General features: G+C 43.4%; 7 protein-coding genes, 1 long non-coding RNA gene and 1 other non-coding gene across 14 annotated transcripts in view; 4 read left to right on the forward strand and 5 right to left on the reverse strand.

Moving 5' to 3' along the window:
* Window positions 1-6,462, forward strand: part of ywhaqa (tyrosine 3-monooxygenase/tryptophan 5-monooxygenase activation protein, theta polypeptide a) — a 21,716-nt gene extending 15,254 nt beyond the window's left edge. The window contains exons 3-6 of the mRNA XM_071413865.1: window positions 433-556; window positions 3,082-3,245; window positions 3,509-3,604; window positions 3,971-6,462. Coding sequence (XP_071269966.1) covers window positions 433-556; window positions 3,082-3,245; window positions 3,509-3,604; window positions 3,971-4,030 — 444 coding nt within the window. The 3' untranslated portion in view covers window positions 4,031-6,462. The remainder of the gene's footprint in view (window positions 1-432; window positions 557-3,081; window positions 3,246-3,508; window positions 3,605-3,970) is intronic.
* Window positions 6,463-15,156: 8,694 nt separating this feature from the next.
* Window positions 15,157-29,341, forward strand: adam17b (ADAM metallopeptidase domain 17b). Its single transcript, XM_071413861.1, has 18 exons — window positions 15,157-15,779; window positions 16,215-16,347; window positions 16,531-16,664; window positions 16,948-17,036; window positions 17,373-17,550; window positions 18,234-18,364; window positions 18,703-18,789; window positions 19,081-19,191; window positions 19,288-19,432; window positions 19,689-19,780; window positions 20,025-20,177; window positions 20,383-20,582; window positions 20,921-21,024; window positions 21,121-21,255; window positions 21,577-21,707; window positions 25,288-25,455; window positions 26,326-26,382; window positions 27,124-29,341. The coding sequence occupies exons 1-18, from the start codon at window positions 15,692-15,694 to the stop codon at window positions 27,544-27,546; spliced, it is 2,559 nt and encodes an 852-aa protein (XP_071269962.1). The 5' UTR covers window positions 15,157-15,691; the 3' UTR covers window positions 27,547-29,341.
* cpsf3 (cleavage and polyadenylation specific factor 3) lies at window positions 29,330-37,569 on the reverse strand. The gene is made up of 18 exons (XM_071413862.1): window positions 37,295-37,569; window positions 36,880-36,943; window positions 36,664-36,761; window positions 36,259-36,387; window positions 35,745-35,922; window positions 33,889-33,978; window positions 33,539-33,689; window positions 33,047-33,222; window positions 32,645-32,803; window positions 32,255-32,401; window positions 31,916-32,068; window positions 31,566-31,674; window positions 31,351-31,449; window positions 30,925-31,019; window positions 30,614-30,701; window positions 30,275-30,341; window positions 30,033-30,129; window positions 29,330-29,938 (listed from the first exon to the last, which is right to left on the reverse strand). The coding sequence occupies exons 1-18, from the start codon at window positions 37,363-37,365 to the stop codon at window positions 29,837-29,839; spliced, it is 2,073 nt and encodes a 690-aa protein (XP_071269963.1). The 5' UTR covers window positions 37,366-37,569; the 3' UTR covers window positions 29,330-29,836.
* Window positions 37,570-38,141: 572 nt separating this feature from the next.
* Window positions 38,142-90,472, reverse strand: asap2b (ArfGAP with SH3 domain, ankyrin repeat and PH domain 2b). The gene is made up of 28 exons (XM_071413863.1): window positions 90,085-90,472; window positions 69,428-69,500; window positions 68,004-68,149; window positions 65,622-65,696; window positions 65,232-65,281; window positions 64,258-64,387; window positions 63,362-63,447; window positions 63,146-63,221; window positions 62,557-62,643; window positions 60,624-60,724; window positions 60,171-60,240; window positions 55,158-55,245; window positions 54,926-54,974; window positions 53,027-53,196; window positions 52,236-52,369; window positions 51,775-51,869; window positions 51,255-51,444; window positions 45,083-45,168; window positions 44,687-44,802; window positions 42,546-42,613; window positions 42,165-42,278; window positions 41,591-41,876; window positions 41,138-41,239; window positions 40,688-40,958; window positions 40,363-40,424; window positions 39,468-39,550; window positions 39,189-39,308; window positions 38,142-39,038 (listed from the first exon to the last, which is right to left on the reverse strand). Exons 1-28 carry the CDS (start codon window positions 90,208-90,210, stop codon window positions 38,964-38,966), a joined length of 3,129 nt encoding a protein of 1,042 aa, XP_071269964.1. The 5' UTR covers window positions 90,211-90,472; the 3' UTR covers window positions 38,142-38,963.
* Window positions 55,879-55,933, reverse strand: LOC139583880 (U7 small nuclear RNA). Its single transcript, XR_011676639.1, has one exon. It is a non-coding gene; the product is annotated as a U7 small nuclear RNA (small nuclear RNA).
* A 283-nt stretch (window positions 90,473-90,755) lies between the features above and the next one.
* Window positions 90,756-95,286, reverse strand: e2f6 (E2F transcription factor 6). The gene is made up of 8 exons (XM_071413873.1): window positions 94,792-95,286; window positions 94,633-94,694; window positions 94,411-94,454; window positions 93,939-94,188; window positions 93,479-93,633; window positions 93,048-93,160; window positions 91,653-91,809; window positions 90,756-91,343 (listed from the first exon to the last, which is right to left on the reverse strand). Exons 1-8 carry the CDS (start codon window positions 95,137-95,139, stop codon window positions 91,306-91,308), a joined length of 1,167 nt encoding a protein of 388 aa, XP_071269974.1. The 5' UTR covers window positions 95,140-95,286; the 3' UTR covers window positions 90,756-91,305.
* Window positions 95,287-95,659: 373 nt separating this feature from the next.
* On the forward strand, window positions 95,660-159,352 carry mboat2b (membrane bound O-acyltransferase domain containing 2b). Its single transcript, XM_071413872.1, has 13 exons — window positions 95,660-95,983; window positions 135,043-135,188; window positions 140,818-140,895; window positions 146,447-146,542; window positions 146,759-146,814; window positions 147,908-147,962; window positions 148,289-148,475; window positions 148,800-148,992; window positions 150,104-150,207; window positions 150,324-150,388; window positions 152,384-152,516; window positions 153,975-154,126; window positions 157,723-159,352. The coding sequence occupies exons 1-13, from the start codon at window positions 95,897-95,899 to the stop codon at window positions 157,898-157,900; spliced, it is 1,530 nt and encodes a 509-aa protein (XP_071269973.1). The 5' UTR covers window positions 95,660-95,896; the 3' UTR covers window positions 157,901-159,352.
* Window positions 159,224-207,480, forward strand: kidins220b (kinase D-interacting substrate 220b). 6 transcript variants are annotated; one of them, XM_071413867.1, is made up of 31 exons: window positions 159,224-159,361; window positions 169,687-169,835; window positions 170,126-170,224; window positions 170,430-170,528; window positions 174,488-174,586; window positions 175,242-175,343; window positions 175,569-175,667; window positions 176,387-176,584; window positions 176,759-176,857; window positions 178,622-178,720; window positions 178,828-178,926; window positions 179,099-179,276; window positions 179,521-179,685; window positions 181,588-181,767; window positions 182,121-182,286; window positions 182,649-182,800; window positions 183,150-183,253; window positions 183,380-183,565; window positions 183,689-183,829; window positions 188,998-189,256; window positions 189,495-189,583; window positions 191,459-191,603; window positions 191,960-192,122; window positions 193,856-194,034; window positions 194,426-194,655; window positions 198,653-198,778; window positions 199,584-199,616; window positions 201,258-201,395; window positions 201,493-201,591; window positions 202,837-203,067; window positions 204,869-207,480. In XM_071413867.1, exons 2-31 carry the CDS (start codon window positions 169,704-169,706, stop codon window positions 206,060-206,062), a joined length of 5,283 nt encoding a protein of 1,760 aa, XP_071269968.1. In that variant the 5' UTR covers window positions 159,224-159,361; window positions 169,687-169,703; the 3' UTR covers window positions 206,063-207,480. The 6 variants fall into 6 exon arrangements, with proteins under 6 accessions (XP_071269968.1, XP_071269967.1, XP_071269969.1 ...); XM_071413866.1 differs by lacking the exon at window positions 159,224-159,361 and adding an exon at window positions 165,422-165,656; XM_071413868.1 differs by lacking the exon at window positions 159,224-159,361 and adding an exon at window positions 165,422-165,656 and having other exon boundaries at window positions 188,998-189,235.
* A 582-nt stretch (window positions 207,481-208,062) lies between these two features.
* Window positions 208,063-210,195, reverse strand: LOC139583115 (uncharacterized). The gene is made up of 3 exons (XR_011676485.1): window positions 209,733-210,195; window positions 209,194-209,255; window positions 208,063-208,507 (listed from the first exon to the last, which is right to left on the reverse strand). It is a non-coding gene; the product is annotated as an uncharacterized lncRNA (long non-coding RNA).
* Window positions 210,196-288,358: the final 78,163 nt, after the last annotated feature.

Raw genomic sequence — 288,358 nt, forward strand, 5'->3', positions numbered from 1 at the left:
GTCATCCTGCACCACTGGCCAAAGGAAGGAGCCCATCACATTTATTTTTTCCCTTTTTGTAAATTATATTTTCTGTTGCTGAAGAAGCTCTCCCCCTCTGGATGCCACAGTATATTCTTTCTCCTCTTCAAAGCAGGTCACATTAATGAAAAAGATACTATTTTTTTTTTGAACTTACAACTTCTAAGCATTTCTTCCAATTTATTTTCTCCCTCCAATTTTAATTATTGAACTGTGGCCTGTCTTGGAATCCTGTCTGTGTACAAAATGAGTTGGGACGTGTCCCAAATGGCACCCTATATAGTGCACACATTTTTACCAGGGCCCAAGTGTACTATGTAAGGAATGGGGTGCTATTTCAGACGCAGACATGCGTCTCAAATAGTTCTTCACATTAATATTAACTCTCCTCCTGTCGTTTTTTTCCCTCAGGGGCTGCTGAGCAAATATTTGATTGAAAATGCTCCCAATGCGGAGAGCAAAGTGTTCTATTTGAAGATGAAGGGAGACTACTACAGATACCTGGCTGAGGTGGCCTCCGCAGATGACAAGAAGGGTAAGTACTGGTCCTCTGGACTGATCAGTCGTCGTCTATGTACCAAATGGCACCCTATTCCCCATATTGGTTACTACTTTTGAACATGGACCATGTCCTAAATGGCACCCTATTCTCTAAGGGCCCTGGTCAAAAGTAGTGCATTATATAGGGAATAGGCTGACATTTGGGACTCAGATTCATTCTCTCAGGACGGGGGGGGGGGGGGGGGTTGATAGTTACATATCGCAATATTATTTCATATCGCAATATATTTGACTCCAAGTTTCAATTTGTGAAATTGTTTTATTTATTTATTTTTGGCTAGTGTAGGTAGTAGTGTTAGCTAGCGCTAGTTTGCAGTACCTGCACCAAAACTCTGGTATTTTTTTTTATTTAACTAGGCAAGCCAGTTAAGAACAAAGTCTTATTTACAATGAAGGCGTACCCCGGCCAAACCCTAACCCAGGCGACGCTGGGCCAATTGTGCGTCGCCCTATGGGACGCCCAATCATGGCCAGTTGTGATACAGCCTGGAATCGAACCAGGGTCTGACGCCTCTAGCACTGAGATGCAGTGCCTTAGACCGCTGCGCCACTTGGGAGCCCAACAGCCTATAGCTTGTTCTCCATCTTCTTTTTAAATAGTGAGCAACATGTTTTCAGCACTTATTTCCCTGACTGATCAAAACTCGTTTTCTCTTGTCCCTCTGTAGCGGACATGTAGTGAGCAATATGTTTGGAACATCAAATCGTAGTATCAATTCGCAATACATATAGAAACGTGAGAATCGCAATGCATGTCTTATTGACACCTAAGTATCGTGATAATATCTTATTGTGAGGTCCGTGTCAATTCCCAGCCCTAGCTCCCACTGGTCTCCCTGTCCCTCCTTTTATCTGGAGCCAGGAGTTTACAGTGGATAAAAGACTCAATCATAAACTGCATTGTAGTAGAAAGGATTACAGGGGCTTATGAGGTTATAGTCTGGCCATGAAATGATGGTTATGTTGTAGAGCAGACAGTGTACCAGGGAGGACAGCAGCTCTGCGTCCCAATTGGAACCCTATTCTCTATTTAGTGCACTAATTTTGACCAAAGCCCTGGACCCTGGTCAACCATGGTGTACTAGAAGGGAAATGAACCGGGTGCCATTTGGAATGCTCATCAGTTATCTTTTTGTTTGTTGATATTGTTTTGTTGTCAGATAAGGCATCTGGTTTTGTTTTCCTGTTTCCCCTCAAATCATTATAGAGCTCGAAGGTATTTAACAAGCGTTTACTCAAGCATGCATCACCCTCTGGAAGAAAAAAATATGTAAATACATTCTGTGTGTTTGAGCGCCATCCAGACCTCTAGCTTCAGGGGATTCAAGTTTGTTGATTTATTGCAGGCTGAGTTAGTTTGGGCTCTGAACGTGGAGATGGGTGTATGAATGTTCCCTTCCTGGGGGTCTCGTCCCTCCCTCCTGCCCCAATTGAAGATGGACGGGGTTGAAACGGGGAAGGGAGGATGTGTCTCTGTCTGGCACCAGCTACAAATGAACAGTTGAAATGTAGGCCTAGGTCTAATCAGTTAGTAGCATAACACTCGCTGGCTTATTTTGGCAGCCACTTCAGGCACTCTGCAATTAGGTCCACATGGATCATATCAGGGGATTATTTGGTACTTTGTTATTCTTTTTATACATATATTTTTCGATTTAAAATTTTTGCCGATCTCGTCTCATCGCTGCAACTCCCCAACGGGCTCGGGAGGGGCGAAGGTTGAATCATGCGTCCTCCGAAACATGACCTGGCTAACCGCTCTTAACACCCGCCAGCTTAACCCGGAAGCCAGCTGCACCAATGTGTCGGCGGAAACACTTTTCAACTGGCATCCGAGGTCAGCCCGCAGGCACCCGGCCCCCCACAAGGAGTCGCTAGAGCGCGACGAGCCAAGTAAAACCCCACTGGCCAAACCCGACCCTGACCCGGACGACTCGGGGCCAATTGTGCGCCGTCCTATGGGACTCCCAACCCCGGCTGGTTGTGGCACAGCTCGGGATATGAACCCGGGACCATAGTAACGCCTCTAGCACTACTGCATGCAATGCAGTGCCTTAGAGCCCCCCGGTACTTTGTTATTCTTAATGCCACGGCACTATTTGTAGCTTTGGTGCTCAACAAAGGATATTTATAAGTCCATTATCTCATATAGGCATAGCTCTCAGAAACACTTTCAGATAGGCTGACAATGGTCAGAACATTGGCCAGGCCAGAGCAGGGAAAGGAAAGTGACTCCATCTGGAGCAGTGATGGATGCCTGGAGACACATGACTTCCTGACCAAAGTCACATTTTTACAAAGGTTGTGAAATGAAACCGAGACAATCGTTTTTTTCCCAAATAGCGCCTTTATCCCTATGAAGTGTACTACTTTTGAGCCTATGGGCCTGAAATGTAGTGCGCTATATAAGGAATAAGGTGCCATTTGGGACATAGAGCTCCGACTCTAAAAAACATTCTCTATCTTTAATTATTCCTTCTTACCCCCCCTCTCCCGCAGAGACGATATCCAACTCTCAAGACTCGTACCAGGAGGCGTTTGACATCAGCAAGAAGGAGATGCAGCCCACCCACCCCATCCGCCTGGGCCTGGCCCTCAACTTCTCTGTCTTCTTCTACGAGATCCTCAACTCCCCAGAGAAGGCCTGCTCACTGGCCAAACAGGTCGGGATAATGACACAACACAGAAGCCCACACTGGCGGCGTCTCACTCTGCACCCTATTCCCTATACGGTGCTTTCTTTTGACCGGAACCCATATGGCTCTGGTCAAAAGAAGTGCACCATATAGGGAATAGGGTGCCATTATGTGGGTGCGCACTATACAGGGACAGAGCTGTATTATATGCCCTCTCTCTCTCTCCACCTTTCATCTCCTTGTTCATATGCATATATCAACCGTTTGATTATTTGTGCGTGTGCTCGTAGGCCTTTGATGATGCCATCGCTGAGCTCGACACGCTGAGCGAAGACTCGTACAAAGACAGCACCCTCATCATGCAGCTGCTTAGGGACAACCTCACAGTAAGTACCCTCCTGCCTCCCTCCACGGCGCCACGGGATTGGACACTCCTGCAGCACATCTGCCCACCCTCCACCGAGCGATTCACCCACACAGGCACTGACTGCAACCCCCTCTAGTGTGTGCGCGTCTTAGTTTAGTGTTTTAATCTCAAGCAGGAGGCAGTGCCATTTGTGAATGATTAGCTAGGATAATAGGGGTTTGAAATGATTTGACCTAAGTGGAGCACATGTATAATATACCATTTTAGCTTTACTTTTATCCAAAGTGACTTACAATACAGTGAGTGTGTCCATTTTTAGATAGTGACTTCTGAAATGCTTCTGGTCAGTGCATTGTTAATGTTTTTTTTGTCTTGTGTGTTTCAGCTATGGACGTCTGATAATGCAGCAGATGAGCCAGAGACTGGAGAGGAAGGAGAGAACTGAGATGCTCCCTGTCCTTCCTCGCCAAGAAAAAAGAGAAAGACCCCCAAAAAATATTTTACACTTCATTCCTCATTGTTCCACTTGAAATGATTCTAGTAATGAGCGCCTGTCGTTACCAAGGAGCTGTCAGTGTATGGCAAATTTTAAATCATTTTCGTTTTCACCACGACTTTTCGGTATGAATAAAAACTAAATTAATTTAAAGTAAATAATATTGCCATTCCTGAGTTTGTGTTTGTCCCGGCCTTCCTGACGTGCAGTTTCTGCTGTGGAAAAGTATTCGCTTCACTTTAACATTAACTGTCTGTTCAACATGACAATATAGGATGTATGTGTATGTACACTCCCATATATATTTGGACAGTGATGCAATTTTTTTAAATTTGTCTCTGTACTCTAGCATTTTGGATTTGAGATCAAAGGTTTTATGAGACAACAGTACAGACTTTCCTTTTTTTTGGCAATTCGTTTTGGTTGTTTCTGGTAATTTTGTGCCCAATAGAAATTAATGGTAAATAATGTGTTGTCGTTTTGTGTTCACTTTTATTGTAAATAAGAATAGAATATGTTTCTGAACACTTCTACGTTAATGTTGACGCTACCATGATTACGGATAATCATGAATGAATTGTTAATAATGATGAAAGTTAGAGGGTCAAAGATCATACCCCCAAAACATTCTAACCTTTCACCATTACCAATAACAGTGGAGGTTAGGATTTTCTTTTGGGTATGATATTTATGCATCTGTAACTTTCTCACTCATCATTATTCATGATTATCCGTAATCGTGGTATCATCCACATTATTGTAGACGTGTTCAGACACATTCTATTCTTACTTCCAATAAAAAGTGACTACAAAATTACGCAATACATTATTTACCATTTCTATTGGGCACAACATAATCTGAAGCAACCAAAACCAACTGCAATTGCATCCAACCAATTTGTAGTCCCAAACTTGGTGTTGTCCTTGCGTGCTGGGAATATGGGCTAAACTTTTGACTACATTTAATACACTAAGTGAATTTGTCTAAATACTTATGACACCTTACAATGGGGGGGACTAGATACATAATGTGCTTTCATTTCTAAACAGTGACAATACCCTCATAGACCGCCCGAGTGGCGCAGCGGTCTAAGGCACTGCATCTCAGTGCTAGAGGTGTCACTACAGACACTGGTTTGATTCCAGGCTGTATCACAACCAGCCGATTGGGAGTCCCATAGGGCGAAGCACAATTGGCCCAGTGTCATTAGGGTTTGGCCCGGGGTAGGCCGTCACTGTAAATAAGAATTTGTTCTTAACTGATTTGCCTAGTTAAATAAATGTTGAATAAAAAATGCAAATTAAAAGGTGACATTTTGTACTGTCGCCTAGTATGAAACATTTGATTTCCAATCCAAAACATTTGATTTCAAGTCCAAATTGCTGGAGTGAAGAGCCACATTAAATGTTTTGCTTCACTGTTCAAATAAATACATGTGTGTGTCCAGAAAGATCTATTTAGTACGTTATGAAAGACCATTTTGCAAACGGCGAGCATGGAGCAGCCTGGGCATATGGTGGGGAGGGAAAGACATGTCAACCTGACCCAAATTTTACAGCTATTCTGGCGTGCCTCCGCGGTTTGGTCTTCCAAAAAGGGTGCAAGGTAGCTGCATCTGCCAGCACCTGCTGGACCATGTAAGCCAACCTGTCATGTTGGTTCTGTCCCAAATGGCAACCTATTCCCTTTTATTATGCACTACTTTTGACCAGAGCCCTCGTCAAAAGTAGTGCACTATGAAGGAAATAGGGTGCTATTTGGGATGCAAATTGTATGGTAACTTGAACACTCCTGCCACCTGTATTGTATGAAGCTGCTGAGGTTGTCCAGCCAGTGGTTGCGTCCCTATTACCTATATTAGTGCACTACTTTTGACATGGCCCCTAGGGCTCTGGACAAACGTAGTGCACTATATACATGCTATTTGGGATGCAGACTGTCATCTTGTTACAAGGTCTCTCCCTTTTCGAAGGTCACAACACTCCTTCCTAGTTATTATATTATTCAACATTGAGGTGACCATTTGTTACTTTTTTAGCATGTCTGACAGTAAAAAGGTGGCACTTTTATGAAGACAAAAAATACTAATAAATAGTGAAATGACAAAATAAGTAATGCATGCCCATTTTTCAATGTACACTGGAATGGGAATCAATATTGCATACACAAAATCCCATTTGTTTTTGCTTCGTACTTTTCATTGCAGGTTTGTGCACATGTTAGAGGGTGTTTGGTTTGTCCAGTGATTGTCTTTAGAGATTCGGACCACTTTAGTGTTTTTGCTAACCATTGATTGTAGTCCCCAAACCCTTGTGAAAATGTGTAATTGCCTATGGAACATCTATGTAACATTAATAAAAATGACATTTTATAAACCATACATTTGTGAGAAGACATGGTTGAATTTATTAACCTTTATTAACACCAGGGCAACTCATTGAGACCAGGGTCTCATTTCCAATGGTGCTCTGAGAACAACCGTTCATGCACTGTGAGCAGGCCCGCTTGGTCTAAACCAATTTCCGATAGCATCCGTAGCAGGAGTGCATGATCAACTGTATCGAATGCTTTCGACAGATCAATATGAAGGGCAGCGCTGTTTCCTGTCTAGTGCGTAAACAATATTCAACCAAAATATAAACGCAACATGTAAAGTGTTGGTCCCATGTTTCATGAGCTGAAATAAAAGATCCCTTACATTTTCCATATGCACAAAAAGGTTTTGTATTGTGCACACATTTGTTTACATTGCTGTTAGTGAGCATTTCTCCTTTGCCAAGATAACCCATCCACCTGAAAGGTGTGGCATACCAAGAAGCTGATTAAACAGCATTATCATTACACAGGTGCACCTAAAAGGCCACTCTAAAATATGCAGTTTTGTCACACAACACACCAAGACGTGTAGACCTTACAGTGAAACGTTTACTTACAAGCCCTTAACCAACAAGTTTTAAGAAAGTCAAAAAATATGTCTCAAGTTTTAAGGGAGCGTGCAATAGGCATACTGACTGCAGGAATGTCCACCAGAGCTGTTGCTGAGAATTGAATGTTCATTTCTCTTCCATAAGCCGTTTTAGAGAATTTGGCAGTACGTCCAACCGGCCTCACAACTGCAGACCACATGTTATCCCGCCAGCCCAGGACCTCCACATCCGGCTTCTTCACCTGCTGGGGATTGCCTGAGACGATCCACCCAGACAGCTGACGAAACAGAGGAGTATTTCTGTCTGTAATAAAGCCCTTTTGTGGGGAAAAGCTCATTCTGATTGGCTGGGCCTAGCTCCCCAGCCAAGGTGGGCCTGGGAGGGCGGACCCTGCCCAGTCATGTGAAATTCATAGATTAGGGCCTAATTCATTTATTTCAATTGACTGATTTCCTTATATGAACTGTAACTCAGTAAAATCGTTGAAATTGTTGCGTTTATATTATTGCTCAGTATATGTCATTTATAACTAGAGAAGCAGCCGAGATGGTGCTGTGTCCTTGATCACATGACCTGGGCATCTCAAACCAATGTTGTATTGTTCACAGGATAGGAGCACACATTGCACACCGTTTGGTTTCCACATAAAGCAAAGCACTTACACGATTTTATATACATATTTGAAACTTTAAAATATCAGCAGCTCTTCAACCACTGGAAACCGAAACTTCCTTACATCCGCACCAAAACCTGGGAAAACATCACATCCACTCTCCACTGACTCCACTGTTCACCTACACATCTCTCCATGTCCTGGCTTTCTTACCTCTCTGACATGCTGCACACCTAAATCCCCTGTCATGTACTCTTAGAAGAAAAGGTGCTATCTAGAACCAATAAGGGTTCTTCGGCTGTCCCCGTAGGAGAACCCTTTAAAGAACCCTTTTTGGTTCCAGGTAGAAGCCTTTTGGGTTCCATGTTGAACCCTTTCCACAGAGGGTTCTACATGGAGCCCAAAATAGTTCTACCTGGAATCAAAAAGGGTTCTCCTATGGGGACAGCCGAAGAACCCTTTAGGAACCCTTTTTTCCAAGAGTGTACTCATCTGACTCCGTTTTCCTTATCACCTGCAACAGCAGACTCCTGGCCAGTGTTGATCTTGTCTTCAGTGCCTTCAGCTCAACTGCACCTCTGAAACTCCTGGAACATCCATCACCCTGTTTGCACATTTAAAACCAGACTCACAAAGCATCTCTTCAGACAACACTTATGTTACCCTCCACTCTTCCCCCAGTCTCCCATTTCTTAAAAAAAAAAGACATATTACTCCAGTGCTAGCTTCTGGCTTCCTGTTAAGGCCAGTGCTTATTTCAAGGTTTTACTGTTAACCTATAAAGCAATGCATTGACTTTCTCCTTTCTCTTATCGCTCTGATTTGGTCCTGCCATGCGTATACGTACACTACACGTACACTACGGTCACAAGACTCAGGCCTCCTTATTGTCTCTATAATTCTGAAGGAAACTGCTGGAGGCTTTCTCCTATAGAGGGCCACTTTTAGGAACGGGTCTGCCAATCCATATGAGAGAAGCAGACTCGGTCTCAACCTTTAAGTCTTTACCGAAGACTCATCTCTTCAGTAGGTCCTATGATTGAGTGTAGTCTGGCTCAGGGGTGGCGAAGGTGAATGCCAAGTCACTGGTGAGAGGAACCAACCTTGCTGTCTCTGACTGGCCGGCTCCCCACGGTGTCCTGGAATTCTCTGCCTCTATTACGAATTCACCGGCTTGTTCGGGCTCTTCCATGCTGTCCCTATGAGGGCGCATCATGTCATGCCAGGCCTTTGTTTACTATAGTCAACTCCCTTGGGTGGGTTGAGTCACTGACGTAATTTTCCTGTCCGGTTTTACGCCCCCCTAAGGCTAGTGTGGTGGGGGAGATCTTCCTGGGCTATACTCGGCCTTGTCTCATGGTAGTAATTTTGGACGAGGCCACAGTGTCGCCCAACCACCCCTGTCTCAGTCCCCGGTATCTATGCTGCAGTAGCCTATGTGCCGGAGGGCAAGGGTCAGTCTGTCCTATCTTGTGTACTTCGTGATCTTAGGCATGCTCCTGCTGATCCTCCTCTTTCTCTCTGTTTCTACTTATGTCTCCCCTCCCAGAGGACCTGAGCCCTAGGACCATGCCTCAGGACTACCTGGCCTGACGACTCCTGGCTGCCCCTGCCCCTAGTCCACCTGGTCGTGATGCTGATCCAGTTCTGCTGTTCTGCTTGCAGCTATGGAACCCTGACCCGCTACCTCCAGGGCCTGCTGTTTCAACCCTCTCTCTATTTCTCTCTCTCTCAGACTTGCTGTCTCATCCTCTGAATGCTCAGATTTGAAAGTAAATTGACATCTACTCCTGAGATATTGAACTGTTGCACGGTCTATAACCTCTGTGGCTACTATTCGACCCTGCTGGTCATCTATGAATGTTTGAACGTATTGAATGATGATCTGGCCTTAATGGCCATGAACTCTTAAAATGTCCACCCGGCACAGTTAGAAGAGCATTGGCCACCCCTCGGAGCCTAGCTACGCTTTAGGTTTCTACCTAGATTCCTTTCCAAGGAGTTTTTCCTAGCTACTGTGCTTCTTCATCTGCATTGCTTGCTCTTTGGGGTTTTAGGCTGGCTTTCTGTATAAACACTTTGTGACAACTGCTGATGTAAAAAGGGCTTTATAAAATGTATTTGATTGAGTAATTGTTGAATGTATTTATTTTCATACTGTGAGCTTGTTTACACCTCATTGACCTGTGACCTCGTTGCAACCACCTCCCTTCTCACACACACACACACACACACACACACACACACACACACACACACACACACACACACACACACACACACACACACACACACACACACACACACACACACACACACACACACACACACACACACACACACACACACACACACACACACACACACAACCCTCCGGGGTTGGGTGTTATTACCAGTATTTATTTTCAACCAAAAAATATCAACCTGTTTTTAATTATAATTTGATGTGTTATGTCTTGTGGGTTTCATAACCAAGTGTTTATAATAATTCAATAATGATGTGACGGGAGGCAGGAATAAGTTCAACTTGTCATCTCAACATTACCCATGATGCTCTGTGCAACTAATTGTCCTTGGGTAGTTTTAGACTGTAGTTTTAAAATGTTCTACTCAGCACCTGTTTTCCTAAGAGTGTACAACCATAACCCACTCTCATTTGCAATTCAGTTTCTGTGATGTGTTTAGTGTGTTGTTGGAATTCTGTAGTTTGTTAAATGTGTTTTGTTCAATTTAAATCATTATTTAAATGCAATTTCTCGTGGTATATTTCTCTTTCAAGTCCTTCTGTAGTTTGAATATGAAAAGGTTTGGGTTTCATATTTTCTATTAGTAATTCTGTATAGACTCCAGAAGTTGGCTAATGTTGTGTTGATAAATGTGTCCCATCATTTCACCGGCGGGAACAGATCTATTTTCTGTCTTTCTATTGATCCAAAGAAATCGTATTTGGTGCCAATGAACATACTGATTCATCAAAACAGTTATCGAAGAATGACAGAAATAGGCGCTAGTGCTGGCAAGCTACAGATAAGTTAGGACAGAGGGGAAGAATGACTGAGTCAGGTTTCCAGTTTAACATTGATCATCAGCGTAGTGTCTGGAAACATGGAATAAACTAAGAGATAAAGATGCACAACAAATTGGGTAAATAACATGTGATAGACATGTAATAAGCAATGCAAGCAATTATATTAAATCGTTATACACCATTCACAAAAGACACAAAAAAATACATTAGGTTGAAGCATTGCAAATCACTGTGTGAAGAATGCAAAGGAGGTCCTCTTTGACCAGAAAGAGGGCTGATTTCGTAGCCTCGGTTGACCCTCAATTGAGGACAGGTAGAGAGGTTTAGCAGTTTCAATTACTTGGGGATTATTACAAACAGAAGCCTTAACTTCACTGAAAACACAGTACATTACATGACTTACCTACTATGAAGACTGAGGCGCCTCGTAGTAGAGCTACTACGGTCCAACTCATCCCAAACCATCTCAATTGGGTTGAGGTCGGGTGATTGTGGAGGCCAGGTCATCTGATGCAGCACTCCATCACTCTCCTTCTTGGTCAAATAGCCCTTACACAGCCTGGAGGTGTGTTGGGTCATTGTCCTGTTGAAAAACGAATGATAGTCCCACTAAGCGTAAACCAGATGGGATGGCGTATTGCTGCAGAATGCTGTGGTGACATGTTGGTTAAGTGTGCCTTGAATTCGAAATAAATCACAGACAGTGTCACCAGCAAAGCACCCCCGCATCATCACACCTCCTCCTCCATGCTTCGCGGTGGGAACCACACATGCGGAGATCATCCGTCCACCTACTCTGCATCTCACAAAGACACGGCGGTTGGAACAAAAAATCTGGACTCATCAGACCAAAGGACAGATTTCCACCGGTCTAATATCCATTGCTCGTGTTTCTTGGCCCAAGCAAGTCTCTTCTTATTATTGGTGTCCTTTAGTAGTGGTTTCTTTGCAGCAATTCGACCATGAAGGCCTGAGTCAAGCAATCTCCTCTGAACAGTTGATGTCGAGATGTGTCTGTTACTTGAACTCTGTGAAGCATTTATTTGGACTGCAATCTGAGGTGCAGTTAACTCAAATGAACTTATCCTCTGCAGCAGAGGTAACTCTGGGTCTTCCTGTGGCGGTCCACATGAGAGCCAGTTTCATTATAGCACTTGATGGTTTTTGCGACTGCGTTTGAAGAAACTTTCTAAGTTTTATGAAATGTTCCGGATTGACTAACCTTCAAGTCTTAAAATAATGATGGAATGTTGTTTCTCTTTGCTAATTTTAGCTGTTCTTGCCATAATATGGACTTTGTCTTTCACCAAATAGGGCTATGTTCTGTATACCACCCCTACCTTGTCACAACACAACTGACTGGCTCAAATGCATTAAGAATGTAATACATTCCACAAATGAACTCTTAACAAGGCACACCTGTTAATTGAAATGTATTCCAGGTGACTACCTCATGAAGCCGGTTGAGAGAATGCCAAGAGTGTGCAAAGCTGTCATTAAGGCAAAGGGTGGCTACTTTGAAGAATATCAAATATATAATATATTTTGATATGTTTAACACTTGGCTACTACATGATTCCACATGTGTTATTTCATAGTTTTGATGTCTTCACTATTATTCTACAATGTAGAAAATAATAGAAATAAAGACAAACCCTGGAATGAGTAGGTGTGTCCAAACTTTTGACTGGTACTGTATATATATATATAACTTTTGAACAGTAGTGCATGTATATATATATATATACATGCTAGTGCATGTATATATATATATACATGCACTACTGTTCAAAAGTTTGGGGTCACTTAGAAAATACCTTGTTGTTTAAAGAAAAACATTTTTTTTTTGTCCATTAAAATAACATCAAATTGATCAGAAATACAGTGTAGACATTGTTAATGTTGTAAATGACTATTGTAGCTGGAAACGGCAGATTTTTTATCGAATATCTACATAGGCGTACAGAGGCCCATTATCAGCAACCATCACTCCTGTGTTCCAATGGCACGTTGTGTTAGCTAATCCAAGTTTATCATTTTAAAAGCCGAATGGATCATTAGAAAATCGTTTTGCAATTATGTTGCACAGCTGAAAAATGTTGTTCTTATTAAAGAAGCAATACAACTGGCCTTCTTTAGACTAGTTGAGTATCTGGAGCATCAGCATTTTTGTGTTCAATTCCAGGCTCAAAATGTCCAGAAACAAAGAACTTTCTTCTGAAACTCATCAGTCTATTCTTGTTCTGAGAAATGAAGGCTATTCCATGCGAGAAATTGATAAGAAACTGAAGACTCCCTTCACCAGTGCAAACTGTGCAAACTGGCTGTGCAAACTGGCTCTAACCAGAATAGAAAGAGGAGTGGGAGGCCCAGGTGTACAATTGAGCAAGAGGACATTACAGTGTCTAGTGTGAGAAACAGACACCTCACAAGTCCTCAACTGGCAGCTTCATTAAATAGTACCCGCAAAACACCAGTCTCAACGTCAACAGTGAAGAGGCAACTCCGGTATGCTGGCCTTCTTGGATTAGCAAATTTAGATTGGCTAACTCAACGTGCCATTGGAACACAGGAGTGATGGTTGCTGATAATGGGCCTCTGTACGCCTATGTAGATATTCGATAAAAAATCAGCTGTTTCCAGCTACAATAGTCATTTACAACATTAACAATGTCTACACTGTAATTCTGATCAATTTGATGTTATTTTAATCGACATTTTTTTTTGCTTTCTTTCAAAAACAAGGAAATTTCCAAGTGACCCCAAACTTTTGAATGGTAGTGTATTTATAACTGGGAATGATTTTATGAGAAAACCAAAGGCATGTGCATCATATCTCTCTTTGTAAGGAATTATCAACAGTTGAAATGAGGTTGGTATGTTATTGGTAGAAGTATTGAAATGTGTGAATAGTGATCATGCACTTGGTTGACGGTCCCTAACTAGTTACATTGACACTGTTACAGGCTGCCTCCACTGTTTCCGTGTGATTATGAAAATAATAAAACCTGTGCAATGTTGTACACTTTTTTCTCTTCATAAATAACCTGAGGTATATAGCTCAAATTGTTCGCTATGTCTGTCTGGCGAATATCGAATCTCAGACCAACTACTGTAGGCTACCACTGTCGTCCAGCAGTCTCATAAAGCCCAGACATAATATTAATAGACTTCTCAAGACAGACTGAGACTGGAGAATGAAAATAGCAGGCTTTTAAGCCCATCTCACATCACTTCAAGAATAGAGCTCACCACTTTAATGTACAGGTAACTGCCAAAATAAAGGAAACACATAGCGTCTTAATAGGGTGTTGGGGCACCACGATCCGCCAGAACAGCGTCAATGCGCATAGATGACTGGAACTCTATTGGAGGGCTGCAACTTGTCTTGTTGTAGTACACAGAAGGTTAAGAAGCATCCACTTACCATCAACAATCTCTTTTTTTTCCTTCTAGGATACACTCAAAATGCCTGTTCTAGTGATTCCATTTATATGTGCAAAACCAACCAAGTGAAAATGGATGTAATACAACTCTAGAATCTCCCTTAAGTGTTCAGTTGGGTTGAGATCAGGGATGTATTCATTATGCCAATCCTGTTGCAAAACGTTTCGCATTCTGTTGCACCAGAAAACGTTTACTTCAAACTGAAAACGTTTAACGAAAATTTTAGTTTCTATTGAAAGAGAGTTTCTAAAGGTCCCTTCCCTGTTCTGTTTGCTTCTTAAATGGTTTCCGTTGCAAGATGTAATGAGTACACTCCTCGTGACACACACACACACACACACACACACACACACACACACACACACACACACACACACACACACACACACACACACACACACACACACACACACACACACACACACACACACACACACACACACACACACACACACACACACACTTGCTTGCTTCAGACCCCTCTTTCAAAGTCACTGAAATGTCTTGTTCTAGCCATAGTAGCCAAATCAATGGGCAACTGGGCATTTTTATAAATGACCCTAAGCATGATGGGACGTTAATTGCTTAACTAATTAATTCAGGAACCACACCTGTGTGGAAGCACCTGCTTTCAATATAATTTGTATCCTTCATTTACCTTCAGTTAATTTGTATCCTTCATTTAATAAAGTGTTTTCCTTATTTTGGCAGTTACCTGTACATCATATAGTAGGCCTACTTAATTTGATTCAATGCTTATTACATAATGTATATTTGTGCACGAATATAATATGTAAGGTAACTGTAATAGGCGTGTTACTGTATACGATAAGTTATTTCATGGTTGTTTCAGCGTTGTCAGTGAACGGCCCCCCCCCAAAAAATCTTATTTGAAAGTAAAAATTACAATAATTTCACGTTGACAGAATAGGTCTATACACACACTACTACCCAGGCCTAGGCATATGGTTGGGATTTTAAACGCAAATGTTAGACGTTAAAATGGGATGTCCAAGCATTAAAAATAGATCAGCCCAGATGTCGCTTGGTTCGCAATCCCTCTGCTGCTTCTAAAGCTTTATTATCCTTATATAAGAGCTGCAGTGACTGAAGCAAAAATGTTCTGCAAGATCCTCCGAACACAGATCTACAGAAGAACAATTTCAATTTTTTGGGGGTAAAATTAGTCTACAACCGGGGATAGATTGCGGTGAAAATAGTGTGTAGGCTACGCGTCATGTTAATGTAAAGTGAACAACTGTAAATGTGATTTTTTTTCTGTCACAACACTTCCGGGTATGCGGGAGCTGGTTTTCAAGAACAAATATTTTTGCCGAAACTAGAAGTCCGACTTTTAACAATCGGTTATAGTTGCAGAACAACTGAATGTTTTGCTCCATGGTCACCGTACCAATTTTGTTACATTGCTGCTATCAAATTTGTTAAATTGTTGCCTGCCTTGGGTATTCGGAAACAACTCAAGTAGTGGGCTTTTGGAGAGATGATCCTGATACAACAAATACTGTGGAAACAGTTTTTTTGACCAGTGTATGGATTTTTTCTTTTTTTACACGTTCCACCCATAAATACCGATATGCAGATAGTCTTTTTATTTATAGTTTCTCTATTTTTAACGAATGGTGCAACAAAGCCGCCTGCGGAGGTTGTAGATCCTGAATATGGTGAGTGGAGAGAGCCTAGGCTAACTTGATTTTCAGTTAAACAGATGTCATGAGTTTATGCTACTCGAGATGGGGAATGGTCACAAACCAGACATCCCACACACATAACAGTTGCCAAAGAATACATCATAATAGTATTTTCCATATGGAAATAACATCGTAAGGAAAAAGTATTTCAGACTTTGCATGTGGGACTATATTCAACCACGTGTAGACGCCAATATAGCAATTATGGCAGCAATAATAGTATAACTCCTGGGTTAACCCCCATGGCACTTATGTGTGTTATGAGAGAACTGTTCTGATAGAATCGAATAAAACGGAATAGTTTTAGGTTGAATAGGTTGGTATATGAACGTTCTTGTGTTGTTGGTATTTAGTCAGGAAAATGTGTCCTGTACTTATCTGTTCTGTTATCCTCTGCCTTTATTTCAGACTTCCTCAGTTCCATGCTTTCAGACTTTGAGGTGCTGCCCCTCGCCAGTCTCCAGACTCACTCGGTCCAGCGACGGGACCTCCAGACACAGACCCACGTGGAACGACATCTCAGCTTCACTGCCTTACAGAGGTAGGAACTCCACGGCTGTGTCCCTATGGGCCCTGGTCAAAAGTAGTGCACTATATAGGGACTAGGGCTTAATTGGGATGCAAATCAAATGCCAATGCCTCAGTTGCACTAGTCACTGATCTTTTTTTAATGATCTTTGTGTTTTACTTTCACCCTGTGTCTTACTCTGTTTGTGTGTGCTAGGCATTTCAAGCTGTATCTGAGGACCAACACGGAGCTGTTCACAGAGGACTTCAGTGCCGTGTTCGTGGATGAGGATGGACATGAGGACAGTTACGAGGTCAACAGACAGAACTTCTTCACCGGCCATGTCATAGGTAAGACGGACACCACATGGGTTGGGCTCAGCAGCCACCAGATCGAGGTCCATCAAGGGGCTTTAAAGTGCTAAATTGATTATAAAAGTTTGCCTACCAGTATCATCCGGACTCATCAATCTTGGACCACTTTTGATGTCCGAAAACATTTGGCTAACATCTGATTTTGGAGTAAACTATCACTTTAACGTCTCTTAATGCCTTAGGAATTTGGCTTTGTCCCCTGTTTATATTTTGTGGCGTTTCTCAACATAGTTGTTTACTGAGTGTTGTCCATGTGAAGGGGAGGAGAACTCTAGAGTGCAGGCGCATATTGATGACAATGACTTCTCGGCACACATCCTCACTGACGGAGCAGAGTACAACATTGAGGTATGGTATCACACTATTTCAACAGCAGATTGTGATATTACAACAATATGACAATCTACTCTGAAATGTCTCTGTGTGTGTGAGGAACATTCTGTGTATAATCCACCTGAGTTTATAATCATATTAAATTATCCTTTCTGGGTAGAGCCGTGGTAACACTCCTGGCATATTTCACATATATAAATCTCCCCACGGGAGACCAGGGCTCAATCCCTGTGCCCACCCTTCCCAATGTTTCTCTCACCTGCCTGAATCCTCTTCTGATTCCCATACTGTCTAAATAAAGTGTCAAAATACCCCAAATCTTATTTTTTTTGACTTCCTGTCCTTCCTCAGCCCCTGTGGAGGTTTACGTCGGCGCCCCCCGATGGCCGTTTGCTGGTATACCGTCCTGAGCACATAAGGAACATCAGCCGACTGGCCTCGCCCAAGGTCTGTGGCTACGTGAAGGCTGACTCCAATGACCTGCTGCCTGAGAGTATGAGATCAGCTATACTGGAGGATGAGGAGGAAGGTAAGTGGGAGAGAGGGAAGTAGGGTGAAGACGGAGAGGGTCAGTAGGGGAGCACGAGTGAGAGGGTGAGTAGGGGAGCACGAGTGAGAGGGTGAGTAGGGGAGAACGAGTGAGTGTGGGGGGAGTAGGATGGAACTCATAGTTGACTGCGAGAGAAGAATGTGGGGTGGAGCTTCCCCAAATAATGATCACAGTAAAATCCTGTCCCTCATAAGTCCAAACCACGTGTAGTGACCACTCCATCTAATGCAACCCAACAGTCAAACTAAACATATTCACATATCAGGCTATCCAAAAGCCCTGGTCACATTGTCAGTGTCTGTTAAATTAATAACCATATCCTCATTGCGTTATTCCGCTATTCACGCTAGCTTAAATGACTTGCCGAGTTAAATAAAATAAAAACGTATATTTGAAGTGAGCTGTAATGGCAGACCCATGACGATGACGACATAGCTGCGTTCCCTGCCGTTATGGTGTGAGAACCAAATCACTCTTTACGAGAAGCACTCGGTGATCTCAGTCGCTGTTGTTAATTGTATGGCATGAGATCTTGAATCTGCCCAGTGCTCTATTTAGGGTTGTGTAGTGTAGAAAATACAAGTGGTGTGTAGTTCAGCTTGACAACGTCTCTATGGCACTGACTGGCAATGAAACATGATCTCCTCCCCACTCATCCACAGAGCCCCTGGTCAGAGAGAAGAGACAGGCCCATGACCACAGGAAGAACACCTGTCCTTTACTCTTGGTGGCTGACCATCGCTTCTTCCAAGAGATGGGCCGCGGCGAGGAGAGCACTACCCTCAACTACCTGGTGGGGGGCGCTGTTCAGTAAGGTGTCATGTGTGTCCCAAATGGCACTCGTGTCAAAAGTAGTGCACTACTCCCTATGTAGTGCCCCTTCTTTTGACCAGGACCTATAGGTAAAGGGGGATACCTCGTCAGTTGTACAACTGAATGCATTCAACTGAAGTGTGTCTTCCGCATTTAACCCATTTAGCTCTGGTCAAAAGTAGTGCACTATAAAGGAAATAGGATGCCATTTGGATGCCATTTGGGATGCAGCCTATGTTGTGTAGGGTGGTCTTTCGCTTGATGGTTGTCTGTGAAAAACACCACATACCTTTCTCCCTGTTTTGATTGGTCGGTCAGATCGAGCTGATTGACCGCGTGGATGACATCTACAGGTCGACGTCGTGGGATGACGAGTATAAAGGATACGGGGTTCAGATCCAACAGGTGAGTTAGCTGAGACAGGCTGAGAATCACCCCATGATATGTTCCACTACCACCTCTCAGATCTCCCACCCCCCGCCCTTTTCCCCTGTTTTATTTCTTAAGGAGAATGGAGCCTCGTCCTCCTTCTGTATTTTCTGTTTATTTAGACAGTTTCTATGTAGGATTCCATCTCATGGCGCTCCGTTGCCATGCTCCCGGAACAGATGATCACTGCTCTTTTTTTTACCATGAGGTGGGATTGATGATAGATTCTTCCTTCCCATCATTCTCAATCTCTAATCCTCAATGTAGATCATCATTGAGAAGCTCCCCACCCGCGTACCTCCAGGGGAGGCCCACTTCAACATGAGGGGAAGTCCCGTCGAGGGCAAGGATGTCTGGGACGTGAAGAAGCTTTTGGAGGTGAGCAGCATGTTTAATCATCTGAGTAATGACATCATAGTAGTCGTATACTGTATGATAATAGGCCATAGTATTCCCTCTTTGTTCTCATCGCAGCAATTCAGTGTGGACATAGCAGACAACGCGTCCAAGGTGTGTCTGGCTCACCTGTTCACCTACCAGGACTTTGACGAGGGGACCCTGGGCCTGGCCTACGTGGCCCCCTCCAGACAGGGCATCCCTGGGGGCCTCTGCTCAGAGAGTAAGACTGCGTCCCAAGTAGCATCCTGTTCCCTATGTAGTGTACTACTATTGAGCAAGTCCCTTGTCCTAAATGGCACCCTATTCTCCCAGGCCCATAAGGCGCTGGTCCAAAGTAGTGCACTATATAGGGAATAAGGTTCCATTTTGGGACAGATAATAAGCCTCCCGTCAACAACAGTCAACACATTAACCTTGACCACAATTCTGACATTGGTAAACTGATATTGGAAAATGTTTGCCTTCTCTGTCATCAGAGTGCCCTCCGTCTTCGCTTGAGACGAGAGCTATTTATCTCAACACAGGGCTCACCAGCACTAAGAACTATGGGAAAACTATTCTGACCAAGGTGGGTTTATGAGACTCTTTGGGCTGGTGTCCCAGACACAGAAATGAACTTAGACCTGGACAAAAAAACGATTCTCCATTGGGCATGCTTTTTAGTCCAGCACTAGGCTTAATCTGCAACTTTAAAAAAAGAGGCTTAGAATTTGGAACATCCAAATGTACACAAAGGCAATATTTATTATTCTGTCTGGAATAGGCGCCATCATATTTCACTAATACGACCTTTTCTTATGGTTTGCCCTCAGGAGGCAGACCTGGTGACGACTCACGAGCTGGGCCATAACTTTGGGGCAGAGCACGACCCTGATAACATCCCCTACTGTGCTCCCAGGGAAGACCAGGGGGGCAAATACGTCATGTACCCCATCGCTGTGAGCGGAGACCACGTCAACAACAAGGTTCAAATACCCTCCTTTTCCCCCACTCGACAAACCAAACATCAATCTCAAGCAAACCTTAAGTCTTCATTACACCAAGAATGATTATGGATGTGTCCGAAAACGGCACCCTAGGCCATAGGGCTCTGGTCAGAAGTAGTGCGCAATGGAGGAAATAGGGTGCCAGTTTCGGGACACGGCTCATGCCCTTGTTTTGTATCCCCAGCTTTTCTCCAACTGCAGTAAGATCTCCATTGTGAAGCGTCTGAGGAACAAGGCTCCAGTGTGCTTCAGGGAGAGGAACAGTAACGTGTGTGGGAACAGCAGGGTGGAACAGGGTGAGGAGTGTGACCCGGGACTGCTGCACATCAACGACGACCGCTGCTGTACCTCCGACTGCAAGCTCCGCCCCACAGCCAAGTGCAGGTAAGCCCTCTCTGGAACCACCAACCCCCGGATACCTGCACACCACACCCACTTAGGTTCTAGAAATGTTATAAAGAATGAATCTTCTCTCTGTGATATCACCCTGTATTACCATGACCGATCTCTCTCTCTCTCTGTCTCTCTGTCTGTCTCTGTCTCTGTCTCTCTCTCTCTCTGTCTCTCTCACTCTGTCTGTCTGTCTCTCTCAGGGTGATATCACAGAGAAGATTCATTCTTTATAACATTCATACAACATTCTTACAACATATCATAAACGACCACCAAATGTTGTCAGAACCCTACCTCTGTTCCTAGAACCTCTCTCTCTCTCGGTGTAGTGACAGGAACAGTGCATGCTGTAAGCAGTGCCAGTATGAGAGGGAGGGCAAGGTGTGCCAGGAGCCCATCAGTGCCACCTGTAAGGGCAGGTCCTACTGCACAGGTAGGTTGATATCACCTGATACCCCCCAGAAAGGGAGCCCCTCCACATTTCTATGTCCTTTTAGGAACAATGACAATGTCATATTTTTGTTCCCAGGCAACAGTAGTGAGTGTCCGTCTCCTGAGAACGCCCCTGACGAGACCGTGTGTTTGGACAACGGAGAGTGTCTGGACGGTGTGTGTATCCCTTTCTGTGAGGCCGTCAAGAACCTGCAGTCCTGCGCCTGCAATGGTACGCTCCCCTCACCATCACCACCCCTCCTTTAAAGGCTGTAGTGGACTAATCCAACCTCAAGACATAGTATAATATCATATGCCATTAAGCAGTTGTTTCTGCATTGAATTTTGTATGGGTTGCCTCAGCGGGAATTGTACCCACGATCCTGACATTACAAGCGCCATGCTCTACCAACTGGGCCACATAGAACCTGTATACGCTAAGTGTTCTGCTTTATTAAAGATGCCTTTTACTTATAATATGAATACATAAAAATGACAGTAAAATTCCCCTTTAAAAGATACTACAGTGTGTTGTTCTTCCTACCCTCTCTAGAAACCAACTCGTCATGTAAAGTGTGCTGTCGAAGCACCGTTGGAGTGTGCGCCCCATTCCAGGATGACGGAGGGGACTACATCTACCTCCGCAAGGGAAAACCCTGCACCGTGGGCTTCTGTGACGGAGCAGTAAGTGACACCTGACCTCTGACCCTTACCCTCTAGTGCAGTGGTACCCCTTCAGACATTCAACCTCTAGCTGCTGACCCCCTCTAGCACCAGGGTCAGCGCACTCTCAAATGTTGTTTTTTGCCATCATTGTAAGCCTGCCACATGCACACTATACGATACATTTATTAAACATAAGAATGAGTGTGAGTTTTTGTCACAACCCGGCTCATGGGAAGTGACAAAGAGCTCTTATAGGACCAGGGCACAAATAATAATATAATAATAATCAATAATATTGCTCTTTATTAAACCATCTTACATATAAAACCTTATTTGTTCATAGAAAATTGTGAATACCTCACCACAGGTTAATGAGAAGGGTGTGTTTGAAAGGATGCACATAACTCTGCAATATTGGGTTGTATTGGAGAGAGTCTCAGTCTTAAATCATTTTCCACACACAGTCTGTGCCTGTATTTAGTTTTCATGCTAGTGAGGGCCGAGAAGCCACTCTCGCATAGGTACGTGGTTGCAAAGGGCATCAGTGTCTTAACAGCGCGATTTGGCAAGAAACTCTGAGAGCAGCCCAATCCAGAAATCTGGCAGTGGCTTCTGATTAAATTAAATTTTCACAGAACCGCTTGTTGCAATTTTGATGAGGCTCTCTTGTTCAGCTATCGGTAAGTGGACTGGAGGTAGGACATGAAAGGGATAACAAATCCAGTTGTTTGTGTCGTCCATTTCAGGAAAGTATCTGCGTAATTGCCCACCCAGCTCACTCAGGTGTTTCGCTATATCACATTTGACATTGTCCGTAAGCTTGAGTTCATTTGCACACAAAAAATCATACAATGACGGAACGACCTGTGTGTTGTCCTTGTTCATGCAGACAGAAAAGAGCTCCAACTTCTTAATCATAGCCTCAATTTTGTCCCGCACAATGAGTATAGTCGCGGAGAGTTCCTGTAATCCTAGATTCAGATCATTCAGGAGAGAAAAAACATCACCCAGATAGGCCAGTCGTGTGAGAAACTCGTCATCATGGAAGCTGTCAGACAAGTGAAAATTATGGTCAGTAAAGAAACCTTTAAGCTCGTCTCTCAATTAAAAAAAAAAACTTGTCAATACTTTGCCCCTTGATAACCAGCTCACTTCTGTATGTTGTAAAAGCGTTACATGGTCGCTGCCCATGTCATTGCATAGTGCAGAAAATACACGAGAGTTCAGGGGCCTTGCTTTAATAACAAAGTTAACCATTTTCACTGTAGTGTCCAAAATGTCTTTCAAGCTGTCAGGCATTCCTTTGGCAGCAAGAGCTTCTCGGTGGATGCTGCAGTGTACCCAAGTGGGTCGGGAGCAACTGCTTGCATGCGCGTTATCACTCCACTATGTCTCCCTGTCATGGCTTTTGCGCCATCAGTACAGATACCAACACATCTTGACGACCAAAGTCCATTTGATGTCACAAAGCTGTCCAGTACTTTAAAAATATCCTCTCCTGTTGTCCTGGTTTCCAGTGGTTTGCAGAAGAGGGTGTCATCCTTAATTGACCCCCATAAACATAACAGACATATACCAGGAGCTGTGCCAGGCCCGCCACATCTGTTACCTCATCCAGCTGTAACGCATAGAATTCACTGGCTTGTATGCGAAGCAGTAATTGTTTTAGAACATCTCCTGCCATGTCACTGATGCGTCGGGAAACAGTGTTTGATGGAGGCATTGTCTGTATAGTTTTTGGGCCTTTTCCCCCAGCATTGCCCCAGCCATATCCGCGGCAGCAGGAAGAATTAAGTCCTCCACAATAGTATGGGGCTTGCCTGCCCTGCCACTCGGTAACTCACCATATAAGACGCTTCTAGCTCCTTCTTGTTAATGGTATCTGTTGCTTTTATACGTCTTACTACTCGAAAGTCGTATTAATTATCGGTCTTTTCAAATTGGCATGTTTTGTTTCTAGATGTCTGCAAGTTGTGAGATAGTACTTTTGCACATATAACACACTGTGGCTGAGGAAAGGCACTACTCCCAATATACACTACCGTTTAAAAGTTTGGGGTCACTTAGGCTGCCTAAATATGATCCCCAATCAGAGACAACGACAAACAGCTGCCTCTGATTGGGAACCATACCTGGCCAACATAGAAACATAATCCCCTAGAAGACCCACCCTAGTCACACCCCGACCCAACCAACATAGAGAATAAAAAGCTCTCTATGGTCAGGGCGTGACAATTTTAAAAGTCTAATTGATCATTAGAAAATCGTTTTGCAATTATGTTAGCACAGCTGAAAACTGTTGTTCTGGTTAAAGACGCAATACAACTGTCCTTCTTTAGACTAGTTGAGTATCTGGAGCATCAGCATTTGTGGGTTCGATTACAGGCTCAAAATGGCCAGAAACAAAGAACTTTCTTCTGAAACTCGTCAGTCTATTCTTGTTCTGAGAAATGAAGGCTATTCCATGTGAGAAATTGCCAAGAAACTGAAGATCTCGTACTGTGTATTACTCCCTTCACAGAACAGCGCAAACTGGCCGTTGGAACACAGGAGTGATTGTTGCTGATAATGGGCCTCTGTACACTTATGTAGATATTCCATAACAAATCTGCAGTTTCCAGCTACTAGAGTCATTTACAACATGAACAATGTCTACACTGCATTTCTGATCAATTTGAAGTTATTTTAATGGACAAAAAATGTGCTTTTCATTCAAAAACAAGGACATTTCTAAGTGGCCCCAAACTTTTGAATGGTAGTGTAAGGGAACCCCAAATTAATGTAGTTCTCATCATATTTGCGCCTCTTCGATGGTCTAACATCCCTGTCTGTTGTTCGGTGCTTTCCCGGGTAAGGGGGCAGTAGCTCTTCGGCTGCATCAGATTCACAACTGTCAGTGTGCATGCTAGCTGGGCTAACAACACATGTAGAATTACTGATGCTAGCATTGGATGTGCTCGTGGAAACAGAATAACTTGTGTTGTCGACAGGTGCAGGTGTAGTACTGCTGGTAGTAGCAGTACTACCAGTAGAGCTGGTATGTGTCTCTATGGACGCGGGCCTTACTAAATGGACTGTTTGAATTGTTTTTTAAATCTATTTGATATATTTTATCAAATGTGAATCACATTTTTATTTGGCGTACCCCCGACGGCATTGCGCGTACCTCAGTTTGGGAATACCTGCTCTACTGTATTATATATCAATATTATACCCCTTTTTACTTGGTTGGTTTTGCACATATAAATGGAATCACTAGAACAGGCATTTTGAGTGTATCCCAGAAGAAAATAAAAAATAAATATTGTTTTTCATCTTTATCAATTGAATTGTTTGCTTAATTTCTAATCCCCTTATTAATTATTATTATTATTTTTTAGATACTTTCCCCCCCACCCTACCATCCCTTCCCTAATTGGAGTAAATTAACGGACAACAATACTTCTATTGCTATTTCGGTCACATCTAGCAACAAGTCTTGCATGGCTGTACAGTTTTCTTTTCTGGATGGCTGTGGTCTGAGGGCCTTCTTTCTATTCTCTAGTAATTCTATTTCAATGGTTTTGTAACTAGCATGTGGTATTTTTGTCTTATTCAGGGTAAATGTATGAAGCAAGTTCAGGATGTCATTGAGAGGCTGTGGGATTTCATTGACAAGCTGGACATCAACACGTTTCGGAAGTTTTTGGCGGACAACATCGTGGGCTCTGTGGTGGTCTTCTCGTTGGTCTTCTGGGTCCCCCTCAGCATCCTGGTTCACTGTGTGGTAGGCGTTATGTTTGTTCCTTGATGAATGACAAACTGGGGCGTAGGTTTAGCTACTTGTGATTACAAGATTCTTGAGCTAGCAAAATACATTGGTGTGTAGCCAAGCAAGGCATTAGATCCACATCCCACGTTGTGTGTGTTGCATTGTGGGAACTGTAGTGTTTTTTTTCTTAACACATAATAATACATTAGATGCCCGTATTCAGACATTCTAAGTGTTGTCATCAATCACCTAATACTGTACATGTTGTTATTATATAGTACCTGTCACATTTTATTATATAGTACCCGTCACATGTTATTATCATTTTATTATATAGTACCCGTCACATGTTATTATATAGTACATGTAACATGTTACATAGTACCTGTCACATGTTATTATATAGTACCCGTCACGTGTTATTATCATTTTATTATATAGTACCTGTCACATGTTATTATATAGTACATGTAACATAGTACCTGTCACATGTTATTATATAGTACCCGTCACATGTTATTATCATTTTATTATATAGTACCTGTCACATGTTATTATATAGTACCCGTCACGTGTTATTATCATTTTATTATATAGTACCTGTCACATGTTATTATATAGTACATGTAACATAGTACCTGTCACATGTTATTATATAGTACCCGTCACATGTTATTATCATTTTATTATATAGTACCTGTCACATGTTATTATATAGTACATGTAACATGTTATATAGTACCTGTCACATGTTATTATATAGTACCCGTCACGTGTTATTATCATTTTATTATATAGTACCTGTCACATGTTATTATATAGTACATGTAACATAGTACCTGTCACATGTTATTATCACATCTAACATATTTTTCCCACTTACAGGATAAAAAACTGGATCAGCAGTATGAACAGACCACCAAGTCTCTGCTTTTTCCGAGTGTAAGTATTGTTTGAGTCATATATGTCTCTCACACACACACACACACACACACACACACACACACACACACACACACACACACACACACACACACACACACACACACACACACACACACACACACACACACACACACAGTACAAGTCAAAAGTTTTAGAACACCTACTCATTCAAGGGTTTTTCTTTATTTTTACTATTTTCTACATTGTAGAATAATAGTGAAGACATCAAAACTATGAAATAACACATATGGAATCATGTAGTAACCAAAAAAGTGTTAAACAAATATATTTTATATTTTTGATTCTTCAAATTAACCACCCTTTGCCTTGATGACAGCTTTGCACACTCTTGACATTCTCTCAACCAGCTTCACCTGGAATGCTTTTCCAACAGTCTTGAAGGAGTTGTTGGCTGCTTTTCCTTCACTCTGCATTCCAACTCATCCCAAACCGTCTCAATTAGGTTGAGGTCAGGTGATTGTGAAGGCCAGGTCATCTGATGCAGCACTTCATCACTCTCCTTCTTGGTCAATTAGCCCTTAACACTTTTAGCACTTTTTTTGATTACATGATTCCATATGTGTTATTTCATAGTTTTTTAAAATAGTAAAAATAAAGAAAAACCCTTTAATGAGTAGGTCTGTCCAAACTTTTGACCGGTACTGTATATACAAATGATACACTGTAGTCATCTTGGTTTTCTGACCCTTGGCTTTGACCCTGCTTGTGTGTCTCCAGAATGCAGAGTTTATGAGTAGTCTGGAGTCAGCCTCCGTGCGGATCTTCAAACCCCCTGCCATCTCAGCCCTGCGCTTCCAGGCCTCTGGCCCCCAGCAGACCAGCACTCCCCCCATCCAAGCCCCAACTCCAGCTCGAACCCCTGGGGCCCACGTCCCAACCTCCACTCCCAGCCCTAGCCAGAGTCCCCTGCCCCCCCTGGAGAGCCCACGGATGGCCACCATCCAGGAGGACCCCAGTATTGACTCCCACCTGGATGAAGAGGCTCTGGAGGGCGACTTTCCCATGGGGAGTTCGGCTCCACACTCCTTTGAGGATCTGACAGAGCGTGGGCCCCTGGCCCGACGCAGTGACAAGGCTCTGTCCTTCAGACTCCAGAGACAGGCCCACATCCGCATCAACAGCAAGGAGACAGAGTGCTGAGAAAGGGAGGGGAAGAGAGAGAGAGAGAGAGATAAAGAGGGCTCTTAACACAGAGGAGACTGAGAAAGAAAAAGGGAGAGAAAGAGACTAGAGGAGGAGAGGACAGAGCGTGGGAGAGGATGCTCACCCAATCACCACTGAATGGCAGACCACAGAGTAAAACAAGCTGGACTTGTCTGATACTATATGTGGGCTGAGTTATATAATGTATTATAAGAAGTTGGAGAGCAGCTTCAGTTGAAAATAGGATCCACTGGGCTAAAATGAAACCGATTGAGCATTGAAAAGCCAAATTCTTCAGAACTGAAATAAAAAATCAACATAGTCAATCTTTCACAGATGAAACGATCCAAGTCTAGAATTGTCTTGGTAAATTGTAGTGCCTGGCTAATTAGAAGGACCTGCGACGACCAGGTCATATTGATGATGTTCTGGTTTCAGATGATGTATTGTTTAAGATATCCTGGGCTGCTCACTTGCACAGCCTGGCATATGAACATGTTACACCATGCCTCCCATGTAAGTAGTTGAGTTGGTTGACAGTGACACTTTTGGCGCAGTTTGATATCAGGTTTTGAAAATAGGTAAGCAAATATATGCTTAACACCCGTATGCATACATCACCAGCAGTACTGTGGCTATGTCTGTAATATCATTGGCCTGGTGCTAGTTAATGTACTTTGTGGTACAGCAATATAACACTAGTTTACCGCTTTGCTCTTCGTAACCATGACAACATGTAACCTGGGGGAGGGGAAATGAATTTATCATGGAAAAGTCTACAAAACTGTTACTAAGTATTTCATTGGTTGGCTGTAACTAATAACAAAACCAGCCTAATGTTTACTTTTCAATTCTGTGAACCGTAGCCTGAACCAGTATTACTCATAGAGATAGATGGAGGACTCATTTTTGTATCTTAGCCATTGAGGCTATCTCCGTTTTGAGGGAGTCCATTTTCTTCCAGGGTCACCAGAAGCTTTCTTTCTCCAACAGGGTCACCAGAAGGGATCAGCCAATAAAGTTGGAAGTCCCGCCCAGTTTACTACATTAAATCCTGAATGTTATTAGGTAATTTGTCAAACCGGACCTGTATGGTGTCTTATGCATGGAGATAGATCTGACCATTACAGAGTTGTCTGATATGCAAGATTGACAAAACTCTAATTGTTACTCAACTCTTAATTGCTGAGCGTCCTTTTGATACCATTTGTATGCTTTCATACGACAATTGTGACAATCAGCAAGATGTCTATATTTCTAGCCTGACACGAGTCATTTATATAATATAATCGCTCAAATCTGGCTTCGGCCACTATCGTACAATATCTCATCCGATGTTTGAAAATGTATTGTCGCATTAGCTACCTTTTATTTGCCATATTGTCTGGTATTTTCTGTTTCATTGTGAACTCCTGCCAGACGTGATCTCACCGACCTGTTATGGGTTTAATCGAGTTTACATTGTAAATCCCATATTTAGGAATTTCTTTGTGTATTTTATGCTCTCACATACAGAATATTATTTATTATTTGATCTGGGTGAAAGAATGCCCCAACAAGTATTTTGTATCTGGATGTGTGATTTAACTTGTATCATGCCTCAGGTAGGTAGTCTTCAGGTGTTACAAAGGCTATATATTAAATGTCAGAGACACTCAGAACACTTACTGTGTTTTACGTTGGCAGTGAAATTTACCCATTTTAGTGAAATTGCTCACATGTCTGCACTTAAAATTTCAGAATATATCCACAGAAATAACTACTTAATAAACCTGCAATATTAGTTCAGAAATGTGGCCAGCGGTCCTTTATTACTTAATTTTTTAAAACAAATGTTATCAATGCAATGCATAATACAGATATACAAAGTCTACACGTTGAGAATTCAACGTAAGTCAATGGAGGTTGATTCCCGTGGAATCTACACTTTTCCACAGATTCCTCCTTTATGTGATAAGGCAGCTAGAATTACAGAGGAATGAAACGGAGGGGGCAATGTTGTCAAGACATTACATACTTTGAATCGTTACAATACAAGTACTGGACAACATGTAGAAACTATCCACTGTAATCATTGCCCGGCTAACATACACATATCAATTAATAATACACGGGAAAACTCTTCATATAGACCATATCAGTACTGCACTGCCAGTAAAGAAAAGTGGGCAAGTGCCTCTGGGTGATGCTGTTTGGGAACCGGGGTCTGTTGGGCCGTGCCTATTGCTTCTGGTACAGGCTGCCTTTCCAGAGAGAGAGAGAGAGGGGAGGAGGTGGATGGCTCTCCTCAGATGGCAGGGTTGAGAGCGTCATAGAGCCTCTGCACAGCCAGCTCCACCATCTCTCTCAGGGTCTCATCTTCAGCACTGCCCTCCTCATACTGCACCGTCTGCACAACAGACAGACAGGGGAGAACCAGGTCAGAGGAGAACAGACAGACACACACGCACACAGAGAGACAGACATATCTACTAAATCCTCACTCTGGTCTCTGGGCAGATGAAGGCAGTATTCCCGTCCACTGTTACCGTCAGGTTCTTATTGTCCTTGAAGTCCACACAGTCCTCCCCAAACATGTCACTGTTGAGGGAAAGATTTCAAATATCTCAGAGAAGCGCTTCTAGCCGTTCCATTTTGATACACATTCAACAACCTTCCCGTTGACTCATGACAGGCGCGTGTGTGTGTGAATATAGAAAAGGTGAATAGGGGGGGTGGAACTTACAGGAGCATAATCTCCAGCCTCTGCTGGAAAACATCCAGATCTATACCTTCTTTCTTGTGTTCCATAACTACAGGAGGAAGAAATGAACATCAGCAAGGGACAAGCACAAAGACATTAAACGTACTGTAATGATAGTCCACAACGCAGAGATAATGTGAGAACACGTTCACTGTAGAGCACCTCTTTTCTCCACAAAACTAACCCCGTGTCGTAGTATTTTACCAGTCGTGTACTCACTATACGACACGAGAACATACATTTTGAAAATGGACTTTAGCGTTCAGAGTTCTCCGTCAGTCCGCGATAGAGATAACGTCGGACCACCCTTTCTTCACTGACCTTTCTGCGCTTTAGGGTTGGACTGGACCTCCAGAACCACAGTGGTGACCGCATCAGCATACATGTCATTCAGAGGGTTGGCGATCCACTGCGCACACAGCACCAATACAAAACCAGTTAGCTAATGTTCACGCCCTTTCCTATAGCGTTGCAAAATTTGAGCAACTTTCCCCAAAACTCCCAGATTTCCTGCTTATTCCCTTCTGATTCTGGGACTCTTCCTACTGGGATTTCTGGAGAAATAAACTAGGAATTTTGGGAAAGTTACAGGAATTTTGCAACCCCTACTTTCATCATATCCAGTATCTCACCTCTAAAACCACCATGCCAGCCTCATGCACCAGTGTGACATTCTTGAAGATCCTGAGAGTGATTTTCTCTGCAGACTCCACCTCCTCCACATCCCCTAAAAGACAAGCGGGTTTGTATAGTCAGACAGTAACCGAGGAAAAACTCCAGACCCTGGTTATAAGTGACAGCTTTTTACAGTGGCTTTGAAAATGGCCCAATGTAACCACTACTGTAAAGTCACTCCCACAACAAACTCTAATAACACCAGCAACAAAAAAACTCAATTCGCTAGGTGTTCCCCGCTCGTCTGTTGGTTGCCATTTGTTGAAGGATATTTTGTCCGATTCCACATTTGTCCGATTCGGAACCAATCAGCAGTTGTTGGTGTTGATTGACCAATGTGCCTTCATTTCCAACAAGGTGAGCAGAGTTCTATAGCAACCCACCTGCCAGGTTGCGTAGATGGCTGGCCAACAGAGAGATGGGTCCAGTGAAGGGAATGGCCTGAGTCTGCTTCACTGTGCTCATGGCCAGGTCTGTATAGTCTGGAGACAGAGAGAGGAGAGGAGAGCTCATACACACGGTAGTACACACTCGTGTGGAGACACACGGACGGACGCACACACGTAGACACACAGTCAGAGAGTGAATCAGTACTGACTGGACAGATCTGAGGGGGTGAGGATGTGATAGCTGAAGTTGCGTTTGACCAGGATCCCAGACACCCTCTGACCCTGCTGACACTTCTTATCAGCCAGGGAGCCCATCACCTATGGCACAGAACAGCAACAGTCAGTATACACACACACACCACAACAAGTGTTTGGAAGACACAAACCGCCTCAGTTGTACACACTAAAAAATCTTCGATAATTCCGCTTGATGCCAATGGATAAATTGATGGGCCATAGAATATCATCAATAGTTACTGTCTGTAACTCAATTCAGTCTAATTCTCCCAATAAATGATATTACAGTAGGAGACGGCTAGAGAGTGGAGGATGGGCTCACCTTAGCCAGCTTCTCTCCTCTGAAGTTTAATGTGACGGCCTCAGTGTTCCGGGGGTTGTGCACCTCGATGTGGACCTCATCATTGTCCTCGTACTCCCTGATCAGAGCGGCTTTCAGACGGGCCATCTCATTCTGCTCCCCGTGCACCAGGATCTGCAGGTGAGACAAAGAAATACGTCACACGAGCAGGCTCAAGTCATTGATGTATAACAGGGGGAAAAAACAGAGGCCCAAGCACACTTCCTTGTGGAACTGTGTCCCGTTGGCATTTACCATTTGATTACGGCCTGTAAGATAACATCTGACTCATTTAATGGCCGACGGAGTGTGTCTATTTACCACATGAGGGGGTTTGAGAGCCCTGATGAACTCGCTGGTCTGCTGGTAGTCAGTGTGCGCTGAGAAAGAGATGTAGTCCACAGACATCTTCAGCTGCAGCTTCTGGCCTGACATGGTGGTGATCTCCTCTGGCTCTGACATAATGTGCTGAGGATAGAGTCACAGAGGAACAGTCAGCTCACACACAGAGTAATGAATCTTAGCATGGCTGGAAATGACTTGATTAAAAAACAATTGTGTTCATGTTTAACTGTCATTTGACGACGAGAAAAAATATTTGATCACAACAAAGCTTGGCTTGCATTAAGACCCCGCTGTAGGATTCCTTTGGCTGTGATGACTTAGAGTAACTAAGAAATGTCTTAAGAAGGGTTGAAGACCGAGCCCCACCTTGGCGAGGGTACCCTCCACAGAGTAGCCGGCGATGATGACGCCGTTCCTCTTATCGGTGCACCAGCTCTCAAACAGCTCTCTTGACAGACCGCTTTGCATCATACCTGGAGAGGCCATCACCACACTGGGCCCGATGTCATCAAAGTGGTCCATGCTCTGGTAGAGAGTGGTACAGCAGAGTTAGCATGGGCCGAGGGACACAGCAGGTGCCTATTCATTAGAGCACACCGTAGTAAAACTTGTTGAAAAGGAAATGAAAAGGAGCGTTTCTTATTGGACAAGTTCAGGTAGTCACTCCCTGTTTCAGCCTGTTTTCTACTTTTTGGTGCCCAATAAACGGTACAAAAATTGTATTGAAAAATGCCACTACCAAACATTCATCTGATGAACGTCACCCACCTTGAGGTTGCTGATGTGCTTGAAGACGAAGGGGTTGTTGACGTTAATGGCCTTGCGGATCTTGTCGTTCATAGCGTTGACGTAGGTCTGGTAGACGGCCATGCACTTCTTGGCCAGAGACGACGCGTAGTAGATGGGAATGTCATGGAGCTCTGGGTGGTTCTGCCAGTACTCGTCTGAAACACACGCAGAAGCACATAACCACACACACATTAGGGAAGGGTTGTGTTCATTAGAGCACGCAACAGAAAACGTTTTAAAACAAGTTTCTGATTGGATAAGGCCAAACACACACGCAGAGGCACACGCCCACACACACATTAGAGAAGGGCTGTGTTCATTAGAGCACGCAACAGAAAGCGTTTTAAAACAAGTTTCTGATTGGATTAGACCAAGTGACTGTTGGTTCCTAATGAACACTTCCATGAATGAGAGTCACTGGATACCTGCTCTAAAAGCAAGCTGAAGAGGGAATCGGTTGGAGTTTCTCACCCAGGATGAGCAGCAGTTCCTGGGCTCGGCCCAAGGCGAACACGGGGATGAGACAGCGGCCCTCTCTGTTGACGATGTCATGGATTGTGTTGCAGAACCGGGCCTCCCGCTCCTCCCTCTTCTCATGGATATGTGTTCCATACGTGGACTCCTGAGGACAGAGAGCAATACACATCAAATCCTCATGTTAAGGAAAACAAGATCACACGAGAACGCTGCTTTTTTTGTGGTTGTGATTAGGCTGGGTTGCCGTAAAGCACCATGTGACGACTGCTGATTTAAATGAATTTGATTGCCTGATTGATTGTAGTTGTGTTTAGTGTTGTATGTTACGATTAGCGGGGACTCACAGTAATGAGGATGTCAGGCTTGACGCTGGGGATCTCTGCTGCCATCAGATGCCTGTCTTCCTGTCGGGAAAAGTCACCTGTGTAGAGGATCTATGGACAGAGACACACCCAAAGGAACACGGATAACAGGAGACAGGTTAGATAAAACCTACAATTTTAAGAGACAGCAGCAAAGTAAATAGACAAAATGTATTTCCGTTTCAAAGAATTATTCACTCATGTAATTGTACGGGAACATTTGTCCAGCATATGGGCGCCACCTACTGGCCACAGTAAACAATACAATCTGTATACGGTGCATTCGGAAAGTATTCAGACCCCTTCACTTTTCCACATTTTGTTACGTTACAGCCTTATTCTAAAATGTATTAATTGTTTTCCTCATTAATCTACACACAATACCCCAGAATTGTTTGAAAATGTATTACAAATAAAAACATTCATACCTTATTTACATAAGTATTCAGATCCTTGGCTATTAGACTTGGAATTGAGCTAAGGTGCATCCTGTTCCCATTGATCCTCCTTGATATGTTTCTACAACTTGATTGGACATGATTTGGAAAGGCACACACCTGTCTATATTGATTATTATATTATTATTATTATATTGTTGACAGTGCATGTCAGAGCAAAAACCAAGCCACGAGGTTGAAGGAATTGTCTGTAGAGCTCCAAGACAGGATTGTGTTGAGCCACAGATCTGGGGAAGGGTAACAAAAAATATCTGCATCATTGAAGGTCCCCAAGAACACAGTGGCCTCCATCATTCTTAAATGGAAGAAGTTTGGAACCACCAAGACTCTTCCTAGAGCTGGCTGCCCGGCTAAACTGAGCAATCCGGGGAGAAGGGCCTTGGACAGGGAGGTGACCAAGAACCCAATGGTCACTCTGACAAAGCTCCAGAGTCCCTCTGTGGAAACCTTCCAGAAGGTCTGATGAAACCAAGATTGAACTCTTTGGCCTGAATGCCAAGTGTCACATCTGGAGGAAACCTGGCACGATCCCTACGGTGAAGCAAGGTGGTGGCAGCATCATAGGTGGGGATGTTTTTCAGCGGCAAGGACTGGGAGACTAGTCAGGATCAAGGGAAAGATGAACGGAGCAAAGTACAGAGAGATCCTTGATGAAAACATGCTCCAGAGCGCTCAGGACCTCAGACTGGGCCAACGGATCACATTCCAACAGGACAACGCAGGAGTGGCTTCGGTACAAGTCTCTGAATGGCCTTGAGTGGACAGCCAGAGCCCGGATTTGAACCCGATCGAACATCTCTGGAGACCTGAAAATAGCTGTGCAGCGACGCTCCCCATCCAACCTGACATAGGTTGAGAGGATATGCAGAGAATGGGAGAAACGCCCCAAATTAAGGTGTGCCAAGCTTGTAGCGACATACCCTCGAGGCTGTAATCGCTGCCAAAGGTGCCTCAACAAAGTACTGAGTAAAGGGTCTGAATACCCATATAAAATGTGATGTTTCCTTTTTTATTTCGCATATATTCACAAAAAAAAGTCTAAAAAACTGTTTTTGCTTTGTCATTATGGGGTATTTATTTAACCCATTTTAGAATAAGGTTGTAACGTAACAAAAGTCAAAGGGTCTGAATACTTTCCGAATGCACTGTGATGCTTTGGGGAGACGTTGATGAAAGTCTATAAAGGCGCCTCTACAAAAACAAGGTGCAGATGAGGAGATATTCAAATAAAATCAAAAACCGGGAGAGAACAGAATTTCTGGGAAATCATGTGCTATTTATGATAAGAACCGTTTCTTATGGTCCTTTCACAAAGAAGATGATGAATAAGCTGCAGTTGCTTGCCTGTCCCAGTAGTCAATGTAAATGTAATGCAGTCACCTTCACGCCAGCTATCTCGATCATGAACATGGCTGCCCCCAGGACGTGACCGGCATGGTAACACCAGAACTTGATGCCGGCCACCTCCTTCACCTCGTGGAAGTTGATGGTCTCGATCTTGTCCATGCTCTCCTCCAAGTCCGTCTCTGTGTACAGCATGTCGTCGGCTGAGATGTTACTGGGAGGGAAAACACAGAGACAGTCAGGGGCACAATGTGAACCCGAATCATCCATAATGGATGATGGCATCTCTACAATTGTTTTGCCCTGAAGACAGGGCTGTGTAGACTTATGACGTCTAACAGTTAGATGCCGAAGAAGTCGACGTAGGAATCTACAGCCATGTCTTCAGGGCAATACATTTTGCAGCTACTCTATCAAGAAAGAAACAGTAGAGTACGCTGCTATTTTCCAGAACCGAGTCAGACCATCGTCAATGGCCTATGTTCCTTATAGAAGCCAAAGGCTGAAGTTAAGTCAGGCTGTTATTGGAAGTTAATAAACTCTTGTCTACCTGACTTTGACATAATCAGACAGCAGCCAGCGGTAAATAGCTTTGGTGGCGTGGGTCATGAAGGTCCTTCCTTTGAAACTGGTCTTCTGGAGAAACCAAGGCAAGGCTCCACAGTGGTCCAAGTGGAAACTGAGATAGAGAGAGGAGATTATAGAGAACTGAATATGGTGCATTAGAAAACTGAACTCTGTCTTCAGTGTGTTAATTCATCTGACCTGGGGCAACATATAACGGGGTTGTGTTTATAAGGCACATAACGTAGGAAAGCTCACAGAAACAGAAAGGTATTTCTGAACTTGTCCATATAAGAAACGTTTGTCTTTGTTTTAGGTTTGCAAAAAGTTTTGCTACAGTTGAACTTGACCCTAATAAACACAACGCAGACGAGAGATTAGGAATACTCACTGGCTGATAAGAAGCAGGTCTATCTCAGCAGGATCGATCAAGTCAATATAGGGAAGAGCATCCATTCCTTCCAATCCTGGGTGGATTCCACAGTCCAGCTGCAAAGGAAAACGGTTGGTGTACCCAATTATCAGGTTACTTCTATTTTGGAATGTCTCATACAATCCATAATGCATGGTCAATTCAACAGGGACAGCACAGTGCACGTAATATTACCATGATTTTCCGTCCCTTGAACTCCAGAATGATGCATGACCTTCCCACCTCCTGCCCAGCTCCACTGTTAGGGAAAGAGACGTCAATCACTGTCTGATGATGACATTTGTGACACAGTGACGTTCTGGCAGATTCAGAAAAATCTTACGTGTTATGACAATATTTTGTCAGCAAAATGCATCTTCGTGACAGAACGTAATGCATAGGTACGGTAGCTACTTGATAATACCATCTAGCTAGCTATACTAATCCCTGTGGCATCTTTGGACAACAACTAATACTAGGTAACATTGAACAAATTCATAATTTCTCTAACTAGGTAGACAGGCGTCAGTCTTCATGTATTTGCTAGTTAGACGGGCTAAATTAGCTAGCTAGCCAACCAGCTCACGAAATGTTGAATGTATAAACCCACAGTGGTCTGATGAGGAGCTGATCACTTTCCTCTGCAGGCACCGATAAATCAGCTTTGCGTTTCGCTGCCATATTTTCTCTTACGATTTAATTCAAATATATATGCTTATTATGTATTAATTGTATTAATTCATTCTTCTGACACCTATAGAAACTAACCGCACGCTGACTACAACAACACTTCCGGTCCAGCGAGATAAATATGTCCGTACGAGGAATGGTCTTTGCTACAATGGGTTCCGGTGTTGTGAACATAGGGCGCCCATTCAGGAGCACATAACGTTATGGAACGTTCAGGTAGAAATATGTTATTTAGAACAAACATGCTTCTCCAACATATAAAACACGAAACATTGTAGGCTGTATTTATGACATTTCTATCTGCAACGTTGGAGAACGTTTGGCAACTGAACATGGTCCTGATTTTAGGGCAGAGTAGCCAGAGCACAGTATAATCATAATGATATTGCTATAATCTATCATCCCAAAAATGACTCTTTCACTTATGGACGTCATTTTAAAAAACTATTTTGTTTTCATTGTGCTACATACAGATTACTCCAGAATAACCACTTATGTGGGCTGGTCCATTTTTTTGCCAAGTGGGACTGTCTAACAAACTTTTTGGGGCTCAGAATTAGCACTATCTCGCTAATATTGGTGGCCTCAAAATGGGCCAGTGTGGGGGCCTCAAGGAAAAATATTGACTGGTGTGTTAGAAATGCCAGGGGCAATTTTTGATCCCAGTCCGCCCCAGCATCAGATAATGGTTCTGTCCATAATCATCAAATGGAGTGACCACTACAGATCTGTCTTAACCGAATGCAATGAAGACAAAACACACAATGAGCCATTTCACGTTTTAATGAATAACCATGGACATGTAAAGAACACGAGGGAAGAGGAAAATGTAGGATGTACATTCCTTTCAATTATCTCAAATGTTACAGCTACAATATACATACAGAGTTACCCTGCAACCCTTTTGCCAGCATCATATATTCACAAATGCTCTCTTGATAAATTACATTTCTTTCAATGTTAGATTCAAACATATCAGTTTCCCATCAGCAGAAGCTGTCATAGGATGATCATATATAGACTTTGAGTGGTTGTAGTACAATATGTTTTTTATTATACCAAGTTACACTTTCAATATGCATCTGAAATGATAACACAATAGCAATATTGAATTTAAAGACTCAAGTTTGACTGTACCCTCAAGGATGCACTGTACTGTGTGGACTTTAAATAAAACATAATCAAGCAGAATCTTGCTACAGTTATTTCCAGTTGTCCCAGCAAACCAAGTGGAAGTATACTTTCTCAAAACTTAGCATGCGGGTTGAACAGTTTCCCCCTTTTTTCCCAAAAATATTCCAGCATTGTAGATTAGAACATTCTGTTGGCAGGTCAGAGGTCACCTAGTCATCATCTTTGGCTGTTTGGATGCATGAGAATATCACCATGTGATGTGCACATCCCACACCTCTTTCACTCATAGACATTGTTTTTCTCCCAAACGATACCCTATTTCTTATATAGTGCACTACTTATAGGGCTCTGGTCAAAAGTAGTGCACTACGTAGGGAATAGGGTGCAATTTTGGACAAGAACAGATAAACACAGCCTAGTAGTGAGCGACAGCTTCGGTCACACCATCAGATGCATCAGTCAGTGATTAAGTGCACAAATGTCGCAGGGAAGACTCCTGTCCTAGTCGAATCCCCCTCAATATGTCCTACCTGCAACACACACAACAGGACACACAGTCAGTGGATCAGACATATAAGGACACAGTCAGTGGATGTGTGTGTGTGCGTATGTGTGTGCATGCATGTGTGTGTGCATGCGTGCCTATGCGTGTGGTTGTGTGTTGGAGCTGTTGTACTTACCCACCACTCCTGGTCCTCCTCTGCATCCACTACAATCACCTCTCCCTCGGTGAACGTTAGCTCATCTGGGTTATCAGCTGAACAGTTGTAGCGGGCTTTCACCCTCCTGGGCCTCAGTTTCTAAGGGCCAAATAATAATAAGTTAGACAAGAAGATGTTAGTTAATGGTTTTGCAAGTGTTCAATAATCCGTGTAAATATGATATTACTGCATTGCTATAATAGCCTGTGTGTTAGGTATTGATTGCATGCCACTGATTGGCTGAGTTGAGGATCTCACAGGGAGGTTAGCGCGGGGCTTGGGTGTTGGTGGAGGAGTTGGACCAGAGCTCTGAGGGGATCCAGTTACAGGTGTGTTCTTTACTGCTCACACACAAGCAAAAAGACACATTGGAACATGTAATCATCAATTCATGGACATGACACATAAAATAGCAAGTAGTCTGGTCCCAGATCTGTTTGTGATTTTACCAACTCCATTATTCTAACCAATTGGCATGACAGATCCATAAGGAATTGGCAAGAAAGAAGAAACTGACTGGCACCCAGATGAATAAAACAAAGCTCTTTGAACCAGAGCAGGCTAGTTATTAGATATTGTAGGCTGAGTGTACGAAACGTTAGGAACACCTTCCTAATATTGTGTTGCACCCCCTTTTACCCTCAGAACAGCCTCAATTCGTCGTGTCATGGCCACTACAAGGTGTCGAAGGCGTTCCACAGGGATGCTGGCCCATGTTGACTCCAATGGTTCCCACAGTTGTGTCAAATTGTCTGGATGTCGTTTGGGTGGCGGACTATTCTTGATACACACGGGAAACTGTTGAGCGTGAAAAACCCAGCAGTGTTGCAGTTGTTGACACAAACTGGTGCACCTGGCACCTACTACCATACCCCGTTCAAAGGCACCTAAATATTTTGTCTTGCCCATTCACCTTCTGAATGGCACACATACACAATCCACGTCTCAAGGCTTAAAACTCCTTCTTTAACCTGTCTCCTCCCCTTCTTCTACACTGATTGAAGTGGATTGAACAAGTGACATCAATAAGGTTTCATAGCTTTCACCTTGAGTCACCTGGTCAGTCATGGAAAGAGCAGGTATTCCTAATGTTTTGTACACTCAGTGTATACTAAAAATGTGTGAATGGTATTTGAGTGTGTGATGTGTTTACCGGATCTATTAGTGGGTCCAGCAAGCCTGCCGGGCGGTCCTATAGGCGTGGGTTTATCTGAACTGAAACCACACACACATTAAGTGTCTTAGTTAAGTGATAATACATATCGTTATAAACCTAACACAAGACGTAATACAATTAAATGAGAACATATGAACCTGAATTGGTCAGCGGACGTGTCAAGCGTCTCAGAGTAGGAGTGCTGATCTAGAGTCAGGTCCCCCCCCTATCCACGTAATCATATTCATTGTGATCTAAAAGACTAAACTGATCCTAAATCAGCACTCTTACTCTGAGATGCTTGATACATACAAGTTCTTACATAGTGGGTGACTTAGTTGATTTGGACCGTGCGGCTCTGCTTCTGGGATGGTGGGCGGGTACAGGAGGGGGCTGTGTGGGTCGGAAGGAGGGTGCAGGGGGCACTGCTGGCGGGAATGGTGGTAGTGGGATGATGGGGGACACTGGAGGCCCAGGTAATACTGAAGGTAGTGGTGGTAGAGGAGCAGTCTTATGGCTTCTAGACTCCATCCCACTGGTCCTTTTACTCACCCGGGGAGGCGGAGCAGCAGGTGGAAGAGCTGGGGGAAACACTGGATGGAGACAAGGGAGTGATATCAATCAGTCAAATGTCTTTTTTAACATCGGCAGTTGTAACAAAGTGCTTATACAGGACTTATATCTTGTTGGTGTGCCAGCAGCGCAGTATAATCACATGTGAGGGATAGGTCAGGAGCGAGTACTATCTGGTAATATAATGTAGTGCACTTACCATTCATGGAGCTGTTACGGTCCGGGATGTGAGGGTTCGGGGGGTCTGAGGAGGACCTATGTCTACCCACCACCTCCATATGAGCCTGCTTCCACCCTGGGCCTACAAGGTTACAGTCATAGGGTCAATCATTTATTTATACTACAGTTTGGCATCTGGTGTTTAGTTCATTATTCCAGCAACCATGTCAAGGACCTATAATCTATGACCGAGTGCAGGGCTGTTTAATTCTGGTCTTGGATGGCCGAAACAATCCCAATGTATGTTTCTAACCCGGAGCTGATTGCACTCACCTGGTGACGTAGGTCTGAATCAAGGCCCTGATTAGGAGAGTGAAAACCTGAAAAAGGGTTTTGGCCCAATAGGTCCGTATTTGAACAGCCCTGACTTAGAGCATGACATATGACCTATGCTCTATGGCCTATGGCCGAATCTCAATGCCAATGGACTGACCTTTGCTGGCGTTCCTAGGGGGCAGGGTTGGGATGTGTAACCCCGGTCCCCCTGGTACCCCTGACATGCCACGGGGAGGGGGGCTGAGGTCAAGGATGGCGCCATAGGTCTCATTGTTCAGCATCATGCTGGGGACATGGGTTCTCTGCTTGTCCCTGACCAGACTGGCTGCGTCGCGGGCCAGGGAGGCCATGTTGAGACCTCTAGGCATGGGACCCATGGGACCATTTCCTGGGACAAAACAGCTGACCGGACGCTCCTGCTCTGGTCGTCTTTGGGGGATGGGCTGGGTATGGGCGATAAAGAGTGTAAGTATGCTAGTGTAGTATAAGCTAGTATACTATTGATGTAATGTCTTCAAGCTAGCGATGAGCACAACTGAGGTTGAAGTACTGTAGTACTCACTCAAGTACTGACTCGTGCATTTTTGTTTTTTATCTGGGCAAAATAACTCAACTAATACAGTGGTACAGGCTTGCCTGGTATACCATAAAATCATGGTGAGAAGAATTTGTGAATTCTATGAGAGTTCTATATGAGTTTTGAGTTATGAGGTAGAGGCTATCCAACTCACCTTGTCCTCCATCTCGTCTTCGCTCTCGTCCAGGTCGTCGTCTTCGTTTTGGAGCCGCCACTCGTATTCCACATGCACGTGGACGTTAAACTTCCCCGTCATAGCCTGGGTCAGCTGGACACCACAAATACAGTCAACCTTTACTATTACCCAAGTTGATAAAACAGAACCCTGGACCATCCTCTAAGACAGTTGGATCATCAAATTCAAAGTAGGTGCCACACATCGGTGGTGGATGAGGTGGGTTTCCCCTTACTTTGTAAAGCGCTTTGGGAACCTACGTGGAAAAGCACTCTACAAATCCAATCAATTATTATTAGTATATTGTTACAGTGTTCAAATCCATGTGACCTTTTGATTCCATTCAAAGACTGCACTCACCAGCTCTTCACACTGCGAATGTCTGAGGCGCTTGGCGATGTCCATTGGTGTTTCTCCTGCCTCGTTGGCTGCACACAGGCAGACAAAAAACTATTTATGTGTTTCTTTTATATATATACACTGTATATATACAGTTCCAAAAAGGTGTTAAACAAATCAAATATATTTTATATTTGAGATTCTTCAAAGTAGCCACCCTTTGCCTTGATGACAGCTTTCCGCACTCTTAGCATTCTCTCAACCAGATTCATGAGATAGTAACCTGGAATGCATTTCAATTAACAGGTGTGCCTTGTTAAAAGTTAATTTGTGGAATTTCTTTCCGTCTAAATGCGTTTGAGCCATTCAGTTGTGTTGTGACAAGGTAGGGGTGGTATACAGAATATTTGGTTGTACACCAAGTCCATATTATGGCAAGAACAGCTCAAATAAGCAAAGAGAAACGACAGTCCATCATTACTTTAAGACATGAAGCTCAGTCAATCCGGGAAAGTGTCAAGAATTTGGAAAGTTTCTTCAAGTGCAGTCGCAAAAACCATCAAGTGCTATGATGAAACTAGCTCTCATGAGGACCACCACAGGAAAGGAAGCCTCAGAGTTACCTCTGCTGCAGAGGATAAATTCATTAGAGTTACCAGCCTCAGAGATTGCATCCCAAATAAATGCTTCACAGAGTTCAAGTAACAGACACATTTCAACATCAATTGTTCAGAGGAGACTGCGTGAATCAGGCCTTCATGGTCGAATTGCTGCAAAGAAACAACTACTAAAGGACACCAATAAGAAGACACTTGCTTGGGCCAATAAACACGAGCAATGGACATTAGACCGGTGGAAATCTGTCCTTTGGTCTGTTGAGTCCAAATGTGAGATTTTTGGTTCCAACCGCATTGTCTTTGTTAGACGCAGAGTAGGTGAACGGATGATCTCTGCATGTGTGGTTCCCACCATGAAGCATGGAGGAGGAGGTGTGATGGTGTGGGGGTGCTTTGCTGGTGACACTGTCAGTAATTTATTTAGAATTCAAGGCACACTTAACCAGCATGGCTACCACAGCATTCTGCAGCGATACACAATACAATCCAGTTTGCACTTAGTGGGACTATCATTTGTTTTCAACAGGACAATGACCCAACACACCTCCAGGCTGTGTAAGGGCTATTTGACCAAGAAGGAGAATGATGGAGTGCTGCATCAGATGACCTGATCTCCACAATCACCTGACCTCAACCCAATTGAGATGGTTTGGGATGAGTTGGACCACAGAGTGAAGAAAAAGCAGCCAACAAGTGCTCAGCATATGTCGGAACTCCTGTTGGACTGTTGGAAAAGCAGTCCAGGTGAAGCTGGTTGAGAGAATGCCAAGAGTGTGCAAAGCTGTCATCAAGGCAAAGGGTGGCTACTTTGAAGAATCTCAAATATATTTTGATTTGTTTAACACTTTTCTGGTTACTACATAATTCCATATGTGTTATTTCATAGTTTTGATGTCTTTACTATTATTCTACAATGTAGAAAATAGTAAAAATAAAGAAATACCCTTACATGAGTAGGTGTGTCCAAACTTTTGACTGGTACTGCATATTTTTTTTGTACTTTTACCCCTTTTTCTCCCCAATTTCGTGATATCCAATTGGTAGTTACAGTCTTGTCCCATCGCTGCAACTCCCCTACGGACTCGGGAGAGGCGAAGGTCAAGAGCCATGCGCCCCCGAAACACAACCCTGCCAAGCTGCACTACTTCTTGACACACTGCTCGCTTAACCCGGAAGCCAGCCACACCAATGTGTCGGAGGAAACACCGTCCAGCTTGCAAGTGAAGTCAGCTTGCACGAGCCCGGTCCGCCACAAGGAGTCGCTAGAGCAGGGACAAGGAAATCCCGGCCTGCCAAACCCTCCCCTAACCCGCACGAAGCTGGGCAAATTGTGCGCCGCCTCATGGGTCTCCCGGTCACGGCCAGCTGTGACACAGCCTGGGATCGAACCCAGGTCTGTAGTGACGCCTCAAGCACTGCGATGCTGTGCCTTAAAGACCGCTGCGGCACTCGGGAGGCCCAATTTAAGTGTTTCTATGGGACTTGAGTCTGGACTATATAGGGAATAGCGTGTCATTTGGGACATGATACTAGCTGGTCACTTACCAATACTGACCGATGCCCTGCCCCGCAGCAGCAGTTTCAGACACTCACTGTTGTCTGTCAGGCAGCAGTAGTGCAGTGCCGTGCTCCCTTTGGCTGTCTGCTTCTCCAGGTTGCCACTGACACAGAGCAGACACACCACTGGGGTTAGGACATTCACCACAAGGGGGCAACACTTCCCTTCATCGACATCAACGACTAAATAAATATGTCTAATCTGAGAGAACAACTTCTGCTCTTATCTACATGTTTTTTTTTTAACCGTTAAATTACTTTAGATGACTTCCCCCTCGTCACATTTGAGATGTTTGCTTCTGCTTTTATGTTGTTTGCGTCTGCTTTTATGAGACATAAACCCAGCATCTTTTCACCCAATCAGCTTAAGTAAGGCTTTAGTACCTGTTCTGGGTCAGGAAGTCCACAATATGGAGGGAGTTGCGGTCCACCATTCGTACTGCTAGATGTAGTGCCGTCTCACCCGGTTCCTGAGAGAATGGACAAATACACTACATGACCAAAAGTATGTGGACACCTGCTCGTCGAACATCTCATTCCAAAATTATGGGCATTAATATGGAGTTGATCCCCCCTTTGCTGCTATAATAGCCTCCACTCTTCTGGGAGGGCTTTCCACTAGATGTTGGCCACAAGAGCTTTAGTTAGGTCGGGCACTGATGTTGGGCAGTCGGCGTTCCAATTCATCCCAAATTTGTTCGATGGGTTTGAGATCAGGGCTCTGTGCAGTCCAGTCAAGTTCTTCCACACCGATCTTGACAAACTATTTCTGTATGGACCTCGCTTTGTGCCCGGGGGCATTGTCATGCTGAAACAGGAAAGGGCCTTCCCCAAACTGTTGCCACAAAGTTGGAAGCACATAATCGTCTAGAATGTCATTGTATGCTAGAGTTAAGATTTCCCTTCACTGGAACTAGGGGGGCCTAGCCCGAACCATGATAAACAGCCCCAGACCATTATTCCTCCTCTACCAAACTTTACAGTTGGCACTATGCATTCGGGCAGGTGGCGTTCTCCTGGCATCGGTCAAACCCAGATTTGTCCATCGGACTGCCAGATGGTGAAGCGTGATTCAGGTATTAAAATATGACATATCAGCAGAGCTTTTTTTAGTCCACGTTAGAAGTCTGTCATGTGGGGGCATGGTGCAGCAGTAGTGGTAGAGACTGCCATGCACATATTTCCCACAGTACCATGGGTACGAAGCCCCCCACCCTATACTTTTGTACTGTTTTCCCTCTAAAACAGGTATTCCCAAACCCCAGGGGTACGCGCAATGCCATCGGGGGTACTCCAAATAAAAATGTGATTCACATAATTGTATTTATTTATTTTTTATTAAATAAAAAAAGAAATCAACAGATCTGCACATTTTCAAACAGTACATTTATATTTTCCAACGGGGCTATGCATTTGGGTCAGGTTTTTCTCTCCCCTGAGTAGCCTCGTTTCACTGCCAATTCTTTTTTTAACCATCTAGTGTTCAGCGAAATGTCAAATACAGGTAGCCTAGTCAAATAATTAACATCCAATCACATTAACCGTTACTCTCTCGCGGGAAACCTTCACTCTTGCGCAGACATTTAGAAAAATGACAATTTGAAAAATAAGCCACGGGAGTTTTTTGAGCGAGAATAGACGACTTTTGAGCATTAAGACGTATAAAAGCAACAGATACCATTAATAAGAAGGGTCTTTTATGGTGAGCTAGGACAGGCAAGCCCCATACTATTGTGGAGGACTTAATTCTTCCAGCTGCCGCGGATATGGCTGGGACAATGCTGGGGGAAAAGGCCCAAAAAACTATACAGACAAAACCTTCATCAAATAACACTGTTTAACGACGCATCAGTGACATGGCAGGAGATGTTCTGAAACAATTACTGCTTCGCATACAAGCCAGTGAATTCCATGCGTTACAGCTGGATGAGTCAACAGACGTGGCTGGTATATGTCTGTTACGTTTATGGGGGGTCAATTAAGGAAGACATCCTCTTCTGCAAACCACTGGAAACCAGAACAACAGGAGAGGATATTTTTTAAAGTACTGGACAGCTTTGTGACATCAAAGGGACTTTGGTGGTCAAGATGTGTTGGTATCTGTACTGATGGCACAAAAGCCATGACAGGGAGACATAGTGGAGTGGTAATGCGCGTGCAAGCAGTTACGTGTGCAAGCAGTTGCTCCTGACGCCACTTGGGTACACTGCAGCATCCACCAAGAGGCTCTTGCTGCCAAGGGAATGCCTGACAGCTTGAAAGACGTTTTGGACACTACAGTGATAATGGTTAAACTTTGTTAAAGCAAGGCCCCTGAACTCTCGTGTATTTTCTCCATTATGCAATGATATAGGCAGCAACCTTGTAACGGTTTTAGAACATACAGAAGTGCCTGGCTATCAAGGGGCAAAGTATTGACAAGTTTTTTAAAATTGAGAGATGAGCTTAAAGGTTTCTTTACTGACCAGAATTTTCACTTGTCTGACAGCTTCCATGATGACGAGTTTCTCACACGACTGGCCTATCTGGGTGATGTTTTTTCTCGCCTGAATGATCTGAATCTAGTATTACAGGGACTCTCCGCAACTATATTCAATGTGCAGGACAGAATTGAGGCTATGATTAAGAAGTTGGAGCTCTTTTCTGTCTGGATTAACAAGAACAACAGACAGGTCTTTCCATCATTGTATGATTTTTTGTGTGCAAATTAACTCAAGCTTACAGACGATGTCAAATGTGATATAGCGAAGCACCTGAGTGAGCTGGGTGCACAATTACGCAGATACTTTCCCGAAATGGACAACACAAACAACTGGATTCGTTATCCCTTTCATGCCTTGCCTCCAGTCCACTTACCAATATCTGAACAAGAGAGCCTCATCAAAATTGCAACAAGTGGTTCTGTGAAAATTTAATTTAATCAGAAGCCACTTACAGATTTCTTGATACGGCTGCGCTCAGAGTTTCTTGCCTTAGCAAATCGCGCTGTTAAGACACTGATGCCCTTTGCAACCACGTACCTATGTGAGAGTGGATTCTCGGCCCTCAATAGCACGACAACTAAATATAGGCACAAACTGTGTGGAAAATGATTTAAGACTGGGACTCCCTCCAATACAACCCAACATTGCAGAGTTATGTGCATCCTTTCAAGCACACCTTTCTCCTTAATCTGTGGTGAGTTATTCACAATTTTTGATGAACAAATAAGGTTTTATATGTAAGATAGCTAAATAAAGAGCAATATTATTGATTATTATTGTAACGGCAGCCTTCCTCCTCTTCACGTGAAGAGAGGGTGTAACAGGGATCGGACCAACACGCACCGTAGCCAGTGCTCAACATGTTTAATAAAATGATAAACAGTGAACACGATACAAAATAACAAATGTGGCAAACCGATACAGCCCTATCTGGTGCAGAGAAAACACAAAGACAGGAAACAACCACCCACAAATCCCCAACACAAAACAAGCCACCTATATATGATTCTCAATCAGGGACAACGATTGACAGCTGCCTCTGATTGAGAACCATATTAGGCCGAACACAGAAACAGACAAACTAGACACACAACATAGAATGCCCACCCAGCTCACGTCCTGACCAACACTAAAACAAGCAAAACACATAAGAACTATGGTCAGGACGTGACAGTACCCCCCTCCTGAGGTGCGGACTCCGAACGCACCCCTAAAACTCAAGGGGAGGGTCTGGGTGGCCATCTGTCCGTGGTGGCGGCTTCGGCGCAGGACGAGGCCACCACTCCACCATTGTCCCCCTCCTTAGCGTCCTTTGAGTGGCGACCCTCACCCCCGACCTTGGCCTAGGAATCCTCACCAAGGTCCCCACTAAATTGAGGAGACAGCTCAGGACAGAGAGGTAGCTCAGGACAGAGAGGTAGCTCAGGACAGAGAGGTAGCTCAGGACAGAGAGGTAGCTCAGGACAGAGGGGCAGCTCCGGACTGAAGGGCAGCTCCGGACAGAGAGGCAGCTCCGGACAGAGAGGCAGCTCTGGACTGAAGGGCAGCTCCGGACTGAGGGGCAGCTCCGGGCTGAAGGGCAGCTCATGACTGAAGGGCAGCTCATGACTGGAGGGCAGCTCATGACTGGAGGGCAGCTCATGACTGGAGGGCAGCTCATGACTGGAGGGCAGCTCATGACTGGCAGGCGGCTCCTGACTGGCAGGCGGCTCTGGCGGCTCCTGACTGGCGGGCGGCTCTGGCGGCTCCTGACTGGCGGGCAGCTCTGGCGGGTCCTGACTGGCGGGCGGCTCTGGCGGCTCCTGACTGGCGGGCGGCTCTGGCGGCTCCTGACTGACGGGCGGCTCTGGCGGCTCCTGACTGACGGACGGCTCTGACGGCTCGGGACAGACGGGCGGCTCTGACGGCTCGGGACAGACGGGCGGCTCTGACGGCTCGGGACAGACGGGCGGCTCTGACGGCGCTGGGCAGACGGCGCTGGGCAGGCGGGCAGCTCAGACGGCGCTGGGCAGGCGGGCAGCTTAGACGGCGCTGGGCAGGCGGGCAGCTCAGACGGCGGTGGGCAGGCGGGCAGCTCAGACGGCGCTGGGCAGGCGGGCAGCTCAGGCGGCGCTGGGCAGGCGGGCAGTGCAGGCGGCGTTGGGCAGACGGCCGACTCTGACCTGCTGAGGCGCACAGTAGGCCTGGTGCGTGGTGCCGGAACTGGTGGTACCGGACTGGAGACACGCACCTCAAGGCTAGTGCGGGGAGCAGGAACAGGGCACACTGGACTCTCGAAGCGCACTATAGGCCTGGTGCGTGGTGCCGGCACTGGTGGTACCGGACTGGAGACACGCACCTCAGGGCGAGTGCGGGGAGAAGGAACAGTGCGTACAGGGCTCTGGAGACGCACAGGAGGCTTGGTGCGTGGTGCCGGAACTGGAGGTACTGGGCTGGAGACACGCACCACAGGGAGAGTGCGTGGAGGAGGAACAGGGCTCTGGAGACGCACTGGAAGCCTGGTGCGTGGTGTTGGCACTGGTGGTACTGGGGCGGGAAGGTGGCGCCGGATATACCGGACCGTGCAGGCGTACTGGCTCCCTTGAGCACCGAGCCTGCCCAACCTTACCTGGTTGAATGCTCCCCGTAGCCCGATCAGTGCGGGGAGGTGGAATAACCCGCACTGGGCTGTGTTGGCGAACCGGGGACACCATGCGTAAGGCTGGTGCCATGTATGCCGGCCCGAGGAGACGCACTGGAGACCAGACGCGTTGAGCCGGCTTCATGGCACCTGGCTCAATGCTCACTCTAGCCCGGCCGATACGTGGAGCTGGAATGTACCGCACCGGGCTAAGCACACGTACAGGAGACACCGTGCGCTCTTCCGCATAACACGGTGTCTGCCCGTACTCCCGCTCTCCACGGTAAGCATGGGAAGTGGGCGCAGGTTTCCTACCTGACTTCGCCACACTACCCTTTAGCCCCCCCCCCCCCCAAGAAATTTTTGGGATTTCTTCTCGGGCTTCCAGCCACGCTTCCGTGCTGCCTCCTCATACCACTGCTCCTGGGCTTTAGCTGCCTCCATCTCTTCACGAGAGCGGCGATATTCTCCAATGTGAGCCCAGTGTCCTTTTCCCTTCAGAATTTCCTCCCATGTCCAGGAGTCCTGTGTAGTGGGCCGCTGCTGCTGCTGCTGCCCGTAGCCACGCTGCTTGGTCCGAGTTTGGTGGGTGGTTCTGTAACGGCAGCCTTCCTCCTCTTCACGTGAAGAGAGGGTGTAACAGGGATCGGACCAACACGCAGCGTAGCCAGTGCTCAACATGTTTAATAAAATGATAAACAGTGAACACTTAACACGATACAAAATAACAAATGTGGCAAACCGATACAGCCCTATCTGGTGCAGAGAAAACACAAAGACAGGAAACAACCACCCACAAATCCCCAACACAAAACAAGCCACCTATATATGATTCTCAATCAGGGACAACGATTGACAGCTGCCTCTGATTGAGAACCATATTAGGCCGAACACAGAAACAGACAAACTAGACACACAACATAGAATGCCCACCCAGCTCACGTCCTGACCAACACTAAAACAAGCAAAACACATAAGAACTATGGTCAGGACGTGACAATTATTATATTATTATTTGTGCCCTGGTCCTATAAGAGCTCTTTGTCACTTCCCACAAGCAGGGTTGTGACAAAAAACTCACACTCATTCTTATGTTTAATAAATGTATCGTATAGTGTGTGTGTGGCAGGCTTACGTGGCGCTGATACTGGTGCTAGAGGGAATACGCAGCTGGAGGTTGAATGTTTGAAGCGGTACGACGACTGTAAAAAGTTTAGGAACCACTGCTCTAAAAGATAGCCCAGTGGTTAGAGCGTTGGGCCAGTAACTGAAAGGTCGCTGGTTCGAATCTGCTGATGCGCCCTTGAGCAAGGCACTTCACCCTATTTGCTCGGGGAAATTGCTCTGGATCAGAGCGTCTGCTAAATTAATAAAATGTCAAATGTAAAATCTGTCACCTGCCTACCTTCTGGCTGTCTAAATAAAAAAAAGAAGATAATGTGATTAATCTTACATGCTCATTGGCCAGTGGTATGGTCTCCATCAGGTCCACTCCTTCAGCGTAAACCTGGATGAGGGAGAGGATGTTTCGGGTCTTCACTGCCTCACACAGGACGTGCAGCCTGGACTCCGCGTCCGCACACTTCCTCTGAACAAACTTCTTCTCTGTGTACTTGGCTGTGATGTAGTCCTTCCGCGTCTGCCTGAGGGAGACAAGAGCCCAGACAGACAGATAGGCAACTAGCAAGAGACAGGAAATCTGAGTTTAAGGCCAAGTTCCAAATGGAACCCTATCCCCTAGTACACGGATTTTGACCAGGGCCCCTGTCAAAAGTAGTGGACTATATATGGAATAAGTTGCCATTTGGGATGTACCCTAAGACATTCAGGACTATACATAGTATAACAAGAAGTTAAATGTATTGAACTTAATATGAAATAAATAATGAATGTATTCAGTCAGTGTTGTTCCTGTTATGGTGTTGAAGGAAGGAAAGGAGTGGGTGTGGTTTGCCCGACTGTCTGTCACTCACATGTCACTGGAGGGGTTGGGTTTGGTCACGACCTGTGCAGACAGGTCCGCTTCCATGATCTCATTGAAACCTGCATTGCCCACATTTTTTACCAGCTGGGGAAGACCAGGTAGAGCACACGTCAATATGGTATCTATTCAGACCCTATAAATCTAGCCTGGTTCCAGATCTGTTTGTGCAGTATAGCCAATTGCCATAGGAGTTGGCAAGACAGCACAAACAGATCTGGGACCAGGCTACTACTAATCATACTCAAATAGTACAACAGCTTATACGATCAGAGCTGGGTTCAAATACTATTTGAAATAATCAAAACTGCTTGGCTGAGCTTCCCTGGCATCTACCCATCTGGCACTCCAGGCAGGCTAAAGCAAACGCAATAAAATATTGATAAAAAAAAAAACCTATGCTTTGAACCTATGTTTGTATACAATGCAACCATAAAAGCCTGTGATATTTACCAGGAGCTCGGCGGTTCCCAGGACGTCCAGTGTGAGAGACTGTATTCTAGAATAGTGGACGCCCATCTCCCTGTGGATTCCAGAACACTCGATGCAGATGAGCACTCCCAGGTTAGTGGAGAGCCAGGTGGGCTCTGAAGACAGAGATATATGTTATCAGTGTAAGACTAGTGTGCTGTGGCCTGCGGTGGTCTGGCGGGTTGCTGCCACTGCCTTCGGATCTTAGCCCTTGACCTTCTGGCACACCATTTCTCCTCTTTACTTTCCTGTCTCTCTTCACTGTCTCTGAAAAAAATTACTTGAAAATCCTGAAAAAACGATATTAAAAAAGAGTTGTGTGCTTCCACTATAAGTCCTCACCTGAAATAGTTGTACTGTTAAATAAAGTTCCACTCCTAAGAGTGAGATGTGGTATATTGATGCACTATTTTCATTGTCCTATCAGTGTGAATTCAACACATGGGATATATAGGCACAGTTGGATTTCAATAACATCTAACCGAAACAGCCAACCCTCTTTCTTCTGTATTTGAGGAACTAGTCTGACTGGCCTAACAAAGACTCCTAAGAATGTGTGTGAGCGCATGCACATAGACAAAAGAACACGTCAATCGTCAAACAAAGCAAGGTTGCACATTCAGCATTGTAAATTACGAAAACCATGTCAGCCCCTCACACACTCACATACTGTATGTACAACACTGTGTTCATTTTCATATAATACCCCTCTGGGAGGAAGACCACAATATTTTCTTGCTGCCTTTTCCCAGAATGCTCTGTGTGTCACTCACTAGGCGCTCCACAGTCGCAGCAGACGTCGTTGCCGCTCATCCTCTTGACCTCACTGACGATGGCCTTGGTCAGCTCCTGCACTATGTTGTTCTCCCCTCCCTCGTCCTGGTCTCCTTTGAAGGCATTGTTCAGCGCCTCCTCCTTACTGTTCTGCAGGACTGAGATCCATCTGAAAACACAGGCAGGTCCAACCGAGACAACCAGTAAGCTTGGAGGCAAAGTGTGCGTGCCAAATGGCACCCTATTCCTTATGTAGTGCACTACTTTTGACCAGAGCCGAGTACACGTTATAGGGAATAGGGTGCCATTTGGAATGCCTACAACGTCAAAGAGGGTCTGAGAAGTGACCAATTACATGTACCCCCTGTATCATGTATACACATAATGAAGAGCAGGGTTCCCCAACTGTTTTCTGAGCAAAAAATACATACAAAGAAACAAATAGATGTTTTATTGTTGAACATAAAATACTGTAAAAACACCAGCAAATCAGCTCCAAGTTATTTTAATTTAGGAAATATTAGAGAGATACACTAAATACACAAAAGTATGTGGACACCCCTTCAAATTAGTGGATTCAGCTATTTCAGCTGACAGGTGTATAACATCGAGCACACAGCCATGCAGTGTTCCAACATCTAGTGGAAAGCCTTTCCAGAAGAGTGGAGGCTGTTATAGCAGCAAAGGGGGGACCAACTCTATATTAATGCCCATGATTTTGAGATGTTGAACAAGCACATGTCCACATACTTTTGGTCATGTAGTGTATATGTGATCATATACACATTTTAAATGATGATGATTTAGTCCAAAATTATATCTGTTTTGGCTTCTTGCGGTAAATTTGTAATCTACAAATTATTGGAAATTATATTCCGGCCTCCATCCAAAGAAATCGGCCCGCGGCTGAATATAGTTGATGATCCCTGATATAGGGTGACCAATCAAAAACATATATTTTAAACAATGTTAAATGTGTAGATACTCCTCTGAGAAAACCAATGGTCCAAACCTCACGTCTCTATCATAATCCGTTCAAAAGTTTGAGTTTTTTAGCTTTGTAGGAAGGCCAAAATTAGGGTGACTATGGAGGCCATTGGCCAGAGAAGAGGCCAGAGGCCAGAGGCCAGAGAAGAGGCCAGAGGCCAGAGAAGAGGCCAGAGGCCAGAGAAGAGGCCAGAGGCCAGAGAAGAAAATAGCATTGCGTCAGCTAGGCTGTATGCTGTTTGAGAATGAACAGGCTCACAGTTGAACTCATCTTTCTTCTCAAATTCGAGGGACATAAAACAATAGAGGTAAGATAGAAATCGAGTTTGAGACATGACATGTAGTATTTTCATATTTTAGTATACACTTTTCAAATGAATGCTATTCTTTTTTTTAAAGATTTCTCACAGAAACATGCGTATCTCTGTGAAATGTCAACAGAGCACTGAGCATACCGCAAGTTTTTTTTTCCCAAAGCCTTTTCCGTTTAATTCAGCTTGTGTCATGCTAATTATGCGACACACGGAAACAACTTTGTAGACTACCACCACAACACCTGAAATCCTCAAAGGTTGCAGTGAAAAAGCGCCACCGCTCTGTCGACAGAGCTCGGAGCTTATTACCGGATGTATTAGGCACAAAATCCGAATTTGGGATATAATGTTAATGATATGTTAGAGAAAGACCCCACTGAACGATTCAGACATGAAGAATCATATTTGTCTTGGTAAAATGTATTTTGATGAAATAAGGAAGTGAAATTTCATCACCAAAGTGTGTTTCTATCCACTCTGGGCAGAGTGGATGGACACCCTGCATAATGATGTATACACAACGTTCGCACACAAACGTACACAGTGCAAAATGCACAGACAGTTTACATTGGTTCAGGGAACCCCTATGGTACTTACATCTGACACTCAGTCTCTTCCTCAGCTTGAAAGTGATAGGTTCTGTCATCTGTTTGGGTAAACAAAGAAGGAGATCCGATTGAGTAAGAGGTAGTTGCAGTAAGAGAAGCTAGGCTACCGGGAAGGCATCTATAGTACTAGACGGAAGATGAAATGGCTGTCATTGGAAAAACTAGTCCAGGGTTGCAGAGGTTTGAGATGGAGATGAGCCTTAAAATGCTGATTAACTTACGGGAGAAGAGATCAAAGCTTTTCTTCTCATCTGGGTTGAGCTTCACTTGACAGGTTAGCAGGTTGAGTTTAGCTGGTGGTCTGTTCGCCTATGAAAGAGGAGCAGAGACGGATGAGAGAAGAGAGTGGACCAGAGAATAAGATAAACATTTGAATGCTGAAATGTATCATACAGTATGCATGGAACTGTCCCATAAACTAAGTCAGTTGTGTGACGTCGAACACTCAAATAACTTCAGAAAAATAACATTATCAAATGCAGCAGTAACCATTAAATGTATCATTGTTGAATTAAATGGTATGCTGCTTACAGCCACATCCCTATAAAGGCCCAATGAACAGCATTGTTTTTAGATGTCACACAATTATTGTCCAGTTCTTTAATGTGAGTACAGTAACAATGTGAAATGCACTGAAACAGAACAAATGTGACCCTTCCCAAATGAAAAAATTCTATAGTATACTATTGTATAAATACTACAGCATTTACGGTAGTGTTTTTGCGGACTTTACTGTAGTATTTACTGTAGTATACTGTAGTACTTACAGTTAACCATAGTATAAATACTGTAGTGAAAGAAAACTGTAAAATATACTATGGTAATTAATGTAGTGTTTTTGCGGATTGTAGTATGCTGTAGTTTTTACTGTAGTGTTTTTCCAGACTGTACTATACGGTAGTATTTACTACAGTGTTTTTGTTTTATCTTTGACATAGAAGTGGAGGCTTTCTCCTTCAGGAAACCTACTGGAGAAATACTAAAAGAGCAAATTTTCCATAACCTGTAGGTAGGTAGTTAGGACTGTGGTCTGAATGGATAGTTCAGAGCTCCTGCTCTTTCTATAACCTGTAGGGAACGCAATATATGGTCTATCGTCCAGTTCTGTGAAAAAGTATTGGGGATGCTTTGCCCGCCTCAGGACCCCTACAACTTGCCTTAATAGAAGGGGACCATGAATTCTGCTCTGTATCAGAGAATTTTACAGGAGAATGTCAGGCCATCCGTCTGGGAGCTGAAGCGCAGCTGTGTCATGAGGCAAGACAATGTTAAAAAAAAACTACTATCAAGTCTACATCAAAATGGCTAAAAAGCAACACATTTGAAGTTTTGGACTTAATCCCAATTGAGATGCGGTGGCAGGACTTGAAACAAGCAGTTAGTGCTTGAAAACCCACAAATGTGGCAGATTTAACAGCAGTGTCCTTTGGGATGTTCTTTGGGTGGTGGACCATTCTTGATACACACAGGAAACTGTTGAGCGTGAAAAACACAGCAGGTTTGAAGTTCTCCACACACTCAAACTGGTGCGCCATGGGGCCCACCCCGTTCAAAGGCACTTCAATCTTTTGTCTTGCCCATTCACCCTCTGAATGGCACACATACAATCCATGTGTCATTTGTCTCAAGGCTTAAAAATCCTTCTTTAACCTGTGTCCTCCCCTTAACAAGTGACATCAATAAGGGATCATAGCTTTCACCTGGATTCACCTGGTCAGTCTAGTAAACTGTAGTGTTTTATCCCTGAACAAATTCACCATGGAAGTCATGCTCAGGGGAAATTTCAGCATTCAAACAATAGCTCTGTACAGTGTCTGACAAGAGGCTGCTGTGATGGTGGGGGTTTCAGGACCTGACAGACGTTTTGTCAAATACTAAAATGACATCCGTCTTGACATTCTGTGATCATGAAAGTCTGTGAGCTGTGGATTGTCAAGCAAATAACTGCGGTTCTCGCGGTAATTGACCGTTAATGAACATAAACACATTTAGCATCTCCTGGCTTACAAGCCACTGATGCAGACCTTTGGAACATCTACATTTTAAAAAGTCTAACAAATCCATGTAATATAGCCTACACCATCACAATAAATCCATTATTTATTTTTTAGACAGGTCTAAAGAAACACGATATGAAGAAAATGTAGTCTTTTTCAGATGAACAGAATATTCCCAACATTTTCTGGGAAAGTTGTGGGATGAGATAGATGAATACAAATGAATACAACTTTTTTAAGCAATAAGGCTGACGCAACAGATCAGAATGTTTACTTTAAAATGTTGATCAACTATTAGGCTATTTCTTCAAATTATAAGCGCAGAAATCCACACACGGCAGTAGGCTAGAAGCCAAGTGTTCCATTAGCGGGAAAACACCATTTTCAAAAGTGACGCAAATGTGATTATGCATGTAATGCTTTTATTATAAAGGTGCATTTTTATGGTGAAAATGATCTTCCCCAAACTTGAAACTAATGCGCTGCGTATGTATCCCAGTTAGGGTCTACACCGGTTGTAAAGCGGATTCACGTTATTTGGCTACTTTAGTTGTGATACAAACCTTATCAAAACATATAGGCCTATGGGCCAGGCTACATGAGGTGTGCGACTATGATTTGAAAAAGTAGCAAAAAAAGGCATGTGCTGTTTCTTGCCTTACTGCACACGCTGGGCAACATTCACAAGTGATAATACATCATTTATAAGTGATAGGCTAATATTGTCACCCATCAGACTATTCTTGATTTAATCTCGTCTTTACATATACTAAATAATGTATGTGTGAAATTTGTTTTGATTTATAATGGACCATTATCATGCACCTGTCTCGGAACAGAAGCAGGGGAAAAAATACATGTAATCTATACATGACTGCCTTTCTTAATGTCCATAGTATTCTCTCGGGTATGCAATCTGGTGTCCGCTCAGGTTATGGATGTGTCACTGCAACCTTAAAGGTCCTCAATGATGTCACCATTGCCCTTGATTCTAAGCAATGTTGTGATGCTATTTTTATTTTATTACGGTAGACTATTCCATTCTTGTGGTGTCTCTGAGGGGTCTTTAGCCTGGTTTGCTAACTACCTCTCTCAAAGAGAGCAGTGTATAAAGTCAGAAAATCTGCTGTCTCATCCACTGCATGTCACCAAGGGAGTACCCCAAGGCTCAATCCTAGGCCCCACGCACTTCTCAATTTACATCAACAACATAGCTCAGGCAGTTGGAAGCTCATCTCATTCCATTTATATGCAGATGATACAGTCTTATACTCAGCTGGCCCCTCCCCGGATTTTGTGTTAAATGCTCTACAACAAAGCTTTCTTAGTGTCCAACAAGCTTTCTCTACCCTTAACCTTGTTCTGAACACCTCCAAAACAAAGGTCATGTGGTTTGGTAAGAAGAATGCCCCTCTTCCCACAGGTGTTATTACTACCTCTGAGGGTTTAGAGCTTGAGGTAGTCACCTCATAAAAGTAATTGGGAGTATGGCTAGACGGTGCACTGTCCTTCTCTCAGCACATATCAAATCTGCAAGCTAAAGTTAAATCTAGACTTGGTTTCCTCTATCGTAATCACTCCTCTTTCACCCCAGCTGCCAAACTAACCCTGATTCAGATGACCATCCTACCCATGCTAGATTACGGAGACATCATTTATAGATTGGCAGGTAAGGGTGCTCTCGAGCGGCTAGATGTTCTTTACCATTCGGACCATCAGATTTGCCACCAATGCTCCTTATAGGACACATTACTGCACTCTATACTCAACCCACTGGTTGACGCTTATTTATAAAACCCTCTTTGGCTTCACTCCCCCCTATCTGAGATATCTACTGCAGCCCTCATCCTCCACATACAACACCCATTCTACCAGTCACATTCTGTTCAAGGTCTCCAAAGAACACATATCCCTGGGTTGCTCCTCTTTTCAGTTTGCTGCAGCTAGCGACTGGAGCAAGCTGCAACAAACACTCAAACTGGACAGCTTTATCTCTCTTCATTCAAAGACTCAATCATGGACACTCTTACTGAAAGTTGTGGCTGCTTTGTGTGATGTATTGTTGTCTCTACCTTCTTGCCCTTTGTGCTGTTGTCTGTGCCCAATAATGTTTGTACCATGTTTTGTGCTGCTACCATGTTGTGTTGCTACCATGTTGTTGTTATGTTGTGTTGCTACCATGCTGTGCTGTCATGTGTTGCTGCCTTGCAATGTTGTTGTCTTAGGTCTGTCTTTATGTAGTGTTGTGTTGTCTCTCTTGTTGTGATGTGTGTTTGTCCTATATTTATATTGTATTTATTTTTTAATCCCAAGCCCCCGTCACCACAGGAGGCCTTTTGCCTTTTGGTAGGCCATCATTGTAAATAACAATTTGTTCTTAAATGACTTGCCTAGTTAAATAAAAGTACAAAAATTTTCTTTAAAAATCTATGCACTTAAAATAGCGAATGGAGGACGCTTTTCTCGTGGTTAATTTTCATGCCAGCCAGGTAGGCTATACTCCTGTTGTAAAGAGAAGCAATGTGCCTAATATTAGGAAAGTTGAGAAATAAATATAGTAGGCCTAGTCTATAGAAAGCTGATGGGATCCTCCTCTTTTTATTAGAGGCCATTCCGCTTTTTTCTCAAGCAATTGCATAGCCCATAGAAATGTTGCGCAACCGGGAGACCCATGAAGCGGCGCACAATTGGCCCAGCGTCGTTAGGGGAGGGTCTGGCCGGCTGGGATGTCCATGTCCCATCGCGCTCTAGCGACTCCTTGTGGCCTGGCTCCTGCACACTGACTTTGGTCGCCAGCTGTACACTGTTTCCTCCGACACATTGGTGCGGCTGGCTTCTGGGTTAAGCGTGCAGTGTGTCAAGAAGCAGTGCGGCTTGGCGGGGTCGTGTTTCGTAGGACACATGGCTCTCGACCTTCGCCTCACCCAAGTCCGTATGGAAGTTGCAGCGATGGGACAAGACTGTAACTACCAATTGGGGAGAAAAGGGGGTAAAAAAAAGTACACACACTTGCTCTTTCTTTTCATCTTCTTCTTGCTCTGTCTTAACATGTCATCTGGCTCTTCATCAACAACAACAAATGTAATTGTGCTTCGTCGCCCACATTGTCGTCCACAGACCTTATTGAATTACACCGGCTGACATGCAGTATGTACAAGCAGCATGCATAACGGCATGGTATGAAGGAAAGTGAGTGACCAATAGGAGAAGACAGGAACAGGAAAGGAAGTCTCTTACCGTTCCATGGGAGATGGTCAGGAACCCGTTCTTCACAGAACACCTCCTCTTCTGCCACACTTTCCTCAGGCTGAAGAAGAGAAGGGAGAGATAATATTCATTATGACACTACAACACTTCTCTATACATGTTCTCCTAGAGCAGGGTTTCCCAAACTTGGTCCTGGGGCCTCCCTGGGTGCACATTTTGGTTTATGCCCTGGCACTACACAGCTGATTCAAATAACCTAGATGACAAATCCACATCTTCAACCACACCATTTCCCGAGCAGCAAATGGAATCATGTATGCCTAGAGGACATCATATCACCCTATCGCTGATCACCCTACAAGTGCAAGGTGTCCACAGTGGGTTCCCCACCACCGCGAGTCAAACTACATTCCCCTGCCTTTGCCGGGGGAATAAACAGCTGTTCTTGCATCTGACCAGAGATCATATTGGTCATCCACTCACCCCTCGCTCCTCTTATAGAGAATTCCACAGTAATCCGTGCCATAGGCCTTATTCCCCTGGAGCTGATGAAGGCTGTATCCAGTCTGTTTGGCCTGGGAGTCCTAATACACAGGAACAAAGACACGTGCACGCACGCACGCACACACACACACACACACACACACACACACACACACACACACACACACACACACACACACACACACACACACACACACACACACACACACACACACACACACACACACACACACACACACACACACACACACACACACACACACACACGTACAGAACAAATATATAAGTCTCATCTCTCAATGCTCAGACATTCATCCAAATCCTGTTTCTTCAGCCTCCTCTTCTGAAGGCCTACACTACTCTACATTGCTAAAAATGAAGGTGCTTTGAAGCACATTCCTTTTTGACGGCCATATAGGAAGCAAGGCCACTGAACACCTTTTGGTTCGGTAAGAGAGCCAGCATTGCTTCAGTAAGCCTCAGCCTTGTTTCGCTGTATTCAAATAGAGTTTGTGACTCTGGGGTTTGTAAGCCATAGAGATTTGCATGGAGGGCTTGAACAGAGTAAATACAGTGCATTCTAAAGAGATTACAAAATGTCAGACTAGTGTGCTGCCAAGCCTGACATTTAACTGTCTGGAAGCTGTTTCTATTCCCTTCAAATCCTCTCTGTGGTTAAGAATATTGATTATGGCTGTGTCCCTCTCAAATGTCACCATACTCCCTACATAGTGCAGAGCCCTATGGACCCTGGTCAACAGTAGTGCACTATATAGGTATACCTTCAGCAAAATCGAGGTTCAAGGAGAAAAAAAAGGCTTGATTGGGGAAAGAGCAAAAGTTCACCAAGAAAGCACACATTCCCTCTCCTAGCCACTGGCGATAACCATCATCTGTCTATTGCATTATAACTGTAAGTCACGAGCCAAGTGACACGACACATAAGACCAGTCATCTATAATCCTGTAGTTGTCACGTTCTGACCATAGTTCTTGTGTGTTTTGCTTGTTTTAGTGTTGGTCAGGACGTGAGCTGGGTGGGCATTCTATGTTGTGTGCCTAGTTTGTCTGTTTCTATGTTTGGCCTAATATGGTTCTCAATCAGAGGCAGGTGTGTTGTGTTGTCTCTGATTGGGAATCATATATAGGTGGCTTGTTGTGTGTTGGGATTTTGTGGGTGGTTGTTTCCTGTCTCTGTGTTTTCTCTGCACCAGATAGGGCTGTTTCGGTTTGCCACATTTGTTAGTTTTGTAGTTTTGTAAGTGTTCACAGTTTCGTCTTGTTTATTAAAAAACATGTTGAACACGAGCTACGCTGCGTCTTGGTCCGATCCCTGCTACACCTCCTCTTCAGACGAAGAGGAGGAAGGCTGCCGTTACAATAGTAAACTACAGGTTTGTTAAGGTAGAACTAGTGTTTTGCTATGACAAGACAGGTAAGACAAAATACATTATAGTATATGTACAAGAACTGGTCTGGAGAAATTATTGATACAAGTAATTGGATTAGGTCCCTTCCTCTCTGCTACCAAGGTTATGTAACTGGTGGGCTCCCGAGTGGCGCAGTGGTCTAAGGCACTGCATCTCAGTGCCAGAGGTGTCACTACAGACCCTGGTTCGATTCCAGGCTGTATCACAACCGGACGTGATTGGGAGTCCCATAGGGCGGAGGACAATTGGCCCAGTGTTGCCCAGTTTAAGGTTTGGCCGGTGTAGGCCGTCATTGTAAATAACAATTTGTTCTTAACTGACTTGCCTAGTTAAATAAAAAAAACACCGGTCTCCTACTAATACCAAGAGGAAATTCCCTCTTGGACCAAAGGTGACACTGGATTTAAGTCGCAGGCAGGGCTACCTCACAAGAGTGTGATTCTAAATCACCGCCACTTCTTACTCCAGTGATTGAGAGCTCACCTCTTTCTGTTCAGACAGCAGGGAGGACTTGAGAACGTCTCTGAGCTGACTCAGCTGTTTCCTCTCTCCATCTTGGGTCTGTTTGATCTGAGAAACAGGACGTGGGAGAGTCAAAAGACACATTATTGACCGACAGGCAGTGAAACCAGGGCAACTACCAAAGAGAATATTATAAAATATGGGTGAGTCTCAAATGCCACCCTCTTCTCTATATAGTTTACTACTTTTGACAGAAGCTCTAAGGGCCTTGGTCAAAAGAAGTGCACTAAATAGGGAATAGAGTGCCATTTGTGAAGCAGTTCCGGAGATAGAGAGAAAACCCCTCTCAGACCAACTCAGACCCACTTCGGCACAATCAACCCAAACACTCAGTTCAAGGAAATGAAAATAAAACATTCCATCTCTTTTTTATAAAGCAGTGTTGGAACTGCCTCCTGGCCTGTGGGGACTCAAACTGACACTATATAAACTTTGAACAAGCATTGGGCTAACATTGTTAGGGAAAATGCTTATCAAGCATTTGGTGAGAAATGCAGTGTGCGCATTAAACCAGGAAAGGATAACGATAGAGGTCGACAGAGTGGCTCACTGTAATCAAGTCTCTCGCCAGTTTCTCTATGGAAGGTTTGAGGCTATTCACTGCGATTAGCCCATCCTGGAAGAAGCTGTGAGGAGAGAGGAAACAAACACAGAACAGGAATTTTAAGAGTCAAGACGGGTCAAGCATTTGCCCTCCTACAAAAGACAAAGCCAGCAATTAAACATTGATCATTGTGAAATCCCCAAATAAATGAAAATGACATACTTGCACTGGGCGTGGAAATATTTGATGAGGTTCTGGAGGAAGTCGACCCTCTTTTTCGTTTCGATTTCATTCACTTTTAGAAGATACTGGAGACAGAATAACACACAGTTAGTAATGGCCACAGAGAGGTAGGATGAGGTGGTGCATTGGCCTGATCCCAGATCGGTTTGTGCTCTATATGTAACTGAGTTAGATCGTACAGTAACCTCACTCCCCAGGTGTTGAAATGTCTCCACTCGTGCTACTGAATTGGTCACTTTTCACCCTTCACAACTGGCTAAGATGTTGTGGTTGTCCCACCTAGCTATCTTAAGATGCATGCACTAACTGTACGCTGCTCTGGATAAGAGCACCTGCTAAATGACTGAAAAAGGTCCATGTAAATAGAGGATCACTTGTCGGGCACTGTTAAGCAAGAACAGTCACGTCCATCACATTATAGCCAATGCCCATGATCATAATAGCCCATCCAATCTACCTACCTCATCCCCATATTGCTTTTTTAAATGTACTTTTCTGCTCTTTTGCACACCAGTATTTCTACTTGCACATTATCATATGCACATCTATCACTCCAGTGTTAATTTGGTCAATTTTAATTACTTCGCTACTATGGCCTAGTTATTGCCTTACCTCCTCACGCCATTTGCACACACTGTATATAGACTTGAATTTTTTTTTCTATTGTGTTATTGAGTGTACGCTTGTTTATTCCATGTGTAACTCTGTGTTGTTTGTGTCACACTGCTTTGCTTTATCTTGGCCAGGTCGCAGTTGTAAATGAGAACTTGTTCATAAACGGGCCTACCTGGTTAAATAAAGGTGAAATCAGTGAAAAGAATTGTGATGCCAGCGAAACAGAACTGGGACCTGGCCAGTGGTACACACCCTCTCACCTCGCACATCTGGAACTGGAAGAGGCGTCTCTCCTTCTCCATCTCCTCAGCGATCTCTCCGCCACTGAACTCTGTCCGTATCATCCCATGCTGCTTAGCATGCTCCTTCTTCTCCTTCTCTATCTTAGTGCTGCAGGGAACACAGAGGTCACAGTGATGCTGATGCTGGTGAAGCACAGCATGAATGGATGAAGAAGGAAAATCATTCACTAATTAACTCATAGCAAGCAGCTGCACGCGATAACAATATTTACTCTCCTCAGTTTATGTCAAGAGTTATTACACCGTTCTCATTCGTGAATTCGAACCACCATGGTCACTCACGTCAACCCAAAGGCTCTATGACTACGCCACAGGAGTTTGTTTGCACAAGGCATTAATCTTTAGTAAACTATTAACTCTTAAATTACCCGCCAACACCTCATACAGTGAACTAGAATGATTTCTACCTATGTTAAGTAACTTCTAATAATCTTTCGAAACATGTCTTTCATGCCTGTCATTTTGAAAATGAAAAGATTATGTAGGGACTAGGGACATGTACCGTATAACTGCAGTAAAGTAAACCCCTTGTCTGTCCATACCATAGTTCATTTGACACTAAAATAACCTCAGAGGGACAGAGTATTCACATACAAACAGGAAGCAAGTGTGGCTATTGTAGGCCGAGTCTCATTCTCTCTCCTAAGGGTCTGTCTGTCAGCTGTTTTAGAAATAGCAGCAGTTGACCTTTTACTAGCTTCCATTGTTTTCCCTTTATATTTGTTGTTAAACTGAACCCACATGCAACCTCATGGTGGTGGCAGCTCATGGCCCCCCTCTTTTCCTTGTGCTCGTAAGCTATAATCATTCATTTAGGTTCAACCCACACACATCAAGTGGTGGTGCTTTTGTTTGGAACTCAAACCGCTGCAGTGGTGGCGGTAAAACGTAGGGAGTTGTAAACTTGCGAAAATAAAGTGGCTCTAACTCACAGTTTCGTTTCGTAATCTTTCCAGGCTTTATCGAAAGGCTTTTTCAGATCCTGTTGAAAAGGAACATAACAGTATTATTACACGGGAGAGACACATGACATTAGTTTAAGTCATGAATATTAAACGGACTATAAACTGTGATTTACATTTAAAGGTTAAAGGTCAGTCACATGGACTTTGCTCATGAAGTCATTTACAAGGCATTCCTTAAATGGCTGGGGATAGGAATTAGTAGGACTATCCTGTGGCTATGTGTGTTCAAAATGACTAGCATGGGACAGGCCTACTCCCTACCTCTTGTTCTGACTGGTATTGTAAAACACATGTTCTGACTGGTTATGGTAAAACACTGTGATTGATCACATTTAATAACACATATAGTATACCTACCCCTTTGACCCCTTTCAGGTCTCCTTTCAGCAGACTGTCTAAGGGGAAGGTGATGATATTGTTCATGTTCTGCAGCTGCAAACACAGACAGGCGGACAGACAGACAGAGTTAGAGTGAAGTGTGGACAACCAGTGAAGAACAAACACCACTGTAAACACAACCTACAGTGGCTTGAGAAGTATTCACCTCCCTTTTGGCATTTTTCCTGTTTTGTTGCCTTACAACCTGGAATTAAAATATATTTTTTTGTGGGGGTTCGTATCATTTCATTTACACAACATGCCTAACACTTTGAAGATGCAAAATATTTTTTTGTGTGAAACAAACAAAACAATAAGACAAAAAAATGAAGAATTGAGCAGGCATAACTATTCAATACTTTGTAGAGCCACCTTTTGCAACAATTACAGCTGCAAGTCTCTTGGGGTATGTCTCTATAAGCTTGGCATATCTAGCCACTGGGATTTTTGCCCATTCTTCAAGGCAAAACTACTCCAGTTCCTTCAAGTTGGAATGGGTTCCGCTGGTGTACAGCAATCTTTAAGCCATACCACAGATTCTCAATTGGATTGAGGTCTGGGCTTTGACTATGCCATTCCAAGACCTTTAAATGTTTCCCCTTAAACCACTCGAGTGTTGCTTTAGCAGTATGCTTAGGGTCATTGTCCTGCTGTAAGGTGAACCTCCAACCCAATCTCAAATCTTTGGAAGCCTGAAACAGGTTTCCCTCAAGAATTTCCTTGCATTTAGCGCTGTACATAATTTCTTCAATTCTGACCAGTTTCCCAGTCCCTGCCGATGAAAAACATCCCCACAGCATGATGGGGATGGTATTCTCGGGGTGATGAGGTGTTGGGTTTGCGCCAGACATAGCATTTTCCTTGATGGCCAAAATGGTAAATATTTGTCTCATCTGACCAGAGTACCTTCCTCCATATGTTTTGGGAGTCTCTCACATGCCTTTTGGCGAACACCAAACGTGTTTACTTATTTTTATCTTTAAGCAATGGCTTTTTTCTGGCCACTCTTCCGTAAAGGCCAGCTCTGTGGAGTGTACGGCGTAAAGTGGTCCTATGGACAGATAATCCAATCTCCGCTGTGGAGCTTTGCAGCTCCTTCAGGGTTATCTTTGGTCTCTTTGTTGCCTCTCTGATTAATGCCCTCCTTGCCTGGTCTGCGAGTTTTGGTGGGCGGCCCTAACTTGGCAGGTTTGTTGTGGTGCCATATTCTTTCATTTTTTTATAATGGATTTAATGGTGCTCCGTGGAATGTTCAAAGTTTCTGATATTGTTTTATAACCCAACCCTGATCTGTACTTCTCCACAACTTTCTCCCTGACCTGTTTGGAGAGCTCCTTGGTCTTCATGGTGCCGCTTGCTTAGTGGTGTTGCAGACTCTGGGGCCTTTCAGGACAGGTGTATATATACTGACATCATGTGACAGATCATGTGACACTTAGATTGCACACAGGTGGACTTTATTTAACTAATTATGTGACTTCTGAAGGTAATTGGTTGCACCAGATCTTATTTAGGGGATTCATAACAAATGCACACACCACCTTTCAATTATTTTGGGTGGGATTTTTTTTTTCTTCTTCATTTCACTTCACCAATTTGGACTATTTTGTGTATGTCCATTACATGAAATCCAAATAAACATCCATTTAAATTACAGGTTGTAATGCAACAAAATAGGAAAAATGCCAAGGGGGATGAATACTTTTGCAAGGCACTGTATATTTCTGTTATTTATTTTCTCTTTTGTACTTTAACAATTTGCACATCATTACAACACTTTATATAGACATAATTTCACATTTGAAATGTCATTCTTTTGGAACTTTTGTAAGTGTAATGTTTACTGTTCATTTTTAACAGTTTTTTTCACTTTTGTTTATTATCTATTTCACTTGCTTTGGCAATGTTAACATATGTTTCCCATGCCAATAAAGCCCCTTAAATTGAATTGAATTGACAGAGAGGCTACTCTGTTCAAGAAAGCCTTTAACTCTTCACAAGTCACCCATCACAAGGTGTGAAGGAAACACTAACAATTTACACTATGAAATTAGCAACTGAGCACTCAACCTCTTCTTGCACGATGTCTTAAAAAGCAAGTTCTGCCCGTTACATAGTCTTAAATAGGTCTAGATATCTTCAAAAGTGTACACTCCACACGCATGGTTGCGACAGGTCAAATGAAAGGGCAGATAAAAATGATGAATAAGAGAAAAACAAGGGCCAAAATTGAGGTATTTGAGAGGTGTAGAGAGAAAGAAGGTAGAGACACTACACACTACACACTACACAGTATGTGACAGTGTATAGCTCTCTGTGTGTGTGTGTGTGTGTGTGTGTGTGTGTGTGGTGGGGTCTCACCAGGTTCTTGAAGAGGGCTGTGAGCTCTTTGGTAAAGACGGCAAACTTGAGGAAGGCTGAGCCCACCTCAGGGTCCTCTCTACAGACACAGTTGTCCCCAAACTTCTCCATAGACTGGATGTACTGCTCCTCGTTGTCAAAGTGGGCTGGGAAACACACACGGCGGTCACTTGCAGTCAGTAGTCAAGTCGAACCAGAGTTTAAGTAATGGGTCATCGCAACACACTTTACATCATTAAAAAACAATACAAGTGGCTCTACACAGACTCCCATATTCATATGATCTTCTATGCTATGCAATCCTGTGACTTTTTAGTGGACATTTCAAATCTCTGTGATACTGTCCATGTTTCTAAGTTGACCTGACCTATAAAATGGAAAAGCTTTATCTATGAATAATCACCAATAAGCTTGAGGAAGGTAATTGACCATAGGAGTTGACAAGACAGCACAAACAGATCCGGGACCAGGCTAATGAAGCCATTCTGACACGGCCTCTTCTTAACAATGAACAGCATGTAAGGGCGTGCGAAGTGTGTGTAACAAACTAAGAGCTTAGTTTACACAGCAGCTCCAAACCAAAGCAAGCGCTAAGGTATTTCCAGCATGTGCAGATCACACTCGATTAGAGCCATGATTACCAACTCCTGATCCGTTTCAAAAACACCCCAGAATTATGACTCAGGCCTGGGACTACACTGGAAGGTCTGTGGACTGGGTGAAGGGTGGAGAGGGCCAGTCATGGAGAGAAAAGGCCTGGGTCTAGGGACGCTTAATATACCGTATTATAGGAAGGACTGGAGTTACAAGAGCAACACCTCTGTTCCTTTGGCCTGCTGGGACAGGTGCGTGGAATGGGAGGAATGTGGAGAGGTGATATCCCTCTCATTCTCCGCCTCACTCGCTCTTTCAAGGTTACACTTCACCTTCTTCAAACACTTCGCCCTTCGAGGTTACACGTCACCTTCAATTTCCAGGTGGCGTGGGAAGGCCCCCCAAAATCAAGATCCAGATCCTCTGAGAGATCAACATGTTCAATGGTAGGTGAACCACTGCAATCGCTCCAATCTGTGTCAGTGTCAATACAGTAAAGTCTATTGTAGTTTAAGGAGCATTGAGAGGTCAATGAAAACAAGAGGGTGCTGCCCCAAACACTGAATAGTACAAGAGATTACTGTGTAATATCTTGAGATATACCAACACGCTGCACAACTAAAAAGTTCTGAGGTTAGCACGTAAACGAAAAGGTGTGAAACTTGAGTGGGTGTAGTGATATAGACGCTATAACAGTATACAGTATATGGAAAGTGTATACCAGGACTGACTCACTGTACTGTAATGTACAATACTATAGGCCTGGCCTAGTATACTGTAAAGCACAGTGGTGTACTGTACTATGCTGTGTTGCTTTGTGCTGTACTCACCCAGGCCAGAGTTGTTTATGGCCTTGACACACTTCTTGATCTTGGAAAGTACTCCTCGGTCTACGTCTAGAGCCTAGGGGAGAGAGAGCACAAAGGGGAAGATCAGTAAGGCAGGTATAGAGAAAGAGCTACTGTCACTACTCCATTTCCCTCTATACAGTATCCCTCTCTTCTCTCTCCCAGCCCACACACAAACACACACACACACAATTCATAGCCCAGCCCTTAGTCACTATATGGTTGAATTTCCTTGAGATTAGAGAAGTATGGTCATGCTGCCCTGAGCCCAGCCCTACTGTTTAGACAGTAACAACACAGACATGGCAACGTGCCAGCCAAGCCCACGCCTGCCTGCTCAACCATAGTACTAATGCTACAGTGACAGGCAGCCACTCTGTGTGTGTGTCCAAATGGCACCATATTCCCCATGTAGTGCACTACTTTTGATCAGGGCCCATTGGGCTCTGGTTAAACGTAGTGCACTATATAGGGAATATAGGGTGCCGTTTGGGACGCAGGTTCTGATATGAAGGTCAGAAACCTTAGAGAGGCTGTAGAAACAAATGAAATGCTTTGTGGGAAAACAGCACTTAGGAACTGTGGAGATCAGGTGGTACAGTACTATAATGGCCTATTGAACTATAATATAGAAACACATTAATTAGGAAGATGAGCTCATTCGAAAATAAAGGAGAGCCGCACACTCTAGGAGCTCAGATGCAAAAATGTTACATCCAACGTTTCGAAAGACAAGCTGTCTTCATCAGGGTATAATCACAAACACTGCGGGATGACTCGTTTATATAGTGTCAAAAGACACACAGGTGTCTGTAATCATGGCCAAGAGTGGCCTAATATCATTGGTTAATTCTCAAATATTAAAATGGCATACAAAGAACAGCATACAAAAAACAAATGGATAGCATACGATCATAGATTCATTTTAGACTACACAAGCTTACAAACAGTTGCAATGGCAAAGTCACAATAATCACAAGAATGGCTTCAGATCAAAGTCTACGTTGAGACCGAAGGGAGCAAGGGTCTTTAAGTTAAAGATCCAGGCAGCCTCTCGTTTTAACAATAAATTATCAAGGTCACCCCCTCTCCTAGGGAGGGTGACATGTTCGATGCCAATATAACGCAGAGACGAAATCGAGTGGCCTGCCTCCAAAAAGTGAGCCACAACTGGGTAAGTCAAGTTTTTGCACCTAAAGGTGCTACGATGCTCTGAGATACGTACTTTTAATTTGCGCTTTGTTTTACCCACATAATTTTTACCACAAGGACAAGTTATAAGATAAATAACTGCCTTAGTGGAGCACGTAATAACACCTTTGATTGGGATCGATTTCCCTGTTTGTGGGTGTTTGAAGGATCTGCATTTATAAGTGCCATTGCATTGAGCACAGCCAATACACTTGTAATTTCCATCCAGTAGGGGCGCAAATAGACGTTGTTCAGGAATATCTTGGGGTGGTAAATCAGAGTGTACCAATTGGTCTCTGAGATTTCTGCCCCGCGAGAATACGACCAAGGGAAGGTCCGAAAACACATTACCGAGACTATCATCGGATTTTAGAATGTGCCAATGTTTGTGAACGATTCCCTTAATTTGTTCAGAGCGCTTTGAATAGCGGGTAGTTAGAATGCAAGAATGCGTCTTTTTGCGAGACTGCCCTTGAAAAAGGTCATGTCTCGTTTTGTTTTGAATTTCCTCAATGGCAATATTAATCTGATCATTTTTGTACCCCCTCTCCTTGAACTTTCTTTGCGTCTCAGCCATATTTCTGTCGAAATCTGATTGTTTTTTGCAAATTCTTTTGAGTCGACAGAATTGGCTGTAGGGCAAACTATTTTTCAAGGGAAGTTGAGCTCATGAACTCATTCAACTGCTAGGGCTGTCCCCGACTAAACAAAATCTTGACCGACCAAGAGTCGTTCTGTACTTTCAACCATGTTGAAACGTATTTTCCATATATAGACAGACACAACTTAGTGTGTTTGAATAAAACCAACTCCATACAGTGGCTTGCGAAAGTATTCACCTCCCTTGGCATTTTTCCTATTTTGTTGCTTTACAACCGGGAATTGAAATAGATTTTTTGGTGGTTTGTATCATTTGATTTACACAACATGCCTACCACTTTGAAGATGCAAAATAAAAAAAATTGTGAAACAAACAAGAAATAAGACAAAAAAACTGAAAACTTGAGCGGGCATAACTATTCACCCCCCCAAAGTCAATACTTTGTAGAACCACCTTTTGCAGCAATTACAGCTGCAAGTCTCTTGGGGTATGTCTCTATAAACTTGGCACATCTAGCCACTGGGATTTTGACCCATTCTTCAAGGCAAAACGGCTCCAGCTCCTTCAAGTTGGATGGGTTCCGCTGGTGTACAGCAATCTTTAAGTCATACCACAGATTCTCAATTGGATTGAGGTCTGGGCTTTGACTAGGCCATTCCAAGACATTTAAATGTTTCCCCTTAAACCACTCGAGTGTTGCTTTAGCAGTATGCTTAGGGTCATTGTCCTGCTGTAAGGTGAACCTCCGTCCCAGTCTCAAATCTCTGGAAGACTGAAACAGGTTTCCCTCAAGAATTTCCCTGCATTTAGCGCCATCCATCATTCCTTCAATTCTAACCAGTTTCTCAGTCTCTGCGGATGAAGAATATCCCCACAGCATGATGCTGCCACCACCATGCTTCACTGTGGCGATGGTATTCTCGGTGTGATGAGAGGTGTTGGTTTTGCGCCAGACATAGCGTTTTCCTTGATGGCCAAAATGCTAAATTCTTGTCTCATTTGACCAGAGTACCTTCTTCCATATGTTTGGGGAGTCTCCCACATGCCTTTTTTTTGTTCTTTAAGCAATGGCTTTTTTCTGGCCACTCTTCCGTAAAGCCCAGCTCTGTGGAGTGTATGGCTTAAAGTGGTCCTATGGACAGATACTCCAATCTCCGCTGTGGAGCTTTGCAGCTCCTTCAGGGTTATCTTTGGTTTCTTTGCTGCCTCTCTGATTAATGCCCTCCTTGCCTGGTCCGTGAGTTTTGGTGGGCGGCCCTCTCTCGGCAAGTTTGTTGTGGTGCCATATTCTTTAAATTTTTTAATAATGGATTTAATGGTGCTCCGTGGGATGTTCAAAGATTCTTATATATTTTTTATAACCCAACCCTGATCTGTACTTCTCCACAACTTTGTCCCTGACCTGTTTGGTGCCGCTTGCTTGGTGGTGCCCCTTACTTAGTGGTGTTGCAGACTCTGGGGCATTTCAGAACAGGTGTATATATACTGAGATCATGTGACAGATCATGTGACACTTAGATTGCACACAGGTGGACTTTATTGAACTAATTATGTGACTTCTGAAGGTAATTGGTTGCACCAGATCTTATTTAGGGGCTTCATAGCAAAGGAGGTGAATACACATGCACGCACCACTTATCCGTTTTTTTAAAGTAAAAAAAAAAAAATCCAAATGAAATCCAAATAACTGAGTCAGGTTTGTAGGCCTTCTTGCTCGCGCACACTTTTTCAGTTCTGCCAACAAATGTTCTATTGGATTGAGGTCAGTGCTTTATGATGCCACACCAATACCTTGACTTTGTTGTCCTTAATCCATTTTGCCACAACTTTGGAAGTATGCTTGGGCTCATTGTCCATTTGGAAGACCCATTTGCGACCAAGCTTTAACTTCCTGACTGATGTCTTCAGATGTTGCTTCAATATATCCACATCATTTTCTCATGATGCCATCTATTTTGTGAAGTGCACCAGTTCCTCCTGCAGCAAAGCACCCCCACAACATGATGCTGCCACCGCCGTGCTTCACGGTTGGGATGGTGTTCTTGCAAGCCTCCACCTTTTTCCTCCAAACATAACAATGGTCACTTTGGCCAAATAGTTCTTTTTTTGTTTCATCAGACCAGAGGACACAAATTTGTGGAGTGGTTGAAAAACAAGTTTTAATGACTCCAACATACAGTGGGGAGAACAAGTATTTGATACACTGCTGATTTTGCAGGTTCTCCTACTTACAAAGCATGTAGAGGTCTGTAATTTTTATCATAGGTACACTTCAACTGTGAGAGACGGAATCTAAAACAAAAATCCATAAAATCACATTGAATGATTTTTAAGTAATTAATTTGCATTTTATTGCATGACATAAGTATTTGATCACCTACCAACCAGTAAGAATTCCGGCTCTCACAGACCTGTTAGTTTTTCTTTAAGAAGCCCTCCTGTTCTCCACTCATTACCTGTATTAACTGCACCTGTTTGAACTTGTTACCTGTATAAAAGACACCTGTCCACACACTCAATCAAACAGACTCCAACCTCTCCACAATGGCCAAGACCAGAGAGCTGTGTAAGGACATCAGGGATAAAATTGTAGACCTGCACAAGGCTGGGATGGGCTACAGGACAATAGGCAAGCAGCTTGGTGAGAAGGCAACAACTGTTGGCGCAATTATTAGAAAATGGAAGATGTTCAAGATGACGGTCAATCACCCTCGGTCTGGGGCTCCATGCAAGATCTCACCTCGTGGGGCATCAATGATCATGAGGAAGGTGAGGGATCAGCCCAGAACTACACGGCAGGACCTGGTCAATGACCTGAAGAGAGCTGGGACCACAGTCTCAAAGAAAACCATTAGTAACACACTACGCCGTCATAGATTAAAACCCTGCAGCGCACGCAAGGTCCCCCTGCTCAAGCCAGCGCATGTCCAGGCCCGTCTGAAGTTTGCCAATGACCATCTGGATGATCCAGAGGAGGAATGGGAGAAGGTCATGTGGTCTGATGAGACAAAAATAGAGCTTTTTGGTCTAAACTCCACTCGCCGTGTTTGGAGGAAGAAGAAGGATGAGTACAACCCCAAGAACACCATCCCAACCGTGAAGCATGGAGGTGGAAACATCATTCTTTGGGGATGCTTTTCTGCAAAGGGGACAGGACGACTGCACCGTATTGAGGGGAGGATGGATGGGGCCATGTATCGTGAGATATTGGCCAACAACCTCCTTCCCTCAGTAAGAGCATTGAAGATGGGTCGTGGCTGGGTCTTCCAGCATGACAATGACCCGAAACACACAGCCAGGGCAACTAAGGAGTGGCTCCGTAAGAAGCATCTAAAGGTCCTGGAGTGGCCTAGCCAGTCTCCAGACCTGAACCCAATAGAAAATCTTTGGAGGGAGCTGAAAGTCCGTATTGCACAGCGACAGCCCCGAAACCTGAAGGATCTGGAGAAGGTCTGTATGGAGGAGTGGGCCAAAATCCCTGCTGCAGTGTGTGCAAACCTGGTCAAGAACTACAGGAAACGTATGATCTCTGTTAATTGCAAACAAATGTTTCTGTACCAAATATTAAGTTCTGCTTTTCTGATGTATCAAATACTTATGTCATGCCATAAAATGCAAATTAATTACTTAAAAATCATACAATGTGATTTTCTGGATTTTTGTTTTAGATTCCGTCTCTCACAGTTGAAGTGTACCTATGATAAAAATTACAGACCTCTACATGCTTTGTAAGTAGGAAAACCTGCAAAATTGGCCGTGTATCAAATACTTGTTCTCCCCACTGTAAGTGTATGTAAACTTCTGACTTTAACTGTAGAAAGCCTTTATTACAGCAAACTATAAACAGTTGCATGCTTTCATGAATTGTGGCTTATTTATTGTTTAGGCTAATTATTCAAAGCTCCCTTTGTTAATTCATTTTAAAACTAAAATGCTTGATTACATTTCAAAGCATGAATGTATCGTATGCTGTATGGCGGCATGAACGAATGAATGATTGATTGATACAGTAGCATATATATTGAAATATAGGCCTAAGTAAATGATGGTATTAAGACTTAACAGGAGGCGCTCTTGGGCCTACAGCTTGATGGCGGTTATACAAGGCTACTATACAAAGCCTACTAATGATAAAGATATTACTTATTATTATAATGATGATCGTAATAATTGTAATAATACCAACAAGAAGGAGATCAAGAAAAAGGAGGGTATAGGAGCGAGAGCTGTGTGCATATTATGTGTGACAAACAGGTGCTGTTAGGTTACAATATTATTTTTCTGCTTGTTTGGAACAGTGTAAACAACACTAAATCAATTATAAGTAATACCAGTCTGTTCTAAAGATTTTTTAAAAGCCTTTATTACAGCATAGCAAAGATTAAAAACAGAAAAATTGGTGAAATTGCTTTATCCGACACATAGCCATTGCATGCGGCTTGGTGCTCACGGAATCAGTAGGCTATTAAGAACAAACACTCAAACAGGCAACAGAATCAAGATCTGTCTTATTTCTGTAGATATATATGGAGGATTTTTAAAGCCAAGCACATTAAACAGTTAGGCTATTGATTATAGACCTAATTAAGTTTGGGTTTGCTCTCTCCTCAATTTTCTTCGACAATTATACTAAGCACTATTCGCACGGGACTAGTATTACGAGAGAACGTTGGTTATGTAAATATTACCCCAGAATGTCTGTTATTCCAGATGACGATTCGGACAAGATTAGTTTTTTCCAAACTGCCCTCTGTAATTTTTTCATTTTTTCCAATAAATTTACAGTTATGACGGAAGCCTGGATGTTTTTTTCTAGGTGTGAAGATATTCCAGGAGATAACAGGGCTGATATCTGATAACTCGAGCTTGGTTTACCAAGTTTCTAAACCATACCAAACCATCTTTGGTATAGTGTTATCATAAAATTAGAATTGAGGAAGTCTGATCATAATCATTAGAATATTTTAGGGATCCGCAGTAGGCGTCCTAAATGCCCCCCAGCATTCAGATGTGAGCTAAACAGTGCACTTGTACTTGAGATGCGTTTTAAGGCTATGGATGCGAAAGTGAACAAATCATTTCGATCTATTAACAGCAAGGGTTACATTAAATAGGCACAATATTTTTTACTGATACATTTGCCAATATTCAATTCATATGCACAAAGCATATGAACAAAAGCATTCACTTACAGCATATAACACCATAGTACCCTCCAAACTCGTCATTAAGCTTGAGATCCTGGGTCTCAACCCCGCCCTGTGCAACTGGATCCTGGACATTCTGACGGGCCGCCCCCAGGTGGTGAGGGTAGGAAACAACATCTCCACCCCGCTGATCCTCAACACTAGGGCCCCACAGGGGTGCGTTCTCAGCCCTCTCCTGTACTCCCTGTTCACCCATGACTGCATGGCCATGCACGCCTCCAACTCAATCATCAAGTTTGCAGACAACACCACGGTGGTAGGCTTGATTACCAACAACGACGAGACGGCCTACAGGCAGGAGGTGAGGGCCCTCAGAGCGGGGTGTCAGAAAAATAACCTCTCACTGCCACGTTCGTCATAAAGATCGGACCAAGGTGCAGCGTGGTCTGCGTACATTCTTCTTTTATTAAAGAAAGAACACTGAACAAACTAACAAAACAACAAAACGAACGAAACGTGAAGCTATATCAAATAGTGCAGACAGGCAACTAAACATAGAATAAGAACCCACAAACACAAAAGGGAAAATGGCTACCTAAATATGATCCCCAATCAGAGACAACAATAAACAGCTGCCTCTGATTGGGAACCATATCAGGCCACCATAGACATACAAATACCTAGACCTACAAAACCCCTAGACATACAAAAACCCTAGGCAATACAAAAACTAGCATACCCACCCTCATCACACCCTGACCTAACCAAAATATAAAGAAAACAGAGATATCTAAGGTCAGAGCGTGACACTCACTCAACGTCAACAAAACAAAGGAGATGATCGTGGACTTCAGGAAACAGCAGAGGGAGCACCCCCCTATCCACATCGACGGGACAGTAGTGGAGAAGGTGGAAAGTTTTAAGTTCCTGGGCGTACACATCACGGACAAACTGAAATGGTCCCCCCACACAGACAGCGTGGTGAAGAAGGCGCCACAGCGCCTCTTCAACCTCAGGAGGCTGAAGAAATTTGGCTTGCCACCTAAAAACACTCACAAACTTTTACAGATGCACAATCGACAGTAGAGGTCGACCGATTAATCGGAATGGCCGATTAATTAGGGCCGATTTCCGATTGTTATGAAAACTTGAAATCGGCCCTAATTAATTATTTTTGGACACCGATTTGGACGATTTGTTGTTGTTGTTTTTTTTGTTTTTTTACACCTTTATTTAACTAGGCAAGTCAGTTAAGAACCCATTCTTATTTTCAATGACGGCCTAGGAACGGTTGGTTAACTGCCTTGTTCAGGGGCAGAACAACAGATTTTTACCTTGTCAGCTCGGGGATTCAATCTTGCAACCTTACGGTTAACTAGTCCAACGCTCTAACCACCTGCCTCTCATTGCACTCCACGAGGAGCCTGCCTGTTACGTGAATGCAGTAAGAAGCCAAGGTAAGTTGCTAGCTAGCATTAAACTTATTTTATAAAAAACAATCAGTCAATCAATCATAATCACTCGTTAACTACACATGGTTGATGATATTACTAGTTTATCTAGCGTGTCCTGCGTTGCATATAATCGATGCGGTGCGCATTCGCGAAAAAGGACTGTCGTTGCTCCAACGTGTACCTAACCATAAACATCAATGCCTTTCTTAAAATCAATACACAGAAGTATATATTTTTAAAACTGCATATTTAGCTAAAAGAAATCCAGGTTAGGAGGAAATATTAACCAGGTGAAATTGTGTCACTTCTCTTGCGTTCATTGCACGCAGAGTCAGGGTATATGCAACAGTTTGGGCCGCCTGGCTCGTTGCGAACTAATTTGCCAGAATTTTACGTAATTATGACATAACATTGAAGGTTGTGCAATGTAACAGGAATATTTAGACTTATGGATGCCACCCGTTAGATAAAATACAGAACGGTTCCGTATTTCACTGAAAGAATAAATGTTTTGTTTTCGAGATGATAGTTTCCGGATTCGACCATATTAATAACCTAAGGCTCGTATTTCTGTGTGTTATTATGTTATAATTAAGTCTATGATTTGATAGAGCAGTCTGACTGAGCGATGGTAGGCACCAGCAGGCTCGTAAGCATTCATTCAAACAGCAATTTTGTGCGTTTTGCCAGCAGCTCTTCGCAATGCTTTAAGCTGTTTATGACTTCAAGCCTATCAACTCCCGAGATGAGGCTGGTGTAACCGATGTGAAATGGCTAGCTAGTTAGCGGGGTGCGCGCTAATAGCATTTCAAACGTCACTCGCTCTGAGACTTGGAGTAGTTGTTCCCCTTGATTTGCATGGGTAACGCTGCTTCGAGGGTGGCTGTTGTCGATGTGTTCCTGGTTCGAGCCCAGGTAGGAGCGAGGAGAGGGACGGAAGCTATACTGTTACACTGGCAATACTAAAGTGCCTATAAGAAAATCCAATAGTCAAAGGTATATGAAATACAAATCGTATAGAGAGAAATAGTCCTATAATTCCTATAATAACTACAATCTAAAACTTCTTACCTGGGAATATTGAAGACTCATGTTAAAAGGAACCACCAGCTTTCATATGTTCTCATGTTCTGAGCAAGGAACTTAAACGTTAGCTTTCTTACATGGCACATATTGCACTTTTACTTTCTTCTCCAACACTTTGTTTTTGCATTATTTAAACCAAATTGAACATGTTTCATTATTTAGGCTAAATTGATTTTATTTATATATTATATTAAGTTAAAATAAGTGTTCATTCAGTATTGTTGTAATTGTCATTATTACAAATATATATATTTTTTAATCGTCCGATTAATCGGTATCAGCTTTTTTGGTCCTCCAATAATCGATATCGGTATCGGCGTTGAAATGTCATAATCGGTTGACCTCTAATCGAGAGCATCCTGTCAGGCTGTATCACTGCCTGGTACAGCAACCGCTCCGCCCACAACCGTAAGGCTCTCCAGAGGGTAGTGAGGTCTGCACAACGCATTACCGGGGGTAAGCTACCTGCCCTCCAGGACACCTACACCACCCGATGTCACAGGAAGGCCAAAATGATCATCAAGGACAACAACCACCCGAGACACTGCCTATTCACTCCGCTATCATCCAGAAGGCGAGGTCAGTACAGGTGTATCAAAGCTGGGACCGAGAGACTGAAAAACATCTTCTATCTCAAGGCCATCAGACTGTTAAACAGCCATCACTAACATTGAGTGGCTGCTGCCAACATACTGACTCAAATCTCTAGCCACTTTAATAATTAAAAATTGGATGTAATAAACTTTATATAATGTTTACATACCCTACATTACTCATCTCATATGTATATACTGTACTCTATACCATCTACTGCATCTTGCCTATGCCGTTCGGCCATCGCTCATCCATATATTTATATGTACATATTCTTATTCATGCCTTTACACTTGTGTGTATAAGGTAGTTGTTGTGAAATTGTGAGATTACTTGTTAGATATTACTGCACATCGGAACTAGAAGCACAAGCATTTCACTACACTCACATTAACATCTGCTAACCATGTGTATGTGACCAATAAAATGTTATTTGAAAGTTGATAAATGTTGGCCCTTCATATATAGGCTATGCGCAGTACTTTGTTCAATTTATCAAATCAGTTATTGTTTCCTTGCTCAAATCGTGAGCCACACCTGTCAAACTCAGACATTTCTCTCAAAACACAGGGATTACGATTCGCACGGGACTAGTACTTTCAGAGGACCTTGGAGTTCGCCAAACAGTAGGTTATTCTGGCTAGAATTTTTTAACTCTTGCAATGTACAAATTATTGCCATGGCAAATTCGGATGGGATTAAAATGACCGATGTAGTGTTTTGTGTTTGTGCATATAATTACATTACCCGACCTCCCCCAGCAAAACTAATCCCGTGCGAATAGGGCTTAAGGCAAGGGCTGTTTCCTCGTCTCTGCTGCTGTTGCCTCTGCCGCATGGTCAACTTTGCTATTATGCACATAGTAACATAAGGAAAGGTGCCAATTCTACGGCGCACTGAATATTATGTTTCAGAGCCACGGGCAGCGACCACATCCAGGGCGTGAGAAAGCGCATTTGTTATCAAATAATATTATATGTATTTGTGTTGCATTATTATTTTTACATAATATAACCATATACAATTTCAGTATCAAATGTCTTAGAGTGATGGACTGTGCCGTTCCCGTGGCCTCTGCAATGATCAGTCCACTGAGACAGGCACAAATCAGACAGGTGTCTTGTGCACCATGAAAACAAAAATGGTGACTGCTTGACTAAAGAAATCTCGGTCGACCAATAGCCTATTGACCAAACAATCAACCAGTCGACGAAATGGGGTCAGCCCTACAACTGACACATTTTGTCATTCCTGTGTGAATTTATATGTACAGTAATTACTAAGTTATATATTCTTGGGTGGATACACAAACAACATGAGAGGGCCTTTTATAATCCAGAACAAAGAAGGGGATATTCCCAGTTTCCAACAGTTCAGTTCTCACAGTAAGGATAGAATTCTCCCTTTCAATTAGCCATTTTCAAGGTTTAGTTCCTCCTCTCAATGCCATTTGCTCATAATTCTAAAGAGGCATATCATGATCCCCTGTCCTAGATGAATCACTAGACCAACTCTAAATTCTGATGACTGTGTATGCTGGGGACACTCAAATCTGCTCATGAAGCTAAACATGTAGCCTACAGTCATCATCACATGTAGCTTCGGGTGACTCTACCTCTGAGTCACAGCACATCACAGTAGCAGTGCAGGTGGGTGTCTGGAGGCCCCCAACTGACAGACCTGATGAGACTGCTGTGTCGAAAGCATCTCCTTGAATGAATGTCTTAGACCCTCTGTACACTGTCATGCAGACCCAAACCAAATTCCACTGGCTCTGATATTTTTTACTCCACATTGCCGGTTCTAGAAACTATGGTGGATGAGTAACCAGGTTAGCTCAGTACAGTTTGGTTTGCCTCAGTTGAACTCAGTAGTGTAAAAATCACTTTAAAATGGTCAACTTACAGTACCAGTCAAAAGTTTGGACACACCGACTCATTCAAGGGTTTTTCTTTATTTTTACTATTTTATACACTGTCGAAAAATAGTGAAGACATCAAAACTAGGAAATAACACATATGGAATCATCTAGTAACCTAAAAAGTGTTCAACAAATCAAAATATATTTTATTTTTTAGATTCTTCAAAGTAGCCACCCTTTGCCTTGATGACAGCTTTGCACACTCTTGGCATTCTCTCAACCAGCTTCACCTGGAATGTTTTTCCAACAGTCCTGAAGGAGTTCCCACATATGCTGAGCACGTGTTGGCTGCTGTTCCTTCACTCTGCGGTCCAACTCATGGCAAACAATCTCAATTGGGTTGAGGTCAGGTGATTGTGGAGGCCAGGTCATCTGATGCAGGACTTCATCACTCTCCTTCCTGGTCAAATAGCCCTTACACAGCCTGGGGGTGTGTTGGGTCATTGTCCTGTTGAAAAACAAATGATAGTCCCACAATGTGCAAACCAGATGGGATGGCGTATCGCTGCAGAATGCTGTGGTAGCCATGCTGGTTAAGTGTGCCTTGAATTCTAAATAAATCACTGACAGTGTCACCAGCAAAGCACCCCCACACATCACACCTCCTCCTCCTCCATGCTTCACGGTGGGAACCACACATGCGGAGATCATCCATTCACCTACTCTGTGCCTCACAAAGACAATGCGGTTGGAACCAAAAATCTCAAATTTGGACTCAACGGACCAAACGACAGATTTCTACCGGTCTAATGTCCATTGCTCGTGTTTATTGGCCCAAGCAAGTGTCTTCTTATTATTGGTGCCCTTTAGTAGTGGTTTCTTTGCAGCAATTCAACCATGAAGGTCTGATTCACACAGTGTCCTCTGAACAGTTGATGTTGAGATGTGTCTGTTACTTTAACTCGGTGAAGCATTTATTTGGGCTGCAATCTCTGAGGCTGGTAACTCTAATAAACGTATCCTCTGCAGCAGAGGTAACTCTGAGGCTTCCTTTCCTGTGGTGGTCCTCATGAGAGCCAGTTTCATCATAGCGCTTGATGGTCTTTGCGATTGCACTTGAAGAAACTTTCCAAGTTCTTGACACTTTCCGGATTGACTGACCTTCATGTCTTAAAGTAATGATGGACTGTCGTTTTTCTTTGCTTATTTGAGCTGTTCTTGCCATAATATGGACATGGTCTACTACCAAATAGGGCTATCTTCTGTATACCAACCGTACCTTGTCACAACACAACTGATTGGCTCAAACGCATTAATAAGGAAAGATATTCCACAAATTAACAAGGCACACCTGTTAATTGAAATGCATTCCAGGTGACTACCTCATGAAGCTGGTTTAGAGAATGCCAAGAGTGTGCAAAGCTGTCATCAAGGCAAAGGGTGGCTACTTTGAAGAATCTCAAATCTCAAATATATTTAGATTTGTTTAAAAATGTTTCGTTACTACATGATTCCATATATTTTATTTCATAGTTTTGATGTATTCACTATTATTGTACAATGTAGAAAATAGTAAAAATAAAGAAAAACTCTGGAATGAGTAGGCGTGTCCAAACTTTTGACTGGTACTGTACATGCAGGACTGCACACTTGAAAACAAATAGCCTTCTGGTTTTCCCACAGCCCCAGCAGCCCAATGGACTGGCTGGCAGACACTCACCCAGCCCAGGAAGGCATGGGAGCGAGCAAGCTGGGACAGGCTGGGCAGTCAGAAAGAGGGAGGATAAAAAGAAAGAGAAAGAAAGAAAGAGAGAGATAACATTCTAGGACAGTTGCAACAGCCCAACACCAGTACAGGCCCTAGGGACTCTCCCAGGATGCAGCAGTGATGTACAGTACAGGTAGCCACACAGCCAGGTCGAGCTAGAGCTTTGTTCTGAGCTAGACTAGATAGATGAAATAGTGATCCATCACACACCATAGCTCTGGTGCAGGGTGTTACGTGCAGATTACTGACACTGACACAGCCCAACTGATTGGCAAACATACTGCAAATTAAGAAATCATGTGACTAAACTAAATAAAAAGATACTACACTATGAAATAAAGATAAATTGTATAAAGAATGATAGTAAAAAGCTTTGGGGCACCAACTCGGCTCCTTCATTTATTGAATCAGATGGCTCATTCATCACAAAGCCCACTGATATTGCAAACTACTTTAATTCCTTTTTCATTGCCAAGATAAGCAAACTTAGGGATTACATGCCAGCAACAAACGCTGACACTACACATCCAAGTATATTGGACCAAATTTTGAAAGACAAGAATTGTGCTTTTGAATTCCGTAAAGTCAGTGTGGAAGAGGTGAAAAACGTATTGTTGTCTATCAACAATGACAAGCCACCGGGGTCTGACAATCTAGATGGAAAATTACTGAGGATAATAGCAGACAATATTGCCACTCCTATTTGCCACATCTTCAATTTAAGCCTACCAGAGAGCGTTTGCCCTCAGGCCTGGAGGGAAGTTAAAGTCATTCCGCTACCCAAGATAGTAAAGCCCCCTTTACTGGCTCAAATAGCTGACCAATCAGCCTGTTACCAACCCTTAGTAAACTTCTGGAAAAAATTGTGTTTGACCGGATACAATGCTATTTTACAGTAAACAAATTGAAAAGAGAATTTCAGCATGCTTATAGGGAAGGACACTCAACAAGCGCAGCACTTACACAAATGACATGATTGGTTGAGATGAATTTATGATAAAATGATTGTGGGGGCTGTCTTGTTAGACTAGATTAGTCTACTGCTGTAAAAACGTTTGTGTTATGGCTTTACACCACCTGCTATAATGTGGATAAAGAGTTACTTGTCTAACAGAACACAGAGGTTGTTCTTTAATGGAAGCCTATCAAATATAATCCAGTTAGATTCAGGAATTCCCCAGGGTAGCTGTTTAGGCCCCATGCTTTTTTCAATTTTTACTAACGACATGCCACTGACTGAGTAAAGCCAGAGTTTCTATGCATGCAGATGACTCAACACTATACACAACAGCTACTACAGCGACTGAAATGATTGCAACACTCAACAAAGGGCTGCAGTTAGTTTCAGAGCGGGTGGAAAGTAATAAGTTAGCCCTAAATATTTCCAAAACTAAAATCATTGTATTTGGAACAAAACACTCACTAAACCCTAAACCTCTACTAAATCTTGTAATTTTGCTATGACAAGACAGGTAAGACAAAATACATTACAGTATATGTACTAGAACTGGTCTGGAGAAATGATTGATATAAGTAATTGGATTAGGTCCCTTCATCTCTGCTACCAAGTTTATGTAACTGGTGGGCTCCCGAGTGGTGCAGCGGTCTAAGGCACTGCATCTCAGTGCTAGAGGCATCACTACAGACCCTGGTTCGATTCCAGGCTGTATCACAACCGGATGTGATTGGGAGTCACATAGGGCGGCGGACAATTGGCCCAGTGTAAGGTTTTGCCGGTCATTGTAAATAAGAATTTGTTCTTAACTGACTTGCCTAGTTAAATAAAGGTTAAATAAAAAATGTATATGTAGTTATTATTCTGCTATTTATTCTCTTACCAATAATATTTACATAGTATCTTCTGATTGCAATTATTATGTCAAATATTTTTATTTTATTTTACACGCCTTTTTCTCCCCAATTTCGATCTTGTCTCATCGCTGCAACTCCCCAACGGGAAGAAGGAAGAAACACCGTTCAACTGGCGACCGGGATCAGCCCGCAACCCGGCCCGCCACAAGGACTCCCATTCTTCTCTGCAGATCCTCTCAAACTCTGTCAGGTTGGATGGGGAGCGTTGCTGCACAGCTATTTTCAGGTCTCTCCAGAGATGTTCTATCGCGATAAAGTCCGGACTCTGGCTGGGCCACTCAAGGACATTCAGAGACTTGTCCTGAAGCCACTCCTGCGTTGTCTTGACTGTGTGTTTAGGGTAATTGTCCTGTTGGAAGGTGAACCTTCGCCCCAGTCTGAGGTCCTGAGCACTCTGGAGCAGGTTTTCATCAAGGATCTCTCTGTACTTTGCTTTGTTCATCTTTCTCTCGATCCTGACTAGTCTCCCAGTCCCTGCCACTGAAAAACATCCCCACAGCATGATGCTGCCACCACCATGCTTCACCTTAGGGATGGTGTCAGGTTTCCTCCAGACGTGACGCTTGGCATTCAGGTCAGAGTGCAATCTTGGTTTCATCAGACCAGAGAATCTTGTTTCTCATGGTCTGAGAATCATTTGTTGCCTTTAGGCAAACTCAAAGTGGGAGGTCATGTGCCTTTTACTGAGGAGTGGCTTCTGTCTGGCCACTCTACGATAAAGGCCTGATTGGTGGAGTGCCCATCTCCCCCGATTGTTCAGTTTGGCCAGGAGGCCAGCTCTAGGAAGAGTCTTGGTGTCACGCCCTGACCATAGAGAGCCTTTTAATTCTCTATTTTTGGTTAGGTCGGGGTGTGACTAGGGTGGGTGATCTAGTGTGTTTATTTCTATGTTGGGATCTTGTTTTTGTGTTGCTACCTGTGAGCACTCCTGAACGTCACGTTTCGATTATTCTTTATTGTTTTGTGCGTTTCATTAAATAAATATGTGGAACCCAGATAACGCTGCGCTTTGGTCCGAGTATGCTTCCAACGACGATCGTGACAGAAGATCCCACCACAACAGGACCAAGCAACGTGCCCGGGAGGAGAAGGTATCCTGGGCTTGGGAGGACTTGGTGGTTCAAAACTTCTTCCATTTAAGAATGATGGAGGCCAATGTGTTCTTTGGGACCTTCAATGTGCCTCAACACAATCTTGTCTCGGAACTCTACAGACATTTCCTTTGACCTCATGGCTTGGTTTTTGCTCTGAAATGCACTGTCAACTGTGGGGCCATATATAGACAGGGGTGTACCCTTCCAAATCATGTCCAATCAATTGAATTTACCACAAGTGGACTCCAATCAAGTTGAAGAAACATATCATGGAAACAGGATGCACCTGAGCTCAATTTCGAGTCTCATAGCAAATGGTCTGAATACTTATGTAAATAAGGTATTTCTGTTTTTGTTTTTTATAAATTAGCAACAATTCCTAAAAAACGGTTTTCATTTTGTCATTATGGGGTATTGTGTGTAGATTGATTAGGATTTATTTTTATTTAATCAATTTTAGAATAAGGCTGTATGTAACAAAATGTGGAAAAAGTCAAGGGGTCTGAATACTTTCCGAAGGCACCGTAGGTATATGGTATATCTAGCTGTCTGACAACACATTCTGATGGAATGGTAAAAACCCACAGTGCATTGAGTGAATGTTGGAAATAGATCTTAGTTCCTTTCTAAACATAGCAATGGGAATGCAAAGAGGACTCGGACCAAAAACATTGGTGAAGTGAACTGGCAAAAGTGTTGAGTCCTCATTCAAAGGTAAGGACAGTGTGAATACGAAGAGAACTGAGATATTTCGCTTTTTTTTAACCCCAGAGTTCACTTTAAAGAGGACTGAAATCGGTTATTTTAAAGAGGACTACAGTTGAAGTCGGAAGTTTACATACACTTAGGTTGTCATTAAAACTCGTTTTTCAACCACTTCACACATTTATTGTTAACAAACTATAGTTTTGGCAAGTCGGTTAGGACATCTACTTTGTGCATGACACAAGTAATTTTTCCAACAATTGATTACAGACAGATTATTTCACTTATAATTCACTGTATCACAATTCCAGTGGTTCAGAAGTTTACATACACTAAGTTGACTACACCTTTGATCAGCTTGAAAAATTCCAGAAAATTATGTTATGGCTTTAGAAGCTTCTGATAGGCTAATTGACATCATTTGAGTCAATTGGAGGTGTACCTGTGGATGTATTTCAAGGCTTACCTTTCAACTCAGTGCGTCTTTGCTTGACATCATGGGAAAATCAAAAGAAATCAGCCAAGACCTCAGACAAAAAAATTGTAGAACTCTACAAGTTCTGGTTCATCCTTGGGAGCAATTGCCTGAAGGTATCACGTTCATCTGTACAAACAATTGTACGCAAGTATAAACACCATGGGACCACGCAGCCGTCATACCACTCAGGAAGGAGACGCGTTCTGTCTCCTAGAGATGGTACGTACTTTGGTGCGAAAAGTGCAAATCAATTCCAGAACAACAGCAAAGGACCTAGTGAAGATGCTGGGAGGAAACAGGTACAAAATAATCTATATCCACAGTAAAACGAGTCCTATATCGACATAACCTGAATGGCCGCTCAGCAAGGAAGAAGCCATTGCTAGAAAACCGCCATAAAAAAGCCAGACTATGGTTTGCAACTGCACATGGGGACAAAGATCGTACTTTTTGGAGAAATGTCCTCTGGTCTGATCAAACAAAATGATGGCCATAATGACCATCATTATGTTTGGAGGAAAAAGGGGGAGGCTTGCAAGCCGAAGAACACCATCCCAACCGTGAAGCACGGGGGTGGCAGCATCATGTTGTGGGGGTGCTTTGCTGCAGGAGGGACTGGTGCACTTCACAAAATAGATGGCATCATGAGGGAGGACAATTATGTGGATATATTGAAGGAACATCTCAAGAAATCAGTTAGGAAGTTAAAGCTTGGTCGTAAATGGGTCTTCCAAATGGACCAAAACAACTTTCAAAGTTGTGGCAAAATGGCTTAAGAACAACAAAGTCAAGGTATTGGAGTGGCCATCACAAAGCCCTGACCTCAATCATATAGAGCATTTGTGGGCAGAACTGAAAAAGTGTGTGAGAGCAAGAAGGCCTACAAACCTGACTCAGTTACACTAGCTCTGTCAGGAGCCACTTATTGTGGGAAGCTTGTGGAAGGCTACCCAAAACGTTTGACCCAAGTTAAACAATTTAAAGGCAATACTACCAAATACTAATTGAGTGTATGTACACATCTGACCCAATGGGAATGTGATGGAAGAAATAAAAGCTGAAATAAATAATTATCTCTACTATTATGTCACATTCTTAAAATAAAGTGGTGATCCTAACTGACCTAAGACAGGGAATTTTTACTAGGATTAAATGTCAGGAATTGTGAAATACTTAGTTTAAATGTATTTGGCTAAGGTGTATGCAAACTTCTGACTTCAACTGTATATGTGAAAACACTCTGTGGCTCCCTGGAACAGAGCTACCCACCACACAACACAAAGAAGCAACAGCATGACACTCCAGTCCACAGCGATACTGTCATAAACAGGCAGGCAGTCACAGAAGGCTTCAAGCAGATGACAACAGGCAGCCACAGTGGGCTGCTACAGACAATGTCAGGCAGACAAGAGGAATTGGAAAGGGGAGTGCTGCCTGTCAGTCGACTTGATGCAATGATCGCCCTTACTGCTGCCTGCCTGCTGTGTGTTCTGGACGTTTGTGTCAATTTATCAACGTGAGTATATCGTGTGTGTGTGTGTGTGTGTGTGTATGCATTTGTGTGTCCAACTTGATAAACACAGTGGGTTCACTGTCAACTGTGAAATCTAATGAAAGGGGAAGCTAAAGACTGGCATTCTGTTTCAGACTTTGTTGTGAAACAGAGAAAGCCATTGCAATACAACACTTTGTTTTAACAAGATTACACTTAATGTAACACTTACAACAAGTTCTCTAGTCAGCTCGCATGTGGTCTATTCTGTATGCAACACTGTACACACATCAGCAGATCCTCTCATAGGGCTATGTGTGTGTGACTTCCTCCATTGTGCAAAAACAGTTTGCTCTAAAATGGATAGGGCCTACACTATAACAATCCAGTGATTCATACAGCCTCCCCAAAGGCCAGTAGTGTATCTGTGTCATTGACAGACCATGTTCTTATTACTAGCCCAAGTCTGGCTTGGGGCAACTGCACATCTCCAGAGAGCATTCAGGAGCAGATATGGATGCCAACAGATGCCAGGGATGCCATAGAAGTACCCATTGTGATCTACCGTGCATGACAATAGGCCCTAATGCAAACACAAAGTTTATGTCTCAAACGGCATACTATTCCCTTTATAGTGCACTACTTTAGACCAGAGCCATAGCAGTGCCATTTGGGACATATCAAGGAAAGCCAATTCCAATGGTATGGAAGTGTGAAGGACCCACTGTGTATTAAAGGTGTGGTACTACTATTCAAGTTTGTAAAGGGCTCAAGCCTCAGCGCGTGGAAGTGTCCACACACTGTTTTCAAAGTGAAACTGCCTCATAGGCAGTAAGTAGGCTAACAGATAAGATAGATTCCTCATAACGGGGTAAAGCATTTTTGCATGAGGTCATAGTAGCCTACAATAATTACATCTTTACAAAGGAATGTTCAACTACATTTCTGGTATATAGATTGCTAATTAGAATTGGGTCAGAATTAAATAGCCTATAAACTTGGGCGTTTTATGAGCACTTGTTGGTGGACACTTTTGGGGAATAAAAAAGCAGGATAAGAAAAAATGCTTTGATTTCGCAGAGGTCTTTTTCCGTTCCTCTTTTGGTTTCAGAAGTTGCATCCGTATCACTTGAAGGGAAACTAAACTCGACAAATAAATGTAGTAAAATTTGGTTACTTTGTGCGTAAAGGCTATCCGTGCGTAAAGGCGCACATTTGATTCTAGGAAAACCTTTAAAAATGTAAAGTCAATTACAGTATATTGCTACTTTTCACACCGCGGGGGCCTGCACCCACCTCTTCCAATGCTGCCACGGCGTTCCGACAATGCGACATCCGAGTGGTGAAGTTTGAGGTTGTGGGCGCTTTGTAGTCCTCATTAGTTTCGGCCACAAATTCCGTGACCGTGATCAACTCCGGCATCTTAGCTCAATTTAAATGTCTATGTCTATAAAATAAGTTATATCCCAATCCTTAATTAACAGTTTCAAAAAATGAAATACAAATAAAAACCTGGTGTGCCATAGGATTTGTTCGGCTACTCCAAGTTTGCCATTCCGCGCCGATCCACAGTAGTGCAATGTCTGTTTATTTGTGTCTTATCCTTGTGTCCAAGAAAAAAATATTATATTTCATTATTACAGTTTGTCTTAGCCCACGAAACAACCTGTACTGGGCGCATAGTCAATGGAGCGTCAAACTGAGTATAGAAAGGGGAGGGACAAACGGGTGAATTGGCATGTTTGAACGAATGGGAGCATAGATGGATTTCCCTTTGCTCAGTTGGCTTTCCAAGACTCACTAGCAATGACAAACTTTGTGGATAAGGTGGCTCAGGTCTACACCATAGGAATGATTTTTAAAAGTTTTTCATAAATAGTTAATTACATTTAAAAAAATCATGTACCTCATAAATAGAAATTTATCCAGGATGTTGCACATTGAGATAAGTAATAAAGGGATAGATATTTGTTTTTATATACAAGTGAGTTTATTCATAGGAGGATGCATTGGAAGTATTTTCTTAATTAGCAATAACAGATAATTAAAAAAACAGAAAGCCAAAACACTTTTAATAGGGCATTCAGAATAGTTAGATGAAACAAATATAAGCAAAGAACCTACACATGTTCCAATCCACCAGGGTACATGATGAAACTGCTTGGAAAATTAAACTTTATGTACATGAACATTTGTTACTTTCTAATGACTACAGCTGTCACATTGATACTGTCCACCATTTTGCACACATTTTAAGATGATTGAAAAGTACAGTAATACAGTTGTGTACTGCAACCACTTTACTAAACTCAAAACTACATGTACAAAAATAAAGCTTGTGATTTCATGACTTATGTGCACTTTTTACAATCAAGTCATACAAGGAATCGTTGGCATTTTACACAGAAAAATATATTTAAAAAATGACAAAAATGGCCTCTTCCCAAAGTGACAATGTCAGAATGTGGAGTCCAATGAGGAAAATGTGACAGTGCAACATACTACCATGACGACAGACTATCCACTCTGTACAGCATTCTGTGATGCAGAGGCCCCTACAGGAGGAGAGAAATTACCAGTTGATTTGTTAACCACAACAAAATATCTACTTTCATAACTTTCCTTTTGTGAGAAAACTGACCTCATTTGATACAGTATTCCCCAAGCCTATTTTACAGTAAACAGCGCTCTCTGCTGCTTGCAGTGGGGAACACACTCAATGTTCCAATCATGGCATAATCCCTTTCTTAAAGAGTAGGACATCTCAAGGTACTTTACATAGTTGTAATTAAATGTCTGGGACACCTAATATAGCTTAACAATCAATTCATTTGATTGATTGAAAAGCACACCTGTGCTGTTACCTGTGTGCAGAAGCATGGTCTTAATCCTGCTCTCCTCCAGTGATAGAAAGCCTGTTGTCTTTCCACTTCCCTGTGTGGCACGTTGAGGACCGTCCATCTCACAGGTCAGCACTTTGATTGGTCCCCTGCCTCCCTTCAGGTGGATTTGGATAACGTCCTAAAATAGAAACAATTCAAAGTGATTAGTTCAGCCAATCAACATCAGACTAATTGGTTTAGAATTGTACCGATTCTGCAACTGTTTAGATGGCATCAGTCTATCATGAGTGAATACGTATGCATGTACTGCAACAGAGTTGTGTTCACTGGGCACAAAAGGGTCCGAAACAGAGCGGTACTACGTGAACCTGTCCAATAAGAAACGTAAGTTTTTGCACAACGGTTTGCTAATGACCACGATCAAGGTCTGTAAAAGCTCACACAAACCGGTAGGATTGTCAAACGTTTCCCTGCCGACAGTACTTAGCCCCTCTTTACAGTGTTGGCAGTCAATCTCTTTTGTGTTCACACAGCAAAGACCTTGAAGTTGTCAGCCACTCAGCCCTGTTAAAATACTCAGAATCAGAAGGTGGCAGTAGCGTTGTTGCTTTATGGTCTAGTCAATGTTAGCTACAGCTGCGCTAATGTTGCAATTAGCCAGATGGCCACAGCTAGCAAGATGACAAAAAAAAGATGTTAATTCACTCTCCATAATCGCATAAATCTCATAGATACATTTTTAACTAGCTGTTAGCATGATTCGCTAGCTAAGCAAAGACGCCGCATTTACTCTCAGCAGTGAGCTACAGGCAGCTGCTTCATGGAAACAAATCCATTGTGATTGAATTGTAATGTTACTAGCTAGAGTGGCCAGATAGCTAGAGTGGTAAAGCATTTAGTGTTTGTGTTACATTGTGTTGAACTTATTACCACCCCATTCGTTTCATATTAAGTGCGTTTGACTGACTTGCCCAGTTAGCAAGCTAAATAATAAGTGCACATTAGCAAACAAAAAAATAATCCCTCTTCAATCACAACACTCTTTTGCTAGACTTGCTCTAATAAATGTATTATGTAGCTTTATTGTTTTAGTTCGAACAACTCTGATGAAAAGTGTGGATTAGACTGGAAAAAGTGCCCTTGTTCTTCCTTTTTCTTGTCACTGTCGGCTCCCCCACGTGGAGGTCCGTGCTCTCTAATTGGCTAAAAGTCGAGTTGTCGGCCACTGCCGAGCATTACAATTCTACAAGTAAAAACGGTAGTTTCGATGGTACCAGGTCGGTACACAGAAGGTATTTCTTTTGTTCTAGCAAGAGAAGGAACGGCCTCATACTGCGATAAGTACCTATCGGCAGTCTATCCTCACTCAGATTCTCAGTTGTTTCATGCTTAAAGCAGGGTTGTGGTTTACTGTACCTCCTTGGGTGTTGGCACCTCCAGCTTGGTCTCTTCCGGGGCCTTGATGGCAACGACCGTCTGTTCCTGGAACACCTTGATACCACTGATGTCACTGTGGGTCACGTAGGCTAATGTGCAGAGGGAGTTAAAGAGTATACAACAGCAGGATACATAACACCCTTGTACTTTAGTAGACACTGAGGTAACTGAACCAATGTTTGGGCACAGTATGGTTCATTCCTGATGATTGTGAACTGAAACGTAGATTCATTTACAGTTGCACTTGTACTTTCTCACATGGATTTCACAAATGGTGGAAACTTCCTCCAGCCAAAGCCTATGCTTTTCAACCCATGATGGCGAGTGTGCAAGTGCACACGTCTGGAAAAGGTTTGAGAATCGAAACCCATGTAAGAGGTGAAATGTACTGTATGCTTTTCTAAAAGGATATTCTATGTTGTCCACACTGTCGGTCATGTCAAAGAGCTGCTGGGCACAGGTCTTGATGAGCGCATCCAGACTCTCCTCCACCGTCTTCAGGTTCTGCAGCTCCCGCTGAAGCCTCTGCTTCGGCCCAACAAAACTGGTGACTGGACACAGACCTCTGGGGAGGGAGAGGAGGAAACCACAGATCAACCCCTTGCAACCATGCAAGTTGACCTGGGGGTTGCATATTCATCAGGGCACGCAACAGAAAACATTTGACAAAAGTTTTGCAACAGAACATGAAAATGAGTCTTTCTTATAGGACAAGTTCAGGTAGTCCCTTCCTATTTTAGTCTGTTTTATTCCATTCGGTGCCTAATGAATACAAACCCGCATGAACACATCCTGTCAAAACAGACACAAACACAGAAGGCGGGAGCACAGACTGGCAAAGAGCCTGTGTGTTGAAGATATATTACTCACATCCACTTGATCTTGTTGGCCGATTGTTTCTGGATGAGCTTGATCCCCTCCAGGCAGTTGGTGATGTCATATACCCTCCGTTTGCGTGTGTGGAGGTTCTGTGCTGCGAGGTTGAGGTCCATGATACCATGAGGGGCGCCACTCATCAGCCTTAGGAACTTCTTGGTCAACAGAGCCAGGGATAGATCCTGGCGGACAAATCCCTTACTGGTGTCCGGTAACACTGGCTTGGGTTCAGTGGAAGCACTGACTACAGTAGGAAAAAGGTACAACATTGCATCAAAGCCAAAAAAAAGAGAGACATTTGACATTATTTGCATCCCAAATGGCACCCTATTCCCTATATAGTTTATTAAAAAAGGCCCTGGTCAAAAGTAGTGCACTATATAGGAGATAGGGTGCCATTTGGGATAAAGTCTTTGTCAAAGGCACGGAAGCAACATTATTTTTCAGTAAAGACGATTACCCATACCTTGTCTTGTCTTTGTCTTGGTGCCTTCAACCAGTTCACGGAACCTAGAGTGAAGAGGATTTAAAAAAATGACAACCACTTAAATAGGCCTTGTTGTTTTCATACACCTAGAGAGATGTGTAGAAGTGCACAATGCATGTGTGCCAGTAGTTAAAACCACAAAAGGATGAATGCCTATTGCAATTTTTATCCTACATACAGGCTAGAGTGCTGCAACCTTACCTAGATGCAGATGGTTCTGTCTCGGCCTGACTCTCATCATATTCTTCTTCAACATCGTCATTCTGTAAATAAAATACACATAGAGAGGGGTTGCTCAAAGTTAAAACGACTACAATGAATGCAGTCAGAAAGCTGTCAAGATGATGAGCGCATCCTCACGTGCATAGCCGAAGCATCATCATCATCCACGAATTCCTCTTCGTCAGAAGAGTCCTCGCCCCACGGGCTGATCAGACTCAGTGGCCCGTCGAGGTACGGGGGCATGATAGGAATGGCATCCTCGCTTATTCCGCGTGGTGTTATGTGGTCTGTCAGAAAGTGGTCTTCACATATTCTGTGCTCCTCTGTTGAATCCTCCTTCTCCGTCTCTCGCAGTGCGGCAAGCCACACTTTCACCCGAGCCTGGTCATTAGGAAAATTGAAAAACCTCTTGAAAGGACGATTCGGAAACGCTCCTTTATTCGTGTCACTTCGATTAGGACACCCCTGGACCACGCATTTCACCATGGTAAAATGTATGTGGCTACCACCACCTACATTCGAACGTTTCGTAGCTAAATAAAATATAACGTTTGTTTATCTCAAATTCACGTTTCTTGGACAGGAAAATATATTTTAAGGCCGGACGTTGGCATCACGTGATGATGTTCAGCCAACGAAATTCTTAGAAACGCAGAGGAAGGCGGGATTCCTCGTATGATTCTACGAAGTACGTTGTAGTTTACGATATTGCTTTGCCTCCACCTTCAGGACTGGGGTGAATAACAGTGATACTGTGAGGGGACAGCAGCGCAGCATCTTATTTTGCGTTCAGTATGCGCGGAAGCAGAGCTTCATATTGAGCACCTGCGCTTAATATAATATTTTAGTATGCTATTTATAAAGAAAAAAAAGTTACATTTTAGACTACAAGAGAAATTAAATAACATGAATAAAAGTAGCATATTTCAACTGGAAACGGAGAATTAAAGACCCATTTAGCCTTTTTAGACTTCATTCAGTGGCACCAACGCCTATTTAGTCCAGCCTATATGGTGCTGACATTGTCACAAACGGGAATGAGCCTAATTCTTCCCCGCCCAAATGATGGTTGATTTGGGAAGTATTTCCGCCTAGAAGGTGCTGTAGAGCAACCTACAGCCAGTAGTGGCCAGCAGCAAACAGCAGCTACAGCGGTGGATGTAGGATCAGAGTCGGGGCGAATCGGGGATCCACTGTCAGAGGGGAAGGGGAGCAGAGGGACTCTCTCAACACTCACTGAATCATGGCTACTGAAACAGTGTCACCGGCATGCACTGGATCCAGTTTGCTGCAACCCATAAGCGAAATAATCAATCTCCCTCTCGACCAGGTAAATATGCAATTTCTTGTTATTTCTACAGATGCTTTTCAGTTGTATTTCTAGAATTCCGTCGCATGTCCAAAATCGCAGCAAAACCAACATTGTGCAGTTTATTATTTGATTCCCCAATATCAAACCACGAAGATTGGTATTTTTCGCTCAGAAGAAATTATGAATTTGGATTGCCGTGATTCAATCGCGGTTCCACGGGTTGTGTCAACACGTTGATGCCATATTGGCATAAACGCACATCTCGTAATGATTTAATTAAAGGCCCCTTTTAAATGTCACACAAAAATGTCACGTTTAGTCGACAATGAATTTTCGGCCAACCTTTCAATTAAGTCGCTTATTTGAACAAAATGTACCGTAGGTTTCTGTGTTCAGAATGTAGCAGACTGTCTACAAAAAATCCTATATTTGGATTCACAGCTGACATTGTCCTCTTACTGTTCAGGCTATAATGGCTGCGTTCACACAGGCATCCCAATTCTGATCTTTTTTCCACCAATTAGTCTTTTGACCAGTTGCATCAAATCTTTTCACTTAAGATATTTTTCAGAACTGATCTGATTGGCCAAAAGTCCAATTTATTGTGTGGGGGGGGGGGTGTGTCAGAATGTGGCTGCCTGTCTAAACTCAGTCAATGTAGCCAGTTTTATTTTATGCACAAAATAAATTACACATTTTCAGTAGCCTAATCAGTGCTGTAGAATAGGCTATGTGTATTGCTGCCAGTGCCAAATAAATCTGTATTTATCATACCTTCAGTTATTACCAAAATTAGGGAATATATTCATTGCAATGGTTTTCACATAGGTTTAGGCTATGCCCATTCTGATTACCTATATGTAAATTAAATAGTCTCCCTTGTCATTAGACTACATTGAACACTCAGGTAACAGAGTAAGTTATATTAACCTGAGCTGCAGTGCACTGGTCTATGGCCCGTGACATAAATGGGCAAAAGCGGTGAGGAAGGAGCGCCCTTTTCAAATCTAACCGTAATCCGTGCAGCTCGGTCATGTTGTCAACAAGGCAGCATGGTGCATCGTCTAGAAACGTACATCCCTTTTCTATAAAATAAATGGTTTTCAAACTAGTTTTCATTGGGAATGCAGACAAATCATTGTTATCAAAAGCAATGACTTTTGCATGTGAACACAGAATCCTACTCCACGTGCTTAATCTACCCTAGGCTACGTCACTTTTGTTTTGAGCCGACATCGCCGCAGGCTTTGAACGGGGCACCGGGCTCACACCGGGAGGCAGCCCGGTTCCAAAACGAATTCAATCACTTTTTACCCGGTACAAACTTCTCCCACCGGGGTAACCCTGTCCAGATAATCAAATCCCCTCATAGCCTACTCAGACCACAACAGCTTGTGAAGCCCGTCCCATGCAAGTTTTTAAATGTGCACCCACTCTTACGATCTACACAACATTTGCATCTGAAAAAAGATAAGTGGAAAAATCTCTCAGAATATGCCACACATCTCTTTCACATTCATAACCAACCAAGTTTGAGGCCATGCGGCTCATCCATATAGCCAATGTATGAATCCCCAGCTACAACCTTTTTATATAATTTTTATTTAACCTTTCTTTAACTAGGCAAGTCAGTTAAGAACAAATTCTTATTTACAATGACGGCCTACCCCGGCCAAACCCAGACGACACTGGGCCAATTGTGCGTCGCCCTATGGGACTCCCAATTATGGCCGGATGTGATACCTTCTGGATTTGAACCAGGGACTGTAGTGACGGCTCTTGCACTGAGATGCAGTGCCTTAGACCGCTGCGCCACTCGGGAGCACTAAACCTTGAGTTATGTGCTGTAATGATCTAGGTAAAGGATGGTCACATCACGATTGAGTCCCAAATGGCACCCTATTCCCTATGTAGTGCACTACTTTTGACCAGAGCCCTATAGGCCCTATATACGGAATAGGGTGCCATTTGGGACACACGACACATCTCTGGGATTGGAATCCTGCCTGTCATTGGCCAAGCATCAGCTGTTCCCTCTGATTGCCTCTTTGTCATAAATCTGTGAGAATGAAGAAATGTTCTCCCCACTCCTGGCCTGCTTGCCACTTTAAAACCTGTCTGTCACTTAAAGATCTAGGTGGTTATAGTATATTGCCTAGTACTGCCTGGCCTCTTTGTTTACAATCAACACACCTCGTTCCTTTTTTCACACCTTATGAGCCCTGGTCAAAAGTAATGCCTTATAAAGGGAATAGGATACCAGTTGGGCACAATCCAAGAGGGTGTACTGTTGTACTTCTGCTTTCTACAAGAGACACTAGTTGCCAGTAAATGCTCCTATAGTATTTATGAAGGAAACGTGAACACAACAGTGGGTCATCTGCACAACTGTCTGTTCCACTTAACTCCTCCATGTGGAGAGGTATGCGGTGTGCTTGTTTGGTGACTTCATGGAGGCTATTCTAATGAGTATTCACTGAGTATGTCCATTGATCTCTGTGGTACAGCTTTGGCTCTACATACTGATGGCCTACCTTACAAACTGTAGCTTCATACTCCCTCAGAGGTGTGGCATTTATATAGAATGATCTTTCTATAACGCTTATCATTGGCCTCTTTGTACCTAAAACCAATTGTGACAGCCTCTGTCTTCCAGAATACCATCAAGTTATAAATGTATCTCTGCTGATCAACATTATTTAATGGTCTCTTTTCCTTCTCTCTCTGATGGTAGATTTTTCAGTTGTCTCTTAATACTACTCTACTAAGTGATCTTGTTCTCTAGGCAGGCAGTAAAATGAGCCCTGGGTCTGCTACGGATCCTGTAACATTACTCACTCTTCCGTAGACACTGGGCTGTAGTTACAGCCTACAGATCTGTGGCTTACCACTGCCTACGGAATGCAAAGATGCCATCTACGGCCTATAGGCCCTAGACTGAGGTCTGTTGACTGTGTGTACTGGGTCATTTCACCATTCCTCAATGTTTAGAGAGCTCCCTCTGACTATTGGACTTTTGTCATCAGAAAGTGATTTTCCTGTACTGTATTAGCTGTAGATGTTTGCTGTTAGAAGATTATTTCATTGTCAATTTACTGCATTCTCCCCAGTAGCCAACACTGATACAGTACATACAACACATTACTATCAGGGTAGGTAGCGAGTGAGTTTGCCCACTGTTGTCTTGTAGTAGGCCTTGTAGATGGATAGGGATTATTACTCTTTTGGCCCCCCAGTTCAGGAAAATTGTCACGTGTGCCTTGCTTCATTGCTGTAGGGATAGGATTAACCTTTATTTAACTAGGCAAGTCAGTTAAGAACAAATTCTTATTTTACAATGACGGACCACCCCGGCCAAACCCTCCCCTAACCCGGACGATGCTGGGCCAATTGTGCACCGCCCTATCACCGCCAGTGATATCCCAGTTATTTGGCCTACAACAGAGATTGTAGAGACCCAAATTCTTTTTTTCTTCCTGTCACCTTGAAAATAACAAGTGTATCATATATCCATATTGTGACTAAAATTCTCTCACTCTCTCTGACTTCAAGATGATATTCACCTGAGAAATCCCACAGCAATGTAAGAGTAATTGAGTCAGTCATAGGGGCTGCGGTGCAATCCATCAGAGACGGTGGCAGACTAACATTTCTTATGTTTCCCTAGTTACGGTGTGGCGTTTTAATGACATGCTCAAGTGATGTTACTGTGGAAACAACTTGCTAGAAACCAAAAAAGGAGCGGCTCCAGGGATCTGCCTGTGGTCTAGAGCTGGTCTAAGCCAGCTTTACTTCAGACTCCTCCTATGAAAAGAGACAGCCTGTGTCCCAACTGGCACCCTATTCCCTTTATAGTGCACTACTTTTGACCAGAGCTCTATTGCCACTTAATAGCATGCCATTTGGAACACGACCACAGTTTGGTTTCTGCTTGGCCATACCCAGCAACACGGACATAGTAAGCTGATTTAGTGTTACCCTTTTCCCCCTGGACAAATCCCTATCTGAAGCTATAAGTTATAGGCTTCCTAGCTCTTACTGCAAACCCTGGCCCGGGGCAGTAGTAATAACACTTGGGCATTCCAGAAGAAACGGTCTGAGTCCCAAATGGCAGTCTATTCCCTATGTACTAGTGTACTACTTTTGACCAGGGCCCTACATAGGGAATAGGGTGCCGTTTAGGGATGCGGTCATGCTCTGCTCATGACTCTGATATGAGTCTCCGAGACTCCCAAATACTCAGCCAGAGTTCACTTTTTCATTGTGGTCTAAAAAGCTAAACTGACTCTAGATCAGCACTCTAAGATGCTTTATATGGTTCCAGAGCTGTGGGTTAATGGTTCTGCTGTTTCAATGGAAGTGTCTTCCCTATGGCCAAGTTCCATTTACACCCTTGACTGTGGTGGTATAGAAGCAAACTTGGTTACCGGTACTTTCACACATGCAGCGCAATTGACACATCCTGAGTGTGAGATGCGTCACAAGCACTGCTGTCGACCTACTGCAGTGAATATTTTAGCAAGCGGAGGAGCTCAAGCTTATTGCATTAGCTGTGTGTGTGTGTGTGTGTGTGTGCGCATGAGAGAATCTTTTGTGCCAAGCCATAAATGGTGGTGTTCCCCAAAAGGTTTTTGCCTGAGTTTGCTGTCCAACACCCTGGTAGCGCAGGGAGAAGGAATGTGCTCAGGGAGTAGAGGAAGGCTATCTGGCACAGTGACTGAAACCCAAATGGCAACCTATTCCCTGCATAGTGCACAACTTTGACCAGAGCCTTATTCCCTATGGGCCATTGGTCAAAAGTAGTGCACTAAATAAAGAAGAGAATGCAGTCCGTGTGTGACCTTTACATAACCACGGGAATGTAACCAACTCAAGTCGGAACATTGAGCTGACTGCTCATTTTAATAACTCCACTCAACCCCGATTCCCCTCTCATAAAACCGACAGGGATTCATATTGTGTTGTGTACCTATGAGTTTGGTGAGTGAATACCCCAGTTGGCTAATTTGTTCCTTATGTTGCCTTATGCTGGCTGAGGTTACGTGACCATGGGACTGGGTGTTCCTATCTCTTCAGGGATAGGAGCAGATTGGATCAAATGGCACCCTATTCCCTCTTTACTCTACTTTTGACCAGGGCCCAAATGAGTGCCTTTTTGATATTTTAAGTAGAAATGTTTAACCAATATTGAATTTTTAAAAGCCTGTTATATCCAATGAAGTGCCCTTTTTTAATATAGGAAACGTGGAGAATTCAATAAATCAGATTTGTTTTAAATATGAAAATGAAGACTTTTGACATTTCACTCCCAGCACCCTCTGTGACTTCCAGGAATATTTTAACCCACTTAACCTCCAACATTTCTTGAAGTTCACCATCATTGTGAAGTCCTAGTTATTTTGTTGCTTTGACAAAGTCATTTCTGAAGATTATTTATTTAATGTGAAAAAAACCCTGTCCCTCATTTTAAGGTCAACCCTGTTACGTGAACTCTCTAAAGCTTGTTTCAACAATTTCATTTTATGACACTCAATTGCCCCTCCCTGTTGCACACAGCAAGCTTCCATTTCCTCTGTCGCAAGGGAATTTATGGCTGATTTTAAGATGAAATCTTCAACCCTGTTACGGTCAACCCTTTTACTTTATTTGGCACTTACTATAGTAATTTTTGAGATGGGAAAACATGTTTTTTTTATTGCGTTGACAGGATGTTAAAATTAGGTGAAATCAAATGTTTTTTTCAACCAAGTTACACATATCAAAGACACCGAATTGGTGGAATGACAAAGTGCACTAGGGAATAGGGTGCAATTGGGGACGGAACCATGGATGTAGGCCTCTGGAAAAGGGTTGGGCGGTATCCGAATTTCCATATCTTCAAATTAAAATAGACCCCAAAACGTCAGTTAGCAAAATGCTAACAGGTGATAAGGAATTCCCACAGCGGATGCTAGGTAAATGCTAATTAGCGCATGCAAACATTAACTACAACACAGCTCATAAAGTTATGCAAGTATCTCAAAACGTAGCTTGCAGCATGCACAAAAAAATTGTAGACAGCAGGGAATGGATGTTAATCCAGGTGGGGATTGTCTCAACTGCTGTTTCCAAGAAGCTGGTGTACAAAACCGAAAGTAAAAGACACAAAAACGAAACTTAAGAATGGGAAGCATAGAAATAGTGCACATAGAACAGATCTACCGCTTCTTAGACTTGCTTTCAATGACCATGATGTATCTATAACTCACTTTTCTATGTGTATTTGGTCGGGTCTCCCAACAAGTTACATATTGCAGCTTTAAGTTGCGCTGCAGGAGTGACTCACCTCATGAATCTCCGAAGGGGTGTATATAGTGCCGTCTTTATTTTATTACTTACCTATTTTCCCTTTCTTATCAATTAAAATTAAGTCATACAAAAGTTTTACTGTGTGAAGTTTCAAATGCATTCTGCCATTACTAATTTAATAGGTATGAACTTTTTTTTCAAAACAAAAAAAACTTGATTAATAAAATATTTAACCAGTCGTCTTCCTCAAATGAACGGGATGATAAAGCAATCTTTGCGAGAGGGAGGGAATCTGATTTCATTGGTCCTCAATTTGCGGCTCTGACACATCATTCAGGAGAAATGGAGTAATCCCTGAGTTAGCCTGTCTGGGAGCAGGTTAGTTCTGAAGGATTCGTTGCCATAGAAATGTACCTGGCTAAAAGGAGAGCCACTTTCGTGGTACCGGTTATCCCGAGTTAAACTCAGAGTTGACCAAAGATACATCGCAAAGTCCTCAAACCACGTACATAGTATAGGGCTCTGCTTTGCTCGTTGTGGTTCTTTGTAAACAAACACACATGACAGGCTAAAACAGCTGTTTTGAGAAACTGGTACAGTACAAGTAGTACTGGTAAACATCATAATGGAAAAATGATCTAAAAGGCCAAATGGTGAACGTGATCTGCTTTATCTATTACCTAGTGCACAAGTTGACTGCAGGTATTTATTTAAAAAGTACTAATATTCAAATGTATAAAAAAAACGGTATTGGAAAATCATACTGACTGTATTTCGAAATATCCCAGGATATGATATATATGTATGCGTCCCAAATTGCACCTTATTCCCTATTTGGTGCACTACTTTTGGCCTGGGTAGTGCGCTGTGGGGATAGGGTGCAATTTTCGATGTTATCTATAAAGGACTGCTTATGGGACACTTTCTGAGGCCTCAGAGTGCTCTCTGGAGAGCGACTGGGAATCTCCCATTTACGCTGTAATTTTCATGTTCCTTTTTCTGATAAATTCAACTGAAAGTGAAACCATGACGGTGTAGAACAGCATGCTTCTGCATTGAGAATAATTCCTTTTATGTTGAGGAGCTAATTAATTTAACAAACCTCTTGGGGTTGAGAATCTCTGATGTAGCAAGTGGTTTAGAGACAGCCATTGACCCTATATTACTCAGCATTTTCACTGACCTAGAGGGAGGAAAATATTCTGAACAAAAATATAAACTCAACATGTAAAGTGCTGGTTTCATGAGGTGAAATAAAAGATCCCATTAATCTTTCATGTGCACAAAAACATATTTCTCTCAAATTTTGCTCACACATTTGTTTACATCCCTGTTAGTGAGCATTTCTCCTTTGCCAAGATAATCTATCCACTTGACAAGAAACTGATTAAATAAGAAGCTGATTAAACAGCATGATAATTACACAGGTGCACCTTGTGCTAGGGACAATAAAAGTCCACTAAAATGTGCAGTTTTGTCACACAACACAATGCCACAGATGTTTCAAGTTTTGAGGGAGTGTGCAATTGACATGCTGACTGCAGGAGTGTCCATCAGAGCTGTTGCCGAGAATTGAATGTTAATTTCTCTACCATACGAACGTTGTTTTAGAGAATTTGGCAGTACGTTCATCTGGCTTCACAACTGCAGACCACATGTAACCCTGCAAGCCCAGGGGATTCTCCACCTGTGGAATTGTCTGAGACCAGCCACCCAGACAGCTGATGAAACTGAGGAGTATATATTTGTCTGTAATAAAGTCCTTTTGTGACTCCCACCCATGGCATCGCCCCTGCCCAGTCATGTGAAATCCATAGATTAGGGCCTAATTAATTTATTTCAATTGATTGATTTCCTTATATGAACTGTAACTCTAAAATCTAAAATCATTAATTGTTGCGTTTTTTATATTATTGTTCAGTATATATATATATATCAATCTTACAGGCAGTCTGCCCACGTCCAGGCAATCTACCCCTGTGGCTAAGATTTTCTTTTTCATTTTTCCTGGCAGATGAACATTGGGTTGTGATTTTACTTGAAATGCATATGGTCCTTTTTTAAATTTTCTTTGTTGCTCGATCTTTGTAGAATTTTTGCCCCGAAAACATACAAAATTGTGTGTTTCTCCGACTATTAACTCTAGAAAAGCTGGGCATCGAGCAATCCATTTCTGAGCCAATGTATTCTAACAGTCTAATAAATACATTTAATATACAGTGCTTTCTGGTTATAATCTTTTTCGGCAAGACGGATCTTCCAAAGGTGGGGGAGTGGCAATCTTTACCCAGGATCGATCACCTTCAGTGCTCGGTTGTCTCCACCAAGTCTGTCCCCAAACAATGTGATTTGCTGGTTTTAAGCATTAAACTTTCAAATAGCTCTTTGTTGACTGTTTGCTGGGTGCTATCGTCCTCCATCAGCACCGGCCTGTACCCTACCTGCCCTAAACTCTCTCCTGGCCCCTTACACTAAGTCTGAATTTGTCCTGCTAGGTGACCTAAACTGGGACATGCTTAAACCACCTGACCAAATCTTAAAGCAATGGGATTCCATAAATCTTTCTCAGATTATTACCAATCTCACAAGGTTTGACTCCAAACACCCAGAAAAGGCTACTCTCCTCGATATTATCCTCACAAATAATCCTGATAGGTATCAGTCTGGTGTTTTCTGTAGTGACCTTAGTGATCACTGTTTTACAGCCTGTGTTCGTAATGGCTGCTCCGTGAAATGACCTGTCCTGATTTGTCATAGACGCTTGCTAAAAAACGTTAATGAGCAAGCCTTCCTTCATGAACTGGCCTCTGTAAAATGGTATAGAATCAGCTTGATTCCCACTGTCAAAGACGCTTGGACCTCTTTTTTGATATTTTCAGTGGTATTGTTAACGAACACGCTCCCATAAAGAAAATTAGAATTAAAACAGGTTCAGCCCCTAGTTCGACCGTTATCTTGAAGAGTTACTCCTCCTCAAGAATTGCATTTGGCGAAACGCTCGGCAAACGCATACTCGGGCTGACTGGCTATCGTTCAGGCAAATGAGAAATAAGTGCACTCAGGCTATCCGGAAGGCCAAAGTTAGTTACTTGAAGGAGCAGTTCTTTCTGTGGGGCTAACCCTAAGAAGTTCTGGAAAATGGTTAAAGACCTGGAGAATAAACCCTCCTCCTCACAGATGCCCATGTCCCTTAATGTTGATGATGTGGTTGTTACTGACAAGAAGCACATGGCTGAGCTCATTAATCACCACTTCATTAAGTCAGGATTCCTATTTGACTCAGCCATGCCTTCTTCCCCGTCCAACATTTCCTCATCTCAGTCACCGAGTCCGAGGCTCTAAAGGAGCTCCTGAAACCTGACCCCAAAAAAACATCTGGGTCAGATGGTTTAGACCCTTTCTTCTTTAAGGTTGCTGCCACTATCATCGCCAAGCCTGTCTTTGGCCTTTTTAACCTGTCTCTCCTTTCTGGGGCAGGTCCCATTGCTTGGAAGGCAGCCACGGTTCGTCATTTATTTAAAGGGGGAGATCAAGCTGATCCTAACTGTTATAGACCTATTTTTATTTTTGCCCTGTTTTTGCCCTGTTTAAGTGTTGGAAAAACTTGTCAATAATCAACTGACTGGCTTTCTTGATGTCCATAGTATTCTCTCTGGTATGCAATCTGGTTTCCGCTCAGGTTATGGATGTGTCACTGCAACCTTAAAGGTCCTCAATGATGTCACCATTTCCCTTGATTCTAAGCAATGTTGTGCTGCTATCTTTATTGACTTGGCCAAAGCTATTGATACGGTAGACTATTCCATTCCTTGTTGGCCGGCTAAGGAGTATTGGTGTCTGAGGGGTCTTTGGCCTGGTTTGCTAACTACCTCTCTCAAAGAGTGCAGTGTATAAAGTCAGAAAATCTGCTGTCTCAGCAACTGCCTGTCATCAAGGGTGTACCCCAAGGCTCAATTCTAGGCCCCACACCCTTCTCAATTTACTTCAACAACATAGCTCAGGCAGTAGGAAGCTCTCTCATCCGTTTATATGCAGATGATACAGTCTTATACTCAGCTGGACCCTCCCCATATTTTGTGTTAAATGCTCTACAACAAAGCTTTCTTAGTGTCCAACAAGCTTTCTCTACCCTTAACCTTGATCTGAACACCGCCAAAACAAAGGTCATGTGGTTTGGTAAGAATAATGCCCCTCTCCCCACAGGTGTGATTACTACCTCTGAGGGTTTAGAGCTTGAGGTAGTCACCTCATACAAGTACTTGGCAGTATGGCTAGACGGTACACTGTTCTTCTCTCAGCACATACCAAAGCTGCAGGCTAAAGTTAAATCTAGACTTGGTTTCCTCTATCGTAATCGCTCCTCTTTCACCCCAGCTGCCAAACTAACCCTGATTCAGATGACCATCCTACCCATGCTAGATTACGGAGACGTAATTTATAGATCGGCAGGTAAGGGTGCTCTCGAGCGGCTAGATGTTCTTTACCATTCAGCCATCAGATTTGCCACCAATGCTCCTTGTAGGACACATCACTGCACTCTATACTCTGTCATCTCAGTATACCTGTCGCAAGAACCACTGATTGATGCTTATTTATAAAACCCTCTTAGGCCTCACTCCCCCTATCTGATATATCTAATGCAGCCCTCATCCTCCACATACAACACCCGTTCTGCCAGTCACACTCTGTTAAAGGTCCCCAAAGCGCACACATCCCTGGGTCGCTCCTCTTTTCAGTTCACTGCAGCTAGCAACTGGACCGAGGTGCAACAAACAGTCAAACGGGACAGCTTTATCTCAATAATGTTTATCATGTTTTGTGCTGCTACCATGTCATGTTGTGTCGCTAACACGCTGTGTTGTCATGTGTTGATGTGTAGCTATGTTGTCTTAGGTCTCTCTTTATGTCGTGTTGTCTCTTGTCGTAATGTGTGTTTTGTCCTATTTTTATTTTTAATCCCAGCACTTGTCCCTGCGGGAGGCCTTTTGGTAGGCCGTCCATTGTAAATACTAATTTGTTCTTAACTGACTTGCCTAGTTAAATAAAATAAAAATAAAATTATAGAGACTTGTCCTGAAGCCACTCCTGCATTGTCTTGGCTGTGTGCTTAGGTTCGTTATCCTGTTGGAAGGTGAACCTTCGCCCCAGTCTGAGGTCATGGAGCAAATTTTCATCAGGGGTTTCTCTGTACTTTGCTCCGTTAATCTTTCCCTCGATCCGGACTAGTCTTTCAGTCCCTGCTGCTGAAAAACATCAAACATGATGCTGCCACCACCATACTTCACTGTAGGGATGGTGCCAGGTTTCCTCCAGACGTGACTCCTGGCATTCAGGCTAAAGAGTTCAATGTTGGTTTCATCAGACCAGAGACTCTTGGTCTCTCTCATGGTCTGAGAGTCCTTTAGGTGCCTTTTGGTAAACTCCAAGTGGTCTGTCATGTGCCTTTTACTGAGGAGTGGCTTTCCGTCTGGCCACTCTACCATAAAGGCCTGATAGTTGGACTGATGCAGAGATGGTTGTCCTTCTAGTAGGTTCTTCCATCTCCACAGAGGAACTCTAGAGCTCTGTCAGAGTGACTACCGGGTTCTTGGTCCCCTCCCTGACTGAGGACCTTCTCCCCCGATTGCTCAGTTTGGCTGGGCGGTCAGCTCTAGGAAGAGTCTTGGTGGTTCCAAACTTCTTCCATTTAAGAATGATGGTGGCCGCTGTGTTCTTGGTGACCTTCAATGCTGGAGAATTTTTTTGGTAACCTTCCCCAGATCTGTGCCTCGACACGATCCTGTCTCGGAGCTCTATGGACAATTCCTTTCGACCTCATGGCTTGGTTTTGCTCAGACATGCAGTGTCAACTGTGGGACCTTATATAGACAGATCTGTGCTTTTCCAAATCATGTCCAATCATTTGAATTTACCATGGGTTGACTCCAAGTTGTAATACCATCTCAAGGATGATCAGTGGAAACAGGATGCACCTGAGCTCAATTTTGAGTCTCATAGCAAAGAGTCTGAATACTTATGTAAATAAGGATTTCAGTTTATTTTGAATAAATATGCGAAAATGTCTGAACCTGTTTTTGCTTTGTCATTATGGTGGGTTGATTGATGATTAAAAAAATGTTTTCATCCATTTTTGAATCAGGCTGTAACGTAAGAAAATGTGGAAAAAGTCAAGGGTCTGAATACTTTCCAAATGCACTCTATGCTATTTCAAACATATTCCTTTGGTTTTGTTTATTAAGCTCTTAAGTAACATTAGAATTAGAAAAAAAGCATTTTCATTAGTTTGTTACTGATGGCTATATCTAATAACCAAAAAAACACAAAACACCACAATTCAAGTGTTATACACCATCAAATAAATTCCTTATTTTGTTAAGACAGGTCGTAAGAAACATAAAAAACAAATCAATTACATTTCAAAAGAACAGAATTGCATTTTTCTACGTGTTATGTTACTAGTCTGCCGCTTAGTAGCCAATGGCTATACTTCCGCAAGTCCTCACGTGTAGAATAATATCGGCTGTAATATTCTACAAAAAATATTGGCCGTTGTCAGATGGCAGCCAACTGTTTGGTGAAGGAACGGCGGGGCAAAAATGACATGTCCTCCTAAAACTGCCAATACACATCGACATTTGAATAACGACAGTGTTTTGAATATACTTGTATAGGAAAAGTCAAGGACAGTGGTACATGACTTTGAAAATTGCATTGTAGGCTAATTAAAATGTTAAAATCATATGACTCTTCATATGACGCTTCTAGTGTTAATCCACAGATAAAAACAAAAAAACGAAGTTTCCCCTTAAATCTATGATTAATCTCTCCTCATTCATATTTCAAATACCCACGTGGATTTGCCTGCTCTTGAAAACCAATGAGTAGCTGGGAGAGGTGGGACTTGCAGCACGCCAAGCGTCTCAAATAGAACCAAGGTCTATTTTAGTGCCTGGTTACGCAGACACCCGTTGAGGTGCGAGAGCAGTGTGGATGAAATGATTGAATAGCATGTACGGTGGTTAGGATTTATAACACTGCACAGGATCCTCTTTCAAAAAGGGGTTCAAAACCTGGCGCACTTGCTTATAATCAATCAGTATATGACTACGATAATGCTAAATTTGAATAATCAACATCATCTGAGGAGCACTAGTTTTTACAAATCAGTTCTTTAGTTTGATCATTTTCAGGATTTTTCCTTGCCTGTGCTCTGTGTGACATCATGTTCTGTGTGCTAGCAGGCCTATTTACATGGGCGTTTGGGCGTTTTTAAATCTGCTCACTGATTGTACTTGGCTGCCAGTGGGCCACTCTACTGTGCTGTTCCACCTACAAAGCACTTCCTTCCCTCTATGTGTCAGAGGCTAGGTCCCAAAATGACACTGTTGGGTGAAGGACACAGTCAGAGATGTCTTCCCGGAGGAGGGCGGAGCATACTGGAACATGATGGGAATTTCCCCAGTTCCTGTAGTTAGATCATTCCGGGACGGGATTATTCAACTTCTGTATCTGTGAAGCAATGTGTTGTGTGGGAAAGGGAGATGTTACTGATGATTCATCTAGAAAAGAGTGATATATGGATTCCTCATTTAATATGCTTCTCAGAATGGTGAGTTCTGCCCTTGAACAGGGTCAGCAGGACCAGGTTGCGTCCCAAATGGCACCCTGTTTACTATGTAGCGCACTACGTAGGGAATAGTGTGTAATTTGGGACACACTCAGGGTCAGCGTACTGAACCGCTGGGAAATGAAACCCCTGTTGCGTGAAGTCAAAGTCTTGCCCTAGTATAACCATCAGGATTGGTAAAGAGAATAACAAAGACAGACTGTAGCTCATGGCAGTAGGATTGATGACATTGGTACCCCGACTACCCTCTGCTGCCTCCTGGCACTGGGGCCACGGCCGTGTGGCCTGGGTAGTGGCTTTATGAGGAGGCCGCTGTCCCTCAGGAGTGACTCATTCTATGATTCATTCTCTGTGGTTGTGTCCCAAATGGTACTTTACTCCCTATAGGCTCTGGGCAAAACTATTGCAGTAAATAGGGAATTGTGCCAGTTGGGAAGCAACCTATGTCACTGCCACCTCATGACCTGGGTGGATCTCAGTCAGAGCCTTATCCACTCCCTGTTTCACACCCTTTGCGCCACTGGCCAAAAGTAGTGCACTATATAGGTAAAAGGGTGCCATTTGGGATGCAGAAGCAGACTTAGTGTAATAGGAATGATAGAGGGTTTGATGTGAAGTACGGTAGTTAAATAGATTAATTGGTATTATTCTTCATGTCCACTATGATTATGTCAGGTGTGCATTATTGCATCACGCATCTTTCTCGGCATGTAACTCATCTTTGCGAACGTGTAATCTGAAAAGAAAATGGACAATACATTATTCTTCCGCTGTAGATCATGGGAGGTCTACCTCATCTCTGGAAACGGCAGTAGTCGTTATGAGTTCTCTCCTGATCAAACCTCTATTACTCTACCTAAGTGTATGACTGTCTATCTATGGAGTAATGGTTTAGGATGGGGACTCTTGAGATAAATAATTGTGTGTCTAATGCATTGCACTGAGAGAGCACTTAGTGTTCATGGGAGATTTAATCATCTGAGAGCAACTTCTTGCTGCTCGGTAATACCCAATGGACAAAGCCATCGATCACATGACGCAAGTCATTCCTGTTTGAAGACTCAATAGCGCGTTGAAGCCAAAAGAAGTCGGTAAAGATATAACATGCGCAGTTTGAGCTACTGCCACTCCAGGAAGTGACGTTGCAGGCTAACTCAGTGCTGCATCCTCTCATTGACTAACTCAAGTTGATAATCAATTCAAGGACATACATCTGGTGTATTAGAAGCAATTATTGGTACCATAATTGTCTTTGAATTTATAAAAAAAATTACGTGAAGATTGACCACGAAGATTGCATTTTTTTAAATTCACTATAATGGGGATCCTGTTTTCTGCATAATAATGCCTGCACTACTGGTGTACCGCAGTAGGCCTTGGACTTCCGTGGCTTCAATGAGAGAGGGCAGTTGTTCTCCCCAGTTAATACCGATGGCGATGACATGCCAAGAGCAGATGTGTTGCACTCGGCCAATGGGGAATAATGGGTTAAGAGCACTGGCTTGGTGTGCATTTTCAAATGGTACCCTATTCGCTTATATATACACACACACACACACACAAACTACCGTTCAATAGTTTGGGGTCATTTAGAAATGTCCTTGTTTTTGAAAGAAAAGCATTTTTTTGTCCATTTAAAATAACATCAAATTGATCAGAAATACAGTGTAGACATTGTTAATGTTGTAAATTACTTACTATATATATGCACACTTCTTTTAACCAGGTAGTGCACTATGTAGGGAATATGGTGCCGTTTGGGACATAGACTAGCCTGTTATCCAAACTGTACCAAATCAGTACATTTACATTTGAGTAATTTAGGCCTAGCAGATCTACAATGCTTTTAGATTTATGGGAAGTAGTGAACAAGCTCACACTGCACAGGATATATTACTAGGAGTGGGATGCATTCTGTTATGTGGACTGATGTTTCTGTGACAGCAGCCTGTGGGGTGTAGGGCCAAGCTGGATCTGATAACAGTCTGTGGCCAGGGGCTGGGTCTCTGGAGTGAGACCTGGGGAAATGGTCAGTAGTGAAAACAGGAAAAGGGAAGAACTGTGGAATGTGCTATCAGCCACTGACGTAAAACAGTGACCTTTTTCTGTTGATCGCGGTGTGGCAGAGACTAGAGAGAAGGGATGTGCGTGTCACAGGTGGCTGGTGGCCCCTTAATTGGGGAGGACGGGCTCATAGTAATCTCTGGAATGGAATAAATTGAATGGTATCAAACGTGGTTTCCATGTGTTTGATGCCCTTCCATTCACTCCATTCCAGCCATTATTATGAGACGTCCTCCCCTCCGCTGTGTGTGTGTGTGTGCGTGTGCGTGTGTGTGTGTGTGTGTGTGTTTGGTGACAGCTGGGGTATTGTGTTCCTCTGGTTTTCTCCAGATGTACATCTTATTGATCTATTTGCGGTTGATAAAGTGTCTGAATTCCAACTGGCAAAGTGAATTTCCTATTTGCCCATGACACTATTTTGATGTCAGATAGGTTTTTGATGGGTGGAGATCGTGACTTTGCATATGTTCTAGGCTTGAACAAGAGTAGAGGCAGTGGTTCTCTCTTGTTTTGGATAGGCTGTCCTTACAGCTATAGTTGTTAAGAAGAAAAGCCATTGAGGATATGGCTTGTTGCATTGTGGCAATGAGACAGATGATGCGATGAGACAGTTGATTGTAAAAACATGGCCTCTGCTCGGCAGCGCATCAACATCTTTGCTATGGGAAGGCATGCGGGCTGTATCCTAGCAACAGGCTTCTTCAGGATCTATTCCATCATGGGCTCCAATGAGCCTTAACATTCACCGGAATGTGTTCTCTGCATCCTTGTAATTGGATGGATGTTGTGATTGAGAATAGAGGCTCATTCAATCCTGAAATAGAGGAAATGATTATCTTTGTTTTGTGTAAGGTCATCATTTTCTATCTGAATGACATAGATAGACAGCAAGGCAGGTCTCTTCTAGTGAAATTTGACTTTCCCCCTCAGTTTTTCTGTTGTAGATTGCGTCCCAAATGGTACCATATTCCCTATACAGTGCACTACTTTTGACCAGAGCCCTATGGGAGTAGCTGGACATTTGGGACGCAAACGTAATCCTGTGAGAGAAGGAGGGTGGTGGTGTAGTGATGAATGGGTCTCCCCATTCTGTCGTCTCTGGGCACTGCCTCATCCTGGCCTTATGCATTCGTTTTCCATACAATGTCTGACATCTTGTGTACTAGTCATCCTTTTGTTTTGGCTTCTTATTGCTTGTAAAGGCTTTAAAAAACCTCCTTATTTGGCGAAAATAGTATTTTACATCCTCCTGTGGTTGTGGTGTTGTGTTACCATTGTTAAAACATGATCGTGATGTCACCTCATCTGCACATATAATGTGCCATTTAAAGGCTGTCTAAAAAAAATATTTGACACAGGTTGGGTTACAACAGCCCATTGTAGTAGGAAACACATTTTCTGTAACCTATTTAAAATGTCTATCTACACAGTAACATTTCCTCCAACTCTCAACATTGTTCATTTTCTTCATTTGTTCTACAGTTCACCCAGAATGACCTTGTGATCTGGAAGGTACTTTAAAATTTATCAGAGATTACTGCATACCAGTTCCTGGCTACGTCCCAAATTGCACCCTATTCCCTATACAGTCCATTACTTCTAACCAGAGCCCTATGGGCCCTGGTAAAAAAGTAGGTGCACTATATAGGGAAAAGGCAGTTTATTTCCTGGTCCCTCAAGCAGAACATCTGATTTATTTGCACTCCGTCAATGTCCGTCTGCTGGCTGGCTGGCACATTCTCCCACACATTCAGTACATATCCTCCCCAGCTTTACCTCAACCCACTGCTGTATACAGTATGAACCCAGCCCAGAGTAGGAGTGCTGATTAACGGCCCTGCTAAACTGTAGCCATCGGGCATCCAGCATTGCCATCAACCATTGCGGGAATGCTTCCTTTGAAATCAATGAAAGATGCTGTACTGTCTGTGTTGCGCTTGCGTTGCGTCATCTCCAATGGAAGCGTCCAAGCTCAAGAGTCGCAGAGGTTCAATTGCTGATGGCGGACGCATGTGCTCATTCTGTCTTGTGAATTGAAATAATGGAAAATTATAGTTGATTTTGGATGCATAATGGCCCCCACTAGACACCACTGGTTATTTTACTAAGATTTATGAAGTCAAGAAGCTACTAGCTGTCTGTAGCTCTAGCTAGCTAGACTATAGCTGTGTTCGAATACTCATACTGCCCACACTAACCATACTATTTGTGGCGTGAATTGAGTATATCAACTCTGCAAAAAAAGAAACATCCTCACTGTCAACCTCACTGTCAACTGCGTTTTATTTTCAGTAAACTTAACATGTGTAAATATTTGTATGAACATAACAAGATTCAACAACTGAGACATAACCTGAACAAGTTCCACAGACATGTGACTAACAGAAATTGAATAATGTGTCCCTGAACAAAGGGGGGTCAAAATCAAAAGTAACAGTCAGTATCTGGTGTGGCCACCAGCTGCACTAAGTACTGCAGTGCATCTTCTCCTCATGGACTGCACCAGATTTGCCAGTTCTTGCTGTGAGATGTTACCCCACTCTTCCACCAAGGCATCTGCAAGTTCCCGGACATTTCTGAGGGGAATGGCCCTAGCCCTTCTGGGGGGAATGGACCTAGTGAAGAGCACTTTTTGCCAGTCCTGTCTGGTCCATAGACGGTGGGTTTGTGCCCATAGGCGATATTGTTGCCGGTGATGTCTGGTGAGAATCTGCCTTACAAGAGGCCTACAACCCCTCAGTCCAGCCTCTCTCAGCCTATTGCGGACAGTCTGAGCACTCATGGAGGCATTGTGCATTCCTGGTGTAACTCGGGCAGTTGTTGTTGCCATCCTGTACCTGTCCCGCAGGTGTGATGTTCGGATGTACCAATCCTGGGCAGGTGTTACACATGTTCTGCCACTGCGAGGACTGACCCTTGGCATCTTTCTTTTGGTGTTTTTCAGAGTCAGTAGAAAGGCCTCTTTAGTGTCCTAAGTTTTCATAACTGTAACCTTAATTACCTACCGTCTGTAAGCTGTTAGTGTCTTAACGACCGTTCCACAGGTGCATGTTCATTAATTGTTTATGGTTCATTGAACAAGCATGGTAAACAGTGTTTAAACCCTTTACAATGAAGATCTGTGAAGTTATTTGGATTTTTACTAATTATCTTTGAAAGACAGGGTCCTGAAAAATAAGTTTCTTTTTTTGCTTATTGGTCATAGTATGGATATAGTTAGTATGCCAAAAGTTCCCGGATTTCACCAAAATATGAAGTATACAAGCAGGGGACACTATTTCCGTACTTTAGGCCCCATAATGCAATTCTTTATGAAATGGGCATTGCTTCACATTTTTTCAGATTTGAAGAAAATGGCGGAAAATATGCAGCCGAAGTCCAACGTTAGCGGATACAAATTCATTGCTTCAATTAACTAATTATCTCAAATTTTAACAAAATGTTGAGCAATGTAATAAAGTCATAACTTTCCAAATAAATTATCTTACAGTTATGTTGGCTGACAATTTGTTAGCTACGGTGTCCTTACGAACCACATACTGGTACATACTGCTGTAATGATGTGCCATGTTAGCTAATTAACTATCTGATGTTAGTTGGATACTTATACATCAAACTTGCCAGTATATTAACTGTAGGCTAACTAACTACCCAACGTTTATTAACTTTATTATTCCCGTCATTCTTAGCTAAATGGTATAGTCGTTGTGCATTTTCGGGTGCTTTCGTAAATTCGCTCTGAATTTTTGAGCGGTCGAATATGGACGGTGTCAGTTAATGTCGGCAAAAAAGCGCAATTAAATTATTGCCAGCAACACAGTTAGTCACCAACACGCTGGATAACATGAAAACTGCCTAACCAGCTCTGCTAGGGCGAGTAAAATGGTCAGTGGTCACTCTCTCATTTGTGTCTGGAAGTAGCTAGCAAGCTAGCCAATGTTAGCTTGGGTGCTCGACTGTCGTTGTAAGGTCAGAAAGCTCAAATCAACCCTACTCCTCGGCCCGAGCGTCCTAGTGTGCGCTCCGAGAGGGAAACGCTCTGAATTTACAAACCGACAACGCTCTGAATTTACGAGCGCAATCTGGCACTCCAGATTGAATTTAAGAACACACCCGAAGTCGTAAAATGTCTAACTAGTCATTTGTTACGCTAACTAGCTAGCAAGAGGTTGCATAGCAACACCATCAACTTCCGGTAGAGCTAGAACGCTGAACTGAAAAGATACTGTTCCGTTTACAGTATGCTAAAATGAACTAATAGTATATACCCATTAAGTATACAGTATGTTAGTATGGGTATTTGAACACAGCTTATGTTTACATTCAGAATGTAAACAAAAGCAACTTGTGTAATTAGAAGATAATTTAGTACAACCACTTGCAACAGTTGCATGAGTACTTACAAGAAATAGTACAGTAGAGGAAAATAGAATAGACTCTTCCCTCTGCTCCTCTCCACTCTCAAACCACACGCTCTGTGTAGCAGGTAGAACTTCACATTGAGGGGATGATGATGGCAAACGCAAGTGTCAGGATCAGTTTTGCCTTTTTAGATCATAATGAGTCAGATTATTATAGACGGGGGAACTGATACTAGTTCTACTCTACTCTGAGACGCTTTATGAATACGGGCCCTGATGGAAATTATGTAAAAATGTACCACTAGCCACTTTAAACAATGCCACTTAATATAATGTTTACATACCCTACATTACTCATCTCAATATGTATATGTATATACTGTACTCTATATCATCAATTGCATCTTGCCATCTTTATGTAATACATGTATCACTAGCCACTTTAAACTATGCCACTTTATGTTTACATACCCTACATTACTCATCTCATATGTATATACTGTACTCTATACCATCTACTGCATCTTGCCATCTTTATGTAATACATGTATCACTAGCCACTTTAAACTATGCCACTTTATGTTTACATACCCTACATTACTCATCTCATATGTATATACTCTACTCTATACCATCTACTGCATCTTGCCTATGCCGTTCTGTACCATCACTCATTCATATATCTTTATGTACATATTCTTTATCCCTTTACACTTGTGTGTGTATAAGGTAGTAGTTGTGGAATTGTTAGGTTAGATTACTTGTTGGTTATTACTGCATTGTCGGAACTAGAAGCACAAGCATTTCGCTACACTCGCATTAACATCTGCTAACCATGTGTATGTGACAAATAAAAATTGGATTTGATGTGAACCGAGCCCATAGTTCAGAACACCTGGCACTGTAGAAGGTATCGTCTCTGGTTAAGGTTGGCATGACGTGCCCCTGCAGGCTGCAGAAGGAAGGAATACTGTAGCCTAGCCTAGACATCAAGGAGCATGAATTAAAGAAGATGATGACGCTTGAGTGTCTGGAAGGAGCGTACAGGAGTGGAGTAGAGATGAGGGCTCTGCCTGCACAGCAGTAGGGCCACCATGAGATATTAATGAGAGGTAGATAAATTCAGAGCAGGATTTTTTTTTAAATGGGTCTAACTCGTCCCTCATAACTTTCTTTCTGACTGTCACACTCTCTCCCCAGCATCTTAAAAAGGCATCAATCTTAAAGGGGTATAACGGCACATTTCTGAAATTTGCCATTATTCCCCCTTTTTAAAAAGTCCTAGACTTCGTCTCTTACATAGTCTAAAACTGCAGCTGTAAGTTTTAGGGTTAATCTACCTTTCGATAAACTGAAAGTGTTAGTGTTAGAAAAAGTTTGAGATCCTTATAATTTGGCCAGGCTATCGTCCTTGTTCTGTCCCATTTTAGAAATGTCATATCTACTCAAACACCATTTCTAGCTTTGTGCATCCTTCCATTTCAATACGTCTCGATACGTATCTAGATACATGGGCTACGATACTTTTTAGTTTGAAATGATTCGGTGCAATTCGGTTTGATTAGAGAACGAATCGATGCAATTCAGTTTGATACGATTTGATGCACTAACATTTGTTGCATAAACACATTCATTTAACAATCTAAAATAAAATCTGCTACTGATGGAGCTCATGAGCTGGGCCTCTGAGTTGGATCTGTGTGTGTAAATTATGTATGTCTGGCGTATGTGGGTCTTTCTATAAATAATGGGGCCAGTGAGTAACATTGGGATAAAAAAAAATTCTATGATTTTTATGCAGTTCCGCATGTGAACTTGGACTGGGGAATATATGCAAATTGGTCCATACAGTGCCTTCGGAAAGTATTCAGACCCCTTGACTTTTTCCACATTTTGTTACGTTACAGCCTTATTTTAAAATGGATTCAAAAATAAATAAATCCACATCAAGCTACACACAATACCTCATAATGACAAAGTAAAAACAGTTTATTTCAAAATGTTTGCAAATTTATGAAAAATAAACTGAAATATTACATTTGCATAAGTATTCAGAACCTTTACTCAGTACTTTAGTTGAAGCTCCCCAGGCAGCGATTACCGCCTCGAGTCTTCTTGGGCATGACACTACAGACTTGGCACACCACTATTTGGGGAGTTTCTCCCATTCTTCTCTGCAGATCCTGTCAAGCTCTGTCAGGTTGGATGGGGAGCGTCGCTGCACAATTATTTTCAGGTTTCTCTAGAGATGTTCAAGTCCGGGCTCTGGCTGGGCCACTCAAGGGCATTGAGACTTGTCCCGAAGCCACTCCTGCATTGTCATGGCTGTGTGCTTAGGGTCGTTGTCCTGTTGGAAGGTGAACCTTCTCCCTAGTCTGAGGTCCTGAGCTCTCTGGAGCAGGTTTTCATCAAGGATCTCTCTGTACTTCGCTCCGTTCATCTTTCCCTCGATCCTGACTAGTCTCCCAGTCCCTGCCCCTGAAAATCATCCCCACAGCATGATGCTGTCACCACCATGCTTCAACGTAAGGATGGTGCCAGGTTTCCTCCAGAAGTGACGTTTGGCATTCAGGCCAAAGAGTTCAATGTTAGTTTCATCAGAGCAGAGAATCTTTTTTCTGATGGTCTGAGTCCTTCAGGTGCCTTTTGGCAAACTCTGTGTGGACTGTCATGTGCCTTTTACTGAGGAGTGGCTTCCGTCTGGCCACTCTACCATAAAGGTCTGATTTGGTGGACTGGTTCTCCCATCTCCACAGAGGAACTTTGGAGCTCTGTCATTGACCATCGGGTCACCTCCCTGACCAAGGCCCTTCTTCCCCAATTGCTCAGTTTGGCCAGGCGGCCAGTTCTAGGAAGAGTCTTGGTGGTTCCAAACTTCTTCCATTTAAGAATGATGGAGGCCAATGTGTTCTTGGGACCTATAGACAATTCCTTTGACCTCATTGCTTGGTTTTTGCTCTGACATGGACTGTCAACTGTGGGACCTTATATAGACAGGTGTGTTCCTTTCTAAATCATGTCCAATCATTTGAATTTGCCACAGGTGGATTCCAATCAAGTTGTAGAAACATCTCAAGGATGATCAATGGAAACAGGATGCACCTGAGCTCAATTCCGAGTCTCATAGCAAAGGGTCTGAGTACTTATCTGTTTTTTAGTATTAATACATTTGCAAAAATGTCTAAATCTGTTTTTGCTTTGTCATTATGGGGTATTGTGTGTAGATTGATGATTTAAAAAAAGGCTGTAATGTAACAAAATGTGGAAAAAGTCAAGGGGTCAGAATATTTTCTGAATGCAGTATATATTGTGATTTATTATGATTCTATATGTATTGCAATTTGCTAATGCTATTTTATTTTTTCTTATAAAAAAAAAAATGTATAAAAAAAAGAATAATAATTTGATGTTCAAAACATATTGATCACTATATGTCTGCTGCAGAGAGACAAAAAAGAGAATGGAAAATGTGTTTTGATCAGTCATGGAAACAAGTGTTCTAAAAATGTTGGCTCACTATTTAAAAATACGATTAAAAATATCAGACTTTTGGAGCAGGTACAGCTGACTAGTGCTAGCTAACGCTACTTAGAAAGAATAAATAATAATAATATACAGTACCAGTCAAAAGTTTGGACACACCTACTCATTCAAGGGTTTTTCTTTATTTTTCACTATTTTCTACATTGTAGAATAATAAAGACATCAAAACTAAATAACACATATGGAATAATTGAGTAACCAAAAAAGTGTTAAACAATTTTTTTTATTTTTTTATCCATTATTTTACCAGGTAAGTTGACTGAGAACACGTTCTCATTTGCAGCAACGACCTGGGGAATAGTTACAGGGGAGAGGAGGGGGATGAATGAGCCAATTGTAATACAAATATATTGTATATTTCAGATTCTTCAAAGTAGCCACCCTTTGCATTGATGACAGCTTTGCACACTCTTGGCATTCTCTCAACCAGCTTCATGAGGTAGTCACCAGGAATGCATTTCAATTAATAGGCATGCCTTGTTAATTTGTGGAATTTCTTTCCTTCTTAATGTGTTTGAGCCAATCAGTTGTGTTGTGACAAGGTAGGGGTGGTATACAGAAGATAGCCCTATTTGGTAAAATACCAAATATATATTTTTTTTAAAGTCCATATTATGGCAAGAACAGCTCAAATAAGGAAAGAGAAACGACAGTCCATCATTACTTTAAGACATGAAGGTCAGTCAATACGGAACATTTCAAGAACTTTGAGAGGAGACTGCGTGAATCAGGCCTTCATGGTCGAATTGCTGCAAAGAAACCACTACTAAAGGACACCAGTAAGACTTGCTTGTGCCAAAACCTGAGCAATGGATATTAGACTGGGGGAAATCTGTCCTTGGTCTGATGAGTCCAAATTTGAGATTTGTGGTTCCAACCGCTGTGTCTTTGTGAGACGCAGAGTAGGTGAACGGATGATCTCCGCATGTGTGGTTCCCACCATGAAGCATGGAGGAGGTGTGGGGGTGCTTTGCTGGTGCCACTGTCTGTCACTTATTTAGAATTCAAGGTACACTTAACCAGCATGGCTACTGCCTTCTGCAGCGATACGCCATCCCATCTGGTTTGCGATTAGTGGGACTATCATTTGTTTTTCAACCTCCAGGCTATGTAAGGGCTATTTGACCAAGAAGGAGAGTGATGGAGTGCTGCATCAGATGACCTGGTTTCCACAATCACCCAACCTCAAACCAATTGAGATGGTTTGGGATGAGTTGGACTGCAGAGTGAAGGAAAAGCAGCCAACAAGTGCTCAGCATATGTGGGAACTCCTTCAAGACTGTTGGAAAAGCTGGTTGAGAGAATGCCAAGAGTGTACAAAGCTAGTAAATAACCCCCCCCCCCCCCCCCCCTCCCCCATCACTAGTAAATACCACCTTCCCACTTGGTTATGAACGCATCATGAGCTATCACATTATGTGGAACTTTGATTAGATAATTGACTTTAAAGGTTAAATATATATTATTTTTTATTCTATAAATTAGAAAATATTTGACAACACTGTAAGCTTTCAAATGATATCAAACTCAACCGTTTATCTTTTTCTGAGATAAAGACATGGATGTCTAATGGTAGGGTGGGGTTTGAAAAATAGGTCAACTTTGAGCACCTCGATCGCCTACATATTTTGGCATTCTGGTCCATTAAGTCACTTTCTGACCACTCTACCAAGAGCAAACACGTTTGGAAGGTTTCATTCAAATCTAAATGAGTGCAGTCAGAAAGTGATTGAATTCATATGGAACGACCCAGAGCCATGAACAAAGACTGGAAGATAATCAGCCCTGGTCAAATAATACGGCTGTCAGCTGCCCCTTAGAACAACCCTGCCCCTTAGAACAACCCCAAATGACACCGTTTTCCCTTTTTATAGTTCAACATTTTTTACCAGGGCTTCCAGGGATCGACCCCACCTGTCAGCCAGCCAGCAAGGACAGTCCAGACTCCAGCTCTGGAGAGAGACTGGGGCAAGGCTTTACCGCCACAGGACCGTCTTAAAGGGCCTAGGAACTTACAGCAGAGAGGCCCCACTTGGTATGCAGGTTCAACAAAGGGCGAGCTGGGAGTGACAATTGATCACTTTAATTTAAAACATTCGGAAAACTACGCCGTGGCTCTCCAGAAACTGACCACAAAATCAACCATGCAGAAGCTTTTTATTTGATTTGAATGGCTCCCCGTGATGATCATCAGACACTTCTGCCTTTCTCTCTTTGCAAAGCTTTGAGGAGGTTATGTCTTTTGGCTTCTCATTTGCTCTCACAATGGACTTCCCTGATTTATCATCAAGGAGGTCCTCTCTTCTTCAGTCTCTGCATTCATTTCTCCACTTCAGCAGGGGTGGCCAGAGTTTAACCTCCTTAGGGATGGATTGCAAGCATGGGCTCATCAAACACACAGCCTGAATAGCTTTGGATTTTCATCTGACATGGCGATAATGGCTGGCTCCCAAATGGAACCCTATTATTCCCTATATAGTGCACTGCTTTTAATGGGCCCTGGTCAAAAGTAGTGTACTATATAGGGAATTGGTTGCCATTTGGGACGCACACAATATGAATCAGTAGGTTTTTATTACTAGTCAATTTTTATAAAGCTCTTTCCCTTATGTTTAAAAATAAAAAATATGTGGACAAAATACTGAAGTCTATTCAGTGTGCCTGAGCTTGTGGTTGAATTGAGTCATTGAGTTTTTAGTCATTTCGGTATTTAGGGACAGATTGGGGGAGTAAAATAGTCTAACGCTATGCTAATGGCTGTGCTGTGAATCTTTTGTGTGTGTGTGTGAGACCTAGTAAAGATTTTAAGTGTGTGTGTGCTCATATAACAATATGCGGTACTTGTACATGGATAGATTTTACAATACAATCACAAGCTCTTTAATGTGGAAAACCTACTGTACACACTCCACACTATTGTCCCTAGCCCCGCACTGTAGCTCTTGCATTGTCATTGTGTATGCCTGAGCCGTGCTAAACACAAGCTGTCCAAACAGAGCAGAGGAGATGAGGGCTTTGAAGGCTTTCTCCCTCCCTGCTGGCAGAGAGGAGGCCAGCTGCGCCCAGAATATCACCCTATTCCCTATTGAGTACGCTACTTTTTATCAGAACCCTATGGTCCCTAGTGGAAAGTAATGTACTATATGTAATAGAGTGCCATTTGGGACGCACCCCAGGGCGCCACAACCAAAACAGAACACGGCAGCAATTTGAGGCGAGCTGGATGAAATACAATCGGGAATGTTCATTATTATTTCCTATTCACTCCCTTCCCTCTCTGCCTTGACAAACACACACTAACTTTGTTTCAGAAGTTAAAGGTGGCAGCAGGCTGAAGAGGAGGGAGAAGGAATGCAACTATAGCTTGATTCAACCACAAAAATAAGACCATAAGCGTCCTCATTTTTATAGGGTGTTTTCCCTTCATCTAGTATCTGATAAACCTGTGCTGTGTGTTGATAGTGTATCGTTTAGGGTTCTTCCTCTCAGTTTTTTTCACAGCGTTCGTGTCCCGCTGTGTTTTTGAGCACAGCTTGGCAGCAGATGGCTGCTTACATAAAAACGCCTGGAGAATCAACTGACTTAGCCTATTGAACATGACGGTTTCTCCTCCTGACTAGCTTCTGACCCCGTTAGTTTGTCTCCTTGTGGTGCGACAACATCTTAGCATAATGATCCCTTTAATAAAAGATGGAGAGAGCGAGGGAGAGGGAGCGCGTCATTATATCATCTACAAACACCATTGATATGTTGCCCTAAACTGCAGAGAGAACTCGCTTGGGAGTGTGCCGTTAGCGATGATGCTAATGAAAACAGTAGATGGAAAGGCTTTCCCTAAAACCTTCTGAATTTAAATATTAACTGCAAAGTAGCCTGTGCCTACCTGGTATGATTATTTTAATCAATCCAGTGGGTATTTGTTTTGCAAACTCTGACATCACATGTGCGCTACAAAAACACAGCAGCCTCTTGCTAGGTGCGCACTGGAATTAAAGTGTAACTAGGCTAAACCCCAAAAAAAAAAATTTCTAAATTTTCCCAGACCTCAAAAGTGGTTTCCTGATGTGGCATTGTTGTGCACGTATAACGTACAATTTCTGTAATTTGTTTAGTGTTTGAGCGAAAACCTGGAAAAACACGGAGATAACAGAATCTAGGGAAAAAACTGAATCAGGCAAAAAAGAAAACAGATTTCAAAGGGCCCTACACTAAGGGATGGAGCCATGTGCAGTGCCCTACTGTATGTACAACGATACACAAATTATTATTTCGTGACTTGTCCCGCATTACCTATTTAGTATCTGATTTCAACAAATATTAGACTGTTTTCTGCAGTGTACAGTACCAGTCAAAAGTTTGGACACATCTACTCATTCAAGGTTTTCTTTATTTTTACTATTTTCTACATTGAAGAATAATAGTGAAGACATCAAAACTATGAAATAACACGTGGAATTATGTAGTAACCAAAAAAGTGTTAAACAAATCCAGAAAATATTGTATAGTTGAGATGCTTCAAATTAGCCACCCTTTGCCTTGATGACAGCTTTGCACACACTTGGCATTCTCTCAACCAGCTTCATGAGGTAGTCACCTGGAATGCATTTCAATTAACAGGTGTGCCTTGTTAAAAGTTGATTTGTGGAATTTCTTTCCTTCTTAATGCGTTTGAGCCAATCAGTTGTGTTGTGACAAGGTAGGTGGGGTATACAGAAGATAGCCCTATTTGGTAAAAGACCAAGTCCATATTATGGCAAGAACATCTCAAATAAGCAAAGAGAAACGACAGTCCATCATTTCTTTAAAACATGAAGGTCAGTCAATACGGAACATTTCAAGAACTTTGAAAGTTTCTTCAAGTTGTTGGGTTCTGAGAATATGAAAATATACTTATTCATGTCACTGATGGAGTGCTAAGGTTAAGGGTCTACACCAGAAGTTAAGGGTTATAGGAGGAAGGTATATAGTGGGTGCAACTAAGCTTGGAACGTGTTGAGTGCAGGGAAGCGATTACATGTGGCAGGCATTGATAAGGAGAGACGGGTGGAGATCTTAGAAGCTAACAATGTCACTGAGGGAGAGAGGGTCATGTATAACGTTTACATGATGTCAGGATATGTTATTGTTAGCCATCAGGGATCCTCTGGGAGGAGAAGAGACACAGTCTGGTATCAATAACCATGACAGCCTTGAGTTGGGGAGGAGTGAGCACTTTGGGGTAGGGGTCAGGTTAGATGAAGTGAGGAAGAACCGATATCACTAAGGTTCTGTCTAGCTACAGAGATGCGTTGGTTAGGAGAAAGGGTTAAATATCAGTGCTTGTGTGAAATGTTTTTTTTTTGTCTGAATTACAGCTGTACCGACCCTTTGGGAAGAATTCAACTTGGTTAAGCTTCTCTAGTGTCCGTGAGTTATTTACTCAAAATTAGCAAAGTGGACAATTCAAACCTAACAAAGTGCCGTCGCAAAACCGTTTTGATGCCGGAGTATGTGGAAGGAAAGATCACAGAAATCCCATGAAGAAGAAATTGAGGTCATCCATATTCCATGAAGAAGACATTGAGGTCATGCATATCATTTGACAGCCATTCTGTAGTGGTACAGTATACTTTGAGTTGTTAAGTGTGGTTTGCATGGATTATGGATGGGGCTGTGTGACACTCTCTCTCTCTTTCTATCAGTGGAATCAGAAAGAGGAATGAGGAGGTTTGGTTTAACATCACTGACAATTCCTGTGTGAGAGTGCATGCGTGCGTGTGTGCGGCAGAGTGTGTGCGACAGTGTGTGTGCGACAGTGTGTGTGTGCGTGCGTGTGTGCGTGTGTGAGCGTGCTTGCTTGTGCGTGTGTGAGTGTGCTTGTGAGCGAGCATGTGTGTGAGCAAGCGTGCTTGTGCGATAGCGTGTTTGAGTGTGTGTGCGAGCGTGCTTGTGAGCGTGTTTGAGCGTGTGAGTGAGCGTGCTTGTTTGTGTGTGTGTGAGCGTGTTTGTGTGAGCGTGCTTGCGTGAGCGTGCCTGCGAGCACGTGTGAGCGTGAGTGTTTGTGTGTGAGCGTGCGTGCGTGTTCATTCGCGTGTGTGTGTGAGCGCGTGCGTGTGTGAGAGCGTGTGAGTGAGCGTGCGTGCGTGTGTGATTGTGCTTGTGAGCGTGCGTGTTCCTCTGCCACATTGCCCTCCAGTTCTATAGCCACCTCTTCATGGGCAAGTGGTCTCTCTTACTGAATATGGAATCATTTTACTGGAGGTGTTGCTTGATGTTAATGGCACGATGCTTTGGGATGGTTCTAAAGGGCTGCATAGGGCTCTGGCCTAAAGTAGGGCACTGAGGGGAATAGGGTGGACATCACAAAGGAGGACAGAGCTGTAGCTACTCAGTGTCGTGCAGATTGTGTCAGCTTCCTGTTACGTAAACACCACATGACCACTTTTCCCCACTCGGTCGGAAGCGAAACAGTGGTTATGTCCCAAATGTCACCCTATTCACTATATAGTGCACGAGGACTCCGGTCAATAGTAGTGCACTATGTAGGGAATAGGGTGCCATTTGTGCTGCAGCCACAGTGAATCACTGGGATTAGATTTGTGTGACGGTCTTTGTGGTAACCATCGACACGGTGCAGAGACATAAGTCTGTATGCAGACTGCTGATGCACATCTTGCCAGCCTCGTTAGAGAGGTACAACCAGCAGCACCCACACAGAGAACACCGAAACAAGGCAGAGGGAGAAGTAACAGAGAAAGATGGAAAGAGTATGAGGCACATAGAGACCAGAGGAGGCCAGAGTGGACAGACGATAGGAAGCCAAAAATGGTCTGAAAGGCAAAGAGGGAAACGTGTAGTCATGGTTGACTTTGTCATTAACCCCGTACACTTCTGGAAATTGGCCTATATGGATATTTGAAGTATTTCTAACAGAAAAACTATAAAAAGCATATTCATGACTATGTCTTTGATATCATTGATCATAGCTGAAAAAAACGTTTGGTATTATGGATTAACATCCTCTGCCTTATCATGGATGGACAGCTACCTATTAAATAGAACAGAGGGTTTTCTTTAATGGAAGCCTCTAACCCGTCGCAAGACCCACTGGTTGTTGCTTATTTATAAAACCCTCTTAGACCTCACTCCCCCCTATCGGAGATATCTACTGCAGCCCTCATCTTCCACATACAACACCCCAAAGCACACACATCCCTGTGTCGCTCGTCTTTTCAGTTCGCTGCAGCTAGCGACTGGAACGAGCCGCAACAAACACTCAAACTGGACAGTTTTGTCTCCATCTCTTCATTCAAAGACTCATGGGGACACTCTTACTGAGTGGCGGCTTTGCGTGATGTATTGTTGTCTCTACCTTCTTGCCCTTTGTGCTGTTGTCTGTGCCCAATAATGTTTGTACTATGTTTTTGTGCTGCTGCCATGTTGTGTTGCTACCATGTTGATGTTATGTTGTGTTGCTACCATGCTGTGTTGTAATGTGTTGCTGCCATATTATGTTTTCGTCTTAGGTCTCTGTTTATGTAGTGTTGTCTCTCTTGACGTGATGTGTGTTTTGTCCTATATTTTTATTTAATTTATTTTTAATCCCAGCCCCCATCCCCGCAGGAGGCCTTTTGCCTTTTTGTAGGCCGTCATTGTAAATAAGAATTTGTTCTTAACTGACTTGCCTAGTTAAATAAAAAAATATGCAAAAAAATATGCAAATTCAGGTGAGTGTGGTGTATCGCAGGGCAGCCGGCTTGGACCATTATTGTTTTCTGTGTTTACTAATGACCTTCCACTGTCCTTACACGAATCCACAGTATACACTTTGGCTGAAACATTACAATAAATAACTGACACATTTAACATAGAGCTCCAGTCAGTTTTTAGAATGGGTAACTAGCAAAAGACTAGTGCTAAATATCTCAAACTTAAAGCATAATTTTTGGGACAAATCGTTTGCTCAACCCTAAACCTCATCTGGATCTATACTGAACAAAAATATAAACTCAACATGCAACAATTTCTAAGATTTTGCTTCGTTATAGTTCATATTTATCAATTTATCTATGGTTTTCACATGACTAGGAATACAGATATGCATTTATTGGTCACAGATGATATTAAAAAAAGGTAGGAGCGTAGATCAGAGAACCAGTCTGTATCTGGTGTGACCACCATCATGCAGCGTGACATCTCCTGCATGACAGACATCTCTGTCTGACATCAGACATCTCTGTGCATTCAAATTACCATTAATAAAATGTTTGCTGTCTGTAGCTTATGCCTGCCCATACCATAACTCGTTGACCATGGCAAACCGCTCGCCCACACGATGCCATACACGGGGTCTGCGGTTGTGAGGCCGGTTGAACGTACTGCCAAATTGTATTATGTATGTGATGCGTGGTTGGGATACGACTGTGATATGTGGTTGTCTCGACTGTTTATCGTAAGGTGAATGCAGTAGCTGTGGGTCGCTCTGGATGGGGGGCGTCTGCTGAATGGCTCAATTCAAATGTAAATGTAGTGCATTCGGATGAGATTCAGACCGCTTGACTTTTTCCACATTTTGTTACAATATAGTCTTATTCTAAAATTGATTGAATAAATGTTTTCCCTCATCAATCTACACACACTACCCCATAATGACAAAGCGAAAACATGTTTTTAGATATTTCTTTGCTAATAAAAAAATATTAAAAAACAGCTTATTTACATAGGTATTCAGACCCTTTGCTATGAGACTCGATTGGAGTCCCCTTATGGTAAATTCAATTGATTTGGTTGGAAAGGCACACACCTGTCTCTAAGGTCCCACAGTTGACAGTGCATGTCAGAGCAAAAACCAAGCCACAAGGTTGAAGGAATTGTCCGTAGAGCTCTGAGACAGGATCTGGGGAAGGGTACCAAAAAATGTCTGCAGCATTGAAGGTCCCCAAGAACAGTGGCCTCCATCATTCTTAAATGAAAGAAGTTTGGACCCACCAAGACTCTTCCTAGAGCTGGCCGCCGGGCCAAACTGAGCAATCGGGGGAGAAGGGCCTTGCTCAGGGACGTGACCAAGAACCCGATGATCACTCTGACAGAGCTCCAGAGTTCCTCTGTGGAGATGGGAGAACCTTCCAGGAGGACAACCATCTCTGTAGCACTCCACCAATCAGGCCTTTATGGTATGGTGGCCAGACGGAAGCCACTCCTCAGTAAAAGGCACATGACAGACCGCTTGGAGTTTGCCAAAAGGTATCTAAAAGACTCTCAGACCATGAGAAACAAGATTCTCTGGTCTGATGAAACCAAGATTGAACTCTTTGGCCTGAATGCCAAGCATCACGTCTTGAGAAAACCAGGCACCGTCCCTAAGGTTGAAGCGTGGTGGTGACAGCATCATGCTGTGGGGATGTTTTTCAGCGGCAGGGACTGTGAGACTAGTCAGGATCGAGGGAAAGATGAACGGAGTGAAGTACAGAGAGAGATCCTTGGTGAAAACCTGCTCCAGAGCTCTCAGGACCTCAGCCTGGGGCGACGGTTCACCTTCCAACAGGACAACGACCCTAAGCACACAGCCAAGACAACGCAGGAGTGGCTTAAGGACAAGTCTCTGAATGTCCTTGAGTGGCCCAGCCAGAGCCCAGACTTTAAACTGATTGAACAATTGTGGAGACCTGAAAATAGCTGTGCAGCGACGATCCCCATCCACCCTGACAGAGTTTGACAGGATCTGCAGAGAAGAATGGGAGAAACTCCCCAAATACAGGTGTGCCAACCTTGTAGCGTCATACCTAAGAAGTAGGCTGTAATCGCTGCCAGGGGTGCTTCAACAAAGTACTGAGTAAAGGGTCCGAATACTTATGTAATTTATATATATAAATACATTTGCACCCCCCAAAAATATTTTTGCTTTGTCATTATGGGGTGTTGTATGTAGATTGATGAGGGATTTAAAATAATTTAATCCATTTTAGAATAAGGCTGTAACGTAACAAAATGTGGAAAAAGTCTAGGGGTCTGAATACTCTCCGAATGCACTGTGTATTTATGTATGTTATGTTTTATTTGTTTCCTGTTTGGACCCCAGGAAGAATAGCAGCTGTCTTGGCAGTAGCTAATTGGGATCCTAATACACACACACACACACACACACACACACACACACAAAAAAATGGCAGAAATTGAAAGAGAACACTTTAGAGATTATGGGGACATTTATCAGACCCAAGGAGAGGATACAACACTTCACCTGACAAAAGACTGAATCCACTCACTATACCATCATTTTAAAGGGATAGTTTACTCAGAATACAAACTAATATGATTTTCCACCTACCTTGGCAGTAGTTGATTCAAGAAGTTTCCTTTCGACACTTAAAGCCATATTTTGTTACTGTTAGCATTCTCAGTAACGCGTAACATTAAACTGTTCTTGCGCCTGTGTAGTAATGGGGCGGCAGGTAGCCTAGTGGTTAGAGCGTTTGGCCAGTTACCGAAAGGTTGCTGGGTCGAATCCCCGAGCTGACAAGGTAAAAATCTGTCATTCTGCCCCTGAACAAGGCAGTTAACCCACTGTTCCCCGGTAGGCCGTCATTGTAAATAAGAATTTGTTCCTAACTAACTTGCCTAGTTAAATAAAGGTTAAATATTTTTTTAAATAATAAAACACTTATTTTGGAGAAACATTTTATGAGCATGTTGTTACTTTAATACTTCGATAATTGCATAGGAATTTGCTGAGTTTTTGTAACTATTGTACACGATTGGTGACTGTTCCTTATTTCACTTACGTAATAGCTCCATTATTATGCAATGCTAAAGCAATTTCCAAAGTCCTATGTAACAATATTGCTATCTTACTACACATGTATAAGAACTTTGTCAAGTGTTGCTGTATTATGTCTCACTCATATGAACATATATTTGTTAGTCATTTTGAAGCTGCAAAGGTGGTGTACTCTAATGTTGAGGTGATTCTATGCCCCTCATGTATTTAATTCTAGGCTGTGGGCTACATTAAGATTCATATCCGAGAGCCCTCCAAACCATGTGCTTATGATAATATATTTAGACTAATTCAACTAACTTTTGTCGTTTTTGGTTCTTCGTCAAATATTTGTTTTCAAAATAACTTACATAGATTCAAATACCTTCCAATATGATTTGGTTTTCTGGAGAGAAGAGAAACAATTACAAGGGTTTGAGTAAGAGGTCCATCTGGCGTCTCCAAGTGGCCACACAACTCTTCAAACTGTGCACAGTTCCGAAGTAATTCCAATACCCTTTTTTTGACTGAAGGAAAGAGCCTTCAATATAACGGCTCGACCACACCTACAGCGTCGTTGCATTGTGGCACACCAGAAGTACATTCATTTCCAATGGAACACCGCGTTTGTTTTGCAGCGTTGCAGAGGCAGTTGCAGTGCGTTCCGTGTGGCGCATACGTTGGATTTATTCGACATATATGCGCCAAACTTTATGCGCGGACCGCTTGACAGAAATGGTAGAAGGTGAACGTTGAACTTTCTGTTGCACACGTAGCCAGATGACGCTGCGTACTGTTTTACGCGACGACGCTGTAGGTGTGATCAAGGTGTAATGTGCTTTGTTTAGCTCTCCTAGCCTTGCCATTGACGAACTGAATCAAGCACACTTGTCGTTTTTTCTGGTTTGGAACACAGCCCCGTGTCCCCACCATCACACAATTACTGTTGTTTTACGCAATCCAAAAAGGTCAATTTTTACAATTCGCAATCAGGGTCAGGTGGGGATCGTTTTAAAGCTTATTCTATTGCCAACATGGCTAGCTAAGTTATGAAGTACGATCTTACAGTTTCGAAAGGCACTTCAGACAAACATAGAAATGTTGGGGCTCATAGTCATTTTGTCGTGAGAGCATTCTTCACAATATGACAAACAGGCTCATTCTGTTCAGGACAACCCAGGGTATAACATATGTCATCCTTGTGACTGTAACATAGCGATCATAAATGTTGATACTGTACATGACGTGTGAAGTGCATATTTGGACTCACGGGTGTGTGGTTTGCTATAATCGGTATTAGAATCCTGAGCGTCTCATCTTTCCGAACACATCGACACGATCTCTCAACTTATAGCATTTCCCTCATTCAGAGAACAACAAATGTGCAAGAGTAGCCCAATTTGTGGGAGGGATGGGGGCATCTTGTCGCACACAGGGCTGAAGTTCATAACGGCTGTCAGTCAAAACCCATACAGCGCTGTGAAGCGGAGAACCTGAGCTCTGACGTCATGTATAGCATGTTACTGTACAGGCACTGCGTTCCAATTTAGGTTCTTATCAATGACAAAATCTGCCATTTCCAACTTGTGTACGAGATGATGGGCTGTGTGTGGAAAGGGCTAACCTAATAAGAGTATGATTCTCTCATCAGTGCCTATGGTAGAGGTTCATATTAAAATCACACATGATGGCGTGAAACAATTCTCATTTAGGCTAGTGTCTGAGTCTGAATGATAAAGTAAGCTTTGCAGAAAACTGAGATGTTAAATCATTTAAAGGGGCAGTGCAGTAAAACTAGATTTTCTTGTGTTTTATATATTTCCACACTGAGATTGGAATAATATTGTGAAAATTATGATAATGCAATTTTAGTGTAAGAGCTGTTTGAAAAGTGCCTGAAATTTCAGCCTGTTTGTCTGGATGGAATTTCTGGACCACCTGGTGACATCACCAAGCCGTATAAGTTAATAGACCAATAAAGACAATAACAGCTAGTTTTCAGGTTACTCATCTCTCCCATTTACATTCCTACAATTAGCCCCTCTCTCACCACTCCCAGACAGTCCGAGCAAAATAATTTCTTGCGAAATAATTTTTTTCTAAGAAGCAATTTCTTTCCTCCTTTTTGACCATTTAAATTGAAAACAGAAAGGTACTTTATTGTTACCAAGAAATGATTTGATATTGAGATAACGGCTGCATTGGACCTTTGTAAATCATGACTCAAGCCATGAAAGCATGTTCCTCCCTACCTGTATCACTGCCTTGCCGTTTGGCACAGGCCTTTCTGTTATTTGGTTGAGAGGAATGCCCCAGACTCCCGTTGTCTTTGATAGGCAGCAGATCGACTCACCCTGGCATGGGGTGAGTTGACAGATGTGCTGTCCTTAAACCAGGGCCAGCCTCTCTGTCTGTGTCCCAAATTGTACCCTATTCACATAGGGCACGGTAAAAAGTAGTGCACTATATAGGGAATAGGGTGCCATTAGGACCAATGGCAGACGGGAAGGGTAGCAGAGCTACAGATGAGGGGATTGACTTTCAGAGGGGTGATGATGCCCTGGGGCAGAGGGTGCGGGCTGTCTGACCCTGAGCTGGACCGCCTCCCACTATAGTGACATTTGACCCGAGAGAGAGGGAGAGCATGGGTTGTCCCCTCTTGCATCCCTGCCAGCTCATCAGTATTCAACTCACACTGGCACAGGAGCTCTGCTTAAGTGTGTGTGTGTGTTTGAGCTCGTGTCCCTATGGATGTGTGAGGCCCCTTAGCTCTGTTCAGTCCAGACTCAAGCACTGTGTTACTGTGGCTCCACTTGGCTCTTGGCATTATGGCATATGCTAACAGAACAGCAGTTTTATCTGGGTCACAGGGCATCCTGGGTAGCCCAGCGCTACCGGCCATGCCCTTGCTTTGGATGCGTCCCAAATGGCACCCGTTTGCATTTATTTCACTACTTTTGCCCAGAGACCAGAGTAGTGCACTAAATAGGGAATAGTGTGCCATTTGGGATGCAGACTTTGAGTCACACCTCATTCTGCTTCCTGTCGTTTAGCCAACATTTTCCCCCGTTATCCTTGTGTGGTAGCCTGGTTAAACCTGACTGAGAGCTGCACTCACCAAGTGAAACAATGTTCAGTCTGTTTAAAATTGTTTGTGTGGTGTATTTTGACAGTCCTGAAAGGACGACAGAGGGGATACAGATGGGTTGGAGAATCAGATTGAAGGATCAGAGTGGGGAATTGAACCCCGGTCTCCGGTGGTGTGAGAAGTGTACATGAGTCGTAGCCAGGAGTGTCAAACACACTTCATATGAAACGAATGGGTTGGTACTAAGTGCAGCTCAATGCACACAGCACTAAATGCTTTACCACTCTAGCTATCTGGCCATTGTAGCTAGTAACATTACAATTCAATCAATGGATTTGTTTCCATGAAGTAGCTGCCTTTTTAGTTGGCTGCGCAAAGACAGTACAGGATGAAGGCAGACACTGCTTCTCCAGTAAGATATCCCCGATCACACTTATAGGCAAAGTTATGGTGACGTTGACTAGCTAAGCTCATGCGCAGAAACACGTCATTGGGGGTTAACGATCATCTCTCGCCGAACTGCGCAGGCCGAAAAAAATCAAAGGCACTCCTTTGATATAAAGTAGTGGATTGATTGTCTCTGCTGTAAGCAAGACGCTTAATCTTGCAAGGTAGCCACTTCCTGAGTCCAAAATTGAACTTTTGCCCGTTCCCTATAGTACACTACCTTTGCCCAGGGCCCAGTGGTCTATGGAGAATCGGGCTACCATTTGGGACATTTACAATTTTAGTCATTTAGCAGATGGTCTTATCCAGAGCGACTTACAGTAGTGAGTGCATACATCTTCATACCCTATGGGAATCGAACCCACAAACCTGGCGTTGCAAGTGCCATGCTCTACCAACTGAGCCACACTGGACCCCAGTCTATGTCGTCATATCTCTGTCACGAGTTCCGGGGATCGGAATATAAAAGGATCCGCTAGTGATGCTTATCATTGTTCAGACATCTCCGTGAATGTATTATCTTCACAGTCATTTGCTGCAAGTCAATGGAACCCACACTGTTAACATTGGACTTCTGGTCTTATCATCTGAAGGGGCTTTATATGAATCCCAAATTCCCGGCTGTGTGCCTCATCTCTCTGGTTAAGACTTGTTTATCTGGTGTTCTGACGTTATACAACTACATTATGGTCCTGAAAAAGAACACATGCCATCCACAATAACAATTTGTGCATCTCTCCCTCTCCTTCCATCCTTCTCTCTCTCTCCTTTCTCCACCTCCCCCTCTCTCTCCTTTCTCCACCTCCCCCTCTCTCTCCTTTCTCCACCTCCCCCTCTCTCTCCTTTCTCCACCTCCCCCTCTCTCTCCTTTCTCCACCTCCCCCTCTCTCTCCTTTCTCCACCTCCCCCCTCTCTTTTCTCCAGGTGAACTTTGTGGTGTGCCAGCTGTTTGCCCTGTTGACAGCCTTCGGGTTCCGTCTCTATCTCCATCCCAGTAAGACCAGTCCCTTTGTCAGACATGTGGTGGCCACGCTACTGGGATTCTACTTTGCTCTCTTCTGTTTCGGCTGGTGAGTCCGTCTCTCTGCCTACACACACACACCCACACACACTCTCAGGTTCCACGCGCTGTGTCATGATGGTCAAATGGGTCGATTTAGAGGGGAAAACGATACCCCCACTCCAAGCACTCTGCTGCGCTGCTGCATAAACGGGCCGCTGTAATTTCTCTCAGCATGGGTTGATAGGGGGCAGTTGATTTGTTTTGCGAAACTTTAGACGGGAGTAAGTAGCGGAGTTAGAACCAGATGGTTGTGTCGTATTTGTGTTCACATCTGATGCTATCAGGTTCAAGAGGATGTTTTTGCTTTGCACGCTGATGTTATATTGAATAGGACTGTGACTGGATAGGATAGGTAGTGGGACAATGAATAGGGATATTCTTAAGCCCTCTTTTAATATTGACCTGCTGCCTCTTGGCAACTATCTGTTACTAAATACTATGACATAGTCTGTGTCCATTTCATAGAATTTTAAGCAATATATATATATATTTTTGCAAGCTAGTATTTTGAAGAAGCTCTTTTGACTGCCTCCAAGTATAGTTCAATTAGTGAAATTAATAAATGAATTAGGGACCAGTGATTCCTTATGTAAAATATCCATAACAGGATCCCCCCCTCTAACCTGATTCATGGGCACAAAGGGAGGACATGCCAATATGGGTCCGCCAATAGATGTATCATCAGGTCAATATGCTGCTGGACTCATCACCGATCAGTGTTGCTAAAAAGATTTCTTTCATTAACAGATCTGCTTTAATAAAACAAACAGGTCGATGGACCAATGGGGCAAATGAGGGCTGTGTCCCAAATGGCCCATTATTCTCTACGTAGTACACTTCTTTTGACCAGTAGTGGACTAAATAGGGAATAGGGTGCCATTTGGGACACTGCCGAGGACTGAGTGCCAGGACGTTTAGTTGTAACACACTGTAAACTGCAGGATCTAATTAGAGCCACACACATACTTACAGGGGGTGCATCCCAAATGGCACCCTATTAACATAGGGCTCTGGTCAAAAGTAGTGTACTATGTAGGGAGTCAGCGCCACATTTACTGTATATGGGTTGTTGTTCGTAACATGCAATATGTTGTGAAAAATATGAATTCCTTGCCACAAAATGGCACGCAAACGTTGCAATCTTTTGTGAGCACAAACTGCCACATGTGGTCGATAAAATAAAAAAATATTCAAACTGGATAAAATGGGCATGCTTAATTGTCTTCAATGGAACCAATGACTGGGTAAAAAGTCCGTGTAGCACTAAATGATGTGCTTGTGAGGTGTTGGGTATGTATCCACTTTGTCATTGTTCCTATGTAACTGCACCCAGTCGTACTCTTGAGTGTGTGTTATGGGTGAATGTGTGTTAAATTAAGCGAATGAAGGGACAAATGGTTCTCTGTAGGCAGACTGGGCACATGAACCTTGGCCCATTACTGACTGGCAACAGTATGGCAAATGGCACAGAGGAAAGACAGACTGAGGGAGAATGGAGGAAAACAAGGGTGGAGGGAAAGCGAGAGAGGGAGGATGGACAGAGAGGATGGAGGGGAAAAGAGACGTGGAGGGAAATAAAGAGGGAGAATGAAGGGGAATATGCAAATGAGACATATAAACTCAGCAAAAAAAGAAATGTCCTTTTTTCAGGACCCTGTCTTTCAAAGATATTCCGTAAAAATCCAAATAACTTCACAGATCTTCATTGTGAAGGGTTTAAACACTGTTTCCCATGCTAATTCAATGAACCATGAACAATTAATGAACATGCACCTGTGGAACGGTCGTTAAGACACTAACAGCTTACAGGCGGTAGGCAATTAAGGTCACAGTTATGAAAACTTAGGACACTAAAGAGGCCTACCTACTGACTCTGAAAAACACCAAAATAAAGATGCACAGGGTCCCTGCTCATCTGCGTGAATGTGCCTTAAGCATGCTGCAAGGAGGCATGAGGACTACAGATGTGGCCAGGGCAATAAATTGTAATGTCTGTACTGTGAGACGCCTGAGACTGCGCTACAGGGAGACAGGACGGACAGCTGATCGTCCTCTCAGTGGAAGACCACGTGTAACAACACCTGCACAGGATCAGCACATCCGAACATCACACCTGCGGGACAGGTACAGGATGGCAACAACAACTGCCCGAGTTACACCAGGACCGCACAATCCCTCCATCAGTGCTCAGACTGTACGCAATAGGCTGAGAGAGGCTGGACTGAGAGCTTGTAGGCCTGTTGTAAGGCAGGTCCTCACCAGACATCACCGGCAACAATGTCCCCTATGGGCACAAACCCACCGTCGCTGGACCAGACAGGACTGGCAAAAAGTGCTCTTCACTGACGGGTCGTGGTTTTGACTCACCAGGGGTGATTGTCGGATTTGTGTTTATCGTCGACCGAATGAGCGTTACACCGAGGCCTGTACTCCGGGAGCGGGATCGATTTGGAAGTGGAGGGTCCGTCATGGTCTGGGGCGGTGTGTTACAGCATCATCTGACTGAGCTTGTTGTCATTTCCGGCAATCTCAACGCTGTGCGTTACAGGAAAGACATCCTCCTCCCTCATGTGTTACCCTTCCTGCAGGCTCATCCTGACATGACCCTCCAGCATGACAACGCCACCAGCCTTACTGCTCGTTCTGTGCATGATTTCGTGCACAACAGGAATGTCAGGTCTTCTATTTTGCCCTGTTTATCAAAAGTGTTGGAAAAACTTGTCAAAAATCAACTGACTGGCTTTCTTGATGTATATAGTTTTCTCTCTGGTATGGAATCTGGTTTCCGCTCAGGTTATGGATGTGTCACTGCAACCTTAAAGGTCCTCAATGATGTCACCATTGCCCTTGATTCTAAGCAATGTTGTGCTGCTATTTTTATTGACTTGGCCAAAGCTTTTGATACGGTAGACCATTCCATTCTTGTGGGTCGGCTAAGGAGTATTGGTGTCTCTGAGGGGTCTTTGGCCTGGTTTGCTAACTACCTCTCTCAAAGAGTGCAGTGTATAAAGTAAGAAAATCTGCTGTCTCAGCCACTGCCTGTTGCCAAGGGAGTACCCCAAGGCTCGATCCTAGGCCCCACGTTCTTCTCAATTTACATCAACAACATAGCTCAGGCAGTAGGAAGCTCTCTCTCATCCATTTATATGCAGATGATACAGTCTTATACTCAGCTGGCCCCTCCCCGGATTTTGTGTTAAATGCTCTACAACAAAGCTTTCTTAGTGTCCAACAAGCTTTCTCTACCCTTAACCTTGTTCCGAACACCTCCAAAACCTAGGTCATGTGGTTTGGTTAGAAGAATGCCCCTCCTCCCACAGGTGTTATTACTACCTCTGAGGGTTACATATCAAAGCTGCAGGCTAAAGTTAAATCTAGACTTGGTTTCCTCTATCGTAATCGCTCCTCTTTCACCCCAGCTACCAAACTAACCCTGATTCAGATGACAATCCTACCCATGCTAGATTACGGAGACATCATTTATAGATAAGCAGGTAAGGGTGCTCTCAAGCGGCTAGATGTTCTTTACCATTCGGCCATCTGATTTGCCAGCAATGCTCCTTATAGGACACTGGTGTGGCCACCAGCTGCATTGAGTACTGCAGTGCATCTCCTCCTCATTGACTGCACCAGATTTGCCAGTTCTTGCTGTGAGATGTTACCCCACTCTTCCACCAAGGCACCTGCAAGTTCTAGGACATTTCTGGGGGGGAATGGCCCTAGCCCTCACCCTCCGATGCAACAGGTCCCAGACGTGCTCAATGGATTTGAGATCCGGGCTCTTCGCTGGCCATGGCAGAACTCTGACATTCCTGTCTTGCACGAAATCATGCACAGAACGAGCAGTATGGCTGGTGGCATTGTCATGCTGGAGGGTCCTGTCAGGATGAGCCTGCAGGAAGGGTACCACATGAGGGAGGAGGATGTCTTTCCTGTAATGCACAGCGTTGAGATTGTGCTCTCCTCCCAGAAATGTTCCAAACACACAAAAACCTTATTCTCTCAATTGTTGTGCACAAATATGTTTACATCCCTGTTAATGATCATTTCTAAGGTTTGGCATATCAAGAAGCTGATTAAACAGCAGGATCATTACACTTGTGCACCTTGTGCTGGGGACAATAAAAGGCCGCTCTAAAATGTTGAGATGACAGATGTCTCAAGTTTTGAGGGAGCGTTTTAATTGGCATGCTGGCTGAATGAATGTCCAACAGAGCTGTTGCCAGATAATTTAATGTTCATTTCGCTACCATAAACTGCCTCCAATGTCGTTTTAGAGAATTTGGCAGTATATCCAACTGGCCTCACAACCGCAAACCACGCCAACCCAGGACCTCCACGTACCTATAATGCCAATCCATTTTTCTGGACACTAGATGAAGTCTGTATATTTTGGGGTACTTTCATTTGAATAAAACACTTCACATATTGTTGCTTAACACTCTTTCTCATCTTTCTATCTAAATAAAATAGTACTGCCATGTATGAGAAATGCTTTTATTATATATTTTCCAAGAGAGTCTTAGCTAGAACACATCCTTTTCAAGACATCAACAATTGCTTTAGTAAAAGTCTGAAGATATGATACATCAATATCCGTAACATGCATAACGGTTGTGCATGTTACGGATATCATAACGCTGAAAAAGCACACTGCCCATGAAAAGAGAGAAACCAATTATACACCATATGAAAACATTTGAATTGAAAGTTAGCTTTACAGAGAAATTTCATATGGCCCGATGTAAGGTGCATGTTTTACAAAAAGGGTGAAGAAATAGACCTATTTCTGTCTCTGCTGCAGGGTAATGATTAAGGGTCAGCTGTGGGTCAATCTGTCTGATTTTATATGGCACAGGGGACAGGGAGGATTGAGTGAGAGAAAGGGAGGATGGAGGAAGAGAAAGGGAAGATGGAGGGAGAATGGAGGGAAAGAGAGAGAGGGAGGATGGAGGGAAAGAGAGAGAGGGAGGATGGAGGGAGAGTGAGAGAGGGAGGATGGAGGGAAAGAGATAGAGAGGAAGGATGGAGGGAAAGAGAGAGAGGAAGGATGGAGGGAAAGAGAGAGAGGAAGGATGGAGGGAGGGAAAGAGAGAGAGGAAGGATGGAGGGAAAGAGAGAGGGAGGATGGAGGGAAAGAGAGAGAGAGAGGGAGGATGGAAGGAAAGTGAGAGAGGGAGGATGGAAGGAAAGTGAGAGAGGGAGGATGGAGGGAAAGAGAGAGAGAGGAAGGATGGAGGGAAAGAGAGAGAGAGAGAGGAAGGATGGAGGGAAAGAGAGAGAGGAAGGATGGAGGGAAAGAGAGAGAGGGAGGATGGAGGGAAAGAGAGAGAGGGAGGATGGAGGGAAAGAGAGAGAGGGAGGATGGAGGGAAAGAGAGAGAGGGAGGATGGAGGGAAAGAGAGAGAGGGAGGATGGAGGGAAAGTGAGAGAGGGAGGATGGAAGGAAAGTGAGAGAGGGAGGATGGAGGGAAAGTGAGAGAGGGAGGATGGAGGGGAAAGAGAGGAAGGGAGGGTGGCGGGGAAGAGGGACAGAAGTGGAGGGAAATGGAGACATCGTGGGAGAGGAGAAATAGTGGGGATTATGTGTGTGATTGATTAAACCGTTAATCACTTATCTCTCCTCTGTGTTTCAGGTATGCTCTCCACTTTCTGGTTCAGAGTGGGCTCACCTATGGCATCATGATCCTAACAGGAGTGGAACACATGCACAAGTAAGTCCTCTGCGTGTGTGTGGTTCAGGGTGAGAGTTGTTTCTGAAGGCCTGTCTGAATGATGATGTGTAGACTGGCCGCAAGTGACATGCTGTACTGCCTCTAGAGCGGCCGCTGCTGCTGGACCAATAATGTTCAAAACCCACAGGAGAGCCCAGACATATAAAGTACCAGTGAAAAGTTTGGGCACACCTACTCATTCCAGGGGTTTTCTTTATTTTTACTATTTTCTACATTGTAGAATAGTAGTGAAGACATCAACACTATGAAATAACACACATGGAATCATGTAGTAACCAAAAAAGTGTTAAACAAATCAAAATATATTTTATATTTGAGATTCTTCAAAGTAGCCATCCTTTGCCTTGATGACAGCTTTGCACACTCTTGGCATTCTCTCAACCAGCTTCATGAGGTAGTCACCTGGAATGCATTTCAATTAACAGGTGTGCCTTGTTAAAAGTTAATTTGTGGAATTTCTTTCCTTATTAATGCGTTTGAGCCAATCAGTTGTGTTGTGACAAGGTACGGTTGGTATACAGAAGATAGCCCTATTTGGTAGTAGACCAAGTCCATATTATGGCAAGAACAGCTCAAATAAGCAAAGAGAAACGACAGTCCATCATTACTTTAAGACATAAAGGTCAGTCAATACGGAACATTTCAAGAACTCTATGATGAAACTGGCTCTCATGAGGACCGCCACAGGAATGGAAGACCCAGAGTTACCTCTGCTGCAGAGGATAAGTTCATTAGAGTTACCAGCCTCAGAAATTGCAGCCCAAATAAATGCTTCACAGGGTTCAAGTAACAGACACATCTCAACATCAATTCAATCTCCGGGAGTTCACCTTCATGTGCTCACCCCGCCCCGCCCTCTTTAATTTTTCCTATTTATGTCTAACTTGTACATGCAGGGGTCATTGGAACAAATTGCTCCTTCTCTTGGAAGTAATACTTGGAGCAGTAAAGGTGTGAAAAATCATAATTTATTTTGTGTGTGTGTGTGTGTGTGTGTGTGTGTGTGTGTGTGTGTGTGTGTGTGTGTGTGTGTGTGGACGTGTTTAACTATTCTTGTGGGGACCAGAAGTCCCTACAAGAATAGTAAACAAAGTAAAAATTGACCAACTGGGGACATTTTGTTAGTCCCCACAAGGTCAAATGCTATTTCTAGGGGGTTTAGGGTTAAGGTTAGAATTAGTGTTAGGGTTAGAATTAAGTTAAATATTAAGGTTAGGAGTTAGGGTTAGTTGTAGGGTTAGGGTTAGGAGCTAGGGTTAGGTTTAGGGTTAGGATAAAGTTTAGGTTTTGAGGTTAGGGTTAGGGTTAAGGTTAGGGTAAGAGTACGGGTTAGGGTTAGGTTTAGGGTTAGGGTTAGGGGTTAGGGAAAATAGGATTTTGAATGGGACTGAATTGTATGTCCCCACAAGGTTAGCTGTACAAGACTGTGTGTGCTTGGTCCCACAGTTTGTCATTATCTGTCTGGTAGCGGAGGGGAGGCTAGCATGGCCATCATTCCGTCCTGTTGCTCACCAGCTGTTGGCGGACATTTTTTTCATTTTTTTCTCTGGCTTCGCGATTACTGTAATAACATCTTCCAATTACTTCTTCCCCTTTGGCCTCCTGTGTCTTGTTGCTGGCTGTGTCCACCACCTACCTCGAGGCACCAGTTGTTTTCAGACGAGCGCATCCATGCATAAGAGCCTACTCCAGCTCACCCCTTGTCGTCCTCCTTTGCTAGCCCAGCTGGGGTACCTCTCTGGGGGGTTGCTAACTAGGCCTACTTGAAGCCCAGGCCCCATCTACAGGCCCGGAGGAAACTAATTGTGGAGAATACTAATTTCACTGCCTAATCGATTACTTTGGTGTTCAGTTGATACTTCGGAGAAAAAAAGAGGAATGAACAGGTCGGCATAGATTGCTGTTGTTTTTTTTCTTTCTCGCCAGTTGTGTGGGCAAGAGATTGGCTGGGTCCCAAATGGCACCCTATGGGCCCTGGTCAAAAGCAGTGCATTATATAAATATAAGGAATAGGGTGCCATTTGGGACGCTATCCTTGCATGGCTCGCCACTTATCTTGGGCCTCTGGCCAAAAACGAGGGGCTTTTTTCCCTTCCCTTGGTTCCCCTCTGAGAAATTAGATTGATCTGTAAACTGCAGCACATATGCCTCCAACATTGACTCGAAAATGTTTTGCTTGACTCCTTTGGTTATCTTGGAGGAGAGCTCAGTCAGCGGAGGAGGAAGAGATGGTGGTAGCTGTCTGGCTGACATAGCCCAGAGGTGTCTTCAGGTGCATTCACAAGCACAGTCAGAGGTTCTCACAGTGCTGCTGAAAGAGCTAGTAGTCTCCTCCTTCCCCCCTCCGCCCTAGTCTCTCCTTCCTGACCCTCATAGTCTGCAGGGAGCTTGACTGCATGAGTCATCGCCATGGAGTGTGTGTGAAGACTGAGAGTGTGGTGTACTCCTTGAGACTTAACATGCCTTCCCTGCCACGTGCGCACACACACGCACGCACGCACACGCACACACACACACGCACACACACACACACACACACACACACACACACACACACACACACACACACACACACACACACACACACACACACACACACACACACACACACACACACACACTTCCTCTCTTCCTGTGGGGATGTGTGTGGGGTGTGCACGTGTATGGACTGTGCAGGCTGTGGGATATAATCGTCTCCTCTCTGATGATTTCGAGGCTGTGTGTCCCAAATGACACCCTATTTCCACCCCCTGTGGGCCCTGGTCAAAAGTAGTGAACTAAATAGGGAATAGGGTGTTTTTTGGGAGGCTGTCTGGGAGTAACAGAGCCACTATCCACTGTGCCTCCTTACTGAGTTCAGAGCACTGCCAGAGAGAGAGGGGAGGAAGAAGGAAATAGGGAGGGAGGAAAAGGGAGAGAGAGAGGGTGGAAGAGACTGGGAAAGATGAGGAGCGAGAGAGGAAGTAAGAAGGAGAGGGTAGGCTTGTTGTAGATGAGATGGAGAGAGATGTGCCAGTTAAGGAAATACCAAGCTTTAAGCTAGTGCATAAAGATCAACACAGAGCACCACAGAGCACCCGCTAGATCCCCGCTCTGCTCAATAATGAGACAGCAGGAGCAGGTGGGTGACTGGCTGTCTGGCTAGCTCACTGACGGGCTGGCTGGCTGGCTCACTGACTGACTGACTGACTGGCTGACTGGCTCACTGACTGGCTGGCTGGCTAGCTCACTGACTGGCTGACTGGCTGGCTGGCTGGCTAGCTGACTGACTGACTGACTGACTGGATGACTAGCTCACTGACTGGCTGGCTAGCTGAATGACTGGCTGGCTGAGTGACTGACTAAATGACAGAGACACAAGCTGCTCTATGTCCTGCTGGAATGATTATGGGTTGATTATGATACCCATGCTCAACATCTCTGTCTCCATGGAGACCTCTTGTTTTTTGCCACCTTAAAGCCTGCACAGACTGTGCAAGTTTTGCAATTTTTTTGCCACGATTTTTGCCGTAAGAAAGAGAGGGTAGGCTAAGTGTAGATGAGGCTGAGAGAGGGAGATGGAGAGAGATGTGCCTATTAAGGACATACCAAGCTTGAAGCTAGTGCATAAAGATCAACACGGAGCACCCACTAGATCCCTCTGCTCGATAATGAGACGGCAGGAGTAGGTGTGTGACTGGCTGGCTGACTTACTGACAGAGACGAGCTGCTCTATGTCCTGCTGGGATGATTACGGAATGATTATGATACCCATGCTCAACAGCTCTGTCTCCACGGAGACCTCGTCTCTTGTCACCTTTAGGCCAGCACAGACTGTAGGATATTAGTCGTCTTATGCCACGATTCTGCCATCCCAGACCAAATGTCCATGTAGTGGGTAAATTCTTAAACAGCTTGGAAAATTCCAGAAAATTATGTCATGGCTTTAGAAGCTTCTGATAGGCTAATTGATATGATTTGAGTCAATTGTAGGTGTACCTGTGGATGTATTTCAAGGCCTACCTTCAAACTCTGTGCTTCTTTCCTTGACGTCATAAGGAAAATCAAAAGAAATCAGCCAAGACCTCAGAAAAAATTATTGTAGAGCTCCACAAGTCTGTTTCATCCTTGGGAGCAATTTCCAAACGGCTGAAGGTACCACGTTCATATGTACAAACAATAGTACGCAAGTATAAACACCATGGGACCACAACGCCGTCATACCGCTCAGGAAGGAGACGCGTTCTGTCTCCTAGAGATGAACATACTTTGGTGCGAAAAGTGCAAATCAATCCCAGAACAACAGCAAAGGACCTTGTGAAGATGCCTGAGGAAACAGGTACAAAATAATCTATATCCACAGTAAAACGATTCCTATATCGACATAACCTGAAAGGCCGCTCAACAAGGAAGAAGCCACTGCTCCAAAACTGCCATAAAAAAGCCAGACTACGGTTTACAACTGCACATGGGGACAAAGATCGTACTTTTTAGAGAAATGTCCTCTGGTCTGATGAAACAAAAATAGAACCGTTTGGCCATAATGGCCATTGTTATGTTTGGAGGAAAAAGGGGGAGGCTTGCAAGCCGGAGAACGCCATCCCAAACATGAAGCACGGGGGTGACAGCATCATGTTGTGGGGGTGCTTTGCAGCAGGAGGGACTGGTGCACTTCACAAAATAGATGGCATCATGAGGAGGGGAAATTATGTGGATATATTGAAGCAACATCTGAAGACATCAGTCAGGAAGTTAAAGCTTGGTCGCAAATGGGCCTTCCAAATGGACAATGACCCCAAGCATACTTCCAAAGTTGTGGCAAAATGGCTTAAGGACAATAAAGTCAAGGTATTGGAGTGGCCAGCACAAAGCCCTGACCTCATTCCTATAGAAATTTGTGGGCATAACTGAAAAAGCATGTGTGAGCAAGGAGGCCTACAACCCTGACTCAGTTACACCAGCTCTGCCTGGAGGAATGGGCCAAAATTCACCCAACTTATTGTGGGAAGCTTGTGGAAGGCTACCCGAAACGTTTGACCCAATTTAAACAATTTAAAGGCAATGCTACCAAATACTAATTGAGCGTATGTTAACTTCTGACCCACTGGGAATGTGATGAAAGAAATAAAAGCTGAAATAAGTAATTCTCTCTACAATTATTCTGACATTTCACATTCTTAAAATAAAGTGGTGATCCTAACTGACCTAAGACAGGGAATTTTTACTAGGATTAAATGTCAGGAACTGAGTTTAAATGTATTTGGCTAAAGTGTATGTAAACTTCCGACTTCGTATTTCCCTAAATGATCAAAACTTGTTTTCTGATGCATTCTCTCATCTCTCTGCAGCAGGCATGTAGTGAAGAATATGTTTGGAACATCAAATCGCAATGAAATCGCAGTATCGAATCAAAATACATATAGCATCGTGAAAATCGCAATACATATCTTATCGGCAACTAAGTATCGTGATAATATCGTACCATGAGGTCCCTGTCAATTCCCAGCCCGAGTAGTGAGCTATTGTGATTTTTGTCTGTCTTTATTCTCAGATACTGTTTGGTGGTGGCCCTGGGGTATCTAAGCTTCTGCCAGATCACGCGTGTGTACGTCTTCGACTATGGCATGTACTCTGCTGACTTCACAGGGTAAGACTCGAGTGCGGTAATACAATGACCCGATGTCCTCATGTAACATTGTGTCGGAAGACTGTGTGAAACCATGCCTGAATTCATGGGAAGGCTTTATATCCTAATATAGCTTTTGCTTATGATCACTCATTTCATTTCCTCTCCCCCTAGTCTCTTTTACACTTTCACTCTCTCTTACTCTCTCTCTCTGTCTCCCTCTCTCCCTCTCCATAGGCCTATGATGGTGATAACACAGAAGATCACCAGCTTGACGTTTGAAATCCACGATGGTAAGTAAGGAGCTTTTTTCCCCTTCAAACCAGACATAGAGAATATATTTCTGGATTAATCATATAAGCCTGTCTCCTCCTCTGATGTCAGACGGACCAAAAGACAGAAGGCATGCACTAGTAGCGTCATGGGATATTCCTCACATCACCTCCAATGTTATGGCATGTTTAATACCCTCACATCGCTGGAACATCTCACATACTCACTCCATTTCGCCATAGAAATGTGGAGGAGTCGGATCATAGGGCTGTGTTCTCAGTACGTTTATGAGTGCACATTCTGTTGTACTCTGATAACTGCCTCACGGACCAAAAGTAAAAGAGAAGAAGAAAGCGGAATAGAAAGTACGTGTTCGAGAGAATAAGGAGCAACAGCTTCATCAAAATAAATGGCTTTCCACACACACACACACACACACACACACACACACACACACACACACACACACACACACACACACACACACACACACACACACACACACACACACACACACACACACACACACACACACACACACAGGGATGAGGGATGGCCTGTGTCACATGTGGCTCCAGTCCCTAGCAGGCATTAGGCTGTAATATAATGAGCTGATTAGCTGTACTTACCTTGTTATCAGAGTAATGGCCCCCATAAACAACTCAGAATTATTCGGCCCGCTTCCCTCTGGTCTCCTCATCCCCAGGGTGCGATGTGCAACGAGGGGTTGGCGAGACAACGTGGCTCCAAACTTTCTGGAAGTTTAGCATCTGTTACTTAGCCCTTAGATCAGCAGGGATCTACAAAGAGTGAGAGAGAGAGAGACCGACCACTGGGACCTAATGGATATCATTACCCACACTGGACAGTCACAGGAGAGGACAGGACAGGACAGCACTGACTTCTCAGAACACTGCCTCTCTCTGGGATGACGTCTAAGGGCATGGAATGGTGGCTTCACCCGTGTCAAACATATCTACTGTTATGAAATGTTTTTGTTCCAATACATTGGAAAGTCAAAGTAAGCATCTTTGAATGAACTTGAACACAAACCACCCTGATCAAAAGCATGCATTACACATGTGTTCTTCTCTGCGTCCCTCCCCCCAACAGGAATGTGCCGGAAAGAGGAGCAGCTGACTCCAAATCAGAAAATCCTGGCTATAAAGTATGTTTTACACGTATGTTTTTGTTATTCTGAGCAGAAAATGGCAGCTTCCCGTATGAGCATGTAAGGACGCTCTGATTGGCTCTGTAGTGGCTGAATTCCAAAATCGACCCTTGGTCTCTAGCCGTAGGCATTTCATGTCGCTCTTTTCAAAAGGTTATTTAAAAATGCCTTTAGTTACATGATTTATCTCGAGAGAGGTAGAGAGAGTCTTTGTGGATTCTAACTACGCCTTGTATCAGTCAGCATCAGTCTGTACTGTCACCGTGACGACCGGGGCGACTGTGTTATGACTGTCTCCGTGTCTCTTCCCTCCTCCCCTGCAGGAGGATGCCCAGTCTGCTGGAGTACTTCAGCTACAACTGTAACTTCATGGGCATCCTGGCCGGCCCCACCTGCTCCTACAACGATTACATCGCCTTCATCGAGGGCACGCCCTGCCGTCGCCACGGAGACCAGCAGACAAATGGGAAGGCCAACGGCAGGCACAAACAAACGGACCCCTCCCCGAACGTAAGCATTTGGTCTCAAATGCCACTATGATGTTTTTGGAAAGTTACCAAACGGGCAGCGTGCTCTGCTTTTGAAACACGCCGACTGTTATCAACGCTCGTCTGAAACATTCTTTCTAAGAGGACACCGTTGCTGTGTGGTAAATGCACAGTATTCCCTATTCACTGAAGGAATAGCAACATGGCTGTCTTCTGTCTGCGTCCCAAATGGCACCCTATTCCCATGGGCTCTGGTCAAACGCAGTGCACTATATAGGGAATAGAGTTCCACTTGAGACGCGCTGTTTTTATTGGCTGACGTTTTCTCCCCCCTCCCATTCCTCAGATTGAAGTCGTCCGTAAACTGGCCACCTGTTTCTTCTCCCTCATGGTTTTCCTGTCCGTGTGTAAAGTGTTCCCTGTGGAACGGAACATCGACGACGACTTCATCGCCACCACGCCCTTCTACGCCCAGGTGGTCTACCTCTACCTGTCCATGCTGACCACCCGGCCCAAGTACTACTTCGTCTGGACACTGGGTGGGTCCTCTCTCTCTTCCGTAGGCTGCCGTCTTATTCTCCACCCTCCTTTCGAAGTGTGCACTTGCCCTTCAGCCGATGTTTAAACCAATCCAACACTTTCAAAATCCACGATGGGGAGTGTGGGAGAAGGAAGGAGAGTCGCGATGTAGCCGCTCCATCTTTAGGCTTGTTTTCATTGGTTGACCCTGAAAACAATTCTTAGCTGTAATATCCTCCATTATTCCATGTCGACGAGTAACCCCTCCCAGACTGAGAACAAATGAGCTTTAAAGGTGACGAGATCAGTCCAACTTCGATCGGCGGTTTAGTTTCCCTGAATCCATTGACTGTTAATGAGACGGTTGTATTTGAAACATCTCGAATGGAGGTAGCATCCTTGACTTCAGAAATTCAGCTTCTCCTCACCGATATCCAAAATATGGCCTTGTTATTCTGAGGGTCTGCACTGTCCACACGAGAGGAGTGCTGAGTTAATCATGGAAGTGTTTGCAACAAGGTGTGCATGCGTGTGTTTGTTTGCAGCAAGGTGTGAGTGTAGGGTGATAACAAGCAGGTAGAGGTGGGACTCACTCGGCGCTTCTCTGCACGCACACACACACACACACACACACACAGAGAGAGAACGGATGCGCGGCCTCATTGTCTTGTTGTTCCACACTGCCTTCTGCAGGAGCTCAAAGGAATATGGCGCTTTACTGGTCATAAACATGATGTATACCTTCTGTATTGTCCTGCACTTTGATATTAATACGCTGTTATTAGGATGACGGATGATCTGATGTTAATAACATCAATGAATGTCTATAATGATGTTACCATCACTAATAAATGGTGCACTTTGGGGATGCAATACATCCCCTCTGAGCTGGGTTTCTCTCAAGGTTTCTTCCTTCTAGGGAGTTTTTCCTGGCCACTGTGCTTTCACTTCTGCTTTGCCCTGCTCTTTAGGGTCAAGGCCGGGTAACTGTTAAGCACTTTGTGACAACTGCTGATGTAAAGAAGGGCTTTATAAAATACAAGTGATTGATTGATGGATGACAGTGCAGATGGGACATGTGAGTGGATGGGAGATGGTGTCTCTGAAAGTACGTGTTTTCATTCGGAACAGCCGACGCCATCAACAACGCAGCAGGCTTTGGGTTCAACGGATACACCAGCGACGGCTCACCACGTTGGGATCTCATCTCCAATCTGAGGATAGCGGATATTGAGGTTCGATTTTTTTTTGTGCCATTGTCTTCATTCAATGTCTGGGTATGTTTATCATAACTCTAATACAAGCTAAAGTTACTGTATACTGATGTTTTCCATCTCTCCCTTGGTTCCAGTTTGCCACCAGCTTTAAGATGTTCCTCGACAACTGGAATATACAGACGGCACATTGGCTCAAAAGGTACAGAGACATAAGAAACCAGGATTAGTCTGTAGTTGGTAAAGACAAAAAGTGTAATTTCATCCATTTCTTTCTCTAATTATCAACACCAGCTTGCAGCCACATTGTACATACTATTTAAATACATTGCAATTACAGTTTAAGCTTTATTCTTATTTAATGTGAGGTGTGCCCTAAATAACTGGTGGATGTGCATATACCCATGGCACTGGGGACTTGTCTGACTGTGTAAAAGTTTGCCACCTAGTGGATCCTGTTAGCACTAACAGTAGTTTCCATTAACCCTATCAGTTCTGAGACCCCAGCAAAAATCGGCTTTTCATTTATCAGACTTTCATTTATCTGAATGTACAGCCCTCATATTTAACCTCACAATGAAGTATTTTACCATTTTATGTTCAGCACAACCAGGGCTACAAGTAGAACACAAAACAATTTGACGTAAATAGTTGCATTCATGAGTTTTGTTGACACGTCACACACAAAAAAGTCTGCCCAAGCAAAAACCTGATAAAAATGTATTAATCAATGTAGGTACAGAAATGGTTTGCTCTGTGAGAAATTAATATCCAGCTAGTCAGTGACAACTGTGGAGTGTGGAGTTTGTGACCTCAACTATGTGAGTTTATTATAGTATTATAGACACTATGTACTGGGATTTCCAATGATCTTCTATGTAGAAGCACCCCTTACCTTCTAACAACTCTTGTTTAGCCTGTGAGCTTCCTAAAGTAAAACATGCATGTTCGTGAGAGTCTCAGCTTTTCATAGATGGCTATTTAATCGTTTTTAGCTCAAACTATTCGGACTTTACAGACGTTTTTGTAAAAAGATCCGGCCCCGGGCCCCTTCGGGATCCGCCCTTGTTTTATTAACAACTCTAGCTGTGTTAATCACACAGACTAATGGTTGATGTGTTAATCACACAGACTAATGGTTGATGTGTTAATCACACAGACTAATGGTTGATGTGTTAATCACAGAGACTAATGGTTGATGTGTTAATCACAGAGACTAATGGTAGATGTGTTAATCACAGAGACTAATGGTTGATGTGTTAATCACAGAGACTAATGGTAGATGTGTTAATCACACAGACTAATGGTTGATGTGTTAATCACACAGACTAATGGTTGATGTGTTCATCATACAGACTAATGGTTGATGTGTTAATCACACAGACTAATGGTTGATGTGTTAATCACACAGACTAATGGTTGATGTGTTAATCACACAGACTAATGGTTGATGTGTTAATCACACAGACTAATGGTTGATGTGTTAATCACACAGACTAATGGTTGATGTGTTAATCACACAGACTAATGGTTGATGTGTTAATCACACAGACTAATGGTTGATGTGTTAATCACACAGACTAATGGTAGATGTGTTAATCACAGAGACTAATGGTAGATGTGTTCATCACACAGACTAATGGTAGATGTGTTCATCACACAGACTAATGGTTGATGTGTTAATCACAGAGACTAATGGTTGATGTGTTAATCACAGAGACTAATGGTTGATGTGTTAATCACACAGACTAATGGTTGATGTGTTCATCATACAGACTAATGGTTGATGTGTTAATCACACAGACTAATGGTTGATGTGTTCATCATACAGACTAATGGTTGATGTGTTAATCACACAGACTAATGGTTGATGTGTTAATCACACAGACTAATGGTTGATGTGTTAATCACACAGACTAATGGTAGATGTGTTAATCACACAGACTAATGGTTGATGTGTTAATCACACAGACTAATGGTTGATGTGTTAATCACACAGACTAATGGTTGATGTGTTAATCACACAGACTAATGGTAGATGTGTTAATCACACAGACTAATGGTTGATGTGTTAATCACACAGACTAATGGTTGATGTGTTCATCATACAGACTAATGGTTGCTATCAATGGATGCAGAAGAAATAGAAATCCATAGAACCTGTGCTCTCTCTCTGTGTGTGTGTGTGTGCGCACAGGGTGTGTTACGAGCGCTGTCCCTACAACCCCACGGCGGCTACCTTCATCCTGTCGGCCATGTGGCACGGAGCCTATCCTGGATACTACCTCACCTTCCTCACCGGCATTGTGGTCACACTGGCTGCACGCGCCGTGAGTACTGTCTCTGTATCTCTCTCTCGCTCTGTCTGTGTCTCTCTCTCCTAAACAAACAGACCTCTCTCTCCGTGTCTCTTTATGTTTCTCCCTTTCTCTGTATATCTCTCATTTTCCATATCTCCCCCTTCTTAAAACAAACACTGACACTCAGACATAGGCCGGCCTCTCTCTCACTCAAGTCTGTTTCTGTTGAGACTCACTAAGCCCTAAACTTTTCAAAGGCACCGATTAAAAAATAAAATAAATGTGATTCACCGTACCCACTTAAACAAATGACTTTTTTTTCTCTTATGTCAATGACTTCAGCTGTCACTATAGATATCCTGATGGCCCTTTCGTTCCCATTAGAGATAAAACAAAAAGCCACGTTCATTTCATCCTGATGGTTCTTTATTTCTGCATCATCAGTGTGGGTTCGGGGATCAGTCATAGTTAGTCCACCATGGAGACTCTGTGCTCTGAAGGCGTAGCCTGAATGAAGTAGCATATTTATTAGAGACTGGATCTGCGTCCCAAATGGCACCATATTCCATTGGGGTAATACTTTTGACCAGAGCCCTGGTCCCTATCGGTGTACAAAACATTAGGAACACCTGCTCTTTCCATGACATACCTTTCACCTGGTCAGTCTATGGTCCCTTATTGATGTCACTTGTTAAATCCACTTCAATCAGTGTAGATGAAGGGTAGGAGACAGTTTAAAGAAGGATTTTGAATATGGTAGTAGGTGCCAGGCACACATGTACTGTATGTCAAGAACTGCAACGTTGCTGGTCACGCTCAACAGTTTCCCGTGTGTTTCAAGAATGGTCCACCCAAAGGACATCCAGCCAACTTGACACAACTGTGGGAAGCATTGGAGTCAACATGAGCCAGCATCCCTGTGGAACGCTTCGACAGCTTGTAGAGTCCATGCCCCGACGAATTGAGACTGTTCTGAGGGCAAAAAGCAACTCAATATTAGGAAGGTGTTCCTAATGTTTTGTACACTGTGTGTAGGGAGTAGGGTGGCATTTCGGACGCAGCCTGGGTCCAGCTGCTAGACTGCACAGATAACAGGCCAGCCAGACAGACAGATGGAGAGCAGACAGGGCAGGAATCAGGCTAATGGAGCATCACCTGAGTCACTTTGAGACTCACCGAGGCAGATCACCCGCTGATGGATGAGCCGAGAGAGAAAGTCCAGTTGAAAACTTGACTCTTGGCTTCATCCCAACTTGTACACTACTCCCTATATAGTGCACTACTTCTAACCAGGGCCCATGCACTATAAAGGGAATAGGGTTTCATTCAGGACGCAACCTTAGATATGGGAAATGTGAACTTGGCAAGGGAGAGAGAAAGAGAGTTAAGGGCAGAGTAGCAGATTTAGAAGGGTCGTTTTTACATGTTTGTCTCACTTCTTCTTTTGCTCCGCTGAATTCATTGCTTTGGTTCTTTTTCTCTCTCCAGATGAGACACAACGTGAGGCCACACTTCCTGGGCTCGCCGTCACACAAGCTAGTGTATGATGTGATCACGTGGGCGGGCACCCAGATTGCCATTTGTTACACCGTGGTGCCTTTTGTGCTGCTGTCTGTCGGGCCCTCGATGAAGTTCTACAGGTGAGTGGCAAGAAACTATGTTTGCATCCTACAGTTGAAGTCGGAAGTTTACATACACCTTAGCCAAATACATTTAAACTCAGTCTTTCACAATTTCTGACATTTAATCCTAGTAAAAATTCCCTGTCTTAGGTCAGTTAGGATCACCACTTTATTTTAAGAATGTGAAATGTCAGAATAATAGTAGAGAGAATGATTTATTTCAGCTTTTATTTCTTTCATCACATTCCCAGTGGGTCAGAAGTTTACATACACTCAATTAGTATTTGGTAGCATTGCCTTTAAATTGTTAAACTTGGGTCAAACGTTTCGGGTAGCCTTCCACAAGCTTCCCACAATAAGTTGGGTGAATTATGGCCCATTCCTCCTGACAGAGTTGGTGTAACTGAGTCAGGTTTGTAGGCCTTCTTGCTCGCACACGCTTTTTCTGTTCTGCCCACAAATTTTCTATAGGATTGAGGTCAGGGCTTTGTGCTGGCCACTTCAATACCTTGACTTGGTTGTCCTTAAGCCATTTTACCACAACTTTGGAAGTATGCTTGGGGTCATTGTCCATTTGGAAGACCAATTTGCGACCAAGCTTAAACTTCCTGACTGATGTCTTCAGATGTTTCTTCAATATATCCACATAATTCCCCCCCCCCCATGATGCCATCTATTTTGTGAAGTGCACCAGTCCCTTCTGCAGCAAAGCACCCCCACAACATGATGCTGCCACTGCCGTGCTTCACGGTTGGGATGGTGTTCTTCGGCTTGCAAGCCTCCCCCTTTTTCCTCCAAACATAACGATGGTCATTATGACCAAACGGTTCTATTTTTGTTTCATCAGACCAGACATTTCTCCCAAAAGTACGGTCTTTGTCCCCATGTGCAGATGCAAACCGTAGTCTGGCTTTTTTATGGCGGTTTTGGAGCAGTGGCTTCTTCCTTGCTGAGCGGCCTTTCAGGTTATGTTGATATAGGATGCGTTTTACTGTGGATATGGATACTTTTGTACCTGTTTCCTCCAGCGTCTTCACAAGGTACTTTGCTGTTGTTCTGGGATTGATTTGCATTTTTCGCACCAAAGTACGTTCATCTCTAGGAGACAGAACGCGTCTCCTTCCTGAACGGTATGACGTATACTTGCGCACTATTGTTTGTACAGATGAACGTGGTACCTTCAGGCGTTTGGAAATTGCTCCCAAGGATGAACCAGACCTGTGGAGGTGTACAATTCTTTTCCTGAGGTCTTGGCTGATTTCTTTTGATTTTCCCATGATGTCAAGCAAAGAGGCACTGCGTTTGAAGGTAGGCCTTGAAATACATCCACAGGTACACCTCCAATTGACACAAATTATGTCAATTAGCCTATCAGAAGCTTCTAAAGCCATGACATCATTTTCTGTAATTTTCCAAGCTGCACAGTCAACTTAGTGTATGTAAACTTCTGACCCACTGGAATTGTGATACAGTGAATTATAAGTTAAATAATCTGTCTGTAAACAATTGTTGGAAAAATGACTTGTCATGCACAAAGTAGATGTCCTAACCGACTTGCCAAAACTATAGTTTGTTAACAAGAAATTTGTGGAGTGGTTGAAAAACAAATTTGAATGACTCCAACCTAAGTGGATGTAAACTTCTGACTTCAACTGTAAATGGCATCCTATAGGGCTCTGGTCAAAAGTAGTGCACTCTATAGGGAATAGGGTGCCGTGTGGTACACATCCAGAGAACAGTACTTTACCTCACTCAAGTCTAAAAAAGTATTCATAGTTTGACCTTGGATGGAAGTGCAAGAACAATTGTGTTTTTATCTAAAACTCTTACCAACAGGCTAATTTATCGCTGAAATGTAGAGGACCATTAGTCCTTCTGACAGACATACACTGTACAAAAATATAAATGCAACATGTAAAGTATTGGTCCAATGTTTCATGAGCTGAAATAAAAGATCCCAGAAATGTTCCATATGCACAAAAACCTTATTTCTCTAAAATGTTGTGCGCAAATTTGTTTACATCCCTGTTAGTTAGCGTTTCTCCTTTGCCAACATAATCCATCCACCTGAAAGGTGTGGCATATCAAGAAGCTGATTAAACCGCATGATCATTGCACATTTGCACCCTGTGCTGGAGACAATAAAAGCCTACTCTAAAATGTGCGGTTTTGTCACACAACACAATGCCACAGATGTCTCAAATTATGAGGGAGCGTGCAATTTGCATGCTGACTGCAGGAATGTCCACCAGAGCTGTTGTTCATTTCTCGACCATAAGCCGCCTCCAACATAGTTTTAGATCATTTGCCAGTACGTCCAACCGGCCTCACAACCGCAGACCAAATGTAACCACTCCAGCCCAGGACCTCCACATTTGGCTTCTTCACCTGCAGGATCGTCTGAGACCAGCCACCCGGACAGCTGATTAAACTGTGGGTTTGCACAACCAAAGAATTTCTGCACAAAATGTCAAAAACTGTCTCAAGAAGCTCATCTACGTGCTTGTCGTCCTCACCAGGGTCTTGACCTGACTGCAGTTCGGCTTTGTAATCGATTTCCGTGGGCAAATGCTCACTTTTGTTGACCACTGGCACCCCGGGGGAAGTGTGCTCTTCATTGATGAATCACTGTAGCAACTGTACCGGGCAGACGGCAGACCGTGTGTATGGCGTTGTGTTGGCGAGCGGTTTGCTGATGTCAACGTTGTGAACAGAGTGCCCCATGGTGGCGGTTGGGTAATGATATGGGCAGACATAAGCTACAGACAACAAACACAATTGCATTTTATTGATACTGTGACGAGATCCTGAGGCCCATTGTCGTGGCATTCATCCGCCGCCATCACCTCATGTTTCAGCATGATAATGCACGGCCCCATGTCGCAAGGATCTGTACACAATTCCTGGAAGCTGAAAATGTCCCAGTTCTTCCATGCCTTTCTCACCAGACATGTCACCCATTGAGCATGTTTGGGATGTTCTGGATTGACGTGTATGACGGCGTGTTCCAGTTCCCGCTAATCTCCAGCAACTTCGCACAGACATTGAAGAGTGGGACAACGTTCCACGGGCCACAATCAACAGCCTGATCAACTTTATGAGAAGGAGATGTGTTGCGCTGCATGAGGCAAATGGTGGTCGCACCAGATACTAACACGCCCCTACCTTCTTTTTAAAAGTATCTGTGACCAACCGATGCATATCTGTATTCCCAGTCATGTGAAATGCATAGATTAGGGCCTAATGAATGCATTTCAATTGACTGTTTTCCTTTTAAGAACTGTAACTTAGTGAAATATTAGAAATTGTTGCATTTTAAAAATTTTGTTCAGTGAATTTATAATACGAATAGAGCTAGCAAGCTCTAGAGAGATTAGATGTTTGATCTTTGAGAATAGTCGAGGGCATTAAACGCATTTGATGTTGACAATAATTATCCTTACACAGTAGCTTTTTTCCCCCCCTTTCTGAGAAGTTGAATGAACTTTGTTGTGATAGTTGATGTGAACGTTCGGTGTACAACACCAAGAGAAATTCCTTGCAATATTTGTTATAAGTTGTCAAATTCTGATTCTTATAGTGATCCCTAAATCATCCCACCTGTCCCCTCCCAGGTCCTGGTACTTCAGCGTCCACATCGGCTGTGTTCTCCTGGCCGTAGCCCTGCCAGTCAAGCCCCGACACATGCGCCTGAAAGAGCAGCAGAAAGGCCTGCATCTGGCCCCCATCCTCTCCTACCTGGACTCCACCTCCACAGACAGCAACTGCAACCAGAAGACCAAGGCCACATGAAAGCAGAACCAGACCAGCTAACGGTGCACACACAGAGAGACTAGCGCCGAGGACTGCAGGGGACTGTCCAACACTGTATTAAATCCACGTATAAAGAGAGAGAGCGAGGTGGACAGAGGAGTAGATTCTAACAAACAAACAAACCTGCCTCTGTTTGTCTGTGTTTTGGAGTGGGATGATGATTCTCATTCAGTCACATGGCACTGAGACTGAGCAGCAACCACACCATGGAGGGATGGATGTATGGCTTTGGGATATGTCCAAAATGGCACCCTGTTCCCTATTTAGTGCACCTCAAAGGGAATAGGGTGCCATTTGGGATGCAACTCTACTGTATTATGATGATTTGTGTCTGGGGTGGAGTGGGATGGATGGGTCCCGATGATGAAATGCCAGTATTGTACTATTACTGTATTATAGGAGTATGCAGACTTGCCTTATACCCTTTGTCTCTTTCTCCACAATCTATTTTTTTTCTTTTTAGCTTTTGTATATCCTTCTCACATTGGATATTGTCTGGGCTGTGTTTCTCACTTGAGGTGAACAGGTTTTAGTATCAGGTGGGCGAGTTTGAAGTGTTCTCTCAGTTAACGGTGACAAATTAGTGTTTTAGTCCTGGTGAAAAGCAAATGTAAGTTAACTTCTCTACGACACAGGAAGTTAGAAGAATTAAAGCGAAGGAAAACAAGATGACAGTGTCCACAATGTCTTTGTACACGATATGATTCATAGTCTCAACATGGAACGTGTCAGAAATGTCACCCCTTTTCCCTACATACAGTAGAACAGTTATTTTGACCAAAGCCCTAAGGGCCCTGGTCAAAAGTAGTGCACTATTTAGGGAAATGGTGACATCCAAGGACTTACTCCAGACTGTTTGCTTTCACTGAGTGATGTAATGGGCTGACTTCAATTCCACCGCTGTTTTATTCAGTCAAGTCATTGTATGCTTTTTACATAACGGCAGCAAGAGTAGTTACTAACTCCTACTTATTCATGATTTATGTGTGTCAGTAGTGTGCGAGGCAAGATGGTCTAGTATTTCCACGTGCAGAGGTCAATGTTTGTCATCTCATGTACTTGTTATTTATGTGATTCCAATGGACTTGTGGTATGTTCGACAAAGGTGAAAAGGTGGTGTTAAGGTAAGAGAATCAACCTGACGTACTGTTAAGTTGGAGGTGAAAGGGACAACATTACAGTATTTATGAGCACTCCTCTTCTTCAGACAGTTCTGATTCTATTTTCATTACAGGGGGAAGTGAAAGCTAAACCTACTTCTTCTTGAGTCTGTTGTGAGTTAACTATGGTAATTGTGAGTAACCTTTGCTTGGAGCCCTGGAGAAAGGAGAATGGTACGCTTGTCATAACCCCTCAGCCAACCACGCTACTTGTTCATGTGGATGGTTTGTTTTTGTATATGATGTGATTAAAAGATTGATCTTTTCGCAACTTGACATGGTAAGTGTGATATCTAAAAGGCAAATTAATAACTGTGGTGTAATTGTTGTTATTACAGTGTTATTACACAGGAGAACCTCACCCTAAGGCTCAATTGCTACCTTATAGGTTTAACAGAGAAAGCTGGCTGGTGGACAAGATTACTGAGCAGGGCATGATTGGAAAAAAATACTTAAAAATCCCCAATTTACAAGTCAGAGACATTGTATTTGTTTTGGGAAACCTTTTTTGTTTACTCCCTGACAGCACTGTTTGATTAGCTAGAGTATTACCTCCACATAGGCCCCTGTAGGTGGGTCTATTTAAGGCACAGTATTAGTCCTACTGCTAGCAGGTAAACCGAGTCAGAGCTCAGAAATGTAGGCCTATAGCTTTTCACAGGCACCTGCCTCTGTGTCAGTAACCACGTTTCCATCCAGTTTTTATGCAAGTAAAGTTATACCCTATAAAAATCACGACAGCTGTGATGGAAACAGGAAGTTATGGTACAATTTTAGAAATGCAGACCGATAATTTGTTCGTTCAACATGGTGGGATCTTTTTGTGTCTCAAATTAATTATGCGAGAAATGTCGGTGGAAACACCTTTATGCGCAAATATTGATATAATAACCATCATATCGAAGTAAACTTGGAGTCACATGATGATATGGTGTGTGGTCCTCCCACTACGATTTGGGATATCGTGCAGTTTATCAAGCTACTGATTAAATAAATGATGATGAATTTCACGGTGATCTTAATGATAATTTCCAATAAATATCGAGGGTCTTATTCTGGTGCCATGATGATCGATTCTTGACTACCGTTTGACAAATACACATATTTTCGCTTTTATCCATAATATCATGTAGACGAGCCTACCCGCACAGCATACCCGCACTGTATCTGCGAGTTTGGGTTAGAGCGCACGTGTCAAATCCAGAGTAGGCACATTTGTTATTTAACACAACAGTTTTTGTGATAAAAATAGTGGAAAAGTTTACAATGTGATGGAAACATACTGAACTTTAGATTTTTGAAAATGTGGAAAATTGATTGACAGTATGGCTGAGTCGGCAGAGGCTACGGTGGATCAGCATACATTTTTATTAATTGCTACACTAAGGGATGGTACATTTCATGTTAACATCATGCTTTCATTTGTGTTTGGAGCTCATTATCAGTTTATAAATTAGAATGTAAGCAAGCTAAACGTCCCTTAATTTGAGCTAAGAGGTCATGGGGCATTTAAACCCTGAATGATGCCTGACAGGCAGCCCTGTCTCCTAAGGCTGTGTGCCACCCCCAAGACCACAGCCAATCGCATGCAAGCAACAACGTAGCTAACTTGGCTAGTCTTGTGAGCGAGCTAGCTAGCTTGTTATCTATGCTGGTTATTAGCTTGCATAACTGTTATGTATACACTGAGTGTACAAAACATTAGGAACACCTTCCTAATATTGAGTTGCACCCCCTTTTGTTCCTAATGTTTTGTACACTGTGTAATTGGGACACTTCATGATTTATGGATAATAGCATATATTTACATTTACAGAGTGGGGGGATCCTTTCCTAACAGGCTGATTAGATTTAATTTCAGCCTTGGAGCTTGATCAGATTCAATAGCAGCCTCAGAGGTTGATAAGTCAGGATTCTGCCTTGAAGGCAGTTTTATAGGTAAGCTCCTTGCAGGCAGATTAGCAGTCAGTCAGGGAATTATGTACAGTCGTGGCCAAAAGTTTTGAGAATGACACAAATATTAATTTCCACAAAGTTTGCTGCTTCAGTATCTTTAGATATTTTTTTACTATGGAATACTGAAGTATAATTATAAGCATTTCATAAGAGTCAAAGGCTTTTATTGACAATTACATGAAGTTGATGCAAAGAGTCAAAATTTGCAGTGTTGACCCTTCTTTTTCAAGACCTCTGCAATCCGCCCTGGCATGCTGTCAATTCACTTCTGGACCACATCCTGACTGATGGCAGCCTATTCTTGCATAATCAATGCTTGGAGTTTGTCAGAATGTGGGTTTTTGTTTGTCCACCCGCCTCTTGAGGATTGACCACAAGTTCTCAATGGGATTAAGGTCTGGGGAGTTTCCTGGCCATGGACCCAAAATATCGATGTTTTGTTCCCCGAGCAACTTAGTTATCACTTTTGCCTTATGGCAAGGTGCTCCATCATGCTGGAAAAGGCATTGTTCATCACCAAACTGTTCCTGGATGTTTGGGAGAAGTTACTCTCGGAGGATGTGTTGGTACCATTCTTTATTCATGGCTGTGTTCTTAGGCAAAATTGTGAGTGAGCCCACTCCCTTGGCTGAGAAGCAACCCCACACATGAATGGTCTCAGGATGCTTTACTGTTGGCATGACACAGGACTGATGGTAGCGCTCACCTTGTCTTCTCCGGACAAGCTTTTTTCCAGATGCCCTAAACAATCGGAAAGGGGATTCATCAGAGAAAATGACTTTACCCCAGTCCTCAGCAGTCCAATCCCTGTACCTTTTGCAGAATATCAGTCTGTCCCTGATGTTTTTCCTGGAGAGAAGTGGCTTCATTGCTGCCCTTCTTGACACCGGCCATCCTCCAAAAGTCTTCACCTCACTGTGCGTGCAGATGCACTCACACCTGCCTGCTGCCATTCCTGAGCAAGCTCAATAAACTTTAGGAGACGGTCCTGGCGCTTGCTGGACTTTCTTGGACGCCCTGAAGCCTTCTTCACAACAATTGAACCGCTCCCCTTGAAGTTCTTGATGATCTGATAAATGGTTGATTCAGGTGCAATCTTACTGGCAGCAATATCCTTGCCTGTGAAGCCCTTTTTGTGCAAAGCAATGATGACGGCACGTGTTTCCTTGCAGGTAACCATGGTTGACAGAGGAAGAACAATGATTCCAAGCATCACCCTCCTTTTGAAGCTTGCAGTCTGTTATTCGAACTCAATCAGCATGACAGAGTGATCCCCAGCCTTGTCCTCAGAATCACTGACATGAGGTCAGCTGGTCCTTTTGTGGCATGGCTGAAATGCAATGGAAATATTTTTGGGGGATTCAGTTAATTTGCATGGCAAAGAGAGACTTTGCAATTAATTGCAATTCATCTGATCACTCTTCATAACATTCTGGAGTATATGCAGTTTGTATGATGGCAACTTGAGGCAGCAGACTTTGTGAAAATGAATATTTGTGTCATTCTCAAATCTTTTGGCCATGACTGTATATGATCAAGAGTGGGTGTGCTGTTTTCCTGGCAGGCTGATCAGATTCAATGGCAGCCTAAGAGGCTGATAAGTCAGGATGCTGCCTTGTAGGCTGGCTGCAAGAATCTTTACCTATGAAACAGCCTGCCAGGAATAAAGCTCACCCTCTGGATCAGATATGTATCTGCCTATAAAGCACTTTGACAGGTAATCTGCCTGCAAGGAGCCTTACCTATGAAACAGCCTACAGGGAAGCATTCTGATTTATTAGCCTCTAGGGTGTTCACCAATAAAATTATAAATTAATTCAAGGTTTATACAAATATGTCCATTCAATAGAGAATTCTGTCAGAAAAACAATAGTCAAACCCCATGTCTCTCCCATATGGTGCAAACGTTACAGACGATTTAGTCTGAGAATTTAGCATGTTTAGAGTGAACGGAATGTCCTCATAGGCACGATCAAAAAGTGGTCACTGGTCAATAGAACTCTGACATGCTGCTCTGCAGCAGAACGGCGCTAACTTTGAACGTTAACTGACAAGCTAACTAGTGGTTGCAGGTTCGTGAGTGAAAACATGGTCATTTTCTAAATGAAATCTGCTGAATACAAAACTAAATAAGGATAACTATATATTTATTTACAAAGCTAAGAGACTGAATTTCAATATCCACCCTCCGCGAAGACAATCTGTTCCTGTTTTCATTGTGTATTTCTGAGTCTTTCCCTTTAAATCACCATAGAAACAGCCCCTCTCAACAGAGTTGAATCGCCAATATAGGCAATGAATATAGCCAGTATAGGCCATCACTAGCACCTTAGAGGCTGCTGCCCTATATACATACACTTGAAATCACAGGCCACTTTAATAATGTTTACATATTTTGCACTACTCATCTCATAAGAATATACTGTATTCTATTCTACTGTATTTTAGTCTATGCTGCTCCGACATTACTTTAAATTTATGTGTATTGTTGTTAAATTGTTAGATATTACTTGTTAGATATTACTGCACTGTTGGAGCTAGAATCACAAGCATTTCACTACACCTGCAAAAAACATCTGCTAAACATGTGTATGCACCAATAAAATTTGATTTGATTTGAAAGCCAAGGATCTGGAGGTGAAAATGGCGAAGATATCAAGTTGATTTTGATTAGTCCAACCAGTGAAAACACCTCCAAATAGTACCACCTCACAAACGGCAAACATGGAAGAGCGGCGCTGTCTAAACTAGCAACTGGCACAGCAAATTAACGTTCTTATTTCATCGACACTGTCAAGTACAAGTATATTAAGGTTATAATATCTTAGAGAACAATCTAATGATTCATTCTATGTAATTTATAAAGACATAAGGCAAAGAAAACTACATTTTGACATTCATTTCGTAGCACACTCTTGAATTTTTCTCTACATTGTACAGCAGTGAGTGAATGCCCAACAGCCCCTGAGGCTGAAATATAATCTGATCAGCCTGTCTGGAATGGAGCTCACCCACAATTAGACAAGTTAACAACCAGCATACATAACAAGCTAGCGTTATTTAACCAGGTAAATTGACTGCGAACACGTTCTCATTTACAGCAACGACCTGGGGAATAGTTACAGGGGAGAGGAGGGGGGTGAATGAGCCAATCGTAAACTGGGGATTATTAGGTGACCATGATGGTTTGAGGGCCAGATTGGGAATTTAGCCAGGACACCGAGGTTAACACCCCTACTCTTACAATAAGTGCCATGGGATCTTTAATGACCTCAGAGAGTTAGGACGGACACCTGTTTAACATCCCACCCGAAAGACAGCACCCTACACAGGGCAGTGCCCTGGGGCATTGGGATATTTTTTAGACCAGAGGAAAGAGTGCCTCCTACTGGCCCTCCAACACCACTTCCAGCAGCATCTGGTCTCCCATCCAGGGACTGACCAGGAACAAAGCTGCTTAGCTTCAGAAGCAAGCCGGCAGTGATATGCAGGGTGGTATGCTGCTAGCTAACAAGACTATCTAGCTAACTAGCTAGCACACAAGACTAGCCAAGTTAGCTGCGATTGGCTGTGGTTTTGGGTGTGCACACAGCCTTGGAGACAGCGCTGCCTGTCGGGCATGTTCAGGGCTTAATGCCCCACGAGCACATTGCGTTAATTGCAAACACAGGGATCCTTGATGAGGTGATTATCGTGCAACTGAACAAGTGCTACTTTTGATTATCTCGTGATCTCGACAAAAACATTTTGTTGTCATGATCACGAGAAAATTGTGATATTTTGTTATGTAGTGATCATGAGAAAAATAAATTGTGATCTCGACATAACAAGGGACATGTAATTTGTATTCATATGCCCTCTCTTCACTTCCATAGATTCTAGAATATTTCCATGAAAATCTGTCGCCAATTGGATGGAAACCTAGTCATAGTCAGTGTATGTCATCAGAAGCTATTGAACATTTCTGCCAGGTGAATAAACCTATACACTGCCTTCAGATACCATTGATTAATGCTGCCATTTAGCCGATACCTAGGCTAGCTGCTACCCAGGCTATAGCAGCTCAGCACACGCCCTTTACTCTCCTCATAAAATGTTGGAATTTGACCCAACATAAAATAATAACCATTAGCCAGCCAGGTAAAACGTGTTATTTTCCTCACAACACAACTGCAGCTCCTTCGTAAATTAGGGTCGAGAATGAATGTGATACCAAACAAGGGAATTTATGAGAGCAATAACCTGAAATGTGTAAACACATCCACAACACACACAAAAAGCTTTGACATAATATTACATATTTCCTAGTCAGTTAATAAAATATGCTAATTTTTGAAGTTGCGGTTTTAGTAAATGGCTAATTCAGCTTGTACAGTATCGACCCCGCATCTTTCCAACATTTTCTTCTCAGCGCTCCCATACGTCACAGTTTGTAGGCGGGGAGGATGAGTTGACGAACAGTGAGGAAACCACCCTGACGTGCTGTTTTTCTGGTCCACTAAAATGGCTGTTGTCGAGGATGGGGAATAAATAGCCTGTGAGCCTTTACACGCATATAAATCGAGGATTGAGACGACAACACCGAAGTGTGGAGCATTTATATACGTTTTACTCCAGAGGTATGTGACTGAGAATCGCCATTTCTCACGTATGAGCATCAAAATGCGTCCTCCTTTGATCGATGCCGTTCTATTGACAGCTCGAGCAGGTCAGAATGTTCTCTTGTTTGAGATCTGGCCGTTTAGCAAATGTCATATTCGCTATCAAACAAATGTTATCAACTAATTATGGTCATTGACATTTATTAAAAATACAGCAATCAATAATGGTCGCAGTCAGGAACGAAAAGCTAGCTATTTATTTTATTTTAGAAGATGTTAGCGCGAGAGCGCGCTAAGCTACCATTCGATGGTTTAGGTAGCTAACGTTAACATTCGATAGGGATAAATAGATACACTCGATCTAAATGTTGTTGGAAATTGAAATTAGCTAGCCCCTATTGGTCGAACGAGTCATTTTTGAAACATCCTGATTGATGATGATGATGATGATGAGTTTAGTAGCCGGATGCATCGTATCAATACAACCAGTGGTGTCGCACATAAACAATGCATCATTTATGTAAATCTCTAATTTCAAAACCTTGCATTATTATTTTAAGTTATTTTGAGGTACCATCCAAGCTTATATAATTTCTCTATGATTACTTTGCAGTACCTTTGCTTTCGGAACAGAGAAGCACAAAACATAAATAGATACAGCATAGTCTCAACATACAGAAACAATGCAGTAGGTTAAACGTTCAATATTCATATTTATAGATTAGCCTGGCTGCATTCACATCAGCCAATTCTGATATTTTTTCGACTATTTGGTCTTTTGACCAATCACATCAGATCTTTTCACATCAGATTTTTTGTGAGCTGAATTGATTGCTCAAAAGACCAATAAGTAAAACATTTTTTATCAGAATTGGGCTGCCAGTTTAAAAGCAGCCATATTCCTTCTATATTCTCCAGGGGTCTCATTTAGAGCACCAATCAATGTCAATTAAAATCTGCGTTTTAAACCATTTCACCTGTATTTTATATTGAAAATCAACTGTGTTTTTTTTTCCATCATAGAGGGATCAGGGGTACGCAACTATATTTGTACTTCACATAACATGCAACACATTCTGCAGAAAATGGCTTCGTTTTTATCAGATGACAACACAATTTGGCTATCAGCCACAAATACATTTGCTTACAGTGAAAAAGCAAGGTCTTTTTTGATCATAGAAAGAAAACAGGCAGCTACATTTCCTAATGCTTTTAAGTTAATCATCCATTTTACCAGAAAAATGTAGGCTAGACTGAGAAAAGTAGCGAGAGAGAAGTGCAGCAAGATATTTCTTATGCATTTAATCATTTTCTTTGCTTGAAAACGCATAATTCTGCTTTTAACACAACCCCTGATCCTCTGCATACCACAGATACTGTACTATGTTTTACATATTCCATTTAGGGCTATTGTGTAACGATGTGTGCTGAGAGTCGGGAAGCAAGTTCAGGGAGTGCGTTTTTGAATAAATAAACGCAACATAATACAAAACATGAAACACTAACAGCACACAGACATAATACAGAAACAATAACGCCTGAGGAAGGAACCAAAGGGAGTGACATATATAGGGAAGGTAATCAGGGAGGTGATGGAGTCCAGATGAGTCTGAAGACACGCAGGTGCGCGTAACGATGGCGACAGGTGTGTGCCATAACGAGCAGCCTTGTGACCTAGAGTCCGGAGAGGGAGCACACGTGACATATAGGCTATTCGTTGTATACCACAGATAGACAGGAAGGTCTTAACGGTTCAAACCATCCTCACAACTAGGCCTACATCATAGTATTGAAGTTACCAACCGATAATGTAATAAGGGCTTTATAAAATACATTTGATTGATTGGTATTATACTCTCTAGGTCAGTGGTACCACTGGCCTATATTGGGCCTGTTTTCTCCACTGTGCTATGTCCTCTGAGCATGTGCCAGAGAGGCTGAGTGGTATCTCATCCTCATACATAATTCAATATCAGCAGCCACAGCCAGGGAGAATAGCCTAGTAAATAAGTCTAGCCAGGACCGCCGTATGAGGAGACAAAAGTTACAGAGCGAAACGAGAGTAGCCAAAAATAACACACATAGAGAACAGTAGGCCTGTTATTCCCATAGGTAAGATTGCACGGTTGTAACAGTGTAATAATTGCGCCTTGTCTTCTGTCTGTGTGCGACAGCCGACTGGTTAATGGTATTGGCAGCAATGCAGCACACGGTGATGTGTTTTTATGTTTTTCTGGCTGCCTTGCCTCCATTTTCTATTTTTTGTGGCTGCTTTCAGCTGTTGTGTTACTGTTACTGCAACAGGGTGTTGTGTGGTGGAATGCTGGAGGGTGTTTGTGTGTGAGAATGCTGGAGGGCTTGTGCTGTGCTCTCTCTGTGGTGATGGAAGGAATGCTTTCTTTACTGGCTGTCAGCCTGCCAGCAGGGCCAGGCTGGTTGATCTAGACATTGTTTCATGTCATACAGAATGGGTTTATTTTTGAGCCTTGATTAAGTGCGCCCTGCCGTGCATGTTAAGGTTATATTGTACACTGTAGGCTTGGCTGGCTGAATTGTAAGCTAAATTGTCTGTATTTGTCTGTATTGTGTCGGATAGGAATATAGTTAGTGTAATAAAACTGACCAGTTTTATGGAGAGAGTACATTATGGATAGCGCTGGCACAATTACTGAATAACCGTGTAACGACGGTTATGGATGAAGACCATCATGAAAATAAAATAAACATCATAACCCTTAAAAAATAAAATGCTGACTGCAAAAATTCGCTAATTGACATAAGAAATAAAAAGCTAATTGATGTCAATTTGATATAAGCTGTACTCATCTAGACATGACTGCAGTCAGGAGCAGAGGAGAGGTGACCGCTATTCGAACGGTTATTACGGAGACCGCTGTCATTTGGCTGGCCAATTTACCGTCATCCAGAATTCGATGACCGTCACAGCCCTAATAATGCATGATGATTAATAAACTTGTTTTAATGGTTAGGCCAGGAAGATAAATCACTTAGGCCTGTTGCCTACCTAGCCTAATGTCTTCCCCAAAGAGCCTGTGAATAGGGTAGGTAAATTGTGAACATGCACTGTTCGTTTTCATTTATATATTTTGGGGTTGTAATATTTTCTATGCCATTGGTGTGTTACCCGTGAATTTCTAGTATGACCTAGGCTACTGTATATATTTTTTCTATGACAAAAATGAATGGATAATAACATTGTAATAACACTTTATGTAGCCCAGGTCTAATAACGGCACATGTTTTGAGAAAACAAAAAAACTAAATTTAGACTAGCTGCCATTTTGTGTGCCGGTAAAATAGGAAGAAGACTGTATGCTTTGCCAAGCAGAGGGTATTCTCTGAGTGAGAAAATAAATTCATGGCAGACGATGATAGCAGCCAGGAGAACTTGAATAAACCAAGCAAACATCTCTTTCAACTCTTCCTGCTGTGACTGCCTGGGTGAAAATCCTGTCACCAAAGTAGTGAGTGAGTGGTCTTGAGTCTCTGAGTGTGATATTGCTTGCATCTGTCAGGAGATAGCTAGGCCTAGGCCTGGGCCAGGTAGCACTGGAGTGAGTCGACCCACTGGCTGTGGCCAGGGTCAGATAACTAGGCTATGTGCTCTGTTATATCTCCATCTCACATGGTCACCACCCACCATGAATTAGATTGAATAGAATGGAGCTCCCCGTGGTCAGCAGTTCCAAGCACGTTCTATTAATTATATTTCTATGGTCACTGTTTCACACTGCTTTCTATATAAAAATGTAGATATAGTCTTGCCTTTTATAAATGAAAGGTAGCCTATAACAAGTGAGGGGAAAAGCATGTACGTTGCTGTTATTGGTGCTAAGCTGTATATTGTGTTTATTACATTTTTGTTAGCTTCCCATGACTAGTATCCTGTCTTTCTGCCACAGAACTAGAATGAGTAGAACAGGGGTTCCCATTGGAGTCAATTATACCATAATGAGTGGTTTGGCAGCCTTCTTGAGTGTACGCATTGAAGTGAGGCGGTTTATTTCTATGATCTCTCACCATGAAGGAGAAGTAGCTGCAGCCATGGACACCACCACCTCCATCAAGATGACCACTCTGGCCATCCAGAACCTCTTCAGCTACGTGGAGGAGGAGAACCTGGCAGCACTCAAGGCCCACCTGGACAAGTTCAAGGAGGTGGATGGCAGGAGTGACGTGAGTATCCTCATACTATCTAATAGGCCTACAGGTCTACTAATCTAGCTATAGTTATTATATATAGGCTGTGTTCTAAATGGCACCCTATCACCTTATAGTGTGCTACTTTTGACCAGAGTTCTATGGGTCCTACTCAAAAGTAGTGCCCTATACAGAATAGGGTTCCATTTGGGAAACACAGTCTAATAAAGGTAGTCTAATGAAGATTGGGTCTATTACTGTATAAAGAGAGATCATTCATTGTATTAGGTCTTTCTAATTGCTTGCCTTTGTCCCCTCCCTTACAGAATGGGCAGACACCCCTGATGCTGGCTTCAGAGCAGGGCAGTATTGAGATAGTACAGGAGCTCATCAGGAGAGGAGCCAATGTTAACCTGGACGATGTGGTGAGTAGGAGAGCTCAATGGATAAACACACACACCCGTTAATTTCAAGGCCGACATGAATACATTCAGTTCAGTATGACAATCATTGGGAATGTGCCAATCACTGTGAACTTTGCCGGAGGTCTCCATAGTAACGGTAATCATGGTCGTCTCCCTGTTTCCATGGTGACCGGTATGATGTGATGTGGTATTCTCCTTTCCTCAGGACTGCTGGTCTGCTCTGATCTGTGCTGCTAAGGAGGGCCATGTAGATGTGGTGAAGGAGCTGCTAGACAGCAGTGCTTACATGGAACACAGAGACATGGTGAGACACTCAGTCAGTTCAACTGGCCACAATCAGTAATAACTGTAATGTGTTGGTGATCGTATAAACTTGAGTTGTATGCTTGTTCAGTCCACCGCAGTTAGTACTTTCAATAAAAACACAGAGTTTTTAGTCTTTGTTTCCATTGAACATGCCATAGAAATAAAGGCCTTTTAATTAATTATTTAAAGAGTGCCTTGGTCCTCCTTTCTTTTTGATGACCAATTTACACCTCTTACCAAAGAGCACCTTCTGTCTACCAAAATCCACTATTGTGTACTAGAGGTCGACCGATTATGATTTTTCAACGCCAATACGGATTATTGGAGGACCAAAAAAAGCCAAGACCAATTAATCGGCCGATTTAATATTTTTTTACATTTTATTTTATATAAAAAAAATATATATAACATTTTTAAAAATGTGCAATATGTGTCATGTAAAAAAGCTAACGTTTAAGTTCCTTGCTCAGAACATGAGAACATATGAAAGCTGGTCGTTCCTTTTAACATTAGTCTTCAATATTCCCAGTTAAGAAGTTTTAGGTTGCAGTTATTATAGGACTATTTCTCTCTATACCATTTGTATTTCATATACCTTTGACTATTGGATGTTCTTATAGGCACTATAGTATTGCCAGCCTAATCTCGGGAGTTGATAGGCTTGAAGTCATAAACAGCGCTGTGCTTCAAGCATTGCGAAGAGCTGCTGGCAAACGCGGGAAAGTGCTGTTTGAATGAATGCTTACGAGCATGCTGCTGCCTACCACCGCTCAGTCAGACTGCTCTATCAAATATCAAATCATAAACTTAATTATAATATAATAAACATACAGAAATACGAGCCTTAGGTCATTAATATGGTCAAATCCGGAAACCATAATTTCAAAAACAAAACATTTATTCTTTCAGTGAAATACAGAACCGTTCCGTATTTTATCGAACGGGTGGTAACCCTAAGTCTAAATATTGCTGTTACATTGCACAACATTCAATGTTATGTCATAATTATGTAAAATTCTGGCAAATTATTACGGTCTTTGTTAGGAAGAAATGGTCTTCACACAGTTCGCAACGAGCCAGGCGGCCCAAACTGTTGCATATACCCTGACTCTGCTTGCACTGAACGCAAGAGAAGTGACACAATTTCCCTAGTTAATATTGCCTGCTAACATTAATTTTTTTAACTACAGTTGATGTCACGACTTCTGCCGAAGTTAGCCCCTCCTTGTTCGGACGGCGTTCGGCGATCGCATCACCGGCTTTCTAGCCATCGCCGCTCCATTTTTCGTATATCCATTTGTCTTGTCTTGTTTCCATACACACCTGGTTTTCATTTCCCCATTAAGCTACTTGTATTTAACCTTCTGTTTCCCATCATGTTTTGTGTGTAATTGTTTTCATGTTAGGTGGTGTTAGTTTACGCGCTCTATTTTTATGTTCCGTTTTTTGAGCGCGTTTGATTTATGTAGTGCTCTCATTTTTTGGAACTATAATAAAAGTGCCTGTTCATTATAATCTGCTCCCCTGCACTTGACTTCGCCTCCTATACACCATCCTGACAGTTGAAGTCGGAAGTTTACATGCACTTAGGTTGGAGTCATTAAAACTCGTTTTTCAACCCCTCCATACATTTCTTGTTAACAAACTATAGTTTTGGCAAGTCGGTTAGGACATCTACTTTGTGCATAACTGTCACAGTTCCAAAAGTGGTGATGAAGGAGTCAGGCGCAGAGAGCAGGGTAGTGAGAAGCGAGTGGATTTAATATTCCAAAAGATACAGCGAGACGGCTACGCCACACATACAAGGGCGCGTCAAGTAACAGTACAAAACAAACAGGACAAAATCTACTCGGAACAGACACCACAAGAAATAACGACACCACAAACAGAAAAACAAGCCCGCACAAAAGTCGGCGGGCCAACTGGGTTTAAATAGCCCACAATGAACCTAAACACAAAACAGGTAAAACTAAATGAAACAGAAAAGGGGATCGGTGGCAGCTAGTAGGCCGGAGACGACGACCGCCGAGCGCCGCCCGAATGGGAAGAGGCACCATCTTCAGCGGGATTCGTGACAATAACACAAGTCATTTTTCCAACAATTGTTAATTCACTGTATCACAATTCCAGTGGGTCAGAAGTTTACATACACTAAATTGACTGTGCCTTTAAACAGCTTGGAAAATTCCAGAAAATGATCTCATGGCTTTAGAAGCTCCTGATAGGCTAAATGACATAATTTGAATCAATTGGAGGTGTACCCGTTGCTTGACATCATGGGAAAATCAAAAGAAATCAGCCAAGGCCAGCCAAGAATTGTAGACCTCCACAAGTCTGGTTCATCCTTGGGAGCAATTTCCAAACGCCTGAAGGTACCACGTTCATCTGTACAAACAATAGTACGCAAGTATAAACACCATGGGACCACGCAGCCGTCATACTGCTCAGGAAGGAGACGCGTTCTGTCTCCTAGAGATGAACATACTTTGGTGCGAAAAGTGCAAATAAATCCCAGAACAACAGCAAAGGACCTTGTGAAGATGCTGGAGGAAAAAGGTACAAAAGTATCTTTATATGAAGTGCACCTGTCCTATATCGACATAACCTGAAAGGCCGCTCAGCAAGGAAGAAGCCACTGCTCCAAAACCGCCATAAAAAAGCCAGACTACAGTTTGCAACTGCACATGGGGACAAAGTTTGTACTTTTTGGAGAAATGTCCTCTGGTCTGATGAAACAAAAATAGAATTGTTTGGCCATGATGACCATCAATATGATTGGAGGAAAAATGGGGAGGCTTGCAAGCTGAAGAACACCATCCCAACCGTGAAGCACGGGGGTGGCAGCATCATGTTGTGGGGGTGCTTTGCTGCAGGAGGGACTGGTGCACTTCATAAAATAGATGGCATCATGAGGGGGGAAATTATGTGGATATATTGAAGCAACATCTCATGTCATCAGTCAGGAAGTTAAAGCTTGGTCGCAAATGGGTCTTCCAAATGGACAATGACCCCAAGCATACTTCCAAAGTTGTGGCAAAATGGCTTAAGGACAACCAAGTCAAGGTATTGGAGTGGCCATCACAAACAAAGCCCTGACCTCAATCCTATAGAACATTTGTGGGCAGAACTGAAAATGTGTGTGCGAGCAAGGAGGCCTACATACCTGACTCAGTTACACCAGCTCTGTCTGGAGGAATGGGCCAAAATTCACCCAACTTATTTTGGGAAGCTTGTGGAAGGCTACCCAAAAAGTTCGACTCAAGTTAAACAATTTAAAGGCAATGCTACCAAATACTAATGGAGTGTATGTAAACTTCTGACCTACTGGGAATGTGATGAAAGAAATAAAAGCTGAAATAAATCATTCTCTACTATTATTCTGACATTTCACGTTCTTATGGTTAGGTACATTGGTGTAACGATTGTGTTTTATTTGCGAATGCGCTTTTGTTAAATCATCACCTGTTTGGTAAAGTAGGCTGTGATTCGATGAATCTAATTGATTATATGCAATGCAGGACAAGCTAGTTAAACTAGTAATATCGTCAACCATGTGTAGTTAACTAGTGATTATGTTAAGATTGATTGTTTTTTATAAGATAAGTTTAATGCTAGCTCCTTGCTGCACTCGCGTAACAGGTGGTCAGCCTGCCACGCAGTCTCCTCGTGGATTGCAGTGTAATCGGCGTCCAAAAATGCTGATAACCAATTGTTATGAAAACTTGAAATCGGCCCTAATTAATCGGCCATGCTGATTAATCGGTCGGCCTCTGTTGTGTACCTTAGCAGCACTTCCCTTCTTTTTTCTACACAAACACAGATCTATTTAATGTACATGCTTTCCAATGTACAGGCTAGGTTTGTAATGTTTTTGTGTTAAAGCCCTAAAGGTACTGTAATGTGTGCAGGAGAATGTTTTTGTACAGCACTTGAGGTTGTGTGTTTGGTGTTCTGCAGGGAGGCTGGACGGCCCTGATGTGGACTGCCTACAAGGGTCGCGTGGAGGTAACCAAGGTTCTCCTTGACAACGGAGCCAACCCCAACACTACTGGACAGGTGAGCAGTCATCATGACCCGTCTCAGACATTTTACATTTTAGTCATTTAGCAGATGATCTTCTCCAGAGCCACCTACTGTTAGTGGTCCCGTTTGGCTCAGTTGGTAGAGCATGGCACTTGCAACGCCAGGGTTGTGGGTTTGATTCACACGGGGGACCTGTACGAAAATGTATGCACTCACTACTGTATAAGTCGCTCTGGATAAGAGCGTCTGCAAAAAATGACTAAAATGTCAAATGGATTCATCTTAAGATAGCTAGGTGAGACAATCACAGTCGTAGTAACTACATTTTTCCTCAATAATGAATATTAAACATACCAAATAACACAGCAGAAACCAAAGGCACCAGAGGTGGTGGGGCCCAGGAGGCATGCGTCCATCTTGTTACCCATAACTTCCAACGTATCAGACTCCATTACCCCCATGCTCCTGGAAACAACCACACCTCTGGACTGCATTCCCTCCTGTGGGCGGCCTTTAATTCATGGCTATTCCCCATGTATTATACACATATTTATGGGTGAAGAGGGATACACTATTCCCCATGTATTATACATAGGGTAATACATCCAAAAGTAGTGCACTGTGTAGGGAGTAGGGTGCCATTTGGGACTCACCCTAAGTCTCTTTCTCGCTCTCTCTCTGCCATCAGCAATACAGTGTGTACCCCATCATCTGGGCAGCAGGCAGAGGTCATGCTAAGATCGTCCAGGTCCTGCTGGAAAATGGAGCCAAGGTCAACTGCTCTGACAAGGTGAGACAACAGATTGGGCAGCATAGCTGGGCAATGCCAACCTTTGGGTTAGTGGTGGCCCAGTTTGGCCAGAAATAGTGACCTGTGCCAGTATTGATAACTGTGTGTGTGTGTGTGTGTGTGTGTGTGTGTGTGTGTGTGTGTGTGTGTGTGTGTGTGTGTGTGTGTGTGTGTGTGTGTGTGTGTGTGTGTGTGTGTGTGTGTGTGTGTGTCTTTCTCTCTCAGTACGGCACTACCCCTCTGATCTGGGCAGCCAGGAAGGGCCATTTTGACTGTGTGATGCACCTGCTGGAGAACGGAGCCGATGTCGACCAGGAGGGGGCGGTATGTTTGCAATCTACACCAGTGTTCACCAACCTTTTCTGAGTCAAGATCACTTTCTGAGTCAAAATGCATGCCGATCTACCGCTCTGATTTTTTATTAACATGACTTAAAAAACGTAAGCCTATGCAACATTAACCAATTAAAAACAGTACTGTAGCAATGAGGTTTGTGCAGTAAGCTATAGGCCCAATACATTATCGCTGCATATTGGCTTTGCTTGAATTTACCTGCCAATGCATTGTTGTTCAGGACATTTTTTATAATTATATTTCAAAATTTGATGTAGGCTTTGTGATCACACTGGTAATAAATACATTGTTGTATTACTTGTGAGGCACAGCTGAGTGAGCATACATTTAAATAATTAGCTCTTTATTTTACTGGGCTGATGGTACCTGCATCTGATGGTCAGACTCAGCGGAGGGAGAGAGCAGCAGACTGAGGGTCCGTCTCTCAACATCCCTCCGGTCTACACCTCTCACTGTTTTATCATCTGTTTTAAAGTCCTAGAGAAAGGCTTTGTACATCAAGCGTAGTTACTTTGGATTGATTTACTATCATCGTAATCACACGGCTCTCTCTACTCCTCTCCTCATGCTATCCCTTTCCTGTCCTCCTCTGTCTCTCTTTTCTCCCTTTGTTCTGTCCCCCCCCCCTGCTCTCTCTTTCCACTGTTCCCTCATTCCCTCCCTCCCTCTCTCCATCCCACTCCACGTAGAACTCGATGACAGCTCTGATTGTGGCAGTGAAGGGAGGTTTCACTGAGGTGGTGAAGGAGCTTCTGAAGAGGAACCCTAACGTGAACATGACGGAAAAGGACGGAAACACAGCCCTGATGATCGCTGCCAAGGAGGGCTACACTGAAATAGTACAGGACCTGCTGGACGCTGGCACCTACGTCAACATACCAGACAGGGTGGGCAAAGGAGCACACGCAGACACACATTTTGTATTATAGGTGCTGTATTGAGATGTGGATGTAGTGTGTATGCTGTATGGTGATCTGTTTGTGTGTGTGTGTGTGTGTGTGTGTGTGTGTGTGTGTGTGTGTGTGTGTGTGTGTGTGTGTGTGTGTGTGTGTGTTGTACAGAGTGGAGACACGGTGCTTATCGGGGCAGTGAGAGGAGGCCATGTGGAGATAGTGAGGGCTCTGCTGCACAAATACGCTGATATCGACATCAGAGGACAGGTAATGAGTCTGACACCTGGCTACTTCAGCTAAGACACATACCGTGCATCCAAAATTGCACCCTGTATCCTATATCAGAGGTTCTTCAACTTTTTCAGCCTGGAACCCAAATGAGAAATTCTGTGTTTTTCGGGGACCCAAGCTTATGAAAACATGCAACTATACGTAAATATTGGTACATTACATTGCTCTTATGCCTAAAACAAATGCAATGTAGATAGAAACACATAACAATAAAATACCCATATAAATAGCTAATCATGTTTATTTTTCCCATTTAAAAACTCTCTTATTTATCTGTCTCGGTTGGAACTGTGACTGTTAAAATACAATACTTTTTATTTTGAACTGGAATAAACTGATTGATCACATCACACAGATGTAGACCAGAAAACACACACAGTCCTAATGAGAGGTGTGTGGCTGGTTGAAGTTTTCAACAAGCAGGTCTATTCTGGGCTCTGTTTTTGACAGTGCAACCCAGAGGTCATGCTCAGTATTGAGTCTGTTTCTGTACTTGTTTTTTAAGTACGTCAGAGTTGAGAACCCTGACTCGCATAGGTATGTGGTGCCAAACTGGACCAGAACATCTACTGCTTTCTCAGTCAGACAGGAGACCGCTTCCTGCTGTAGATGAGCAACCCAGAACTGTGTGACTGAGTGTGTTTGCCTCAAAAAGCATCTCGCTTCAATCAGTTTGTTCCAGTTCAGAATAAAAAGGGTTACTTGTATTTTAACAGCAACAGTTCCAATCTAGACTTGTTTTCCACAATAATTTATACAGTAAGATGTACAGTAGGTACTGTTACTTAGGGTTGCACTATCAGTATCTAGCTAGCTTGCTTTGGCTAAAGTTGACGTTAGCTAGCTAGCTATTAGCTGTGTACAAGGGGATTGTTTGAGAGAGAAATTCACATCGACTACTGTCAGAGATAATACTCCCTTATTTCTGCTTATCATCACCTGTTATAAAATGACAACAATGCCTTGCTGACTGACTTGAATCGACTTCCACCGTCGAAGCACTGTTTCCTGAAGTATTCTGCCCTGTTCTGAAAGAACTCCCTGGGTTTAACTTCATGCTGTGGATGTTTGGTCAGGGTGTGTCATTTAATTTGTTCATTTTGAGAGACTCATTACGAAGCACTTCCCCGCACAAAACACATTGTGGGCGCTCTTCGTTATGTCTCAAAATGTGTGTGAAACCAAGAGAGAGAACTATTTGCTTCGTGATGATTGAGCTCGGTCAGAACTTGTGGCTAGCTTGAGTCCATTCGATGGCGAGTGGGAATGACAAGTCAGTGGCTGACAGCGCATCGTCTAGTGCTGAACGACAACGCTGCGTCGTGTGGGTCGCAGAGTGATCTTCAAGAAATCTGCCGAAAAAGGATCCGGCAAACCAGGAAGCATACGCACTCTCCCTCCCACTCGTGCTGCTGCCAACTGAGCAGAGACACAGCTGCTAAGCAGAGAGTGCACTGAACAGATAGCACCGTTGCACTTGGCCAAATCAATTCCAGTAATTCATAAAATAATTATTCATTTACTCTGACACTTCGCGACCCAAACCCACACTTAAAGAAAGGCTGCCCTATATAGTGGACTACTGTTGACCAGGGCCCATAGGGAATCTGGTCAACAGTAGTGCACTATTTAGGAGATGGTATGCCATTTGGGATGGAGACACACAGTACTACATTATAGAAGAAGGTACATACAATTCACCTCAACTGCCTTACAACAATACATTTTGACCTCTTGTAGGATAACAAGACAGCCCTGTACTGGGCCGTGGAGAAAGGCAACGCCACCATGGTGAGAGATATCCTTCAGTGCAACCCCGACACAGAGACCTGCACCAAGGTAAGAGGCAACAACCATATTTCACTATGTGACAACCCAGGCACATACACAGCCACCTACTGTAGTCACTGTTCTCCAAACCATAATCATGTGTTTTTTTGTCTCAGGATTCAGAGAGCCCTCTGATCAAGGCCATTAAGATGAGGAATATTGACATAGTGGAGCTTCTGCTGGACAAAGGAGCCAAGGTGTCAGCTGTGGATAAGGTACAAGATATTTAGCCATTTAACCTTTATTAAACCTAGCATCCGAACGACCTGTACAATAATCTATCGCCGTCCATATGTAATGTATAACAAACCATATACATGGCACACAGAATGTCAAAAAGACACAAGTTATGTAGATATAAGTCTGATCCTACCTGTCTCCCGTTAGAGAGGCGACACCCCTCTCCACATCGCCATACGTGGCCGGAGCCGCAGGCTGGCGGAGCTCCTCCTCCGTAACCCGAAAGATGGCCGCCTGCTGTACCGGCCCAACAAGGCCGGCGAGACGCCCTACAACATCGACTGCAGCCACCAGAAGAGTATCCTCACCCAGATCTTTGGAGCCCGTGAGTATCCTTTCTCTCCGGAAGCTCGGTCAGTGACTTTCGACGGTGAAAATCTAGTAGAATACCATAAAGGACGTTACCTGTGTGATGGAGTCGATAAGACTGGGAGTCACATTTTAGCCACTGTTCTCTGACAATATTACTTATATAAATATTGTGGACTTGTAACCAAATAAACGGTAAATAATGTAGATATTGTAGAGCTGTAAGTAACCTCATTCCATCTGTCTGTGTCCCCTCCAAGGCCACCTGTCCCCTGCTGAGTCTGACGGAGACATGCTGGGTTATGACCTGTACAGCAGTGCCCTGGCAGACATCCTCAGTGAGCCCACCATGCAGCCACCCATCTGTGTGGGCTTGTACGCCCAGTGGGGCAGCGGCAAGTCCTTCCTGCTCAAGAAACTGGAAGGTAAGGAACTAAAACAGAATTAAGAGTATTCATTATTTTTTTTACCCCCTTTTTCTCCCCAATTTCATGGTATCCAATTGTTAGTAGTTACTGTTTGTCTCATCGCGGCAACTCCTGTACGGACTCGGGAGAGGCGAAGGTCGAGAGCCATGCGTCCTCCGAAACACAACCCAACCAAGCTGCACTGCTTATTAACAGCGCGTATCCAACCCGGAAGCCAGCCTCACCAATGTGTCGGAGGAAACACCGTACACCTAGCGACCTGGTCAGCGTGCACTGTGCCCGGCCCGCCACAGGAGTCGCTAGTGCACGATGAGACAAGGATATCCCTGCCGGCCAAACCCTCCCTAACCCGGACGATGCTGGGCCAATTGTGCGCCGCCCCATGGGCCTCCCGGTCACGGCCGGCTGCGACAGAGCCTGGGCTCGAACCCAGAGTCTCTGGTGGCACCCGGGAGGCCCCTTAAGAGTATTATTTATACCAGGGGTTCTCAAAGTGGGGTCTGTGGCCAGATCTCAAAATATAAATATATATGTCAATTTTCTTTTACATTTCATTTTTCTAGTGTGTCATTTTTGAGTTACTCTTATTGTAAACAAGAATGGAATACATTTCTAAATACTTCTACATTAATGTGGATGCTACCATGATTATGGATAATCCTGAATGAATTGTGAATATTGATGAGTGAGAAAGTTACAGAGGCAAAAATATCATACCTCCAAAAAATGCTAATCTCCCCTGTTATTGTAATGGTGAGAGGTTAGCATGTCTTGGGGGTATCATATTTGTGCTTTTGTAACTTTTCGTAATCATGGTAGCATCCACGTTAATATAGAAGTGTTTAGAAACATATTGTATTCTTATTTACAATAAAAGTGACTCCAAAATGACACAATATACTTATTTACCATTCATTTCTATTGGGCTCAAAATAATCTGAAACACAACCAAAACAAACAGCAATACCATCCAACAAGTTTGCGTGCTAGGAATATTGGACCAAATACTAAACTTTTCACTACTTCAATTCACATATAAGTGAATTTGTCCCAATACTTTTGGTCCCCTAAAATAGGGGGGACTATGTATAAAAAGTGCTGTAATTTATAAACGGTTCACATAAATATATTTTTTTAATTAAATCTGACAGTCTGCACTTTAACTTCATAGTCATTGTATCATAAAAAAAGTCATTTGTATCATTTTCATATACTTTTTTTTTTATTATTTCCCAAAAATGTGTCACTGTCCCAATACTTTTGGAGCTCACTATCTCTTTCTATAAGGCAGTTTGCTTGCCATTGCTCCACTCACTTCTATAGAGGAGTCTGAGCGTTTATGATACTGCTCAAATAGGACAGAGCTCACCGGTCAAACCAAAAAAGTATGATATGTTAAAGGAGTAGTTCACTATTTTTCAACTTGATGTTAGATGGTTCCTCACCCTGAAACTAATTTATGGGCCAAGAGAAACGGTAATCCATGCTAAAAGGTTCTTTAAACAGCCAATGCAACCTTAGCCATCACAAGCTAACAATCAATGGAAGTGATGGGGGCATGTGAGCATTTAGAGAATATATGTCTAAATCACCTGAAATCAACTGCATATTTGGTTTGATTGATTTGGCAATAAAAAAAATAATAGATGCTCACATGTGATGGCTAAAGTTAGCTGAAGTTTGTAGTGGCTGTTGGATTAACTTTTCTCCTGGCCAATAGATTACTTTCAGGGTGAGGAACCATCTAACATTAAGTTGTAAAATAGTGAACTACTCCTTTAACAATATGTTATACATGTTAATAATAAGATAGCTGTTAATATTAACAAATTATTTTATGAACTCATTCTCGCCTGGTCCTACTCCTCATTCACTCCTTCCTTTTCTTCCCCTCTCCAGATGAGATGAAGACGTTTGCTGGCCAGCAGGTGGAACCGTTGTTCCAGTTTTCCTGGATGGTGTTGTTCCTGTCCCTGCTGCTGTGTGGTTCTGTAGCTCTGGTCCTGGGCTTCACCGTCGACCCTAAGCTGGCCATTGCCGTCTCCCTGAGCCTGCTGGCCCTGGTCTATGTCTTCTTCGGTGAGACCGTCACTTTGTCCTCCATTTTGTATGTAGTCCAGTAGTATTAAGTTATTTTCAAGTGCCACACTAGAGGGCAGTATTATACCAGTAACAATAATGTAGTGACCTCTGGTAACAATGCAGTTAGCGATATCAGGGAGATTCGAAAAAGGATTCATACTTTTTACTGGACTTAATGCTTGAATAAACAGTATATTAACACACAGCCTATGCACTATACTGACTGGCTTTTCCAAACCCCTTTAATGACACAGGAACCGTTTTTTAACTCTGGCTGGCTTCATTTGGCCTGTAGCGGTGGTGGCTGTTAATGATCCAGTTAGGAGATAACTGTTTCCCTCGCTCTGTAGTGGTGGTGTACTTCGGCAGTCGTCGTGAGGGGGAGAACTGGAACTGGGCATGGGTGATCAGTACCCGTCTGGCACGACACATTGGCTACCTGGAGCTGCTGCTCAAACTGATGTTCGTCAACCCCCCTGACCTGCCCGAACAGACCACTCGCGCACTTCCCGTCAGGTATAACACACACATACACACGCAACCGCACGCACGCACACACATACATACACACAGACCACCTGTTCTCTGCCCATCTGGTACACAAACCCCTCCTCACCCACCCAAAATCACTATCAAATCCCTCTTAGCAAAGCCAGAAATCTAAACTTCAATCACATGCCGTATTTAACACATCAGTCCTGGATGTAATGAACTTCTTTACATCACTTCATTATATGCCTTGATTTGTTAATTATTTGCATATTATTTATGTAGCGCTCATGGAGACTTTATGAATTCCATATATAGCCGTTGTAGTTTGTGTGTGACCAATGATTTAATATGTCCACTCCTCTCCCTCTACTGTTGTATCCCTGCAGGTTCCTGTTCACGGACTACAACCGTCTGTCCAGTGTGGGAGGAGAGACCAGCCTGGCAGAGATGATAGCCACCCTGTCTGATGCCTGTGAGAGGGAGTTTGGCTTCATGGCCAGCCGCCTTTTCAGGGTCTTCAAGACGGAGGAATCACATGGTAAGGACCAGAGGAGGACAGACTACTCAATTCAGTTTACTTTATTGAATCGCCTTGGGCAAATGTGTTCTACTGTTGCCACTACTTTGAGTCACTATCAGTCACTGCATTCGTTAATACACCGTTTTCAGTAGGAACTAACAACAAAGGCTTGCAAACGTCCAACAGACAATACGAATGAATGTCCTTATTGAACAAGCTTAGTTAGTAGCCTACTTCCTGTTTCAAAATATTTGTATGCCCACGGAATACTTTATACCTACTGTTATCTATGTTTTCATGATAAATTGATCGTAGGCAGCAAAAATACGCATTTCTGTTCTGATTGTCACTCAAAATGTATTATTAGGGAAGAAGAAGTGGAAGAAGACATGCTGCGTTCCCTCCTTCGTCATCTTCGTCTTCATCCTGGGCTGCCTGATCACCGGCATGGCCCTCCTCGCCGTCTTCAAGGTTTCCTTTATTAGTCGAGCTTATTGGCCTTTTAGCAGTATTGCAGGTTCTGAAACCGATGTGATTAAAAAGTCTGAATTTCTTCACCAATGTTGAATGAATAAGACAATTTCCAAATGCATAAAGGTGGACGTTGCCAACCAGACGGTGAACGCTGTGCTGATCGCCATGGCCAGCGTGGTGGGCCTGGCGCTGGTGCTCAACTGCCGGACCTGGTGGCAGGTGGCTGACTCGGTGCTAAACTCCCAGAGGAAGAGGCTGCACAGCGCCGCCAACAAGATGCACAAGCTCAAGAGCGAGGGCTTCATGAAGGTAGGGTGCACTGCAAACAGCCACACATGCACGCACACACAAAAACAAACATACACACATACCTGCTACCTGTCTCTACATATCTTTTATATCTCGCTGTACCTCTCTCTCCTCCATCCTCAGGTGTTGAAGAATGAGGTGGAGCTGATGGCGAGGATGGCTAAGACCATCGATGGCTTCACTCAGAACCAGACGCGACTGGCTGTCATCATAGACGGCCTGGACTCCTGTGAACAGGACAAAGTACTGCAGATGCTGGATACGGTAAGACACACACACACACAGTCACAGGGTGATAGGGTATACCGTATCACTCTGAGCAGTAACTTTTATGAACATATTACCCTTGTGCAACCTTTTGAGTTATTTCCGAAAACAATCTCTCCCAAGAGAGCAAACAACACCATAGTCATACATCAGTCATAAAGATTCCAGAAGCTGTCAGTAATACAATTGTCTTTAATCTGATCAATTTATTAGAGGGAGCAAGGCCATCTGAACTCGCTGCTTCTTGTTAACTAATGAAATCTTTGATCTGGGGAAAAAAATGGGTCTTCTATGTAAGATGTCTTTGTAACGGAATAACCAACATCACTCAAATGTTTAGAGTAATATATCTAGACATTTGATAGCGGTCACAAAATGGAATATTTCAATGTCTTTTGTTCATTGGGATAATGGAGTTATTATCTGACTGAGCTGTAGAGGAAATCGTTTTAGAATAGAATAGAAACAACTACTCTACAAAAGTATGTGGACATCTCTTCAAATTAGTGGATTCATGAAATGGGTTTCCATGTCCGAGCAGCTGCACACAAGCCTAAGAACTACATGCGCAAAGCCAAGCGTCGTCTGGAGTGGTGTAAAGCTTGCCGACATTGGACTCTGGAGTGGGAACGCTTCACCATCTGGCAGTCCGACGGACAAATCTGGGTTTGGCGGATGCCAGGACAACGTTACCTGCCCTAATGCATAGTGCCTACTTTATAGTTTAGTGGAGGAGGAATAATGTTTTTTCATGGTTCGGGGTAGGCCCCTTAGTTCCAGTGAAGGGAAATGTTAACGCTACAGCATACAATTACTTTCTAGACGATTCTGTGCTTCCAACTTTGTGGCACAAGTTTGGGTAAGGCCCTTTCATGTTTCAGCATGACAATGCCCCCGTGCAGAAAGCGAGATCCATGGCTAGATTGGTGTGGAAGAACATGACTGGCCTGCGCAGAGCCCTGACCTCAATCACATTGAACACCTTTGGGATGAATTGGAACGCCGACTGCGCGCCAGGCCTAATCGCCCAACATCAGTGCCCGACCTCACTAATGCTCTTGTGGCTGAATGGAAGCAAGTCCATGCAGTAATGTTCCAACATCTAGTGAAAAGCCTTCCCAGAAGAGTGGAGGCTCTTATAGCATTCAAGGGGGGACCAACTCCATATTAATGTCCATGATTTTGGAATGAGATGTTCGACAAGCAGGTGTCCATATACTTTTGGCAATGTAGTGTATATATTTGAGTGGTAGCCCCAACCAAGAGATTCAAACCACTTGACGGTGTAAGAACCGACGCCGGAGATGAGAAGCAGGTATGGGGAGTCAAACATTTAAATCGGGAACAGACAGAACAAGACAGGAACAGCATCAGCACACGGGTAAACATGGGCATATGACAATCAATGCAGAAGCAGGGAACAGAGCGGGGAACCAGACAGATATAGGGGAGGTAATGACAGAGGTGATTGAGTCCAATAATCGCTGATGCCCGTGACTGGGGAAAGGCATGTGTGCGTAATGATGATGGCAGGAGTGCGCAATGCTGGGGAGGGAACGGGGTTGCCAGACGTGACAGACGGGGTTGCCAGGTGTTGAACTGAGGTCCCTTCACAGACACACGCACACACACATGCAGCGAGCACCCCACACGCACAGGGCCGGCCCGCCCATTAGGCAGGATTAGGCAGCCACTTAGACGGCAGGTTGACGAGGGCGGCATCGAACTGACCAAGATGCACCTCCGACAACACATACCGCTTCACATAATTCTGCCCAAAACAATGAAAACGTCTCTCCCAGTGGCATATGGGCCATTTAGGTGAGTGCTGATGCCGCACCTTGTTAAGCAGCGCCCACTTTGCCAAAGTCAGGGCCACAAAATATTTATCTTGTGCGTGCCCAGCGTGTCTCTCTAGGGTGTTGTTGGAGAATGCACCAAGTGCTGTGGCAGTCTACCAACGCTCAAGTCATCTACATAAATGATGTATCCTATAGTAGAAAGAGTAGTAGCATATGTGGTTTTTCCGTAGCCTATAGACTTGAGACCATATTTATGACAAATAGCCAAAAGGGCGTGCCCTATCAAATAAAAATGCACTTCGATTTGAATATGACTTTGCATGTTAACAAACACCATATCCTAAAAACAGGACACGTCAAAATAAAATGGGCATTATGGAATGAAATTGGGCTACTCAGGAGTAGGGCTGTGGCGGTCATGAAATGTTGTCAGCCGGTTATTGTCAAGCAAAAGACTGACAGTCTCACGGTAATTGACCGTTATTTAACATAAACTCCTTTAGCATCTCCGGGCCTCCACACTTACAAGCCGCTGAATCGCTTTGAAACATCTACATTTTAAAAAGTCAAATGTAATATATACCATCACAATAAATACATTATTTATTTTAGTCAGGTCTAAAGAAACATGATATGAAGAAAATGTATTTCAGAAGAACTGAAGATGAGTTTGACTACTGTAGGCCTATGTTATCTGGCATTGCTCCATGCTGGCTGTGGGCTAGTTCATTTAGCTGACAATATATGCTTATAAGTCCTGTGCCATTTTATTTTAGATGATTTTTATAGTAAGAAGAATATAATTGAAAAAATAAAAAGGGTATTTTTCCCATTACAGATGCTTATGAAGTGGCTGTGTTGAATGTGTAAGTGATCATTTGAAACAGGTCCTATATGCAACATTTTTAGTTGTGGCAACTTTAGTTGTGAATGATACAAACCTTAGAATGCCTTAGGAATCGAAACATATATGGGCTGCGTGATGCGACTATAGACGATTGATGATTTGAGAAAGAAGCAAAAAAAGCTTTGCGCTCCGTGCCTTGCCTCTGGCTGCACAGTTGTTCTCTCATCAGGTGTTCATATTCTCACCCATCAGACTATTCTCAATTTAATCTCGTCTTTACTAACATGTCAAATGAGTTTTGATTTAGAATGGCCCGTTATCAAATGGGCAGGAACAGGGGCAGGGGGGAAAAAAGACATGTCATCTGTATGCACTCCAATAGCGAATGGAGGCCACCCGCTTTCCCGCCGGTCTGTTTCGTAGGCTACTTGGGTTTTATAGCGCAGCATGTGCTTAATATGAGCAGCTGAGAAATAAATACAAGAAGACTTACTTCACTCCACGCATCAACCACTGTTTGAGGAGCATGCTCTCGCTGCCCCAACAGGTGATATTCCGCCCAAACTCTGTATGCCATGGGCTCTCCAACCTTGTTCCTGCAGCTACCCAGTACTTAATATGGGAAACCAATTCAAGTCTCTGTGGGAACATCTACAGTAACATGTTTTTGCAATTAAATCAATGTCACTAAACTGTTGACAGCCCGTCTGCGTGCCCCGAGAAAGGAGTAAAGGAGAGAGAGGAGATGGAAACGCATGGTGGTGAGACATTCTGTGTAGCTATGAAACGACATCCACAACAACCATGTTTTACACTGTTTCAACCTGCTGTTGAACTTCTTTGTTCTAATTGATCATCACAGTGAGGTGAGTTTTAAAAGTACTATAGGCCTACTGCTTTGATGATGTGTGTTTTGATATGATTTTCATTTGCATTTGATGTCAGAGTGGCTAGAGGGACAGTAAAGTCCTGAGTACTAGGCCATTAGGACCTGGTCGTCGTTAGTGAGTTGGGTACTACCAAAGCATGTCCAAAGTGCATTAAAAGGAGATTACTGTGACTTAGCGGCCACGTGGAATTTTACTGCGGTCAATGCTCATGACTGGTGTGGCGGTAATACAGTCACCTCAACAGCCCTACTTAGGAGTGCTGTCCGGGAGTTTCACTCCGTGGGCTAAATTGTCATGAATGTAAGCCTATTAGTAAAAAAAAAAAATGTACGAGCTGATCATAGCGAATAAGAAAATACTTCTGCATTTCTCGCTGTGTAAACACACTGATTCTCATTGCAAATATGCAAACAATTACTACTGATAAACTTGGGTAGCTCATATGCCCATCTTAAATAGCCCAAAATGTTTAGTCTTAATCATTGGTCAGGAATAATGTCTAGGCGAATAAAGCCAATGCAAATGCCTATTTCGCAAACGTTACGACATGGATGGGCATTCACTAAACTGCATTGCGAGCCAACACGGTGGGCTACGCTGTTCTGATTCTGCGGGGATAGGAGGGGGGCAGCGATTTCTATGTCTCGCGTAAGGAGGCAGAGCGGCCTGGACAGGGCTTACACACACACACACACCCACCCACACACACAGTCACACAGGGTGGTAGGGTATACTGTATAACCTCGAACAGGAACATTTGATATGTTCCCCAACTCCTCACCTTGTGTGGGGCTTTTGTCTGCAAATGGAATTATTTCGATCTGTCCCAATAATAGAAAGAACACACACACATCACTCACAAAGATTCCAGAAGCTGTCATGATTTTTCTTATTATTTACAGTAATGCAATTTTCTGTAATCTGATCAATTTATTTGAGGATCTAAACTTGCTGCTTCTTGTTTACAAATACAATCTTTGGTCAAAGGAAATAATTGATATTTTATGTAAGATGTCTTTGTAGTCAGAAGCAACATCCCTCATTGATTAGAGCAATTTGCGAGACTTTGATAGCAGTCACAAAATATAATATTTCAATGTCTTGCACATTTATATAATGGAGTTATGAGCTGACTGCTGTGGAAAAGGTTTTAGAATAGAAAAACAAGAATATGCTACACATACCCCAACACACACAGAGACACACACACACACACATGGCTTTGTAATGCTATCCTTATGGGGACCAAATTGATTCCCTTCCAAAATGATATTTTCCCTACCCCCTATTTTCCTTAACCCTAAACCTAACCTTAACTCCTAACCCTAAAACTTTACATACTCCTAGCCCTAATTGTAACCCTAAACCTAACCTTAGCTCCTAACCCTAAAACTATACCTAACACTATCTCGTATCCCTAATTGTAACCCTAAACCTAACCCCTAAGCCTAAAATAGCATTTTTCCTTGTGGGGTTTGGCAAAATGTCCCCACTTGTCTGAATTTTCCTTGTTTTACTATCCTTGTGAGGACTTATGGTACCCACAAGGATAATTAAACACACACACACACCTTTCTTTCCCCACACACCTCACCATATGTACCTTGTTTCTCCCTGCTTCACCAGGTGAGGGTGCTGTTTTCCAAAGGCCCCTTCATCTCCATCTTCGCCAGCGACCCCCACATCATCATCAAGGCCATCAACCAGAACCTGAACAGCGTGCTCAGGGACTCCAACATCAACGGCCATGACTACATGAGGAACATCGTCCACCTGCCCGTCTTCCTCAACAGCCGGGGGTTGAGTAGCGCCAGGAAGATGTGTGTGGCAGCGCCTGCTAACGGAGACACCAGCAACTCAGACGGTAATCCGTACCAATCAGACGGTAAAGATGGACTTGCACAGCCACACATGACTCGCGCACACGCGCTCATTCACATTCATCCAGACACTGAACACATACAGCCACCTGCAAATCCCAAATGACTCCCATTTCACACAACTGTGACTCCCATTTCACACAACTGTAGCTCCCAAATCGGGACTATGACTGAATGTGTCAAATGATTGATCTGTTATTAGCTCTGATTTCTCATCTACATCTTTCCTGTCTCTGTCTGTAGGCTGGCATGAGGAGCTGGACAGGAAGCTATCCCAGCACAGCATCGGAGAGATGACAAAGTTTGGCAGCAAGACCACCCTAAACCGCAGGGTAAGAGAGAGAAGAGTGTGTGTGTGTGTCAAATCCAAATCTCATTTTATTTGTCACGTACACAGTTTACAGCAGGGATAAAAGGTACAGTGAAATGCTTGTGTGCTAGCTGCCTCAACATTGCAGTACAATAATCAATAATATCAATAATTACAATAGTAAAAGAAGGAGGTAGTATGCATTGTAACAGCCTTCTATGTACACAATATGGTATACAGTATAGATAATGAATGTGCTATAAGTATGACTGTACAAATAGAAAGTAGTGTCTTGGTTGCGCAGATGAATTAATAGTATATAGTAGAACAGCTGTGTGTGTGTGTGTGTGTGTTTATGGGTGTTTGTGTGTATGGGTTGAATGTTTTGAGAGTCTAAGGTGCAAATAGTCTCAAAGGTGCAGGTCTGTGCAGGGAGACAGCAAGGGTTAGTATTTTGGGGTCGACATTTAGTGGTGAGATATTCCAGATCGGGAGAACAAAAAGTCGTAAGGTTTGTACATTACCACAGTCACACCATTGTGTTGTTGATGATGAAGCAATCCCCTTCTCCTTTACTTTTCCTGGATAATTCCTTCGACCTGTCCCCGCAATGTAGGGAAAACTCAGCCGGCTGGATAGCTGGATTCAGCACGGAATCCGAGAGACATGTTTCAGTCAGATGTATTACGTTAATGTCTCTCGTGTCCCGTTGATGGGAAATCCTTGCCCTGAGCTTGTCTACCTTATTGTCCAGAGACTTTGCATTTGCTAGTAGAATACTAGGAAGCGGTGGATGATTTGCCCTCCTTAGTGTGACTAGAACGGCCAGCTCTCCTTCCTCGCCTCCGTCGTTGTCTTTTTGGTAGGGCTCCCGGTTTGAATGGGACTGCTTCTGGAGAACAAAAAAGAAGTGTACGGTTCTGGAAAGTCGATTTTTCTGGTGAGTAACCGCCGTTCTGATGTCCAGAAGTGCATGTCTGTCATAGAAATCCCAGAAACGTCCTGAGCAAATAAAGTAAAAAAGGACGCAAGAGTAAACAGCAAACTGCAATGTTGAGTTGGAGCTAGCATCAGGGGGACCGTTTCTGCTGGTGCACTTCTTGCCGTGCGTGTTTGTGTGTGGCCTGGTGGATTTCCGAAGAGGACTGGCATATGGGTCAGAACCACCACCAATAGTATCATCAAAATCATTCAGATTGGGCATGTTTAAATCAATATAATAACCGCACATCTATCTACACATGGAAATTCAGTCATATGCAGGTGCTTTGATTCTATTCCCTTTGTAGTGCACTTCTTTTTACCAGAGACATTTTGTTTTCTGGTCATAAGTAGTGCACTATAAAGTAGATAGGGTGACATTTGGGATGCATCCAGGACCAATCCCATAGCTCTTTCCTCTGGTCTGAAAAAAAGCTCCCAATGCCCCAAGGCAGGGATTGGGGACATTGCCCTTTGTAGGGTGCCGTCTTTCAGATGGGGTGTTGAACGGGTGTACTGAATCTCTGTGGTCAATAAAGATCAGATTGATGATCACCATCATACCAGGTAATTTAATGCTTAAAAACAAATGGATGAATAAGATATTTGGCTACAGAAGTGCCATTTCTTAACGATCTCTACAGCTTCTGTCCAAAAACAAATCCTGTGAAATGACGTCAACACACACACACTTAAGGAGTTAGTGACTAGCTAAAGTGGCTAGCTTGGCTAAATAACTAGCTTAACTAGCTACGTTGGTCGCGGCACACATTACCAGAATGACACATCGATGAACCACCAAAGGCACGCCCCATTTCTGTTAGAATTTTGAGAAAGGGGCTGAGTTGGACCTTTTTTCGTGCCCAAAATCGACTTTTAAACAAAGTTAATATATGGTTTCTCTGTCTGTGTATAGGACACATACCGGCGCAGGCAGATGCAGAGGACGGTGACGCGGCAGATGTCCTTTGACCTGAGCAAGCTGCTGGTGACAGAGGACTGGTTCAGTGACATCAGTCCCCAGACCATGAGGAGGCTGCTCAACATAGTCTCTGTCACAGGTGGGTCACACACGCACGCACACACAGTCAGACACAAACACACACAGAGTCATGCAGGCATACAGACGCACACACACACACACACACACACACACACACACACACACACACACACACACACACACACACACACACACACACACACACACACACACACACACACACACACACACACACACACACACACACACACACAGTAGCTACCCCCATGTTTGTCACTGGGTTTACTACATAAACCACAATTGACCATCTAGAAAATGATTAATGGACAGATGATTGTGAATAATATATTGTGGAGGAAAGACTGTTTGTTTTCTCCAGGATGACTGGCACAATGCTGTTCTGTTTGTCTACAGGTCGTCTGCTAAGGGCCAATCAGATCACGTTCAACTGGGACCGCCTGGCGTCGTGGATCAACCTTACTGAGACGTGGCCCTACAGGACCTCCTGGCTCATCCTATTCCTGGAGGAGACGGATGGCATTCCTGACCAGGCCGCCCTCAAGACCATCTATGAGAGGTAATGTTGCCCTTTAAAACTACACCCAAGACCATCTAGGAAAGGTAGTGTACTGTAGTCCCCCTCTACCCCCTAACACTAGGTCACCCTCAAGACCATCTACCAGAGGTACTGTGTTGTAGGTCCCCAACCCCCTCTCCAAATCCACCCAAAACTAAGATCTTCTTGAAACACATGTCTTAAGTTGCATGAGAGAGGGTTTTGTTTTAAATTAGAAAGATCTGTTTTGAAAATGTGCAAAAAGGTTTTGTTTAATTGGTTGAATCATCATTGGAATTGCGTCCAATTGGTTGGATTATTGTAGTTTCATTTAAATTACCCATCAGACAAAAGCTTAGTCACTGCAAAATTACATTTAGTGTTTTTTTTTTTTTTTTACGGTGCTCCCGAGAATAAATAATGATGTACAGTTGAAGTCGGAAGTTTACATACACCTTATCCAACTACATTTAAACTCAGTTTTTCACAATTCCTGACATTTAAGTAGTTAGTAAAAATTCAGGTCAGTTAGAATCCCCACTTTATTTTAAGAATGTGAAATGTCGGAAAAATAGTAGAGAGAAGGATTTTCCCCAGCTTTTATTTCTTTCATCACATTCCCAGTGGGTCAGAAGTTTACATACACTCAATTAGTATTTGGTAGCATTACCTTTAAATTGTAGGACTTGTTTTACTGTGGATATAGATACTTTTGTACCTGTTTCCTCCAGCATCTTCACAAGGTCCTTTGCTGTTGTTCTGGGATTGATTTGTACTTTTCGCACCAAAGTACGTTCATCTCTAGGAGACAGAACGCGTCTCCTTCCTGAGCGGTAGGATGGGTGCGTGGTCCCATGGTGTTTATACTTGCGTACTATTGTTTGTAATGATGAATGTGGTACCTTCAGGCGTTTGGAAATTGCTCCCAAGGATGAACCAGACTTGTGGAGGTGTACAATTTTTTTTCTGAGGTCTTGGCTGATTTCTTTTGATTTTCCCATGATGTCAAGCAAAGAGTCACAGAGTTTGAAGGTAAGCCTTGAAATGCATCCACAGGTAGACCTCCAATTGGCTCAAATGATGTCAATTAGCCTATCAGAAGTTTCTAAAGCCATGACATAATTTTCTGAGCTGTTTAAAGGCACAGTCAACTTAGTGCATGTAAACTTCTGACCCACTGGAATTGTCATACACTGAGTTATAAGTAAAATAATCTGTCTGTAAACAATTGTTGGAAAAATGACTTGTGTCATGCACAAAGTAGATGTCCAAACTGACCAAAACTATAGTTTGTAAACAAGAAATTTGTGGAGTGGTTGAAAACGGGTTTTAATGACTCCAACCTAAGTGTATGTAAACTTCTGACCTCAACTGTATATTCCATTAAAAAAATATTCCCCTGAATGATTCAAACTTCCTTCATTGTCACTTGAAATACTATTTTATGTCTGTCTTATCCATGAAGCTCACATAATTCTTATTTTTTCTTATTTTTTAAAAATGATATGATTTTCCTCATTGCAATTTAATTTCCTGTAACCTCCTTCCCATACCTACATTTTTTGGATAAAAATACATTTTATGTTGTATCTAAGTCTTTTGTGGGAAAGCCACATAAAAGTATGCAGAGCAAAAGAAGCAGCCTTTCAGTTTAGAATAGCTATAGCTCTTTCCTCATCTGTTATCACATGACCTCAATCTTACCAACATGGGTTTGTAATGGCTTTTTCAATGTTTATCTTTGGTGTTTTTAGGATCTCCAAAAACATTCCCACCACTAAAGATGTGGAGCCCCTGTTGGAGATTGACGGGGATGTGCGTAGCTTCGAGGTGTTCCTCTCCTCCCGTACCCCGGTCCTCAACTCGCGCGACATGAAAACCTTCCTACCCTGCACCGTCAACCTCGACCCCAAACTACGAGAGATCATCGCAGGTGAGTGAGAGTCATAGAGGTACTATAGTTTGTTTCAGGTTTGTTTTCAGTGCATTTCAGATGTAAGCCTCTTCATAAGTAATAAAACTACTTTGCAAAGATTTACAACATCTGAGTTTTATAAAAACGTTTTCTGTCTGCGTCCCTCTTTCCCTCTCTGTCTCTCTGACATACATGCCGCAGGTGAAGGGGAGCCTAGCTAGCTGTGTCTGTGTGTCAAATAATTTGAGTTCCACACAATTGTTTGTAGACATGACGTAGGCAACTTGAATACAGCAGTTGACTTTTGGATGTATTTCTGAAAGAGACTGGAAGAGTTAAATATATATATTTTTACTACTTTTAATTTCACATTTCTCTTTGCCTAATCTCTCCCTCGTCTCCCCCCCAGACGTGCGTGCTGCCAGGGAGCAGATGAGCATCGGAGCGGTGCCCTATCCCAGCCTGCCCTTGCAGGAGGCCGCTCCCCGTCCTACCTCCGTCTACAGCCAGCAGTCAGGCATGTCCGCCTACTCCCCCTCCTTCAACGGGCCCTTCAACCCGCATGGGGTGGTGTCCCCACCGCCACACAGCAGCTACTACAGTGGCATAGCTGGCCCCCAGCACCCCTTCTACAACAGGGTGAGTGTATAGGCAAGAACACCACCATGTCGTCAACATCATGGTCCTTTCATTTCCAGGACTCTGAGAAGGGCATGGTTCCAAACGGAATGACCAAAGCTTCAGTTGTAGACTCTGACTCTAGGCCTATATCGTGTCCAGTGTTTCCCCTGCTGCTAAATCGTCGCCGAGTTTCTAGTGGAAGAATGGTGTCGCATCCCCCCGATAGAGTTCCAGACACTTGTAGAATCTATGCCAAGGTGCATTGAAGCTATTCTCGCTCGTGTGGGCCCAACGTCCTATTAACCTCTCTGGGATATGGCCAACATCCAGTGACAATGCAGAGCGCCAAATTCAAATAAATTACTCTAAAAATGTAACTTTGATAAAATCACACATGCAATACACCATATTAAAGCTACACTTGTGAGATTTCAAAAAGGCTTTACGACGAAAGCACACCAAACGATTATGTTAGGTCAGTACATAGCCACAGAAAAACACAGCCATTTTTCCAGCCAAAGAGAGGAGTCACAAAAAGCATAAATAGAGATAAAATTAATCACTAACCTTTGATGATCTTCATCAGATGACACTCATAGGACTTCATGTTACACAATACATGTATGTTTTGTTCGATAAAGTTCATATTTATATCCAAAAATCTCAGTTTACATTGGCGCGTTACATTCAGTAATGTTTTGCTTCCAAAATGTTGCAGAGAGCCACATCAATTTACAGATATACTCATTATAAATGTTGATGAAAATACAAGTGTTATGCATGGAACTTTAGATAAACTCCTCCTTAATGCAACCGCTGTATCAGATTTAAAAAAAGCTTTACCGAAAAAGCACACCATGCAATAATCTGAGTACAGTGCTCAGAGCCCAATCAACCCAAAGAGATATCCGCCATGTTGGAGTCAACATAAGTCAGAAATAGCATTATAAATATTTACTTACCTTTGATGATCTTCACCAGAATGCACTCCCAGGAATCCCAGGTCCACAATAAATGTTTGATTTGTTCCATAAAGTCCATAATTTATGTCCAAACACCTCCTTTTGTTCGCGCGTTTAGTACACAATCCAAACTGACGACGCGCTGGCAGGTCCAGGCGAAAATTCAGACGAAAAGTCATATTACAGTCCGTAGAAAAATGTCAAACTAAGTATAGAATCAATCTTTAGGATGTTTTTATCATAAATCTTCAATATTGTTCCAACCGGAGAATTCCTTTGTCTTCAGAAATGCTATGAAACGCAAGCTACCTCTCATGTAAATACGCATGACCAGGTCCTGGCACTCTGCCAGACCTCTGACTCAATCCCCTCTCATTCCCCCCTCCTTTATAGTAGAAGCATCAAACAAGGTTCTATAGACTGATGACATCTAGTGGAAGTTTTAGGAAGTGCAACATGACCCCATTTCCACTATATCTTGGATAGGCAAAGAGTTGAAACACTACAAACCTCAGATTTCCCACTTCCTGGTTGGATTTTTTCTCAGGTTTTTGCCTGCCATATGAGTTCTGTTATACTCACAGACATCATTCAAACAGACATCATTCATTCAAAGACATCATTCATTCAAACAGACATCATTCAAACAGCTTCGAACCTCAACCCTATGACTTTGCCTACATTGCCCACCACCCTTCCAATCATTTTTATGTTATCGTCCTTCTCACTTTGCGGGACACTTTTGGTATATCATTTACAGAGCTGTCATGTTATTTATTGTTTTGTAATGTTTCAGTTATCTGTAATGTAACATACACACGGTGCCTTCAGGAAGTATTCATACCCCTTGACTTATTCCACATTTTGTTGTGTTACAGCCTGAATTCAAAATAAATTAAATATATGTATTTTCTCTCACCCATCTACACACAGTACCCCAATAATGACAAAGTGAAAACATGTTTTTAGAAATTTTGCAAATGTATTGAAAATGAAATACAGAAATATCCCTGAGTAATACATGTTAGAATCACCATTGGCAGCGATTACAGCTGTACGTCTTTTTGGGTAAGTCTCGTGGCGCAGTAGTCTAAGACACTGCATCGCAGTCCTAGCTGTGCCACTAGAGATTCTGGGTTCGAGTCCAGGCTCTGTCGCAGCCGGCCGCGACCGGGAGACCCATGCGGCGCACAATTGGCTGAGCGTCGTCCGGGTTAGGGGAGGGTTGGGTCGGCAGGGATGTCCTTATCCCATCGCGCACAAGCTACTCCTGTGGCTGGCCGGGCACAATGCACGCTGACACGGTCGCCAGGTGTATGGTGTTTTCCGACACATTGATGTGGCTGACTTCCGGGTTAATTGGGCATTGTGTCAAGAAGCAGTGCGGCTTGTTGTGTTTCAGAGGAAGAAGCAGTTGTGTTTCAGAGGACGCACGGCTCTCGACCTTCGCCTCTCCCGAGTCTGTACGGGAGTTGCAGCGATGAGACAAGAGTGTAACTACCAATTGGATACCACAAAATTGGGGAGAAAAATGAGTAAAAGTAACAAAAAAACAAAAACAGGGCTTCGCCCACCTGGATTGTACAATATTTGCACATTATTCTTAAAAAAAAAATATTCAAGCTCTGTCAAGTTGTTGAGCATTGCTAGACAGCCATTTTCAAGTCTTGCCATAGATTTTCGAGCCGAACTGTAACTAGGACGAACATTCGATATTGTCTTTGTAAGCAACTTCAGTTTATATTTGGTCTTGCGTTTTAGGTTATTGTCCTGTTGAGTGGTAAATTTGTCTCCCAGTGTCTGTTGGAAAGCAGACTGAACAGGGTTTTCCTCTATGATTTTGCCTGGGCTCAGCTCTAATCTGTATCTTTTTATCCTAAACAAAACTCTCTAGTCCTTGCTGATGACAAGCATACCCATGCAGCCATCCATGCAGCCACCACCATGCTTGAAAATATTAAGAGTGGTACTCAAGTGATGTGTTGTATTGAATTTGCCGTAAACATAACGCTTTATATTTAGGGCATAAAGTTCATTTTTCAATTTTTTTTGCAGTATTACTTTAGTGCCTTGATGCAAACATGTAATATTTTTAAGCAATGGATGAGTCTGTCTCAGTTTTACTTTAGTGCCTTAATGCAAACAGGATGCATGTTTTGGAATAGTTTTATTCTGTACAGGCTTCCTTCTTTTCACTCTGTCAGTCAGGTTAGTATTGTGGAGTAACTACAATGTTGTTGATCCATTCTCAGTTTTCTCTAATCAGAGCCATTAAACTCTGTAACTGTTAATGTCACCATTCGCCTCATGGTGAAATTCGTGAGCAGTTTCCTTCCTCTCCGGCAACTGAGTTAGGAAGGACGCCTGTATCTTTGTAGTGGCTGGGTGTATTGATACAACATCCAAAGTGTAATTAATAATTTCACCATGCTCAAAGGGATATTCAATGTCTGCTTTTTAAAAAATTTACCCATCTACCAAGAGGTGCCCTTCTTTGCGAGTCATTGGAAAATCTCCCTGGTCTTTGCGGTTGAACCTGTGTTTGAAATGTTTGTATGTGTGGGGTACATAAATTTGGTAGTCATTAAAAAAACATGTTGAACACTATTATTGCACACAGAGTCCATATAACCTTGTTAAGCACATTTTTACTCCTGAACTTATTTAGGCTTGCCATGACAATGTGGTTGAATACTTATTGACTCACGACATTTCAGCTTTTCATTTTTTATTAATTTGTAAAAAAATTGAAAAACATAATTCCACTTTGACATTGTGCTGTATTGTGTGTAGGCCCAAAATCCAGGTTGTAAAACAACAAAATGTAGAAAAAGTCAAGGGGTGTGAATACTTTCTGAAGTCACTATATGCATACATACAGTGTATTTGACTTGCTGTGAATGTATTTAATTTGCCTGTTTTAATTGAATTCTATTTGCCTCAGTCTGTATCTCATATCTCATCATCAGACACCTTTAAGTGTTGTTTTTATTTGATTTTACCCCATGTTAAACGTGTTTCCTATCTCCCTGGTATTCCCCCCCTCCCTCCAGCCATATTTCCCCCATCATGTTTACCAGCTGCCACGCCAGTACGTGGGCACTTTCCCTGTTCATGCACCTCCACCACGTCCATTCCCACATAAAAGTGGCTTTCCCCGGGATCCGAGCAGTGGACACGTAAGTATTAGACTTAGCCAGTACGTCATAGTGCATAGATAGAAGTAGTGCATCTAGAATGCCATCTCTGGATGTATAAACATGTACATTTAATTAGCTTCTACATGCTTGCTTGAACCTTCTGATTCAGATTGTTTAAACATCAGAACATTCTGATCGGATTCTACATTTCACACTTTTGTCATTTAGTTTATCCATAGTGACTTACAGTTAGTGCATTCATCTTAAGATAGCTAGGTGAGACGACAACATATCACAGTCGTGGGAAGTACATTTTTCCTCAATAAAGAAGTTATGAGCAAAGTCTGTGCTAGTAGATTCTAAGAGAGAAGTTCATTTCACAAGAAACACATCTCTCTTTTACAAAAACATGCTGCTCTTTTTCTTCGTCACAAACACAGAAACACAATGACCTTGCTACCTCAGCATCAGACTGTCCTAAAAACCCCTGAACCCTGCAGATATCAATTTTTTTTCTCATCCTCATGATGAAGACATGCCCCCTTTCTCTCGCTCCACTCTCTTTCTTTGTATTTCTGTCTCTATCTCTCTCTACACTCTTGCTTTTTATTTCTCTCCCTCTCTCAATTCACTCTCTTAATCTCTCTCTTTCTCTCTATTTCCTGTCTTGAAGATGTCTGCCTCCTTAATGTTTTTTCTCCTCTACAACGATGATGTCGTCAGCTGTATGTCTTCCTAATGTTCTCTCCCCACATCCATCCCTGATGAACGCCTGCTGTATGCCACTCCCTCCTCACCTTTCCCTCTCTCTTGCCACCTCTCATTCTCTCTCCTCCTCTCCAAGCCGTTAAAGGTACCGTCTTTGAAAAAGAAGCAGGTACTGAAATCATATGATTTTTGTCCCTAACTCCGGCTTTTTACTCCCTTCGCTAATGCTGCCCTCCTACTACCTAGACCGACAAACTAACCCCTTCCGGAAGTGATCTGACCACAGTCCTAGCATGCACCTTTGGAACTCTAGCCTACTCTCTCAAATGGGAACCGGGAGTTACAAGCGTGCTACACTGGGCGAGTAACTTTTTCAGAGCACGAGACTCTCCCATTCATGTCAATGAAACCTGGGCGTAAGCGGCGCGGCTCCGCGAGAAGTTTGTGTTGCTCGGTTCTACTTTCAAGAATTTGACATGCCGCTCACGCCCAAGAACACTTGATAAAGTGTCTCGCGTTCTTCTCATGGCTGCAAAAGCTACGCTTCCAGTGTTGCAGGTAAAAACGGACTGTTGTTGCGACGCTCCAGCTCTCTTGTTAGGATGCTAACTGACGTAGATACTGAACACTACAAGGCCGCTGACTAGTGAAATATTTGATCTGCTCATAGTGCTTCTGTCCTTAATATTGCAATACTGCTTAAGACCTATTTACAATTACACGTTTTGGAACCTTGTAAGATACATTGTAGATTTGTAACATGTTTGATTTAGTCACTTTTACAATCTCTATAAGCATTTCAAACATTAGCTAAAGTCCTTTCCTTACCACAAACCCTCACACACTCCCACCTCTCCCACCTCTCCACCTCATCAAAGTCGACATGTCCTATGAGGACAGCCCCTCTACTCAGTCAGTGGCATTGCCTGTGGTTTCATAAAGACCTGAAACTAACCTGTTTGAATAAATAATAGTCATGTACCATTTTATTGCTGTGTGCATTCTATCCATACTAGCATCACAGCACTCTAGCACTAGATGTGTATCACTTACCAGTAATATTTTCTCCATTCATCTTTGGTGAGGTGTGTGGTGTCATATCTAACTCAAAGAAATAGAATCACTAGAACGGACATCCTCGTTCAAGTCAATTCAATGGTCTGAGGGGATATCCGTTATAGTGATTCCATTTCTATGGTCTAACTCTTGCGTTTGTGAGTAACCTAATAGTAGTAATACTTTACAGATAACAGGAAGTGATGTCATTTCCTCCTCACAGATAACATCCAAGGTGTTTTACCATACACTATTCTCTCATCCACTCACTGACAACGTTTGGTCTGGGCCTAATGCCGTGACAACCTCTAATAACCCATAGTTTACATCCCATTGCCATACTGTACCATACTCCATACTGTATCATGCCATACTCACCCTAGGATAACGGCACTCTCATCAACAACCCATTATAGATCAGATGTTATATTTATCTCATACTGTACCTACTAAGGGTTTATGTGGCCTACGTTCTCTTCGTGTTACTCTCCCCTATACCATGCATTTACCTTTGCAGGTTTGAACGGAGTTTCAGCATGGAACTCTTATTTTATTTCATTCTATGTTATTCCATTTTTACCCAGACTGGCAGAGCATACTACAATAGTGAGATACGTAATAACTTGAAAAGGGAGAAATTGTATTCGGAATTCTAACGTCCATCAAATAGCTATTCACTCAGGTTTTGTCCTTCAGCTGTATCCTGTCATTGACAATGTGTTCTGAACCTGGTTGTGTGTATTGTGTGTGTCAGGGTTCTGCCTCTGTGGTGTCGGCCACCCCGGTCATCCTCCTGAGCTCCATGAACACAGACGCAGTGTGTGAGCGCGTCAAACAGATCGAGGGCATCGACCAGAGCATGCTGGTCCAGTACACAGCCACCATCAAGAAGGTGAGCTTGAGAAAGAGAGAGGGAGAGAGAGGGTATTTCTGGCATCCCCCCATTAACCATCTCTCCCTCATCTCTCCCTCACGCTTTTCTCCCTCAGGCTAATGTGAACGGCAGAGTTCTGACCCAGTGCAACATCGATGAACTGAAGAATGAGATGAAAATGAACTTTGGAGACTGGCAGCTCTTCAGAGGAACTGTGAGTACTTTGGCTCTAACTTTGCTCTTACCTGTTTCTTTTATTGTGTAGTGTATTTACCATCCGCTTTAACAGTCGACACTGCTGTTACAGTATGGTTCTTAACTCAGTAGGGTGTCTACACACTCTGCCCAAAATGCGCTTTGGTGATGAAATTTGACTTCCTTATGTTATAAAATTGCGAAATATTATTCATGTTCTGAATCGTTCAGTGGGGTCTTTCTCTAACAAATCATTAACATTAAATCCAAAGAGTTGAATTTCGTACCTAATACATCCTATGATAAGCACCGAGCTCTGTTGACATAGCTGTGTAGGTTTCTCGTAACAACTTTTGTCACTTTTACATTTTGTGGTCGTTGTCTTCAAAGTTGTTTCTGCGGATCACAAAACGCAAAATTAGCATGACACGAGCTGAATTAAATGTAAAAGGCTTTGAAAATAAAAAGCTTATACAGATGTAGGATCTTAATTTGAGCCAGTTTGCTACAGAAGGAACATAATCCTGCAGCAACAGGAAATGTAAATTATTATGTGGATCATAATTAATTTACATTTTTTTGTAGGGGTTAATACATTCTTCGTTAGGGCAAATCAAGTCTGACATTTTAAAGTGGAATTTCAAACTTTAGAAGTCTTTTTAAACCTTGGGTACACTACAAGATTGCATTTCCGGCAATTTGGTGCAGGAAAATTGTCAGCAACAAAAGAGAGGTCAAATTAAGATCCTACATCTGTAAATTCAGTGCTCCATTGACATTTCACAGCGATACGTTTGTTTTTGTGAGAAATATTTGAAAAATAACAGGAATTTCCAATTACATATGAAAAGCATATGCAAAAATATGAAAATACTACATGTCATGTTTCAAAATCAATATCACCTCTATATTGTTTAATGTCCTGCAATTCAATAAAAAAAGATAACGAGTTCAACAGGAAAGTGAGCCTGTCAGGTAGCCTGTAGCCTTAATTCTTGCACAGAATCCAGCCTAGCTGACATGATGCAATTTTCCAGATTTTTGACCACAATTATTCTCTGGCCTCCATTGATTTAGTCACCATAATACTGGCCATTCTACAAGGGTAAAAACTCCAATAACTTTTTAACAGATTACTATAGAGACATGAGGTTTGGTTTTCTTAAAGGGTTATAATTTTACCCATTGGTCCAAATATGTGTTTTTGATTGGACACCCTAAACCCAGTCATCTGTAGTCCTCCTCCTACATCTTCTTCTTCTAGGTGTTGGAGATGCGTCATGTGGAGAGCCAGGTGCTTCATGAGGAGGCTCCCAGCGAGATGGGCAGCAGTGTGGCGGGCCACGGGGAACCGAGGCGCCAGGTCGCCCCGCCCCAAGCTGGCGCCGCCAACCTCGACGCCAACTCACCGATGTACAGCTTCAACCTGAGCTTTGAGGAGCTAAGCAACGTGGGACTGGATGAGCCTCCCAGGCACAGCAACAACACATGGATGGTGAGTGACTGGTGGTATTTTCCATTGTAGAGAGGTCTATATTGCATCATTATATTACATTGACAAAAAGACTGGTATTGAATAACTATATGCACATAACCGTAATTTAAGCCGTTGACCTGTATGTAAACCAAATGATAGCACATTTGCCTTCATGTACACTACCGGTCAAAAGTTTTAGAACACCTACTCATCAAGGGTTTTTCTTTATTTTTGCTATTTTCTACATTGTAGAATAATAGTGAAGACATCGGAACTATGACATAACACATATGGAATCATGTAATAACCAAATAAGTGTTAAACAAATCAAAATATATTTGAGATTCTTCAAATAGCCACCCTTTGACTTGTTTACAGCTTTGCATTCTCTCAACCAGCTTAACCTGGAATGCTTTTCCAACAGTCTTGAAAGAGTTCTCACATATGCTGAGCACATTTTGGCTGCTTTTCCTTCACTATGCAGTCCGACTCATCCCAAACCATCTCAATTTGGTTGAGGTCGGGTGAGTGTGGAGGCCAGGTCATCTGATGCAGCACTCCATCACTCTCCTTCTTGGTCAAATAGCCCTTACACAGCCTGGAGGTGTGTTGGGTCATTGTCCTGTTGAAAAACAAATGTCCCACTAAGCCCAAACCAGATGGGATGGCGTATCGCTGCAGAATGCTGTGGTAGCCATGCTGGTTAAATGTGCCTTGAATTCAAAATAAATCACAGACAGTGTCACCAGCAAAGCACTGTCACACCATAACACATCCTCCTCCATGCTTTACGGTGGGAAATACACATGCAGAGATTATCTGTTCACCCACACCGTGTCTCACAAAGACACGGCGGTTGGAACCAAAAATCTCAAATTTGGACCAAAGGACAAATTTCCACCGGTCTAATGTCCATTGCTCGGGTTTCTTGGACCAAGCAAATCTTTTCTTCTTATTGGTGTCCTTTAGTAGTGGTTTCTTTGCAGCAATTCGATCATGAAGGCCTGATTCACGTCTCCTCTGAACAGTTGATGTTGAAATATGTCTGTTGGTTTAACTTTGTAAAGCATTTATTTGGACTGCAATTTCTGAGGCTGGTAACTCCAATGAACTTATCCTCTGCAGCAGAGTTAACTCTGGGTCTTCCTTTCCTGTGGCAGTCCTCATGAGAGCCAGTTTCATTATAGCGCTTGATGGTTTTTGCGACTGCACTTCAAGAAACTTTCAAAGTTATTGAAATGTTCCGTATTGACTGACCTTCTTGTCTTAAATAAATGATGGACTGTTGTTTCTCTCTGCTTATTTGAGCTGTTCTTACCATAATATGGACTTGGTCTTTTACCAAATAGGGCTATCTTCTGTATACCCGCACTACCTTTTAACAACGCAACTGATTGGCTCAAATGCATTAAGGAAAGAAATTCCACAAATGAACTTTTAAGAAGGCACACCTGTTAATTGAAATGAATTCCAGGTGACTACCTCATGAAGCTGGTTGAAAGAATGTCAAGAGTGTGCGAAGCTGTCATCAAGGCAAAGGGTGGCTATTGAAGAATCTCAAATATAAAATATATTTAGATTTGTTTAACACTTATTTGGTTACTACATGATTCCATATATGTTATTTCATAGCTTTGATGTCTTCACTATTATTCTACAATGTAGAAAATAGTAAAAATAAAGAAAAACCCTTGAATGAGTAGGCGTTCTAAAACTTTTGAACAGTAGTGTATACTTAGACCACAGATCTAGGCCCTCCTCAGTCTTTCAATGTCTTACTCTATTAAATGTAATGTTCCATAACCTCCCCTCTCCCCAGGCCCCGACCCACCGCACCCCCAGCATGTCCAGCCTCAACTCCCCGGAGTCGTCCAACGACATCGTCAAGCTGACTGAAAAGCAGCAATCCGAGTACCGCAACGCCTACCAGGAGTACATCGCCCAGATGGCCACGCTGGAGGTGGGCGGAGGCGGGGGAGAGAAGCCCGTCCAGCCCCACCCCAACCAGTTCATGACCTCCTCCAGCTCCGAAGATAAGACCAAGGACAAGGCTACTGCCAAGAGGAGCACCACCAAGCCCCCCGCTGTAGACGCCCCAGACTTCACCAACGCTGAAGCCGCCCTGGACCCCATCACAGAGGAAGATGAGAAGCAGGACCCCCATGGCTCCTCCAAAACCCTGCTGGGCCGCAAGGCCTCCGGATCCAGCGACAGGGGGAGCGGCCTGTTTCTGGGAGCCACCGATCTCAAGTTGAAGGCCACCGGCGGGCTGCGTTACCAGAAGCTGACCAGCGACGACGAGGATTCAGAGAACTCCGACACTCCTCTCCTGGGCGACGGGAAGAAGCCCGGTGAAACCAAAGCATCCTCCTGCAGCAGCTCCCTGGCCCTGGCTAAGGGAAAAGAATATCTCTCCGATGCCATGCTGGATAAGAAGGATTCGTCGGACTCTGGCATGCGGTCCAATGAGAGCTCCCCCAACCACTCTCTGCAGGACGAGGAGGCCGACCTTTCACAGCTGGAAAGGGCCAACCTCATCGACCTGGACCAGGAGGAGAGCCAGAGCCTGGCAGCCAGGAAGAGGGGTCTGCCCAGCAGCCTGAGTGGTCTCCAGGACCCGGCTGTGGCCCGCATGTCCATCTGCTCCGAGGACCAGTGCAGCCTGCTGGCCAGCAGCCCCGAAGAGAGCTGGCCCTCGTCCAAGAACTACAACCTGAACCGCACGCCCAGCAACACCACCCTCAACAATAACACCAACGCCCAGCAGCAGCGTTGCCCAGGGCAGAGTGCTCCGGTGGGGTCGACCGACACTACCTGCTCCACCCCTACCTCCTCCTCCACCAGCGAGATCATCGTCTCCCCGGGTTCCGGCACCACCAAGTCCGGGCCGCACAACGAAAACGTGCGCGTGGTGCACCTGAAGCGGGGGCTGAACCCCGGGGATCCCCCAGAGATCACCAGTGTGTCCTCCGACACCGTCACCTTCGGAGAGGAGCGCGAGAGCATCCTGTGAGCCTCCCCGCCCACGTCGTACCCAGGAGGGAGACGCCTGGAGAGCACTCAGTCAGTAGATCTTTGGTGTGGTAGTCTGAACAACGCATGAGTAGCAAGGTACCATAGCTAGCTAAATGGGTAAATAAATTAAGATTTTAGGGCTATATGTTCCTAGGTGTGTACTACGTAGATAGCCTCGTTAAACCGGCCTGATTTTGCGTGCTCACATTCTGTTTTACTTTAGTGAAATAAAAGGAGAGTGCAGCGGTCGGTCTGGTTTCACGAGGCTACTATGTACTGTAGAGGCAGCGTACTAATGTTGTATTGTGTATTTTTATCATCTGAAGTGAAGTGACCCATACTAACTATATTGGTAGTTACTTACAGTATAATTGACAACTAATTGCATACAGTGACTGACAACTATCTGTGAATTGTCCTGCACTAGAGCAAGCATTTTAAGCTTGAGTGCCAGTCTGTTTGTGCTATCAGGCCAACTTCTTGTCACTCATTGTCATGCCAAGGGATTGACAAGAGCACGAATCTATCCGGGACCAGTCTAGGAGCATGTGCCAACAGTATTATTCTTAGCTGCTGCTGCCTATGTGTGTCAACTAGTGATGTACGGAGCTTGTGGGTTCTGTACAATAGAAGATCGTTGAAAGAATAAATGCAAATGAACACGTGAGCCAAATTGAACAAAAGTGTGTGTGTGTAGGATCTGTCTTTGCCATGTCTCAGCAAATGTCATGGAGGAGACTCAACTGAACTGTTCTGCAATGTTGCTATAGCCACAGGACCTTTAACTATGTTTGCATCCCAAATGGCACCCTATTCCCTATAAAGTGCACTACTTTTGACCAGTCCTATGGGCCCTCCTTACAACACTAACAAACAGTTGAGGATTAAAGGGAGGGGACGTTGACACTAATATGTGACAATAAGTGTTTTAAGAAAAAAATTAGAACGAGAAGTATGTTCAGAAAAGTTAGTGATCTCCAGAAGAATTCAGTTGCATTCGCCATGTGATAAATTGGACTGTATGTACGCTTCTTTGTAATGAACAGTGGTTGTAAAATCATTTTGGTTTATTAAATGTTGTCATGGTCTGTCTCGTCCCGTAACACTAGTGCTATGTATCCAATGCCATTGAAGTATACATTTGATAAGCAGATGGCATCGGATTCACAAATCTGGCTACAGATTATGACCCGTGCGATGCATATGCAAATTAGTTTGACGTCTGTGCAAATGTCAGAGTGCCCTCCTGTGTAGCATGCACTGTGATGTTCTATGGTGTATTTTACCCAGTCTGATGATAACCGTGTCGGGGGAAAAAAATAAGAAAATAGGGTATTCTATCTATAAAGGAAAATAAGTGAATTTTGCCATCAGACATTAATCGGACTGAAAAATAAAATCTGGATGTTGGCCATATACAGAGTCTGACCTCTTGTTTGTTCCCACGTAGGCGTGTTGGAAATGATATGTATGGATCAGTATGTTTTCTCAAATAGCAGTTTCTTCTTAATGTCCACCAGCAGGAGGCGTGCTCCACCCATGCAAAAATAGTAAGCATCTTAATATGTAATAATCTAATATGCGATTTTATCCAGAGCAACTTACAGTCATGGGGCATAAGTTATTCATGTATGGGTTGTCCCGGGAATCAAACCCACTTCCCTGGCATTGAAAGCGTCATGCTCTACCAACTGAGCTACAGAGAACCACCAGTGACTAGATGGGCACCAGCACACCATCCTGGATAACTGGATATGATTAGTAACTGCAATACATTGAGCCTTGTTATGTGGTCTTCCTAATGATAGTCTGAATCTTTCGGATACATTTAAAAGCAAGTTAAATGGAATGCAGTTCCACCATCCTTCAATGTAAGAGAAAGTCCAGTGACAATGTTGAAAATTGAAAATTGTCAGTTGTTGGAAATTTGTATATTTACACCACTTACAAAGTTGCAATATAATCCCTCATAAAACATAGTATGGATATTAACAATTGTACAGTATAAGGAATCTAATTTATTATTGTATAAAAGTGCAATTTACAACATTCCTCATTATATTCTCTGCAACCAATCTGATACTATACAGGCATGATTTTTGTCTTAACATTTATATACAGTGAGTGTCCATTAGTCCGTCCGTAAGAAACAGCAAACATTTAGAGAGTGCTCCTGTGTTTCATGCACCACCTGCCCAGGAAAAAGCAGAATCCTGTCGTCGAAAGATCTCTTTTCAGTCAGTTATTCTGTCCTTGTGTTTCCATTGTTGGTGAGAGATCATTCTTCCGTTGAAAGAAAAAATAAAAGGCCAGTAGATAAATAAAAACTTTAAAACACATACTTGTATCTCCTTTTAGGAAAAAATATAAACTTAAGTCGAGGAAATCCAGCCAGCCAGTGGAGGTGAACATGGGGTCCTGTTTAAAACACACCTGTAATAGACTGGGGAGAGAAAAGAGGGTAACATTTAGAGAGAAGCCAGGCTAAAGGACAGACAAGGAACTGGACAGTCAGACTGGCGCCTGAGAGGAAGCCACAGTTCTTTTTCTACTTTAACCAAACACTGAAATACTGGTGGAAGTCTGTCCCAAATGGCACCCTTTTCCCTATGTAGCGCACTACTTTTAAACAGGGCCCATAGGGCACTACTTAAGGGAATAGGGTGCCATTTGGGACACAGTCTGAAATACTGGGCAATCCCTGAGCACCAGATGGAGGCGTTGACACAGTCGGCGGAATAAGTAACATCCTGACAACCTCTAAGTACAACGTGGGAATAGATCTACACTTGCTATAATGATGCTGGCTGGCGCCTGCTTTTACTTACAGACAATTATCTACAGACCAGTAGTTTTCAGAACCCACACAACCACTGACTGGAGTAGCCATCCAGTCTATTATGTAGCCAGAGCCTATGATATCATGATACAGGTAGGTTAATCAGTGGTGTCAAGTCAACAATATAACAGTCCATGGACTACCCTTTTCAAAGTGTAACTGATACCAAGTCTCTATGTCCTTAAAGTTTTGACCCATTTGAGCGCACCTTTTTTTTTTAACCTCTCAACAAAATGACTTTTCCAGATGGAAATGGATGCAAAAATGGCAGTATTAAAGGAAATACTTACCCAGTCAGAGGGGGAGTTTAGCGGTCATCAGTCTCTGTCTCTTTGGGGAGCTGGTCATTTGACTGAAAACACACAAGACAACCACTGTTCAATATCACTGTTTACAAATCGAGGCTACTGGCATTAGTTAGAAACTAGACCACAGCCACTGTACTATTAGGTTTCTATTCATTCACCACCAAGCTGTAACTTCTACAATAACCAACAGTGGCACTTTATCAAATGTAAAAGATTTAGTACATTTTTACAGATTTATGTGAAGCAGAATATAAGGCTGCTTTGGAGAGAATCGAATAAATATTTGAATATAAGCCTGTAAGCCTTTAACCAAAGTAAGCATATTACATAGACTACATGGATAATGTACATGTCATAGGAGTTAGGCTACATCAAAATATAGGAACTCCAATTGAACAAGCTAGTTTCTTTCTGTATAGCCTACTATGTTTATGTTAGGCTATTTTTCTGAACCACTCCAAAACAGAAGTTCCCTCATTGGGGAAAAAAATGAAGTTATTCTATACTATTCGTAATTTTACCTGAAAGGTGACCAGGCTGATGTCGGAGTTGATGGTTGCTAGGGGGTTCCTGGGTGATGCTGGCTGTCCCGGTCGCTGCTGCTGATGTTGGCAGCTGGAGATGATTGAGCTAGAGTCCAGTGCAATCTGAAGGTCTAATATATAGTCTATAACATGCTGCAATATCTCAATTTTACTAACGTTCTTGTTCTGCGGGAGGCTGGGCACGAGTTCTTTCAGCTTGGTGTAGCAGTCGTTCATATTGTACAGCAGACTCAGAGGATCATCCATCGGGCTTTTGCTCCGGGCGATGCCGAGGGTATGTTCCGACGAGTTGGTGATGTTGTTTCTCATAGACCGCACGGGACTTATTGCTTTCATGATGACAGTTGAGTGCGATAAGATATTACGCATGAAAGAAGCAGAAATCCTTGCCCAGACTTCGCTAAATACAATCAGTGCAGTGCGCACGCTGTCAAGTTCTCTTATAAGCCTTGTGGACGGGGCTGGTCGCGCCTCAGCTCGAACTGCTCGTAGATTGGCTTCCTGGAAGTGTCAATCACTGTCCAAAGCAATGGAATTGGTTCAAATGGAGCACATATGTCCACCCCGCCCATATTTTCCGCATTCTTGAGCAAGTTATGTGAAGGCGCGCACTGAAGTGATGTTCTTCTCTGTTCATGTGAAAGTCTATTTTGAAGTCATCTGAGTCTGTAGGCTACTTCTGGCTGTGGGCCTATAGGTGATCTAAAGGCACATCAGTGTGCCAAATGTAGACTACCTCCTAATTACGCAGGGCCAATTAGGTTACTCACCAGAGATGTTTACCCCAATAACCATGTATTAGCCTACAGTTCCAGCTATTGATAGCCTGTATTGGCCTATTTTCCATAGAGGGAAATTGCACATTATTTCGTTTCGTGACCCTAGCTCATCTGGAGTGAGTTAATTTTACCATGCGTTAAAGCTGTGCGCAGTTTCCCCATTTCTTACCCACTGGACCAAGTTGAACCCAATCTCATGATTGCTTGGCACCATAGAGCTCAACGGACTCACACTGCAGTAGCTGTAGCGAGTTGCCTGGCTTCGCCGCAAGCTCCCACTTCTACCCGACTGCCTGGCGCCAGCGCTGTGACGGCATCCCATTCACAGCAGCACTTGAAGCCAGGCAGGCGCCGCTCTGGCGGCTGCTATGACGACGGGAGCTGTCAGTCAGCGCGCGGGTTCTCAGCTGACTAGAGATGGAGCTCTCACAGTGCCTGGAGTGCCCGGAGCCACACACCTGCACTGGTGGTTTGAGTTTCTCAACACAACTGAACTACTGTTTTCTATCTGTTTACTGTCTTAATTCACTAGCTGTACTAGATGCCAAGGGCTTGTTGTGAGAAAATAGTACAGCGTCCCAACTGGCATCTATTTCCAACACAGTGCACTTCTTTTGATCAGATCCCTAATGGCACTGGTCAGAAGTGGTGCACTATAGGGAATAGGCTGTCTTTTGGGATAGAACTTATATCTCATGCATCCAGTAGTTTTCAGCTACAGGTTTATGTGCTACTTAAACGCCCTACAACAAAGCTTTCTTAGTGTCCAACAAGCTTTCTGTGCCCGTAACCTTGTTCTGAACACCCTCAAAACAACGGTCATGTGGTTTGGTAAGAAGAATGCCCCTCTCCCCACAGGTGTGATTACATCCTCTGAGGGTTTAGCGCTTGAGGTAGTCACCTCATACAAGTACTTGGGAGTATGGCTGGATGGTACACTGTCCTTCTCTCAGCACATATCAAAGCTGCAGGCTAAAGTTAAATCTAGACTTGGTTTCCTCTATCGTAATCGCTCCTCTTGCACCCCACTTGCAAAACTAACCTTGATTCAGATGACCATCCTACCCATGCTAGATTACGGAGACGTAATTTATAGATCGGCAGGTAAGGGTGCTCTCGAGCGGCTAGATGTTCTTTACCATTCGGCCATCAGATTTGCCACCAAAGCTCCTTATAAGATACATCACTGCACTATACTCCTCTGTAAACTGATCATCTCTGTATAACCGTTGCAAGACCCACTGGTTGATGCTTATTTATAAAACCCTCTTAAGCCTCACTCCCCCCTATCTGAGATATCTACTGCAGCCCTCATCCTCCACATACAACACCCGTTCTGCCAGTCACATTCTGTTAAAGGTCAGTTTTATCACAATCTCTTAATTCAAAGACTCAATCATGGACACTTACTGACAGTTGTGGCTGCTTTGTGTAATGTATTGTTGTCTCTACCTTCTTGCCCTTTGTGCTGTTGTCTGTGCCAAATAATATTTGTTCCCTGATTTGTGCTGCTACCATGTTGTGCTGCTGCCATGTTGTTGTCATGTTGTGTTGCTACCATGCTATGTTGTTGTCTTAGGTCTCTCTCTATGTAGTGTTGTGTTGTCTCTCTTGTCATGATGTGTGTTTTGTCCTATATTTTTATTTAATTTATTTTTATTTTTAATCCCAGCCCTCGTCCCCGCAGGAGGCCTTTTGCCTTTTGGTAGGCTGTCATTGTAAATAAGATTTTGTTCTTAACTGACTTGCCTAGTTAAAAAAAAAGTTTAAATAAAATTCAAATAAATACTGTATAGGTCTAAGTGTCAAAGTAATTTAAGTACTTTTCAGGACTATTTAAGACAATGGAAAATGGACATTCAAAACCTTGAGATAAACAGTGTAAAACACAGTCATTGATCAGCAACGGTTAAGATCAATAAATGGGTCACTGACTCCAAGCATGCTGTACTTCTGGTCAGAAGTATAGTACTATACAGGAATAGAGTACCATTTGAGATGTACAGAACCCTCATTATGCATTTTCCATGGGCACTCTTCTCTTCCCAAGTTGCTGGATACAGTAGCATGTACGCACATTCCCCTCTGTTTCAAATGGATGATGCAAACAACCTGCACAAATAAACCGTAGACTCTTAATAAGGTAAGGGGAAAAAAGAGCACATTGATGTTTTCGTGATATTCAACTGGGGAGGAAGAAGAGACCTGGAGTAGTTGTGAAAATATTACGGCTTTCCAGCATTCATAAGAGAGTGAATGTGTTCATTTTGACCCTCTCAGTCAAAGTCTGAGAACCGGCACATTTGACAGAAAGACAGAAAAGCAGGTATTTAAACAGCTGTGACCAACTTGTCATATTTACTGAAAGTTTCACTTTGTGGTATTTTCCTCCCGCTCGTCAATGTTGCACATTATCCAACAGGGGCAGTATTACAGGGTTTATGTTTTTATCATAGATTATTTTCTTTGGACAACATGCTTGTTGAAGCTGGGACAGCATTTAGATCGCATCTCAGAGCAACTGTTACTCATCCATCAGAATTAACTCAGCGCCCTATAACACCTTAATAGGGAATAGGGTGCCATTTAGGATGCACCCTGTCACAATGGTAAGGGATTTTGGCTGCAACCATTTGAGTACTTATTCTCAGCACTTCCTTCTCTGGGCCCCTTTTCAAACTTACCGAGAATGTAGCAGTGCTTTTGAGGACATGTTTTATAAGAAGGGTTAAGTGGCCAAAGGGAAATTTGGATGTTTAGAAAAGTTTTTTTTATTTTCCGTCATTGGATATCCATACAATTTGGTGAGCTATTCCTCACAATGCCACTGGCTGTCTGCGTCTCTGCTTACACACAGCCTTGACCAGGGTGGAGCCCTTTACATTCTCATTGTTCCTCTGTCCCTGGAAGTCAATCATTATCCGATACACCTTAGGTAGACGTTCCTGATGAGAGGCCAGGTGATGGGTACCCTTTTCTGAGACTTGAAGATTTGCGATTTGCGTTAGCTCCCTGAGCTCAACGAGCTAAAGCAGTCTCGTTCTATTCATTCTATTTCTATGCATTTAATCGTATCCGATAGGTGAAATCCGGATGATAACGTCTGAAAAACTGGGCCCAGGAGACCCGAATTCGATCCCAGTTGGTCTCACAAGAACAGCTCAGTACAGACTCAATACAGTCTGTGGTCCTCATGGGTACAATCTGATCAGGGTAGACAATGTCGGCGTCCCAAATAGCAACCTATTCCCTATGTAGGGCAACCTATTCCCTATGTAGGGCACTACATAGGGAATAGGGTGCCATTTTGGATGCACTGAATCTGACCTATTTTGTTATCTTGGTTGCAGTAATTTTGTCTTGTATAATGTATCTGTAATCGGTGCTTTCAAATCAAATCAAATGTTATTTGTCACATGCGCCGAATACAACAGGTGTAGACAGAGTGAAATGCTTACTTACAAGCCCTTAACCAACAATGTAGTTTTAAGAAAAATGCCCCCCCAAAATAAAAGTAACAAATAATTCAAGAGTAGCAGTAAAATAACAATAGCGAGGCTATATACAGGGGATACCGGTACAGAGTCAGTGTGCGGGGGCACTGGTTAGTCGAGGTAATTGAGGTAATATGTACATGTAGGTAGAGTTATTATCATGACTATGCATAGATAATAACAGAGAGTAGCAGCGTAAAAGAGGGGGGGGGGGGGGGGGGGCAATGTAAATTGTCTGGATAGCCATTTGATTAAATATTCAGGAGTCTTATGGCTTGGGGGTAGAAGCTGTTTAAGAAGCCTCTTGGACCTAGACTTGGCGCTCCTGTACCGCTTACCGTGCGGTAGCAGAAAGAACTGTCTATGACTTGAGAGGGTGATCACGCAGTCGTCCGTTTGTTAGCAGCTATCAGTTCACTCCTGTTGGTTCAATGCGTTCACGCAATCATGTCAGGATTTGTCCTAGGAAGAAATTTCAGGTCTTGCACTTTCAAGGGATCCACTTTTATATGACTATTAAGTCTTCTTATTGCTCACAGTGCGGCTTTCTCTCTCGGTGTCTCTCGCTCTCTTTCTCTCTCTCGCGCTCTGTCTCTCTCTCAATTCAATTCAATTCAAGGGCTTTATTGGCATGGGAAACATGTTAACATTGCCAAAGCAAGTGAAGTAAATAAGTTAAATAAACAATACAAATTTACAGTAAACATTACACTCACAGAAGTTCCAAAAGAATAAAGACATTTCAAATGTCATGTTATGTCTATTTCCAGTGTTGTAACGATGTGCAAATAGTTAAAGTACAAAAGGGAAAATAAATAAATATTTGTATTTTTTATTTGACCTTTATTTACCTTGGTAAGTCAGTTAATAACAAATTCTTATTTGATGACCCAAAACATTTAATATGGGTTGTATTTACAATGGTGTTTGTTCTTCACTGGTTGCCCTTTTTTGTGGCAACAGGTTATAAATCTTGCTGCTGTGATGGCACACTGTGGTATTTCACCCAGTAGATATGGGAGTTTATCAAAATTGGGTTTGTTTTTCAAATTCTTTGTGGATCTGTGTATTCTGAGGGATATATGTTTCTCTAAAATGGCCATATATTTGGCAGGAGGTTAGGAAGTGCAGCTCAGTTTCCACCTCATTTTGTGGGAAGTGTGCACATAGCCTGTCTTCTCTTGAGAGCCAGGTCTGTCTACGCTTGGGTCAGGTATTCTGCCACTGTGTACTCTCTGTTTAGGGCCAAATAGCATTCTAGTTTTTTGTTAATTCTTTCCTATGTGTCAAGCAATTATCTTTTTGTTTTCTCATGATTTGGTTGGGTCTAATTCTGTTGCTGCCCTGGGGGAGGGGTCTGTTTGTGTTTGTGAACAGAGCCCCAGGACCAGCTTGCTTAGGGGACTCTTCTTCAGATTAATCTCTCTGTAGGTGATGGCTTTGTTATGGAAGGTTTGTGAATCGCTTACTTTTAGATGGTTGCAGAATTTATGGCTCTTTTCTGGATTTTGATAATTAGCAGGTATTGGCCTAATTCTGCTCTGCATGCATTATTTGGTGTTTTACGTTGTACATGGAGGATTTTTGGTGTTTGTCCCATTTTGTGAATTCTTGGTTGGTGAGCAGACCCCAGACCTCACAACCATAAAGAGCAATGGGTTCTATAACCGATTCAAGTATTTTTTGCCAGATCCTAATTGGTATGTCGAATTCTATGTTCCTTTTGATGGCATAGAAGGCCCTTCTTGCCTTGTCTCTCAGCTCGTTCACAGCTTTGTGGAAGTTACCTGTGGCGCTGATGTTTAGGCCGAGGTATGTATAGTTTGTGTGCTCTAGGGTAAGTGTCTAGATGGAATTTGTATTTGTGGTCCTGGCGGCTGGACCTTTTTTGGAACACTATTATTTTTGTCTTACTGAGATTTAGTGTCAGGGCCCAGGTCTGACAGAATCTGTGCAGAAGATCTAGGTGCTGCTGTAGGCCCTCTTTGGTTGGTGACAGAAGCACCAGATCATCAGAAAACAGTAGACATTTGACTTCAGATTCTAGTAGGGTGAGGCCGGGTGCTGCAGACTGTTCTAGTGCCCTCGCCAATTTGTTGATATATATATGTTGAAGAGTTTGTTGATGTTGAAGGCTTAAGCTGCATCCCTGCTTCACCCCATGGCCCTGTGGATTATTATTATTATTTTTTTTCAATTTTAACCTCACACTTGTTGTTTGTGTACATGGATTTTATAATGTCGTATGTTTTTCCCTCAACACCACTTTCCATCAATTTGTATAGCAGACCCTCATGCCAAATTGAGTCAAAGGCTTTTTTGAAGTCAACAAAGCATGAGAAGACTTTGCCTTTGTTTTGTTTTGTTTGTTTGTCAATTAGGGTGTGCAAGGTGAACACGTGATCTGTCGTACGGTAATTTGGTAAAAAGCCAATTTGACATTTGCTCAGTACATTGTTTTCACTGAGGAAATGTACAAGTCTGCTGTTAATGATTATGCAGAGGATTTTCCCAAGGTGTGCTGTTGACGCATATCCCACGGTAGTTATTGGGGTCTAATTTGTCTCCACTTTTGTGGATTCGGGTGATGAGGTCTTGGTTCCAAATATTGGGGAAGATGCCAGAGTTAAGGATGATGTTAAAGAGTTTAAGTATTTTATCATTTCATTGAGGATACCATCAACACCACAGGCCTTTTTGGGTTGGAGGGTTTGTATTTTGTCCTGTAGTTCATTCAGTGGGTTCTTTAATAGTTGATTCTAAGTTTTGTATTTGACATGTATATGTTTGTTCTTTGTTATAGGGCCAAAATGATTGGATAAGTGGTTTACCCATATATCCCCATTTTGGATAGATAACTCTTCGTGTTGTTTGTTTAGTGTTTACCAATTTTCCCAGAAGTGGTTAGTCTATGGAATCTTCAATTACATTGTGCTGTTCCTCCTTTTTCCGTAGTGTATTTCTGTATTGTTTTAGTGATTCACCATACTGAAGGCGTAGACTCAGGCTTTCTGGGTCTCTATGTTTTTGGTTGGATAGGTTTCTCAATTTCGTTCTTAGGTTTTTGCATTCTTCATCAAACCACTTGTCATTGTTATACATTTTTCTTTGGTTTTGTGTTTGACATTTTTAGATTTGTTAGGAAAGCTGAGGGGTCAAAGCTGAGGGGTCAAATATATTGTTTAGGTTTTCTACTGCCAAGTTTACACCTTCACTATTACAGTGGGACGTTTTGTCCAGGAAGTTGTCTAAAAGGCATTAAATTTGTTGTTGCCTAATTATTTTTTGGTAGGTTTCATTCCTTCCATCTATAGCATTTCTTAATATTATTCAGTTCCTTTGGCTTTGATGCCTCATGATTTAGTATTGCTCTGTTCAAGTAGACTGTGATTTTGCTGTGATCTGATAGGGGTGTCAGTGGTCTGACTGTGGACACAGAGACTCTGGGTTGAGGTCAGTGATAAAGTAGTCTACAGTACTACTGCCAAGAGATGAGCTATAGGTGTAGCTACCATAGGAGTCCCCTCGAAGCCTACCATTGACTACAGTATATACAGTGGGGAGAACAAGTATTTGATACACTGCCGATTTTGCAGGTTTTCCTACTTACAAAGCATGTAGAGGTCTGTAATTTTTATCATAGGTACATTTCAACTGTGAGAGACGGAATCTAAAACAAAAATCCAGAAAATCACGTTGTATGATTTTTAAGTAAATAATTTGCATTTTATTGCATGACATAAGTATTTGATCACCTACCAACCAGTAAGAATTCAGGCTCTCACAGACCTGTTAGTTTTTCTTTAAGAAGCCCTCCTGTTCTCCACTCATTACCTGTATTAACTGCACCTGTTTGAACTCGTTACCTGTATAAAAGACACCTGTCCACACACTCAATCAAACAGATTCCAACCTCTCCACAATGGCCAAGACCAGAGAGCTGTGTAAGGACATTAGGGATAAAATTGTAGACCTGCACAAGGCTGGGATGGGCTACAGGACAATAGGCAAGCAGCTTGGGGAGAAGGCAACAACTGTTGGCGCAATTATTAGAAAATGGAAGAAGTTCAAGATGACGGTCAATCACCCTCGGTCTGGGGCTCCATGCAAGATCTCACCTCGTGGGGCATCAATGATCATGAGGAAGGTGAGGGATCAGCCCAGGACTACACGGCAGGACCTGGTCAATGACCTGAAGAGAGCTGGGACCACAGTCTCAAAGAAAACCATTAGTAACACACTACGCCGTCATGGATTAAAATCCTGCAGCGCACGCAAAGTCCCCCTGCTCAAGCCAGCGCATGTCCAGGCCCGTCTGAAGTTTGCCAATGACCATCTGGATGATCCAGAGGAGGAATGGGAGAAGGTCATGTGGTCTGATGAGACAAAAATAGAGCTTTTTCGTCTAAACTCCACTCGCCGTGTTTGGAAGAAGAAGAAGGTTTAGTACAACCCTAAGAACACCATCCCAAACGTGAAGCATGGAGGTGGAAACATCATTCTTTGGGGATGCTTTTCTGCAAAGGGGACAGGACGACTGCACCGTATTGAGGGGTGGATGGATGGGGCCATGTATCGCGAGATCTTGGCCAACAACCTCCTTCCCTCAGTAAGAGCATTGAAGATGGGTCGTAGCTGGGTCTTCCAGCATGACAACAACCCGAAACACACAGCCAGGGCAACTAAGGAGTGGCTCCGTAAGAAGCATCTCAAGGTCCTGGAGTGGCCTAGCCAGTCTCCAGATCTGAACCCAATAGAAAATCTTAGGAGGGAGCTGAAAGTCCGTATTGCCCAGCGACAGCCCCGAAACCTGAAGGATCTGGAGAAGGTCTGTATGGAGGAGTGGGCCAAAATCCCTGCTGCAGTGTGTGCAAACCTGGTCAAGAACTACAGGAAACATATGATCTCTGTAATTGCAAACAAAGGTTTCTGTACCAAATATTAAGTTCTGCTTTTCTGATGTATCAAATACTTATGTCATGCAATAAAATGCAAATTAATTACTTAAAAATCATACAATGTGATTTTCTGGATTTTTGTTTTAGATTCTGTCTCTCACAGTTGAAGTGTACCTATGATCAAAATTACAGACCTCTACATGCTTTGTAAGTAGGAAAACCTGCAAAATCGGCAGTGTATCAAATACTTGTTCTCCCCACTGTACATACCCAGCATGCGACAGAGCTGCAGGAGTTGTGACCTGTTTTTGTTGGTTATGTTGTCGTAGTTATGTCTAGGGGGGCATATGGGGGAGGGAATGCTGTCACCTCCAGGCTGGTGTTTGTCCCCCTGTGTGCTGAGGATGTCAGATTCTTGTCCGGTTCTGGCATTTAGGTCGCCGCAGACTAGTACATGTCCCTGGGCCTGGAAATTATTGATTTCCCCCTCCAGGATGGAGAAGCTGTCTTTATTAAAGTATGGGGATTCTAGTGGGGGGATATAGGTAGCACACAGGAGGACATTGTCACAAGCGTCGTCTTGAAAATGACCGGACCATGGCGCAGCGTGCTGAGCGTACATTTTTCTTTATTTAAAAGAAATGTCGCCAACAAAACAATAAACAACAAAAATGAACGTGAAGCTCCGTAAGGCTATACATGCATTAAACGAAGACAACATCCCACAACTAAGGTGGCAAAACAGGCTGCCTAAGTATGATTCCCAATCAGAGACAACGATAGACAGCTGCCTCTGATTGGGAACCACACTCGGCCAAAAACAAAGAAATATAGAACATAGAATGCCCACCCAAATCACACCCTGACCTAACAAAATCGAGAGATTTTGGAATCCCCCCAAAGGTGCGGATTCCAGCCGCAAACCTGACACTATAGGGGAGGGTCCGGGTGGGCATCTATCTTGGTGGCGGCTCCGGTGCGGGACGCAGACCCCGCTCCACCTCTGGTGGCGCCTCTGGTGTGGGGACCCTCATCGCCGACCCCGGACAGGGGACCCTCGCCGCAGGCACCGGACTGGGGACCCTCGCCGCAGGCCCCGGACTGGGGACCCTCGCTGCAGGCCCCGGACTGGCCCGTGGAGCAGGCACAAGACTGGGGACCCTCGCTGCAGGCCCCGGACTGGGGACCCTCACTGCAGGCCCCGGACTGGGGACCCTCACTGCAGGCCCCGGACTGGGGACCCTCGCTGCAGGCCCCGGACTGGCCCGTGGAGCAGGCACAGGACTCACCAGGCTGGGGAGACCTACTGGAGGCCTGGTCCGTGGAGCAGGCACAGGTCGAACCAGGCTGTGGGGGAGCACTGGAGATCTGGTGCTTAAAGCTGGCACCACTCGTCCTGGCTGAATGCCCATTTTGGCCCGGCATGTTCGGAGTGCAGGCCCAGGACGCACTGGGCTGTGATAGCGCACCGGAGACACAGTGCGCAGAGCCGGCGCAGGATACCCTGGGCCGAAGAGGTGCACCGGCGACCAGGAGCGCTGTGCTGGCACAATCCGTCCTGGCTGGATGCCCACTCTAGCACGACACATGCGGAGAGCTGGCTCAGAGTGCACCGGGCTGTGAACGCGCACTGGAGACACTGTGCGCTTCACCGCATAACACGGTGCCTGACCAGTACCACGCTCCCTTCCGTGAGCATGGGGGAAAACCATAAAAAGCCTCATCTATCATTCAGTGCTATTTTGGCAATCAGCTCTTACTACAACATTCACTCTGCACTGTGTAGAATTCCGCCTCTACTACTTTCTTTTTAAATGACCAGCTTACAAAATCTAAAAAAATATATTTCTAGATATAAAAAAAATATAACAAGTTTAGATAGGACAATGAATCCCTATAATAAGCAACTCATTTGTTACACAAAAGCACAGCCTAAAATGTTACGTTTATATTGAAGACGGACCAGGGCGAGCCCACTGACGAACAATGTTGACGCAAAACTGATTGCAATTCCTGTTCAAATGGCAAAATCAGCACTGCATGGTGTAGAGAAAATAGGTCCGGTATGCTCTGGTTTGAGAGGCGTTGTACAAACTGGCGAGAGCTTTCTGAGCTAAAGGTTAGCTGATGACCGCTAGCAGTGATTAGCTGACTGCTAGCTAGTAGCTAGTGAGCTGGCTAGCTTCTGTTGCGGGATTCTGGATTCGAGGTGAATAATACTTTAGAAAAAAAACCAGATCCGCACCACATTGGGTGAGGCGGGTTGCAGGAGAGTGTTTGAAGTTGAGTAAAAAAAATAATATATATATATATATGCGAAGGAAAATATATAAAAAGATATATACACAGGACACGACAAGACGAGGACAAAGGACGTCTGACTGCTACACCATCTTGGAACATCAAAATGATGATTGTTCATTCAGTATTGTTGTAATTGTCATTATTACAGATATATATATATATATATATATATATATATATATAAATCGTCCGATTAATCGGTATCGGCTTTTTTGGTCCTCCAATAATTGGTATCGGTGTTGAAAAATCATAATCGGTCAACCTCTAGTCCAGGCCTTCATAAAATGTCTTCTTTAGGTCCACAGACACCAGTATCATGAACTCCAGAGCAACCTGTTTGAGGAGAATAACATACCAGGAAAGGAATTTTAGGGACGAGGCCACTATGCATTAAGGGGGTGCCTCATCTGCCAGTGCACCAAAACAATCAGCCAGGGCACTAAGGCCATTAAGCAAAATAGCCAATTACATTGCTACAAAACTCAAAAAACACTTGTTAAAAAACCCTATAAGCATTTAATGTAGGAAAGTGATTAAAATTATCCGTTGCCACTTTCAGACCAAAGGGTTACCATGGTAATGGAGCTACAGTACTTATACTTGGGGGAAGTATATCTTGATTTTGCAGTTTAAACTGAAACTAACACAGAAAAACCTGGAAGCATGTGATTAAAATATACATATAGTTGAAGTCAGAAGTTTACATACTCCTTAGCCAAATACATTTATACTCAGTTTTTCACAATTCCTGACATTTAATCCAAGTAGAAATTCCCTTTCTAGGTCAGTTAGGGTCACCACTTTATTTTAAGAAATTGAAATGTCAGAATAATAGTAGAGAGAATTATTTCTTTCAGCTTTTATTTCTTTCATCACATTCCCAGTGGGTCAGAAGTTTATATACACTCATTTAGTATTTGGTAGCATTACCTTTAAATTGTTAACTTGGGTCAAACGTTTTGGGTATCCTTCCACAAGCTTCCCACAATAAGTTGGGTGAATTTTGGCCCATTCCTTCTGACAGAGCTGGTGTAACTTAGTGAGGCTTGTAGGCCTCCTTGCTCGCACACGCTTTTTCAGTTCTGCCCACAAATTTTCTGTAGGATTGAGGTCAGGGCTTTGTGATGGCCACTCCAATACCTTGACTTTGTTGTCCTTAAGCCATTTTGCCACAACTTTGGAAGTATGCTTGGGGTCATTGTCCATTTGGAAGACCCATTTGCGACCAAGCTTTAACTTCCTGACTGATGTCGTAAGATGTTGCTTCAATATATCCACATAATTTTCCTCCCTCATGATGCCATCTATTTTGTGAAGTGCACCAGTCCCTCCTGCAGCAAAGCACCCCCACAACATGATGCTGCCACCCCCGTGCTTCACGGTTGGGATGGTGTTCTTCGGCTTGCAATGCCTCCCCCTTTTTCCTCCAAACATAACGATGGGCATTATGGCCAAACAGCTCTATTTTTGTCTCATCAGACCAGAGGACATTTCTCCAAAAAGTACGGTCTTTGTCCCCATGTGTAGTTACAAACCATAGTCTGGCGTTTTCATGGCGGTTTTGGAGCAGTGGCTTCTTCCTTGCTGAGCGGCCTTTCAGGTTATGTCGATATAGGACTTGTTTTACTGTGGATATAGATACTTTGTACCTGTTTCCTCCAGCATCTTCACAAGGTCCTGTTGCTGTTGTTCTGGGATTGATTTGCACTTTTCGCACCAAAGTACGTACCATCTCTAGGGGACAGAACGTGTCTCCTTCCCTATGACGGCTGCGTGGTCCCATGGTGTTTATACTTGCATACTATTGTTTGTAAATATGATCGTGGTACCTTCAGGGGGTTGGAAATTGCTCCCAAGGATGAACCAGACTTGTGGAGGTCTGCAATTCTTTTCCTGAGGTCTTGGCTGATTTCTTTTGATTTTCCCATGATGTCAAGCAAAGAGGAACTGAGTTTGAAGGTAGGCCTTGAAATACACCCACAGGTACACCTCCAATTGACTCAAATGATGTCAATTAGTCTACCAGAAGCTTCTAAAGCCATGACATCATTTTCTGAAAATGTCCAATCGTTTTAAGGGCACAGTCAACTTAGTGTATGTAAACTTCTGACCCACTGTAATTGTGATACAGTCAATTATAAGTGAAATAATCTGTCTGTAAACAATTGTTGGAAAAATGACTTGTGTCATGCACAAAGTAGATGTCCTAACCGACTTGCCAAAACTATAGTTTGTTAACAAGAAATTTGTGGAGTGGTTGAAAAACGAGTTTTAATGATTTCAACCTAAGTGTATGTAAACTTCAAACTTCAACTCTAGCTAGGAAACATGAAATCTAGCTCAGTCTCAGTTGGGATAATTTAAAATGTATCTATGACAGCCTGTGACTGCCACTGCGCTCATTGTTAAATAAAGTTAAGGGATTCAGAATCAAGCTATGTAACTACATGACAGAAATACTTTGAAAACAACAAAGGTTTATAGCCATAATTGACTTCAGAAAATGTGAGTGAAACACTTACACTGTATAGAGCCCTGCATTTGTGTGACCTATAAACAGTCAGAGTTATGATTTTTACACCCAGCCTAAGAGCATTACAGATAAAAATAATACATTTTTGGAACACATATTACATTAATAACTTGTGTTCCTTGTGTTCTCTCACCTTCATCTCAAAATGCACAAACGTCTGAAGGGAGACAAGCTCTTGAGGTATGAGAAACTGTGTATATTATTAATTTAAACAATCACAGAAAATCTTATTAAATAAGCACTTACTTGTCTGTCTGTGAAAAGTGCTGTCCATCTAGGTTTGATGTCAATCACAAGGGGCTTATCTTTCACAATCTCCTTTCTTCTTAATGAGAAAGTAGTCCTCACTGCTGCATCAACAGTTACCCAGTCAGGACTTCTTTTCAGAATGTTTTCTTGCATATAATCCTTATTGTTGAAATGACTTCAAATGAGAACAGTACTGCTTAACATTACAGGGCTCAGAAAAATGACAAAGGTCACATTTTATACAAGCAGTAACTGATTCATGAACATTTCTTCGGTGTCAGATCTGCAGTACTTACAGTTCCACTTCATCCATTGAAGGAATAATGCTTTTAGATATCCAAGAATCTAAAAAAGAATGTTTACATCAACATTTTTTATTCACTTTAGTTAATATGTTAATTATTAACAAATTATTATGAAATTTATAAAAAATATCAAGATATAAGTGCTATCTAGGTAAACCTGTTTAATTTTTATAACATGGTTTGTTTAACATAACATCTCATTACAACCAAACTAACAATTTTAAAATAACAGAATATATACTAACATTACTACTTGCAAGATTAGGCTAATTAATCATTTGAATATTCTTAGGTTTTTAAAACATATATTTTGGGGAAAAAAGGGTTTAAAACCAAATACTAGTTAGAAGCATGGCTTGCAAACATCTTTCCTTTGTACTATTATGCAGGTTATCAAACTTTTTTCCAAGCTAGCCAACAAGCAGCTTTTATCAGTACATGTGCAATTCTGACCACGTGCTATCTAGCACCATGTTAACTAAACACACTTTAACCAGCACATGTGCAAATTCGGCCACGTGTCCTAATGGTCCTAACTAACACTATGCTAGCTAACACCATGCTAGATAGCACGATGCTAGCTAACAGCATACTAGCTAAATGCCACAACATACACTGGAGAATTTCCTTAGCTACACATGCCTATATCTGATGTTTGGCTAGCAAGTCACTGAATACAACCACAATAGAAAAATAAACTGATAACAGCTCATTATCACCCAATCTAATAGTAATTATAACTACAAGCATAGCTACAGTAGCAACAGTTGGCTTTTGTAGCTAACTACTGTTATACAGTTTATCAAACAAATGACAAGTTAGTCAGCAAGTTGGCGCATGTGTGCTGCTAGCTAGAGTGGTAACATTACTATTTAACAGCATGATAACAGCAAACTTAGCTACAATTGTACACATAGCAGAATTGCGCAAGTAATCTGATTTAAACTGATATAGTAAAATAATATTTGCCAAACGTAGCCAAATATGAGATTTTTCTTAATTTTAACCAAATTACCATTTTAACATGGTGTGTGTGCTGTGCTAACCAGCTGCCACATCCGTCGTTAGAATGAGACCAAGGCGCAGCGTCGTATGCGTACATTCTCTTTTAATGAATGAAACACCGAACAAACCAACAAAATGAACAAACGAACCGTGAAGCTATACAAAATAATGCTGACAGGCAACTACACATAGTCAAGATCCCACAAACACAAATGAGGAAATGGCTACCTAAATATGATCCCCAATCAGAGACAACGATAAACAGCTGCTTCTGATTGGGAACCATATCAGGCCACCATAGAAATACAAAAACACCTAGATGACCCACCCAAGTCACTATCACACCCCAATTAACACAGAGAAAAAACAGCTTACTATGGTCAGGGCGTGACACCAGCTTGCTAACATGTAACATAATAGCTAATGTTCTTGCTATTCTTGTGCTGAAAAGTTATCATTATTTTTTATAAAGGGCACTTGTTAACTTACCCAATAAATATTTATACCGTGTAGGTTATCATGTAGGTAAATAACATGCTAGTGGTTGTATTGTTTTAAAGGAGATACTCACCTTTTGCTAAGCTATTCAGCTTGGAAAACTGTTGAATGCAGTAGAGGAGTTGCCGAAGCACGGTCTTGATCAAGCCACTTTCTGAAATGTGCCACTGCCTATAAATTACCGCCGAGTTCTAAAATAAATTGTGCTAGTACGACAAGGCTTAAGTAAATAAAAAATATGTTCGATTCTAAACATTATACACTTTTGTTTAAGAATTAATTGATTACTAGAATTACAAGGGGCAAGTGCTAAACCAAATTAAGTTTGATCTATGTCCCCTATCAATGTGCAAACAAGAAGCAAACTCTACAAAAACATCACACAACGGGATAGGTGATCTGATGCATTCGAGTGTTTTTTTGTTGTAGTTAATCTCTTTTATAACCAATTGTAACATGACACATATTACTTTCACTACATTGGCCTCACCAAACACGAATTGTTAGATGGCTAACCATGAAAGCTTAGGCCCAATATTAGGATCGCTAATACATGTGCATGCATCGAGAAATAGTATATGTAAATCATTCTCCTACAGTTTACTCAGTTAGCAGACGCTCTTATCCAGAGCGACTTACATTTAGTCTTACAGGAATAAGCAATAGGCCTACTTGCTAAGCAAGCAGCTTGGCCTTAGTTACACATGTGTAGACCTTCATGCAGTAAAAACCTGTAACCCTCAGCTAACACAATAGTAATCCATAGCCCATACAATTGACACAGTTCATGCTATGGGGCTCCATATTATTTAACATTTGCTGCATTGGTGTCAGAAATTACAAAATGAGATATTGCATGTGACTTTTGCCCTCACAGAGAAAAAAAATGAATTTATTGGCTGCAAGGACTATGGGGGACGTCACTCCAACAAAGTTGCACCAATCAAATACCATAAAAAAAAAAAAACGATTAACAAAATGACAATTGTGACAATTGTTGGCACCCCATTGGGATTCTTACTTATGAAAAAAGGATCTGTATTGTGGTCTTCCATGAGGGGTATTTTTCATCAATCACAATGTGGAAAGGCAAACACTCACAAATTACAAAATTTAAAAAATGGTTTCCGCTATTAAACAATAGGTACACTATTAGGGCAATAATTAAGAAGTTCAAACCCAGACTCAAACCCACACAACAGTGCATGTGCACCAGAGGCAGTAGCACAGACCACTGATTTGACTTCTTGGTTCTGACTTGAAAGTTAAATTAACACACAGGTCTTAGCTGATTTAACTTAATTTTGTAAGTAAAGTTTATGTCAAGATCTGTTGTTATCCTAACTTGATATTGAAAGTAAATTTAAAGTCAACATAGTTAATAGCTGATTCAACTTGATTTTGTAAGTTAAGACAATGTAATGACTTGTAGTTATTATAACTTGACATTTTTCGTCAACACAACTGGGATCTTGTTTTAGTTTATTTTGCTTATTAGTTCTGATTTGAAAGTTGACTGAGCAAATTGTTCTTTGCTAACTGAACTCGATTTTTTTTTACAGCTTTTGTTGAGTTGAAGTCAACTTTAACATGATTTGTCAAATCAACACATTTTGCACATTTAATTGACTTGAATAGCTTAAATAAGTTATGTGACTTAATCGCAAAAACTCTTTTTACAGTGTACCATGTTTTTTGTAGGATGACAATGTCTGTATTTTCTTTGGTGAAGTCCAGGTTCCTGCTCTTTAGGCCAAACCCAGATGACCTCAGGCCTGGGATATTCCAGGATGAGATAGTGAAGGCTTTGTGTTCCATAAAGGGTCCAATGTTGTTGGTCGTGTGGTTTGGCCTCAGACCGGTAAGTGTGAGCAGAGCCTGCTGAGCATCTGGTACATGCCATTGGCTTGGGCTAGTGTAAGAGTGAGGGTTGGGACTGTTTACCTGCTCACGGCCTGGGCGTATGTGTGACTTCCAGGTTGAGGTCCTTTTTGCGGGAGTGGGGGGCATGTGGTGGCCTGGAGGGGCTTAGGTCTGATCTGCGGGGGCCTAAATGAGGTGTGGGCATGGTTGACTTGGGGGGTGTTGATTGGTTGGGTTGGGGTTGTGGATGTGGCTGGTAGTGCTGTGGTTTGGATGTAGGTCCTCTCGGCGTGGGTCCTCTATGTGTAGGTCCGGGAGAGGTGTCTTGCTGGTCTGGTCAGGGTGTCTATATTGATCTGTTGCTCCTGTGTGAAGTGTTGGGGCTGCGGTTGAGGTTGATGGCCTTTAGGGTCCGGATGAAGGTGGGCACTGCTGCCTTGTATTGGTGGACCTGGTCGTAAAGGCTGTTCAAGTCCAGGGTGGAGGGGTGGGCCAGGTAAACATTTGGTTTTGAGGCACAGTCACAGGAAATACTTGAGTTTACCAGCTGTATGGTAGCAGGGTGGAAGTATTTTCATGGTATCAAGGTGGAGACAACCACTTGTGCGTTGGGGAAAGTAGAATACATTTTTTCAATCATTCCCTTGAGTGCTGTGGCCACCCTTTCCTGCTGTGCTCCCAGGTTGTTTGTGCCTGTGTGTATTATTATGTGGCTGGGTGACCCTAGTTGGTCCTCAGACAGAAGGTTTAGGCCGCGCTGGGTGTTTGAACACCAAAGTTTAGACACTGTGTTTGGGAAAAAGTTTTTTTTCTTGTATATATTTCCCATTTCAGGAGTACAAGGAGTACAATCTGTGGCTTGTGTATGTCCTCAGTGGGTGTGGTGGCGTTGTCAGGAGGGCTATCAGGGTGGCTGACAGGGGGTTGCTCAGAGGGGGTGGGATCCCCTGGGCTTGGAGTTCTTCATTTGTCTGTCCTGCTGTGATGTCGACGCTATGATCTGTTCTGCTGTGGTGTCAAGACTTTTGTCGGGAGCTGAGGTGGGCTATTCTGCTGCCTTCTCTGCGGGGGTGGCCACCTCTCTAATGGGTTGTTCTCTGTCACACACCATCCCCCTCACCCTCTCCTCCAGCAGTCTGATCCTCTCCTCTAGTGCTCTGTTGTTCTCCTGCCCCTGCTCTTTCTCCTGTTGATGTTGTCTCACCACAGTCCAGAGTGCAGATATGTCTCTCTCCACCACACGCTTGGGGTGTAGGTATCTTTCTCAAGAGTGAGCTTATCCTGCTGAGATATCCCTTTGATAATGTGAAAGTCCAGCTGAAACTGTTTGGGGTTTCCCTGTACCATTACTGTTCCAGATTTGTACACGTTCACTCTCTCTCCCTCAATTCAAAGGGGCTTTACTGGTATGGAAAACATACAAGACAAAGGAGCTGATCGTGGACTACAGGAAAAGGCGGGCCGAACAGGCCCCCATTAACATCGTAGTGGTGCTGTAGTGGTGCGGATCGGGAGTTTCAAGTTCCTTGGTGTCCACATCACCAACGAACTATCATGGTCCAAACACACCAAGACAATCGTGAAGAGGGCACGACAACACCTTTTCCCCCTTAGGAGACTGAAAAGATTTGGCCCGGGTCCCCAGATCCTCAAAAGGTTATACAGCTGCACCGTCGAGAGCATCCTAACCGGTTGCATCATCACCTGCTATGGCAACTGCTCAACATCTGACCGTAAGACGCTACAGAGGGTAGTGCGAACGGCCCAGTACATCACTGGGGCCAAGCTTCCTGCTATCCAGGACCTATATAATAGGTGTAACGGATGTGAAATGGCTAGCTAGTTAGCGGGTACGCGCTAGTAGCGTTTCAATCAGTTACGTCACTTGCTCTGAAACCTACAAGTAGTGTTGCCCCTTGCTCTGCAAGGGCCGCGGCCTTTGTGGAGCGATGGGTAACGATGCTTCGTGGGCGACCGTTGTTGATGTGTGCAGTTATACTGTTACATAGGCAGTGTCAGAGGAAGGCCCAAAAAATTGTCAAAGACTCCAGTCACCCAAGTCATAGACTGTTCTCTCTGCTACCGCACGGCAAGCGGTACCGGAGCACCAAGTCTAGGACAAAAAGGCTCCTTAACAGCTTCTACCCCCAAGCCATAAGACTGCTGAACAATTAATAAAATGGCCACCGGACAATTTACTTTGACCCCCCCCCCCCCCTCTCCCTTTTGTACACTGTTGCTACTCGCTGTTTATTATCTCTGCATAGTCACTTCACCCCCACCTACATGTACAAATTACCTCAACTAACCTGTACCCCTGCACACTGACTCGGTACCGGTGCCCTCTGTACTCTTCTTGAACTGCACTGTTGGTTAAGGGCTTTTAAGTAAGCATTTCACGGTAAAGTCTACACTTGTTGTATTCGGCGCATGTGACGAATAAAGTTTGATTTGATTTGATATGTTTACATTGCCAAAGCAAGTGAAATAAACAACAAACAAAAAGTGAGAAGAAACAAATGTAACAACATCTACAAAAAACGATTAGAAATGAACGGTAAACATTGTGCTCAAAAAAGTTTCAAAAAGATAAAGACATTTCCAGTGTTATATTATCAGCTGTTTTAGCAATGCGCACATAGTTGTAGTGCGAATAGTGCGGGAAGATAAATAAGTATTGGTGGTATTTTCAATGTTGTCTGTGCTCCACTGGTTGCCCTTTTCTCATGGCAACAGGCCACAAATCTTGCTAGTGTGATTGCACATTGTGGTATTTCGCCTACCAGATATAGGAGTTTATCAACGTTTGTGGGTCTGTGTGAAATATGTGTATCTAATGTGGTTATACATTTGGCAGGAGGTTAGGAAGTGCTGCTCAGTTTCACCTCATTTTGTGGACAGTGGGCACATATCCTGTCTTCTCTTGAGAGCCAGGACTGCCTATGGCGACCTCTCTCAATAGCTCTCTCTCTGTCTCTGACTCTAAGTTCAGGATAGGAGATGCCTCGGGCATGACTTCATAGGACAGGTGTTATTTGCTCTGCTCTCTCAAGGCTGTGCAGTTGAATCTTCAAAGGGGGAGATGGGAAAGATTACCGACATAAAAGGTTAGACTTGGCGTCTCTTTCTGTTTGGCCTGGACCTCCTCTCGCCTGGCTGCTGAGCTCTGGTTAGCAAATGACTACTTCTGACCAGAGGCCTATGGGCCCTGGTCAAAAGTAGTGCACTATATAGGGAATAGGGTGCCATTTGGGATGCATATGATGCCTGTGTGATGAGCTAGAGGCCCGTTTGCTCACATGGTCCTGGTGGAAATACACACCCTTGTGCAAGAGATTGGTCACACACCTCGCTGTGTACAGTGAAGATTATTATTAGGAAGGAAGGCGGTTGGGGTGGAGTATCTGGGAAGGAAGGTATCCTGATTATAGTGGGTAAGGATTTTGTTGGTTCATTGAACTGTCCCCTAAATATTTTCAATGATAACTGAAGTCTATCAAATTACCATTGAATGTTTCTTGAGGTGGTAGAACTCCACTTTGTTCCCCTCTAACTCAAGCCCTAATCAGACCTGTTTTTGATAGTGTAAACTCACACATGCGTGCACATATGCAGACACACACACATTCACACACATTTGCATGTAAGGAAGTACAAGTCCGGAGGACACGGCAGGTGCGTGCTAGACATTGGTCGCTGCCCGTTTTACCTGAGGCTAAGTAGAGTGGATTCTCTCCCTATCTCGAATGCAGTGAACAGAGCCATAGAATGCATCCCAAATGGACCCCTATTCCTTATTTTAGTACACTACTTCTGACCAGGGCCTCTGGTAAAAGGTGCTGCACTCTACAGGGAATAGGGTGCCATTTAGGACGCAAAATTACAGTCAGCAGAGAGAGAGAGAGAGAGAGAGAAAATCCTCTACCAGAAAACGGATATCATAGAGAATCCTGTCAGACAACTCTTCCTTTCTCTCATTCTTTCCTTTTCACCTCATCGTTCATTCCCCTCTTTCACTCTTTCCTGTTCCCTGCAATAGATTGTGATGTCTTCTTTCTGTACCTCCATGTTGTTGTGTTCCCTTCCTCAACAATGACAGTGATGTGCGCTGGTCCCTATCAGTTGTGTGTTTATACAGGTCAGTGGAGCGCATGGCTGCATGGTGGGGGCCAGGCTATGGGACCAGACTACAGGGGCCAGGCCAGTTGAGGAGTGTCTTTGCCCAGGTCAGTGAACACCGTGCTGGGGGAGAGACCCAGAGAGAAACACCTGGCTGGCGGTCCCACTCCCCTCTCTCTCTCTCTCTCTCTCTACCCCCACTCCCCCTTCCACCCCTCTCCCCTTCTCCCCTCCTTTCTTCTCCTCTCCTCACTTCCCCCTCTCATCCCCTTCCGTCCTCCCCTCCTGCTCCACCAGCCTCAGCTGCTAACACCGTCAGGCGCCAGGAGGACATCTGCCCACCTCTGGGTAATGGAGCTGTCACTAATGTAGTCCGTTTACGCTTAGCCCAGCTTTGCCATTTATGTCTCTCTCTCTCTCCCTCCTCCTCTCTTCCCCTCATACTTCAATCCTTCCCTCTGAGCGCTGCCTGCTGCTCAAGAACTGTTGAACTGCTGTAACTATGTCAAGCTTTTCTCACCCTCCTCTCACTGCTCATGCCACTGTGCAGTGCAGTATGTGTCGCTTAGGTTAGGTCTAACTTAGGCACTGTGAACTCCTTGAGATATTCTCTTCCGTTTTATGTTATGTTTTATGTTATGCTATCGTTTTTTTTGATTCAGTACTGATGATAAACAACGACTTTCAATTAATGTGACAGCCAAGGGAAATCCAAGTGCACTAAAGGGAATATGGTGCCATTTGGGACGTGTCCTGGGTCAGCAGCAGGCCAGAGACTGGGCTCCTCCACCCAGGAAGACTGGGTGTAGTCATAAATGACAAAAGTACATCTACTTGGCCTTTGGTACTCACATCCATCTATATTTGTTTTATTTAAACTACACTGAACAAAAATATAAATATGCTGAGGAATATTTCTGTCTGTAATAAATCCCTTTTGTGTGGAAAAACTTTTGGGCTATGTTGTTTTCAAGTATACTGAACATAAATATAAACACAACACGCAACAATTTCAAAGATTTAGCTGAGTTACAGTTCATATAAGGAAATCAGTCAATTAAAATAAATAAGGTTCTAATCTATGGATTTCACGTGACTGGCCAGGGGCGCAACCATGGGTGGGCCTGGGAGGGCATAGGCCCACCCACTTGGGAGCCAGGCCCACCCATGGCTGCGCCCCTGGCCAGTCATGTGAAATCCATAGATTAGAACCTTATTAATTTATTTTAATTGACTGATTTCCTTATATGAACTGTAACTGAGCTAAATCTTTGAAATTGTTGCGTGTTGCATTTATATTTATGTTCAGTATACTTGAAAACAACATAGCCCAAATGTAGTATGTACAAACAGTATGCATCCACGTACAGCTGGACAAAGCTACACATCATGACATGAGATGTGACAATATAAAAGCTGTGTCCGTGTGAGTGTGACTACTAATCACCAATGAGCCTGAGAGAGGCTTTCATTAAACTGGAGGGCTCTTCAGAGTGCCTAACAGTCTCTCCTTCACACCAAGGCCATGGCAGCCATTGTCTGTATTCTCACATGTAGGCCTGGCAGACATTGAACCATTGTATCTCCTCTGCCATGGTTGTTTTTCTCAGTAAAGTGTCATATCATTATTGTTATTATGAATGATAGCCACTATTTGGATTATCCACATATGTATTCATATGAAAATGAAACGGGAGAGTTTGTGCAATTAAATAAGTGTTGTGTTGTGTTAAATATTCTAGCGATGCTGAGTGTTTTTGGCATGTTGTTGTGCGGTTTATAATACAATAATAACCTTTATGCTATTCTGTCAGACAGCTCAGTGCTCGACTTATCTGGAGAGTGGAGACACTTTAAAGTCAGTGTTGATGAATGGGAAATAAAATCGACAGTGCATGTGGAAGACTGTGTCTGAGAAGATAAAGTAACACACGAGAGAAAAGGAATTCTGCTTTTCTGCTGAATTACAAGTCTCTAGCTGCCATCCTTCGTTAACCTTCATATTTGTGGAAACGTCTGATTATAATGATGAGATACAAGTGGAGGAATGTTGCAGGCATACGGTTCTTACTGTCTATGTTTTATGACATGTTTTATATCAGCAGCTAGAGACTGGGAGAGGAGCGGAGACAGGAGCTCGTGGCTGGTAGAAGGATGCACTGGTAATAAAAGCGCGAAGGTAATGAGTAAATTGCATGTTTCATGGGGGGCTGTATAATATGGTAATTGCTGCAGCAGATCGGGAGGGAAAAAACAGTAATCAAGCCAAGATGATATGGAGGATGGAATGGGATGGGACCAGGCAAAGCTAGGAGGAAAGCCACAAGGCACCATCAAACTGTCTCTCGCTGTGCTTTACTAGCTCACTCCGACTAACAAACAACACTTTTGTCATGCCTCCTCTATCCTCTGCTGTTTTATTTTATTTTGTTTTTCATTACTCCAACAGTGGCTTCCCAGCTAGCACATTTGATTCCTTGGAAGTTGTGGGAATGTACATTTTTGGTTTCCCATTGGTTCTGAGAACGGAAGTGGACATTTTTGCCTGTTCTGGGAATGCACATTTTTAGGTTGCAGGGAGGTTCTGAGGACATAAATCATAGGTTATTTGAAGGTAATTAAATAACGTTCTGAGAACATTCTCGAAATGTTGTGAATGTTTTGAATGAAATGTAAAGGTTATTTGGAGTTTTTTTAATAACTTCTTTCAATAAGACACTGCTACCTTAGTTTGAGTTAACTGTTTTGATAGTAGTACCACAGAGAGTACACATGGAAATTCATTTGCTTAGGCATTAATCATGCAAGCACATTTATTTTTTATTGTGGCACGTTGTCAGTGAGATTCGCACATATGGCCTTCTGTTCTCTATCCATAGAATTAGTCCACTGTGCCACCATTTCAAAGGAAACAAGCACTCATTAAGATCAGGTGTGGCCAATTAGTGGGTGCAGCCAACACACCTGAACACACTTAACAAGATAGAGGATAGAAAGAGTGTTGTTGACGCTGAGAAGGGAATGTATATGTTTTTATTAAATAACATTCTTAGAATGTTACTAATGTTTTCTTGCGTTTTTTTAATGGAACGTTTTCTTAATATTCTGAGAGCATGACTTTAAATAGAACCATGAGGAAACCTGCAGAAAACGTTACGCCGAAGTGCCGAAATTCCCACAGAAAAACGTTGTTCCTTAATGTTCTCTGAACGTTCTAAGAACATGACTTCAAATAGAAGCATGAGCAAACCTGAGAAAATGTTATGCTGAAGTCATAAAATTCACACATCAGAATATTGTTTCTTAACGTTCTCTGAACAATTTGAGAACATTTGTTTAAATAGAACCACGAGGAAACCTGCAGAAAACATTATGCTGAATTACTGAAATTCCCACCTAAGAAACATATGGTTCTCAGAATGTTATGTGCTAGCTGGTTATCCGGCACCATTCCCAGAACATTGTGGGAACCCACTGGCAACACAACATCATTTCAACGTGGATAATTGGGTAATATTTGGTTGAGACGTTGATCAATGAGATTACAACCTACATTGAGCGTACAAAACATTAGGAACAGCTTCCTAATTTAGAGTTGCACCCCTTTTTGCCCTCAGAACAGCCTCAATTTGTCAGGGCATGGACTCTACAAGGTGTCGAAAGCATTCCCCAAGGATACCAGCCCATGTTGACTCCAATGCTTCCCACAGTTGTGTCAAGTTGGCTGGTAGTGGAACTCTACTCCGAATAGCTCGTTCCATCTCATCGCACACATGCCCAATTGGATTGAGATCTGGTGACTGGGCCGGCCACTGTAGTAAACTGAATTCACTGTCATGTTCGTGGAACCCATCCTGGCAATCCTAGCCTTGTCCTGCTGAAAAAATCTATTTGTAGATGGATAGACTACTGCCATGAAGGGATATACCTGATTAGCAATGATGTTCAGGTATCCTGTGGCATTGCTCCACTTTTATCATGGGGCCCAATGTGTGTCATGAAAACACACCCCACACCATCACACCACCACCACCAGCCTGCAATGTTGACACGTGGCATGATGGATGCATGTACTCATGTGGTTTTCTCCATACCCTAGTCCTCCCATCAGTGTGAAACAGCAGGAAGAGAGATTCATTAGACCAGGCAATGTTTTTCCAATTCTCCAGTGTCCAGTGTTTTCGTTGCTTAGCTCACTGCAACGGCTTCTTATTTTTTGCTGAAAGAAGTGGAACTCTGTAAGGTAGTCGACTGCCTAACCCCATTCGTGTCAAGGTGCGACGAGTTGTACATTCTTTTACGGGTCTTTGGGCACCAATGTTGAACTAGACTGTCAGTTGACTAACTGTAGCCCGTCTGTTGCTCTGCACTATTTGTGTCAGCCTCCTTTGTCCTCTTTCATCAATGACCTGTTTTTGACCACTGGCCTGGCGTAGGGCTGGATGTCCTTTGGGTGGTGGATCATTCTTGATACACACGGGAAACTGTTAAGCATGAAAAACCCAGCAGCATTGCAGTTCTTGACACTCAAACCGGTGCGCCTGATACCTACTACCATACCCCGTTTAAAGACACTCAAATCTTTTGTCTTGCCCATTCACCCTCTGAATGGCATACAGTACAATACACAATCCATGTCTCAGTTGTCTCAAGGCTTAAAAATCCTTATTTAACCTGTCTCCTCCCCTTCATCTACACTAATTGAAGTAGGTGTAACAGGTGACATCAATAAGGGATCATAGCTTTCACCTGGATTCACCTGGTCAGTCTATCATGGAAAGAGCATGTTCCTAATGTTTTGTCAACCCAGTGTATATTCACTCACTCAAAAAGACAGCCAAATAGTTTGTTGAATTTCCAATGTGTTATCACTACGCTTTCAACCACCAAAATGTCACCCAAATGTCTATCACTGCGCTTTCAACCATTTAAAAGTGTGTTAATGTGATTAATGTGTGATCACTGTGCTTCCTCTAATAGCGGAACCAAATTGCAGTTGAGATTACTATGAAAGTACATGGTGCAAGTGATCAATGCTGTTCAAGAATCTGAAGAACAAATTATTACAGCAATATTGTAATGTTCTCCACAGACCTGCTGTGACCTATGCATGCTATCTTAAACATGAGCAGTTTATAAGATTACATGCAAAGACAAAATGTGGCCATGGATGTGTTACTCATTTTAAGGTAGAATGTTACATTAGTTTGTAAGATACACTTAACTTTAGGCTATTTACTGTATAACAAAAGTTAGGTAACACTTTATTTGGATAGTCCATCTGTAGATGCTCTATAGACTATCTACAGACTATCAGTAACATTACAACTAACTATCTTCTAACCCTAACCCTAATCCTAACCTTAACCCTTATCCTAACCCTAAACTTAACCCTTACCCTAGCCCTAACCTTTACCCTTATTCCCAATAAGGAATCCCCTATTCCCTTCCCCAATACACGTGTAAATATTGGACTATAAATTGTGCCATCCTTTATTTTGCTTATGCAATTTTTTTTATTCCATTCTACTGAGCCACTTACGTTATGTTCTTTTTCTTATCTTTAATAATTTCTTATATTTGTTGCATTGTCGAGAAGGAACCTGCAAGTAAGCATTTCGTTGGACAATGTATACCATGCGTATCCCATACGACAAATAAAACTTGAAACTTGAACTTATTCTAAACCTAACCCTAACCTTAACCTTAGCAAGCAGTTGCTCATCAACAGATAGATTGTTGATAGTATGACCATCTGTAGAGCATCTACCATCCAACTATCCAAATAAATTGTGATACATAAATGGTATATTGAATTGAATTACGTGCTGCTGTGCATTTTGTTGCTAACCTTACTTTGCTACCTGCCAACTTTACGGTTTTTACTTTTTAATTACCGTTTATATTTTTTGTTTTTGAACTAATCACTGATCATAATCTTGATGTGATTGGCCTGACTGAAACATGGCTTAAGCCTGATGAATTTACTGTGTTAAATGAGGCCTCACCTCCTGGTTACACTAGTGACCATATCCCCTGCGCATCCCGCAAAGGCGGAGGTGTTGCTGACATTTACGATAGCAAATTAAAATTTCTTGGACAAACCAATGATTCCTAGATGCCCTTCCAGACTCCCTCCGCCTACCCAAGGACGTCAGAGTACAAAAATCAGTTAACCACCTAACTGAGGAACTCAATTTAACCTTGCGCAATACCCTAGATGCAGTCGCACCCCTAAAAACAAAAAACATTTGTCATAAGAAACTAGCTCCCTAGTATACAAGAAAATACCCGAGCTCTGAAGCAAGCTTCCAGAGAATTGGAACGGAAATGGCGCTACACCAAACTGGAAGTCTTCCGACTAGCTTGGAAAGACAGTACCGTGCAGTATCGAAGAGCCCTCACTGCTGCTCGATCATCTTATTTTTCCAACTTAATTGAGGAAAATAAGAACAATCCACAAAAATGTTTTGATACTGTCGCAAAGCTAACTAAAAAGCAGCATTCCGCAAGAGAGGATGGCTTTCACTTCAGCAGTAATACATTCATGAACTTCTTTGAGGAAAATATCATGATCATTAGAAAGCAAATTACGGACTCCTCTTTAAATCTGAGTATTCCTCCAAAGCTCAGTTGTCCTGAGTCTGCACAACTCTGCCTGGACCTAGGATCAAGGGAGACACTCAAGTTTTATAGTACTATATCTCTTGACACGTTGATGAAAAATAATCATGGCCTCTAAACCTTCAAGCTGCATACTGGACCCTATTCCAACTAAACTACTGAAAGAGCTGCTTCCTGTGCTTGGCCCTCCTATTTTGAACATAATAAACGTCTCTCTATCCACCAGGTGTGTACCAAACTCACTAAAAGTGGCAGTAATAAAGCCTCTCTTGAAAAAGCTAAACCTTGACCCAGAAAATATAAAAAACTATCGGCCTATATTGAATCTCCCATTCCTCTCAAAACAGTTTGAAAAGCTGCTGCGCAGCAACTCACTCCCTTCCTGAAGACAAACAATGTATACGAACCGCTTCAGCCTGGTTTTAGACCCCATCATAGCACTGAGACTGCACTTGTTAAGGTGGTAAATGACCTTTTAATGGCGTCAGACCGAGGCTCTGCATCTGTCCTCGTGCTCCTAGACCTGAGTGCTGTTTTTGATACCATCGATCACCACATTCTTTTGGAAAGATATCAGTTTGTCTCTGTGGATGGTTTGTCCTCTGTCAAATCAACTGTCAATTTCGGTGTTCCTCAAGGCTCCGTTTTAGGACCACTATTGTTTTCACTATATATTTTACCTCTTGGTGATGTCATTCGGAAACATAATGTTAACTTTCACTGCTATGCGGATGACACACAGCTGTACATTTCGATGAAACATGGTGAAGCCCCAAAATTGCCCTCGCTGGAAGCCTGTGTTTCAGACATAAGGAAGTGGATGGCTGCAAACGTTCTACTTAAAAAATCGGACAAAACAGAGATGCTTGTTCTAGGTCCCAAGAAACTAAGAGATCTTCTGTTGAATCTGACAATTAATCTTGATGGTTGTACAGTCGTCTCAAATAAAACTGTGAAGGACCTCAGCGTTACTCTGGACCCTGATCTCTCTTTTGATGAACATATCAAGGCTGTTTCAAGGACAGCTTTTTTTCCATCTACGTCACATTGCAAAAATCTGAAACTTTCTGTCCAAAAGTGATGCAGAAAAATGAATCCATGCTTTTGTTACTTCTAGGTTAAACTACTGCAATGCTCTACTTTCTGGCTACCCAGATAAAGCACTAAATAAACTTCAGTTAGTGCTAAATATGGCTGCTAGAATCTTGAGTAGAACCAAAAACTTTGATCAAAGTGCTAGCCTCTCTACACTGGGTTCCTGCTAAGGCAAGGGCTGATTTCAAGGTTTTACTGCTAACCTACAAAGCATTACATGGGCTTGCTCCTACCTATCTTTCCGATTTGGTCCTGCCGTACATACCTACACGTATGCTACGGTCACAAGACCCAGGCCTCCTTACTGTCCCTAGGCAAACAGCTGGAGGCAGGGCTTTCTCCTATGGAGCTAAATTTTTATGCAATGGTCTGCCTATCCATGTGAGAGACGCAGACTCGGTCTCAAACTTTAAGTCTTTATTGAAGACTCATCTCTTCAGTAGGTCCTATGATTGAGTGTAGTCTGGCCCAGGAGTGTGAAGGTGAGCGGGAATTCACTGGAGCAACGAACCGCTCTTGCTGTCTCTGCCTGGCCGGTTCCCCTCTCTCCACTGGGATTCTCTGCCTCTAACCCTATTACAGGGGCTGAGTCACTGGCTTACTGGTGCTCTTCCATGCCGCCACTAGGAGGAGTGTGTCACTTGAGTGGGTTGAGTCACAGATGTGATCTTCCTGTCTGGGTTGGCGCCCCCCTTGGGTTGTGCCGTGGCGGAAATATTTGTGGGCTATACTCAGCCTTGTCTCAGGATGATAAGTTGGTGCTTGAAGATATCCCTCTAGTGGTGTGGGGGCTGTGCTTTGGCAAAGTGGGTGGGGTTATATCCTGCCTGTTTGGCCCTGTCTGGGGGTATCGTTGGACGGGGCCACAGTATCTCCCGACCCCTCCTGTCTCAGCCTCCAGTATTTATGCTGCAGTAGTTTATGTGTCGGGGGGCTAGGGTCAGTCTGTTATATCTGGAGTTTTTCTCCTGTCTTATCCGGTCTCCTGTGTGAATTTAAGTATGCTCTCTCTCTTTTACTCTTTCTTTCTTTCTTTCTCTCTCTCGGAGGACCTGAGCCCTAGGACCATGCCTCAGGACTACCTGGCCTGATGACTCCTTGCTGTCCCCAGTCCACCTGGCCGTGCTGCTGCTCCAGTTTCAACTGTTCTGCCTGCGGCTATGGAACACTGACCTGTTCACCGGACGTGCTACCTGTGCTACCTGAATGATCGGCTATGAAAAGCCAACTGACATTTACTCCTGAGGTGCTGACCTTTTGCACCCTCGACAACCACTGTGATTATTATTATTTGACCCTGCTGGTCATCTATGAACATTTGAACATCTTGGCCATGTTCTGTTATAATCTCCACCCGGCACAGCCAGAAGAGGACTGGCCACCCCTCATAGCCTGGTTCCTCTCAAGGTTTCTTCCTTGGTTCTGGCCTTTCTAGGGAGTTTTTCCTAGCCACCGTGCTTCTACACCTGCATTGCTTGCTGTTTGGGGTTTTAGGCTGGGTTTCTGTACAGCACTTTGTGACATCAGCTGATGTAAGAAGGGCTTTATAAATACATTTGATTGATTGATTGAATTGGGTTTGGTTGACAACTAAACCAAATATCAACATTTAAAGGAGATGTATCTACTGCTTGGATAGGTCCATCTGAGCCACTGGCTTAATCCAGATGGATTCATGAATCCAACATATAATCTGTTAACTTGTCGACAGGTTAATTGGCTATTTATACTATTTCAAAAGTATCTTCTGCTTGGATAGTTCCATCTGTGCCACTGACTTAGTCTGGCTTTTATTCCAGTTTGTATACAAATTAATAATTGATATGTTGGATTCACATCTCCATCTCAACCAACAATCTAAGTTAAAGAATAGGACTAAATCAAATCAAATCAAACTTTAAATGCACTTTAAATAAAGTTAGATCCGATTTGGTCCTACTCTTTATCTTAGATTTTTGGTTGAGATGGAAACATGAATCCTCCATATCAATTAGCCAGACTAAGTCAGTGGTACAGATGGAACTATCCAAGCAGAGTAACTACTTCCTTCAAATGTTGATCTTTTGACAACCAAACACATATTAATATCCCCAAATATCATTATCTTTGAAATCAACTAGAGCTTGAAACGCTAGGCCTATTGTATTGCCTATTATAATTTTATTGGAATTCTGGGTTGAATTGAAACAATAGTTGTTGATGACTTCGCAAATCCTATACAAGCCTAAATAGCATCATTGAAGATATATGAGTGATAAAGTTGTTGATTTTTTTAGGGGGCTCCTGAGTGGTGCAGCAGTCTAAGGCACTGCATCTCAGGGCTAGAAGCATCACTACAGACCCTGGTTTGATCCCGGGCTGTATCACAACAGGCTGTGATCGGGAGTCCCACAGGGCAGCGCACAATTGGCCCAGCGTCATTCGGGTTAGGGGAGGGTTTGGCAAGGGTAGGCCATCATTGTAAAATAAGAATATGTTCTTAACTGACGTGCCTAGTTAAATTAAAAATAAATACAAATTAGGATCCCCAATGGCAATAGCTAGTCTTACTGGGGTCTGACTCATAACAAAAAAGTAATTACTGACAAAAGACTTTACAATTTAAAAACATTAACATGTAGTGTGTGCATCTATTTATAAAGTATGGTCACATTTAATTTGCTTTGTTAAACCTAGCCTTTGGAAGGACTTTGACAGCAACAGTGAATCTATTTCGTTTTTTTGGGTGGAGATCTCTCAAAAATCATTCTCACGATAGTACATTGGTAATAGTCATTGACAAATATCATAGCTAAGCTGGGCTGGGTTTGGTTTAAAGCCTGAATGGGAGTCCAAATGGTAGCTATAGAAAGATCAATGCTCCTGTAGGAAGTGCTGTCCATCTTATATTTTTCTTTTAGTGTATATAACATTGAAGATCTGACGTTGTTTTAAAGTTATAAGTTCAACATATTTTATACAAGGCTTGTCTATGTTGTAATTTGGTTACCATTATGATTATGAGGTTGAAATGTCACCCTCAAAAAAAGTTGATTACTTTTTTCAAATCCAATGTATCATCCATGTAGATTCTTTGTAACAATAACGTTAACAAATTATGTTGCAACAACGTTTTCAAAGTTGTGTGCAAAAGAACCATAGGACCACCACGCACTCACCAAGCGTTAAGAAACATAAGGTTCTCAAAACGTTATGTGCTAGCTGGGTTTAAACAAGCTAGGGGGTTATGGATTATTGCCTACTGTGAGCCAAAGCAGTTGCTACTGAGCATCTCAATATTAGCTTTTATTGTTTCCAGCTGCTGGGATGATGAGTGAGTGTCAGAGGAGAGATGCTACATATCCTATGGAGTTTGACACTAATTGCATCTTCCACCCATAATCATTCCAGAGAAACACCCAACTGCTCCCATAGAGAGTCTATGGCTGTGTCCCAAATTACATCCTATTCCCTGCACTACTTTTGACCAGAGGCCTGGGGAATAGAGTGCCATTTGGGAAGTAGTCTAATCTCTTACCACCTTTATTGGATTCCATTCCCCCCGCAACATATCACAATATTAAACAATGTTCTGTCTGTCATTGTCTGAGCCACCGAGTGTCTTGATATCTCCACATCAATATTGCTCAACTAGGCCTACATCTCAATTACTTCCATTGGGTGCACATTGTATTCAGCTCCGATCTACAATACTGAATGTTATTCAAAGGTATACATGACAATGGTGTGTGAAATCATCATCCTCCCTTTACCAGCTTACAGACAGATAGGCACGAAGGCAGGCAGGCAGGTAGGCAGACAAGCAGGCAGGAAGGCAGACAGGTGATTATTCTCCTCCTCCTCCTCTTCCGCCAAGAGAAGAAACCATGATATAATGTATATTTAATGTCAGCTATCTACCACTACCACCATGTATGTACTGTATGTATGTATGTATGTATGTATGTATGTATGTATGTATGTATGTATGTATGTATGTATGTATGTATGTATGTATGTATGTATGTACACCTGCTTGTCGAACATCTCATTCCAAAATCATGGGCATTAATATGGAGTTGGTCACCCCTTTGCTGCAATAACAGCCTCCACTCTTCTGGGAAGCCTTTCCACTAGATGTTGGAACATTGCTGCGGGGATTGCTTCCATTCAGCCACAAGAGCATTAGTGAGGTCGGGCACTGATGTTGGGCGATTAGGCCTGGCTCGCTGTCGGCGTTCCAATTCATCCCAAAGATGTTCAATGTCGTTGAGGTCAGGGCTCTGTGCAGGCCAGTTAAGTCCTTCCACACCGATCTCAACAAACCATTTCTGTATGGACCTCACTTTGTGCACGGGGGCATTGTCATGCTGAAACAGGAAAGGGCCTTCCCCAAACTGTTGCCAAAAGGTCGGAAGCACAGAATTGTCTAGAATGTAATTGTGTGCTGTAGCGCTTTCCTTCACTGGAACTAAGGGGCATAGCCCGAACCATGAAAAACAGCCCCAGACCATTATTCCTCCTCCACCATTAGGGCAGATAGCGTTCTCCTGGCATCCCAAACCCAGATTTGTCCGCCAGATGATGAAGCGTGATTCATCACTCCAGAGAACACGGTTCCACTGCTCCAGAGTCCAATGGCGGCGAGCTTTACACCACTCCAGCCAACGCTTGGTATTGCGCATGGTGATCTTAGGCTTGTGTGCAGCTGCTCGGCCATGGAAACCCATTTCATAAAGCTCCAGACGAACAGTTATTGTGCTGACGTTGCTTCTCGAGGCAGTTTGGAACTCGGTAGTGAGTGTTGCAACCGAGGACAGACGATTTTTAAGCATTATGCACTTCAGCCCGCGCCGGTCCCGTTCTGTGAGCTTATGTGGCCTACCACTTTGCGGCTGAACCATTGTTGATCCTAAACATTTCCACTTCACAATAACAGCACTTACAGTTGACCGGGGCAGCTCTAGCTGTGTCGAAATTTCACGAACTGACTTGTTGGAAAGGTGCCATCGTATCATGATACCACGTTGAAAGTCACTGAGCTCTTTGTCAGTACGGGCCATTCTTCTGCCAATGTTTGTCTTTGGAGATTGCATGGCTGTGTGGTCGATTTTATACAACTGTCAGCAACGGATGTGGCTGAAGTAGCCAAATCCACTCATTTGAAGGGGTGTCCAAATACTACTAGTGTCTGTCTGTCTGTATGTAGCTATGTACAGTATGTAAGTGCATTCAGAAAGTATTCATACCATTTAACTTTTCAACATTTTGTTGTATTACAAAGTGGAATTCAAATGTATTTAATTTTAAAAAATTTGGTGAAAGAGATACACAAATTCTCAAAGTGGAAGAACAATTCTAACATTTGTAAAAAAATAAATAAAAAAACACTAATACTGTATGTCTTGACTCAATAAGTATTTAACTCCCTGAGTCAGTACATGTTAGAATGTGTGAGTCTTAGAGGTCAGTCTTTCTGGGTAAATCTCTAAGAGCTTTGCACACCTGGGTTGTACAATATTTGGACATTATTCTTTTTAAAATCATTGTTGGACAGCCCTTTGTAAGTCTTGCCATAGATTTTCAAGCCGATATAAATCCTAACTGTAACTAGGCCACTCAGGAACATTCAATGTTGTCTTGGTAAGCAACTCCAGTGTATATTTGGCCTTGTGTTTCGGGTTATTGTCCTGCTGAAAGGTGAATTTGTCTACTAGTGTCTGTTGGAATGCAGACTGAACCAGGTTTTACTCTAGGATTTGTGTATGTGTTTGGCTTTTTTCTGTTTCTTTTTATCAACAACAAAAACAACTCCATAGTCCTTGCAGATGACAAGCATACCGATGACATGATACAGCCACCACCATGCTTGAAAATATGAAGAGTGGTACTCAGTGATGTGATATGTTGGATTTGCCCCAAACACAACACTTTGTATTCAGGGCATGAAGATAATTTCTTTGCCACAGTTTTTGCAGTTTTACTTTAGAGCCTTAATGCAAACAGGATGCATGTTTTGGAATAGTTTTATTCTGTACAGGCTTCCTTCTTTTCACTCTGTCAATTAGGTTAGTATTGTGGAGTAATTACAATGTTGTTGATCCGTCCTCAGTTATATCCTATCACAGTCATTAAACTCTGTAACTGTTTTAAAGTTACCATTGGCCTCATGGTGAAATCCCTGTGTGGTTTCCTTCCTCTCCGGCAACTGAGTTAGAAAGGACGCCTGTATCTTTAGTGACTGGGTGTATTGATACACGATCCACAGTGTAATTAATAACTTCACCATGCTCAAAGGGATATTAAATGTCTGCTTTTTTTATACCGATCTACCAATAGGTGCCCTTCTTTGTGAGGCATTGGAAAACCTCCCTGGTCTATGTGGTTGAATCTGTGTTTGAAATTCACTGCTCTCCTGAGGAATCTTATAGATAATTGTGTACGTGGGGTACAGTGATGAGGTAGTCATTAAACGCTATTGAACAGAGTGAGTCCATGCAATTTATTATGTGACTTGTTAAGCACATTTTAACTCCTGAACTTGTTTAGGCTTGCCATAACAAGGGGGTTGAATAGTTATTGACTCAATACATTATAGCTTTTCATTTTTTATTAATTAGAAAAAAAAATCTAAACATTAATTTAACACATAATTCCACTTTCACATTATGTGGTATTGTGTGTAGGCCACTGACAAAAAAACTCAATAAATCAATTTTAAATTCTGGCTGTAATCATTTCTAAAGGCACTGTATGTCATCTTGTTTCCATAAGGTCACTTATGGAAACAAGATATCTATTTTCAGAAATGTTGGTAAATTCGCTTTTATTGTTTAAAGAACTTCTGATTTGTGTGTTTTCCACCATCTAGTCATGGCATGGGGTTGTTCAATAACAGATATTTGTTTGAAATGTAACACTTTTTTTTTTTTGGGGGGGGGAGCAAAACGCTATATATCCGCCTCAATCTCAGAGGAATAAGTTGTACTGCTATGTTTTACACAGTCAAATGTGATAAACAACTACATTTCTTTTCAAATAAATAACTGTACAAATGAAAAAACTGTACAAATGATACATATGTGACATATAATTTGTTGTAAGTTAAAAAAAAATCTATACAGTTATAGGAGGTCTGTATGTAAATATTAACATTTTAAATTTTAGTCCTTTAGCAGATGCTCTTATCCAGAGCGACTTACAGTTACACGGAACCCAAACCGGCTGCGCGCGTTCGCCATCGTGCACTATTGAGCATATATTTATTTTGTCCCCCTACACCAAATGCGATCATGACACGCAGGTTAAAATATCAAAACAAACTCTGAACCAATGATATTCATTTGGGGACAGGTCGAAAAGCATTAAACATGTATGGCAATTTAGCTAGTTAGCATGCACTTGCTAGCTAATTTGTTCTATTTAGCTAGCTTGCTGTTGCTAGCTAATTTGTCCTGGGATATAAACATTGAGTTGTTATTTTACCTGAAATGCACAAGGTCCTCTACTCCGACAATTAATCCACACATAAAACGGCCAACCGAATCGTTTCTAGTCATCTCTCCTCCTTCCAGGCTTTTTCATCTTTGAACTTATATGGTGATTTGCATCTACACTTTCATAGTATTACCACGACAAACGGCAAAACATTTAGTCTTTCAATCACACACGTGGGTATAACCAATGAGGAGATGGCACGTGGGTACCTGCTTCTATAAACCAATGAGGAGATGGGAGAGGCAGGACTTGCAGCGCGATCTGCATCAGAAATAGAAAGGAGTTCTATTTTAGCCCTTGGCATCGCAGACGCTCGTTGGCACGCACGAGCAGTGTGGGTGCAATAATCGAATAACATGGATTTCTACATTTATTTTGCGACGTGCACGTGACGTGTCCGGTCTGGTCAGCATGTTAGTGCATTCATCTAATGTTATCTTTTTACTGCAGTGGGCTAAATATGGGTCACACAGAGTGTTTCTTGGTAGTCTTAAACAAATCTATAGTGCATTCGGAAAGTATTCAGACATCTTGACTCTTTCCACATTTTGTTACATTACAGCCATATTCTAAAATGTATTACATTGTTTTTTCCCCTCATCAATCTACACACAATACCTCATAATGACAACGTAAAAACGGGTTTTTAAACATTTTTGTAAAATAAAAAACTGAAATACCACATTTACATAAGTATTCAGACCCTTTACTCAGTACGTTGTTGAAGCGCCTTTGTCAGCGATTACAGCCTCGAGTCTTCTTAGGTATGACGCTACAAGCTCGGCACATCCTCGCAGATCCTCTCAAGCTCTGTCAGGTTGGATGGGGATTATTGCTGTACAGCTATTTTCATATCTCTCCAGAGATATTAGATGGGATTCAAGTCCAGGCTATGGCTGGGCCACTCAAAGAAATTCAGAGACTTGTCCCGAAGCAACTCCTGCGTTGTCTTGGCTGTGTGCTTAGGGTTGTTGTCCTGTTGGAAGATGAACCTTCGCCCCAGTCTGAGGTCCTGAGCGCTCTGGAGCAGGTTTTCATCAAGGATCTCTCTGTACTTTGCTCCGTTCATCTTTCCCTCGATCGTGACTAGTTTCCCAGTCCCTGCCACTGAAAAACATCCCCACAGCATGATGCTGCCACCACCATGCTTAACCGTAGGGATGGTGCCAAGTTTCCTTCAGACGTGACGCTTGGCATTTAGGCCAAAAGGTTCCGTCTTGGTTTCATCAGACCAGAGAATCATGGTCTGAGTCCTTTAGGTGCCTTTTGGCAAACTCCAAGTGGGTTGTCATGTGCCTTTTATTGAGGAGTGGCTTCTGTCTCCCGTCTCCACAGAGGAAGTCTGTCAGAGGGACCTCCCTGACCAAGGCCCTTCCCCACTGATTGCTCAGTATGGCCTGGCGGTCAACTCTAAGAAGAGTCTTGGTGGTTCCAAACTTCTTCCATTTAAGAATGAGCAATCCAAGATGGCGTAGCAGTCAGATGTCTTTCTCTTTGTCCTGTCGTGTCCCTTGTATATATCTTTTTACATATTTTTCTTCGCATATCTTTTAAAAATATTTTCCTAAACCTCATCTTCTAAATACTCTCCTGCAACCCTGGGATGCATGGATCTGCTTTTTTTCCAAAGTATTTCTATTTACTTCGGGAACATCTGGAATCCCTCAACTGAAGCTAGCCAGCTAACTACCTACCAGCTATCAGTTAGCAAACCATTACTAGCGGTCATCAGCTAACCTTTAGCTCGGAAAGCTCTTGCCAGTTCGAACAACGTGACTCAAACCAGAGCATAACGGACCTATTTCTCTCCATATCCCCGGATTCCTACCTCAAACTCTGAACATTTTCATCTGGATCTTCGCAACTAGTTAACCGCAATCCCAGGTGACCACTCCTGGCTAGCGTTTCCATCCCGGAGCAAGCACCAATTAGCCTGAAGCTAGCCCGGCCAGGGCTCCTGTGCTACCACCGAAGCCCACTCCTGGGCTACAATATCCGGACCCCTTCTACTGCCGGTACGGGTCACGGAACCCCGCCAATCCTCTACGACTGGAATACCGACATAATCTGCCTGAGGACTCCAACAGGCCCCTCAGGCGCTACACCCGCTGAAGGCCCATTCTGCTAACCTGCTAGGGCTACTAGCTACCTAGAGCTACCTGGAACCCTACTAATTCCACGGCTGGTCTATCGACGTCACCGCACGAAGAGGCAAAAAGAGACTTACCCCCATTGCGACGTCCCCCAAAGGCTAACTTGCTAGCCCCGGTCTGCTAACTGCTAGCCTGCCTGCCCCGGTTTGCTAACTGCTAGCTTGCCTGCCCCAGTCTGCTAACTGCTAGCCCCTGCTAACTGCTTGCTTGCTAACCCAGTCCTCTAACTGCTAGCTTGCCAGCCCCGGTCTGCTAACTGCTAGCTTGTTTAGCCCCGGCCTACTAACTGTTAGCTTGTTAGCATCGGCCTGCTAACTGTCTGAATCGCCGTGTCCCCAGTCAGCCCAACCACTCACCTGACTCATATGTTCACTTGGCTACGCATGCCTATCTCTAATATCAATATGCCTCGTCCACTACTGTCCTGGTTAGTGATTACTTTATTATTTCACTGTAGAACCTCTATCCCTGCTCAATATGCCTTAACCAACCATGTTGTTCCACCTCCTACATATGCGATAACATCACCTGGTTTAAACGTCTCTGGAGACTATATCTCTCTCATCATTACTCAATGCCTAGGTTTACCTCCAATGTACTCACATCCTACCTTACGTTTGTCTGTACACTATGCCTTGAATCTATGCTATCGAGCCCAGAAACCTGCTCCTTTTACTCTCTGTTCCGAACGTGATAGACGGCCAGTTCGTATAGCATTTAGCCGTACCCTTATCCTACTTCTCCTCTGTTCCTCTGGTGATGTAGAGGTTAATCCAGGTCCTGCAGTGCCTAGCCCCACTCCCACTCCCCAGGTGCTCTCATTTGTTGACTTCTGTAACCGTAAAAGCCTTGGTTTCATGCATGTTAACATTCTGCTAACACCTCTGCTGTTTTCAATCAAGATCTCAGCGATCACTGCCTCATTGCCTGCATCCGTAATGGGTCTGTGACCAAACGACCACCCCTCATCACTATCAAACGCTCCCTAAAACACTTCTGCGAGCAGGCCTTTCTAATCGACCTGGCCGGGGTATCCTGGAATGACATTGACCTCATCCCGTCAGTAGAGGATGCCTGGCTATTCTTTAAAAGTGCCTTCCTCACCATCTTAAATAAGCATGCCCCATTCAGACAATGTAGAACTAGGAGTAGATATAGTCCTTGGTTCACTCCAGACCTGTCTGCCCTTGACCAGCACAAAAACATCCTGTGGCGTTCTGCACTAGCATCGAATAGCCCCCGTGATATGCAACTTTTCAGGGAAGTTAGGAACAAATATACACAGGCAGTTAGGAAAGCTAAGGCTAGCTTTTTCAAACAGAAATTTGCATCCTGTAGTACTAACTCAAAAAAGTTCTGGGACACTGTAAAGTCCATGGAGAATAAGAGCACCTCCTCCCAGCTGCCCACTGCTCTGAGTCTAGGAAACACTGTCACCACCGATAAATCCACTATAATTGAGAATTTCAATAAGCATTTCTCTACGGCTGGCCATGCTTTCCACCTGGCTACCCCTACCCCGGTCAACTGCCCGGCACCCTCCACAGCAACCCGCCAAAGCCTCCACCATTTCTCCTTCACTCAAATCCGGATAGCTGATGTTCTGAAAGAGCCGCAAAATCTGGACCCCTACAAATCAGCCGGGCTAGACAATCTGGACCCTCTCTTTCTAAAATGATCTGCCGAAATTGTTGCAACCCCTATTACTAGCCTGTTCAACCTCTCTTTCGTATCGTCTGAGATTCCCAAAGATTGGAAAGCTGCCGCGGTCATCCCCCTCTTCAAAGGGGGTGACACTCTAGACCCAAACTGCTACAGACCTATATCTATCCTACCCTGTCTTTCTAAGATCTTCGAAAGCCAAGTGAACAAACAGATTACCGACCATTTCGAATCCCACCGTACCTTCTCCGCTATGCAATCTGGTTTCAGAGCTGGTCATGGGTGCACCTCAGCCACGCTCAAGGTCCTAAACGACATCATAACCGCCATTGATAAGAGACATTACTGCGAAGCCGTATTCATCGACCTGGCCAAGGCTTTCGACTCTGTCAATCACCACATTCTTATTGGCAGACTCGACAGCCTTGGTTTTTCAAATGATTGCCTCGCCTGGTTTACTAACTACTTCTCTGATGGAGTTCAGTGTGTCAAATCGGAGGGCCTGTTGTCCGGACTTCTGGCAGTCTCTATGGGGGTGCCACAGGGTTCAATCCTCAGGCCGACTCTCTTCTCTGTATACATCAATGATGTTGCTCTTGCTGCTGGTGATTCTCTGATACACCTCTACGCAGACGACACCATTCTGTATACTTCTGGCCCCTCTTTGGACACTGTGTTAACGAACCTCCAGACGAGCTTCAATGCCATACAACTCTCCTTCCGTGGCCTCCAACTGCTCTTAAACGCAAGTAAAACTAAATGCATGCTATTCAACCGATCACTGCCCGCACCTGCTCGCCCGTCCAGCATCACTACTCTGGACGGCTCTGACTTAGAATACGTGGACAACTACAAATACCTAGGTGTCTGGTTAGACTGTAAACTCTCCTTACAGACTCACATTAAGCATCTCCAATCCAAAATTAAATCGAGAATCGGCTTCCTATATGACAACAAAGCATCCTTCACTCATGCTGCCAAACATACCCTCGTAAAACTGACCATCCTACCGATCCTCGACTTCGGTGATGTCATCTATAAAATAGCCTCCAACACTCTACTCAACAAACTGGATGCAGTCTATCACAGTGCCATCCGTTTTGTCACCAAAGCCCCATACACTACCCACCATTGCGACCTGTACGCTCTCGTTGGTTGGCCCTCGCTTCATACTCGTTGCCAAACCCACTGGCTACAGGTTATCTACAAGTCACTGCTAGGTAAAGCCCCGCCTTATCTCAGCTCACTGTTCACCATAGCAGCACCCACTCATAGCACGCGCTCCAGCAGGTATATCTCACTGGTCACCCCCAAAGCCAATTCCTCCTTTGGTCGTCTTTCCTTCCCGGTCTCTGCTGCCAATGACTGGAACGAACTGCAAAAATCTCTGAAGCTGGAAACACTTATCTCTCTCACTAGCTTTAAGTAGCAGCTGTCAGAGCAGCCCACAGATTACTGCACCTGTACATAGCCCATCTATAATTTAGCCCAAACAACAACCTCTTCCCCTACTGTATTTATTTATTTTGCTCCTTTGCACCCCATTATTTCTATTTCTACTTTGCACATTCTTCCACTGCAAATCTACCATTCCAGTGTTTTACTTGCTATATTGTATTTACCTCGCCACCATGGCCTTTTTTTGCCTTTACCTCCCTTATCTCACCTCATTTGCTTACATTGTATATAGACTTATTTTTCTACTGTATTATTGACTGTATGTTTTATTTATTCCATGTGTAACTCTGTGTTGAATTGCTATGCTTTATCTTGGCCAGTTCGCAGTTGCAAATGAGAACTTGTTCTCAACTAGCCTACCTGGTTAAATAAAGGTGATTTTTATTTTTATTTTTTAAGAATGATGGAGGCCACTGTGTTCTTGGGGACCTTCAACACTGCAGACATTTTTTGGTACCCTTCCACAGATCTGTGCCTCGACACAATCCTGTCTCGGATCTCAACAAACAATTCCTTCTACCTCATGGTTTGCTTTTTGCTCTGACATGCACTGTCAACTGTGGGACCTTATATAAACAGGTGTGCGCCTTTCCAAATCATGTCCAATCAATTGAATTTACCAGAAAAAATATACATCTCAAGGATGATCAATGGAAGCAGGATGCACCTGAGACTCAATTTCGAGTCTCATTGCAAAGGGTCTGAATACTATTTCTGTTTTTATTTTTAATACATTTATAAAAAACCTGTGTTTGCTTTGTCATTATGATGTATTGTGTGTAGATTGATATGAATTTTATTTATTTTTGAATCCATTTAGGAATAAGGCTGTAACGTACCTCAAATGTGCTGGTTGATAAAACACCTGTATTTATGGGAAACATGTTTAAAAAGGTTATTTTGTTTTAAAATGATGTTGTAAATTGGAATGGTAGAGTTATGCATTTCATGGAGTTATCGGAATTGTATGGGAAGGTCTGCTCAATCCAAGAATACAACCAATAGCATTACCCCAAAAAATGGAGGAGGCAGGTGGCAGCGGGAGGGCTTAGAGAACTGGTCTGTCTGCACAATATAAAGCATCAAAACTGGCGGAGGAACAAAAATAGCATAAATAGGAAAGTATACCAGTTTCATTTGAGGACCAGGTGTTTGACAGCTGTGCCATACATATTGCAAAATAGCTGGGAAGAGATCATTGATGTACTGATTCCATGGCACAGGGTGTATGAGTTGATAGAGGTTTTGTTTTATGTTTTCGGTGGGGGGGGGGGGGGGCTGTTGGGGGGTCTCGGATTGTTGAGGGGCAGCTCTCGGGAGCTGTGGGTGGGGGGGATCTTGGATGGTTGGTGGCCTGGTGGTTGGAGCTGGGGCTGTCAACGTGTCGTAGTTAAAGCTTGGTCGCAAATGGGTCGTCCAAATGGACAATGACCCCAAGCATACTTCCAAAGTTGTGGCAAAATGGCTTAAGGACAAAAAAGTCAAGGTTTTGGAGTGGCCATCACAAAGCCCTGACCTCAATCCCATAGAAAATTTGTGGGCAGAACTGAAAAAGCTTGTGCGAGCAAGGAGGCCTACAAGCCTGACTAAGTTACACCAGCTCTGTCAGGAGGAATGGGCCAAAATTCACCCAACTTATTGTGGGAAGCTTGTGGAAGGCTACCCGAAACATTTGACCCAAGTTAAACAATTTAAAGGCAATGCTACCAAATACTATCAAATACTAATTGAGTGTATGTAAACTTCTGACCCACTTGGAATGTGATGAAAGAAATAGAAGCTGAAATAAATCATTCTCTCTACAATTATTCTGACATTTCACATTCTTAAAATATAGTGGTGATCCTAACTGACCCAAGACAGGGAATTTTTACTAGGATTAAATGTCAGGAATTGTGAAAAACTGAGTTTAAATGTATTTGGCTAAGGTGTATGTAAACATCCGACTTCAACTGTATCACTACGAATAAAGTGACTAAGCAACAAGATAGATAATAAACAGCAGCAAAAAAAGTTTGTGCCAAAAGGGTCAATGCAGATAGTTAAATAGTTAACCAAATAGCTACCCGGACCAGCTATTAAGCAGTCTTATGGCTTGGGGGTAGAAGCTGTTCAGGGTCCTGTTGGTTCCAGACTTGGTGTATCGGTACCGCTTGCCTTGCGGTAGCAGGGAGAGCAGTCTATGACCTGGGTGGCTGGAGTGGACTATACAGTATAGAGAATAGGGTGCCATTTGGGACACTTTCCCCCCGCCCTTCCTCTATAGGCTGTTACACCACCAGATTATCTATGACAATGTTCAGACAGTTCCCTTTCCGCTGCAAAGCCTTATGGACCCAAACCCTCTGTTTGTCTCCAGTATCTTAGGCTGATAGTTGAGGTAGTTTCTTGCACGCTCCTGTGGCACTAAAGAACTGTATGACAGAGGCGTTGTCAGCGTGGGACAGATTTTATATGATGCTCAGTGGTTAAATTGAGCTAGATCTGTGGACATGTTAGGGTCAGAGTAACTTTTAGGGTTAGGGTTGAGCCGGGGTGTGGACATAGAGTTAGGGTTAGGGTTGTGGCTAGGGTTAAGATTGAACCGATGTGTGGACATAGAGTTAGGGTTAGGGTTGTGGCTAGGGTTAAGATTGAACCGATGTGTGGACATAGAGTTAGGGTTAGGGTTGGGGCTAGGGTTAAGATTGAACCGATGTGTGGACATAGAGTTAGGGTTAGGGTTGGGGCTAGGGTTAAGATTGAACCGATGTGTGGACTTAGGGTTTGGGTTGTGACTAGGGTTAAGGTTGAACCGATGTGTCGAAATGAAGCTAGGGTTAGGGTTGTCATCACTGAGCGTGCCTCCAATCAGCTGTGTGTCATAGGGCGTTACAGTGAGGAAAAAGGAAATGGGAATGGATAGGATAAGACGTGTCCTGTTGTGCTGCTGTTGTGCTGAGATTTTACAGTAGGAGCCTGTCTCTTTAAAACTCTGGTGGCCTTTCTCCCCTCTCTTTGTGTCTGTGTGTGTCTCCGTGTCACTCTGTCTCTCTCTCTCTCTGGTAAGTGGTAGCTCAAAGATTGGTCTTGCTGCTGCATAATCATGGGGACATCCCAAATGGCACCCTATGCAGTGCACTGCTGTTGACCATTTTGACCAGGGCCCATAGGGCTCTGGCAAAAAATAGTGAATTATATGTGGAATTGGGTGCCGTTTGGGATGCACCCTGGGCACCAATGCACCCTGGGCACCACCTGTATTAACTCCCTGAATGGTGTCTAGACACATTAAGGACTGATCTAAAATCGCTGTGTTAAGGCTCTCGGGAGGACACAGTCAATGTATTGTGAGGTTATCTTATCTCAGCTCTATTAGTTAGCCTTTTGACTGTCAGACACAGCAAGTTAGAATGCTCGGTTTATCAGTTACTTTGCTGGCTTATTTTGTACCACTTTGGCAGAGAGGACACTGAGATTTCCCCACTCTTAATAAATCCTTTAATGTTTTAGATTATACTATCTACAGTACATCAACAATATTGTGTTGGTGCCAACATTTGTTCTAGCTTGCCAAAATGTACCTTCTTGTGCCTCAAAGGCATAGACATTACACTCAGGACAATTACAAACCAAATTACTGTCCAATGGAGAATCCCTACTTTATGTTTAATATCTGACTGAGAGATGTCATTTCTCTCTGACATCTACCCTGTACTGTATGTGCTGTGCTGACTTGAATATCCTCAGGCTTGGAAAAGCTGTAAAAGATTTACATTTTGATCCCCTCGAGTAATGGCCACTTCCCACTGTCAATCATGTCAGCCTTTTCCATTACAAAGGACAGAATCGGTGAGGATTTGCAGAGGGTGCAATTCTTTTCTGCAATTTCACTATGGAACTATATATTCTGTCAGTCTCCCTAGGGAGAGGTTGAGAAGCCACCTCAGTAATAACACTCCTGTACTTAATGGCACAATAGCCTGAGCAGCTATGGCTGAGAGACAGAGAGATAGAGGGCGAGAGAGATGAGTGGTATGTAGTTGATGGCTGATGGGTTTGATGGGGTGATGGAGGAGAGGAGATGGGTCTGATGGGGTGATGCTCAGCTGGGGGATCTGATGAGGGAAAATGGGTGAGTCTCTCTCTCAGTCAATGTGGGTCATACAGCCGCCAGTGAAATAGAGAGAGTGAGAGAGCGAGAGCGAGAGCGAGAGAGGAATTGTAATCTGATAGTTGGAAAGAAAGGTGGAGGAAGGACGGAGATGACTGGAGGGAACACACTCGAAAACAGGTATGTCACACTGTATGCATGTGTACGATGTGTACAAATGTAAAAGTTGTGTTGGGCTGTGTTTTTCTGTCTTCTCACCTTTCCTTTGGGTGTGGTCTGAATAAAGTTTGAAGTCTGGTTGGCTTTTCCAAGTACCAGTAGGGGAGAAGGGGGTATGTTAAGCAATTCTTTACATTCAGCATCACTACGTCAAGGGAAATATAGAATTCCTTCTAACAAAGATATCTACTTCCGGGTTGGAGCGAGTAGTCGCATTCCGCTTCGCTCCACAGATAGTATTACATTTCATTTCATTTCATTACAGTACAACGGTTTGATTTGTTTGATCTTAGCTAGCTACATAGCCGTCTTTGTATCAAAGATAATTGTGTAGTTTAGAGTAATTATCGAGGTTCGCTAGCCAGCTAGCTAGCTATTTTCGTCCTTCTAACGTAACGTAACGTAGTCAACACTGCTAGCTAGCCAGCTAGCCAGCTAGCCACCGAATAGCAGCACTGTAGAAACTATTACATTACAACGGAACAACGGAACGACTTGATTAGTGTAGTGTTAGCTAGCTACATAGTTGTCTTTGCTGTCTTTGTATCCAAGATAATTGTGTAGTTTAGAGTAATTATCGAGGTTAGCTAGCCAGCTATTTTCGTCCGCCGCGCTGCCGTTCTCCTACCTAGTCAACACTGCTAGCTAGCCAACTTCTACCGAATAGCAGCACTGTAGAAACTATTACATTACAACGGAACGACTTGATTAGCGTAGTGTTAGCTAGCTACATAGTTGTCTTTGCTGTCTTTGTATCCAAGATAATTGTGTAGTTTAGAGTAATTATCGAGGTTACCTAGCCAGCTACACTTTCAAACAAAGTCAACAACGCAGCCACTGCTAGCTAGCCTACTTCACCAGCCAGCAGTACTATATAATTTTTGTCAATAAGATTTTTTGCAACGTAAGCTTAACTTTCTGAACATTCGAGACGTGTAGTCCACTTGTCATTCCAATCTCCTTTGCATTAGCGTAGCCTCTTCTGTAGCCTGTCAACTATGTGTCTGTCTATCCCTCTTCTCTTCTCTCCTCTCTGCACAGACCATACAAACGCTTCACACCGCGTGGCCGCTGCCACTCTAACCTGGTGGTCCCAGCGCGCACGACCCACGTGGAGTTCCAGGTCTCCGGCAGCCTCTGGAACTGCCGTTCTGCGGCCAACAAGGCAGAGTTCATCTCAGCCTATGCTTCCCTCCAGTCCCTCGACTTCTTGGCACTGACGGAAACATGGATTACCACTGATAACACTGCTACTCCTACTGCTCTCTCCTCGTCTGCCCACGTGTTCTCGCACACCCCGAGAGCATTTGGTCAGCGGGGTGGTGGCACTGGGATCCTCATCTCTCCCAAGTGGACATTCTCTCTTTCTCCCCTGACCCATCTGTCTATAGCCTCCTTTGAATTCCATGCTGTCACAGTTACCAGCCCTTTCAAGCTTAACATCCTTATCATTTATCGCCCTCCAGGTTCCCTTGGAGAGTTCATCAATGAGCTTGACGCCCTGATAAGTTCCTTTCCTGAGGATGGCTCACCTCTCACAGTTCTGGGTGACTTTAACCTCCCCACGTCTACCTTTGACTCATTCCTCTCTGCCTCCTTCTTTCCACTCCTCTCCTCTTTTGACCTCACCCTCTCACCTTCCCCCCTACTCACAAGGCAGGCAATACGCTTGACCTCATCTTTACTAGATGCTGTTCTTCCACTAATCTCATTGCAACTCCCCTCCAAGTCTCCGACCACTACCTTGTATCCTTCTCCCTCTCGCTCTCATCCAAAACTTCCCACACTGCCCCCACTCGGATGGTATCGCGCCGTCCCAACCTTCGCTCTCTCTCCCCCGCTACTCTCTCCTCTTCCATCCTATCATCTCTTCCCTCTGCTCAAACCTTCTCCAACCTATCTCCTGATTCTGCCTCCTCAACCCTCCTCTCCTCCCTTTCTGCATCCTTTGACTCTCTATGTCCCCTATCCTCCAGGCCGGCTCGGTCCTCCCCTCCTGCTCCGTGGCTCGACGACTCATTGCGAGCTCACAGAACAGGGCTCCGGGCAGCCGAGCGGAAATGGAGGAAAACTCGCCTCCCTGCGGACCTGGCATCCTTTCACTCCCTCCTCTCTACATTCTCCTCTTCTGTCTCTGCTGCTAAAGCCACTTTCTACCACTCTAAACTCCAAGCATCTGCCTCTAACCCTAGGAAGCTCTTTGCCACCTTCTCCTCCCTCCTGAATCCTCCTCCCCCTCCTCCCCCCTCCTCCCTCTCTGCGGATGACTTCGTCAACCATTTTGAAAAGAAGGTCGACGACATCCGATCCTCGTTTGCTAAGTCAAACGACACCGCTGGTTCTGCTCACACTGCCCTACCCTGTGCTTTGACCTCTTTCTCCCTTCTCTCTCCAGATGAAATCTCGCGTCTTGTGACGGCCGGCCGCCCAACAACCTGCCCGCTTGACCCTATCCCCTCCTCTCTTCTCCAGACCATTTCCGGAGACCTTCTCCCTTACCTCACCTCGCTCATCAACTCATCCTTGACCGCTGGCTACGTCCCTTCCGTCTTCAAGAGAGCGAGAGTTGCACCCCTTCTGAAAAAACCTACACTCGATCCCTCCGATGTCAACAACTACAGACCAGTATCCCTTCTTTCTTTTCTCTCCAAAACTCTTGAACGTGCCGTCCTTGGCCAGCTCTCCTGCTATCTCTCTCAGAATGACCTTCTTGATCCAAATCAGTCAGGTTTCAAGACTAGTCATTCAACTGAGACTGCTCTTCTCTGTGTCACGGAGGCGCTCCGCACTGCTAAAGCTAACTCTCTCTCCTCTGCTCTCATCCTTCTAGACCTATCGGCTGCCTTTGATACTGTGAACCATCAGATCCTCCTCTCCACCCTCTCCGAGTTGGGCATCTCCGGCGCGGCCCACGCTTGGATTGCGTCCTACCTGACAGGTCACTCCTACCAGGTGGCGTGGCGAGAATCTGTCTCCGCACCACGTGCTCTCACCACTGGTGTCCCCCAGGGCTCTGTTCTAGGCCCTCTCCTTATTCTCGCTATACACCAAGTCACTTGGCTCTGTCATATCCTCACATGGTCTCTCCTATCATTGCTATGCAGACGACACACAATTAATCTTCTCCTTTCCCCCTCTGATAACCAGGTGGCGAATCGCATCTCTGCATGTCTGGCAGACATATCAGTGTGGATGACGGATCACCACCTCAAGCTGAACCTCGGCAAGACGGAGCTGCTCTTCCTCCCGGGGAAGGACTGCCCGTTCCATGATCTCGCCATCACGGTTGACAACTCCATTGTGTCCTCCTCCCAGAGTGCTAAGAACCTTGGCGTGATCCTGAACAACACCCTGTCGTTCTCAACTAACATCAAGGCGGTGACCCGTTCCTGTAGGTTCATGCTCTACAACATTCGCAGAGTACGACCCTGCCTCACACAGGAAGCGGCGCAGGTCCTAATCCAGGCACTTGTCATCTCCCGTCTGGATTACTGCAACTCGCTGTTGGCTGGGCTCCCTACCTGTGCCATTAAACCCCTACAACTCATCCAGAACGCCGCAGCCCGTCTGGTGTTCAACCTTCCCAAGTTCTCTCACGTCACCCCGCTCCTCCGCTCTCTCCACTGGCTTCCAGTTGAAGCTCGCATCCGCTACAAGACCATGGTGCTTGCCTACGGAGCTGTGAGGGGAACGGCACCTCCGTACCTTCAGGCTCTGATCAGGCCCTACACCCAAACAAGGGCACTGCGTTCATCCACCTCTGGCCTGCTCGCCTCGCTACCTCTGAGGAAGTACAGTTCCCGCTCAGCCCAGTCAAAACTGTTCGCTGCTCTGGCACCCCAATGGTGGAACAAACTCCCTCACGACGCCAGGTCAGCGGAGTCAATCACCACCTTCCGGAGACACCTGAAACCCCACCTCTTTAAGGAATACCTAGGATAGGATAAAGTAATCCTTCTAACCCCCCCCCCTTAAAAGAGTTAGATGCACTATTGTAAAGTGGTTGTTCCACTGGATATCATAAGGTGAATGCACCAATTTGTAAGTCGCTCTGGATAAGAGCGTCTGCTAAATGACTTAAATGTAAATGTACATACAGTGCATTCGGAAAGTATTCAGGCCCCTTGACTTTTTCCACATTTTGTTAGGTTACAGCCTTCTTCTAAAATGTGTTAAATGTTTTTTTCCCCTCATCAATCTACACACAATACCCCATAATGACAAAGCAAAAACTGTTTTTTTAAATACCTTTGGCAGCGATTAAAGCCTTCTTCTTGGGTATGACGCTACAAGCTTGGCACAACTGTATTTAGGGGGTTTTCTCCCATTCCTCTTTGCAGATCTTCTCAAGTGCTGTCAGGTTGGATGGGGAGCGTAGCTGCAGAGCAATTTTCAGGTCTCTCCTGAAGCCACACCTGCATTGTCTTGGCTGTGTGCTTAGAGTTGTTGTCCTGTTGGAAGGTAAACCTTCGCCCCAGTCTGAGGTCCTGAGCACTCTGGAGCAGGTTTTCATCAATGATCTCTCTGTACTTTGCTCTGTTCATCTTTGCCTCGATCCTGACTTGTCTCCCAGTCCCTGCCACTGTAAAACATCTCCACAGCATGAAGCTGCCACCACCATGCTTCACCGTAGGGATGGTGCCAGGTTTCCTCCAGACGTGATGCTGGGTATTCAGGTCAAATAGTTCAATCTTGGTTTCATCAGACCAGAGAATTTGTTTCTCATGCTCCGAGAGTCTTCAGGTGTCTTTTGGCAAACTCCAAGCGGGCTGTCGTGTGCCTTTTACTGAGGAGTGGCTTCCGTCTGGACACTACCATAAAGGCCTGATTGGTGGAGTGCTGCAGAGATGGTTGTCCTTCTGGAAGCATCTCCCATCTCCACAGAGGAACTTTAGAGCTCTGTTAGAGTGACCATCGGGTTCTTGGTCACCTCCCTGACCAAGGCCATTCTCCCCCGATTGCTCAGTTTGGCCGGGCAGCCAGCACTAGGAAGAGTCTTGGTGGTTCCAAACTTCTTCCATTTAATAATGATGGAGGCCATCTTGGGGACATTCAATGCTGCAGGAATTTTTAGGTACCTTTCTCCAGATCTGTGCCTTGTCACAATCCTGTCTCGGAGCTCTACGGACAATTACTTCGACCTCATGGCTTGGTTTTTGCTCTGACATGCATTGTCAACTGTGGGATCTTATATAGACAGGTGTGTGCCTTTCCAAATCATGTCCAATCAATTTAATTTACCACAGGTGGACTCCAATCGTTGTAGAAACATCTCAAGGACGATCAATGGAAACAGGATGCACCTGAGCTCAATAAGGGCTCCCGAGTGACGCAGCGGTCTAAGGCACTGCCTATCAGTGCTAGAGGCATCACTACAGTCCCTGGTTTGATTCCAGGCTGTATCACAACCGGCCATGATTGGGATTCCCATAGGGATGCTCACAATTGGCCCAGCATCGTTAGGGTTAGCCTGGGGTAGGCCATCATTGTAAAGAATAATGTTTTCTTTACTGACTTGCCTAGTTAAATAAAGGTTAAAAAATATAAATAAAACCTGAGGTCAATTTCGAGTCTCATGCAAATAAGTTTATTTATTTAATATAAATTTGCTAACATTTCTTAAACCTGTTTTCGCTTTGTCATTATTGGGTATTGTGTGTGATTGCTGAGGATTACATGAGGGGTTGGTAACCAAGTACACACTGAAATGGAGTAAGGCAGGTATGGGGGGCAGGTAGCATAGTGGTTGGAGTGTTGGACTAGTAACCGAAAGGTTGCAAGCTCGAATCCCTGAGCTGATAAGGTTAAAATCTATTGTTCTGCCCCTGAACAAGGCAGTTAACCCACTGTTCCTAGGCTGTCATTGAAAATAAGAATTGGTTCTTAACTGACTTACCTAGTAAAATAAATGAAAAAATACTAATTTAAAAAAGTTTGAGGGATGAATGCATGAGTGAGTTCTGAGGGTATTTGGCACAGGCCATATACCAACTCCAGTTGTGTGGAGAGGCAGGACATTTTTGGCGGAGGTACTTACCTATTTCTTGGTTCAGGCATTCCGTCATGCCCGTTGGTCTGGGGATACCCGGAGGAGATCCTGAGGGCGACCCCCAGTCGGTCACAGAAGACTCGCCACACCCGGAAGACAAACTGGGGCCCGCGGTCAGAGACGATGTCCTCCGGAATCCCATACAGACGGAACACCTGCTGGAACATACACATAGTCAATTTTAGTATGAGGCTGTAACGTAACAAAATGTGGAAAAAGTCAACGGGTCTGAATACATTCCGAAGGCACTGTATATTTCAGGATGTTGTGTATCCCTGGAAATAGTCAGAATGAATGTAAACAAAACAGTTTTGAAAACATAGTGTAGCTTGTCAAAAAAAGTGGGTATGGGGTAAGTTAAACATAGGTACAGGGTAAGTTTAGCTGCCTTGCGGTAAGTGGCTGATGGTGTCCTTTGACAGTAGGTGATGGTGCTGGTAGGTCAAAGTTTAATTCCTGGAATGGTGGTGTGGTATATTGTATGTCTTAAATTTGTGCCTACTTTCAGATATAGATCTCTCTCCTCAATATCACTTACCCTTCCTTTTCTTGACCAGTTTCCTGGACAGGGATGTTGTTTTGACGTGCCAATTCGTAGGACGTTTTCTGCATTAGATGCACATCGAAGCCCAATTTTTTTACTTATTTTTTATTTAACCTTTATTTAACCAGGTAGGCCAGTTGAGAACAAGTTCTCATTTACAACTGCGACATGGCCAAGACAAGGCAAAGCAGTGTGACAAAAACAACAACACAGGGTCACACATGGGATAAACAAACGTACAGTCAATAACACAATAAGTAAGGAGGTAAGACAATAAATAGGCCACAGTGGCGAAGTAATTACAATTTAGCAATTAAACACTGGAGTGATAGATGTGCAGATGAGGATGTGCAAGTAGAAATACTGGTGTGCAAAAGAGCAGAAAAAACAAAAAAACTAATATGGGGATGAGGGGGGTAGTAGGTTGGATGGGCTATTTACAGATGGGCTGTGTACAGCTGCAGCGATCGGTAAGCTGCTCTGACAGCCGATGCTTGAAGTTAGTGAGGGAGATATGTCTCCAACTTCAGTGATTTTTGCAATTTGTTCGAGTCATTGGCAGCAGAGAACTGGAAAGAAAGGCGGCCAAAGGAGGTGTTGGCTTTGAGGATGACCAGTGAAATATACCTGCTGGAGCGCGTGCTACAGGTGGGTGTTGCTATGGTGACCAGTGAGCTGAGAGAAGGCGGAGCCTTACCTAGCAAAGACATACAGATGACCTGGAGCCAGTGGGTTAGGCGGCGAATATGTAGCGAGGACCAGCCAACGAGAGCATACAGGTCGCAATGGTGGGTAGTATATGGGGCTTTGGTGACAAAACGGATGGCACTGTGATAGACTGCATCCAATTTGATGAGTAGAGTGTTGGAGGCTATTTTGTAAAAGACATCGGCAAGGATCGGCAGGATAGTCAGTTTTACAAGGGTATGTTTAGCAGCATGAGTGAAGGAAGGTTTGTTTCGAAATAGGAAGCCGATTCTAGATTTAATATTGGATTGGAGATGCTTAATATGAGTCTGGCCAAACACCTAGGTATTTATAGTTGTCCACATATTCTAAGTCAGAACCGTCCAGAGTAGTGATGCTAGGCGGGCGGGCGGGTGCGGGCAGCGATTGGTTGAAGAGCATGCATTTAGTTTTACTAGCATTTAAGAGCAGTTGGAGGCCACAGAAGGAGTGTTGTATGGCATCGAAGCTCGTTTGGAGGTTTTCTAACACAGTGTCCAAAGAAGGGCCAGATGTATACAGAATGGTGTCGTCTGTGTAGAGATGGATCAAAGAATCACCCGCAGCAAGAGCGACATTATTGATATATACAGAGAAAAGAGTCGGCCTGAGAATTGAACCCTGTGGCACCCCCATAGACACTGCCAGAGGTCCGGACAACGGGCCCCCCGATTTGACACACTGAACTCTCTCTGAGAAGTAGTTGGTGAACCAGGCGAGGCAGTCAGAGAAACCAAGGCTGTTGCGTCTGCTGATAAGAATACAGTGATTGACAGAGTGGAAAGCCTTGGCCAGGTAGATGAAGATGGCTGCACAGTACTGTTTTTTATCGATGCTGGTTATGATATCGTTTAGGACCTTGAGCGTGGCTGAGGTACACCCGTGACCAGCTCTGAAACTGGATTGCATAGCAGAGAAGGTACGGTGGGATTCAAGATCTGTTTGTTCACTTGGCTTTTGAAGACTTTAGAAAGGCAGGGCAGGATGGATATAGGTCTATAACAGTTTGGATCTAGAGTGTCTCCCCTTTTGAAGAGGGGGATGACTGCGGCCGCTTTCCAATCTTTAGGAATCTCAGACGATACGAAAGAGAGGTTGAACAGACTAGTAATAGCGGTTGCGACAATGGCGGCAGATCATTTTAAGAAGAGAGGGTCCAGATTGTCAAGCCCAGCTGATTTGTAGGGATCCAGATTCTGCAGCTCTTTCAGGACATCAGCTATCTGGATTTGGGTGAAGGAGAAGCGGGGGGGGGCTTGGTCCAGTTACTGCCGGGGTGTGCAGAGCTGTTGGCCGGGGTTGGGGTAGCCAGGTGGAAAGCGTGGTCAGCCGTAGAGAAATGCTTCTTGAAATTCTCGATTATTGTGGATTTATCGGTGGTGACAGTGTTTCCTAGCTTCAGTGCAGTGGGAAGCTGAGAGGAGGTGCTCTTATTCTCCATGGACTTTACAGTGTCCCAAAACTTTTTGGAATTAGTGCTGATGGATTCAAATTTCTGTTAAAAAAAAGTTTGCCTTTGCTTTCCTAACTGACTGTGTATTGGTTCCTGACTTCCCTGAAAAGTTGCATATCGCGGGGACTATTCGAAGCTAGTACAGTGCGCCACAGGATGTTTTTCTGCTGGTCAAGGGCAGTCAAGTCTAGAGTGAACCAAGGGCTATATTTGTTCTTAGTTCTGAATATTTTCAAAGGGGCGTGCTTATTTAAGATGGTGAGGAATGCACTTTTGAAGAACAACTAGGAATCCTCTACTGACGGGATGAGGTCAATGTCCTTCCAGGATACCCGGGCCAGGTCGATTAGAAAGGCCTGCTTGCAGAAGTGTTTTAGGGAGCGTTTGACAGTGATGAGGGGTGGTCGTTTGACCGCGAACCCATAACGGACGCAGGCAATGAGGCAGTGATCTCTGAGATACTGGTTGAAACCAGCAGAGGTGTATTTAGAGGACAAGTTGGTCAGGATGATATCTATGAGGGTGCCAATGTTTACGGATTTGAGGTTGTATCTGGTAGGTTCCTTGATAATTTGCGTGAGATTGAGGGCATTTATCTTAGATTGTAGGGCGGCCGGGGTGTTAAGCATATCCCAGTTTAGGTCACCTAACAGTATGAACTCTGATGATAGATAGGGGGCAATCAATTAACATATGGTGCCCAGGGCACAGCTGGGAGCTGAGGGGGGTCTATAACAAGCGGCAACAGTGAGAGACTTATTTCTGGAGAGATGGATTCTTAAAAGTAGTAACTCGAACTGTTCGGGCATAGACCTGGATAGGAGGACAGAACTCTGCAGGCAATCTCTACAGTAGATTGCAACTCGCCCCCTTTAGCAGTTCTTTTTAAATTTTTTGAAATAATTTCATCCCCTTTTCTCCCCAATTTTCGTGGTATCCAATCGCTAGTAATTACTATCTTGTCTCATCGCTACAACTCCCGTACGGGCTCGGGAGAGACGAAGGTCGAAAGCCATGCGTCCTCCGAAGCACAACCCAACCAAGCCGCACTGCTTCTTAACACAGCGCGCCTCCAACCCGGAAGCCAGCCGCACCAATGTGTCGGAGGAAACACCGTGCACCTGGCCCCCTCGGTTAGCGCGCACTGCGACCGGCCCGCCACAGGAGTCGCTGGAGCGCGATGAGACAAGGATATCCCTACCGGCCAAACCCTCCCTAACCCGGACGACGCTATGCCAATTGTGCGTCGCCCCACGGACCTCCCGGTCGCGGCCGGCTGCGACAGAGCCTGGGCGCGAACCCAGAGACTCTGGTGGCGCAGCTAGCACTGCGATGCAGTGCCCTAGACCACTGCGCCACCCGGGAGGCCCGGCAGTTCTATCTTGTCGGAAAATGTTGTAATTGGGGATGGATATTTCAGAATTTTTGGTGGCCTTCCTAAGCCATGATTCAGACACAGCTAGGACATCAGGGTTGGTGGAGTGGGCTTCTGATGTGAACATGCATGAACCCAAGGCTTTTCCGATTACAGAAGTCAACAAATGAGAGCGCCTGGGGACACACAGGGCCTGGGTTAACCTCTACATCACCAGAGGAACAGAGGAGGAGTAGGATAGGGTACGGCTAAATGCTATAAGAACTGGTTGTCTAATGCGTTCAGAACAGAGAGTAAGAGGAGCAAACTTCTGGGCGTGGTAGGATAGCTTCAGGGCATAATGCACAGACAAGAGCATGGTAGGGTGCGAGTACAGTGGAGGTAAACCTAGGCATTGGGTGACGATGAGAGAGGCGGCATCTCTGGAAGCGCCAGTTAAGCTAGGTGCGGTCTCCGTGGGGGGTGGGGCAAGGGAGCTAACCAAGGCATGTAGAGTGGGACTAGGGGCTCCGCAGTAAAACAAAACAATGAGAGCTACCCTAAACAACAGTATACAAGGCATTTTGACATTAGAGGGAGGCATAAAGCAATCACAGGTGTTGATTGGGAGGGCAAAGACAACAACGGGTAAACAGCTAAGGCAACAACAACGGGTAAATGGTAATGAATGGGCAGAGAGGGTCAGCTAGCTACACACAGGGCCTGAGTTTAAGGCTGGGGCCGACAGATAAACAAAATGAAGTACCGTGTTAATGAACAGTCCAGTAGGCATCAGCTGTGTAGCCGAGTGATCATAGGGTCCAATAAGCAGCAATAGACAAAACAGGGAGCCGCTCGGCAGTTGTCACTACGCTAAGCGAGCGGGAGACACGGCGCTCAGAGAGCTAGCAGGCCGGGGCTAGTAGCTGGGTCTTCACTGATATCAACGACGCAGAGGCCAGTTGAGAGCACATCAAATCAAATCAAATGTATTTATATAGCCCTTCTTACATCAGCTGATAGTGTATCTCAAAGTGCTGTACAGAAACCCAGCCTAAAACCCCAAACAGCAAGCAATGCAGGTGTAGAAGCACGGTGGCTAGGAAAAACTCCCTAGAAAGGCCAGAATCTAGGAAGAAACCTAGAGAGGAACCAGGCTATGAGGGGGGGCCAGTCCTCTTCTGGCTGTGCCGGGTGGAGATTATAACAGAACATGGCCAAGATGTTCAAATGTTCATAAATGACCAGCATGGTCAAATAATAATAATCACAGTAGTTGTCGAGGGTGCAAAAGGTCAGCACCTCAGGAGTAAATGTCAGTTGGCTTTTCATAGCCGATCATTGAGAGTATCTCTACCGCTCCTGCTGTCTCTAGAGAGTTGTTAACAGCAGGTCTGGGACTGGTAGCACGTCCGGTGGACAGGTCAGGGTTCCATAGCCACAGGCAGAACAGTTGAAACTGGAGCAGCAGCACGGCCAGGTGGACTGGGGACAGCAAGGAGTCATCAGGCCAGGTAGTCCTGAGGCATGGTCCTAGGGCTCAGGTCCTCCGAGAGAGAGAAAGAAAGAAAGAGAGAAAGAGAGAATTAGAGCGCATACTTAAATTCACACAGGACATCGGATAAGACAGGAGAAATACTCCAGATATAACTGACTAAGCCTAGCCCCCGACACATAAATTACTGCAGCATAAATACTGGAGGCTGAGACAGGAGGGGTCAGGAGACACTGTGGCCCCATCCGATGACACCCCCGGACAGGGCCAAACAGGCAGGATATAACCCCACCCACTTTGCCAAAGCACAGCCCCCACACCACTAGAGGGATATCTTCACCACCAACTTACCATCCTGAGACAAGGCCGAGTATAGCCCACAAAGATCTCCGCCACGGCACAACCCAAGGGGGGGGGGGCGCCAACCCACACAGGAAGACCACGTCAGTGACTCAACCCACTCAAGTGACGCACCTCTCCTAGGGACGGCATGGAAGAGCACCTTTAAGCCAGTGACTCAGCCCCTGTAATAGGGTTAGAGGCAGAGAATCCTAGTGGAGAGAGGGGAACCGGCCAGGCAGAGACAGCAAGGGCGGTTCGTTGCTCCAGTGAATTCCCGTTCACCTTCACACTCCTGGGCCAGACTACACTCAATCATAGGACCTACTGAAGAGATGAGTCTTCAATAAAGACTTAAAGGTTAAGACCGAGTCTGCATCTCTCACATGGGTAGGCAGACCATTCCATAAAAATTGAGCTCTATAGGAGAAAGCCCTACCACCAGCTGTTTGCTTAGAAATTCTAGGGACAATTAGGAGGCCTGCGTCTTGTGACCGTAGCGTACTTGGAGGTATGTACGGCAGGACCAAATCGTAAAGATAGGTAGGAGCAAGCCCATGTAATGCTTTGTAGGTTAGCAGTAAAACCTTGAAATCAGCCCTTGCCTAAACACGAACCCAGTGTAGAGAGGCTAGCACTGGAGTAATATGATAATTTTTTTTGGTTCTAGTCAGGATTCTAGCAGCCGTATTTAGCACTAACTGAAGTTTATTTAGTGCTTTATCCGGGTAGCCGGAAAGTTGAGCATTGCAGTAGTCTAACCTAGAAGTAACAAAAGCATGGATACATTTTTCTGCATCATTTTGGACAGAAAATCTCGGACTTCTGCAATGTTACGTAGATGGAAAAAAGCTGTCATTGTAACAGTCTTGATATGTTCATCAAAAGAGAGATCAGGGTCCAGAGTAACGCCGAGGTTCTTCACAGTTATATTTGAGACGACTGTACAACCATCAAGATTAATTGTCAGATTTTACAGAAGATCTCTTTGTTTCTTGGGACCTAGAACAAGCATCTCTGTTTTGTCCGAGTTTAAAAGTAGGATGTTTGCAGCCATCCACTTCCTTATGTCTGAAACACAGGCTTCCAGCGAGGGCAATTTTGGGGCTTAACCATGTTTCATCGAAATGTACAGCTGTGTGTCATCTGCATAGCAGTGAAAGTTAACATTATGTTTTCGAATGACATCCCCAAGAGGTAAAATATATAGTGAAAACAATAGTGGTCCTAAAACGGAACTTTGAGGAACACCGAAATTTACAGTTGATTTGTCAGAGGACAAACCATCCACAGATACAAATTGATATCTTTCCGACAGATAAGATCTAAACCAGGCCAGAACTTGCCCATTTAGACCAATTTGGGTTTCCAATCTCTCCAAAAGAATGTGGTGATCGATGGTATCAAAAGCAGCACTAAGGTCTAGGAGCACGAGGACAGATGCAGAGCCTCAGTCTGACGCCATTAAAAGGTAATTTACCACCTTCACATGTGCAGTCTCAGTGTTATGATGAGGTCTAAAACCAGACTGAAGCATTTCGTATACATTGTTTGTCTTCAGGAAGGCAGTGAGTTTCCCAAAAAATTGAGAGGAATGGGAGATTCGATACAGGTCGATAGTTTTTTATATTTTCTGGGTCAAGGTTTAGCTTTTTCAAGAGAGGCTTTATTACTGCTACTTTTAGTGAGTTTGGTACACATCCGGTGGATAGAGAGCCGTTTATTATGTTCAACAAAGGAGGGCCAAGCACAGGAAGCAGCTCTTTCAGTAGTTTAGTTGGAATAGGGTCCAGTATGCAGCTTGAAGGTTTAGAGGCCATGATTATTTTCATCATTGTGTCAAGAGACACAGTACTAAAACACTTGAGTGTCTCCCTTGATCCTAGGTCCAGGCAGAGTTGTGCAGACTCAGGACAACTGAGCTTTGGAGGAATACGCAGATTTAAAGAGGAGTCCGTAATTTGCTTTCTAATGATCATGATCTTTTCCTCAAAGAAGTTCATGAATTTATCACTGCTGAAGTGAAAGCCATCCTCTCTTGGGGAATGCTGCTTTTTAGTTAGCTTTGCGACAGTATCAAAAATACATTTTGGATTGTTCTTCTTTTTCCTCAATTAAGTTGGAAAAATAGGATGATCACGCAGCAGTGAGGGCTTTTCGATACTGCACGGTACTGTCTTTCCAAGCTAGTCGGAAGACTTCCAGTTTGGTGTAGCGCCATTTCCGTTCCAATTTTCTGGAAGCTTGCTTCAGAGCTCGGGTATTTTCTGTATACCACGGAGCTAGTTTCTTATGACAAATGTTTTGAGTTTTTAGGGGTGCGACTTCATCTAGGGTATTGCTCAAGGTTAAATTGAGTTCCTCAGTTAGGTGGTTAACTGATATTTGTCCTCTGTCGTCCTTGGGTAGGCAGAGGGAGTCTGGAAGGGTATCAAGGAATCTTTTGGTTGTCTGAGAATTTATAGCACGACTTTTGATGATCCTTGGTTGGGGTCTGAGTAGATTATTTGTTGCGATTGCAAACGTAATAAAATGGTGGTCCGATAGTCCAGGATTATGAGGAAAAACATTAAGATCCACAACATTTATTCCATGGGACAAAACTAGGTCCAGAGTATGACTGTGGCAGTGAGTAGGTCGGAGACATGTTGGACAAAACCCACTGAGTCGATGATGGCTCTGAAAACCTTTTGGAGTGGGTCTGTGGACTTCCATGTGAATATTAAAGTCACCAAAAATTTGAATATTATCTGCTATGACTACAAGGTCCGATAGGAATTCAGGGAACTCAGTGAGGAACGTTGTATATGGCCCAGGAGGCCTATAAACAGTAGCTATAAAAAGTGATTGAGTAGGCTGCATAGATTTCATGACTAGAAGCTCAAAAGATGAAAACGTTGGGGTTGGTTTTGTAAATTTAAATTTGCTATCGTAAATGTTAGCAACACCTCCGCCTTTGCGGGATGCGCGGGGGATATGGTCACTAGTGTAACGAGGAGATGAGCCCTCATATAACACAGTAAATTCATCAGGCTTAAGCCATGTTTCAGTCAGGCCAATCACATCAAGATTATGATCAGTGATTAGTTCATTGACTATAACTGCCTTGGAAGTGAGGGATCTAACATTAAGTAGCCCTGTGAGATGTGAGGTATCACAATCTCTTTCAATAATGGCAGGAATGGAGGAAGTCTTAATTCTAGTGAGATTGCTAAGGCGAACAACGCCATGTTTAGTTTTTCCCAACCTAGGTTGAGGCACAGACACGGTCTCAATGGGGATAGCTGAGCTGACTACACTGACTGTGCTAGTGGCAGACTCCACTAAGCTGGCAGGCTGGCTAACAGCATGCTGCCTGGCCTGCACCCTATCTCATTGTGGAGCTAGGGGAGTTAGCCCTGTCTATGCTCGTAGATAAGATGAGAGCACCCCTCCAGCTAGGATGGAGTCCGTCACTCCTCAACAGGCCAGGCTTGGTCCTGTTTGTGGGTGAGTCCCAGAAAGAGGGCCAATTATCTACAAATTCTATCTTTTGGGAGAGGCAGAAAACAGTTTTCAGCCAGCGATTGAGTTGTGAGACTCTGCTGTAGAGCTCATTACCCCCCCTAACTGGGAGGGGGCCAGAGACAATTACTCGATGCCGACACATCTTTCTAGCTGATTTACACGCTGAAGCTATGTTGCGCTTGGTGACCTCTGACTGTTTCATCCTAACATCGTTGGTGCCGACGTGGATAACAATATCCCTATATTCTCTACACTCGCCAGTTTTAGCTTTAGCCAGCACCATCTTCAGATTAGCCTTAACGTCGATAGCCCTGCCCCCTGGTAAACAGTGTATGATCGCTGGATGATTTGTTTTAAGTCTAATACTGCGGGTAATGGAGTCGCCAATGACTAGGGTTTTCAATTTGTCAGAGCTAATGGTGGGAGGCTTCGGCGTCTCATACCGTAACGGGAAGAGTAGAGACCAGAGAAGGCTCGGCCTCTGACGCCGACTCGCTGCTTAATGGGGAGGACCGGTTGAAAGGTTCTGTCGGCTGAATGAGACACCGGTTGAGCATTCCTACAGCATTTCCCTCCAGAAGCCATGAGAAAGTTGTCCGGCTGCGGGGACCGTGCGAGGGGATTTATACTACTATCTGTCCTTACTGGTGGCACAGACGGCGTTTCATCCTTTCCTACACTGAAATTACCCTTGCCTGTCGATTGCGTCTGAAGCTGGGCTTGCAGCACAGCTATCCTCGCCGTAAGGCGATCGTTAACCTCGTATATTATGAGTACAGCGCCTGCAATTAGGCATTGCATCATGTTAATGGCATCATGTTAATGTTACTACTTAGCTTTGGCTGGTGGAGGTCCTGACGAACCATGTCCAGATAAAGCGTCCGGAGTGAAAAAGTTGAATGAAAAAAGTTGAGTGAGGGTAAAACAAAAAATATAAACGGTAATTAAAAAGTAAAAACCGTAAAGTTGTCAGGTAGCAAAGTAAGGTTAGCAACAAAACGTACAGCAGCACGTAAACAAGTCTGCAAGTTGTGACCGGAAATGATACGTGACACGTGACAAGATGCCGAAATACGTCAGCAGACCAGTAGTGATGGATCGGCGGAGCTCCGTGTCGACAAATGGTCCAGGCCAATTGGCAAGAGAGGTGTTGTAGTTCGTGTATTTTGTTTGCTAGCCGGGAGAACGGGCCTAGCTCGAGGCTAACTGGGGCTTGCTTCTGGACAAGGGTGTTAGCTACGATAGCCACTCAGTAGCAGCTAGCTAGCTGCAATGATCCGGTGTATTGGTCTAGAGCTTGCGGTAGGAATCCGGTGATGTAGTGGGGGAAAAAAGCAGTCCGATATGTTCCGGGCTGATATCGCGCTGTGCAGACTGGTGGATGTTATCCGGGCTATCCGGGCTAAAGCGGCTGGTGTCTGTGCTAAAGGTAAAGACTGCTAGCAGTGGCTAACAATGACTAAATAGTTAGTAGCTAAGTAGCTGGCTGGCTTCTGAAGGCTAGCTTCTGATGGAGGTTCCGGTTACAAGGTCTAAAAGAAATAGCAGATCCGTACCACATTGGGTGAGGCGGGTTGCAGGAAGGTATATTTAATTCAAAAAAAGAGATTGAAATGTATACAGAAAAAAAGAAAAAGCTGAATATTTACACGGAACAATGACGGGACAAAAACAAACATGTCTTGCTGCTACGCCATCTTCGATCGATGAAACAGGTCCGTGAGATTCTTGAGATGTATAGCAAGCTCAGACTTCATGCCATCAGATAAGACCTTGTGTGCCTCTGCTACGCTATCACAGCCTCTTTTTTACACAGGTACAGTACATGTTCATTTTATTTTTTGTCAATGTACCTCTTCAGTGTTATTCAGTCTGTTTTTTCATCCCTTGCTGCTGCTCGAATGGACTTCTTCCCTTTGCTCACTTCCTTGGCCGCTCTCTCAAGAACTTCAAGGGGTTCCAGACCACTGCTTGTTTTACGTGTGTATACAAGGGGCTGCTCTGTAACAATACAAATCTTGAGTTCATATGCATGACAGAACTGTCATTGCGCACACCTGATTGTATTTGTATATATGTGCCCTTTGTTCCCCATGGTGCTGTCGACTATTGTTACTATGTCCATTGGTGCGTGTGAGTACCTGTGCTGTGTGTTTTGGGCTTTCGTGCCGTTGTGGATTGCGTAGATGATTACAGGTCTTGTCCCGTGTGGTAATCATCGTGCCCATGTGTAATTTCTTCAAGGTACTCTTTTGTTTGGGTTTCAACCCTGTGTTTTTGTTACGTGTTTGCTTGGTCTTCGTCTCATAGAAAAAATACTATGCATATTGGGCCTGATTCAGACTTGCACGCCTTTCCAAAGCACTTCTCAGTAGCTGCTGTTCAGACTTACCTTATACAGGTTCGTAACGGGCTTTGCAGGCGTGGTTCCCTCTCGCATGCTGATTAAATTTAGTTCAACTGCTGAAAACCCTCACACTTGCTTGACAACAGATTTCCTGGAGTTTTCATTCAATAGGGCTTTCAGCACATTTATCGAAAGCCATCCCTTTAAATTTGGTGTAACTTTAATTCAAATTTTCTCGACTCACTGGAGTATATTGAGAGAACGGTTCAGAATATTAGGTCTCACTGAAAAAAGCCATGTAAATACATGCATATTTATTTGTCTCCTTTTCAGAACCAATTGATAGATTTAAAAACACTCTTATCTTGTATATTATTTAGGGTTAGGAAAGTATTTATGAATAATACAAAAACAGAGGTATGGAGAGCCTTCACGCCCAAAATATCCCACTGGACAAAAACAGGTTAAATCAATGTTATTTCCATGTCATTTCAACTCCCAAAATAAATGTGATGACGTTGAATCAACGTGGAAAACTGACTAGAAATCAAGTCCGAATACCTCTTCTCCGCCGGTGGCGTCTTGCAGCAGCCTTTGGGATAAGTTCAATTGCCTTGGGGGGTACGAACAAAGGATCCAATTCAGGAAAGTGGTATTCCTGGTCGTAATGCTGGTGAGTTACCGTCGCTCTGATATCCAAAAGGTATTTCTGTCTGTATGTAATAGCTCAAAAAATGTTCTGGGCTAAAATTGAACCAACAGGATCCTGAACAGCTTCTACCCCCGAGCCATAAGATCGCTAAATAGTTAGAAGATGGCACATAAAAGCATTAAAAACACTCATATGGTCCTCTGTGTGCAAACATCACAATCTGAAATCTTATTTCTACCCTCGTTGAGGTTTCTTGGACCCATCTGAATATTGTCATTTTTATTTGGCCATGTAACGACAATATAAAATCCAATCACAATGGAATGTTCTTGTCTACAATCACTTCACAAAACATACAATCTTGAAACAGATGAATAATTCCGTAACTGCAAGGTTGGAATTTTAATAGTGACGAGCATTCACCAGAAAACATAATTGATATTGATTTTAAAAAGCTGAGGGAAATAGCGGAATAGCTAAAGGCAAATGAAGGACAAATGAATAATGAATAAGAAAAAATCCAATTCCATTCAAATCCCATTGCAGGGATGTAATTACGGCAAGAGCCTGACTGTTGAATGAGGTCAATCAGTGCATTGGTTGATATCTGACGTGGGTTGCTGTTCTGCTCTATAGTTATACTGATCAACAGAAGTAAACGGCAGTGGTAATATACTGTTCTGAGGAGAATGGGTTGTATAAGAAGAACCAATGCCAAACATTTAAACATTGATTTGAAAATAACAATGTTTTAACCTTTAATATTTATATTTATGTAGTATTGTGTTGTCTCTCTTGTCGTGATGTGTGTTTTGTCCTATATTTATATATTTTTTTATATTTAAAATTTTTAATCTCAGCCCCGTCCCCGTAGGATGGGCCATTGCCTTTTGGTAGGCCGTCATTGTAAATAAGAATTTGTTCTTAACTGACTTGCCTAGTTAAATAAAGGTTAAATAAATAAATAAAAATAATAATATACAGTAGTTTGTTTCACCATATGTAGACAGTAAAGGAATGAATGAATTATATTATGTTCATACACTGGTTTTAAAAATTCGACATTATTAAATTGCAGAAAGCTTTTCCCTATTCATGCAACATGGAATTGTTTAGTTCCATTACACTAATATGGTGTTTTTTGAGTGACTTGTTAAATGGTTGTTTCCTATTCATCTCCTGAGTAGCATGGGATCCATTTGCTCACTGTTGGGGAAAATGTTATGCATGTAAAAAGCATCTCTGACAGAGCAAAGTACAATGTCATTAGGATAACTGATGGTTTTTGAACACTCGATGACACATAAGTTCAGGCTTTTATCCATTGTTTTGGCACTGCTTGTTGTCAAGGCCTCTGGGAGATAATGCATTATGTTCAGATACGCAATTATGTTTCATTATAAACACGCACTCCATAACCAAACCAATGACCAAAACAATTAACAAGGAAAACGACAACAAAAACATGGAGTCTCAACAACATGATGGATAGCTAAGAAAGTGTCTGTCTGAAAATGTCTAAATTGCCCCTGGGAAAGTGCCATCAGTCTTACAGTTGAGGCGTGACTGCTGAGAGGCCCAGAGGAGCTGTATTTTTCTTGCCATCCGCTTCAAAATATGACAAGACAAGTGGGGCCCACCATTGGGGTGGGTGTCTGTCTGTCTAAAAACACAGAGAGAGAGAGAGAGAGAGAGAGAGAGAGAGAGAGAGAGAGAGAGAGAGAGGAGGATGGGTGAGAGAGAGAAACAGAGATAGAGAGTCAAATCAAATCAAATCAAATCACATTTGTCACATGCTCTGAATACAACAGGTGTAGACCTTCCTGTGAACTGCTTACTTACAAGTCCTTAACCAGCAATGCAGTTCAAGAAAGAGTTAAGAAAATATTTACTAAAAAACTAAAGTAAAAATAGTAACATTAAAAATAAAAAGTAACCCAATAAAAATAACAATAACGAGGCTATATACAGCGGGTGCTCGTACCGAGTCAATGTGCGGGGGTACAGGTTAGTCTAGTTATTTTGTACATGTAGGTAGGGGTAAAGTGACTATGCATAGATAATAAACAGTGAGTAGCAGCAGTGTAAAAACAAGGGGGGCATGTCGATGTAAATAGTCCAGGTGGCCATTTGATACATTTTTCATCAGTCTTATGGCTTGGGGGTAGAAGCTGTTAAGGAGCCTTTTGGTCCTAGACTTGGCGCTCCGGTACCACTTGCCGTGCGGTAGCAGAGAGAACAGTCTATGACTTGAGTGACTGGAGTCTTTGACATTTTTTGGGGCCTTCCTCTGACACTGCCTAGAATATAGGTCCTGGATGGTAGGAAGCTTTGGTCCAGTGATGTAGTGGGCCGTTCGCACTACCCTCTGTAGTGCCTTACGGTCAGATGCCGAGCAGTTGCCATAACAGGTGGTGATGCAACCCGTCAGGATGCTCTCGAGGGTGCAGATGTAGAACTTTTTGAGGATCTGGAGACCCATGCCAAATCTTTTCAGTCTCCTGATGGGGAAAAGGTGTTGTCGTGCCCTCTTCACAACTGTCTTGGTGTGTTTGGACCATGATAGTTTATTAGTGATGTGGACAACTTGAAACTCTCGACTCGCTCCACTACAATGTTAATAAGGGGGCCTGTTCGGCCCGCCTTTTCCTGTAGTCCACGATCAGCTCCTTTGTCTTGCTCAAATTGAGGGAGAAGTTGTTGTCCTGGCACCACACTGCCAAGTCTCTAACCTCCTCCCTATAGGCTGTCTCATTGTTGTCGGTGATCAGGCCTACCACTGTTGTGTTGTCAGCAAACTTAATGATGGTGTTGGAGTCGTGTTTGGCCACGCAGTCGTGGGTGAACAGGGAATACAGGAGGGGACTGAGTCTGTGTTTATCTGTTTTGCTTACGATAAGTGGCACCAAAGAACATGCAGGAAATAGAGCAAAAACACAACAGCAGTGCTGGCTAGCTGAAAGGACAGACAGATCGAGAGCCGGTTAAGATGCAAAGTGTCTGAGTTGATCCCGCTGCGGCTATTGTTGTGCAGGTGCAGTAGATCGATGTAGGTAAATGTCATACTCCTTTGCCATGGGAGCAGAGACACCTGTGAGTTAGAACAAACCTGAGGTGATGCACTCCCTGGACCCGGGGGACAAGACATTTAGAGGCAGTATCGTTAGTGAACATATATAATAGCTAATTGATGAAAGAAAAAATGAAAGAGTCTGACTTTGAGGGTCTGAAAGGTTGTCTTGATTGTTTTTTGACTTATATTGATATCAATTAAACCCCATCTGTTGTGATAGTCTATTTTTTGTCCTTTACGGGTATAGAAGATCTTTCTTTCTAAAATGACTTTTTGTTAAGACAGATATCCATGCATACTTAGCGTTTTTTTAAGCAGGGGAAAAAAAAACTTCTAAGCAGCAGGAGTGTCTTGGTGTCTGAGAGCTATAGAAAGGGCTATTCCATTGAAAGAGGCTGAGCTAGAAAAGTGAAGGTGTCTTATGATGTAACAGAAGTGGTTCAATGAACCATGCTCACATGACCTTGCCTAAGACCTGAAGACTTGTGTTAGCTCCCCAAGCGAATGCCTTAGCTTTAGCTCAGAGAGCTAACACAGTTCTATGGCGTGTAGGAGTCTCGAGTTTGAACCCAGTCAATCCCACATACAGGGATTGACTGGGAAATACAAAATCGATCGTGCATGCTATATAGACCTTTTTAGGATATGAAAAATTATTTTATCTAACAAAAAGACACTTCATTGTATCTCTGGGACCCTTTGGATGATAAATCAGAGCAAGATTTCAGAATGTAAGTACACATTTCATCTTCAGAGGTAAATATATCAAACCTATCGAGGTGAAAAAAGTGTTTTGTTGTTACTAGCTCTCCTTAAACAATAGCATGGCATTTTTTACAGTAATAGCTACTGTAAATTGGACAGTGCAGTTATATTAACAATAATTTAAGCTTTCAGCCGCAATAAGACACTTATATGTACCGACATTTGTTGTTTCTCTAAAATCTGCGATCTTGACATAAGGCGCTGCATGATTTATAACTGTCCCGTTAACGGGATGCTGATCCCTAAGAAATACGACCCCGTTCAGGCTTGTGTTTAATGTCTATCCCCTGCCATTAATTGTCTGTTTTAAGGCTGTCTACTGTTTTATCAGTCTAATTATGCCATATGTTAATAGGCAGGGACCCGTGAAGGGTATCTCTCTCTACAGACACAATTATATATATTTTTTATCAGATAGCAACCGATTAGGCTGAAGAATGGGGTCACTTGAGTTTTGCATCACAGTGACTTTATGAATTGGGAGGGTTCAAGTAGAATAAAGAGCACAGTGTTGAATTGAATCATGATCTTAGGGGTCAGTAAAGGAGCATGATGAACGATCAGTGCTTAGGATGGAGGAGGGGTGGACGGGAGGAGAGAGAGAGAGGTGGAGGGGAGGAGAGAGAGGGGAGTATGAAGGCACCAGTGTGGCCTCATCTCCTCTCCAGATTCTGGCTAGACTGAGTGGAGCCGCTGTCTCTCCTCTGGCTCCGCTGGCCCGGGGAGCTCCAGGTGTGAAGCCTCACATTGATCCCCAGTTGTTATTCATGTAATCTCTGGCAGCACGGTCGTAAAGCATTTCACACTTGTCATGTTTCGACTCCAGGGTTGGCTTTGGGTCAGTGCAGAGTGTTGCTAGATGAGAGGAGAGAGAGAAGGGTGCTGCGCGAGAAGGAACGGGAGCATAATTTGCTAAAGTGCCATTTCCTGCTGCTTTGCGTTGTCTGTTTCCATTAGCGTAATGAGAACATAAATATGTCTCTTCTTTTTCTCATAAAGAAAACAGTTGGCTGGCACAATGAGCCCCCGTTTTCAGAGTCGGCAGGATCTGCATATGACTGCGTTGTTCCATGGCACAACCAGAGGACTTTTTCCTTGAGGTGACAGTGGCTGTTTTGTGAGATGTTTTTTTGTACAAGCAGTGCAGTAAATGTCCAATGCTCTATTGGAGGAACACTTTTGGTTTATGCTATCAAGTCCATTGATACCAACACGTTTAACAAAGGAAACGATTGTAGATGGGTTTAATCCCATATCTCATTATAAAAACATATGCTGATCGTGGTTATTAGTCAAATAAAAATTCATCCTAAATCTGGATTTAATTTGTAATAAAGTTATGACATTCCTCTCTCTTGCTGGAATGACTCAGTTTTGGGCAGTGGTGTAAAGTACTTAAGTAAAAATACTTTAAAGGACTACTTAAGTAGATTTCTTGGGTATCTGCACTTTACTTTACTATTTATACTTTTGACAACTTTTACTTTTACTTGACTACATTCCTAAAGAAAATAATGTACTTTTACGCCATAATTCTTTTTTTAACTTTTTGTGGTATCCAATTGGTAGTTACAGTCTTGTCTCATCGCTGCAACTCCCGTACAGACTCGGGAGAGGCGAAGGTCGAGAGCCGTGCGTCCTCCGAAACACAATCCAACCAATCCGCACCTGCTTCTTGACACAATGCCCACTTAACCCGGAAGCCAGCCGCACCAATGTGTCGGAGGAAACACCCTACACCTGGCTACCGTGTCAGCAAACCCTTCCCTAACCCGGACGACACTGGGGCAATTGCGCGCCGCCCCATGGGTCTCCCGGTCACGGCCGGCTGCGACAGAGCCTGGACTCGAACCCAGAATCTCTAGTGGCACAGCTAACACTGCGATGCAATTACATTTACTTTTGATACTTAAGTATATTTAGAACCAAATACTTTTAGACTTTTACTTGAGTAACTTTCCATTAAGTTATCTATACTTTTACTCAAGTATGACAATATGGTACTTTTTCCACCACTGGTTTTGGGTCAGTAGAGTTGCAACAACAGTTTTAAGGGGCTTAGATAACAAACTGTTAAAATATCTAACCGAGAGAGACCATATCCCAGTACGACTGATGGCTCTGTTAGCTGGTACAATCTTGGCAATACACTTGAATAAAATGTTGTCACTACAATGTGGATTCTTATATCATGTGTCCCGAATGGCACCCTATTTCCACTGGTCAAACGTAGTGCACTACAGTACATATAGGGCATTGGATGCCATTTCATACACACATTGGTAATACAACTGGAATACAAACTATATCACTGAAATATGTATTCTTATGCACGTTCACCGCAGTTCTATGTGTTTATACAGAACTTATATAGAGAGAGGGAGCATAGCGGTGCTGATATATCACAATTTCCTGGAGCCAGGACTAAATTATTCCCAGCCGTAACCGCAAAAAGATTGTCCTTACAGTCAGTGGGAGCCAGTCTATTGCTACAATGAGTGGCCTGTGGCTTTTGGACTCCAGAGTTTGTAACCGTTTGGTAGGAATCTATGCAAGCCTAAATATCTTATATTGAGTGATAATGCACTTAAAAAACACAAATGTATTTTTGTACGAAGCTAAATTATCTGTCATTGGCAGATGTTTTTAAAGATATACTTAAATGAAGCCTTTTTATTTAGGTTAAAATAAAACCAATTATCCGCCAATGACATGAGACTATTTAGCTCGATACACAAAAACTAGAAACATACTAACTTTGAGTGAATTGTCACTCAATATAAGATATTTAGGCTTGCTTAGATTTCACTTTTTACAGTGAATACCATAGAGATACCAGCACTGCACAAATCCTCCACCAACTATCAACTGATAAAAGTGTCATCAATATCATATTAGATGTTCTTGTCATCCAACAATGGACCCCGTAAAAGTTAAACAGCATGTGACTAATGCTGTCATTTATTATATGACTTCATGAAACATCTGATGAATCTTCTGTTCTTTTTTCTAACTGGAATTGATCTAATTACGTTTTAAATTAATAATTGGCTACAGTCTCCAGGTAACTAGTCTGTGCAATGCAATTGTACATCATGGACAGGGAAAATAAAATAAAGCCACATTCAGAGCAACATAAATCAGTTAGGCCTAATCCTCACAATAATACAGACCTAAACTGAAAATGGATCCATGCCAACAGGCAGGCAGGCTGATGGGCAGGACAGGTAGACAGACAGACAGGCAGACAGGCAGTAGGCAGACCAGGCAGGGCCATGGGCTGCAGATCAAATGGGCCTGGGAGAGAGCAGATGTTGCACTGGATGGCTGTGTGGCGGGCTAGGCAGGCCCCGGGCAAGAAGCAGCACCAGCTGGGGAGAGCAGAGCCGAGCAGAGCTGAGCAGAGCCCAGCAGAGCCCAGGACCTAGCTGGCTGGCTGGAGTAGTTAGCTCTCCTCTGGCTGGGTTGTCTCCAAGGCCCCTGCCCTCGCCTCGCCCAGCCCAGGTACCCAGCCATCTCGCCTGGGGATGGATGGAAGGGGGGATGGAGGGTGGGATGAAAGGCAGCTTCACAGATGTCACCCCTGCTGGGGTTCACTGGCCCAGCCAGGAAATGTCATGTTCGGCATCTGGTGTGAAGAACCGACTGCATTGCACCTCCTCTTCCCTCCCCCCTTTACCCCCTCTATGTGTCCTCTCCTAAAACACAGTCCAACAGACTCGCTTATAAAGACACACATAGACACTGACTGACATGCATAACGAGCACATGGACCAGCATACACAAATGGTTTGTTTTTCATTCGCGTGAGTAAAAAAAAAAACGACTTTACCCATGTATCCCGATGGCTGATCATGGCTTGCGTTGCTATCACGGGAGTCCCCCAGTGAGTGCATTGGATCGCCATACAACACGGAGTGAAACTAAATCCTACTCCTGCATATGACCAAGATTTGGGCCGTAGGACATAGGACCAGGACATGTCTAACACCTGAAGAAGTATGACTTGTCACTGTAGCACCAAAAGCACTGCTTTGACATGGCATAGGGGGCTGTTCGACGCGTGTGGCGTGTGTCTCAGGGAAGTTAGAGAGGAGTTTGTGGTGTAGTTTAGTGTAGAGTAGTGTCATAGAGGGAATTCATGATTTATCAGTAGTGTAGCAAAGTGTAGCCTAATATAGTGTAACCGAATGTAGTGTAGTGTAGCATAGCATTGAGTAGTGTTGTGTAGGTCGTAGAGGAGAAGCAGGGCTCATCATTAGAGTGGCAGCTGCTCAGGCCAGATACTCCACCATGCGTCTCACCCACAGGGAGAGAGAGAGACAGCATCTGTCTGCCTTTCCCCACGGACACAAACCTCCTGCTACTGTACCAGCCATACCAGCCGAGCGAATTCAGCCTGAAATGGTAACAAGGTCACCTTTACCATCCCCCCGCCTACCTCCTCACCCTGTTCAGTCTATTGCTATTATCTGAATCTGAAATCTGTTGCTTTGTAGAGCAGCAAGTGTTATGTAGTAAATAAACTCAGCAACATCCCCTTTTCAGAACCCCTTCTTTCAAAGATAATTTGTAAAAATCCAAATAACTTCACCAAAAGAAAGATGCACGTCTGGGACCTGTTGAATCAGAGGGTGAGGGCTAGGGCCATTCCCCCCAGAAATGTCTGGGAACTTGCAGGTGCCTTGGTGGAAGAGTGGGGTAACATCTCACAGCAAGAACTGGAAAATCTGGTGCAGTCCATGAGGAGGAGATGCACTGCAGTACTTAATGCAGCTGGTGGCCACACCAGATACTGACTGTTACTTTTGATTTTGACACCCCTTTGTTCAGGGACACATTATTCAATTTCTGTCATTCACATGTCTGTGGAACTTGTTCAGTTTATGTCTCAGTTGTTGAATCTTGTTATGTTCATACAAATATTTACACGTTAAGTTTGCTGAAAATAAACGCAGTTGACAGTGAGAGAACATTTCTTTAGTTAACACAGAACTAAAATCATTTAAAAAATACGTGCAAATCCAATAATTGTATCCTTAAAAAAAAAACTTTACTTTTAATACAGTACTTTTATTGTATGCAGATCACATTCTGTCGGTTTCTCTCTCTGACAGACTGATGGGGTGTGAGAGGATGTTTTGTCTTTGATACTCAGCTCTTAACTACGTGCCTGTGTTCTGTGCAGTTCTGCTACTCTAAAGCAGACAGCATCAGAGATGAGACGAGATGCGCATCTCTCTCTCTCTCTGCTGAGTCTCCCTTGAGTCCCCATCTGTTAGTGCCACAGCGGCACCAGCCTGCATAGCATTCAGACAGAGGAGAAAGAGAGACAGCTGGACTCAGGAACTAAACTCTTTCATGTTAGCTTCTGTTCATGTAGAGGTAAAGTCATACAGATCTAAAACATTTCACATTTCCAACAGTGAACAATTGCTTTGCAAAAAACTAAAAGAGACATCAGATGTTTTTTGAAGGAAAATCCAAGAGAATTATGCAGTGGATGTGAAATATCTCACCGACAACCTCAGAATGAGTATTAGTTGAGAGCCACATACTGTAGCCAGTGTGCACAGAAACACACGGTGTGGGGTTTGGCAGCTCATAGGCACAGTGAATCACAGAGGGGCTCGCCGTGGGCAGAGGGGATGAGGTTATGAGGTGGGGAGGATGGAGAATGAAGGGACCAGTGAGGCTGCATGGCTCCATCTGGAGCCGGGGCTGGTAATTATGGGTAAGAGAAGCGCCCTCAGCTTGGTACCATCTGCCAGGGGGCCGACTGAAGGAGTCTGGGGGAGGCTAGGTGGAGGCTGGGGGAGAATGGGGGACACAGTATGGGTGAGGCAGGGGGTGGCAGGGGGCAGCTGGGGGAGGCATTTGGAAGGCAGGGGGGGGAAGATGGAGACTGAGCTGCGTTACTGGGGCCCAGAGGAGGCTGAGATCGGGGCTCTGACAGGAGGACCAGCACCTGCCTTAGGGCCTTAGGGCCAGGCCCTCTCTACACTGCCTCAGACCAGCCAGCGGGAAACACGGGCCACCACACCAGGCCATCACCAGCAGCTGGACTAGGGGCTGCAACACAGTGTGAAGGTGCTGTAGGAGTGGGATTGACTATGTGACACTATACACTTTGACCTATTCACAATATTATTTTTGAAAATTGATGAATGAGAGACCTGCTTCCCAGAGAGCGATTTACAGTGTGTTTGACTACCTGTCTGTTCAGGCCAAGGCGTACTTTGTTTTGTTACACATGATTGACAATAGTGATACAGCCTATAACTGTACATGTGTTAAGCTTAATTTATACTTCACATGACCGATCACATGACCGATCCTACGAATTTACATCAAACTTATAATTGAGCTATACATGTTGCAGGATTGCCATTTTCCGTAGCTAATTTTTCAAATCAAATTTTATTTGTAACATGCGCCGAATACAACAGGTGTAGACCTTATAGTGAAATGCTTACTTACAAGCCCTTAACCCACAATGCAGTTTTAAGACAAATACATAAACAAATAAGAAATAAAAGTAACAAATAATTCAAGAGCAGCAGTAAAATAACAATAGCGAGGTTATATACAGGGGTACCTGTACAGAATCAATGTGCGGGGGCACTGGTTAGTCGAGGTAATTGAGGTAATATGTACATGTAGGTAAAGTTATTAAAGTGACTATGCATAGATAATAACAGAGTAGCAGCACCGTAAAAGAGGGGCGGCAATGCAAATGGTAGCCATTTGATTAGATGTTCAGGAGTCTTATGGCTTGGGGGTAGAAGCTGTTTAGAAGCCTCTTGGACCTAGACTTGGCGCTCCTGTACCGCTTACCGTGCGGTAGCAGAGAGAACTGTCTATGACTAGGGTGGCTGGAGTCTTTGACAATTTTTAGGGCCTTCCTCTGACACTGCCTGGTATAGAGGTCCTGGATGACAGGAAGCTTGGCCCAGTGATGTAGTGGGCCATACGCACTACCCTCTGTAGTGCCTTGCGGTCGGAGGCCGAGCAGTTGCCATCCCAGGCAGTGATGCAACCCATCAGGATGCTCTCAATGGTGCAGCTGTAAAACCTTTTGAGGATCTGAGGACCCATGCCAAATCTTTTCAGTCTCCTGATGGGGAAAAGGTTTTGTCGTGCCCTCTTCATGACTGTCTTGGTGTGCTTGGACCATGTTAGTTTGTTGGTGATGTGGACACCAAGGAACTTGAAGCTCTCAACCCTCTCCACCACAGCCCCGTCGATGTTAATGGGGGTGTGCTCGGTCTTCCTTTTCCTGTAGTCCACAATCATCTTCTTTGTCTTGATCATGTTGAGGGAGAGGTTGTTGTCCTGGCACCACACGGCCAGGTCTTTGACCTCCTCCCAATAGGCTGTCTCGTCATTGTCGGTGATCAGGCCTACCACTGTTGTGTCATCGGCAAACTTCATGATGGTGTTGGAGTCGTGCCTGGCCGTGCAGTCATGAGTGAACAAGGAGTACAGGAGGGGACTGAGCACGCACCCCTGAGGGTCCCCCGTGTTAGGATCAGCGTGGCAGATGTGTTGCTACCTACCCTTACCACCTGGAGGCAGCACGTAAGGAAGTCCAGGATCCAGTTGCAGAGGGAGGTGTTTAGCATAGTGACCTTAGCTTAGTGATGAGCTTTGAGGGCACTATGGTGTTGAACGCTGAGCTATAGTCAATGAATAGCATTCTCACATAGGTGTTCCTTTTGTCCAGGTGTGAAAGGGATTGCAATAGAGATTGCATCATCTGTGGATCTGTTGGGGTGGTATGCAAATTGGAGTGGGTCTAGGGTTTCTGGGATAATGGTGTTGATGTGAGCCGTGACCAGCCTTTCAAAGCACTTCATGGTTACAGTTGTGAGTGCTACGGGTTGGTAGTCATTTAGGCAAGTTACCTTAGTGTTCTTGGGCACAGGGACTATGGTGGTCTGCTTGAAACATGTTGGTATTACAGACTCAGACAGGGAGGGGTTTAAAATGTCAGTGAAGACACTTGCCAGTTGGTCAGCACATGCTCGGAGTACACGTCCTGGTAATCCGTCTGGAACTGCGGCCTTGTGAATGTTGACCTATTTAAAGGTCTATCTCACATCGACTGCGGAGAGCATGATCACATAGTCGACCGGAACAGCTGATGCTCTCATGCATGTTTCGGTGTTACTTGCCTCGAAACGAGCATAGAAGTCATTTAGCCCATCTGGTAGGCTTGTGTCACGGGGCTGCTCTCGGTTGTGCTTCCCTTCGTGGTCTGTAATAGTTTGTAAGCTCTGCCACATCCATCGAGCGTCGGAGCCAGTGTAGTACGATTTAATCTTAGTCTTATATTGACGCTTTGCCTGTTTGAAGGTTCGTCAGAGGGCATAGCGGGATTTCTTATAAGTATTAGGGTTAGAGTCCCACTCCTTAAAAGTGGCAGTTATACCCTTTAGCTTAGCGTAGCCTGTAATGTTGCCTGTAATCCATGGCTTCTGGTTGGGGTATGTACGTACAGTCACTGTGGTGACGACGTCATCAATGCACTTATTGATGAAGCCAGTGACTGATGTGGTGTACTCCTCAATGCCATCGGAAGAATCCCGGAACATATTCCAGTCTGTGCTAGCAAAACAGTCCTGTAGCTTAGCATCTGCTTCATCTGACCACTTTTTTAATTGACCAAGTCACTGGTGCTTTCTGCTTTCATTTTTGCTTGTAAAGCAGGAATCGGGAGGATAGAATTATGGTCAGATTTGCCAAATGGAGGGAGAGAGAGAACCTTGTGTGCATCTCTGTGTGTGGAGTAAATGTGGTCTAGAGTTTTTTCCCTCTGGCTGCACATTTAACATGCTGGTAGAAATGAGGTAAAACGGATGTAAGTTTCCCTGCATTAAAGTTCCCGGCCACTAGGAGCGCCGCCTCTGGATGAGCGTTTTCCTGTTTGCTTATGGCGGTATACAGCTCATTGAGTGCGGTCTTAGTGCCAGCATCGGTTTGTGGTGGTAAATAGACAGCTATGAAGATTATAGATGAAAAATCTCGGTAGATAGTGGGATCTACAGCTTGTCATAAGATACTCTACCTCAGGCGAGTTAAACCTTGAGACTTCCTTAGAAATCATGTACCAGCTGTTGTTTACAAATATACATAGACCGCCACCCCTTGTCTTACCAGAAGCTGCTGTTCTATCCTGCCGATACAGTGTATAACCCGCCAGCTGTATGTTATTTATGTCGTCATGTCGCCACGACTCGGTGAAACATAAGATATTACAGTTTTTAATGTCCCGTTGGTAGGATATACGTGGTTGTAATTCGTCCACTTTATTATCCAGCGATTGTATGTTGGCCAATAGTACCGATGGCAAAGGCAGATTAGCCACTCGTCGTTGGATCCTTACAAGGCACCCCGATCTCCTTCCGCGATACCTCCGTCTCTTTCTCCTGCGAATGACGGGGATCAGGGTCTGTTCGGGTGTCTGGA

Source organism: Salvelinus alpinus, chromosome 8 (assembly GCF_045679555.1).
Source record: "Salvelinus alpinus chromosome 8, SLU_Salpinus.1, whole genome shotgun sequence".
NCBI lineage: Eukaryota > Metazoa > Chordata > Actinopteri > Salmoniformes > Salmonidae > Salvelinus > Salvelinus alpinus.

Excerpts from the sequence above, each read along its gene's own strand:
- adam17b (XM_071413861.1), top strand. The coding sequence starts at position 15,692 with ATGCAGATAGTCTTTTTATTTATAGTTTCTCTATTTTTAACGAATGGT. Across the intron at positions 19,781-20,024 it reads GGAAAACTATTCTGACCAAG|GAGGCAGACCTGGTGACGAC; the intron begins GTGGGTTTATGA and ends GTTTGCCCTCAG. Across the intron at positions 21,256-21,576 it reads GCAGTCCTGCGCCTGCAATG|AAACCAACTCGTCATGTAAA; the intron begins GTACGCTCCCCT and ends TACCCTCTCTAG.
- cpsf3 (XM_071413862.1), bottom strand. The coding sequence starts at position 37,365 with ATGGCAGCGAAACGCAAAGCTGATTTATCGGTGCCTGCAGAGGAAAGT. Across the intron at positions 35,923-36,258 it reads TCTGATTATGTCAAAGTCAG|TAACATCTCAGCCGACGACA; the intron begins GTAGACAAGAGT and ends TTTCCCTCCCAG. Across the intron at positions 31,450-31,565 it reads CACCCCCTCAGATCTGTCCA|ACTATACAGACCTGGCCATG; the intron begins GTCAGTACTGAT and ends CTCTGTCTCCAG.
- asap2b (XM_071413863.1), bottom strand. The coding sequence starts at position 90,210 with ATGCCGGAGTTGATCACGGTCACGGAATTTGTGGCCGAAACTAATGAG. Across the intron at positions 69,501-90,084 it reads CCGTGGCAGCATTGGAAGAG|GCTCTAGACGTAGACCGAGG; the intron begins GTGGGTGCAGGC and ends TCTCTCCCCTAG. Across the intron at positions 63,222-63,361 it reads TATTTCCACGCCCAGTGCAA|CTTCTTCCAGGATGGGCTAA; the intron begins GTATGTCATTTT and ends CTCTCCTCACAG.
- e2f6 (XM_071413873.1), bottom strand. The coding sequence starts at position 95,139 with ATGGTGAAATGCGTGGTCCAGGGGTGTCCTAATCGAAGTGACACGAAT. Across the intron at positions 94,455-94,632 it reads ACAGAACCATCTGCATCTAG|GTTCCGTGAACTGGTTGAAG; the intron begins GTAAGGTTGCAG and ends TCTTCACTCTAG. Across the intron at positions 94,189-94,410 it reads CAAGACAAAGACAAGACAAG|TCAGTGCTTCCACTGAACCC; the intron begins GTATGGGTAATC and ends TTCCTACTGTAG.
- mboat2b (XM_071413872.1), top strand. The coding sequence starts at position 95,897 with ATGGCTACTGAAACAGTGTCACCGGCATGCACTGGATCCAGTTTGCTG. Across the intron at positions 135,189-140,817 it reads GCTCTCTTCTGTTTCGGCTG|GTATGCTCTCCACTTTCTGG; the intron begins GTGAGTCCGTCT and ends TCTGTGTTTCAG. Across the intron at positions 150,389-152,383 it reads ACGGCACATTGGCTCAAAAG|GGTGTGTTACGAGCGCTGTC; the intron begins GTACAGAGACAT and ends GTGTGCGCACAG.
- kidins220b (XM_071413867.1), top strand. The coding sequence starts at position 169,704 with ATGGACACCACCACCTCCATCAAGATGACCACTCTGGCCATCCAGAAC. Across the intron at positions 189,584-191,458 it reads AGACCACCCTAAACCGCAGG|GACACATACCGGCGCAGGCA; the intron begins GTAAGAGAGAGA and ends GTCTGTGTATAG. Across the intron at positions 192,123-193,855 it reads CTCAAGACCATCTATGAGAG|GATCTCCAAAAACATTCCCA; the intron begins GTAATGTTGCCC and ends TGGTGTTTTTAG.